The 288,358-nt window shown below is 30.8% G+C and overlaps 4 protein-coding genes across 9 annotated transcripts; 2 read left to right on the top strand and 2 right to left on the bottom strand.

The window, feature by feature from the left end:
* Positions 1 to 2,931: 2,931 nt before the first annotated feature.
* Positions 2,932 to 56,767, bottom strand: LOC142333441 (dihydrolipoyl dehydrogenase, mitochondrial). Its single transcript, XM_075380543.1, has 13 exons — positions 56,613 to 56,767; positions 48,510 to 48,671; positions 37,525 to 37,663; positions 32,964 to 33,064; positions 27,519 to 27,662; positions 24,555 to 24,656; positions 18,997 to 19,117; positions 15,860 to 15,963; positions 15,098 to 15,234; positions 8,046 to 8,235; positions 7,078 to 7,215; positions 4,725 to 4,814; positions 2,932 to 3,461 (listed from the first exon to the last, which is right to left on the bottom strand). Exons 1-13 carry the CDS (start codon positions 56,652 to 56,654, stop codon positions 3,393 to 3,395), a joined length of 1,539 nt encoding a protein of 512 aa, XP_075236658.1. The 5' UTR covers positions 56,655 to 56,767; the 3' UTR covers positions 2,932 to 3,392.
* Positions 56,768 to 63,876: 7,109 nt separating this feature from the next.
* Positions 63,877 to 73,141, bottom strand: ND-B18 (NADH dehydrogenase (ubiquinone) B18 subunit). Of its 2 annotated transcripts, XR_012758549.1 has the most exons (5): positions 72,959 to 73,141; positions 68,036 to 68,207; positions 67,052 to 67,149; positions 65,756 to 65,824; positions 63,877 to 64,002 (listed from the first exon to the last, which is right to left on the bottom strand). XR_012758549.1 is itself a non-coding variant. In XM_075380146.1 (4 exons), exons 1-3 carry the CDS (start codon positions 73,077 to 73,079, stop codon positions 67,071 to 67,073), a joined length of 372 nt encoding a protein of 123 aa, XP_075236261.1. In that variant the 5' UTR covers positions 73,080 to 73,140; the 3' UTR covers positions 63,877 to 64,002; positions 67,052 to 67,070. The 2 variants fall into 2 exon arrangements, 1 of the variants encoding a protein (XP_075236261.1); XM_075380146.1 differs by lacking the exon at positions 65,756 to 65,824 and having other exon boundaries at positions 72,959 to 73,140.
* Positions 73,142 to 73,483: 342 nt separating this feature from the next.
* LOC142333437 (E3 ubiquitin-protein ligase RNF13-like) lies at positions 73,484 to 188,442 on the top strand. Of its 5 annotated transcripts, XM_075380532.1 has the most exons (12): positions 73,485 to 73,841; positions 120,223 to 120,552; positions 126,632 to 126,802; positions 133,164 to 133,359; positions 138,255 to 138,357; positions 148,041 to 148,155; positions 162,290 to 162,464; positions 166,180 to 166,391; positions 168,975 to 169,188; positions 174,659 to 174,830; positions 183,526 to 183,686; positions 184,092 to 188,442. In XM_075380532.1, the coding sequence occupies exons 3-10, from the start codon at positions 126,638 to 126,640 to the stop codon at positions 174,754 to 174,756; spliced, it is 1,278 nt and encodes a 425-aa protein (XP_075236647.1). In that variant the 5' UTR covers positions 73,485 to 73,841; positions 120,223 to 120,552; positions 126,632 to 126,637; the 3' UTR covers positions 174,757 to 174,830; positions 183,526 to 183,686; positions 184,092 to 188,442. The 5 variants fall into 5 exon arrangements, with proteins under 5 accessions (XP_075236649.1, XP_075236647.1, XP_075236645.1 ...); XM_075380534.1 differs by lacking the exon at positions 183,526 to 183,686 and having other exon boundaries at positions 73,484 to 73,841; positions 148,041 to 148,146; XM_075380530.1 differs by lacking the exon at positions 183,526 to 183,686.
* A 53,915-nt stretch (positions 188,443 to 242,357) lies between these two features.
* LOC142332761 (uncharacterized) lies at positions 242,358 to 268,354 on the top strand. Its single transcript, XM_075379375.1, has 7 exons — positions 242,358 to 242,484; positions 243,917 to 244,066; positions 251,649 to 251,798; positions 252,590 to 252,739; positions 258,713 to 258,862; positions 259,654 to 259,803; positions 265,374 to 268,354. The coding sequence occupies exons 2-7, from the start codon at positions 243,920 to 243,922 to the stop codon at positions 267,105 to 267,107; spliced, it is 2,481 nt and encodes an 826-aa protein (XP_075235490.1). The 5' UTR covers positions 242,358 to 242,484; positions 243,917 to 243,919; the 3' UTR covers positions 267,108 to 268,354.
* The last annotated feature ends 20,004 nt before the right edge of the window (positions 268,355 to 288,358 follow it).

The raw sequence follows: 288,358 nt of genomic DNA on the forward strand, positions 1-288,358 counted from the left end.
ACACTTTAATAACAGTAGCAATTGTTCTAGATAAATGACAGGGATAAATGTCCTGTGTGATAACAGTGATAAATGTCCTGGGAGAATGAATGACCCAATTAGCTGACTGTAAACTAGACCACGCAACACAATGACGCTAAATCGATGTTGGAAGTTACACTGTATTGTCATGTGTGGATTGACTTCTACTCAAATGTGTTTGTTGCAAGATTATTGATGCCATCCTGAGTAAATTAAGCCTCATCAGTAAATAAATATGTACCTGAGCAATTGGCGGTTCATATTCAACCAGTTGCAATATTGCAAATGAGGAGGAGATTTCTTGGTTGCAGATTTTGTGCTCATTAATTATAGTAAGGATACAGCTTATCCCCTATACAACATAAAATGAGAAACACCAAAACCCACTGGGAAAGTCATGTACCAATACCCTGTTTGTATTGAATAGCCCCAATAATGGTTCCATATTGGCATCATGAGGACACAAATGGTCACTGTAGTGCTAATGCTGGGAAGTATACCCACATTTCTCTAGCATAAGAAATGTTTTACTAATCATTTTAGGATTTTGAACTATGCAATTAGGAAAACATCTCTGATAATCTGCAACAGCAGCAGTTCCAATTTCCATTACAAATGCCAAAGATAAATATCATGTCTGTGTATTCCTAAGTCATAAATAACAAAGGGACTGCTGCAGTATGACACAAATTAAAAGACAAAAACATACATTCTTAATTAAACTACACTATACTGGCAACAATTAACAGCAGTAAAGTAGAACATGGAATGAACTGATGACACAACATAAAATGCATTGTTGGCTAGCCGATTTCTGTGACTTACCCTAATAAACCGATCTTTTGGCGTCAAGATATTGACACACTCCTGATGATGCACACTGCCAGTTATTTTCAATAGGATTTTTAAAAATGTTACATAGAGCTACAAATAATAGACTATAAAAAAAGTTGGGGGAATAAAAAAGGAGAAATTATAGAATACTATTTAACTTGCATTTATGTACAAAAAATAAAAAAATCTTGATATAAACTGGTTCCAATAAAAAGAAATATGAATCTTTAAAAAAGTTAAAAAAATACATTTTAATATAATCTGATTAAAAAAATAATAATGTTTATAAAGTTATGAAAATGTTAATAGTTTTCGCTCACCCACAATACATCTGTCAAATTCACTAAAACCTAACTACATCTAACATTTTACTGACTTGGGAAGAGTTGCTTAACGGTCCAAGATATTCATTTAAGTAATTTTCTTTAACATCAAGATATTTTACCTTAAGCCATATAATGCAAACAATCTTCATTGCAAACATTGACCTCATCTCACCCTGATGAATTTAAATTAATAATTCCTTTGCAGAGTTCCCTTAAATTATGACTTTTTTCCATCATCACTTTTTGCAATATGTTCTGGAATTATTATTTTTATGCCATTACAATTTTTCCCCCAAACTTCAGTGAATGTGTAACCAGTATATATAATGTCCTCACCTACATGCTTGTCTGCTGTTCATTTATAGAAACCACCAATCCCATTAGAGGCTCCTTTGCAATGACGTGCTTCATTTCAATTCCAGGTGATGTTTTAGATTTTTGGAAAATGTGTTTCAAAGTAGTTACTAATGAAATAAAACATGTACTTATTGCGGTACTGCAATACTGAACTATCGCATAAAAGGTGAATCGTGTCAAACACCCAGTCATCTCTTCATTAATTACCTTTATAATTTTTATCAAATGGGCTGCTGCATCATTTCAAAGACTATTGTGCAAAGTGAAAAAACACCGGTTGATAAAAATATTTTTTTCTCTAAGAAAGACTACCACCACCGTGTGCAATGTCAACTCTGTCGTTCTTTTGATAGATCTGATAATAGTTGTTGCTGTGACTTGAGTATACTTCAGTGTTAATTTAAACCAGTGGTCGAGTGAGTACCTTCCACCAGTGTTGAATCCTTTATCAACTAAGACTTTAACAGCATCTGTATCAAAAGCTTAGAGCACTCATCATTTATCACTTTTCGCCGAGATCCTTCTTGGTATCTGGTGTTTGACTTAGACATGCATTTCCCTCATAGAGAGCCTTGTAAAGCGATGGAGTTTTTATTCTACAAGGCACATGGCATCATCTGCTGGTGTAAGTACACTGTAACAAGCAAGGATTCGTCGTAGTCCTACTAGCACTCTTTTCAGAGCAGGGCCATGATCAGTGTTTTCATAATTGCATGCACTTGCGTAAACGACCAGCAGTGGCTAAGTACAAAGAGTGAGAGGACCATCAGGCCTCCAGCTGTCCAAATCTCACTACAAGCAGTTGTGACATTTGTGGGCTTGCCAAACAAAGTAGTAGACATCAGCAAGTTAAGTAGGTAGATTCAACTTATCTTATTCAAGTTAAAAAAAAAATAGGAGAGCATATAAAAAACCAATTAAATTTTTGTTACGGAAAAATGAATTTTAATCTATAGTGTTAACAAATGATTTGATGATAGCACATCAAAACAATGGCACTTTGCAAATTTTGAACTACACTTTTAAACTGATATTACAAAAAAGCGATTAAATGTTCTAGTTATTTAACTACATTATATTACAACCAAGAATAATTATATTCTACCTTCAAAGTATGAACACACAAAAACAAGGTTTTCAATCAATTTTTTCAAAACTTCTTTTTAGAATGATTAAAATACTTGATCATGATTATAATATGCAACTAAACACATATCAGAATAATAAGCTTACTGTAAAATTTAGCAATTTTTATAATAAGCTTTTTTGAATCCATGGATTCATTAGTATCAAATACTTTATTATCGTATAAGTAATGCGTTTTCACTGAATGCAAATATGTACGAAGACTGATTGATTAAATTAGGGAAGATGAAAGATAAAAAGTAGAATATTAGTTTTTTAAATTAACATTTATATTATACCAAATAAAATGCAACTAGTTATTTTCCTTATAACTTTACACATCTTCTGAAATGAGCATTAAATTAGGTTAACTAATATAAATTAATTTACAATAATAAATAACATAACCAGAAAAATTAGAAAAATAACTTAAAATTTAAAGCGTACTAAATAAAAAAACAAATACTACACTGTAGAAAAAATTAAAATTTCAATAATAATTAATCAACTAAATATTTTTTACTGAATTTTATGAAAATTATTTTTACTTATATAATTAGTTGATTTAAAAACACATCCAGATCAACTAATTCAATCATACGTGGATGTTCTATAATGAACTAATAAAATACAATTAATCCTTATCAACAAACACTTTTTTGTTATCATAGAATGTTTTACAATAAATAAATATCGTATAATTACATCAGTATTCAAAGCAGTAAATATTTAACCAAAATTGATTGCTCTTCCAAAAGCTGCTGCAACATGAGCTTCTCTTAATGCTTCAGAGCACGTCTGAAAAAAAAAATAATAATAATAATTAAAATGTTTATTTATCATAAAAAGTTTGCTGATGAAAATTTTTGTAAAAAAAATTTTATTCAAACCCAAAAATTCTTTTCAGTTGTTCTATGGAAGAAGGGAAACCTGTATGGAATGCGATCACAAAATGGCTTATAGTGGTAAAAAATTTGGCAAGCATTTTTTAATTTTTTTTTTTAAATTGTAAAACCAAAATTTCACTGGCAACTTCTTTCGCACTAATATAATTTACCATTTGCAACAGTCACATAACAGTATGTGTTTAATAATAATAATAATAATAGTTTTAATAATTCTTAAGTTTGATGAGAATGTAGCTTTAATCATTATGTAATGTAATGATATTGGGCATTTTAGAAAAAACTTTTTTAAAAAAGTTGAAGTTTTTTTTTCATAACGATCACAAATTACCGTACAATTTTATTTAGTCTCATCTCTACAAAAAAAATAAATTAATTTTTCTTTTTTTTACCTATGTATTGCTTCAGAGAAAACGTTAACTGGAATTTTTTTGTATCAATAGGCCTAGAAACCACTACAAAAATTATCTGCCTGTTATTCTGAAGGTCTCTGGTAACAAACAATAATATTTCTTTAAATTAAAAAATTAATTTTACACATTTAAATCCATTTTGCAAATTACCTGTTGCATTTAAAATGTAAAACTCTTTAATTTTTTTTAATTTAGCTCTTACTCTTTAGTTTCTTGAAAAAAAAATTAGCTGAAAATAGTTTGTTTTGTATAATTTTGAAAATATTTACAGTATTAATGGAAACTAGGTTTCAGAACGTAAATTAAACTAAAGCAATTCACTGTGAAAATTAGCTGTAAAAGTTATAAAAATCTTCTTTTTTTTAAATGCCCCAGTAAAGATTTCAAATTTCAGCCAAAACACCTCCACCCCTTTTTCCAATTTTTGCAAAAATGTAATACTTTCTTTCTCCTCAAAGATACTACCTGACCACAACTTATGAAGAATAAGTACATACGCACAAATGTAAATTTGACAAAAAAACAAATTTTAGGGCTTGTAATAAAAACTTTTGTCACAGATTATTTACAGTTTATTTAAATATATTTTTTTTGTTAAAAATTATTTTTTAAAAAGTAGAACAAAATCAAAAAAAGACCAATTTTTTGTTGTTGATCTGTATACTTTTCTGTTATTGAGATAATAGCATATATCACTACAGCAAAAGAAGTGATACCTTTATAGGTAAACAAACTTCACTTACCGGATGTGCATGGCACACTCTTGCTACATCTTCAGCAGATGCTCCGTATTCCATAGCTAACGCAGCTTCATTAATCAACTCTCCAGCAACCTTAAAAAATATCAATTGGTCTTTGAAGGATTAACAAATAAATATAATTGGTATTTAATTGTAGGCATTAAAAATAAATTAAAATATTGACTCAATTTCTATGAAATGGAAAAATCACAATTCTTTTTTTTCTGCCAAGCTCATTTCTCAATTACTGTTTAAAATTATTTTTAATCAATTGATTACATAACATCTTTTATTGGGTAAACTTTTATTCTTTGTAAAATAAACATAAAATTTTACAATATTGGGTATTTTTTCATGACTAGTTATAAAATGTTACAAAACAAACTAAAAAATAAATATATTTTTTAAGCAATTGATTCTTTTTACAGAATATGGATAATCAAAAAGGCTAGTTTAACAGTTTTAATGGATTATAAAAATTGGAGCATAAATTAAAAGTATAATAAATATCTGGGCATTCGCCATAGTTATATCTAAATATGGTTACAGAAGTTGACCATCATTTAAGAAGAACAGAAAAAAGTCCTTATAAGGTTCACTAAACAGTCAACAGCTCAAGGAAAAACCACTTCCACCATGCTGATCAAGGAAATTTATTTTATACTAGCTGACCCAGCACTGCTTCGCTGTTTAAATGAACACAAATCAAAGTTTGATAAAACATTAAACAACTGAACAATACGGAACATCACAAAATATAATAATAATTTAACCTTTCCCTTTTTCCCTCTTCACCCTTTACCCTTTTTCACAAGATATGTCTTTTCATGTAACTAATATAAATTCAGAGTTTGAGTCAAATCGGACTCATAGTATGAGTCATATCTAGACCCCCAGCACCACCTAGTGAATCCAAACTAATTCAGAAACCTTCATGGGCATGCACACAATTCTCAAAAGTTTCATCGTAATTGGATGAATGGTATAGAAACACATACAGGACAAACAAACATTCATTTTTTAAATATATATATACACGATTAATATATAATGTCTTAGCACTTTATAAGATGAAATCAAAACCCTGTAATTTCAGCAAGTTGTAGGAAACTGAAATAGAAATTAGGGACAGAAAGCGACAGTATTTTACAATCATCAAATTTACAGATTAGGTCAAACTTTGTATTAATTTGACTTAAGATGCCCAAAATACACACACCATAACATGCTTGTAAAATACCACACTGTAGTATGATGAGGTACTATGGTAGACCAGTCATAAAAAAAAAGTTAAATTTATTGTTTTCAATCATAATGATGAAATTTATGTTTTTACTTTCATTTTTAGAAACTGGTAAATATCATTTAGACCTTTATTTATTCTTCATTAATAATTTTTTTTTTAGTACCAAAAGGAAATAGTCTTGAGCATGACAGTAAATAATCTAGATCAGAGACAAGTCCCTCTGCAGGTAGACGTTTTGTTCCTTACTCTCTCATTCCCCTTAAATACGCATAAAAGTTAACGCATCAGCTATTGTCATGGCTTCATTGGCAGAGTAGCAAGCTGATATGTTCTAATGTCAGTGATAAATGTTTCTTAGTGACTCTCCCAGTGGAGAATCTAGTCACCTTTACAGAAGTTACAAAAACTAAAATAATAATTGTGCCTTTCAGGTTAAATACCTTATATTGCTCCAAAAATATAAATCTCAACTGCTGCATGCTCAAGTTCATTACAAACACTTTATTTCATTAATCTTTATGTAGACACCAATAGATTTTCTTAAATTTAAATCGCGCTTACAACAATGAACTCTTTACGTAAAAAATATAAAGTTGAGAAATTTTGGTTGGTTTTCAATTAATGAATTAGTTTCTATTCTTAATATATGTATCTTTGCAACCACAGTCAAATATTATGAAAATATTTTTTTTTTCTGTCGTTAACAAAGAATTACTCAATTACACAGAAAAAATTAGTATAAAAGATTTTTTTTTATAATTATGAAACATTTAAGATAGAAAACCATGCAAAATAAACACCTCAATACAGATAAGAGAATATGCTACATCTGCTAACTTGAGAGAAGTTAGAAAACCTTTTAACCATAAATATGCCTACCCTTTTAGAAAAAAATACTATTTTGACAAGTAGATATCATCTTAAATATGTAATTTTAAGTTTTGCCAGTGTCCTTTTAACTTTGATAATGTTTAAAGGTTTTGATTTTTCAATGAAGTCCTCTTTGCCAATCAACTTTTGAACATAAGTTCAGATCCAACAATCTAGACTTCAAAATAATTAAAAAGAGCATTAAATAATAATAACAAAGAAAAAAAATATAAAACTTACAGGTCCAATCATGTGAACACCAAGTATTTTATCAGTGACCTTATCAGCTAAAACTTTTACAAAACCATCTGTTTCGTTATTTGTTTTAGCTCTACTGTTGGCAGCAAATGGAAATTTACCAATTTTATAAGCTACTCCCTGAAAAATAAAATAAACAATTATAAGTCAAATTAATATTTAGGTTATGTAATAAAAATTATGACAAGACTTACTTAAAAAAATTCCTCTAAAATATGCAAATAATTCATAAAATAATGAAGTTGGCAATCTTTCCTTTTAATTCTACACAAATCAATCAAAAACACAATCAACCAGCAAAAAAAATTTACTCAAAGCGAGTTCATACTGATTTACATTTAATGAATTTATAATTGGTTTTATTAAAAATCAATTCCAAATGTCCTTAACTTTTATGGTCGAAAACAAATTTTCAAGTGTGTAGTGGAACTGTATTTAGCGTTGTCTACTAAAACTGATTTATGAAACATGGCTTCAGATCTTAACATCTTTTACTTTGTAACAACTATCTCCAAGATTCTTACAGAATTTCTAGGTGAAGTGGAACAATCATATTATTAGGAGATGCTGTATATAACATTTTAGCTAGAAATCATAAAATTATTTAATATTCATAAGCCATGTAAGTAGTAACTTTTACTACTAATTTATTTGTGAAGAATTTATCAGTCTTATCAAACTGTTTTGAAGATAGTTAAAAAAATGTTATTAAATTCCTTTTAATATATATAATAAGATATCTTATCTTTCTTTGTACATAAATACATGCACATATACACATACTACAGTTCAACGTTGAATAAAACAAACACTAACTTCCTTCCCCACTAATCATTTAACTTAACAAGCAAACTATTCACCTTAATTACTTATTACAGGAAGAAGTTGGAACAAGCTCCCACAGCACTTCAACGTGACAAAACTTTTACGTACAAAAAAAATTCACTTACATCGTTTTTAAGGTCTTCCTCTGATCGGCCAACCCAGGCAACTTCTGGATGTGTATAAATAACAGATGGTACACAATTGTAATCAATATGTACCGGGCCACCAGAAATTCCTTCCATACAAACAATACCCTCATCTTCTGCCTTATGTGCTAACATGGGTCCATGTATACAATCACCTATTGCAAATATACTGTAAAAAAAAGGTTTAAAATACAAATTGTAATAACACAAGTAAATACAATTAAAATTTTTTAAATCCAAGACTAAATAAACATTAAGTAAAAAAATATTAATTAAAAATACCTAAAAACATTCATAAGCTGTTTTGAAGAAACATCTACTGCAGCGCCCCCTGAAGGCTTATAACCATAAAACTAGTCTAAGAACCTGCTCTGAGATGATACATGCTCATTGCAATACCTATGTAATGCAAAAAACCACATCAAAGTCGGCCCACCGTTTAAGAGAACCACTTCTACTGCAGCGCCCCCTGTGGCCTGTAACCATAAACCTAATCTCAGTACTACTCTCAGATGATACTTATGTAATGTAAAAAATCACATCAAAATCAGCCCAACTGTTTTAGAAAAACACATCTACTATCATGCCCCCTAGTGGTTTATAACCATAACACAAGTCTAAGGACCTGCTCTGAAGTGATAACCTATGCAATGCAAAAGAATCCATCGAAATCGATCTGGTAGTTTTTGAGGAAAATGGTAAGCTCACGTGCACACACAAAAGCTCTTACCCAAACGCACATACCATCTCCGTTCCATCGTGGATAAAAAATGAACTATTCAAATATTTAATGTTATATAAAGTGCACAAATTTACAAACAATTTATTCTACTCCAAATTAGCTATTAGTATTAATCATTACGGAACATTTCCTCTTGTGATGTTCTGCTAAGTTCATAGCCCCATATTTAGCCATACTGAATACAAATTACGAATTTCTACATTATAATTTTTACATTATAATGTTACTCAAATCAACCTCTTATAATGTAATGGGCCAATTAATTTACCAATTAATTAGTTGTTTGTGAAAGCACATCCCTTAACAAGATCCATCTTCTTTCTTTTTCCTGTTAAGCCTCCGGTAATTACCTTTCAGAAAATACTTCAGAGGATGAAATGTACGAGTGTAAATGCAGTATAGTCGAACAGTCTCAGTTCGACCAATCCTGACATATATGGTTAAATGAAATCCAACCATCAAAGAACACTGGTATCCACGATCTGATATTCAAATCAGCGTAAAAATAACTGAATTTACTAGGACTTGGACGCTAGAACTCTCTACTTCCAAATCAGCTGATTTGGGAAGATGCGTTCACCACTAGACCAACCCAGTGGGTTTAACAAGATCAATCTACCCAACCAAACCATAACAGATCAAAAGGCAGCAAATCCTATATCTCATCACATCAGTAAATCCTTGCTATCAGCCAATCCTATACATTTCTCACCATAAAAGGCAAGAATAACTATCACAACTAACAACTACATCAGGTGCATTCCTGCTAAATCACCACAACAGTTTTCATAAGAAAAATCTATCAGTAGCAGATAAACTTCCAGATTCTGCAGTCTTAGTAAGTGGTAATGATTACCCAACACACATTCCATTCACACATCAGCCATGTGTTTTTCTTATTCAATAGCACATTATTATTTGTAAAAAGAACTATAATTTCTTCTACTTTTCTTTATGTTAACTTAATAACAACTCTGTAAACAAAGCTACCTTCAAGTAAAAATTTATTTATTTTTTTTACATATTAAACCAGACTTGTCTTTGTAAACTTTATACAAGTTTAATACTACATTACTTTTTATATAAGAGAAATAAAGAACTTTAGTTAATTTAAAAAAAGGAAAAATATACTGGTTTACAAACACAATAAATACAAATTCTGGTTTTAAAATGAATATATATTCATAATATCTAATGTAAAACAGAAAAATTTGTAATCTAAAAACAGTTTTTTTAAGTTCGGAGTAAAAAAAAAAAAACTTTATTAAATAACTAATAAATGTGTTTAACTTATCAAAACTGATAATAAAACTTAATTCTAAGAAAATTAATGTAAACTAGCCCAATAAAAAACAAATATAAGTTCAAGAAATATGATTCTATAACTAGCACTTATGAATACTTTTAAATGTTAACGGCAGAGAATCAAGTTAACATACGAACAATAAAATGTTAGAAAAATTAAAATGTAATTGATACATTTAATAAAATTTAAATAAATTTTCCAAAATTGTCATCCTGTTTCAATACATTAGCTGCATGCTTCCCAGACTGCTAGCATTGATCTCTGTAATTCTGCACAACTTTCCTTAATCTGTGCAGCGTCATCTGTAATACAAGCAACCAACTCATCAAATGTATGAACTTCTCTCATTGTTTTCAAACAACCCGACACACAAAAATTTAACTTGGTATGATCAGGTGATCTTACTGGCCCGCCGCAGCCACCAGTCCATCGCTCTGGAAGTTGCTCATTAAAGAATGCCAATACAGCATGCTAGAAATGGAAAGGCGCACCATTGAACTGAAAGTGCATGTGATGCTGACAGTATCGACATACATGTTGGTGCAAGTAGGAAATAGTGTAATAGCAGTAGCAATTATTTCTTAAGGAATTCCAAGTAAATGTAGGAATTTAGACGTTCTGAGAGAAGAAATGGTCCAATTAGCTGATCATAAACTAGACCACACCACACATTGACGCTAAATTGGTGTTGGAAATTACATTCTACTGTCTTGTGTGAATTGACTTCTGCTCAAATGTGTTCGTTGCTAAGGTTATTAATGGCATCCTGTGTAAACTAAGCCTCATGATAAGTAAAATGAACCTGAGGTGGTTCATACTCAACAACTGAAATACTGCAAACGAAGAGGAGGATCTCTTGGTTAAACTCATTGGTTTGTAGTCATTGATTACAGTAAGGGTATAGCTTGTTGTTACAAAGTTTCCTCCACACCATAAATTGGGAAACTCCGAAACACCAGGAAAGGTATTGTGTATTAACACCCAGTCTGCATTGAATGGCCCCGATATAATGGTTCCATCAACATCGGCATCATGATGGATAGAATGGTTACAACAACTGCACTAATGATGGGAAATATACCCATTTCTCTAGCTTAAGGAAAATTCCAATAATTCCTCATGTTGTTTACTAATGGATAATCCGTATAGGTTTCGTCCTGGAAAGGGTACTGAGGATGCCATACTTCCTGTGATGAGTGTGGTAACCTCCAGTCAGGAGGAATATGTTCTGGGAATTTTTCTGGACATTTCTGGGGCATTTGATAACCTATGGTGGCATTCTGCTATATACCTATTACAGAAGAGAGATTGTACTGTGATTAAGTTGCAGGTTATGTAAAGTTACTTCAGTCATTGGGATGTGCTGCTCCACGAGGGCAACCATAAAGTGGGGAAGACACTGTCCAAGGGTTGTCTGCAGGGCAGTGTGTTGGATCTCTTATTTTGGATGGAAGCGTTTACTTCTGGAGGAGGAGTTATTTCTGTGGCATAGGTTGCCCAGCGGGTGTCACATCGTGGCTTAATGGGATCCTGCTGGTCAAAAGAGGTTCATGGAGGGGGATTGAATTCCAAGTCACTCAAGCTATGGAATCATTAACAAAGATGACATTTAGCCCGAACAAGACCAGGCCGCTTGGTTGTGAGGTGGCGAGGTGATTATGCTATATACAGCACCTATTTGGGCAGATAGGCTAAAATTTAAAAGCTATAGGATATTTTGTTACGGGCTTAACACCCGCCTATGGTAATAGGTGGTTACCGTACAATTTCACAGGAGGCAAACTTAGTGATTACAGGCATGAAACCAATAAATTTGATTACATCAGAGGCAACAGCCTTATGTTGCTAAGGAGTCAGTTGAACTGACTTCGGAGAAAATAAAGAAGATGGAACAGCATGGTGTTGCCGTGGCAGGCCAGATGAGATGAAACAGAGTGTGGGCATCATACGCATGATCTTTTCCCTAATGTTGTTGATTTGCATAAGCTTTTTGGGTACACCAAAACAAGTATGTGATGCAATTTCTTTCAGGGCATGGTGATTTTTGGGACAGACTATAGAAATTCAGCCTGGCGGACTCTGGTTTATGTCTGCAATGCAGATTATTGGACGATACTTATCATGTGATATATGAATGTGCTAGGTATGACTTAATGTGCATGGAGACCATTTGTGTGTCAGCTTAGTATTATCAGGCCGACACTTAATATCCATGTTAATAAGAAAAGCCAGGCCAAAATGGGTATCGTAGAAAGTTTTACTGCATATTTGGCTAAAGAAAGGATCACTGAAGAGATGTGTTGTTCCGCTTGGACTTTCCTTCTTTGTGTTTATATTTGCTTTTATTATTATTTTGTTTTATGGTTTGGTAAACTGTTGCTGTTTTTGTTATTGTTTGGTTATAGATTTGTTATTCATTATTTATGTTTTATGTAATTGTTATTTTACATTAATTATTGTTATTGTTATACTTTGTTAGAGATTTTGTGTTGCATTTAATGATCATTCTGTGTCAAACTCATTTTTACCTTTAAGGTAAGCAGAGTTCAGTTTCTTCGTAAGTCATAAAATCTTGTTTGAGACTTGGCTAGATGTGTTTTGTTTAGAGTTTATTTTAGTAGTATATCGATGGGAATATCGCTAGTAGTAGTAGTATATCGATGATAATGTGGCATCCTGGCTAAGGCTTGACAAAAAAAAACCATTGCGAAGGTACTAAAGATTACCTTCTATAAAGCCCATAACACCTAAGTACGGAGGGGGTTGTGTGGCGACTGAAACCATCACATGGAGGGTGTCTTCCCCTATGGCCTCAGAATGTTCCACTAACTGTTTTAGGATTTGAAAATCTAAGATTAGGAAAACGTCTTTACTATTCTGCAGCAACAGTAGTTGCATTTCCGTCACACAAAAGATAAATACAATGTCAGCATATTCCCCAGTCATAATTAACAAAGGCATTGTTGCAGTATGACACAAATTAAAATAAACATACACTAAATTTAACTACAATGTGCTGGAAAAAATTTACAGCAGAACATGGAATGCATTGCATAACATAAAATGCATTGTTGGCCAACTAATTTCTGAGATACAACATTGTTTTTGTATTATTGCACTTTGCAGGAAAACAAACATGCTTTGTACATGCAACCTCTTTGTTTTCATATGGTCTTAATAATAAATCAAATTTCTTGAACTTTTATTTAGTTTTTTATTGCACTATTTTACATCGATTCTGTCGGAATAAATTTCTACAAATTTCGGTAATAAATTTTATATATTTATAAGTCATTTAACAAATTTGATGCATTAGAAATATAAAAAATGTGTTTTTAGACAACGAATTTACCCCTTAATTTGAGTTCCTAGAATTTCAGTGTTTTCTTTCACTATACACCCAGGAATCAGGGCAAAATCTTTCGCTAGCCATGTACCCTTAACAGAATGTTTCCAAACCAAGGTTTACATGAACTTTTTTCATTATTTTTGCTAGTAGAATGAGCTCAGAAAGCAACGGTAACACTATACGAATCACTCTGTGTAATTGAAAATATGGGTACTTAATTTTGTTTTCAAAGTTTATGGGAATTAATAGTATTAACAAAAAATAACTAAGGAATTAATTAAGGGTTATTGATTTTTCTTTTGTTTCAAATTATTTTTATTCTCATATTACGATTCGGAAAGGTCTAATGAATGAATATGTTTGTTCAATTAACTCCTGTTTTACATTTAATCTTTCTTCCTCTTATGCAAAAAAAAATATATATTATCATTTATTCATAATAAATAATATTATTAATAATAATATTTATTCATTAGTTACTTTTTAAGCAAATCCTGCTCTCTTAGTTGTTTTGTGATCTTACCTTTTTTAATTTTACTGTTAGTTAATTAATGTATGTTTAAGATCATTCATGATCTTTAGTTAGCCCTATGTAATTTCCATTGAAATTAAATACTAGCTGTAACTGTAATTTATTTAGCTAATAAAATTATAAAAGTTATTTATTTACTGCAATTTGTTAATTTAGTAAATATTACTAGAGAAAAAATCAGATGTTCTATAAATATCAAATTGCAAAAAAATATGTTAGCTTACTTAAAATAAAAAAAAATTATTTATTTATCTACCAAGAAAATGCAAAAGAACTATGAAATCTACTACAAACTTGCTAAAATCATTAGCTTGATAATTATAAACCACTATCAATAAAATAAATGCTAACACTGCATTAATAAGGGGTGATTGGAGGTAAAGTACAGCCAGAGCTACCTCCAACCTTCAATGGGCTTCTCCTCCAACTTACACGTAGTTACAGTATGATGCATTAGCTTCCACATATTTTACAGCTTCAAAGACAACAAATAAAATGATGTTTTAGTACGCAATAAAACATAAATTTGTCTGGAATCAATAAAGAATGAGTTAAACATTAAATAGTAATAAAAATACAGTTTTTCTCAAACCATTGGAAAAAAGATCATACTACTTTTTTCCTACTTAAATTTATTCTCATCCTGTAGACTATCAATACAATACAAATGGTGAACACAGTACAGTGACTTTTGAAAATGTATTTTTGTTGTTTACATTTATTTTAGACAAAAAAAAGTAGTAACATATATGAACAGCACCACTGATTAATTAATATTATAGTAAAGTAAATCATTTCCCACAAAAAACAACAAAAATAGACATAAGCAGCTTAGCATGTATATCCTATGGTTGCCATATGATCTACACTATTTTTATATCAGATTAAATAAGCCAGAAGTTTAAGCAAATTCTTTTTTTTTTTATTTCAAAAATTTGTTGTACACTAAGAGCAAGATTTAATCCTTTCAAATTTTTTAGTGTAAGGCCCTCTGTATTTGTTGAGGTTATTTTTAGAGACTTTTATACTACAACATTTTTTTAAGCTAAAGATTTATAAAAGGATAAGGTTACAAATAGAAAAAATAGAATAACAAGCTTACTTAGGAATGACAGTCTGGAACCTTGAATTAACAGGAATGCGTCCTTTTTCATCTTTTTCAATTCCCATCTCTTCAAGTCCTAAATTAATTGTATATGGTCGACGTCCAACACAAACCAATAATACATCAGCCTCTAACTACAAACACAAATAAATGACATATTCTTACAATAATATAATATTAAATAAATAAATCTTTTGTTGATTTTTCATTACAAACATAAAAAAAACTAATATGCAATTTAGAAAATAAAAAGAAATAATGAATTACTCCATTTGACCACTGGCATTTAAGTTTGTTTTTTTTAAATGACAGCATTACACGCTACACAGAAATGATCACAAAGTGAAATGTATATATAAAAATTATTTAAACACTTCCTAGCTTTCTAATTACTATGTTAAAGTTAACACTAGAGATAAAAGTAGTATATTTTATATGTATATATTGTATATGTATATGTATAATGTATTTTATAAGTATATTTTATCATATTTCTTTCAATTAGCACTTCAGATTATTTTTTTTAAATCTGAATAATTATTTAAATTGACTGTTGTAACAGTCAATTTGTAACTGTTATAAAAAAAAAACAAATAAAAATTAAAAAGAATCTTATCATTCCTGCAATGCTTATGACTAAAAGAGAAGGTGTTTTGACAGTTACAAAAATTAGAAATACAGCTACTTTTGAAATATGTAATTTTTATAACATTACAAAAGCCAAGATAGTGGTAAAAGTAAAAATACAGTATTTCTTACTTCTTCTTTTTTTGAAGGGTCCTTGACATTTTCAACAGCAACTTTAATAATATTGCCCTCTTTTTTAGCTCCAGTAACTTTTGTACCCAATTTAAATTTCATGTCTGTAAAATAAATACAAATTAAATAAAACAATTTAGTTTTTCATTCTGGAAGTTTTAAAAAAATTATTATTAATCCTTAGGACACAGATTTTACTATCCTGTCTTGCCATTCCACTTGTATTCAATTTCAGGCATTTTTGTAATTTATTTTAGAATTATGTAACATTTAATGTCAGGTGTCAATAACAGATTTTTTACAGGAAAAAAATCAAACGTGTTTCTCAGTGAAGTATATTTTTAAAGTAGGTCTTACTTTTTTTTTTCTTCCCCTACTCTCCCCGACCGGATATCCATTTAAGTATACTCAGTCGGGGAGAGGAGTGTCCTTTTACTCTAAGGGAGTGTCCCCCGCCCACCGGTTGTACACCCGGCACGGCAGGTTAGCTCCCCCGGTCTCAAATCTTTAATTTTATTTTATTCGCCTGCCTCTACTCTAATCCCCCGCCTCGAAGACGGGGTATGGCTACGCCACCTCCCATCCCCTCAGCAGGGAACCAGGTCTCGGTCATTATGTCTTTGCCTCTAATCAGCGGTATGGAATCTAATCTATCAGCGGTATGGTATCTAATCTTACTGGAATGGTAGCATCGTGCCTTTAATTCAGAAAGTTCCTGTGCAAATCTTGGTCAAGCCTTGCAATTTTTCACATTCTAAGACCCATTTCATACAAAAAAGAAAAGTATGGTAGCTGTTATTTAGCGCAGGCAAACAATTACCAGAAGGAATAAATAAATATTACATGATAGTAAAACATTATTGTAACAAATGGCAATAATTTTATTTGTTAAAAATTACTATTTTATTTTTTTTTTTCATTCTACAGTTTTAGTTACTATCCTTACAATTCATTTATATTATTTACATTTTACTTAAAGCTAAATTTATATTTTTTAAGTGCTTCAAAAGAGTGTGACATTTTTAAAAACTTGATTGTAGGTAAAAGCCAGATTCCCACTAGGTTAATTATGTGTTAAAAATAATTAACATCAGAACTACTGCTTGACTAAAAAAATAAAAGTTTATTCTACTTCATCAATTAGAACAAAGGTAATTTTTTTAAAAACAGGCGAATAGATTTAGCTTATAAAACAAGATGAAATTTTAACTACAACTAGCAATAGAAACAAGTTGTACATAAAGTAATATGAGTAGAGGTATACCTGACAGGCGAGCAGAAGAATTGCTGTTTTGCAAGCTTCATCTGACAGTCAAACACTAAGGGTTAATAATATAACAATCATTTTTTTCTCATTTGCAAGCATTTCAGCTCAGTGTTAAGCTTGGATTATCAAAAAGATTAGTCAGTAAATCAGTTTTATCCAGCTGGAAGCTGTAGTATTAGAAAAGAAGTACAGAAACATAACAACCTAGTATAAGATCTTATTTTTAGAACTTATTTTCTGAATAAGTTTATTTCACAAAAACTATGTAATAGTTTAAATAATTTAATTTGTTAAAATAATTTCTTCAACTGCATATTTCTCTAGGGTTCATAAGTTTTTTAAACATTCCCAAAACCATACTTTTACAAACATCTTGATGTTTTTCACACCAATGATGATGCAATCCTTTCCTTTTCTTTGAGTTGATTTCAAGAAAGAACGTTCTGATATTATTGAAAAGAGATTACATTTTGCAGAGGAACATGATGCACATTCAGATACCGTAAGTGAGGAGAAATACCATGGTAGCATTATCACTGATATTAATATTGAATTATACATTATGTTTGTACAATTTGACATTTGTACAATTTCCAGTATGCATCACTGAATTACGTCAATGTCACAAGCATATTCTATAAACTCACAGATGCTATCAGAATTGCTGTAAAGGAAACAAGAATAAGACGTCATACTAAACATCATGAATGCTACCAAAGAATGAAACAATAATTTACCTGCCAGAATTAAAATTTAAAACAGATTATATCAATTCCAAGAACTATTTGAAGCACGTTATATTAAATTTTAGTAATATATATTACAAAATATAGTGAAAATAGTCCATTAAAGCCTATCGTTTACAGCAACACTTTTTCCAAACAGTGAACCAGTTTTCTCATTCTGTCAATTAACGATACTGGCGATCTTACCTTGATCTACAACCTCATTACGTCCTTCAGTTCAGTGAAATGAATACACTTATTTATTTATATATATATATATATATAATCCCTCTTTAATTGTGGAAAAAGCTGAATATTAAAGGGCACCAAATCTGGTTACAATGTAGGATGTGGAATAGGTTCAAATTTCAACTTCACAAGAGCCTCTGTACTTGCACATGATGCATGAGGCAGAATATTATTATGCGGCAGAATTAGTTACTCTGTAAATCATCAAACATGACAATACCTCATAAAATGTTTTAACATCCCTATGTACCTCATAGAATTTGTAATTGACCCAGCCTCATCAAACACACGAATTGGTTGACCACTGCAAGGTTCATCCTCAACATTCATTCTAACAACTTTTGGTGCATAAAATTTTACTGCCCACCTACTCACAGTATTACAATGAACAATTTTATCACCATAAACAGTCTTTAGACAATAATGAATTTCACTAGCATTGTGATTTTCCATTGTTAAAAATTCAATTACTGCATATTAATTTAGATACGTTGACATAGTACACATATTAAACTTCCAAACAATGGCAAGTGACCAAAAATGAGAGGATGTGGGTCATGGAATTTTAGAACATTAGTAATAGGAAAATGAAACTACAATATGGCTGCACCTATCATTTTGTGGAACATTCTGCATATTCTCATAATTCCTACATGCATCACATTTCAGCCACCCCTTGTACATTATAAATAAACTAAAATATGTTTTTCTAGCAAAATAATGGACAATGATTACTTTATAATTCAATAAAAATTTACTTCTGGTTCAGAAACAAAAAGGTTCAAATATTATTATAAAGTCTTAAATAAATACAGTTTAAATCGACCAGGTATTTCAGAAATTTAGAAAAAAAAAAGGATCATGTGATCTTAGCACTAACATTTCTTTTAACATACCTTGCTTGGCTAATATTTTTTGAAATGTCTTTGATATTTCACCATCAATTCCAATACCACCAATTGAATTTAAGAATTCAACGGCTGTTACTTCAGCTCCAAGTCTTCCCCACACAGAACCCTGATATATAAATAAAAAAAACAAAAAAACATGAATTTCTTTTAGTATATTCCAACCGATATTAGTATTTACAAGGTCTGTTCAGAAAATAATCAAACATTTTTAATAAAACACCAATGGGAGATATTTCGTGACATGTGGTTGGCATTATGTTCCACATAACATCCTTAACAGCACATGTTCTTCAATTATTGATATCTCGTTTAGTTTTCATGTGGTTGTTATTTAAGTGCAATGTGTGTAAGTGTTAGTAGCGATTTCTGTAATGTGTGATTTTCAAGAGCACTGAAACAACAAAGTGTTGCGTGAAACTGGGGAAAACTTTCACAGAAATATTTCAACTTTACTAACAAGCTTATGGAGATGATGATTTGGGTCGTACACAATGTTACAAGTGTTTTTCATGATTTAAAAGTTAATTGAAGATGAACCTCGACCAGGAAGGCCTTCGATTTCAACTGATGACACCCATGTTCAGAAAAACAATAATATGATGCATGCAAATCGGCGATCGACTGTCAAAAAATTCACAAAGAGGTTAACATTTCAATTAGATCATGCCATGACATTTTGACTGAAAAATTGAACATGCATCGAGTTGCACCAAAGTTTGTTCCTTGTTTGATGACCAAACCGCAGAAAGAACATGGAGTGGACGATTGTCAGCAATTTCTTGAACAAACCAATGACGATGAAACTTTCATGCATAAAATCATAACGGGACATGAAAGCTGGGTTTATGGCTACTACATTGAGACAAAAGTAAAAAATTCAATCATCATAATGAATTGGGGGAAGATCTCCATGCCTCAAGAAAGCGTGTAAGACTTGATCCAATGTCAAAGTGATGCTCTCTGTTTTTTTTATTTTAATGGAAATGTACATTTTGAACTCTCACCTCAAGGAAGACAAAACAGTGAACTGTGTGTATTATCAAGGCGTTTTACAACAGTAACGTGAAAATATCCACAAAAAGAGACCAGAGTCGTGCTCTTTTCAGAGTCATGGTGAGGGAACTCATGGTTCCCTCACCATGACAATGTGCCTGCACTCTCAGCTTTGTCAATTCACCAGTTTTGTGCCAAAAATCAGATGACTGTTCTCCCTCAGCCTCACTACTCACCAGACCTGGCTCCTGATTTTTTCTTATTTCCAAAATTAAAATCAGCGATGAAAGGACGCCGTTTTGAGACTATTGATGACATTAAAGCAAATATGTCATGGACCGTAAAGGCAATTTCAAATGAAGCTATCCAGGACTGCTTTGTGAAGTGGAAATACCGCTAGGAAAATTGTGTGAATAGGGGAGGGAAGTACTTTGAAGGAGACAAGAACAAATAACATGTAAAATTAATAATAAAGATTAAAAAATAAAGTTTGGTTATTTTCTGAACAGACCTTTTAATTGTATGATAAGTGGATAAAAAGGTTACAATAGAGAAATCAATCAACAAAATGGGAATTCACTTTTCTAATAAATCCATCCTGATACCTTCAATTTAGTATTTTTATTAATGGTTCAAAATAAGCCACTTTACTAAATTAGCACTATTAAATCTACTGTAATAAAAATATATCTCTATCAGTTTAACAGTTTCTTGCCTATTATGCCATACCGATGAAGTATTAAAAAAAAAATTTAAACGATACAAAAATGTACAACTAAATGCCGTAGCAGTACTAATGATACAGCTAGCTAGAAAGAAAATACTAGATCGGCATGATAAATAGTGCACACATTTATAGATTTATCAATTGTGTTAAATTATTTATTTTAACAAATAACTAATAAACTATTAAAATAATTAAAAGTAATACGTGATATATCTACTTTGCCAGCAAATAAGTGTTAATTCCTCAAGATCTTACGGTTTTTCAAATCATCATCAGGAGTTAAATATTACAATTAAGTCAAAAGTGAAAATATGTATACAGTCATGACTGTTTACATGTTAACAGTATACTCAATAATGTCAAGGTGGATATATCATTTATTAATTACTTTTAATTATTTTATTAAAATATACCAGCAGAACCATGTTCAAGAAATTTATAAACTATTATTTTTAAAGAAACTAATTCGTATAAAATTTACTAGTAAATTAAAAGGGAAACTACTATTTTGTGATGTTATTTACTTATCTTTAGTGCATAGAAATGGGAAAGATGGAGACAACTCAAAAGAAAGAAAATGTAATGATGCAGTTAAATATAACACTTATTGTTCTAGGAGCAGTACCAATCTTGTAGAGTAATTCTTCATAATTACCATCTTTACAATATATCATTTCCATCTGCTTTATATTGAATTTTAATATTACCTACATTAATAACAATAAATAACTCTCACTTAAGCTAATTTATATGACATAAATAACTCAAGTGTGCACACAATACATTATCTAATACAAATAATTAATAGAATCAAGTGAAAAAAAAACCACTTATAAACAATTAAGCTGATCTATTAATTTTATGCAAGTTTTGACATAAGGTATGTCAAAACAATTGACATAACAATCAGTATTCTTCACAATACTGATAACAATCAGTATTATTTATATCTGGTAACAATAACTGATCAACTTAAAACATTTTATGAACATCCTAAATTCCAAAAAATCTGGCACTATAGACAAAAAACAAGGTAAGTGTTGCACATACTTTACCAAACATGACAGAAAGCACAACATATGTCTAACATTGATTCACAACTAACATCAAAAATCATAATAATTTCATTAATGTACTTCCTTTTCAGAGGCATGATAGTTTCTAAACAGCACCTTTACATTTTTAATAATATTTTCACTTTCGTGGTAAAAATAGCTAGAATATTGGTATATTAAAGGAAAAAGATAATTGACACGGCAATCTGTCAAAAATGGGTTATCCGATTTTTGCAACTCTTTACACGTTTAGGATCCAACTATACTGGATTTAATTAGCTTATACAGTTTAGAATAAACAAACGTCTTTGTGCGAATGAGTTCATCATGATTCTGCTGAGTCACGTCCCCTTGAATCAGTGCCGATTCACAAGCAGCCATGATCTATATACAACATTACAATCATTATTTATATATAGTCACTGTATAATTAATTTGCCACGTAGTAGTCAATGTAATCAAAAAATTATCTAATGTTATATCTTCTAAGTTCTATTAAAACACTTCATCTTTTCATATGATCACTCTTTTGTTTTTGTATTCAAATTTTGTGATTCTGTTACTTACTCTAATGTTATTTAAAGTTAACATAATGCAGTTTTTTTTAAGTTTACTGAGATGTCAGTGTAGAGTATTCCTAGGTTTGGGTCTGTACAACTTGAGTTATACTATTATTTTGACACCATGTCTGATACAGATTCAACTGGTAATAGTGCACAATTACTGATATCTCCTCCAAAAAATTATACTGCTAAAAAAAGTCCTTAAGTCATGCAGGAAAACACATTTTAAATCGTTACAAAAGCGAATTACAGAGTATCAAAGGCAATGATTTTGGATATTGTTAATAAACTGCTCACATAAGTGAAAGTTGTGCTACTTCGGTGTACAATGTGATTTGCAACTATGAATCTAACTAATGGATTATGGTTTCCTAAAGAAAACAACCCTGCAGATTAATTGAAGAAAACATTGATTTCGATAAAAAAGCGATTCGTAAAAAAAGTACACAAATTTTATTTGTTGAGTAACGGTTTAGCAATGTGTTACCTCCTCTGGAAGATAATACAGTTATTGTCTCAGACAATGCCCCTTATCATTCACGTAAAAAGGAAAGAAATCCAGTCGTGTCTTGGAAAAATACATATCAAAATGTGACTTAGTTCAAAAAGAGTGATTTCTGAAGAGGACGAAATTAAGGTCGAATTATTGCAAAGGGTTTCATGTATTAAAAGTAATTTTAATGTGTATAAAATTGATAAATTAACAAAACCCACTGGCAAAACCGTGCTTGATTCCCTCCCTAACATTGTGTACTCAACCAGATTGTAGCATCAGAAAATACTGCTTTTAAAGAATCTGATTTTAAAAACATATGCTTAAAGCCATCAATAAAACAGGCCAGCAAAAATGGAAAACTGTAAACATGTAACAGATACTATTGAACTAAATTATTGGGAATGGGATAAAATACAATAGAAAACAAAATTGAGCCTCCCATTGAATTTCTTAATACTGACAACACTACAGATTTCTTACAATCACAAGATGAAAACTGAATTGAATTTATTATTTGTTTATTATCAAAAATTTAATCTGTGATAATGAAATTTTACTGTTAGTGGACAACTGACAATTTCATAACTAAAACTCAAATAAATGTCCTTATTTATTTAAATTTCAAACGTATATATGAATTTAAAATATAATAGCGTGTGGTTACTGAATATTAATGTAGTTTCTTTAATATGCATCAGAATTTACAGGAGACGCTTGTGAATCGGCTGCCTGAAGACTCATACGTGCAGTTTGTTTACTTGAACTCTATAAGCTAACTGAATAAGATATAGATCATCTACACCAAAAACATTTAATTATAATCGTATTTATTAAAAAACTTATTTATAAGTTATAATTTAAAAAAAATTATACACCTAAAATACAGAAACTTTTTTTTAATTTTCTTTTTTTATTTTAACTTCAACTGAAGGGGATTAGAATAAAAAAAAAAAATCACTTAAGCAAATCTGTTGAGCTGAACCTATATATGAATATTTTCAAATTTATTTCCCACCTCTAAAAAATATAATTTCTGTTGTTTCTAACTTGTTGGTTCTAACTCTTTAATTTTTATTATTAAAAAAAAATTTATTTTCTTTGTAACTTTGAGGAAAATTAAAAATCTAAGTATTTTTAACACAATACACCCTACAATACACCCTAGACCCAAAACAAGAAGCATTTTTTTCATTACTATCAAAAACGTTATACTTAACTTTTTCAATATTTCTACATTTATTTTAAATGAATTTTTTTAAGAACCGCATCTAAAAAAAATTATTCAATCGTTACCCCATAGTAAGAGGGCCTCCAAAACCAAACATTTTTTATTTCAAATTTGGAAATTTTAATGATTAAATTTTATTTTGGTAATCATTATAATTAATTTAAAAAAAGCCCCATTGATACAAGGAAACCAACATTTTTAATAATTCAGAATTTTTTTTTGTTACTTTTATTTAAATATTTAAGAAAATAAAAATAAACTTTTTATGATTGAATTGCAAAGACTTTTCAGAGAAGCCAAAAAGGTTTTGCACATAAACTGTGCAAGGTATTGTATGACTTGAACAGCATCATTAGGGAAGTAATAGAATATTTTTTTGCCAGCTTTTTTTTAATAACTTATTTTTATTTCTTGTATTGTTTAAATTTCAGACAGCAATATTGTAATTTTTAACTTAACAAGTAAAAATGAATGAACTTACAAGTTCTAATCCAATAACACCTGCCCCAATAAGAACTAATTTTTTTGGAACTTTTTCAAGTGACAATGCTCCAGTTGATGATACAATTGTTTTTTCATCAATCTAAAAAAAATGAAAACAAAAATAATAAATATAATACTAGTAAATTAATCATGAAAAATACAAAATAAAAATTAAATTTAAATTGTTGTATTATTTTGAATCCCCAGTCTGAGGAGAAATAATACAACATAAGAGGGTTCAAAATATAATAGTATATTCATTATTCTGAATTTGAAATTTGATGCATTCTTAGATTTCTTAAATAAGTAAAATGCTGTATTATTCACAAGTCCAGGCAGATAAAGAAACTACAGCACAAAAGAATATTAGTTTCATTAAACCAATGAAACTTCTCATTATTTTCAATATTAGAAAATAACATTGCATTAAACCAAATTACATTTTCCTGCTATTCCAACATTTTTTTGACAAAATTTATGACTGTAAAATTAATCTTTTTCAAAGGTACTGATTTTTTTAGGATATTTCATACTATTTCAAATAGTACACATTCGGCAATAACAGTATACATACGGACAATTTATATGCCCAACATGTATACAAATTAACCTGAATGTGCATATGTATGAGTAGTATTCTTTCATGTTATCAATACTAAGATCAAATATCAGACAGATTTATTAGAACAATATAACTTTTAAAACAATCTAAACACAGTATCACTCTATTTCACGGATTATCAATAAGACTTGCATCTGAGAGACTATCATCTCATTTCTTTTGCTACGTTCAAAATTAACTTTTTTAGTTTTTTTCTTTTCTCAATTTTTTTAGTTCACTCATACAGGGTCAAATGCCAACATTTTTTATAAAAAAAAATACTAATTAGTAAAAGGAACAAAGAAAGGCGGCAGCCAACTGAAATATCAACATGAATGAGATAGGAGAAAATTAACTGGAGAGACGAGTGAAAAATGAAGTCAGTAAAAAGTGAGGAGAGTAAATGAGAATAGAAATTTAAACTGGAACAACCTACAATAGGAAAGCCAGCTGGATCAGATATACCATGAGAGGACTGAAAAATTAAACAATCCTAGAAGGGTAAGAATGTGTAAAGCAGAGGGGGCAAAATTATAAATGACCAAAAGGAAAATACGAGCAACAAAAAAATTAAAAGTTTAGCAAAAAAATACAAGAGAATTCGGCCAGTGGTACAATGAACCTCCTTGAGACATAGAAATTTATGATGAAATATCATACTGTTTTAACAAAAATAATTAAAAGTCAAATTTTTCATTTAAGTTATAACTGGGAATCAATACACTGAAGCTGGTCTAAGGAACAAAAGACATTGCTCAAATTCCAAATCCTGTTTAATTTTTTTATCAGGTTTATGTACAAAAATACAAAACATTTATTTTGATAAATGTAATTAAATTCAATAAAATGAAATTCACTACAGCCCCTCAATACTCACACCCTTCAACATTAGAACTCGCATCTAATTAAGTCAAATAAAATTACTCCAATAAACAACACTTCAAACACAGAAGAATACCACAAATACCTGATGATATTTTAGATTAAATAAAAACTTTTGTTTCTCTGAATGTATGTAAATTTTTAATAAAAAAACCAAGTTCACACCTAAAATTTTACTTTTTAAACATGTTATCCAAGAGATATCCACTACCATTCTGAACATATTGCTGCATTCTAATCTGAAGATTCTTTATGATTTGCTCCAATATATCTTATTCTCTCTTTTTGTTCACTGGTGTTTCTGGTCTTTGTAACAAAAACTTTATCCTTAGGTAGCACCAAAGATAGAAAGTCACATGCAATTCAAGCCGGAGAACATGGTGACCATGGAGCACCTCAATCAGAACAATGAGCCGCGAGAACATTTTCCTTAACATAATCATTGCGACGTACAATAATGCATTGCCTCCATTTAGCTGAAGGCATGTGAACAACTATCAGTTTCATGATTGTAGAATTTTGGTTTTAGAAAAGCTAACACAATTTTAATACAAAGCTGTGTTGCATATAACCTTAATTACAATACTATATAATCTTTTCAAGAAAATTAAAATTCCATAAAATGAAACATCATACCAAACTTTACTCTTTTGCATTGTATAGCAATCTTTTATAAAGTAATACAGGATTCTCATTAGCTCCAGCAGTAAAAACTATGTTTGATCATTGCACCCAACATTTCAAAATGTACATTTATACTAGCATAACCTCCTGTAAACTTTCCAGATTAATCATTAAAAGAAACTATTTACAAAACTTCCTTCTAACAAGGTGCCTAATTTGTTAGGAGATTTTGTACAAGCAGTCAACTAACTGCATAACTGTAACTTTGAACAGATTAAACATATACCCTTATCCAGAACACTAAAAACAGTTGTTTTCCAATACCGCAAAAAGCTACTTGCCTGCATTTTTTCAGAGAACTACATGGGCACTATTTAACTGTTGCTCTAATCATTTTAATATTTTCATCAGTTTTGGCTTCGTGATTTTATGTTTTATGTTCAATGCTGAATCACGGTTAAAGAAATTTCAGACCCATAAATTTTATTTGTTTCTGGTTAAAAACCAATCCACAAATATTACTGCCAAAATTTCAGAAACAGGCATGCTGGGCTGCATCAATAAAATTACCATTTTTTAAGGTTTGATAAACAAAATACAATGCTCCTCACTCCAATCCTCAATCTTTTCTCAATAAAACTTAACTCAATAGGATACATAGTGAGTAGTATACTACTGTCCTCTAATGTATGTACCGCATTATTCCCAACTGATACATTTTGAAGTTGTAGGGAGTCACCCATTATAACCTGAATCATTTTGAAATAGGCTTAATAAATAAAAAATGTTATAGCAGATCATATGATGAAATATTTTATTAAATAAAAAGTATAAAATGAATTTAACAAATATTACCTCGATACCAGGGAATGGAGTGACTTCAGAACCAGTCGCAATAAGAATATTTTTTGTTTTAATTACTTCACTTTTACCATCAGGTTGCAATGCTGTTACCTCATTGGCGCCAGTTATTTTACCATGACCTTTAACTAACGTTACCTAACAAAAATTAAATAAAAATATTTCAAGTAAACTATCATTTTTTTAAACAAAATTTGCAAAAAATGGCAAAGTAGTAACACTAAAAATGGAAAAAACACACATGTGCAAGCAAGCATACACACATTTATTTACTGAAATTAATCTTTTTAAGATTCATATTATTCATCTGTAATGTTAAATTTTACTACAATTCTATTAAATAAAGCACAGAATATTGAAATAGCTCAAGCCATATCTTACCTTAATTTTTCATGAAAATACTTTCTTGTTGGATCCCGCATCCTCAGTCACGATTGAATAATTCCATAATTGCATAATAAAAATGTTCAAATAATGAAAATCAAGAATTAATTTTTTTTATGTGAGCACAGCTATCAATGAATTATAAAAACTTCAATAGATAGCAATATACACATTTGTGTATATTAATATGAATATTTTAGTATTTTTATTTTATAATTTTTATTATGGAGTAACTGAATTATTTGAATCATGACTGAGGATGTAGATCTCACAAAATTACATTCATGAAAATTAAGGTAATGTCTTATCTTAATATTCTGTACTAGGTGATTTATTTAATAGAACATATATAATATACATTATATATATATAAATTCTATTAAATAGTTAATGGGTGACAGTGAATGGTGTGAGTGAGAGTAAGTGAGTGAGAGTAAGTGAGTGAGGTGTGAAAGTGTGTGTGGTGTGAGGCTTAATATATTAGCTTTTGTTTTAAAGAATAGTTTCACAAACTTCTCATAAGCTTAACTTTGAAACCAAATGGTGCTGTTTTCTCTTCCAGTGTTTTATGCTACTTGCTTTAATTTACCATCTTTTACAAGATATATGTACACATGGTTAGTTATACTAAAAACTAATAATAATAATAGATTAGTTACAAATTTATTTATATACACAAAAATTAAGAAATAAATGAACTATATTTAATTGATCACTTTTAACTTAATCTGGAGTGATACTTTCTTTTTAATTTTACTTCTAGGCATCATAGCTTTAAAGTTATGCTGCAGGAAAGAAAGTATAATAACCGATCAAAAAATAGGCTATGGGCTTTCGCATTTATGACATTTTATGACCCAAGGACACCAAAATAAAAAGCAGAGGGTTATGTTCACACGTATGTAAGTGTGTTGACACAAATAAGCAGCTGGCACACAACACCAGTTTAGTAAATTTTGACTGGATATTCTGATTTTGATGAAATTTGACACTAATGTTAATGGGGCAATTTATTGGTAAAGTTTTGGAATCAATATCTACAAGGGGAAGGGTAGATAGTTTGTTTGGGATAAATTTTCTCAAAAGTTTGCAAACATAACCCTCCACTTTATATTAAGCTCAGTACATGCTTATCTTATCATTAAAAAAAATTTTGCCCCCAAATTCTCCCCTTCAACAAAAATAAAAAAATTGTAGTTTTATTTATTGCACATTTTTTAAATATTATATTTTTCCTATTTTTTTAATTATATTTTCCTAAGCAAATAAAAAATTCTTTGGGGCAATATTGGAGGTTGGGGGAATTAAAAATATATATTTTTAAAAATCTTTTAAAAACTCAGTTTCTTTTAATTTTTAAACATATTAGAATAAAATTTCATCATAATTCATCCACCCCAAAAAATAAATCTTAGTTAACTTTTGATTGGATGTAAATTTTCAGTGGAATTTTTTTTAGTTTCTTCCCTTTAACATAGAAATGTAGACAAATCAAAAACAATTTCTCAAAGTTGATTAGGAAGGGGGAACAGAAAAGAGTAAAAAACCATTGACTTCTTAAATGTATATATTAAAAGTTGGTTGGTATATACAAGCAGTTAATGAATTAAAAGATCAAACAGCTCCTGGAATAAGTGCTAATGGCCTTTTCAGAGGGCGGATGAGCAGTAAGGATTTGTAGCACTCAAATCAATCAGTTAAGGTATACATTTTTTTAGGGTGAAAAAATTTTTGTTATCGCCTGTAAAATAAAATATAAAATCTAATAAGACAACAACAAAATAAAAATAAAATAAAAATGTAAAGCAGAAATTTAAAAACAAGATTATAACTCAAACTAAAATACTAAAAACAAGGGCAAAATAAAAAACTTAAAACTAAATGTTAAAACAAAAATATACAACTACCGTACGAGAAAATGTAAAATACTATTAAAAAGTTTGTAAAATACTAACAGCTCGAAGAAATAAAAACACTTGGTCCAAAACATCTTTATTATTGCCCAGAACTTTCCGAAAATTCCTGCATAATTTAAACTTACGCCCGGTCGTATAACATATGCAATCTACAAGAATGTGGCGCACAGTCTAGCAGCAATTGGATTGTACACACATCGGAGCATTTTCTGCTGACTTAAGGTACCCATGAGTAACTCTCATATGTCTTATCCACGAACAGCAGAGGACCACTTCCTCTTAGTGAACTTTCCTGAGGGAGAAATCCCATGGCAACAAAGTATCTTTGACATGTTGAAGTTTATTATCTACGGTGGCAATCCAGTCATCTTGCCACCTCGCGTGAAGTGCATGACTGACATGGTTAATAAAGTCAGATGCAGTAATATGGGTAGTGAAGGATGGTTGACTAAATGCATCCTAAAATGATTCTAAAAGCAGCAGAATCTGCACGTTCACTACCCAGAATCCCCATGCAGCTAGGAATCCATCAGAAACTCACTTGTGTGTTGCGATGGTTTAACTCGGCAATTGCATTGTAGATTCTGATGACGATAGGATGAATGGAATAAAAATTTTCCTGCTTGGAGAGCACTACATGAGTCGCTACAAATAAGGATATGACGATACTTAGGATTGAGAACATATGAAAAACATACCTAACACTGAAAACTTAGCAGAAAATGGAACAGGATTGCTGTAAAATAATTATGGGGGACTGGAACACAGTGGGGGGAGAAGGCAAAGATGATAAGATAGGCAAGTTTGGACTGGAAATATTAAACAAAACAGGAGACAGGCTGGTTGAATTTTGCCAAAAGAATTTTTTCATAATGAATACCTTTTTTAAAGAACATAAACAAAAGAAGATAAACTGGATAAGACCAACAGATGGATATCACTACCAGATAGATAAATTTTTGGTTGAAAATAGACAGAGAAAAGCTCTTAAGAAGGCAAATGGAATTCCAGGAGTTGACATATTTAGTGATCATATTCTGTTAATGATGGAAATGAAAATAAGATTAAAAATAATTCAAACTGCAATGAAGATCAAAAGATGGAATATAGAGGGGATATAGGGAAAGTATAAGTGAGTGAAATGATAATAAAAGTAATTACTCAAAGTAAAAGGAAAATTGGACAGCAGAGGAAATGATACAAAAAAATATATAAAGAAGAAAATATAAAAAAAGAATGCAAGAGAGCAATTATCAAAGATTGAATAACGAATGAAAGAGAGAAACATCTACAGCTAGGAAACAATACAGTTAAAAGAAGAATGTAAAGATATAGATTTAGAAAAGAAAAAGATGTTATGTGGTGTAAGATAAAACTGCCACATGTAATAGAAGAAATCCTACTTATAAAATGAGAAAAGAAGGATGATAAAAGCATTTATAAAGATGAGATAAAGAAATGATGGGAAGAGTAAGTAGAGGACTTATGAAGGGAGAAGGAAATAAGAAACACAAGAAGCGGATGTGAAAGAAGTAGTTACGGAAGAAAAGAAAGGCCCACCAATTTTGAGATCTGAAATTATACAAGCTATTAAAATATTTTGAACAGGAAAGCAACAGGAGTATATGTAATTCCAAGAGAACTCTTTAAATGTTTAAAAGACGAAGGAGTAGATAAAATATTCTCAATGTACAATACAATATATGATACTGGAGTATGGCCAGACGATTTTGTTAAAAAAAACAATAATGATACAGATACCTTAAAGGTTGGAAACCAAAAATGTAAAGAAATAAAACTATCAGCTTAATGTCAAATGCTGCAAAAATTTGCTTTTTTTTAAAATTAAAACCACATATGTTATTTGTATTTATATGGATTTTAACCAACCCACAAATCGTCACCACCATGCTAAAGTAACAAATGTGAAAAATCCCATTTTGCAGATTTGTCAGTTTATGACTAATCTGAGTTTTCTGTGCATCTTGTGATAAATTATCCAATGCACATCTCTTTTAGGAAGGCTAGTTTAAACCTTTTCACTTTTACAAATATGCATTCCTATTTAAAATTTAACATTGAAACTGCTGTTTAGCTCTCCTGAAAAATTGAGTTTTTCACATTCGTTACTTTAGCATAGTGGAGACGAAATGTAAAAGCAGCATTCTCTTTGAACTTGAACATTATGTAACAATTTTTGTTGGTTTTTGCTATATTTATAGATGATAAAATGTAAATGGCATCACTAAAAAAAGAATTTAAAAAAAAAAAAAAGGATTCAATTATATGTTTACCAATTAAAAAATTATGTGAACACACCAAAAAAATATAAACAGATAGGGATCGAGTTGAGAAGTTGCTCCTTTTTTGAAGTTGGTTAATAAAAATGAATATTCATTCTAGTGACTAGCAATTGTAGATAAAACTAAGCAGCTAGAAGACAACCTGTTAATTTACTTATGAAATTAAGACACTCTAAATAACCTATTATTTAATAAAAATATAAAACAATTATTAAGTAGATTTCATATCTTTAAAATTGTAACACAAGAAAACTTAATAGGATTATTTTATATATATATATATATATATATATATATATACACACACACTACATCTAACAAAATGCCACGTCAGATAAAAATTTAGAAAAAGAAAATGCTGAATTCTTGTTTATAATCATATACTGCATAAATTTGCATATTGAACAATGCAGAATATATATAAACAATCATTCATGGGAAAGATTAATTCAGTATAGAATCTAAATTACACCCATGAAAACAAAGAATAAGGGATCAATAAGAAAAGGGAACTAAAAGTTTGAATCTGGAAAGCAAAAATTTGAGAGCATAACCACAAAGCTTTAGGTTTTCAAGCACCCATTACTCTATTCCTCAGAAGATGGAGGCATTCCCACCCAAGAGAGAAGCAAAATATCACATCAATTCTACACTAATCAATTTCAATTAAATATATGTCATAGCAGACACCTTTCCTTCAGATATGTAAGAATTACCTGAAGCCTTGCTTAGGAGTTTTAAGAACTGAACTCACCTCAACTGTATGACATATGAAAGTATCTGAAACATTAGATGTTACTGTGCTTAAGTTCAAAAAGTTTAAACAGCATACTAACCTTATTTGATTTAAATAACATTCCAATTCCTCCTGTTAGTGCTGAAACTGCATTTTTCTTCTGCTGCATTAACGCATCCAAATTTAATGTGACATTTGATACTGAAAAAATTAGTTTTTTAATAAAAAATGTTTTATGACCAAATAATTTAAAAAGTGAAACCAAGTAAAGTAGACCAACAGATTATTGTAATAAAAATTAAAAATAAAATAACCTAGTAGTCAGAGCCACTGTAGATAGCTTTTAAAACCAGTTACTCAATTTTATTACTGATAATAAGATTAAATAAAACTTTTTTTTTTTTAAACTCTTATTATCCTTAAAATAACATTCTCAAATTGTTGGGCTCATAACTGATTTTATGGCATCAAACTCTCAGACTAATACTAAAAATTTCTAAAAAAAATTGTTTAAATATTTCTTCAATTTTTCTATTAAAATCACATATATTAAACTGATTTTTAACCATACATTTTTATAAATAAATTTTAGATTAAAAACATCCAAACACTAATCTCAGTCAAAGCCCCTAATTTTGGGTTTATACCCTAATAATGGGTAGTTTCCTGGAATTATTTTAAATGTTTCCTGCAGTCATCCTGAATTCAACAAACAGAAAATGTGTCAAATTTTATAATGTTGGCTAAAGATCTCCATTTTTAACAAAACCCACAATCCAATTATTGTAAAATAGATTATGAAAATTATCTTTATTCTGTAACTACTGCAAAAGAAATTCATTACAACACTTATACAATATTACATTATATAATAAAAAAGACGCACTCCATTAAACATGTTATAAACCGAATGTTTAAATTAAAGTTCTTCAATTATATAACAACTCAGATGGAAGGTACACACAGTATACAGCTCTAATTAACCTTTTAAAATCATGTAGCCATAGAACTGGCTATGTACAGAATCAGTTTTAAAACGCTGTTACAAAATCATTTTATATGGCATCTACGTCGGTTATTTTGTTTTATATTCACAAAGGAATCAGTTTTATTACACAATTTGAACGACGTTTATACGATGTAAAATGTTTTATTTAGACTATAAAGAATATGATCATTTTTTTCTCAGAAATGTGCTTGTGTGTGTGTGTGTGTGTGTGTGTGTGTGAGAGACTTTTATATTATAATTGCTATGACGATTATAGATTAATTTATTATTTACAAAAATAGCTTATCTTACTAGCAACATATCGATGTATTGAAACATAATAAATTATGATATACGGCACACAAAAAAAAAGGAATTTGTGGTCATAAATACGTCACTTTTACTTGAGGTCTATAAATATCTTTTCTGACAAATGATATCGGTAAACATGTAATACATAACGATTCATAATGAATAAGAGTATACAGTATAAATTGTTTTTTGTCAATCTGAATACCTTTTTCAGTGGTGAGAATTTTTATAAAATGTAGTTTTCTGAATCTACGTTCACTTATATTAACATATGTTACTAATCTGTGATTTATGACACGGGTTTTTATCATATTTTGCCCAATTTTCAACCGATTTGCTTGAAAGTATTATTTTTAAAAATCAGCAAACTATGTTTCATAAACACAAAGCAAAAAAAAAAATTTTGCTAATAAAAAACGCGGTAGAAATGCGCAAAAAAAATTTTGCAATTAAATATTCGTAATTTTTGTACTGTTTCAATTTTTTTTATTGTTACAGGCATAAAAAATATCCAATCATAACGGTTTTTTTGTCAAAATCTGTTAAATCTCTTTAATATATTGTAATTTTTTCAAACGAGGGTAGCATAAGACTATGAAGGGAGGCATTCAGATACCAACATATTTTCGCGGAGCGCTAATCAACCGCGGATCGCTGTAATGGGAAAAGGTTAACAACAAAATTATATTTTTTAACTATCCTCAAAGGGAATCTGTGGCAGTCTTCAGGATGACTAGTGGTCATGACTGACTTGCAGATCATCTTTCTAGGATAAAAATCCTTGCATCTCCTGTGGTTGTTATAAGTAGAAATGAAAGTTCTGTTACCAACGAGATATAACATTTGAGGATGTAAAGAACTGGTTGTCTTTAGAAATATGTCGGAAGGAACATTATACTGGAAGCTAAGAAATCTAATGACATTGTATCAATAGATTGAACATTGAATAAATAAATATCACATTATACTTCTATATTTAAAAAGAAACTTGATGAAGAAGGAAAGTTTACAATTGAGGTAAAATTATGATATATTACTGAATAGTATAACACCTACATATATTATAAAAGTTTACTTTTCATTTTGTGATCATATACAAAGCATTTTGAAAGTTGCTGGTGCACTGGAATCATGGAAGTGTAATGAAAATATGAATTTAAAAAATCCTTATTTCTGAAGGAATCATTTTTCACTAAATGACAAATCTTCATTAATCACATTTACTTCATTATATGCTGTCTGTACCTTTAGTCAGATGTTCTAGAGCTGTTAAATTGGGCTGTCAGTGATGATGATGATGATAGCAAATATATTGGGGAAAAAACTTTTACTGAAGGGCCAATAAGACTGGTTTTAGAAAGCTAAGCTCTTATGCAGCCTGGAAAAAATTATTAAAAAGAAAAAAAATTTTAAGAACAATTTTAGAACCAAAATGTAAAAATAATCAAAATATTTTAAAATCAAATGAAGGAATTTACCAGAAATTTAAAAAATGTAAGAAAATCAGATTTAGTTTTTATGTACACTTAAAAAGAATGGAAGACAAATTAACAAAAAAATCTGAAAAGAATTAACTTTTTTAATTAAAAACTGAAAATAAATTGGTTTCATCAAATCAAAAATGGACTTTAGTAATTAAATATTATTGACATTTTGGACTAAAATACTTTCAGAAATAAAATAAAATATTTTAAGTTGTTCAGAAAAACTAAAATGAGAAAGGGGAAGAAAGATTTTCTAGAGACAAAATTAGTCAAGGAGTACTAGCAGAAAAGGAAACAAAAAGCTATGTCAAGATTTTTAATGCATTCTATTGTCGCCAAATGGCTTTGACGGCACATGGCACTTAATAACCTTGTAGTAGCCCTGAGAAGGGTGGTTGTTGTCGAATGGCTTCGACAGCTCGTAATTTATAACCTTGTGGTGGCCCAGAAAAGTGCCATTTTTTGCGTTGGCTCTGAGAAGAGCTGTTGGGTCTAGAAGCTGGTCTCTGGTGAAGTTGGGAAGTTGCACCTTGTCCACTGAGATCTTATTTTTCTTCTTGGTATTCTCTAGGTGGTGGTCGATGATGAATTAAAAATTCACTCTTGTGCATGCTCTTTTATTGAAGCCTGAGTGGTGGGGCTGCAGTGCCGCTATGGTGAGAGAACTGCACAGTCATCTACGCAACAGGAGTGACGCTTATACCACCGCGTATGTAAACTGTGCTTCAGCTAACATCTGCGCTGCTACCGTTATCGCCTGCTAATATTCAGTTAAGCATATATGTAGTAACAATATAGATTGTTAAAAAAACAAAAAAAATAAACCTAAATTTTTGACATAATATTGACTGGAGTAATAATAATAATATAGAAAATACTAATACTAAGATGTTAATTTCTTACAAAGCTGGCTTTTTAAAAAGAAAAGAATAAATATAGGGGAAAATATTTAATGTAGATCTATAGGAACCGATTATTTTGTTTGTGCTAATTGAATTTCACTGAAAAGTGACAGCAAACAGACAAGTATGAAATAAATGAGAGAGGGAAGTATGTATGCATAAACAGACCATTAAAATTTACTATACCGTTTGTTTTTCTCAATTTGGTCTTGTGATTGAAGTTATTTTTTGTTACACTTTCTTAACTTATTCTTATTGGTTCAGTTTTTAATAAAAATAAAGTATTAGTATTTTATTAAAAACCTTACACACTTATTTTTACAAATTATTCTAATTTATCGACATGTTTACACGCATAAATTTCTGAATTAAAATTTATTTATCAGTGAAGATGATTTAAACAATACCACATCAAATAAGTGAGAACTGGTAAATTTTCAAAATCATTATTTTCTGCATCATTTTTTTCCACTGCTATTCAGTTATTTATAGTTTCCTTAATTTAATCAGTTCCATCACGTCGCTATCTGTTAATATCTGAAGTAGTAGCATTCCTGTTGACAATGACGTACGTTTATAAAGATGTTGAGGTATTTAATTCAATTGTTGCATAATAAAATACTTCAAAAAAGTGTATGATTCAATAAGAATGCATTCCTGCTGCATAAAAACGCATATAGGCACATATTCATTGTCATAAAAGCCAAAAATAATTTTATTAAAAACTTTCTTGTTAACCGTAATTTTTATATCTATAAAATACTGCACAGGTTGGCAACTAATAATATTCTGTTATCCATATTTTATCGTTACTATTTTCTCCTATTATCTAATAAATGTGAGTAATTTAAGAAGAATATGAAATTAATGTCATTAATATCATAACTATGTGCAATTCCATTCCATTGTATTTCAAACGTTTTGATGATTAACTGTAATAAAATTATAATAATATAGAAATTTAATTAACTATACCTACGATCCCTCTACTGGTCAGATCTCCAGAGTGTGCCATATGATAGTAATGAGAATTATTCAGTAATGCCTTAGAAGGTATACATCCTACATTAAGACAAGTGCCACCTAATGAATTATCTTTTTCAACACAAACTGTCTGTAACAAACACAAAAAAATAACAATAATAATAAAAAGACTTTAACTTAAATTTGTATACTATGAAATGAGATGTGAACTTGAATTATCGTGATACAAAAGGCAGCTACGGTTAAATAAAAAAATTTTCATCTATCCCAAAGTAAGGTAAAATGAAATATATACATATATTTCAGTTGCATCTGTCGGAGTACATAAATCAAGTAGTAAGTAGATTTTTCATCACTCCAGTTAAGAAAAGAATTTGTCATTAAATATATAAAAATGTACAGTCCCATTCAGAGGAGGAAAGTGGTTTTATGACTATTTATTTAAATATTATTTTTTTCTTAAGGTATAACATTAAGTACACAGTTTTATTAGGAATGTTCAAACACAAGTAAACAGAACAAAGTACATGCATTACAAAGACCTCATCTTTAAAAAGCATCTGTACTTAAGTATAAAATTAACTATAAATTATGAAAAATAAACTATGATTAGATGTTTATTATTTTATTACAGTAGAAGTCCATTAGTCCGGCATCCAACAGTCCGGAATGCCCGATAGTCCGGCATCGCTCTGGAAAATTGTAAAAATTTTGGTTTTCTCCAAAAGCGTGTCTTTAAAGCAAATAAAAACGCTCGAGAGCTATTTGGAAGTTTTCGAGGTAGTTCGGGATCATCTGGAAGCGCTCGGTATTGTTCGGAAACAATTAGCGGCCGGCTAGTCTCAGCTGTCACAACAAATTCAGGTGCAGTGCAGCTCCGTTAATCAATCACGAAGCGTCTTCGCCATTTATTTGTGCGTTGTTGTTTTGTGTCCTTTCACATCGCAGTAAACGTAACTTTTGAAACTGTTTATAAAAAAAGTGATTTTCATTCTAACTGTACAGTGATCATGTTTTCAAAACCTAAGCCTTCAAGTTCAAAAGGAGAGAAACGAAAACACGTAACACTGAATCTCAATCAGAAACTAGAAATCATCAAACGGCTAGAAAAAGGCAAGAATAGAAATGTTTTAATGAATGAGTTTAATATTGGCTCATCAACTATTTATGACATTAAAAAACAAAAAGATGAACTAATGAAGTTTGCTTCTCAATCGGTAACAACTGAAAAATTGGCTTCTAGACAAACATTAAAAAAACCAAAACTGGAACAGCTAGATAGTGTATTGTTCAAATGGTTTAGTGCATTACGTTCTGAAGGAAAGCCGGTAAACAGGGCCAATGATTGTTGAAAAGGCAAAGAAATTCGGCCAAGATTTAGGAGTTGCTGAAAGTGAATGCAATTATTCTGTTGGTTGCTCAGAAACTTTAAGTTTCGGCATGGAATTTGAAGACTTGATGTAACTGGAGAAACACTTTCAGCAAACCAAAACTCTGCAGAAAAATACAAAGACGAGTTTGAGAAAATCATGGCTGATAATGATTTAACACCTGAACAGATTTACAATGCTGATGAAACAGGGCTATTGTGGCGATGTTTACCAACATCTACACTAGCTGGGGGAGGAGAAAAAGCAGCCAAGGGTTTTAAAAAAAACAAAGACAGATTAACCGTTTTGCTATGTGCTAATGCGTCTGGAAACCACCGAGTGACCCCTTTTGTGATAGGTAAATCTGCAAAACCCAGGGCTTTTAAGAATGTTACACACTTGCCTGTCCAATACGATGCTCAATCAAATGCGTGGATGACTGCCACCCTCTTTAAAGACTGGTTTTTTCACCACTTTGTGCCTGAGGTCAAGGAATCCTTCAAAAGCCTTGGTCTACCAGAAGATACTACAGCCATCCTTCTTTTGGACAATTGCAAAGCCCACCCGGCAGTAGATGAGTTAGTTTCTGGAAATATTGTTGCTACTCTGCTCCCACCTAACGTAACATCTTTGATTCAACCCATGGACCAAGGGGTTATTCAAAATTTTAAATGCCTTTATAGAAGGTCTTTTATTCAAGGCCTGTTAAATGCAGACTGTGACGTGACTGATTTTCAAAAAAAGTTTACAGTAAAAGATGCCGTCTATGCTATTGCACTGTCTTGGAACCAGGTAAAAAATACAACACTCCAAAAATGCTGGAGAAAACTTTGGCCAGCTGCAAACCCTGCATCTGACCTAACTCTACAGACTGATGAGGAAGAAAACCATCAAGACGCTCTGACCAAAGTTTTGGATGTCGTTAGAAGTGCTGACAATCCCTTGAAAAACCTGCCTGAAGATGAGGTAGAGGAGTGGCTTCTAATCGATGAGAATGAGCCTGTTGAACAAGAACTAACCGATGAGGACATTATCAACATTGTAGTAAACCCTCAGCCTACTCAAAATCTTGAAGAAAGTGACTCAGATGCCGAAACGGAAGAAAAGGAAAAAATCAGCTGGGCAGAAGCTGTAGAATCACTAAATAATTTTATCTCTTTTGCTGAGGCTAGTACTAGCTACAGTGCTTCAGAAATTATTGATTTCCATATCATTAGAAATAAATTTTATACTAAACGCCAAAAGTCAAGAAAACAAAAAGACATTCGTGACTTTTTTAAATCTAAGTGAAATATGTTTTACAGTACCTGTACATACATTATATGAAATGTAAAATAAACTTTGTTGTATGTATTTGCATACTGTATTTGTAGTTTAATTATTAACCTAATTGTTTACCGCCCGAAAGACCGGAATTTTTGGTAGTCCGGCACCAAGCTGGTGCTGAACGTGCCAGATTATCAGACTTCTACTGTACTTAATAAATCTACTTATAAGAGTAAGATATGAAAAAAAAGTAAAAAATGTATTTAAAAATTATGTTTATTTCATTACTTTTGATCTCTTAAAAATAAAATGCATGCTCAAAAAATAAAATCTAACTTATAATAATGTACAACTCATACAGAGCGTGCTTCAAGTGGCAGTGACTATCGACAAGCTTCAGGAACAGAATGCTGTTTGCTGCACATCATATTACCAACGTTACGTCACTGAGCTACCACGGCTGAAGTAAATAAGTTAGTAAAGTTTCATCAGATTTTTAACAATTGAAAATGAAAGATCATGATCAACATATGTTATATTTTACCTTAAACTCAGTAAAAAATTTTTACAAACGTTTCAAATGCCTCAAGTCTCCGAGTCAAGCCTAGATACAGTGCAATGAATTTTTAAATCATTTTAAAGGAGGCAAAACATCAACTGACCAAAATCCTAAACATGGATAACCAACCTTCCATATCAACTGACTGATTCCAATTTGTCTTGCCCTTTTTCACAAAGACAGAATGAGTCAGAAGTTGAAAGTGAGGAACAAATGAACTGAAATGTTAGCAAATTCTTATTGAATAACAGAAAACATATATAATTCCCCCAAATATGTTTACAACTGTATCAGATAAAAAAATTTAAACAATTATATTATTACCACCAGATACAATCAGAATAAAAATGTAACAACCCTTACCTAGCTTTCGGAGCGTCACTCCATCTTCATAATCAAAAATATAAATCGCACAATTAACATAAAATAAAAATCGGTTTCATCAATATGTAAATACTAGGTCAGTAAATTAAAACCTCTATTATCTACCATGGCATTTTAATAAATAATACTTTATATTAAATCATTTAGTTATTATATAAGGTCTACCAATTTAAAATACTGTACTGCCGTATTCAGTTTATATAGTCTACATTTATTATGTTTACTAATATAACATTTTTTGAGCACATCAATTTTTTTATTACTATTTATTTTTAATATTTCTAAATTATTATAAATATCAATAATCTTACATTTATTCTTTAACAGACGTTCAATATTTCTTTTTTATAATTGTTGTAAGAGCTTCAAAAACTTTTTTATGACGGGATCTGGTAAATTTTCCTATGTATATATGATCACAATTGTTACATTTGATTTTATAAATTCTACAGAGGTCAAATTTGAAAATATCTTTGTAACATTAAAAAATATACTTTACTAATTTACCAGGTACATAAGAAACACTACATCCATTTTTATGAATATATAGTGGTGATTTTTATACTATTTTATTTTGATATTTTTCATTACTATATTTTGATACTGAAGTAATAAATTTATTATGCAAAATACATTTATATTTATGATTATTATAATTATTGTTTTTAATGATTATAAGGGTAGTTTTATGTCAGATTTTTATCATTTAAATATTTTTTAAATTATCTATCAATGAAACTACATTCACACGCACACACCCAAGGTCTGTAAATAAAGTAATGCGATTAGTTTTTTTGGCAAAAAAACAGTTACAGTTGTTTTAGCACTGTAAATTTACTAGTAAACGTACAGCTATATGAACAGCTGATTTATATTAGGTATTAATACTTTTAGTCTACTGTTGCCATGTGAGACGTAAACAAACTTTTCGTGAAACGAGTTTTTATTGTGTGTTACAAAAATGAGTGATACTAATTATGAGCAACATTTTGCAATCTAGTTGTGTGTTAAACTTGATGAGAATGCTACTGAAACTTTTCCAAAATTGCAAAGGGCATGTGAAGATGACGCTCTGTCAAGAACCAAGCTTTTAGGGGATTTAAAGCATTTTCAAATGACCCGGAATCAAAATTCTGGAAGACCGTTAAAGTCAAAAAGTGACGACAATTTTGAGTGAATCAGAGATTTGACATGGTGCAACCAGTGATTAACTGTCAGAATAATTGCAGATAATTGAATTTGAACCGTATCACAGTCCATCAAATTTTGGCAAACAAATTGTACATGAAAAAGGTTTGTGCAAAACTATCCAAAAAAAACCTCACTGTTGAACAGAAAACAATAGGAAGTGTGCTATGATCTTCTAGGGCGAATAGAAACTGATATTGATTTTTTTTAAATGTTATTACTAGACATGAATCTTGGATATCTGAGTATGACCCAGAAACAAAACGTCACAGCAAGGAGTGGCACACTTCAAACTCACCATATACCAAAAAAGCAAAACTGAGCAAATCAAAACCGTGCTAATCTGGTTCTTTGATAGTAATGGCATTGTCCATAAGGAGTTTTTGCCTATATGCCAGAATGTAAATCAATACGTTTAGTGAGAAATTCTTGAAAGACTGCGGAAAAGAGTTGCCCACGTGAGACCAACCATCAAAGAAAACAGGATGCTACATCATAAAAATCCATCTTATCATACTGCACTCTCAATTAATGAGTTTTTGGCAAAGAAAAACATTATGTAGTTCCTCAACCACCTTATTCACCTAACTTGAGTCCCTGTGACTTTTCCTGACATTAAAAAACACCCCGAAGGACACCATTTTGGAACAATAGAAAACATCTGAAGGATATTCTGATTTCTGAATTACAACGCTGCTATGAAGAGTGGGAAACCCATTTGAAGCGTTGCATAGCTTCCCATGGTAACTATTTCGAAGGATATCTGAACTACGATCAGCAATGTGATTCACGGTCGTAGCTTGACGCACTATCAGTCCTGCTGTCCCCTGAAAGGACCTCACGGACGACGCAAACACCTGGCATCCTAGTAGACTGCCAAGAGATCATGTATAATTGAACTGTAAATAAATTTTTTTTCTGAAACAGTCTTATTAGTTTATTTACAGACCTCATATCTCTCTCTCTCTCTCTGTGTATGTATATATATATATATATGTATATACATATATATGTATGTATATATATATATATATATATATATATATACACGCGAGGAAAATATTTATTTACTGTCCAATTATACATGTACTCTCGATGGTCTAGTAGGACGCCAGGTGTTTACATCATCCATGAGGTCCTTTCGGGGTACAGCAGCACTGATAGTGCGTCGAGCTGCGATATATATATATATATATATATATATATATATATACATAACTTAAAATAAATCTCTTCACTCACAGTAGTTTATATTAAACTCATATTTTTGTTATATTAAATGCATGTATAGTAAAACCTCTACAAAACAGAACCTCCAAAAAACGGAAACCGTTTTTGAGGACGGAAACCATATGTTTTGAGGGCAAAACATATGGTTTCCCAAGTCCTGATATACTTTTGTAGAAATTAATCTCTTCAAGACAAAAAACTTCTCAATACGGAAACGAAAAGGAAACATAGATTTTACTTTTAATTTAATGTGTTAATTTTGTCCCACTGGACAGTATGGAAATTAAAAAAAATTATTGTAATTTGGATTTATGGATTTACAATTTACAAACACGATTTGCAAATTATAAATCCAGTAGATAATTATTATAATAATACAGTACTGTAACTACTGTTGTTTATCTAATTATACGCAATCATATTCTTGGCTCCAAACTTTCAGGATATAAGCAGACAATCATTAATAAAATTTGGTAGCGGGCAGAACCTTATGTAAACAATCCATGTACAGTTCTGAGAGTAATTTTATTCAGTGCCTTGAACATCATGGTACGCAGCAGTATAGTAGTTTAGAAGTAAACTGTTATAGTTTCGCATTGTTTGTTTGTTATCTATTGAGAGTTTAACACAGTACATACGTGCCTTTATTTTTAATTTATCACTTTAAAAACTGTAACTTATTTCAATTTTCATTACATGCATTTTCTTCTTTTAAAATTTTTCTCGTAATATTCCAATATTAACATAATGGAAAAATGGCTATATAATTTAAATGAAAAAATGATTATTGAAAATAGAAATATTCTACTGTTTTTAGACAATGTGTCATGTCACCCTCATGGAAATTATTCTAACATAAAACATAAAAAGTGTTTTTTCCTCCCAATATAACTAGAGTAATTCAACAAATGGATCAGATAGTTATTAAAAACATAAAAATTCATTATCAGAAACACAATCTACAATTGCTATAAGATTCATGTTCTTCTGTTCAAAAACTGACATAAAATTACTGTTCTGGATACACTAAGGTGCATCTTCATCGTACAAACAGTTTCAAAGTATTGGGTGTGGTTGTACAGCTAGAAGAATTTGCGATTCGTATAAATGATGATGATTTGCGACAGAATATGTTAACCGCTAGAAATATTATTTAAAACAAAAGTTCCAAGAGTAAATTATTGAAACAGAAAACTATATTTGACTATTTTAGAAAATGATTTTATTCTAGAATTAGTTTTAGATTATGTTGTGTTTTAGGCTAAGTATATTCCTTCTAATTAAACGTAACTTTTAAATGAAAAATTACTAACTTGTAAAAATAAAAAATACCCTCTTTTAGTGTAAATGAATAATTTTTGAATGTAAGTGGTTAATGTTCTCTACCTGCAGTATAATTTCCAGATTACTCCCAACATTTATCCCTGTCTAACTTCATTTCACATTTGTATAATTCATAGCACAGGACCTCATGATAAATTAGCTCGATTTTAAAACTCTGCAGGATGGAAACCTCTTCAAAACGGAATTTTTGCTTGGTCCTATCAGATTCCATTTCGGGGAGGTTTTACTGTATTGGTGTAAGATAGATAAAATTATGTGGAAGATGTTGGAACTACTAGAGCTGGGGGGGAGGTCTACTTATTACTTCATATTTGAGTATTACCAGTTTGTATTGAGCGCTGGCTTTTGAAAAAAACTTTGAGTTTTATGTATGTTGAAACGTGTATTTGTGATTGAAACTTGTTTAGAGATAAAATCTCATGTTGTGTTACGGTAAAAGTTCTATCTCACTGAAACGTATTATCCAGAAAGTAGTTAAAAAAAAGTTTCTGAAAAAGGTTCAATATTAGACCAGAAACAAAAATGCAGTTCAGTCCTACTGAAACCTTCACTCTTTTTTTTTTAATCTTTGCTACTTACACAAAAAATATGCATATGGTGTGTAGTTTACAAGGCAATCAATAATAGGATCTTTGTTTTTTGAAAAAACTGTGGATACTTCAACCTACCAAGAAATTATCCAACAGTTCATAGCCTTACTACAGGAGGGCGAGCATGACTGTTTGTTGCAACAGGACAGCACCACGTGTCATACAGCTCACTCTACTGCAGAGATGCAGCAAGATTTTTTAAGGGGAAGAATCATTTCTAAAGGAATTTGGCCCTAAGATCCCTACATCTCATCTGACTAGTCCAGACTTCTTTCTGTGGGGTTTCTTAAAAGAAATTGTTTGTAGGAGCAATCTACACACTCTGCAGGTATTGAAGACAAACATTACCATTGCCATCCAGTAAACAGAAAGGGTACAACTAACAAGAATAGTCAGGAATAAGGTCAAATAGGTAGACAAGTGCATAGAAGTGGTTGGACATTATTTTCAAGACCTGTAAATTACTATAAGTGTTGGCTAATAAACTATTATTTATAAGCTAAACTAAATGATTGGGCCTTTTTTAAGTTGAACACTATTTTATTACAATAGTTTAAGATAAAGTTAGATATGATTACTATATATAGTTAAGATAAGAGCATATACAGGGACCTATGGATAATATTTTTATAAGTATTTATTTTGAATATCCAAGGAGTATTGAAGATCTGTGAATTGTATATAAATTATACAGATATCAGTTACAATTTTGTTATTTATATACATAGGTAATTGATACTGCTATTTATTTCAAGTTAATTTATAAACTTAAAATCTTTGTTACAAACATTTAGATTATTTTTAATATATTATGTTCATTAGCATTATTAGCATTAATGAATAATTGGTCAGAATTTTTATTCTGAGTATATCTGGTTGTTATACTTTAAATTTTAAACATACAAAAACAATAAAAAATTAACCACCAAACACAGTTAACAGAAAAACCCATAAAGCTAATACCAAAAGTCAACTTTCGCAGGATCCTGCATCATCAGTCAGTACATAATTCTACAATTACATAAAAAAACAAAAGAAAAGAAATAAAAGTTTTTATTTCTTTTTTTTTGTTTTTCGATTCAATCATAGAATTATGTACAGACTGATGATGTGGGATCATATGAAAGTCGAATTTTGGTATTAGTTTTTTGGGTTTTTCAGTTACAATCTTTAGAGGTTAATTTGTTGTTTGAGGTTAATTGACACAGTGGTCTGTATGTTGATGAATTATTTGAATTTTCAAAAAAATTATATATTCAGCTAAGTACTGTTAAGCTAACAATATAGTACAATTCTATACATAAACTGATACACAAAATTGCTAAAAATGCTGCGATAAAAGAGGCATTATATAGAGGATAACAAAATTGTATGTATTAAAATATTATCCACCAAATCAGAGTAGTTTAGTTTTTTATTACTTGCCTCACTGTTTACTACTTTTGAGGGAACATTCATCATCACTATTAAAAGTTAAAGCAAACATAAAAATGTTGAACAGTATAATAAATAAAGTGTATTGTCAGATAATCAACAATGTTTGCTGGTCACTTTAATCAAAACAGTAAACACTGATATTTCTGTCTACTTACACACAACAAGCTATACAAATAGTTTTTAAATATTGGGTGAGTTTATCAAAGTGATAAAAAAATACATAAATTAAGATCAGTTTTATAAACTTTATTTTAAAAACAAAAATAAATTAATAAACCACCAGACAGAATTTGGAAGTGATTAACAGATTCACTGATAATACAAACTGCATAAATAAAATAATATTCTAATGCAATCTTAACTGTTCTAATTAAAATGACCAGTAACCACCATAGCATTATTGCGCTTCTAAAGTAGATCATGTGAAAAAATTCTATTAATGATGATAACAACAGCATTGTTCTCACTATAACAAAATTTATAGTTGTTTAATTAGGTAATAAATTCTCTTGGGACAATCAAATTGATTTATTTTATGACATAATCAAACTGTACCAATTTGCTTTGAAGCATCTTAATATACGCTAAGCTTGTAATCATTATTAATTTTTTAATATGCACATCTAAATTCCAGTCGAAAGTAAATCATCTTTTGGGCTCCCTGAAAATTAGAATGAGTTTTTAGGATACAAATTGTCCTATCAGATTATTATGTAATACTAAAAAGTACAAACTGTGTAAACCCAATACTTAATAAATTAACAATATTACTGTGTAAACCCAATACTTAAAAAATTAAAAATTATTAACTTATCATTGTGTTTATATTTATGATTTTGCAACCTTTGAAACAGAATAGTTACTTTGGTTAAATATGAAAATATTCACCTCTACCAAACCAGATTATTGGACTGTTTTCTTTTAACTCAACACAATACCTTGACTTACAAGAAAGTTATGCTTTTATTCCTGTTTTTAATAAATTACTCAATCATTTAAAAATATTTCTACCAATTTATTTAAAATATAATTAAAAAATGTTCTTTTACAGAAATTACATCATATTACTGTCAATGAATATTAAAATAATATCAATTAAAAGATATTTAAAAAAATTAATTTTCTGCAACCTTTTCATCTACCTGTATATAAATATGTGCTCAAACAATTTTCATTAATGCCTCTGTATTGTGAATTATTATTTTGTAATTATTTTAATATTTCTTCATTAACGTTATTTGATGTATTTATATTTTAAATAACTCCAATAAGAAATACATCATTCCTTACAGTTAACAAGATAAAATTATCAACTGTACAGCTGAATTTAAGTTGAATTTGCATACAGAAATTCAACAGAATATTTAGCTAAGTGAAAAAAACAAAGATCACTTTGCCCCTCAATTTCCAAAACTAAGTCTGGCATAGGATACATATTATTCTTAGAAATGATTGAAATTTTTTTGAAGAAAAACTTTGTCTTGTGTCAGATTGTCTACAAACATTGCAGTTATGGCACCATACACACATTTACATCCGTAATTCAATACTATGAAAACAATGAAATAATTATGACACTTTTAATAATATGTTAATAAATAACTACACCTTCATCCCCAACTGCGCCGCTTTGATAGCTGCTACATATCCACCAGGTCCACTTCCAATTACAACTACATCTGCTTCATGTGTTGCTGAATAAAAACGCTGTGCTAATGCTGAAGAAATCTGAGCTGATAATGACTGGCTGCGTGATAGGCATGCTGCAGGCTATAAAACAGTAAGAAAATCGGAATCAGTGATTTGGTAATAAAAGAAAGTATCTACAGAAACGTAGAAAAATGTAAGAGAAGAAAAATACACATAAAATTATCTTTGAAAGTTATTTCTCCGAGAATTACCGTTCAGGTATTACTTCAGAGGAAGATATGTATGAATGTAAATGAAGTGTAGTCTTGTAGTCTCAGTGCAATCATTCATGAGATGTGTGGTTACCTGAAACCCAACCGCCGAAGAACACCAGTACCCATTATCTAGTATTCAAATCCGTATAAAAGTAACTGCCTTTACTAGGACTTGAACACTGGAACTCTCAACTTTCTCATTTCAACTGATTTGGGAAGAAAAATTCACCACTAGATCAACCTGGTGGGTGCACTTTTATTCTAAACAACTTTTTTTTAACTACTTTACTACACTGTCCAATCAATCAAAGCACTTGCAGCATTTCACAAGCCTTTGAACTCCTGTGTAAAATTTTTCTATTAGGGATTTAAACCTTAAGCTGCTACACGTAGATAAGTTTACAATTGATTGAAATCTCTCACTATTGCAGTATAGAACTTATATTACTTATGATGGTATTTTCTGCCCGTTTTTTAGGATATTCATCATTATTAAATATTTATTATGCCTATGTATATTCTTGTAAAGTGTAATGTCATTTCTTTGGCTTCCTCAAAAAGTCAGAGTAACTTTGTAAATACAAAAATGAGCTTTCAGATAATTATCTGGCAAACAAATTATCATAGTACCCCCTATCACTACAAGGAGGGATAGTGTAGCACTGATGTACAGCTGTTGTAGAAAAATATTATATTTAAATAAAATTATAAATATTTTATTAGTTGTGTGTGTATGTATGTGTAAGCTGTGCATCAGAAAAAAGATGTATGACAGGAAAGTCCTACAACTGTGTTGTCAGCTTTCTTTTTAATCTCTTTTCAACTGATTGAAATGCCACATTCCATAAAATCAATCAACAAGCTTCTTCTGACTACAGAATACAGTTTCCATGATTTCTTGAAAGAAAGTCAACAAAACAAAAACAAAAAAGCCAGCATTTCATTTTTACTGAAAAACAATAATCAAAATTATGATTTTTTTTCACAATCTATCTAAAAATATTTATTTCTAATTTTATGATACATAGTTTATATAAAAATATGGTTAACAAATATATACTGTTTATTGCTATTCTTATGGAGAACTTAATGAAAGTTGAACGGTGGGTTATTTTTTTTATGTTCTTGAAAAATTAAAATATTTTTTTTCATTTTGGGAGCTCCTATAGTAAGGGGAAGCATTCGGGTAAAATAAATTTTTAATTAAACAATAGTGGTACCTAATTTAATACTTTTTGGTTAATCTTTTTCCAAAGAAATACTGAAGAGTGTAGGCTATCAAAAAATTAACATTTTTACATTTTAAATGCAATGAGTAACATGCAAGATAGATTTAAATTTAAACTTTTTTAAATAATTTTTGTTACCACCGACCATTGTGTAGTGGGATGGGAAAAATGTTTTAATGGTTATTTGAAGTGGTATTGATGTAATAAATATAGATACTCATTTTCTGAAAATGAAAATATATAAAAAAGAATGAAAATATATATTTACTTTTTAGGGTGAGGGCATGATTATTAAATAATTTTTGCTAATTTGTGATCTTAATAAAAAAACAGTTCAACTTTTCTAAGAAAATTATTTTGCTAAGTGCCCCAGCAGATTTTTAATTTTATTTTGGCCATAACAGCCTTGCCCCTTTTTGAAATTTTTTCTGCAAAAATTTAATACATTCTTTCCCCCTGAAGGTACCGTCTACTAAGTTTGAAGAAAATTGTTCTATGGAGTCTATCTTGTTCAATGTACAAGTCTATCTGGCAAAAATTAATTTTTGGGACTAGGGGACGGACATTGAAATAAAAACTTTTTTCACATATTACTTACAGGTAAATACACTTTTTTTAACTTTTGTGTCCCCTTAATATACAAAATTAAAACAGAACCAATTTTTTTTTTATCTGTCTATATACTTTCCCAACATCGGTATAGCATCTCATATTGCTATAGCAAGGAAGTAACATATCCACTGTAAATGCTGTTAACGCTGAAGAAAGAGTTTAATGCTGTCCCCTATCGATTATGTCTTGTATTGTTATAAAGAAGTTTAGATACCTACTGTTCACAAAACTAGAATCAATCTATTTGAAATGACCCAAAGGTGGTTGATTGACCAATTAAAAAAAATTGCAACTTAGAAAAACAGGAGATAGGTAAATAAACCACTGGACCAATCTTTCACCTTGAGAAAGTATCATTAAATTGCTTTTTATTCATCCTTCCAGGACCAATAAATTTTAAGTTACGATTTTTTTCCGTAAACCCTTACAATCACAAAAATAGGTCTGCGCACTGTAACAAGAATGGCCACCACAGGTAAACTGCTTAAATAAAAGGTTTAAAAAAATACTTTTAAGATCCTGAAACATGTAGTTAACAAGCAGCTATGTTCAATTTTTTTTGAACTGATCAAGCAACCAGCTAATGTTTTTTTGGACACTTCAAATAGATTGATCCACTAGCCTAGCATTACTTTGATCACCTTATCAAGAACTAAGCAAATAAATTAGAACATTCTGAAATTATCAACTGGCAGTTACCTAAAACCATATTCTCTAACTCATTTCTAAACATAATGTACCAAAGTCTCGAGGCTGATTCATTAATTTTCTCTATAAACATCACAAAGCAGATTATAGATTTCAAACATTTTGTGGTTTCTGGTAAATAGGGATCTTATTACTTTGCAGCTGGCAGGATTCTCAATTATGGCACAAATTTTAAATGGCTGTTATTAAAAAATAATAGCAATATAAATCTCTTCCTTATGAAAGAGATTTATCTTGGAGAGATTTTTGGAAAGAGATTTATAATGTAACAAGTTACATTACACTTCTGGGCTAAGATGACAGAGTTATATTTAATTTTTTGGGCATTATTTTAAAGAATCAAAAGTAACTTTCCGAATGATCTTTGCTATATGGATACATAACTATAGTGCAAAACATAAAAATATAATTCTCATTTGTTAAACATCAATTTTTCTAAGAAACAATATTATTATAACCAAACAGATTACATCAACACAGAAAGCAAGGAGTAAAACAATGAAGAATATTATGTATATTATGACTACAAGACCCCCGGAGAAATAGGGTGCTTGTTAGGAGAATATCAAGACCCAAAGTGCCTGTAACAAGAAATTTACAAGTACAGTGTACGATAGACGGGGTTTTCCCTCACAAAGAAGAATTAGAGGCAGATGTTATGGAAGAAATGGAACCTCCGCCCTCCTTTGTTGATCGAGCTTGCTGCAGTGATTACCTGAATGCCAGTGGAAAAGGCACCGGGTCTGGAATGTCAAATTTAGTTGTTAAGGTGGTGGGTTCGGGTAGACAGGATATATTTTTTGCAAGTTTTTAATAACGTGCCTTTCTGAAGGAACTTTTTCAACAGGATGGAAGAAAAAGCAGCGAGTACTGGTCCCCAAGCCAAGGAGGGACCTGGCACTTCTTTCCTTATACTGGCCACTTGCCACCATGATCAGTTTGTTAGCCAAGGTTTTGGAATGAATGATCCAGCAGCAGATTTCAGTAGTGGTGGAAGAGATGAGTGGGCTCTCTGCAGGCCAATTTGGCTTTCACAGGGCAAGGTCTGCCCTGGACACTGTGGCTAGAGCGTGCAAGATGGCAAGAGAGGATTATTAACTGGTTGTGACAGAATGAATGTTCTGGTGACGCTGGATCTGAGGAATTCATTTAATAACACTCCTCACATTACCATAATGCACCTCTTTGGAGACTAATGGTTTCCCACAGTATCTGTCAGATAGTCCAATCATACCTTACAGTATGTAAGATGGTATGCCAGGTCTAGAATGGACTGGTCAAATGTGGTCTAGATAGGGAAGTGCTACAGGGGTCGATCTTTGGGCCAACCCTCCAGAATGACAGCATGTTCCGGGTTGCCCTTCCCCCGGGAGTCACGCTTTATGATATACTGATGACCTGGTAATGGTGACTGATGCCCTCACATGGAGGGAGGATGTCACTAAGATACACGACTCTTATATTGTGATTAGGGCATGGATGGAGGATGTCGGGCTGAAGCTAGCACCAAAGAAAACTGAGGTGGTGATAATAATCACTGTTGTTAAAAGAAGGCCTACTTTGACATGCTAGAGGGTAACGTAGATTGACTATAGATCATATCTCTATAAGTTTAACTTTGACCACTTGAAAATTTGCCCAGAGTGCGAGGAAGAAGACCCCAGGGTACGTAGATTTCTGATGCCCACATTTCATACAGAATTGCCTGTAAATGTTACACGCTGGGTCGTGACTGTATGCTCACACCAAATTAAATGCAAGGGATCCTGTTGGAAGGTGAGGAGAGTTGGAGAGCTGTGGAATATTTCAGTAAGAATGGTGCCAAGTCGGACAGGCTCAAGGCTGAGTGCCTGGGGGGGGGGGGGTCCTGACCATCTGGAGGTTGCTTTGGTGCGACGAAGCTGTGGGCACTACGTTCATGGTACCTGATAGCGACTCTTGAGAAAGATAGCCTCCTTTAGTAAGTATTGTATTTTAACAGTATTGTTGCGTGTTTCTTGTAGTTTTATTGTTGCTGTTTTGCATTTCGTGAATTTTGTCTGTGTGGTGCATGTGTTTTGGTTGTTGGCATGTTTGGTGTTTGTTGATCTTTTTCGCTTAATTTGTCTGTGTGACTTTTGTGTTTCATTTTGTGGTGAGTGTATGTTTGTTTGGGCATTTCCTGTTGTGTTTGCAGTGACCGATTGTGTGTATGCACAGGAACACATACTCACTTAATAACATCTTGCGGAACCTGTTAGCGAGACTAACACTGCCTTGGCACCTGAATGGGATTATTCCAAATCTTTAACAAAAAAATACACTGGAGAGTGGTTTAATTGTACATCAAACCAATTATTTAGATCAGTGTGAATAGATAAAAAATAGACATAATGGTCATTAACCCCATATTCAAGGAAAGCACAAAAGAAATGAATAAACAGAATCTAAAAATTCAAGTGGCTGAAAAAACAATAATAAAACACTAACAGAAGATTATATCAAACAATGGTAGTTCTAGGCAATTAGAACTTCTATTTCTTTCATACTTTTTTTAATATACCACAATAGATACACGAAGGTATGAAAGGTTTGGCCACTGGGTGTTCATTGCAAGGTTAAAGTCCATCAGAACTCCAATCAATTAGCTATCAATTTTGTGACTTATCAAGATCTGTTCAGATACTAATCCGTTCTGTGTAGAGATGTTGGGATAAACCCATTTGTTACTTTTTTCTTAAGAGATTATGGGCTCACTGCTATGGTCATTAGCCTAAATGGAAATTTGTAGCGTATGAAAAATACCATGCCTAACCGAGATTAACACCAGGGGCCTCCAAATGAAAGGCCAAGATGCTACCGCTCTACCATGAAGATAGTCATATAAATAACAAGATATAGAAATACTTATAAAACACTTGGCTGAATTATGTTTTAAGAGAAATAAAGTTATTACAGAAACTATGTAGGCTACACCAAAAGTTCCATGCTATCAGTCATGTACACATGACGGAACATATACTCAATGGAACCAGCTGAATATCAAGCTAAGACACATGTACTGGTTACTTGGATGACAGTCCCAGTTCCACTTTCTGATAAAATTCTACTCTACAATGAAATTTTAAAACCAATCTGCACCTACGATATTCAACTCTGGAGAATGACAAACAGCAGCAACATCAAAATTATTCAGCAATTCCAAAACAAACTACACACAAAAATATAAAAAATACGCCATGGTTCATAAGGGAAAGCAAGATCCACATTATCTGAAGATTCCTTATGTTGAAATTCAGCACTTTACGAACAATGTCTCAACAGGCATGAAAACTACCTTGCGGTGAACCTGCTGGATTAACAGTAACTATGTTCACCGGTTAAAATGGCAGCATGTTTTGGATCCAGGGGATAACATGACATTATTTTTCTGCTTGTCTTACTTTCAAAATTACTTAATATCTTTTCTTTCTTTGTATGTCTCAACACATTTATCTTTAATGTCAGTTTTATATTTCATATGTTCCTCTTGCAAGTTGAATTGTATTCTTGAGTAGTTTCGCTGGAAAATGTCTCTTTCAACATCAATTTTATTGTTATCCCATTTACTTATAGATTTTTTTTTTGGATTTGTAAAAACTGATTGTAAATAAAACCTTTACAAAAAAAAAAAGAAAAAATTAATCATATATACAACAGTAATAACCTTACGAGGAGTACAATCAATCATCTTGCCTTCAACAGGTAACTCAGAGTCTGACTCTGATGACTATTAACATTAATTTAAGGTTTAATCCTATCTCCACAAAACTCTAACTCTAACCTCTCTCCACATAACGAATTGCCATATTTCACAAAAGTGAATCTTAATTTACTAGAGCACTGATTAATGCAGTGCAGACTTTAATCTGTATATATAAGCCACTGTCCAAACCTCCTTTCTGATATTTAGACCTTGCACTTCCCTGATCCTAAGCATTTTTCAATGGTATATTAGTATGAAAAAAATTAAAGTTGATCTCAAATTGCTCAAAATTACCCAAACTACAAGGTCAAGTTCTCTCACCTGAAAACAAGGCACCTACTCAAATCCGGAAATAACAGGAAAATAAAATGCCACAATGTAATTAGTACTTTAGAAATGCAATTCTTTCTTTCCAAGACACAAAATAACTATAACATTGTGAAACTACATCACAGCAGAATGAGTAACTACACTTACATTATAAGTGAAGCTTTAAATATATGGATGTAATGTATATAATGTAACTGTTCAGTATCCATATTATAGAGTACAATTAAAAAATTTGTATCATTCATAGAACAGATTCCTTTTATGAATTTTGGCAATAATCTTTCAAGATAGTGGTGGGATGTCAGTACATGTTAAACACCCCTAATCATGATGAACACACCATTTTTCTCAAAAGAAAATACAGATAATAAAACATCTCAAAGCTGTATACTACAATATGTACACTTAACGTAATTACTTACACATAGGTTCTAGGCCACACAACCAGACCTTTGTAAAGACAATGCCAAACGCATGTTCAGAATTTTATTTTATTAAAGTCAGTAACAATTTCTTAAACTCATAACATGTATTAGGTTAAGTAGTTAGACTGACTGAGAGATGTAGTTTCACCTTCTCAGGCCTTATTTTATTTTACTATATGCTAAGATGAAACGGCTATGGCAGATGATCCACAACATTAAGCAATTAAGATGTTTAAAATTAAACTTAAGATTAAAATCTACAACACTTAAAACTTCAAAAACAGGGTTAGAGAAATAATTTTGCTACAGAAATACTTTATACAACAATTTCAAATAATACTCAAAGGAAAATCGGTACAACGGGAATGTTTTTAATATTATGGCACCAGTTAAACATACAACCATGCAGTAACATTAAACTAATAAATGTACTACACACACGCGTCTTAAACGAAAAAAAAATAAACTACTCCAAGGTTAAAAGGAATAGGTTAAGAGTGCACTGAAGATAAGAGTTACAGATAATGTACAAACAGAAATTTATAAGTCTAAGTTATAAAAATAAGTAATTTGGATTTTGTTTCCTTTACCAACAATTATTTCAAACAATAAAAAACAAATTACAATAATCCAGTTAAGATTCCGCATATTAACGCTTCACTAGCCTAACAAAAAGGTTATAACATCATTTAAATAACTTGAATTTAACATTCTATTATGGAAAAGTAAAAAGAAAACTCATTAAGGATAAAATAAAAATGTAAAAACTTGGTACTTACTTTAACTGTCGCCGATAATCTACTTAACATGTTACACTGCATATCGTATAATTCCACCAATTTCACCTTTATCACAGCAAAGGACTCATTGCACAGCCTTTGTTATCGCATTAAAATTTTAAACCTTTGGTGTTTCATTTTAACCTAACAGTGTTTGAATATTTATTCACAGATGAAAGTACATAATCTTAACAACTAATTAATTAATAAATATTTTGTTACCTTTATGGATTAAACCAATATATATGATACTTAATATAATATAAATATTTAATTTCTAATAAATATATAATCTCAGTATCTAGAACGTTTTGGTATTTAGAACCTTTTTTGATGAAAAACTTACATTTTAAAAACATATTAAAATACAAACCGTATTAGTAATCTTTTCATAATTAATTTCAATATCTTTTTAACAGAAGATTTTTTAAAAGTAATATCAAAATTTAAAATTATCTTTTGTTGATTCTTATGTAATTGCAATGAGCAATTCAAAACTACATCGTGATGCAACTCATATCATATTAACAGAGAATAATTTAACAATTGTTTGATGTTAGCTATTAATAAATTTACAGTATTATTATTCTACTTTTTTTTAGAAAATAAAAAGGCGATGAACCATAACTTAGCAGTTTTGGTACATATTTTACAGCAGTTTCCCAATTACAGTAAAATTCATCAAACTTTAGGAAACGGTTTGTTAAATAAAAGGATTCGTAAGATGGTAGAAAATAAAAATTAAACTGTATAATCAAAATGCAGCACCTTTTACTGTACACTAACGTAGTTTGAATTCGGTATTTAATCATCCCAAGTTTATTGTCAACACAGGGGTTAAATTATTCAGTCGGATTTATAAAAAAAAATGTAAATTTAAAACCTAAGCATTAATGATCCCCTTACATAATAAGTTATGATTAGGAAGATATTTTTTTCCTTGACTATCGTAAGGGAGTAGTTTAAAAATGGATGCATATCGATATGCAGCAAATATAAAAAAATGAATTTCGGTATTGATTCCAAATTTTGTACATCAGTTACCCAGATTTGTCTCTTTACTATGTTTAAAAGCAATAAGCTAGATTTTAAAATGAATTTCTTTATTCCTGTGTAATTTACAAACCCTTTTTTGATTGAATTAGAACTCCACTCTGAAAGTTACTTCAACATTATCTATAAAAACTTAGGCTTTTATTTGACCACCATAAAAGTGTAACTAGTTAATTCATGTCACCTAGGAACACGCTGCAGTATTGCAATAACCAATAAAACAATATAATTTACCTTTGAAAGACCATTCAATTTTTTAAATGATTGAGATCCTGAAAATAATAAATGTTAAAAAAGCAAGTATTCATAATGAGGTAATGTTTGCTTATAGGATCATAGAAAGTTGTAGACTGCACCTCTTATTATGCAGTACACAAAAGTTGATAGAATCCCTCTTGAAATTGAACTGTAATTTAAACAGAAGTTTAAGGTTTAAATCGACCAACAAATTCTACAATGTTATTTTCAAATCAAACAAATTCTATGTATCAGCTACCTCATTTTCCTTCTTTGAAAACTAGAAATCGACTCTGAAAATCAATTTCTTGTCAATAATAACATATGATGAAGTATGGGTATGATGTATAAGCATTATCAGTCATTGCGGCAGGTTGGAAAATCATTATAGAAACTGAAAAGGGCAAACAAAACTTGTTCAAACATAAGGGTGATATTGGCAGTCTTTTTTGACATCAAAGGTATTCAATATGAGTTTCTACCAGCAAGGCAGGCATTCAATCATTATACTTCCTAGACGTTTTAAAAATGTCTGCAAAAATGTGAGGAAGAAGAGATCTGAACTTTGGCATAATTTCTTCGCCATGGCAATTTGCCAGCCATCTCAGGGTAGGTTAGGTTAGTAATTCTTTATTTTCAAATGTTTACTATTTAAAAATCTAAGCTTAACTAATAATAATTAGATAAAAATAATAAATAATTATGTATAATTTTAAAAAACTCAAAAGTATTGCATGCATTTTCCAAATACACATTGGTCAACTCATAATACCTTGCACAACGTTTTCATTGCAAAACCTCTGGAAAAATGTCCAGCTTCACCAGAGTTTCTGTATTTCAATCATTAAAAGTCTTATTTTAATTTTCATAACAATCATTTAAAAGTAACAAACAAAATTTTCAAATTTAAAAGATTTGGGTCCCTTATTAAAGGAACTTTTTTTATTGATTATAATGATTACAAAAATAAAATTTAAGCATCAAAATTTCAAATAAAAGAATGTTTGATTTTGAAGGCTCTCTTGCTCTGTGGCACAATTTAATAACAATTTTTTTTATATAGAAGTGAACCTTAACAAAAAGTAAAATAAAAAAAGATCTTTTTAAATATTGAAAAAAAAAAGTATAAAATTTATGATAGTAATGAAAACTGCTTTATATTTTGGGTCCAGGGTATATTACAGGGCCAAAAGTTCTTAAATTTTAATTACCCAAAAATGACAAAAACTAAAATGAATTCCTAGACAATGGATACTGGTGTACTTTGGTGGGTAGGATTCAATTAATTGCACTTCTCTGTAATGGTCAGTCTGAATCTGTATAAGACTACACCTAATTTACATATCCTCATCTCAGTGGACCACGGGGAGGGGTGTTATTTATTGTTCACTAGTTGAACAGATTGCGACATACACATTAGGAATGAAATAAGTAATAAAAGTTATGAGTTAGAGCCAAAAAATTATTACTTTTGGAGGGGAATAAATTAAAAATAAAAATGTCAAAAAAGTATCCTTATGTATAAGGTTATCAAATTTGTTTAAATAAACATTGCTCTACATGTAACACCATCTCCAAACTTTCAATAAAAAGGTTAAAACAAGAATGTATAAATTTTGAAAAACTTTTCTGTTTAATGTCTGGGATTTATAATTTTGTAAAATTGTGGACATTTTTATAAGCCTTATGTGTGATGAAAACATGAAAATTAAAAAAAAAAAAAATATTAAACCTGTAAAAAACAAAATTAAATTCCTAAGTGGGGTTGATTAAAATTTATATATACGAGGTGCTACAATAAAGTAATGAGACTGATTTTTCTTTGCAAGATGTGGCAACCCTGCAGCTTGTGTAGGCACACCATCTTTGACCTTGGTCTATAAGATACTTCTAGTCCAAGCGGCACATTGATGCAACTGCTCAGTCGTGAGTTGTGCTGTAATAAGTGAACACGTGTTTGTGTCTCTCATCACAGAAATGAAACCGCAAAATATTGCACAACGGTATGCCAGTTCTTTTTGCGTTAAATTGGGTGAAAACGTGACGACAACTTACGGTAAGCTTCAGAAGGGTTTTGGAGAGGAGGTTATGTCAAGAGCTCAAGTTTTTCGGTAGCATAAAATTTTTAGTGAAGGCAGAACGAATGTTGAAAATGAAGACCGCAGTGAACGACCATCAACCTCACGGACAGATGTCAACTTGACCAGGGTGCGTGAAATCGTACGATCTGATTGAAGATTATCATGAAAATGATGCTACAAAAAGGTGCTACAATAAAGTAGGTATAAAAGGTGCTACAATAAAGTAATGAGACTGATTTTTCTTTGCAAGATGTGGCAACCCTGCAGCTTGTGTAGGCACACCATCTTTGACCTTGGTCTATAAGATACTTCTAGTCCAAGCGGCACATTGATGCAACTGCTCAGTCGTGAGTTGTGCTGTAATAAGTGAACACGTGTTTGTGTCTCTCATCACAGAAATGAAACCGCAAAATATTGCACAACGGTATGCCAGTTCTTTTTGCGTTAAATTGGGTGAAAACGTGACGACAACTTACGGTAAGCTTCAGAAGGGTTTTGGAGAGGAGGTTATGTCAAGAGCTCAAGTTTTTCGGTAGCATAAAATTTTTAGTGAAGGCAGAACGAATGTTGAAAATGAAGACCGCAGTGAACGACCATCAACCTCACGGACAGATGTCAACTTGACCAGGGTGCGTGAAATCGTACGATCTGATTGAAGATTATCATGAAAATGATTGCAGAAGAACTCAACATCAATCGAGAAACGGTTCGTCTAATATTAGCTGAAGATCTTGGTATGAGAAAGATTTGTGGAAAAATTGTCCCCAAAAATCTCACACAACAACAGTGAGAAACACAGAAAAATGTGGCAGCTGATTTGTTAGAGCAAACGGAAATCAATCCAGATTTGTTGAGCAGTGTTATCACTGGTGATGAAGGTTGGTTTTTTCAATACGATCCAGAGACAAAACACCAAAGTTCGCAATGGTGCTCAAAGGGATCACCCACACCACCTTATTCGCTCCGTGCGACTTTTTTCTATTTCCAAGAGTTAAAATGGCGGTAAAGGGACACCCCATTTTCAAACAACACAAGATGTCCAAAAAGCTGTGACGAGGGTCTTGGAGGATATTACAGAAGATGAGTTCCAGAAATGTTACCATCAATGGCAGAAGCGCTGGAATAAGTGTGTGCAATCAGAGGAAACTACTTTGAAGGAGACAACACTAAACATGACTAAAACGATAAGCAACATTTTTTTTCACATCAGTCTCATTACTTTATTGTCGCATATATATATGCATTGTAGGTTAATGATTTGCTTTAATATAGTTTTATTAAAAATGCCTCTGAAGAAAATTGGGATTGGTTTTTTTACAATATCCTCCACCACTTAACCAATTTTGAAAAAAAATTAATATGAGCAATACCCCATATAAATAAATATTTGGACCAAATAAACTTGTTCAATCCTGAAATACAAGGCCAAAAACAGTGTGAGATACATAAATTATGTACACATATATGCAGAAGTTATTTTGGTCTAGATGAATTAGTTGAACCCTAAAATGTAAAGATTTGGAAAAAACTCGATACACCTTTATATAAAGATCACCATACTTTCCCCTTTAATATACCTAATCTAGCTATATTCACTATGAAAGTAAAATGAATACTAGTCCACAAGTGAACTTCTATAGATAACTGTAACTGCCCACCAAGAAGCTTCTTTAATATCTATCAGCCAATGCATATGCACTATAAGTGTTTTTTGTTTATAGTGTTGCAATGGTTAGAGCTTTCTTAAAAGGCTTTCAAAAGAACTAAAGTGTGATGCACACACTTTGCAAGATGTTATTTAAATCAGCTTTCCGAAATGAATGTTAAATTAGTTGGGGAAACCTCTATGTATCTCTATAACTGTGTGGTGAATGGAATTTATAAACTTAAGTCTAAACTGTTCATTTAGATCCGAAACAGGAGAACAATAAGTTAGAGGTTTAGTTTATCTTTTTTTCTTTACAACAAAAATGAGGAAAAAATGTTTAAAAATATATTTTCAGTCACTTTTTTTATTAATTGCCTTTCTGGCAATCTGTTTTCTACAAAACATCTTTTAATAGTTCTATAAGATTCCTTCTTGTTACTCCACAAATTATTTTTTATTAGTTTATTCTTAACTACTGATTTACAAAATTTTCATTTCAAGAAACAATATATATGGTTATTTTTATTAGCATTCATGGAAAGTGAAGTGATGGGCAACTTTGTTAAAACTAACCTGACAACAGATCAACTTGGATAATATAGAATATGGTATATCCAAGACTGCCAAACATGAGTTTGCTCAACATTCAAAATTTAAATATGAATGTATTTTGTATGTATTTGGAAGGTAATGTGAATCAAAAAGCTGTCATTTGTTGAATAAATCTTAAGAAATCTAAAACATACTTGTTTTTTATTTTCTAATTTGGTGTTTATATATGAAGTGGTCATCAATAGAAATACAGTGTCCCATATAAAACGCAACCCAACCTTATATTGGTAGGTATTGAAATAATAAAAAGGCATATGTAAATGTAAATGTAATTTTTATTATTACCATCCATTACCTTATATTTAGAGTAAATGTTGGAAGTGGCCGCCATCTTCTTGAATACAAGCTTCAATTCTTTTTACAGCGTTTCTTGCAACTTTTTTCAAAGTTTGTGGCTGCATATTTAATACAGCTTGTTCAATATTGACTTTCAATTGTTCAAGTGTTCGTGGTTTGTTGCCTGTGAGGTAACCCCATAGAAAAAAATCCGCCGCAGTCAAATCTGGAGATCTTGGTGGCCACAAGCCTCGACCAATAACACGATTACCAAAGAATTCCTCAACTAAATCAGAAGTTGAACCTGCGTAGTGCGATGTCGCACCGTCATGTTGTAGCCAGCAGTGTCTGTCTTCCTTTTCCAAGAGCGCGATGAACTGAAATAAAATATCCTGATATTGTTCTGCATTAATGGTGTACTCGAAAAAAATAGGACCGATTATTTTCTTCAGCTATATCGCGCACCACACGCCCAACTTCTGTGGGTGTAATTGTTTTTCGTGATTAACGCGGGGATTTTCAGCACTCCAAATTCTACTGTTTTGGCTGTTTATGTAGCCATCCAAATGAAACCGTGCTTCATCTGTGAAAAATAACGAATCCATAACATTAATTCCCTCACGCAGAAATCGACGGAACCATTGACAATATTGTACCTTTTTTCTTTGTCGAGCTCATGAAGTTGATGAACCGTTTGAATGCCATAAGGTCGTAATTGTAATCGTTTGGTCGCCCGATGAACAGTTGATTTAGACAAATTAATTTCAGCAGACAAATGTCTGATCGATTTATTTGGCGAGGCGAGTAATCGGTCTTTAATTTCAGTGACTGTATCTGTATTCAACACTGACGCAGATCTTTTGTGTTCCTTGTTATTAACAGAACCGGTCTCTCTAAATTTTGCAACTATCCTTAATACTGATGTTTTGTTATGAGCTGGTTTATCTGGGTACTTATGGTGAAACAAATCTTGCACTGCAACCACTGATTTTGTACTGACGTACGACTCAACAATGAAAACACATTAATCTAGCAAAAAAAACACAATCTTGTCTCTAGCAATACACTGAACGTTATGATTGCATTGTTGTTACTATCGCTAATGTTCTACTGCGTTGCCGCGATGTTCAGATGTTGGATGAGTCCATTTCAGTAACGAGTAGGGGAGTAAGCTTGACTTTTGAAATTTCATGTACGAATGATTGATGGGTTGCGTTTTATATGGGACACCCTGTATAAGTATAAAATAAATCTGAATAACAACAGTTCATCCTTCATAATAAATAAGATAAGTGGATTGATTGTTTTTAAAGTGTCAAGAATGGAATTAAAAATAAAAGTAAAACAAACAAAAAAATAAAAACAATTTTTTAACATTTATTGAACCAATTAATTAAATATTTAAATAATAAACCTGCTATATATTTACAATCGTATAATAGAAATAAACCAACTTTTTCCATCTTCTATTATACAGCAACATCTGTAATTTAAACAAATAATTTTTTTAGATTAGATAATAACATTCAAAGAATTACACAGAGTGATTACAAATGATTCATCTGATTTTAAAAATCTGTATTTAAAAAAAGTAGTACAAACAGAATTATGGATGATAAATGAAAATAAACAGAAACTACCCTAGTTTCAGGTTTAGGTTTAAAGTGGTCACCGACAGGTAGCAGTTCAAGCTCAGTTTGTAAAATGGCGTCTATGCAACAGAAAGCATTCTGTGTGTTAGAATATGAGAAAAGTTTATCTGTTGCTACCATGCTGTGTTTATACTGGAGATTGTTTGAGACAGAACCACCAGGCCACCAAAACATTCTAAGATGGTATCGACAGTTTAAAGTCATGTGCAAGGGTAAAAGCACCTGACACACAAGAGGTTTGGATGAAACAGTGGAGAGAGTCAGGGTGAGTTTCGTTCGCAACCCAAAGAAGTCAACTTGATACGCTAGCATTGAACTCTATATTCCACACCCAACAGTCTTGGAAGATTTTGCCAACTTGATTATGACTGAAACCATACCATATAAGTTATTACAAAAGTTACAAGCAATTTACGTCAATAAACAATACAAATTTTATAATGACATGCAGGAAGCTATGGAGGATGATGATTTTTCTAACCATCTGGTGTTTTGTAATGAGATGACATTTCACTTGAATGGAAAGGTGAATCAGCATAACATCAGGATATGGGGTACAGAACAACCTAATTCTGTAGAAAATGAATGTAATTCCCCAAAACTTAATATTTTTGGCGCAACTTCTAAAACAAAGGTGTACGGACCGTTTTTATTCTCAGACAATATTGTGACTAGTACCTTGATATGATGCAGTTGTGGTTTTTTCCTCAATTGAAAGACGCCTCTAATAACTTTGTAGTCCAACAATATGGGGCTTCGCCTCACTGGTAAGCTGAAGTATGAGGCTTCCTGAATGCAGAACTCCCGTGCCACAGGATTAGGTGATGTGAAGATGATCACTTAGCATTCTTAAAATGGCCTCTTAGATCACCTGATCTCATGGTTTGTAATTTTTTCTTTTGGGGATATGTTAAAGACCCCCACATGCCACCACAGCCAATAACTTTGGTTGAGCCACAGGAACGCATTACAGCTGCATTTGTGTTAATGCATATATTGAACATTTATGAAGGTATGATTGAAACTGGCAGTTCTGTTTATTTTTATGTTATCATTCATAATTTTATGTGTACTACTTTTTACATACACATTTTTAAAATCCAATGAATCATTTGTAATCACTCTGTACTAATTTAACACTAAATCAAATGTTTTATAAATTGAATACGAACGTCAAAAAAAAAAAACAAAAGTAACTATTTCTAACTTTAGAATTTAGATTTAGTTCCTCCATGCTTCTAGTTCTTTACAAACAGCAGTCTTAATAACAAATACCATTGCACAACATAAGTCCTGAAAATTATCAATAAAAGTTCATATCATTTTGACTCTTCAGTATGAAACAGAAATGAAATGTCTTTATGATGGGATTTAGACATATTAAAGATTTCTTTTAAATGTACATTTTAAATATTTCATGTGAATAAGGAGTGAATGGTAGAAATAAAAAAGTTTAAAATTGTTACCTCAATTATAATGTATGCTGTAATGATATCTTACCTAAAATTTGTCATACCATAAATTTAAGACTTAAAAAAGATGCACTAAATATTGAAAAGTAGTAATCTTTAATTTAAATTTTACCCTTTTGGAGTCAGGAATGTTAAAATAACTATCAGTTTATTAATCCATAATTGAGTCCACTTCATAAAGCTAAAATTAAAAGAAATAAGCATTATTTTCAGTACTTTTTTTAAGTTAGTTTTGTTATTTTTTTATGCAGGTAGGTTTAAAATCAGTAATTCCTGAAACTGTCACAATATTTTATATTTTTGCTAGGATTACCATAAAATTATTTTACTTTTATTTTCTGTCCTTCCTAGCATTGTCACTAATATTTGTAGTTTATGTATTTCAGAGTACCTCCATTCTCAAAATTATTATTTCTATCAATTGTAGTTATTTTTAGTTTTGGGAATGGAGGTACTCAAATGTGTCAACTGTGAAAAATGTTAGGAAAGGCAGAAAATAAGCAATTATGCCTGTCTGAAAAAATGTAAAGTTGAGAAATCTGGGACTTTCTGAAAGACTTATAATGAAACTACAGAAAATTTAATAATAATTAAGAGATATGTTCTATTTAGATGAATATACATAAAAATATGCATATGGATCAAACAGAGCCTTTACCTTTTCCCAGTCTTGTTAAAAATTCCAATTTAAATCTGCCACTAAAAGAAATTAACACTACTACAACACTAATACAATAATGTATTTTAATTACTTCTTGAACTGCTCTTTGAGTTGTTTTGTAATGATGGGTATCAACTGCTTTGGTCATTTTGCCTTAAGAGAATGGAAATTTTTAGCATATGAAAAATGCCGCGCCTGACTGGGATTCAAACCCAGGTCTTCTAGATGAAAGGTTGAAATGCTACCACTCTGCCAGGAAGATCAGCCTTATGATATTAAAATTTTATTTTTAATTAATAACATTAACAAAAAATAAAAAAATGTCAACAGGGCATACAGTGAAATTGCACTTGTTCATGATTATGTTCTTGATCGACTGAAACCAGTTTATTGTGGTGTAACTGTTAGCATTTATCCATACATCATTGCCTTCAATTTCCATGATAATTTGCCCCATACTGATCCAGCTGTTGCAGAAGCTGATTGGGTAATTATGACCTTACTCTTTTCACACAACAGTTTAAAAACCATTAACAACATAAAATCCAAAAAGTAAATATTTGGTACTGCTACAATTTTAATTTATACTCTTGATATAAAGAATGTGAGGATAAAAATTGTAAAAGAATAAATAAAAAGGTAGGTTACGTTCACAGAGTATGTAAAGAGGGCTCTGATTTTTTAATATATTTATTAAAATTACAATTATCAGATTAAAATCAAAATCCCAATTTTCCAGATACTTACACTATAAAATTGTAAGAGCTTATGCATGATTTTCCAAGCGCCTCTTCCTCTGAGCCAATCTTTTCTCTCTTTCAAAATCTTTCATACGGATGACCCAACTGAAAGTAATAAAAAAATTCAATTTAATATATAATGATTTACTTAAACTTCAGTACAACAATTTTAACATGATGATACTCTCATGTACTAACATGAATTGGAAACCTATTTACTGCATGTTATATTATTTAACAAACATTAAGAATAAAATAACAGAAACAGAAAGAAATACTGTGAAAACAATTACTAAGAGACAGAAGTACGGAATTTAATTTTCTTTCTATTAATGTTATTTGTGTTTATGCTAATAATATAGTGTAACATTGCAACAAAACCTATTAAAGAAAATAAACTACTTAAAATTAAAATATTTTAAGTAAACATAAATGTTAACTTTTAGCATACTATTTCATTAAATTATATATTTATTCATTAATATAAATAATTTTATAATGCCAGAAAATCTGCCTACCAAAGCCAGAGTAAAAAAAGTATAAAACTCTGGCCTTGAAAGACTTCTGCTTAGGAAGAAAATTAAATTAATAATTAAAGTGACTATGAGCAAGTAAAAGAATTATGTAAAAAAATTATTCTACTGCGAATAAAATTCTGAGATATGGAACTCATATTCTGTGTTCCCTGCTCCCTTGAACAATTGTGACCAATAAAATAGCAATATATTTCTTACATATACAAAATTATCATGCAAAATTTTATTTGAAATGATCCATGTAGTTTACAGTATATATATCAAGCAAAAAATAGGCAACATATATATATCCTTCTGAAGCTTTTCAATGCTGATATAGTGCTGTTTTTGGTCATGATATTTCATGACCCCCTTCTAACCAACATCGTTGTATTTTATAGATTGTTACTACATGAACTCCATCTAGATGAAACAGGCTATTTTTGTTAGTACATACACACATATATAATACTTACTCTTCAAATTCACATTGAGCAAATTCATGATGTTCATGCGCACACTTTCTTTTATGAAATGGGATATATTGACGTTTACATGCCCAATATTTGATATGCAAGTGTGCACAGTAATTTCTTTTATCTAATGGCAGTTTTGCACTTTCCATTTCTTCTTTAGTAGCTATCATTACTAAAAAAAGAAAAAAAAAGAAAATTAATAGATTTAAAAGAAAGTTTTACATCTAGTCAAATATTCAACAATTTTGGAGTTGTACCCTCTCAAATGTATGCATGTGGTACACCACATACATATTTGTGCATGTATGTGCATATATTTTCCTCATAACTATATATTTAAATGCACTAACTTTATGATAAGACATGCTTTACAGTATATAATTTGTTGAACGTAACAAATTTTGATATCACTTTAAAAATTATTAAATATTAATGACTTAATTTTAAATTAACAAAACCATTTTTTCAAAACGTATATTGCAGCTATCCCAATCCAATATCTTCATCACTTGCTTAACCACTTCATTCATAAAAGATTTATTCAATCTGATCCATATCATAAAGCTCTTTTGTTTTTTTTTTTTATAACACGAAGCAAATTTTTTCTGTTACGCCTTGGATTAAAATTGTAATTATAGTTTAAAGATTTGGTGGTATTAGGTTTTACTGTTTTATGAAAATACCCTCCTCTATGAATCATGAGACCATGCCGTTGGTGAGGGGGCTTGAGTGCTCAGGGATACAGAGTAGCTGGACCGAAGGAGCAACCATATCGGAGAGGTATCTGTTAAGAGCCAGACTAAGGAATGATTCCTGAAAGAGGGCAGCAGCTCTTTCAGTAGTTGTTAGGGGCGTGAGTCAGAATGACTTAAACGGTCATATCAACATCACTCAGTCCTCTGAGTACTGCGCAGCTGAAAGCAATGGAAAACTACAGCTGCTTTTTTCCAAGAAAATGTGGCTCTCTGCATTTTCATATAGCAATGATGGAGGCGCCTTCCTTGGTAAAATATTCTGGAGGTAAACTAGTCCCCCGTTCGGATCTCCGGGTGGGGACTACTAAGGAAGGGGTCACCAGAAAATTAAAAAATAACATTCTACGAGTCGAAGCGTGGAATGTGAGGAGTTTAAAAAAGGTTGGTAGGCTAGAAAATTTAAAAAGAAAAATGGATAGGATAAATGTGGATGTAGTAGGAATTAGTGAGGTTCGGTGGGAAGAGGAAGGCGACTTTTGGTCAGGTGATTTTAGAATAATTAACTTAGCTTCAAATAATGGGCAGGCAGGAGTAGGTTTCATAATGAACAAGAAAATAGGGAAGAGAGTGGAGTATTTCAAAACGCATAGCGCTAGAATCATTGTAATAAGGATAAAATCAAAACCTAAACCGACAACGATTGTTAATGTCTATATGCCTACAAGCGCCCATGATGATGATGAGGTAGAGTGTGTATACGAAGAGATTGATGAAGCAATTAAACACGTAAAAGGAGATGAAAATTTAATAATAGTAGGAGATTGGAATGCAAGCATTAGAAAAGGCAAAGAAGGAAATATAGTGGGTGAATACGGGCTGGGCAAAAGAAATGAAAGAGGGGACCGACTTATAGAGTTTTGCACAAAGTATAATTTAGTAATTGCCAACACCCAATTTAAAAATCATAATAGAAGAATATACACTTGGAAAAATCCAGGCGACACTGCAAGGTATCATATAGATTATATCATGGTTAAGCAAAGATTTAGAAATCAACTCGTTGACTGCAAAACTTACCCTAGAGCAGACATTGATAGCGACCATAATTTGGTGATAATGAAACGTAGATTGGGGTTTAAAAACCTGAAGAAAAGGTGTCAGATGAATCGGTGGAATTTAGAGAAGCTTGAGGAAGAGGAGGTAAAGAAGATTTTTGAGGAGGACATCGCAAGAGGTCTGAGTAAAACAGATAAGGTAGAAAATGTAGAAGAAGAATGGGAGAATGTTAAAAAGAAAATTCTTAAATCAGCAGAAGCAAACTTAGGCGGAATAAAGAGAACTGGTAGAAAACCTTGGGTTTCAGACGATATATTGCAGCTGATGGATGAACGTAGAAAATATAAGAATGCTAGTGATGAAGAAAGTAAAAGGAACTATCGGCAATTAAGAAACGCCATAAACAGGAAGTGCAAACTGGCGAAAGAAGAGTGGATTAAAGAAAAGTGTTCAGAAGTGGAAAGAGAAATGAACATTGGTAAAATAGACGGAGCATACAGGAAAATTAAGGAAAATTTTGGGGTACATAAATTAAAATCTAATAATGTGTTAAACAAAGATGGTACACCAATATATAATACGAAAGGTAAAATCGATAGATGGGTGGAATATATTGAAGAGTTGTACGGAGGAAATGAATTAGAAAATGGTGTTATAGAGGAAGTTGAGGAGGATGAAATTGGAGAAACAATACTGAGATCTGAATTTAAGAGAGCATTAAAAGATTTAAATGGCAGAAAGGCTCCTGGAATAGACGGAATACCTGTAGAATTACTGCGCAGTGCAGGTGAGGAAGCGATTGATAGATTATACAAACTGGTGTGTAATATTTATGAAAAAGGGGAATTTCCATCAGACTTCAAAAAAAGTGTTATAGTCATGATACCAAAGAAAGCAGGAGCAGATAAATGTGAAGAATACAGAACAATTAGTTTAACTAGTCATGCATCAAAAATCTTAACTAGAATTCTATACAGAAGAATTGAGAGGAGAGTGGAAGAAGTGTTAGGAGAAGACCAATTTGGTTTCAGGAAAAGTATAAGGGACAAGGGAAGCAATTTTAGGCCTCAGATTAATAGTAGAAGGAAGATTAAAGAAAACCAAACCAACAAACTTGGCGTTTATAGACCTAGAAAAGGCATTCGATAATGTAGACTGGAATAAAATGTTCAGCATTTAAAAAAAATTAGGGTTCAAATACAGAGATAGAACAATTGCTAACATGTACAGGAACCAAACAGCAACAGTAATAATTGAAGAACATAAGAAAGAAGTCGTAATAAGAAAGGGAGTCTGACAAGGATGTTCCCTATCTCCGTTACTTTTTAATCTTTACATGGAACTAGCAGTTAATGATGTTAAAGAACAATTTAGATTCGGAGTAACAGTACAAGGTGAAAAGATAAAGATGCTACGATTTGCTGATGATATAGTAATTCTAGCAGAGAGTAAAAAGGATTTAGAAGATACAATGAACGGCATAGATGAAGTCCTACGCAAGAACTATCGCATGAAAATAAACAAGAACTAAACAAAAGTAATGAAATGTAGTAGAAATAACAAAGATGGACCACTGAATGTGAAAATAGGAGGAGAAAAGATTATGGAGGTAGAAGAATTTTGTTATTTGGGAAGTAGAATTACTAAAGATGGACGAAGCAGGAGCGATATTAAATGCCGAATAGCACAAGCTAAACGAGCCTTCAGTAAGAAATATAATTTGTTTACATCAAAAATTAATTTAAACGTCAGGAAAAGATTTTTGAAAGTGTATGTTTGGAGTGTCGCTTTATATGGAAGTGAAACTTGGACGATCGGAGTATCTGAGAAGAAAAGATTAGATGCTTTTGAAATGCAGTGCTATAGGAGAATGTTAAAAATCAGACGGGTGGATAAAGTGACAAATGAAGAGGTATTGCGGCAAATAGATGAAGAAAGAAGCATTTGGAAAAATATAGTTAAAAGAAGAGACAGACTTATAGGCCACATACTAAGGCATCCTGGAATAGTCGCTTTAATATTGTAAGGACAGGTAGAAGGGAAAAAGTGTGTAGGCAGGCCACGTTTGGAATATGTAAAAAAAATTGTTAGGGATGTAGGATGTAGAGGGTATACTGAAATGAAACGACTAGCACTAGATAGGGAATCTTGGAGAGCTGCATCAAACCAGTCAAATGACTTAAGACAAAAAAAAAAAGAAAATAAATTTGACTATTTTTTGTACACATATTAATTAAAGGATGATGTTAATTAAAAGTGTGGATATTAAATGATTCTGATAACTTTAAAAGTCTTAAATTATCCCAACCCTATACAATACATAAACAGCAACTTATCAAAACCCACGTCTTGTTAAGAATGAGCTAATGCTTAACCTAAGAAACATTAGTTCATGTTTAGCCTTTGTACTAAACTTTGGTTAAAATGAATCTGATGATAGGTGTAACTGATGTCTACTTTGTGTTATTTTGAGCGGAGCATTTAATATACATGATGGAAGAGGTATATGTGTGTTATGTTCTATTTCTGTTTCAAACTTTGGAATAGGATAAGAATTTAGTTCACTTATATTGTTTTTGTCAATATGCTCTGGTAATATTACTATATAGTGTCATTTTACATAGTACTATTGCATAGTTTTCAATATATAATACAGTCATTATGAAGTTATATAAATTTTGTAACAAAAAATTATCAATCTGACTGGAGAAAAAATATTTTATATCACTTAGACAACAACAATATAACATTAAACTAGTTCTATGAACAAGATTAATTTGAGAGTTTAAGTAAAGAGTTCATGAATTAAACCTCAGTTTGTTTCTATCTGTATAGTATTTGAAAAGTTGTTAAACAACCAAACCTGCTTAATTTCATACTTCTTCCAAAAAAATGCAACCGAAAGAAAAATTCTGACAAGAGAAAAGATTCTTAACTATTTGGTATTTTCATTAACGTAGTGAAAATATTAAATTTAGGATTTAGGCCGGTTTCCGTGGCGCGAGTGGTAGCGTCTCGGCCTTTCATTCGGAGTCCCAGGTTCGAATCCAGCTCAGGCATGGCATTTTCACACAAATCAATCATTCATCTCATACTCTGAAGCAATACAAACGGTGGTCCAGGAGGTTAAACAAAAAAAAAAAAACATAAGTTAATAGACAAAACAGTATACCTCTTTCTTTCCGTCCATTTGGAAAACCATAAAGAGGGTCATATTTCGGTTCATGATGAAAAGCAGGAGTGTCTTCTGGATATTTTTCAAGTTCAATACCATGACTTATTGCTTGACCCATGTTTTCTTACAATTCGCCCTTCCAGCCTTATCCACGGTTGTTACTATATCAGCTGACAAACTGTTTCTTCATTACCAACATAAAGATGTATCAAATAAAAATAAATTTTTATCTAATTTAAGATTTATGAAACTGTAACGTGAACAATATTATTTAATCATTTAAACTAAGATTATATTTTGTAAAATCACATTTAGTACAATAAAATGAATCCAGTTGAAAGTTATGTACATTAATATTTTAACAAGATTTGTTAAATTATTGTTCAAAAAAATATAGTAGCAATTTATATAGTCAGGTAATGTATCATTTTTGGAAAATTGTATTTATATCAACAAATTTAAGACACAATTAACATGGTGTCAGAGTTCTGTAACGTTGTATAATCTAGTTTGTATAATTTGGTTGGTTTAAGGTGAGGTACCGAAGTGCAAACTCAAGTGGACGTGACGAGTTTGTAGTGCGTAGTGGTCGCTTAATGTTGTATTTTACAAATAGGTGTTTTTTTTTAATCATTACAATATGTCATTCAGTCGAACTAATGATTAACAAATTCAGCAGTGGATTTTTATTCAAAATGAGTGTTCGTTGACGATTGTTTTCTTTTGGATATTTGTTCTGTACTTTTATTAAGTGGTATATAATTTGCTTTATTTGTTTAATTAAAGTACTTATTAGTGCGAGAAAATTTTGTGTTTGTTTACAAAAGAAAATTCTTGAAGGAAGACTTTCGTTTTATTTAGTGAACACATTTCTAAGTGCGTAAGTATTGTGACACTTATCCATTTAGTGATAACATTATTGATATTGCTCAGTTACGTATAGGTTTCCTCCTTGTCAGTTTTATATATATATATATATATATATATAATCATGTATGAGTTATTTTTAAAATTCATAATTAATAGTGTTTAATCTGTATTAATGAAATTTTTGTTTAGTTGGTAGGAGGTAGGATCAAGTTGCTATAAGGTTAATTAATTTCATGTATTTATTCAATGATTCATTTTAAGTTGTGTTATTTCATATAAATTACGTTTCTTACATAGACAAATAGTACTATTTATAGCAGTCTTGCAGTTATTTAAAAAGGGTTGTCCCTGTTAAAGATATAAATTTGCCCTTGATGTGTTACAACTTTATAGATTTTGTTTGTATTCATTTTTTTTTAATTTATTCATTTTCACATGGTTTTGACATGATTTATTACTTTCTACATATATGTTTGCTACCTAAATTATGTTAATGTATTTTATTTTAGCTATTCTATTAAAGTGTAATCGGTCATAAATAGTAATGTTTATGGCAGTTGTTACCTAAGTACTATTTTTTGTGATGTTCTATTTTTATTTAAAGAAAAATTTACATTATAATGTTTTTATTGTTTTCAAAACATTTTAAACATTAGTAATTTTAATACTGTCAGCCCAATATAATGAAAATGGCAAAATTTTTATTTTATTCCTCAATAATCATTGTTCGATCATGCTTTCAACATCTTTTGATCAGATATATATTCATATATCGCCCATATGTGGTTGATTTCACATATCAAGAAGGACACCTAGCACTTTTGTATTTGTTTAATACGTTTATTACCTCCATTTATCAAACAATAATAAAAAATGAGACATGTTTTAATGTCAACTTAGAACATTAAAGCATTTCTACATATACAAGAAACAAAAGTAAAAAAATTCTGAAAGATTGTGATTAAAAATAATTATGTACCATTTGACCTATCTTTCATGCATTTCTTGCAAATTGGTAGTCTACATGATTTGTCATATAATCCTTGTACATATGCTACATTATTTTGCATAACAAATGTTAACATCTAAAAACAATATTTTATTACTGATGTGTATCATGCAGAATGAAAAAAAAAAAATTTTGACTGTAGTTGATTGAAAAATAGTTAAATTGTAAGTAGTTTTAGTTAATATAGGAATCAAAGCTATTTTAGTTTATTTATAAGATGAAGATTTTTATTTGTTTCACAATCTTTCTTTGTTTCTTAATAGTTTATAGATTTATCAAGTATGTGGGAAAGCTAAAAAGTTCAGAGAAATTTTTATTTTCCTCCCAATTACATAGTTTGCGACACTGACTGTTCTATTATAAATGATAACCTGCATTACTTTTTCGTTAGATGTATTGTATCATTGTTTGCTGTTTGTGGTTGTGACTAAACGTCAATTTAAAATGAGTACTCCTTTATCCAATTGTAACAAGAAAAAAATGCAATTAGTCATTTGCCTTCTCAATTCAGAAGGGGTGAAACCAGCAGAGACTTCTTGAAGAATACCACAGCCGTGTGAAGATAGTTGTTTGAGTGGAAGCAAAAACAAGAACACTTCAAATTAGCTTTTGAAATGTTATGAAGATGAAAGAAATTCATTTCTGAAACTGATGAGACATGAATCATCACTTTGAATACAAGAATAAGCAATAAGTTAAGTCTGGGAACATTCTTTATCTCTTATGGTAAAAAAATTCAAAATTCACATTGGAGGAAAGTGATGACAAAATTATAGGATGCAGAAGGTCTAAATTTTATTTTTATTCCTTGTTAAAAGTGAAATAGGAATAGTGAAAACTATTATGAGGTACTACCATCGACTAAAAATTTTATTTATTGAAGTAAGCAAAATCAAGTCTAAAAGATATGGAAACTTTCAAACATTTTTGAGTCTGCCCATTTGTACCTTCTCTTGACTATTGTGGGAGCTGGTCAATAGTGTTTCAGTTTTCCTCTTGAACAATTTTTTAATTTTTGAACTAATGAAAACTAAAGAACATTCAAAGGTGCTGCAATAATTTGTATGACTATTCTGTCTGGTATCTTGGCTGTTACAGTCATTTTTGCTTTGGAATAACTGATCTGCAAAGTTTTGGTGTTCTGAACCACAATCACTGTTTAAAAGAAATTGCAGAATGATGTATGTCCATCATAATTAATACTTGTAGTCTGTTAACTGCATGATTCTCAATTATGAACTCCCAACACCACATGAAGAGATTGCATTTTGTGTATAATGCATAGGCAGATGACCAAAGCATTGATATTTAGAGCAATAAAATGGCAATTGTATATAAATAATTGTATATAAACTTATACAACCATTAAGGCAATTTTTCAGTCACAGCTTATTATCTTCTCAGACAGTGTTGACTCGTGTAAGACCAATATATGACAGAAAGAGGGCAATGTCTCCATTCCTTCTCATGGTCAGTTGCCCTCTGTTCTTTGATGATTTCCATCTCTGAGGATTTGAGGAGATTGCAACATACCACTAAAAAGCGTTGAAAAGAGCTGTGTGGTTTAATAATGATGTTAGTATCAGAAAACTTTTAGGATCTAGCAATTTTTTGTTTGTCCATCATTAAAAATTTCTGTAAAGAATCCAGCAGTTGCCTTTTTCACTTCCTTGACAGGAAGCTACACATGCCACGGTAAATTTGGCTAAGACAAAAGGACTAACATAACAAAAGTAAGTGTTGTATCTCTTTACAATGAGTACCTAAGAGTTAGTCAACTATCTGTCAACTTTACAGGCACATTTAACTCAAGATTCTTCATTTTCACCGGTGAGGTTGAAGGAGAACTTTAGGAATAAGGGTGTTCAATCACAATTATCTGACATAATCGAATGAGGCGATTAGTTATCGCAGGTATCTATAAGTACGTTTAGAATACTTTTTCTTTCTGATTATTCACCCCAACAGAGCCACACATTTTGGGATGTCTATTAAGATGTCAGGGCTGTGAGAGAAATAGACAACAATCCATCGTAAAGTATAACTACTAGGTTCAGCTTCTCAAAACCTAACCTGTTACCTATCCATTCTAGATAATTTAATTAAAAATGTGTTTTATGTAATAAAAAAATTTTAAAAGTAACAAATGAAAAAAATTACATTTAATAATTATTCTTCTCACATAATATAGGCAGGAATTTCATTTTTGAAATTGGTAATTAACTGGCATTTAGTAGAGTTTATAAATTTTGTTTAACTTATTGTAATTGCAAATAAGTATTTAATTGAATCAAACTTATTTTGTGCCAGAAATTTATGACAGTATAATAATTTAAACTTTTCCTCTTATTTTTAATTAAAAACAATACTAAATTATTTCTTGAAAAAGCTTCCCTTTTTTAAATTTGTATCAAATTAAAAATAAGCAGCTTCTAACAGCTTATACTAACCCTTAATTTGTGACAACTTCATAAAGTTGAAATTAATTGAATTTTTACATTTTTGAAGTTGTTTTTTTTTTTATTATTATTTAAAGTAAAACAAAAAAAAACTGCTGTATGGAACAATCTCAGGTGAGAAACCTGAGAAAAACCATTATTAACTAGGCTTCTTTCTGGAGTGGAGTAAGATGTATTATATATCTTTTTCACTCCAAGTTTTTCCATTGTAATTTTTTTTGAATAATTGAGAAAAAGTATAGAGTAATATTATATTATTTATATATATATATATATATATATATATATATATATTTGGAGGAACAGGAAGAAGGAAAAAATTGTGCAGGCAACGTTTGGAGTATGTAAAACAAATTGTTAGGGATGTAGGATGTAAGGGGTATACCGAAAGGAAATGACACTAGCACTAGGTAGGGAATCTTGGAGAGCTGCATCAAACTAGTCAAATGACTGAAGACAAAAAATATATATATAATTTGGGGGACCACTAGAAAAATTCCTTTACAAAATAAAAATAAACATTGCATTGAACTCGTTCATAGAAAATTCCAACTTATAGGTTGAATTGAGAACATCCTCCTTTTGTCAAGTCAGTTAAAAAGTAGATATATCTAGTAGATATATATAAGTATATATATATATATATATATATATATATATCTATTTTAAACATTAGCGTGAGTAGATTACTGAATCACTGTAATATACTCATATGCCTACATATTCTAATAATAATATTGTAACGTTAAGCAGATGATTACGCATATCTATAATTAACTTATAAAATATAAAGATAAGTATACATTAGAGTATTTGTAATGAATTATGTTGTTTTAGAATCCTTCATACTTCCCTACTGTGTATATAAAATATTTTGTATTCAAAATTATTATTGAAACTGTATTTGTGAACAATTGTAATTTAAATTAGTTCTTATTTGGATTGTGCATGCTACTTTCCAGATAACAAACAAATGTACATTAAGTAAGATTAGAAAAGTAATATTGTATCATAGTTTTATTTTTTTTTAATAATTTAAATATTTTAATCTTAATGTGGGTGTTTTTGAATGATGTTAAAAACAGAATTGTATAATTTTTTCTAGAATTATTTTATTAAATTTCTTTTAAACTTTTAATTAGAATATTATTTTTATGAAAAATATTCTAAAATTTTAAATTTGGAAAAAATGAAATCCTTCAAAGCCAAATTATATAAAATATTGGCTGTAGCGAATTAAAGGCCATAATATCATCTTTTTGGTCAAAATTACTGTATTTGTACTTGTAGGAATAAAGTAATTCTTATAAATGTAACAGTAAAGAAAATATAAGTGGAGTTAAGGAATTATGATTTTGTGAAAATATTTTTAAAGGATACTAACTTATAGTAATATTTTGTAGATATATTAACAAAATATTGTTTAACAGGTGTACCTTCAATGTAATTTGTCAAAATAAATAATATGGCATTAGAATCTTAGTCATATTATGAGTTAAATTAAAATAATGCTTCTCTATTTGAATTGTAGATTTTATAATTTTCATGAATTCTGAGATTTTACGTTGATTATTTTGATACTGTACTGTATGGTAATATCTTTTATTTTAAAAATAATACCAACAAAAAAATATTAATTTGGCAATAAGCAAAATCTAAACTCTGTCAAATGTTTAATTAATTGAATTATGTTACAAAAATGACTTGTTTCCTATGTCACCATAATGCATTCTGATGAAATGCCTGTGGCTTACCAGCTGATACTGTATGTATTAGGTTTGGTACTAACAGGGATTCTTGTACTCAAAGATGGCTTAATACATTTAATTATTTCCAAATTATTCATCAAGCTTGGTTAATTAAAAGAGAATTGATTTAATACTGTCTAAATTAATGTAATAGATTCTTGTTATTCATGAGGTTAGTCTCTGAAAACTCTAAATGAATTATAAAACTATAACAGTGTTGGTTTATTTAGTTGCATTAAAATAAATTTAGTATTTAAACTTGTTTTCAATTTTTTTTTTACAAGAAATTGTCATCATGGTTGTTTAGTCTATGGCAGGTCTTTTGCATAATGTTGTACCATTTCCATCTTCCTCTAAGCCCGTTTAAGCTATACTGATAGCTACTGTTTTCGTTTGATATATATATATATTTTTTATTTTAAATCTTTCTTGGTTTCTCAGTTCTAGAACTGTTGTTTTAGTCAACCCTTTTTTAGAGTTACAAGAAGAGTTATAAAAAAGTGATAGATAACATTATTTCTAGCCAGTTATTCTTGATTGTTCCAAATAAGCTTTTACTCTTGTTCATTCTCCCCATTATATCCTCATTAGTCACTCTAGGCATTTAATCTTTTCATTTCCTCAATGATTTCATTCTAATTTTTTTTTTGCTATTTCTCATTGTCCATATTTAATGTTTACATAGAAGTACATTTCAAACAGAACATTTCCCAAGCTGCTTGTCCAAGGCTAGCTTATAGTTGTTTTTTTATTATCTAACTACAGTATAACTCTGCTATAATGCAATTATTGGGGGACTTGAATGACACCCGCATTCTAGGCTAATCGAAAAGTTATTTCAAAAAGTAAATTTTAAATCACAAAAGGATTCAACTGAAAAGATAGGCAAAAAATAAACCAATAATGGTTTATAGAAAAAACTAATACAGTATGTGTACTTACAAGTTAAGTGCGGAAGATACAATATTTTTGCTTTGAATGTAAATTATTTTTTAAAATAAAAAGTTATTGTTTTTTGTTTGGCGGTTGTATGTTTCTTCTTTAAAATATATGACTTTACACTTTGTAAATGTAAATAAATGACGATCATCACTATCACTTTCTTGCTCCATCGATGTTATTACACTATTTGTATTTTCCAGAATGTCTTTTATTGAGGGTGTAGACCTCTCCATAATAGCGACCTCTGCAACACCTTTCCCTTCTTCCTTTGACAAATTATTAGGTTGTAGAATGGAGTTTACAATTTCTTCATCAGTCATTTAATGGGCAACAGGTGTTTGATTGTCTTCTTAATCCCACTCATTGAGATCACTTACAGACAATTCTTGCCCGGTTGAATTTGACAATTCCAGTGTTTGTTCATAAAAAAAAAAAATAATGAACATTAAAAATATGAACATTTTCTATTTAAATGTCTTTTGTATTACACTATTACAATACCGACTAATAATTTTTAATTGAATAGAAGTTTGTGCCTTGTACAGGTAGCAGTGTCTGTGCAATACGTATTGCACAGACACTGAGGTAAGCTGTATTTAATAACAGGATATTCTGCCACAGCATTACAAAAAAATTCAGTTTTAGTTGATTTATACAGTGAAAAGACTGGAAATCAAAATCTAGTTCAACAATAGTCTTATCAAATTTGAATTATGGTATTTAAAAATTTGTTAATAAAAATTTACTAATAGTGTGTATTGTAATTTTTAGGAGATTTGGCTTGGACTATTGGAAACTTGGGTTGGGTTATCATGTTTTTATTGTAGTTCCATTAGTTTACAATGGAAAGTGAGAAAAATAGCATTTGGTCATATAAATTTTGAACCTACAGTAAAATTATTTTCTTCTGTTTAGTATTTACTTTGTAAAATTGATTAATTTATAAAAAAGGACCATGATTTAGTAATTTTTTTTTTATTTCTTATCTTTACAATTTCTTTAATGGTACCATTAGAATTTCAGTTTCTTGTTTGAATATAATTCATCTCTTGCATGGATCTATTTCTAGAATTTATTTATTTAAATCATGGTCTTGCTGAACTAAAATTTCCTTTCAATGCCTTCATTGTTTGCTCTGATTAATGTTTGTGCTGTTTTCATTTTCATTTGTAATGGTATCACAAGTTACAATCATCATCTGATTGTTGTGCAGTTCATTTATCTAGATCTTTCTCGGTCAATACATTTATTTGTAATTGTAATGTGGAGTATCAAAGAGCAGGATTTCTTGAAATCCTCGTTTGATTATGTATGTAAGGGAGTGATTTCTAACTTTTAGTTTCATGAGTTTATTCATGTGAACAGAATATCCTTTACAGTTATTTGTTTCTAATGCGTTTAATGAGGATTTTATTTCTTTAATCAAATCATCTATGTTTACACACAATCTGCTCTGTCGTTATACTATAATAGGTGATCATTTGAAAAGTTACCATATTTATTATTCAACACCTATCAGTCCCATCGTGTTTATGTTCGCAGGCGTGTATACCATTCTCAGGGGGAACCTTTTTAAAAATATTTTCAAAGGTGTGGAACCACCCACTCTGCTACACCTACTCCAACTAAAAAATCTTAAATGGCAGTGGTAACATTTAATTACATTAATTTATAACCCGAAAAAAATAATGAATTTTGGTGAAAGGAAAATTAAAATCCGCCCACCCCTTTGTTCTATAGGTGTGAAAAACCTTTTGGGGTAATACTTTTTTTAAATTTCAGTCCAACAAAAATAACCATAAAATTACATGGTATTACTTCTTAAACCATTTGTAATAATTAAAATTTGTGGATTAAATCTGTGAAAATTATTTTTTAAATTACCAACACAAAATTTCATACTTAATGTTTTCTAAATTTCCATTGGTTGATAACTTATTTTTTTAAATGAGACAATGTAACTTGTGACATCTCATTGGGAGGTTCTTTGAATGACAAGTAATTTGGTACAAATAAGATGAAAATTGGTGTACTGGTATTGAAGTTATGATTAAAAATGTGGTTTTTTTAGTTATGTTGGGGTACAGTGTTACCGTATTTGGATCAGAAATTCTCCATTCTTCTTAAAAATATAGGTCTCAGGAAACATTTGGTCCAACCACAGGCAAATGAACAGTGAACAGTGGCAAGTGAACAGTGAGCAGGTGCTTCAGCTTTCTGAAAGTGAAGCATGTCTTCTTCGTTAAGTAACATGTTTCCATTGTCATCTAACTGATTTTTTAAGGCATGGACTATTATTGGATGAATAACTTCATCCAGAAACTGCAAATACTTTTCACCTGTCAAATTCCCATCAATAAATACTGGACTGATCATGTTTTCACTGTAAATCTTGACCCACACATTTATTTTTTCAGGTTGCTTAGTGTTTATAACATTGAAAAACATGAGTATTTACGTTGCTCCAATATCGGCAGTTATGTTTATTAACAAAGCCATTTAGAAAGAAGGTGAATTCATCAGAAAACCAAATATTTTTCACGTTTATGAAAATGGCATCTATTAATTGGATCATTTCTTTACAGAATTCAATCCTTCTGTCAGCATCATCCTCATGCAGTTCTTTATGCAGTTGAATTTTATACGGAGAAGATTTATTAAATTTCAATGTAGTGAAAACAGAACCATAAGAAACCCCAGTTTCACATGATATTTTACGAATTGAGCTCTGAGGATTTGCTACTACATTTCCCAAGATTTCAATCAAAGTTAATTCGTCCCTAAAAACCTTTTGCCTTGCGCGTTTCTTATTCATGACAGATCCCATTTCTGGGAATTTTTTACAATGTAAGAGTATGAAACATTTTTATTTGGATGCTGTTTATTAAACGCTTGGGCAGTTCTTCTAGCACATTTATTTTGTTCTCTGTAATGTAAAAGTTAGTTCAGTCCTTTCTTCCAGATTGTAAGACATTCTAGCAAGACAATTTACTAAAGACAAAAATGAAAGGCCAATCAGTAACACAAATCAAATGCCAATTTTAACTAAAGAACATAACAATTTAAATAAAACATGATGATGAAATAAATACAGTAAATACTTTTTTCCACAAATTACATACCAATATTCCACAAATATCAAAGGAAACGATGTGCAAAAATTTACCATTGAGACTAAGATCACAATAATTGACAAAATTATAACCTGTTATAAGAAGGTAATCAATTTTTCAACATGTTGCCAGCAAAGAAGTAGGTACCTTATTATTGGTTTTTCGTATGCTTAACTGATGTTATAATGATGTGTGTACTGGTATGTTTTCTCAATGTTGGAGAAACCTGAAACCTATATTTTTAAGAACGATTTCATACCCAGATACTAACATTGTATCCCAACATAACCTAAAAAAATCACATTTTTAATCATCACTTCAATACCAGTGAACCGATTTTTATTTTATTTGTACCAAATTACTTGTTATTCAAAGGGCCTTACAATGATGTGTCACAGGATACATCATTTCATTTAAAAAGAATAAAGTTTTCAACCCTTGAAAACTTAGAAAACATTTAATGCTGAAATTTTGTGTTGATAATTTAAAAAAATAATTTTCACAGTTTTCCACAGATTTTGATTATTTCAAATGGTTTAAGAAATAATATCATGTAATTTTTATAGTTATTTTTGTTGGACTGAAATTTAAAAAAAAGTATTACCCCAAATGGTTTTTGCACAGTGTGAAGGGGTGAGCGGATTTTTATTTTCTTTTCACCAAAATTCATTATTTTTTTTGAGTTGTCAATGTAATTGAATGTTACCATTGCCGTTTAATATTTTTGAGTTGGGGTAGATGTAGTGGATAGGGTGGGTTCTACCCCTTTGAAAATAATTTTAAAAAGAATGGTATATACACCTTCAAGAATGGTATATATACCTGCAAACAGAAATACAATGGGACTGATAGCTGTTGAATAGTAAATGTGGTAACTTTACAAATGATCATCCGGTATAATTTTTCCAATATTGTATCATTTTTTTAATGTTGTAAACACACCTCTGATTGCTTGATACCAATAGTGTGCTTAGAAAATTGCTCTTATGCCTTGATCTAGTGTTTGTAACAACAGTGTTGTATTTTCAGGTTAAAATACAGAAATGTAGTGAGAAATTAAAATATCTGCGTTTAAATTAGAAAATCATATTATTTCTTATTTTTTTAAAAGTATTTTTAGTAATTTTGCAGACTGCAAATAAGCAAAACTACGGATAAAGTCTGTGAATTACAAGGAATTACTGTACATATTATTTGTTTATTAATGGGAAAGCCTGACTTATTTATTTATTAATAAAAACTTCATTTATGTATTTTAATAAAAAATATGTGATCATCCTGTAAAGGGTGGAATTAAACAGGGGTTAATAAGGGATGTTCCTCTTGGTAAATTATTGTAAAGAAATTTTTCATTTGCTTTTAAGGAAGCGGGTAAAAAATTATTTAAAAAAAATATTATAACCTAATCGTCTTGTTTCATTTGAAGATGCAGTACTGAAATTTATCAGAAATATTTATTCCAACAGTGCTCAGAATAATATTTATTCTGCATGTAGAAGAAATTAATCCTTAAAACCACTCCTAAGAGTATATGACTTAATGGAGCGTAAGGTATTTAATTTTAATTAAATACCTTACACTCCTTAAGTTAAATGCCTTAAGTTCCATTCATAATCAGAACCTGTTATAGAAATTTTAAATTAGATCCAGGTGATAGTTCTAATGTTCTATGAAAGTGCATCTTGGGTTTTTCTTTAAATCATTACTAAAAGAGTAAAGCTGGATTGTGAGTGGTTTTAATTCCAGTGTATATCTTGTGAAGTTATGGTAGCAGCTAGAATTCAGTTTCTGACATAAGAAGTAACTAAGAAATCGGGGCTACCTATTTTACCAATCCTAAAAAGATTAACCGTAGATCTCTTAATTCTTGTGGATATTTAAAATTATCTATATTACAACTAAATATTTTCCATATTCTTGGTGAAATTTTATGAAAATATTTTACTATTTCTCTTAAATAATTATAATTATAAATAATTAAAAATTAAATAAATAATATAATAAATTATTATAATTATAAAGAACATGAAACTAAATGAAGTGGTTTGCGACCGACTGAAAAGAGATCTGTTGTTTTAACTGGACCTCTCTCTTTTTTTCCTGTTTAGCTTCCGGTAACTACCGTTTAGATAATACTTCAGAGGATGAATGAGGATAATATGTATGAGTGTAAATGAAGTGTAGTCTTGTACATTCTCAGTTCGACTATTCCTGAGATGTGTGGTTAATTGAAAAACCCAACCACCAAAGAACACCGGTATCCATGATAAAATATTCAAATCCGTGTAAAAATAACTGGCTTTACTAGGACTTGAACGCTGGAACTCTCGGCTTCCAAATCAGCTGATTTGCGAAGACGCGTTCACCACTAGTCCAACCCGGTGGGTTTTTAACTGGACCTGTTGGCATTTTATCTGTGCGTTTGTGATGACGTTACAGCCAAAACGTTTTCTCCTAATTTTATGGAATCTACAGTTAAAGTTTCTTAATATTAGGTTGAATGATTTATGTAACAATGTTTTATGAAATTTCCTTTTTCAAAATGTCTTTCTTATACGGTTGTAATGGTGAGGTGTAGTGAAAGTAAGTTTCCATTATCAACCCATCGGTTGGTCTAGTGGTGAACGCGTCTTCACAAATCAGCTGATTTGGAAGTCTAGAGTTAACAGCGTTCTAGTAAAGTCAGTTATTTTTACACGGATTTGAATGCTAGATCGTGGATACTCGTGTTCTTTGATGGTTGGGTTTCAATCTATTAACCACACATCTCAGGAATGGTTGGACTGAGACTGTACAAGACTACAGTTAATTTACATATCATCCTCTGAAGTATTATCTGAAAGGTATTACTGGGGGCTAAACAGGAAAAAGAAAAGAAAAGTTTCCATTATCAACTTACCAACATGACTTTATAATGGAATAAAAATGATCTCTCTTCTAAATGTGATATAACCTACTTTATACATCATCTGCCATTTCTAATCTATCTGGCTGTACGTTTTACTCAAACTTTAATCATAAAATTTGTTTCTGAGCATGCTCTTCTGCAACTATAAAACATTGTTCCTTTCTCATTATGCTGTTGAATACCTTTTGTTGGTTTTTTTGATAAACTTATTTTCTTTTTAACGCCTCATTTACAATATGATATAAAAACGCTGATAACACAGTTTTAGGTTTTTCCTGAAACGTTACTAGCCGCTTGACGGGATGCACAATGACGCATGATGGGATAACGCGTCAATTGTTTCTGTTGCACGGCTTAATATACACACCCAACTTATAATTTAATATATTTTTCATTTTATTTAAATTTAATATTTATTCGTTTATTCAACGGATTCTATCCAAGACGTGCGCACATACCGTATTTAATTCGCACGGGTGTGGCGGTAATAACGACATCGATCGGCACTAACTAAACTAATGTAATTTCACAACTTACATAGAACAAATTTCGCTTGTATGGTAGGCGCTGCTTTTCTTTCTTTTTCCTGTTTAGCATCCGGGAATTACCGTTCAGATATTACTTCAGAGGATGATATATATGAGTGTAAATGAAGTGTAGTCTTGTACAGTCTCAGTTCGACCATTCCTGAGATGTGTGGTTAGTTGAAACCCAACCACCAAAGAAAACCGGTATCCACGATCTAGTATTCAAATCCGTGTAAAAATAACTGGCTTTACTAGGACTTGAACGCTGTAACTCTCGACTTCCAAATCAGCTGATTTGGGAAGACGCGTTAACCACTAGACCAATCCGGTGGGTTATGGTAGGCGCGCTGCTGTAGCCACGAGGCTTAACGCACGAGGTACCGAGTCGACCGGGCGATCGAGTTCGAGACCAACCTTTTTTTTCCTGTTTAGCCTCCGGTAATTACCTAAATGGGAGAAACAATACTGAGATCTGAATTTAAGAGAGCATTAAAAGATTTAAATGGCAGAAAGGCTCCTGGAATAGACGGAATACCTGTAGAATTACTGCGCAGCGAAGGTGAGGAAGCGATTGATAGATTATACAAACTGGTGTGTAATATTTATGAAAATGGGGAATTTCCATCAGACTTCAAAAAAAGTGTTATAGTTATGATACTAAAGAAAGCAGGGGCAGATAAATGTGAAGAATACAGAACAATTAGTTTAACTAGTCATGCATCAAAAATCTTAACTAGAATTTTATACAGAAGAATTGAGAGGAGAGTGGAAGAAGTGTTAGGAGAAGACCAATTTGGTTTCAGGAAAAGTATAGGGACAAGGGAAGCAATTTTAGGCCTCAGATTAATAGTAGAAGGAAGATTAAAGAAAAACAAACCAACATACTTGGCGTTTATAGACCTAGAAAAGGCTTTCGATAACGTAGACTGGAATAAAATGTTCAGCATTTTAAAAAAATTAGGGTTCAAATACAGAGATAGAAGAACAATTGCTAACATGTACAGGAACCAAACAGCAACAATAACAATTGAAGAACATAAGAAAGAAGCCCTAATAAGAAAGGGAGTCCGACAAGGATGTTCCCTATCTCCGTTACTTTTTAATCTTTACATGGAACTAGCAGTTAATGATTAAAGAACAATTTAGTTTCGGAGTAACAGTACAAGGTGAAAAGATAAAGATGCCACGATTTGCTGATGATATAGTAATTCTAGCCGAGAGTAAAAAGGATTTAGAAGAAACAATGAACGGCATAGATGAAGTCCTACGCAAGAACTATCGCATGAAAATAAACAAGAACAAAACAAAAGTAATGAAATGTAGTAGAAATAACAAAGATGGACCGCTGAATGTGAAAATAGGAGGAGAAAAGATTATGGAGGTAGAAGAATTTTGTTATTTGGGAAGTAAAATTACTAAAGATGGACGAAGCAGGAGCGATATAAAATGCCGAATAGCACAAGCTAAACGAGCCTTCAGTAAGAAATATAATTTGTTTACATCAAAAATTAATTTAAATGTCAGGAAAAGATTTTTGAAAGTGTATGTTTGGAGTGTCGCTTTATATGGAAGTGAAACTTGGACGATCGGAGTATCTGAGAAGAAAAGATTAGAAGCTTTTGAAATGCGGTGCTATAGGAGAATGTTAAAAATCAGATGGGTGGATAAAGTGACAAATGAAGAGGTATTGCGGCAAATAGATGAAGAAAGAAGCATTTGGAAAAATATAGTTAAAAGAAGAGACAGACTTATAGGCCACATACTAAGGCATCCTGGAATAGTCGCTTTAATATTGGAAGGACAGGTAGAAGGGAAAAATTGTGTAGGCAGGCCACGTTTGGAGTATGTAAAACAAATTGTTGGGGATGTAGGATGTAGAGGGTATACTGAAATGAAACGACTAGCGCTAGATAGGGAATCTTGGAGAGCTGCATCAAACCAGTCAAATGACTGAAGACAAAAAAAAAAAAAAAAAATTACCTTTCAGATAATACTTCAGAGGATATGTATGAGTGCAAATGAAGTGTAGTCTTGTACAGTCTCAGTTCGTTCCTAAGATGTATGGTTAATTGAAAACCCAACCACCAAAGAACACCGGTATCCACGATCTAGTATTCAAATCCGTGTAAAAATAACTGACTTTACTTGGACTTGAACGCTGGAACTCTCGACTTCAAAATCAGCTGACAGCTGATTTGGGAAGACGCGTTCACCACTAGACCAGCCCAGACCGAGTTTTTTTTTTTATGCTTTAAATATTATTAATTTATTTAATTCTACCGCTCACCTGTGGCGTCACAATATAGCAGCAGATTATAACATTTTCTGATGTAGGAGTGCGATTTTGCAACAAATTTTTTTTTCAACTTTCTAAACTGTCCATAATCAGTTATCAACAGCTTAGTCTTATATTTTATTTTAATTTTCATTTCACTCAACATCGTTTTAAAACTAAATTTGTTAAATTTAGTACAAAATAAGCAAGGGCTATTGTTCACAGCACCGCTAGTATATACAGTATAGGTGGTAAATGGACTAACAAAAGCATCATATGAGAGATATACTTCACAGCCATTTTTACATTCTCTTAACAGATTTGGTGCTGAATTAGAGAGTCTAAAATTCCCAAATAGTATTTGATGAGCAGTGATTTTTTCATGGCACGTGTTAGGTAATGCAGCTACATGGTTGATTGTATTTCACGTTTAGTTGTCCATAATAATTAATTATCTAGTTGTGCATTAGAATTAGTTAATTGATCATTTTCTCAACACTCAGAAAATTACAATGAAGTTATTGTAGATGAGGAAATAACTTTTTGTTGTAGATAATACTATTAATAGTTATTGAAAAATGGATTGCTAAATTTTTCATTCTTCCTTTATTATTAACAGAGAACTATAATTTGATAGTTCATTAATTATGTTAAGTGCTGAAAAATAATACAATTAACGTTCTTAGTTATTGAATTAAATAGTAAGAAAGCAGTGAGAAATATATATATTTCATAATTTGTCAGAATTCTCATTTTTTCAGAATTCTTTGTAGTTTAGTTTGTAATTGGCGAAATTACTTATGTTATTTGTTGGTTGATTTATCAACCAAATAAAACATATCCATGTGAAAAAAAGTAAACTGAGTCTGACATTTTTATAAGTTATTGTTTGTAACTGTAATTTTAACTTTCAGAACAAAAAAAAAGACTTTCTTCACAGTCATGTAGTCTAGTAGTAATAAACTTGCTGATGCTGCTATAATTATTAATTATTCTATGTCAATTGTCCTTTTTTCAAAACAATGTTATATATATATACATTGATAATTAGCATTATATTTAAATTTGCATAGTTTGCTAAAATCATTTTATGTTCTTGTATTGGAGTCACTTATAAATAAATAATAAATTCATATGATTTATTTAGAAATGCATACAATAATACATTTCATAGCATTTAAAAATTAGATTGATTTTGCTTTAGTGATTTTTAGAAATTATTTAAGGGAGAGTGTACGATAGGTGCAAACTTTTCATATAATAACAGTTAGTTTTATATGGAAGTAAATAATTGAAAGAAAAAAGTTACTTGGAGAGTTGTAGGGAAAGGGAACTTAGCAAAAAGGTTTTTACTGTATTTGTAAGCTATATATATTTTTTTTCCTGGCAAAAAATGATTCGGCTTACGTATGTGTTTTAAAAACTAAATGTTAAAAATTCACAATTAAAAATTAATTAAGAACAAAAACATTTTTAAAAAACAATTAAAATACATCTTAAAATGGAAACACCTGTAGCGTATGCTAAGATACAAATAAAAACACAGAGATATGTCACGCTGTATATCTGATGATTTAGATAATAAAATTACCGTTTGCTTTACGGCAATTGTATAAATAGTTGAAACACAGTAATTCAAATATTTGGATTAAAATGGACGTCCTTAAGGACGTCCATTTTGTCATGAAATAAAATAATTTTGTTCCATTATCCCATAGAGTAGATCGCATGTTAGAATGCCGCATAACAGATACAATCTACAAGGATGTGGTGCACTGTCAGATGGAAAGCGAGCACAAACTGGTGCATCTGTTTGAGTCATCAGATATCCACGAGTGAGCCTTTTATTTTTCCTGTTTAGCCTCCGGGAATTACCGCTCGGGCATTACTTCAGAGGATGATATGTATTAGTGTAAAATGGAGTGTAGTCTTGTACAGTCTCAGTTCGACCATTCCTGAGATGTGTGGTTAATTGAAACCCAGCCACCAAAGAACACCACGATCTAGTATTTAAATCCTTATAAAAATAACTGACTTTACTAGGACTTGAACGCTGGAACTTTCACGTTCCAAATCAGCTGATTTGGGAAGACGCTTTCACCATTAGATCAACCCGGTGGATTCCATCAGTGAGCCTAGCACACACTATTTGTAAACAGCAGATAACGTCCTCCTGACGGTTAATTCTGCATGAGGAGCTCCATGTTAAAACTGTGTTCTTAACTGGGCGAAGCTTATTGTTCCTAGTAGCATCCCACTCTTTACATGGATTTGAATACTAGATCGTGGATACCGGTGTTCTAAACGGTAGTTACCGGAGGCTAAACAGGAAAAAGAAAGAAAAAGTAGCATCCCACTCAGTTTGCCACACATCATGAATTACCGCACTCTTCAACAGATAAGATCGTTAGAAGCAACGTAACTGGTAAATAGAGGCTGAAAACAAGCCTCTTTGGTCTTATTATCTTTGCGCTCATTGCTTGAAATTCCTGTATGGCTGGGGATCCAGCAGAAGCTAACTGTTGTATTACTTCTAGCCATTTGCGAAATGACACACAAGTCGCACAAACAATAGGGTGTCTGAAGTTTACATCACAAATTGCGTGAGAGGCACTCGTGTTGTTATCTTAGAAAACAAGAACATGTCGAAATTTTGGGATAACCAAAATGTAAGGCTTTATTAATGCCTTACAGTTGTGCAACGAAAATACTGGTGATCCTGGGAAGGCGAAAAATGTACGGTTTGTTGCCAAGTTCATAGTTATATGTATGGTATATTTTTTAATGACCTCATCGGTTTAGAACAGAATTATAAATGGAACTGTCGTCTAACGGAACTGTATTAACATGTCTCTATGTTTCGATTACAGTTACCCAGAAAAGAAACATCTTGTTTTTTAAGGTATATCTTGTGAACCACTTTATGAAAAGATTACAATCAATGAACAACACAGGGGTCCATATAGTTGTCCAAGTATTATGGATTACTGTTATATAACCGATTCTTCTCTAGAAGATGGGCCAAGACTGTTTGTTTTAATGGAGATTATTTTCTCCTCAATGTATTTCCTATACCGTTGTTAATTTTAATTACTTGGTTGGGGTTTCGTTACTAAATCATATACACAAGTGCACTGAAATTTAGATTCAAATAAAACAATATTTCAAATAAATACTTATAATGAAAAAGGAACTAAATTCTGAATTGCTAGTAAATATGCTGTCTTATTACTTACTAATTAGATTCGAAATCAAATTATTAGGTCAACTGCTAAAATTGTATACATCATATACATTTCAGAGGTAGATTGATTCTTATATTCCGAAATTCTCCCCCGTAGCAGTTGCTTTTTTTTATGGTAATGTATGTACAAATATTTTCCGATCTCCGTTACAGAGTGGTAGCGTCTTGGCCTTTCATATGGGGTCCAGGAATATCGGATCCCGGTCAAACATGGCATTTTCAACGCTACAAATTCCATTTCCCTTGGTATAAGTTTCAAAGCTTCTATTGTGAATTAATGAAACAATTCATCAAATAAAATAGCTGTGTATCACCAGATCAATACATTTTGTTAATTAAACTGGAGGAAAATTTCTTTTATTTTAATGGAAGAGTAAAACAAATTTGTTTTTAAACTTTCAAATGAAATTTATTAAAAATAAATATATATGTCGTTTTGATTGACAAAAATGTCAATCAAAACGACAACATTTTTGTCAAAAATAGCAACTTTTATCATTTTTGAGGTAAAATCATTATCCTGTCACTGCAGAACTTCTTTGTTTTCTAGACTATTACCTTTCCTTCTTTTTCCTGTTTAGCCTTCGGTAATTACCGTTCAGATAATACTTCAGAGGATGATATGTATGAATGTAAATGAAGTGTAGTCTTGTATAGTCTCAGTTCGACCATTCCTGAGACGTGTGGTTAATTGAAACCCAACCACCAAAGAACACCGTTATCCACGATCTAGTATTCAAATCTATGTAAAAATAACTGATTTTATTAGGATTTGAACACTGGAACTCTCGACTTCCAAATCAGCTGATTTGGGAAGACGCGTTAACCATTAGTCAACCCGGTGGTTTCTAGACGATTACCTGTGATAAGTCATTTTTCCGGGTCTAAGTAGTACGGTAGGTCTAGTTTAATACGAGGTGTTCTTATTTAACTATGTTTTCAATTCTTAAAAAAACCTAATGATCAAAAATCTTTACAAAAGTACTAACAAAGATTTTGAATATTTAAACAGAATTATTATGAATAAACTTAATTACAATTATTACTATAATAATAATGCTGTTAGCTTGTTGGGTTATAGTTATTTAAATTGCTGATATTTATTTAGAAGTGTATTGTTTACTTATTTGTTTGCGTTTTTATAGATAAACAAAAACTGAAAAATTATGACTTTTAAATTTAATGAGATATTTTTCCATAATAATAAATAATTATTATGTATAATAAATGTTCAGCCTTAATAATTAATTAATTATACAGCATATCTTACATATTTTCTGTTTTGATTCCTCAAGTTAAATTTAAATTAGTTTTTAGCATGATTAATTTAAAAAACAAGGGTCAATAGAGTTAGCTTCCTATTTTGTTATTTTTTTTATTACTTTCTAGTCAGTTATCTTGTTTGTATGAACTTAGGTGAGTTCGTATACATTTGTAAATAAATTATATTGTTACAATTAAAGATTAAGCGTGGGTTTAAAATTGTGTACCTCCTAGTACAAAGTCATAAAATTTATACTATTTTAGACATACAGAATTTCTTTTTGTCCAGGGTAATTTCAAGAACTTTTTAACCGATGTGAAAAATTCCTATACTGTTTAAAGATTGTTTCTTCCTAAAAACATTACGTTTTATAATAATTATGAACCCCCCAAATTTATTCTCTTTGGTAATTCTTCATGGTAATGTAATTAATAATATATGAAGGACATATGAATTCTGATTGTAGGAGAACCATTTATCATACATCTATCAGATGTTAGGATTTGATTCTGAGGAATCAGAAGCATACAATCATTAGGGTTGAAAATATATTAAACTCTGGATCCTCCCTTCAGGAGGGGGGGGGGGTGCAAGTTGGTTTCCATTTTTTTAAATCTGAAAAAGATTTTTTCAAAAATGAGTTCCTTTTTTTATGTATATTTATACAGATTATTACTGAATTTGTTAGTTTACAGAAATTAAGTTATTTTTTCAGGGTGAGTGAGCAGAAATTATTAGTTGAATGACTTTTAAGTCACTTATGTCTTTATCATTTGTGGTGTAATTGTTTTCTAACTGCATCATAACTAATCTTTTTACAGATACAGTGATGCTAACATTGTTAATTTTTATTTTTAAAAAAAATCAACAAAAAACAATTTTTTGCAATGCATTTTTCGTTTTATCGATATGTAAAGTGTTTTTAAAATATTTTTTTAAGCGTGTAGGAATAGATTGTATCATTGACAATTACTGTTATTAATGTTTAAAGTACAATTAAATTATGATTAGCTTTTTATTATTTTTTTTTTATTAGAAAATGATAAACTGAAGGAGGTCAATTTGTTTGTGTCAAAAGAAATGAATTGATAATATTTTATGAATTTATAAGTGCGCTTATTTGAAACATTAACATATTTCAACACAAAAGATGAGTCATCAAAAAGATGAGAAACCTTTTATTTTTTTTATAAAAATCAAAAGATGATTTTTATTCCCGTTCTGGAAGCTCATCATTTGAGTTGCTTGAAGTAAAAGTTTCATACAAACATGTGCCCGGAGATTATTTTTTTTGGTTAGGGTATGAAAATAACCCCTCTGGGTTGGTCTAGTGGTGAACGCGGTCTTCCCAAATCAGCTGATATGGAAGTCGAGAGTTACAGCGTTCAAATCCTAGTAAAGGCATTTATTTTTTTATACGGAGATCGTGGTTACCGATGTTCTTTGGTGGTTGGGTTTCTATTAACCATACATCTCAAGAATGGTCGAACTGAGATTGTACAAGACTATACTTCATTTACACTCATACATATCATCCTCTGAAGTAATACCTGAACGGTAATTCCCGGAGGTAAACAGGAAAAAGAAATAAAAAGTTAGGGTGTGAAAAGGTTTTTACTAATTTCTGTCATAAAGGTAAAAATTAATACTTCACAGTAGGACCGCTTTTTTGTTAGAAGTTATTATAAGTGTGAGAATAGATTTATAACAAAATAACTATTTTAAAAATAATACAGTACATAAATATTGAAATTATGTTTATTTAAAGTTACACTAAAATAATAAATCGCAGCATACAACAGTAATTTGATGTAATAACACAAGAAGAATTTTAAATGAAAATGATTGAGGTACAACAGTGCATTTAAAACCAGTAAAATGATAAACAAATAAGTTATGTTTAGCATAAATAGTTCACTTTTTCATTCCGCAAATTTCCCTCAGTAGAGCGCTAATTTCTAATTCTCTTGATATTAAGTTTTTAGATTTTTTTTTGGTAGCCATTTTACGTGGGACAAACACATCAAACAATTAAAAACGAAATGTTCCAAACTTCTTGATATGCTGCAAGTCCTCAGCAACACCAGCTCGGGAGCTGATTTGTCATGTATGTTGCGTTTTTATTATTCGTTAGTTCGTTCCTGTTTAGATTATGGTTGTGTCACCTACTCTTCAGCGTGTCATATCGCGCTGAAGATGTTAGATGCCATACATCATGCTTTTCTTCGTCTTGCTACAGGCTCTTTTAGATCAAGCCTTGTCACTAGCATATTTTTTGTGTGCGATGAACCATCACTTTGGGATAGATGGTACCAACCCACCGGGTTGGTCTAGTGGTGAACGCGTTTTCCCAAATCAGCTGATTTGGAAGTCGAGAGTTCCAGCGTTCAAGTCCTAGTAAAGTCAATTATTTTTAAACGGATTTGAGTACTAGATTGTGGATGCCGGTGTTCTTTGGTAGTTGGGTTTTAATTATCCACACATTTCAGGAACGGTCGAACTGAGACTGTACAAAACTATACACTTCATTTACAGTCGTACATGTCATCCTCTGAAGTATTATCGGAAAGGTAATTACCGGAGGTTAAACAGGAAAAAGAACAAAAGAAGATCGTTAACTCACAATACTGCCATATCGTTATTTGCCGTGAATCCTGAGGTACTCTTCAACCTTTAAAAGATTTGTATTCTAATCATCCTCGTGTTTCCGAGATCTATAATACAATCGCTGAGTTGAGCCACCGCAACGCACAAGTGAGTATCTTCTAGATCCCTAACCATGTGGGAATTCCGGGTAATGAAGATACAGATTCCGCGCGCTGCTAAAGACGCATGTAGTCAGTCGTGCTTTACCGCTCGTATTACTACATGTGACCGTATTAATTGTGTAAAACACAGTATTCGTGCAAAGTGGCAAGATGACTCTGGACTGCTACAGTTGATAACAAACTTCGATTTATTAAAGTTACTCTGCAGAAAAATTCGCAGAGAGAAAGTGGTCCGCTGCCCATTGCGGATGAAACACGAGAGTTACTCACGAGTTTTTGATGTCAGGAGAAAACGCTTCATTATACATACGATACGACAGCCACTTGACTGTGCATCACACCTTGTGGGTTGGATAACTTACGCGGCCTTGCTTCTTAAATATAAATTGCCCAGAAACATTCGACGAATCCTGGGCAATGACAAGGAAATTTATACCAGGTTTTGTTTTTTTCTCATGGCCGTCCATTTATACTCTGATATCTTATTTACTGTAGTGTGTATCGGCTCTTCATACTAGTTGCCGTGTAGCAGTTGGAAGTTTTGTTGTTGTTCTGATTAAGAATGTTATACCTTTATTTACTGCAACAAATTTGTCGTGTCCGGGCGATGATAACGCCAAAGAATTTTTCGCCCAGAAAAAACTAAAAAAAAAAAACGCATAGATATTTCCATTTTGTTTTTAGAAAGTTTGGTTTCAAAATTATTAAAAACTTCTTCTAATTGTATTTTAAATAGATTGGTGGGAAGAGTTTTCAAATGATTTGGCTATTTATTAAAAATGGCAACGAAAGTGTAATAAACACCTTTCTCGTAAGTATTGTTTGTTGAGTGATAAAAAAAAACAGTTATCAAAACCGTTCCGTTATCTGATTAGATGAAGTTGGATATCGTTTTTAAGAATTAGTGATTGCTCTTTTTGTAAAAGTTGCACATAATAAATATAAATACAAAGATAAGTTAACATATTTAATTTTTTAAATGAATGTCTATGCAGTTCGTACTTATAGATGCCAGATAATGATTTGACAGCCCATTTTTCTAAATTATAAACTTGTGATTTTGTTTTTGTGGGAGTCCCGAGAGATGACATTATACTCTATACGAGAATATATATAGGCGTAATAAATATTTAATCTTGATCACAAGTTAGCATTTTATTAAGATGCTTCAGAGCAAACAGTATGGTTTGATTTTGTTGCAGACAAAATCAATTTGATCATCTCACAAGAAACTTGTCTAATAAAACACTCCGAAATATTGTTTTTTAGGTAGCAGATTGTTCATCATTAATGGGAATTCTAACCGTGCAGTCAGCAAATGTTTAGAACACATGATACATTGCAATGATACATTGCATAATACATTGCAATGGTTTTTTCCATTTTTAAAAATCCATCTTGTAAACAATTTTTTGAGTTGCTATCGTACAATTTTCAAATTCTTTTAAATAATTATCCTCAGATATAAATACAGTTGCGTCATTTGCGAAAGGGGTTGCAATGAATGGCTTGAACTCATTGATCAGTACATAGTGTGAAAAGTATGTTTAAAGTTTCTAGTATATAAAAACTTAAATAATATGGAATTGTGATAATGTTAAACAAAGTTTTACAGTTATATAATTGGGCATAAATGTAGTCTGAAATTAGTGATTTCACATTTTGTTGCAACTGGGAAAAAAGGTTCTCAAAAGTTTGTCTTCAGATGTTTGCAAGAGAACTATTAAAAATCTAAAAAAACAATTGTAAATTACAGAGTTTTAAGTTAGATGTAATTAAATTATTAAGTTACTTTAAAAATAAAACTTTGTGAAAATGACTAGAGAATTTAATTGTGGGAAATACGATTTAAATAAAGTCGATCAAAAATAAATAAAAGTGTAAAAATTAGAATTTAATTTAAAAAATCAACATTACTAAAATTTTATAATTTATTTACCTAATAGATACTTATAAAATGACCTCTTTGGCTATTTATAAAAACCTTATGTAATTTACAGTACAGTAAATATATGATTATCCTTCATTATATGATAGTTGTTATCAAGTTCATATGTGTCAAATTCAGTTGATCAGTTCTATTTTTTTTTTTGTATCTTTAATAAGTAATAATAACATTAATGAAGAAATAAAAGTGAAAATTGAAGTTAAATACAAAAGAGAATTGTAAGTTTTAAGTGATTATGAAATGTACTAAAAATAATCTTAACCACGTAAGCACTGTTTCCAGGGACACCAGCTGTCACTGACTGATGAGTGTTTAGAGATTAAATTCTTCTTTTATATCCTTTTTTTTCATTAAAAAAAAATCTTAAGTGATCTTTTTGTTGAAATTTCTACCGATACAAATTAAGGAATTAAATTCTAAACTTGAAATTTCATACTTCTGTCCTATAGTGCAGAAAGCTTTATTATTTACTACCTGAATATATATTTTAATAAAAAAATTTCAGGAGTTTCTAGAATTAAATTAAAATTCTGAAACGGTTTTTGTGTGAAATATTTTGTGAATTTTGATTAATGGTTCTCTTCCGGGTAAAAATGGTATCCAGAGAAACACATTGGGTGTATATCGCATAACACCAAGTAATTCAGATTGATAAAGTGTTAGTCGAGACGTTTTTGAAGACGATCGACGGGTAAGAGTATCCGAAATTGAAGAACAGGTTGGAATAAATTTTGGGAGCTGTCAAGCAATCATCACAAACGACTTACAGTTCCGTAAAGCGTGTGCCAGATGGGATCCTCGCCTTTTGACCGCAGATCAGAAGTTGTGACGTTTGGAGTCTGTCAGAGGCTTACAGCAAGGTTTCCGAAAGAAGGTGATGCATTTTTGAGTCGGATCGTCACCTGCGACGAAGCGTGGGTCCACTATTACACTCCTTAGTGGAAACAAGCCAGTATGGTGTGGTGTTGGAAAGGGGAGGTAGCCCCAGTGAAAACCAAGACTGGACGGTGACAAGGTTCTTTCAACTGTTTTTTCAATCGGCAAGGCGTTTTGCGCATTGTTTTTTTTTTACATAAGCGATGCACAATCGATGCTGCTTACTACTGCGAGCTTTTGAACGAGGTGAGCGCCGCAGAAGACGAAACCAACCGATTCGAGAGGCCATCCTCCTCTACGTTAACGCCGGGCCCCATACTGCAGCTCTGACTGTCTCAAAACTAGAAGAAATGCATTTGACTCAACCTGATCATCCTTGCTATTTTAATTTGTTTGGGCCGCTTAAAGAAGCTCTAGGAGGGCAACGATTTGAAGGTGACGAGGGCGTGGAGGGATTCGTGCGCAATTGGATCCTGACGTTTCATTCTATGATGCTGCGATAAAGAACCTTCTTTCTCGCTGGGAAAAATACATTTCTAAAGCAGGAAACTATGTAGAAAAATAAATTGTATTTGTTTTATTTTATTTTTATTTAAATACAGTATATTTATTTTTCAATAAATAATTTTTTTTAAAAATAAAATCCCGTTAATATTTGATTTACCGTAGTATAAAAATACCATCAAAATTAAATAAATCTCAGGAATACAAATAATTTTTTTTTATTAGCCTTATCATATATCATATGAATAATAACAGTATGATAAAAGGATAGGCCAGACAGGAAATGCTTATGATTAATATAATATTACAATTTACATTATAGCTTAGATGCATTGGTTATGTTTATGTCTTCTTAATATGAGGTTTTTTTTCAAATAAATTGCTATGTTGACACTTTTTATTCAAATGAATTAATTAATTTTAATTATAGAGTCGTCTTTCAAATTGTTTAAATCAACAGTATGATTTGCGTATATTTTTCTACCCGTAATGGATAATTAATTTTATTCTAGGTGACAGTATGATGGAAACTTATAAATTTTTTAATTTTGTTATGTTTTAAGTATTATTATTTTGTTAGTAATAATTTTATTATTTGGGTGAGTGCTGGATAGAGGCAGTATATATAAAATCCATTATTCCTCTTCAAAAATAGTTCATTAATTTGTTGCTTATTATCTACTCTATCTTTCACATGACTGTGATACATGCAAGTAATGCAAAATATAAACGCCTTTATGACGTTTTGTTTTTCTGAGAGAGTATCACATTTTGGGATTAATAATTCTCACTATATAACAAATTTCAACATGATATATCATATTGTGCGTTATAGTGAGCTAGCATGCGGGTAGTGCAACAGTATATTTGCATCAGTGAAGATAGCAGTAAAAAACTAATATTTTGTCTAGGAAAGACTATACCAATTTTGTCAATATAATGTGGCTGAAGATCTTTTACTTTCCATCTAGATTAATCCCCAGTGTAATATGCTCACAAGATCTAATCAAAAAGTTTGGACCTTATTTTTTTTTCATACTAAGTAGTTGCTATACAGGTTGAGAACTAATTCTGCACGTCATTAGATCACAAATCATTTAGACTTTACTGGTAAAATGCATATTTCGTAGGTACAGTAACCTCCCTAATCTTCAAACATAGCTATGCAACTTTTTTTGGTACTTTCTTTAAGATATGAAAATACCATTCAATAGAATAAGATTTCAGATTAGAGAAGAGATCAAAACCGACGTAACAAAATGCTTGTTGAATATTCTGAAAATGTTTGCAAATGCAAAAAGTTTTATCAATTAAGATTTACATTCTTAATTGCATTATTATATATTATACATCATATGTATTTGAGGAAAATTCTTATTCATCATTGAATCGCTGAACTTGAATGTGTTTCTCTTGAAGATTAAGATTACCAATACAAAAATATTTTTTTTTCACTTTCATATAGTGATAAAGAAAAGGAGTGCAAATCATATAATATACAAACAGGAAAGCAATCCCTCGTTGACTAATCGCTACTATGTCCTGTTTTTATATCGCTGGAAATTTAGTGTATGTACTTTTATTGGAGTCTTTAGGAAAAGTAAAAAAAAATCTTAAAATTAGCATTCCTAAGATATTAACAGGGAGAATTTTCTAAACTTGAAAGTTTAGCATTTGTCTTAAAATAATAAAAAAAAAAAAAAAATAGTTATTTCAGCTAGTTTGTATGTGTATAGTTGATATTTTCTTTAAATATGTTTCAAATAGTCCTTAATATAATTTTCTGTGTGATAAGATTTTATATACCCTATAAAATAGTTTTTTTTTTCCATTTAATAATTTAATTTTACATTATATAATAACTTTTAAATGAGGGATTCTGTTGATTGTGAAATTTACATAATATTAAACGTCTTTTATTACTCATACAAATACGTTATCTTAGTTTTGATACTCCTCTTTAAAAATATCAATTTAAAAAAAAATCTTAATGGAATTGTACATAATATTTCATATTATTCGGTTAATTGTCATAAAAATTAAGTATTTGATCAATTTTTTACTGAATTATTGTTATACTAGTATTTGTAGTATGTTATTAAAACCATTAATGATATTTATATTTGTATAATATGATATTTTTTTCACAATATTCTATATTTCTGCTAGTATTATAATTGATTTGACTGTTATTTCTGCTCTTCCTAGAATTGTCGCTCTTAACAATCGTAGTTGACGCATTTCGGAGTAGCTCCATTCTCAAAACTACTTCTAGCAGTGCTAAGATAATAGAGGTACCCTGAAATGTGTTAAATACTAATGATAGAATGACAATGCTAGGAATGGTAGAAAATGACACTTAAATCAAGTAATATGAGACTGAAGAATTTTGTTATTTGGCAATTACAATTACTAAAGATGGACGAAGCAGGAGCGATATAAAATGCCGAATAGCACAGGCGAAACGAGCCTTCAGTCAAAAATATAATTTTTTTTACGTAAAAAATTAATTTAAACGTCAGGAAAAGGTTTTTGAAAGTATATGTTTGGAGCGTAGCTTTGTATGGAAGTGAAACTTGGACGATCGGAATACCTGAGAAGAAAAGATTAGAAGCTTTTGAAATGCGGTGCTATAGGAGAATGTTAAAAATAAGACGGGTGGATAAAGTGACAAATGAAGAGGTATTGCGGCAAATAGATGAAGAAAGAAGCATTTGGAAAAATATAGTTAAAAGAAAAGACAGACTTATAGGCCATATATTAAGGCATCCTGGAATAGTCGCTTTAATATTGGAGGGACAGGTAGAAGGAAAAAATTGTGTAGGCAGGCAACGTTTGGAATATGTAAAACAAATTGTTAGGGATGTAGGATGTAGAGGGTATACTGAAATGAAACGACTAGCACTAGACAGGGAATCTTGGAAAGCTGCATCAAACCAGTCAAATGATTGAAGAAAAAAAAATGAGATTATGATTTATTAATTTAATGAAATATAATTAATTTTTTTAAATTAAAATGAGATTAATACTACGAACTTTTAACATAAATTTATATATACGAGTATAATTTTTTATTTATTTTTAATTATATTTATACTGGTTAAAATTTGAAGCTGTCGGTATTGTTAATTATTATTAACGATTAGTTATAATCAGTTTCCTTTAAATCATAAAATTATTTTTACAAACATTTTATTTATCTAAATTTAATTTTAAATTATTTTTTTTGAAACAGATTTGAAATAGAAAATTACTTTTAAAAAATTTTTATTTTTAGCTTAATTTCGCTTTAATTGGGAGAAAAGTGGGATAAGATAGTAAACTTTTTATAATTTGCTTGTTCCACATGTTTGGAAGTAGTATCTAGGAAATTGAAGGTTTTTTTTTTAAGGTGGAGGAACCCCATGTAAGCCGAAGCAGTGTCGGACTTGCCTAACAGGTTCCGCAAGTAGAAAATGCGTATGTATTTCTGAGCACTACTGATTAAACCTCCACCTCAGGCGACCCCACCTCTTGGGAAACCGCTAATAAAGCATTACTTCATTAAGGGGAGGGGGAGGTAAGCGCCCACACACTCATTCGGTCTCCGCAAGCAATCATCATCCATACCAGACCACTACACGCACACACTGCCTGCACAAAGGAGGAAAACATCTAGAAAAATAGCTTACCTAACAGGTACTAAGACGTACCACACACATTTATAAATTCATACAATCAAGCTCTCTTTTTCCTGTTTAGCCTCCGGTAACTACCGTTTAGATAATACTTCAGAGGATGAATGAGGATGATATCTATGAGTGTAAATGAAGTGTAGTCTTCTACATTCTCAGTTCGACCGTTCCTGAGATGTGTGGTTAATTGAAACCCAACCACCAAAGAACACCGGTATCCACGATCTAGTATACAATCAAGTTAACACAAGACAAGCGCACAACAGTCGTGAAGACATGGTCACAAAAGATAACTTATCCACCAAAGCACTCTCAATAGTTAATTAAATTTCCGCAATCTCACCTAGAGTACCAAACACACACCCACCATCTAACACACACACACAATTCAACTACTTACCAACTTATTACTTACCCACACAACCGTCAGCCATAATCACTAAAAACGTGAGCAACGCCCTCAGACACCGGAAGCGGAGTGTTCACGGTCTCATCGCACCAAAGCGACCCCCTCATGCTCGAGAGGGCCCCCAAGGCACTCAGCCAAGCAGGCTAATTCTGTCCAATCCGGCACCCTCCGACGCTTCATTCCCTTGTAGGCCGAGCCAATGCTCGCCGTCTCCTACGAGTTTTTTGTGTGTTTTCTTCTGAAACTATTATAATTTGCAATAATAGTCCACTGCTTCACACCGTGAAGCATTATCTGCTGAAAATCCTCACTTTATTTTAAAACTACTGTAATAAAATAGTGTTTAATTTAAAAGAGGCCCCATTACTTAGTTTAGTCTATAAATAATAATTTATTGGAAGACATTTAAATAATAATATGGAGAAGGTGTTGAAAATTATATCCATCCACTTCTATGCACATGTCAACAAGTTTGACCATGTTCCTGGTTGCTCTTGTTAGCTGTACCCTTTCTGTTTCCTGGATGGCATTGGTAATGTTTGTCTTCAGTTCTTGCAGGGTGTGTGGATTGTTCCTGTAAAAAATTTCTTTTAAGAAACCCTATAGAAAGAAGTCTGGACCAGTCAGATCAGGAGATCTTTGGGGCCACAAACCTTTAAAAATGATTCTTCTATCGAAAGAATCCTGTAGCATCTCCGTAGTAGAGCGAGCTGTTTAACAAGTGGCGCCGTCCTGTTGCAACCAGTAATCACGTTCACCCTCTTGCGTATGGCTATGAACTGCATTAAAACTGACTTGTGTCGTGGATGTTTCTGATCTAATGCTGAACCTGTTTCGCAAAATTTTTTTAACTAACTTCTGAATAACATTTTTTACTGCTGCTCCTTTTCAAATTTCTCCTCGAACTTTCACATGATTTCGTCTAAATAAGTTTCCGTATCATCTAGTCTTAGGATCGATACCCAACAACAGTCTGGAATTCTTTAACCTGTCATTTCATCTACCTCATTGTTCTTTGTAAAATACGTGCTTAGTATTGGTTGTTGTTGTAATTTTGATATAGTACACTAGTTGTGATGATTAATCCACAGAAATTCATGTAATATATTTCTTATTAATTTATTGGAAGATGCTTTGTAAGGAGAAGTTATATGCCTATGCAGACATTTTCTTATTATATATATATATTTTTTTTTTTGCATTTTCCATCCAATTATTATACAAAGGGTACTAGGAAAGTTTTGCAATATAACGGAATGGATCATCACAGGCAGTTACGGAGTAAAGTATGTTTAGACAGATCCCAACCTGCACTGTATCTATTCTAGTCACTGTCACTGTCATTTGACTTTTGGCTTTGTTAGTGAAAAGAGGTGGTGATGTGGTCGAAAACTGAATACCGAGTAATTTTGCACGTGGTTTAAGCGTTGATCAGCGTATTTCATGATGCTATTAATGCCGAAAAAGTGTGAAAATGGGAATCTCCCTATATGAACATTATTGATGAAACTTGTTTGTAGACCCGACAAAGGCTCAGATCAAAGCTGGTGTTCAAAGATGAGGAAATTCTAGTTGCTGTTCGAAATTCCAGATCAATGAAGAGCAAGTTTTATTGAAAATTTGGAAGACAGTTACTGGGAAGTGATATATTATGGAATGCTTGCCTGAAATTGTTGAAGGTTTCAGGAAGCTACATAAATCAAGGAAGAACACACGGTTTCTTCACCAGAGATAACGCTCTAGCATATCGCTCCAAAGGTTGCTTTGAGTATATTTGGTCCGCACTGGAGTAAAACTGTTAGAACACTTTTTCTGCAGTCCTGATCTCACTCCATAGTGACTTTGCCCTGTTCTCTTAGGTGAAGAACAGACTGAAAGGGAGGCATTTCATTTTGTGAACGATGATGACGTAAATGCTTTGTATGGTGAGTGTGCCCAGATCTCTGATAAAACACAACAGATTTCTTTTGAAACTGGTTTCGAAGGATGGCGAAGCATATGATGTGTGTGGTGGAGATTATTTAAAAAACAAAAGGAAAAAGTCATACAGTTTCCTAGTGCCTTTTGTAAAGTGTGATCTCATTATGATTTTCATGTTAAACATATGATGTAATTGTCTGGAAATATCTGCATTAATTAATATTCCTTAAAGGCACATTTGAAAAAGCTTGTGAGTTTATATTTATACGAATACTCGTATATCATTATATATATATATATATATATATATATATATATATATATAAGAGGTGCGACAATAAAGTAATGAGACTGATGTGAAAAAAAATGTTGCTTACCGTTTTAATCATGTTTAGTGTTGTCTCCTTCAAAGTAGTTCCCCTCTGATTGCGCACACTTATTCCAGCTCGTCTGCCATTGATGGTAACATTTCTGGAACTCATCTTCTGTAATATCCTCAAAGACCCTCGTCACAGCTTTTTGGACATCTTGTGTTGTTTGAAAATGGTGTCCCTTGACCGCCATTTTAACTCTTGGAAATAGAAAAGTCGCACGGAGCGAATAAGGTGGCTGTGGTAGTACTAAAATTTGTTTTGAGGTTAAAAATTGCTGTACTGACATAGCAGTATGGGATGGCGCATTATCGTGATGCAGAATGCAATTATCAGCAATGTTGGCACGGACACGAAGAACTCGTTTACGAAGTCTTTATAAAATTTCTTTGTAGAAATATTGGTTAACTGTTGGTCCAGGAGGCACCCACTCTTTATAACAATTCCCTTGGAATTGAAGAAGCACACAAGCATGCGTTTCACTTTTGACTTCCACATGCGAGCTTTTTTTGGTCTGGTTGATCCCGTTGAGCACCATTGCGAACTTTGGCGTTTTGTCTCTGGATCGCATTGAAAAAACCAACCTTCATCACCAGTGATAACACGGCTCAACAAATCTGGATTGATTTCCGTTTGCTCTAACAGATAGGCTGCCACATTTTTCCGTGTTTCTCGCTGTTGTGCGAGATTTTTGGGGACCATTTTTGCACAAATCTTTCTCGTACCAAGATCTTCAGTTAATATTAGACGAACCGTTTCTCGATTGATGTTGAGTTCTTCTGCAATCATTTTCACGGATAATCTTGGATCAGATCGTACGATTTCACGCACCCTGGTCAAGTTGACATCTGTCCGTGAGGTTGATGGTCGTCCACTGCGGTCTTCATCTTCAACATTCGTTCTGCCTTCACTAAAAATTTTATGCCACCGAAAAACCTGAGCTCTTGACATAACCTCCTTTCCAAAAGCCTTCTGAAGCTTACCGTAAGTTGTCATCGCGTTTTCACCCGATTTAACGCAAAAATAAATGGCATACCGTTGCGCAATATTTTGCGGTTTCATTTCTGTGACGGGAGACACAAACACGTGTTCACTTATTACAGCACAACTCACAACTGAGCAGTTGCATCAATGTGCCGCTTGGACTAGAAGTAGCTTATAGACCAAGGTCAAAGATGGTGTGCCTACGCAAGCTGCAGGGTTGCCACATCTTGCAAAGAAAAATCAGTCTCATTACTTTATTGTCGCACGTCGTATACATAAATGAATGTTTGCTTGTTTGCCCCATATGCGTTCCTATACCATTCAGCCGATTACGATGAAACTTTGGCGAGTTATTGTGCACATGCCCGGGAAGTTTTCTGAATTAGTTTGGAACCCACTAGGCGGCGCTGGGGGTCGAGGTATTTCGAAAAATTGTATTTACGGTCCGATTTGGCTCATATTCACAATATACATTAGTTACGTGAAAAGAAATGTAAAACATGGACCCGTTAGATGGCGCTGGGGTTGAGATATTTGGAAAAATTACATTTATGGTTCGATTTGGCTCATATTCAGAATACGTATTAGTTACGTGAAAAGAAAAATTTTGCTAAAAACTCTACCCGCTAGGTGTCGCCGGTGTCGGGATGTTTACGAAAGCAAATATACAAACAGACTTTCTTCTATATATATATATATATATATATATATATATATAAAAGACAATCTTCGTTTGTGTCCACTTTAGACTAAAAAAAAACTACTGGACCGATTTACGCGCGGGAAAATTGAAAAATGAGAAAGGGAAGGGAAAATAGGAAATGGAGGATAGTGGAAAAAGTGATAAAATGAAGATTAATTTTGTGAATTCCGTATTGTTCAGTTTTTTAATGTTTTATCAAACTTTCAGTTGCGTTTATTTAATCTACGAGTATATATATACTCAAATCTAGCCATACCGACGAAGCATTGCCGGGTCAGCAAGTATATAAGTAAAAATTAATGTTTTGTTTGTTTTTCCCGTATTCGTTACTATATACCATTCATCCGATTGCAATGAAACTTTGGTGAGTTGTGCGCGCACGCCCGCGAAGGTTTTTGAATTAGTTTGTACCAGCTAGGTATCGCCACCTAGCGGGTACAAACTAAAAAATACCGCTGCCACCTAGCGGTATTTTTTTTATTTGCAAAAAATGGACCCGCTAGGAGTTGACGCTGGGGTCGAGATATTTCAAAAGATTGTATTTATGGTCCGATTTTGGTATTTATGGTTCATATTGAGAATGTGGGTTTCACGGAAAGAAATACCTCTGCAAAACGTGAAACCGCTAGATGACGCTGAGGTTGAGATATTTGGAAAAATTGCATTTATGGTTCGATTCGGTTCGTATTCAGAATATACATTAGTTACGTGAAAAGAAATATTTTTACCAAAAATGGAAAAAGGGAAATAAGGGAAAAGGGAAGAAAAGAAGGGAAAAAGGAAAAGTTAAATTTTGTAAGTTCCGTAATGTTGCTTTGTTGTATGCTTTGTACTAGCGTCTGGTTTTTTATTTTTGTTTTTCTTACATACTATATTTTTGTTGTAGGTTTTCCAATACTTAATTAAAAATGAAATAAAATAAACATTTCTTTAAAAGAAAACTACTTCAAAAAATGTATCAATACAAATTAAAAGACTAGCAAGTTGTTTGTAGTTGTATTGTTTTTAATTTTTCACCAACTCACACAAAAATAAAAAAAAAGTTTCTGAAATTTTTTAATGTGTTTTTTTAATTGGGTTTCATTTTGTAAAAAGTTGATTTTACATATTGTTTTCTATTAAATCTTTTCATCAGAATGGCTATATTTATCTTGTGTTTTTTTAGATTTCTTAGTAATGAGAGCCCTTTATTAAAAAAAAAAATATTGTAGTATTATCAGGATATAGAAAAAGTTTATTATATCTTAAAATTGGAAATGTCAGTGTTTCATTGATAAATGAACTAATAATGGACTAATTGTTATCATATTTGTATGTTGTGTTTGAGTTATTGTAGTTTTAAAAATAACACATCCTTATTGTGCAATTGAACTTATGATCTTGCTAGTGTTAATTGTTATTGTAAACAACTTTATCACTTCTTCAATTTAGAATCATAGTTTCAATCTTTACTTTTACATACTTTGTAAGAAATTCTTTTTTAATTTTTATTTTGTCTTCATATATATGTTACAAAAATAAACGTTGTTCATACTATTTGAATGATTCTGGTTCTTCTAAGGTTTCCTTACACCATTATTTTCTTGTTAATGTATTTAATTTTTTTTTACGTGGGCGATTCCGTATAAGTAAGACTATATTTATATGTGTTCTAAATTTCCAGTTTCTATCACTTGTATTGAGAATTTAAAATAATTAGAATTTGAAATAATAATTTTTTTCTAATTAAGAAAGAAAAACACCACAAATATTTTCTAATTCAATTATTTTTTTTTTCTGTATTATTTTTAATAGTTATTATTCTTTGTGTTTAGTGAGGTTTTTTCCGGTTAAAACATGTCTTTTTTTTCTTGTTTAGCCTCCGGTAACTACCGTTTAGATAATTCTTCAGAGGATGATATGAATGAGTGTAAATGAAGTGTAGTCTTGTACATTCTCAGTTCGACCATACCTGAGATGTGTGGTTAATTGAAACCCAACCACCAAAGAACACCGGTATTCAAATCCGTGTAAAAATAGTTGGCTTTACTAGGACTTGAACGCTGGAACTCTCGACTTCCAAATCATCTGATTTGGGAAGACGCGTTCACCCTAGACCAACCCGGTGGGTGGTTAAAACATGTCTAGTTTTGTTTATCATTTTTCTATATTTTTTTTGTTTTCCCCTGTGGTCATATTTAGCTCTCTTACTTTTGATTTTGATCAATTTTTACGTATTCTACTTTTTTAAAAACAGTTTTTTATCAAAATATCATCTATATACTTTATTAAATAATGTATTATTTAGTGTTACTATTTTGATTGAAATTATTATTTAATGATTTCAGAATGAATAATAATCATTGCTTTCAACAGTTAGGATTAAAAATTTGTAGAATTTGGTTGTTTCCTATTAAACTCGGTTATTTTTACATGGATTTGAATATTAGATCGTGGATACCGGTGTTCTTTGGTGGGTTTCAATTAACCACACATCTCAAGAATGGTCGAACTGAGATTGTACAAGACTACACTTCATTTACACTCATACATATCATCCTCTGAAGTATTATCTGAAAGGTAATTACCGGAGGCTAAACAGAGAAAAGAAAGAAAGAAGAGTTTGATTGTTATTTACTAGAAAATGTGTTATTGACTTCTGTATAAAACTTCTATTTAAATATTTTATTTTGTTGTTTTTGTGCAGTTCAGAGTCATATTTATAATACATAGTATCTGTAATATAATGATGGAATTTCAAACTTAGTTTTGGAGAAAAGCATGAAACAGGTATTTGTTAAAATGAAATGAAATTATCCAAGCTTTTGGTAGGTAAACAAGTTTTAGTATCAATTCTTGATTGCTGTATTATAAGATCAGTAGCCGTATGAAATCTATCAGTAACCATGATTATGGTGCAGAGGAAGGTTCACTGTTTCGTACTTGCTTTCAATTTGAAAGATTTTTCCACCTTTTTGACAGTATGGCATGGCATCAAATCTTGTTGGAACATTTCATTGGCTTGTGGAAATTTGTGCCTTGTATTTTGAAGTTGTGTTACAATCCTTTCCTTCAGAATTTTGAAGGCATCGATCGCTTTTCAATGTACCATATACTTGAAGTAATGAACAAAGATCTTCAAATGTGAAACAACCCCAAAACATTTTTTCTGGGAGTGTTTAACTGATGGTTGGATTTGAGCCAGTAATGTTTTTTCATCTGATTCCTTTTTAATGAATAGAATCCTTTGCCTCTGAACATAAAAATGTGACTTTTCGGAAAACATAACGTTTTTCCAGTGTTCTTTGGTCTAGTTAGCATGTGCTGTGGCACAGAACAACATTTTGTACATCGCTGGAGTTAAAAGCTGCATTTTAGCTTGCCAACGAGCTTTCCTTCCAGCTACAAGAAGTTGGCGACTAAACAGTATCAGTTGTCACGTTTAAATTCGTTCCACTGGCTGCTGACTTGACTTAGGTCCATAACGGATAATTTTGGATCAAGTTAACTTTTTTTTTTACTAATAACCGATCCTGTGCTGAAATAGTTTTTCTTTTATGACCACAGTTGCCTTTCCTTTGAAGAGAAACCAGTTTCTTTAAATTGTTTTAAAGAGCCTTCACTGCCACTAGTCCAACACCACACTCAGAAGCTATTTGTTGTTGGGTTATACTGGTATGCTCAAAAAGAGAAACATTTTTCGAAGGAGTTTTGTCCATTATTATACATTACAAGACACAAAACAAAAAATATATGTGGACATCACATGATTTCCTTCTACGCCTATTACCTATAAAATTACATATATACATTTTTAAAAGTACATAAAATTTTATTTCGCTAATAACTTCTGACTTTTTTCATATTTTTTTTTTTATTGCTATTATTGAATTATTATTTATTGTAAAAGCGTTTTTACAATCAGAGGTTAATAATTATTAATAAATCAATATATTTAAATTAAAAAAAAAGGGGATGAAGTCTGATTCGAACCGATGTGCCTTCCCTTTGTGAGATCCAAATATTTCATTAATTAAAATTTTATTTGGTTATAACTCTAGAACCAATGAAAATAAGTACCACTTATGATAGATATATCATTGAACATCTCTCAATAAGGGCTTATTACTGCGGTTAAGAAAAAGCCCAAAATCAATTTTGTTTGGATTTTGGGCTAATTTTTGGGACACTTTTCTTTCAGTCGATTGCAATTAAATGGGGCGGTGCAGAAATAGATGTAACAACAGTCCTACATCCAAAATTTCAACATCCTACGGCTAATCGTTTTTGAGTTATGCGAGTTACGTATGTATGTACAGACGTCACAGTGAAACTGCTCAAAATGGATATTTCCGTTGAAATCCGAAAACCAAAATTTTTCGCGATTACAATACCTCCTTGTACTTCGTACACGGAAGTAAAAATACAAAAATATGATTTTGCCATAAAAAATGAAGTAAACTTTCACAGAACACTATTATTTATAACATGAAGATTGCTAAATAATCAAAGAACAATAACCTCACATACACTATGTAAAGAATGGGTGTGGTCAAGCAGTGTAGCCACAACATAGAAGTAAAGAAAAAAAATTCCCTGTGTTCGAATTAATTTGCACGCTACTATATTTCTGTAATCCAAAAAAAAAATCAGTTCGGAAGTATTTTGTAGAATTAAATGTTCCAAAAACAATTGTTAACTCCGTTTTTAAAAAATGATTATACTTTACGGGTTAAAAAATTCGCGTGTTTCATAAAATTTATTTACAAGATAAAAAAATTATTTGAATTCACTATAGAAATTCAGATAGGTTAAAACATTTAAAGTAAAATGAAGCTTCATTCTCTAGTTTTGTAACGAGCACTTCAGTACAATATTCAAGTATGGGATACTGAAGTTCCATCTGTCGTGATAAAACATCAACGTGACAGCCCAAAAATTAATGTACGGTACGCAGTTGGACGAGATTTGTCTTCGTTTCTTTTTGTTAATCTTGGTACAAATGGAAGTAAGAAGAAATCAAGGATAATAATAAGAGGAATAGTGGAAAGATAGTCTTTCCAAAAAGGGAGCGTTTGCTTTTTGAGAAATCAAAATAATTTTCTCAGAACCATTATAGGGCAAGAAGGGATACAAAGAGATGTGAACACATCGGTAGGATAAGGAGAAATCAGTAAAGTAATGCCTCTAGTTACCTTTTTATAACTAGCCAGAATTCTGTACCGAGTTTTTCTCTCCCCAAAGCGTAGTAGGGTTTTCAGTTGACGTAAAATTATTGTTAATTTATAGCAAATGATGTTAGCTAGACTTGTAAATAGTTGTTGTTTATTTATTACGCATTCAGAATGCTATTTTAACGTTACGTAATATTGAATTTAATCGATAATCATAACTTTATAATGCATTCTTCAACTTGTTTCCATTACATTAATCAAAATTAAAATAAATAAAAATCCTTTTAATTAATTCCAATTAGTGTGTTTATAGTAGATCTAGAAAAGGATCGTTAAAAAAAATTGAAAAATAATCATATAAAATAGAACTTGTTTCTCTTGTTGAAAAAGTTAAAACTTAATGTACATGTTCAGTCACACATGTGAATGCCAATGACGTTACATCCATACTAATGAAGATTTCGAAAACTAAAATAGACAAAGCGCACACACGAACCATTAAAAAAGGTTTTTCAAAACTCCGGGTGCTCTGGACTGGTTGTCAAATTTGGACATTTCCATTTTATTGTGAATACTTTATATACTTGTAAAACCATACGATATATATATATACAGTCGTTTATAACTCATAAATGAAAAGAGATAATCAAATGAAACAAATGTGGCATACGTCTTATTTGCTACAACTTAACATTTATTTTTCCATGAAGGCAACATTTCCTCCACTGTGAACCAGTTTTCTCATTCCATCAGTAAAAAAATGCTGGCCTTAATTAAAATGTTTTTCTTAATTCACGATCTTAACTGCTTACTTTTTACGACCTTGATCCACGACCTCACTTCAGTTATGGTGAAACGAATACCAATAGTATTCTTTAATCGAGAAAAGCCGTGAAATCACAGGGCAACAAATTTACGAAGTATACAACAAATTTAATGTGATGTGGTATAGGTTTAAATTTTTCTTACAAAAGCCTCGGCAGTTGCATACAGCATTATTTTGTTCCAGAATTATCGGTTCAGTGATTTTTTAAACACGATACACATGTCACCTAAGGTGTTTTAATATTTATTTTTTGCAGAGAATTTTCAGTTGTCTTTTACGTACGTGTGTTTGTAATCACAGAACTGTCAGTACAAGGTTTATCTTCAATATTCAATTTTACCAGCTTCGTATGCATCAAATTTTATTGCCCACCTGCTCTCAGTACAGTTGCTCAACAATTTCATCGCCATAAACTACTTTTAATGTCGATGAAAGTCAATAGCGTTCCTTTTTTCTGCTGTTAAAAATATAATCATGACATGTTTTAGACTTGTTGAATTAGCAGGTGTATCTGACTCCATTACAATATATTGACAGAAAATAAGAGAATATCAATAAGAGAACAAACATTTATTTTTGGATGTTTTATTTTTATATTTTGTGATTTTTTTGTTATCTTATTTTTAGAATGTTAGTAAAAGGGGGGTTAGTAAAAGGGGTTAGTAAAAACCAACATACTTGGCGTTTATAGACCTAGAAAAGGCATTCGATAACGTAGACTGGAATAAAATGTTCAGCATTTAAAAAAAATTAGGGTTCAAATACAGAGATAGAAGAACAATTGCTAACATGTACAGGAACCAAACAGCAACAGTAGCAATTGAAGAACATAAGAAAGAAGCCATAATAAGAAAGGGAGTCCGACAAGGATGTTCTCTATCTCCGTTACTTTTTTAATCTTTACATGGAACTAGCAGTTAATGATGTTAAAGAACAATTTAGATTCGGAGTAACAGTACAAGGTGAAAAGATAAAGATGCTACGATTTGCTGATGATATAGTAATTCTAGCCGAGAGTAAAAAGGATTTAGAAGAAACAATGAACGGCATAGATGAAGTCCTACGCAAGAACTATCGCATGAAAATAAACAAGAACAAAACAAAAGTAATGAAATGTAGTAGAAATAACAAAGATGGACCGCTGAATGTGAAAATAGGAGGAGAAAAGATTATGGAGGTAGAAGAATTTTGTTATTTGGGAAGTAGAATTACTAAAGATGGACGAAGCAGGAGCGATATAAAATGCCGAATAGCACAAGCTAAACGAGCCTTCAGTAAGAAATATAAGTTGTTTACATCAAAAATTAATTTAAATGTCAGGAAAAGATTTTTGAAAGTGTATGTTTGGAGTGTCGCTTTATATGGAAGTGAAACTTGGACAATCGGAGTATCTGAGAAGAAAAGGTTAGAAGCTTTTGAAATTTGGTGCTATAGGAGAATGTTAAAAATCAGATGGGTGGATAAAGTGACAAATGAGGAGGTATTGCGGCAAATAGATGAAGAAAGAAGCATTTGGAAAAATATAGTTAAAAGAAGAGACAGACTTATAGGCCACATACTAAGGCATCCTGGAATAGTCGCTTTAATTTTGGAAGGACAGGTAGAAGGGAAAAATTGTGTAGGCAGGCCACGTTTGGAATATGTAAAACAAATTGTTAGGGATGTAGGATGTAGAGGGTATACTGAAATGAAACGACTAGCACTAGATAGGGAATCTTGGAGAGCTGCATCAAACCAGTCAAATGACTGAAGACAAAAAAAAAAAAAAGTAAAAGGAGAATGAAACATGATGACCTTGTACGACATTATTTTTTTCCAGCTTACGTTCCGGAGCGCATTACATTTCAGTCATTACCTCTATACATGTACGTAATGTCAAATTACATTTCTGAATAAGAGATAAAAAATTGACAAATGTATACAAAAGGTTAAGACTGTAGTTTACAAAATTTAATTAATGGAGCTTAGATGTGATCAATGGAAAATCGACTTCAATTAATGTGAATAAAACTACAGTCAAAAATCTTTTCTAGAAAAATTAACGTAATGCATAACATTTATTGAATTTCAGATGAGGTTATAATTTAGGAACATGATTTTATTAGAGATTTGGGTGTTATTTACGCTGCAATATTATAATTTAATGAATACGTTGATACGCTTCAACAAGAATAAATTTAGATTTAATTAAATAAGTAAATATTTTATTGATGCATTATATCCTGGAGTCATTAACAAATTAAAGTGTTCTTGTTATGAATCTACAATTTGGAATAGAAAGTAAGAGAATACTAGCCCGCTGTTAAAGGTTTTCATTGCTAATCTCCCTTTTTTCATTTTTATATGCACTTTTATCCAAATTTACTTTTTTGAAATAGATTAATTGGTAATAATTTATTTAAAAATAAAAAAATGTCAGGGTTGTATTCTTTTTTATTTCCTTGTACTAAGTAAAGGAAATATTGTAATCGCGAAAAATTTCGGTTTTCAGATTTCAACGGAAATGTCCATTTTGACCATCCCTTAATCCATTTTGACTAGTTTCGGCGTGACGTCTGCACGTACGTACGTGTGTGCGTATGTATCTCGCATAATTCAAAAACGATTAGCCGTAGGATGTTGAAATTTTGGATTTAGGACTGCTGTATCATCTAGTTGTGGTGCACCTCTCTTCTTGATGGCAATCGACTGAACCAAAAGTGTTCAAAAAATCCCCAAAACATTTGGATTTCGGATATTTTCTTATCTACAGTAATAAGCTCTCATTGGAAGCTTTTCAACGATTATCATAAGCGGTACTTATTTTCATTGGTTCCAAAGTTTTCACATCGGTTCAAATTCGACTTTTTTGTAACCTTTTTTTTTAATTTAAATATATTGGTTTATTAATGACTAGCTAATACCCGGCATGCGTTGTAATACCACTCAAAGAAAGAAAGTGTTGTGTTTTAATTCTGTTTACAAATCAGAAGGTTTTCCGATGCATGAGCAGGCCACATACAGCTGTCCATGTGATAAGCATGGATTTTCCAAATTTAGTTCACATACTTGTAGCGATTGTCCCTGTGCTTTGCTGGTGCTCATTGCAAATGCGAGTCGCATCGGAAAGAAAAAGTCCGTATATTTGTTTGTTTATTTTGTAAATATCCAAATCGGACACAAATGCAATTTTCCGAAATATCTAGTCCCCAGCGCCACCTAGCGGGTCCAAACTAATTCAGAAACCATCGCGGGCGTGCGCACAACTCACAAAGATTTCATCGCAGTTGGATGAATGCAATGGTATTTCCCTTCTTCCATTTTCCTGTTTTTCACTTTTCCCCTTTTTCCCGCGCGTAAATCATTTCAGAAGTTTTTTAGTCTATAGCGGACACACATACGAACATTACCTTTTATATATATATATATATATATATATATATATATATATATTAAGTCTGTTTGTATATTTGTTTGTTTGTTTGCTTGTTTGTTTCGTAAATATCTCGACACCGGCGCTAGCGGGTATAGTTTTTGCAAAAATTTTTCTTTTCACGTAACTAATATCAGCCAAATCGGACCATAAATATAATTTTTTGAAATATCTTGACCCCAGCGCCACCTAGCTGGTCCAAATTAATATACATATAAATAAAATTTATTTAAATTAATTTTTTTGTAGTCCATATTTCCTCTGTACGTAAATTCTACCCACTTATGTAACACAAATTTATTCAGCCACTCCACAAAGTACAGAATTAAAGAACACTCTTACCTTACTTTTTTCATTTTCATAGCACTTTCGGGCCTAAGCCCATCTTTAGTAAATTTTTAAATTGTTTTCTCTTTTATATTTATATATTAAAGTACATGATACGTTAAAATTTTTGGAACACATATTTGTTCAGTCAATAAAAAATTATTTTTTAATGTTTTAATAACATTTAAACATTTTTTTTGTGTCATAATTATTAGATCTATTATTGTGAGAAAATTATTACTTAATTTGATACTAATTTATACAATACTAGAATTATCAATAAATAAAAACAATTAATATTTAATTGAATTGAACGTAAAGCGGAGGACATGAAAACAAATACAAAATTACAACATCAATTTTCTGCCATAACTCGGCTATTTGTTAACCGATGTTAAAAAATAAAATGTCATTTTGTTCAAAATAAAAGGCTTAATATTTTAGCAAATAACAAATTGTGATAAAACTAATATTTATGGACGTATAACGAATTGAAAAATAAAAATTGCCGTCATTTTGTAATTTGCAAAGGTATTTAAGTTCTGATTTTTTGATAATTTTAAAACTTTATTACCAACATGTTTGCCAAATATTAATGTGATTAGTTTGTCTGAACTTCAGATATAAATTTTTGTATAAAAATAACATAATGGTTGACCGGGGGAGAACAAAGGAGAAATTGTTATTTTTCCTAAGGATATTTTTTGTTTAGTTAGTTTAACAAGTAGAATTCGAAAAAGTATAGCCAGCCCACCATTTTAGAAACATTTTGTATAACTGAATGGATTAATTTATCTGTACCGTATAGAAGCTACAGAACCTTCGTATGAATGATTAGTTTCTTGTGATTAGAATTAAAGTGCACTTGGTAGGGCTATTCCATTGATTTTTATTTGTTGTTGGATTATGCAAATTTGTTATTCTTCCTGCAGAAAGCATCATCCCTTTAACTTAAAAGAAAATCAATGTTGAGATTTAGTATACCCTAAGTAGAATTTATACTGAAAAATGTAAGTTTATTTTTAGAGTTATAATTTTTAATATTTCATTTATTGTTTATTGTCAGATTTATAATTAATTGTATAAATTTGATTATGATTTAAAATAATTTTCACAAGTTGCACAAAATTTTGTTGCTAATGGTTTTTGCACTTGTTTATCGATTTTTGCTTTAGAACTGAAAGATATTATTTTAAAATTGGACTAAATCAGCTCAGAAAAAGATTATCCACTGGTTGGATTGTAACCATCTCACTTTAAATGTCGGTAAAACCATTGAATTGTAATTTTTAAGTAATTATAACAGTGCTGATTTTATGGATAGAATTCCCATTAATGATAATGATAGTATTTCTGTTGACCACAAAGGGAAATTTGTCGGTGTTTTATTAGATGAAAGGTTCTAATAGGATGACCTGATTAATTTAGTTTGTAACAGTATCAGGCCATATGATTTTGTCTCAAGGTTTTGCTCTGAAGTGCTGTAATAAAACACTTAAGCTTGTCATGAATGTTAAATTGCAATAAGTCAACGTGATATGTTCTCATATAAAAGTCATCTCTTTGGGCTTCCTCAAAAAATAATTTTATAATGGCTTTTATCCCATTTACCTGGTACCCGTAATTATGAGTCGTGTAGATCTATATTTATAAAATTAAATATAGAAATTTATCCTTGTATTTATAAATGTGCAGTGTTTGTTAAAAAGAATATCATTTATCCATAAAAAAACAATATCCACCTTTACCAAACTAGATGATGTATAAACACAATACTTTGGTTGCAAGAAAAGACCGTATTATGCTTTGGTTGTCATTTTTAATAAATTTCAGAACCGTTTGAAAAATCTTACCAATTTAAAATATAGTTAAAATGTTTTTACTAAAACAATATTATTCAATTGATGAATTTTTAAGTACTAATTAAAAAAAAAATTATCTGCACCCTGTTCAATGTGTAAATATGTGCTCAAAATAATTTTTAGTAGCATCTTTTGAACTGCAAGTTATTTTGTAGTAATTTTTTGTTTGTTTTAGGTGTATTTACGTTAATGTTGTTTCATGTATTCATATTTAAATAGTTAATATGGACTTAGAACACATCTTTTTTTTATCTTGTAATTTATTTTTACATTTATAATTTATCTTTTAAAGACATGATCTATATAATCTTTTATATTCCGATCAAAATTAAGATTATTTATTTATTTGTATTCTGCAGTTATAAGTTAATATTTTGCTTTACAGTTTTTTACGGGTAATAGTGAGGATGTCAGCAATATGTTTATTATATAAAAGCAATTTGTCAGCATGGTCTAAATCAGCTTCCATTTAAGTACATATTGATCGTTAGTACAACCTGATTAAATCAGAGTTTGTAGACATCTACATCTCTTCAAGTAAAGTGTATGTGTAGTTTATTCCTCAAACATCAGGCTTCAATGTGTTACTTATTTGAGTTGAACAGTCAGTCGACCAAACCATTGTAATTGCAAAATGTAGTCTGTTGGTTTCAGTATTTAATTATTGTAATAGTGGAGTTTTACATAAGTACGTGACTTAGAAACAACTAAAAAGAATTGTTTAGTACATCATAAACCTCTTTCTTTTACACATAAACTAAAAAAGTAACAAAGCAAATATAGATAATAAAGCTAAAACAATGATTACACTGGTACATTCTAAAACTCGTATCACATATTCAACCAAATATAACAAACACAGACTTACTCCACTTAATGTCATTAAAATTAATTTATAAACTGGAATAAGTGAAAATTAATCTAATCTGTTACTAATAGGTACACCACTACACAGTTAATAGACTAATAAAGATAGGCTAAATGATTTAATTCTATCATACTCTCTAATCAGCAGAAAAAAAAAGATTTTTTTTTACTTATTGGAGCATAAATGAACAAACATGGAAAAGTTTTTCTATAATATAATTTTATATTTTTTTGTTTAAATTTTGTTATTGGAAATAGTATTTAATTTATTTTTTGTATTATTTTTCTTTTGTTGCAGTTTACTGGAAGGTGTTATTTGTCTTAAATATGTTGGTTTTTATTGACTGTGCTTTGTCCACAGTCAAAAAAATATTAGGTGTGTTAATATTAATAAATGATGACCGTTGTTGTGGATCATTAGCAAAAAATTTGTGTCAACGAACAATTGAACAGTCTGCATAATCTAGTGTTGGAACGTTTATATAGCTATAAAATATTAAAAAGTAAATAATTTTATATTAAAACGGAAAGAAGAAATAAGTATATAAATTTTAATAATTCTTTTTTTATTGTAATTTTCTGTGATAATAAATTTTAAGATTTTACAGCAGTACTGCTTAAAATTCAGGTATGTATATTGCATTAATTGTTAATTACTTATATTAGTTTATGTATATTTAAATATATATATATATATATATATATATATGTATCTAAAATGTAAATTTTATTATCACATTTGAATTATTTAGACAGATTTACTATTATTTTATCTAATTATGACAAGCTTCATGCTTCTGTCTGAGGAATCAGGATTGTATGTTACCTGGTTATTAATGTGACATAATATTGAAGTTAGAAAACTAAAATTGGAAATTATTAGAACAGAAAGTATTTCGTAAAGTAATTTTATTATCAAAAATGTTATAAAATGCAACTGATATAATTTGTAAAATAAAGATGGTATAAGTTAACGCTAGAGTAAATTTTATACCAGATTGCGACTTGGTGAATGGTGTCCATCATAGCATTTAAATAATCTGGTCATTTCAATGTCAATTTCTTTTTGTTTTGTCAGTTAGTATATTTTTATTGTACTGGTTTGTTATTTATATAAGTAGATGTAAATTTTATGAGTAATTGCAGAAAGAACTGGACTTAGGCTGATCACTGTTAACTGCAGACGCATCTCTTTTAAGATGTAAAAGAGTGTTTAACTGAATCAAAAAAATATTTTCTGTTATCGTCACAAATTGTATTGCCAATAGTTTTTTATTTACAGGGCTATAAAAAAAAATAAATTGTTCATTTAACATGTTGGTTTTATATCAAATTGAAATTATCAGACTAAACAAAATTAAAGAATATTGTCATTGGTTTTGATCGTTTATTGATGAAAATGTGACTAAAAAAATTATTATTATTTTTTTTTATAGTGATAGTATCTTGTTTACCTTAGAAATTATGTGAACAACTAAATATGAAGTGATGAAAATTTTCACTTGTTTCACTAATAACCATCTGAAACTGGTGTGCATAAAGTTTTAAATTGGCTCATAAAATTATTGTCAGTCTCTCGGCTTCATGTAATAATCGCTATTTTTTGTATAGTAGATATGAAAGTTAATCATAATTTAACAGAAAAGTTTTTGTTATATTGTTGGAGGAAATAAACAAGAATGTTAGTTACAGCTAGATGGTCTGCTTGTCTTTTTTCTAATGAAATGATTGTTAAATGCAAATATTTAAAACGTTTTTTTGGTGGTCATTGATTGCAAAAGTTTTGTGGTCAAGATCTCTTGATCTTACACCATATATTTCATATTTTTTGGGATAATTAAAAGTGTAGTTTTTAGAACAATCTGAACTCATGATGAGCTGAAAAATGTGATTTACAAACATTACAAAATGTAGCTACAAATCTCATGAAATAGGTAACCTGTAAAGGTTATATACTTGTATCTGGCTTTGAGGAAATCACATTAAAGAGCTACTGTAAAATTAAAAGTAAATGGCTTGAATATATTTATAATTTGATTCATATATTGTGAAAAAAATAGTTGAAATAATGAAGACATTTTTTAAGCGAGAACAATTTAAACTTTACTGCCAGCTTATATTTTGGAAACAGATAACATTAGTGTAGCAAGTCTATTTTTTAGTCATCTGTTGGCAACAGTATTCAGTATTCAAGTTACATTCATGTTAATTACTGTGCATAACGTAATTGAAATAATTGTTAAAATATGTAGAAGGTTTGAAAAGATTTTGCCTGACAGATGTATAAGTATGACCGTATGATTATGATATTTGTCAAGATGGTATGCTATAAAATTTCAGATGTGTGGATTTAGTTGCTTGTTTGTGAGAATCAAGTAAAGCAAACAAGTTTTAAACAATTTCTAACAAATGGATAAAATTGAAGTTTGAGTTTTATAAAGTATTATTTTTTTAAGGTTTATTCTCAGTGGACATTCTGAAAGCGTTAATATTCCACTTAACTTAAAAGGAAGGGGATTCTTCCCCTTCCTTTTTGACAGAAAAAAGTGAGTGCTGCATTTAAAAATGATGAGTCACATCCATTCAAGATGATAAAAGCTTGGGATACCTAAAAACTGCTATAAGTGATGAAGTTGTTACAAAAATTCACAGTGCTGTGTTAAATGATAGTTGACTTAAGTTTCATGAGCTTGCTGACATTTCAAACATCTTGATAGACTGTGTCCTTCGCATTTTAAATGATGTTTTAGGTTAGAATAATCCTTCTGGTTGATGGGTGTCATGTTTGTTAGCAGTTGACAAAATTTCATTTGACTGAATACTTCGTGAGGATATTTATACTTATTTAAACACGATGATTCCTCTTAGTTTCTGCGACGTTTTGTTACGGTTGATGAAGTATGGGAATCATCATTACATGCTAGAGACCAAACGGTGGATGGAAGCAGGTGAAAGTACACTTTGGAAAGTAAAAACGGTTCCATCAGTAAGAACTGTCATGGCTGCAGTTTTTTAGGGTTGGGTGGTGTTCATAGACTATATGGAAAAAAGCAGGACCATCACTGGTATTACACTTCACTACTGGACCAGTTGGAGGATACTTTAATGTCCACATCTAGCCAAAAAGGTAAAGTTCTTTCACAATGATAAAATGGCTATATATGTCTTGGATTTTGCTGCAGAACTTATGACTTATGCTTCCACTTGTGTCTGATTTTGCTTCCAGCGATTATTTCCTCTTTCCAAATCTAAAGAAATGGTTCTTTGAATAAGATTCACTTTAAATAATAATGTCAAATATGATGTGACCACTTATTTTGCCGAGTTGGACAAATTGCACTAAACTAGGGTTATTAAAATGTTAAAAAGTCTAAATGTAATGAATTCAAGTTATTGAAAAAATTGAAAACTTTTTTGAAAAATTGTGTGTTTTCTTTGTCAGGCAGAGAACTTTCTGAATGTCCCCATAATCTCATGAAGTTAGAGGTTCAAGTAGATTTGTTTTTAGACAAAAAAACAATCTGCTGCTGCTGAAATTATGTCAGATCATATACCAGTCGCACTGGCCATGTTTTCAGTTATTCTACTCTAAAAAAAAATAATGTTAAAAAATAGTTATAAAATAATGATTTTTTTTTTAGACTGCAAAAGTATTTGTTTAAATTTTTGTAAAACATAATTTTATAATTGTAATTTGTTTTATGATTATTATTTATGATTCTTTTCCCAATTGATATATATATAATTAAAGTTGCTACTTTAAGATTTAACTTGATTTGGCAATTTTTTTATCACGATTATTAGTTAATTAAATATAGGTGTTTGAAATATGCTAAATACTTCTGACATTTATAAAAAATCAAAATAAACTATATGGTAGTTGTAGAAGGAGATTCATAAAAATGACTGGCTCTCAAAGTTTTAAACGGAAGTGAAAATAAATAAAGGTTCGTAATTTATTCTTGTTTTTCACATCTTGGTAATGTCCTGATGCCCTTGATAATTAATTTAAAAATCAGTATATATTACAACATTTCCTACATTCATGAGAATTATATATCCCACATATATTATTTGTTGACATTACTGAAATAATTAAATCTACTGTTTAAATACATTCAATCTTATTTGAACTATTTATGCAAACCAGAAATTGAACTACTAACAAAAGATTACATTGCAGTGTAATGTAATCTTATTATTTCCAAAATTTAATACCATCTCTTAAACTATTATTGATTATCTGACATTTACTTTTAATGATTACTGTTGTCTGTTTGCTGTGTAATTAGTCCAGTTAATGCTTACAATTTAATAGTTACAAAACTGTTAGAAAGCTGTACTTATGGAGTTGTATTAAGATTAATAAAAGATAAGATAGAAAGCTTAATAAAAATCTGTGGTTTTAATTTTAAATACATGGTAATACAAAAAGTTTACATGCCATTTTTATTTGTAAATAATAATGATGATGATAATAAAAAATGTACTGCTGAAATTTGGGAATAGGCTATTTTGGATTGTTCACATTGTTTATTGTAGTAAAGTACTAGTAATTTGAATTTGGAAGGGCATTAACATATCATTTGTTTCTTTAGCAATTCAATGAAGTATAATTGCCTACTGACAAGGCCATTTCCCAGTTTTTCAAAAATATTTTTAATTGCTTAGATAAATCATTTTCAATTTTTTTCAATTTCAGTAAAGTATTTGATTTACTTTTTTTACTGATAAAAAGATTTAGTAACTGTGATATCAGGGAAACTGCTTACAATTGGTTAGATTCATACTCTACCAACCAAAAACAGACATTTGAAATTTTATCTTTTGATAAGAATAAACATTTAGATCCTCACTTCAAAATGTAAAACATCTTCCTCAGGTAAGTATTCTCAGACCGGTCCCTTTTTTTTTTTCTTATTGTTTGTTTTTGTCTTGCCTGGAAATCTTGAGCAATTCATTTTAACCCTTTTTAAAACAACAAAATTGTATTTATATCTGAAGATAATTATTTAAAAGGAATTGTAAATTTTATAGTACCAGTTAAAAAATTATTCAGTGGATGTATTGTAATTGTGTAACTTTTGAGTATTGATAAATTTGTTACATTGTGCTTCTCACAGGTAGATGTAAAATTGCTGATAATGTGGATAGAATTCTTCTTATTAATAATAATAATATATCTGTGCCCCATAAAGTTAAATTTGTGGGTGTTTTTCTGCATAACAAGTTCTTGTGGGATGATGAAATTGATTTTGTTTGTAACAAAACAAACTGTTCTGTTTTGCTCTGAATCACTGTAATAATAAAACTAAGTAATTTTCATTGTTAAATATTTATTAAGCCTACTAAAATTCCCTTAGTATAGTGTCATCTCCTGAAACTTCCTCGAAAAGTCAGAATGACTTTTCACAAAAATGAGCTGTCAGAATCTGGTCCCGTAAGAATGAATTGTGTAGACCGATATTTAGCAAATTAAATATGTAACTTCTCTTTATGTTTATATTTTATAAAGTGCAATTTTTGTTAAAAAGAATGGTCTTAATGTTAAATTAATAACAATATCCACTTCTACCAAATAAGACTACGGAAGTGTTTTCATATAACTCAACCCATTTATTAAAACTACTTCAGCTTACGAGAAAAAATGTTGTGATATCGTTGCTATTTTTAATTAACCAATTGAAAAATCTTATTACAATTTGTTTAAGTTACAATTAAAAAATGTTCTTTTGTAGAAACAATATTATTATATTGATGAATTTTTAAATAATACTAATCAAATAAAAAAAAATAAATAAACAGATTTATTTTCTTCCCGTTCAACGTGTATATAAATAGGTGCTGAAAATAATTTTCTGCGGCACTAACTGAAGTGTGAATTACTTTGTAATAATTTTTTTGTTTAATATATTTATCATAATATTATTTCTTCATACATTTGTATTTAAGTAATTAACATGAAGTTTAATCACATCTGTTTTTAGCTTATAATTTATTTTTATTTGTTTAATTTATCTTATAAAGGCCTTTGCAGTGTATTGTTATGTACTAATCAAAATAATATTTTTTCAAAAAATTCAGTATCATTTTGATTCTTTTATGATCTGTTGAACTTAAATTTGATAAACTTAAGGAGCTTTCTCAAACCAAAGAAAATCAAACGTACGAGGTAATCGCTGTGTGAACTTTATTCAATATCTTTAATTTTAAGGTTTTTTCTTTTTTTTTTATAAAACTTTAAATTTGTATATTAATACAATTTTCTATATGGAGACAGTATAATTTTATATTGATTTATTATTTTTTTCTAGTAAATTTCTGCACATCTACGTGCCATTTAAACAAATATGTAAAACATTAGTTTTTTATAGGGTTTTAATATCCAGAAAATTTTCCATTGAAGTTATACTTCCTGTATTTATTATAATTTGTTGAAAAATTAATTTTACTCGTTGATACTATAAAAATTAGTGTAATCTACTTTTTGTAGTTTTAAAATTCTTGCATACATTGGAGAGCAATAGGAAAAATTAAGTGTTATGTTAATTGATGATTATAAGTTTTGTTGTTACACTCCTGTGGAGTTAAACCATAAAAAAAGAAATTTATGACAATAAGTAATAGAAAGAGACTTAACATTTAAAGAAAAAAAAAGTAAAGAATTTTTTTACAGTAAATTATATTCATGTATGTTTTTTTTACAGGGAAAGATGGAAGCAATTATAATCGCTTTAATAGTTTTAATAAACGGTTTCCTATTAATGGTTAATGCAGATATTATGGTATTTAATAATAATACACGACATCAAATTGAAGTTGAATTTCGTGATATGCCAGCATTATTCGGAGGGATTATACCGCAAGATGGAATTGACGTAATGTTTGATTTATTTATTTTATTATTTTGCAATGTTTGTATGAATATGTTTAATTTATAAATATGATCAAATATAAAAGCTTATGTTTTGGATGAAATCAACTTTATTTACTTGGTGAATGTAGCTGGAATAGCTATATTAAAGGGGAAAGTATGAATGGTGTTATGTCAAAAATGGGTTATCAAGATTTTTGCAAATCCTTATATTTTAGGATCCAACACTACATTTATGTAAAAAAAATCGATGTGTGTCTCTTGGTTTTTATTGTGATTGGTATTGAAAGGGAGAGATGATTTTGGTCAGTGGATAAGAAAAGGAATTTATGAGATGACCAATTCTGATCCAGAAAAATAACTTTAGAGATTCTTTTCTTGTTAACATCAATGATGCATCTTGTAAGGCATAAGGCCCAATAGGGCTTGATTTGTGTATTTAGTTATGTAACTGGCTTGAATGAGCATATTTTTAATGGATAAAGTCTTTTGTAAGTTAACACTGAATAGTAGTCTTGCTTTTCCCAGCAAAAGATGAGCCGCATGTGATGCAGCACAGTGTCTGGAATTGATTTTTTCAGCATTCATCACTACCGACTCAAGTCATCAACTAAATTTTCTTACAATAGGAAGGTTGTTTATTGTATTAATTATAGTAGTTAACAGAAAGATAAAACACCAGAAGTCATCACAGTTTTGTAAAATTTTATTGTTTTTATCAAGTGAAAATTTACATATTTAATAAATTACTTAACAACTTGACACAAAAAAATAAACTATTAAGAGCTTAGTTTAAAAATATCTCTACTTTCCAACAAAACCTAGGTAGTATGATCAATAACCATTGGATCATAGACCAAGAATTCTTATAACTTTTTTAAGAAAATTTAACCATTTTTTACTGTTTGCTGCTAATCCTGTACAATTTCTGCAAGAAATTCCTTTAGATTTTGTTACAGATACCATGTAAGAAATATTTTTGCTAAATATTTCATGTTTGTTCTAAAATCACTGAAGCAATAGTCTGGTCTGGAATTCTTTAGATGTTTGAATTATTTTAAATTTTAATATGTTGTATTTATTAAAGACTTTCCAATATTTTGATTTTGACAAACTTTTCACTTTGACAGATTCGTTGTTTATATTTGAAATGTTTTAAGTTTAATCATGAATCATTACTGAAAGTCTTCTTAGTCATTCAATTACTTTCCATTGATAAATTTCAAAACTTGAACTCAAACTAAGATTCGCTGATTATGTCATTTGACATGAATACAACTAGTTACATGATATACAAACCCACTTGATAGTAGTCTTCTGCTAACTTAGTGTCTTAAAAGAATGATTTGATGTAAAATCTTCTCTGACTCTGATAAAGTTAGATCAAAGTTATACAGTTAATTTTAGATGTATTAACCCTTTCACTGTCAAGCATTTTGGATTGGCATGTGCTAACTGTTAGGCATTTTAACCGTTATGTAGTAGTATTTCAGAACCTTAATAAATGATGCAGTATTTAATTTAATAATATTTAAAAAATTCACACTTAACAAAAACATTGTGCAAAATATGATTATCACCAGAAATTATAACTTTTTACACAATTTTTATTTTTATTTATCATAAAATAATTTTAGATAGTCAAATTTACTAAAATTTTATTTTTTTCTATATTCTAACAATTACAGTAATGAACAAATGAATGAAAATATCTAAATGAATTTTTTGATAAAATAAAACAAAAATTATGAAAATTGGATCGCTTTACAAAATTATGGCTTCTGGAAGCCTGATAGTACATAGCTTAAATATTAGTTTTTGTGAAATGTTTTCTTAACATTTATGTTTATAGTTCTTGATTTTCTTTTTCTTTCTTCTGATGTGCACACACAGCATCTTACTTCTTTCTTCTCTGGTAATTTCCACAACCCTGGTCCACCAGATGGATTGTCACCTGTATTCGTTGCTTCTCACCAATCGAGCTGCTAAACCTTTCTGCATGTTTATAAACTGCTTTGCAAAGCGATTTGTTTCTTTAACAATGAGTTCTAGCAGAATTATAGTGAAAAATTAATTGAAATAATAAATTACTTTTATATCCCATGGGTGGCATGTATTTTGGTCCTGGCATTTCTTTGTATTAATGAGGTAGTGGCTGCAGCTGTTCAGGAATGACTTTCCAGTAATCAGTGTCTTCCAGTTCGTCATTACTTTCTTCATCAATTATATTAGAATACCTCATTGTCTGATTCACTGTACATTTCATGCAAATTATACTCATGATTCTCATTGTCAAAATATTCACAGATATTGCAATCTGTTTGTTTTCTATATTATTTCCCGGTGTTGCAGACATTTTACACAATAAAAAACTGAAACTCAAAGAAACAAAGTAAAAAATATAACAAAGAAATATGTAGAGACAGTCCTTAATAATAATAAAACCTGAAATAATAACTAACTATGAAATAAATGGACTAAAATATCAACAAGTTTACGTGCGACAACATTCATGTAACTACAGAAACATGATTTTCAGTATTTGATATTTCTGTTTAATTTTCGACTATTAGAACAAAATTGATGTCTGTACGTACATCGATGAATACGCTTTGAGAAAATATAGCAACACCATCAAGCAGTGAATTTCATAATGATATCCAGAGGGTTACCTTGACATCCAGAGGGTTAAAAATGGCTGGATATTTTCCAAATACATTGTAAAATTATTTATAGTGTTAATAAAAATAGTCCAGCAAAGTATAATTATTTATAAAAAGAATGTTAAGATATTTTTAATATAGAAAGGTTTACCAGATCATCCACAGATATTAAGTGGAAATAAATAATCTTAGTTGATTTTAATGGCTAGGTGTAATAAATGCATCATTTCCTATTTAAAATTTAACTAAATAATCCTAATTTCCATTTATGTCTTTTCTCAATATTTCTGTAAAAGAATTAAGTGTTGAAGAAAATACAAAAAAGAATAGAAAAACAGTAAGTAAAAAAATTAGTTTTTTAAATAATTGATATTTAGGTAGGGTTGAAAGTTTCTTAAGTTTGTTTAGAATATTTAACATTTTAATATTACATGAGTTGTGTTCAAAAAGTAACATGAATTTTTGTTTTTTAGAAAGAATTTTATTTATTCATCTACAGCAATGTTTTCTTCTTCAAAATAGTCTCGATTAGATGTTATACACCTATGCTAGTGCTTTTTCCAATCCCCAAAACACTTCTGGAATTCAATCTTTGGAATATTGTTTAGCTCTTTCAGCTATTCACTTTTAATCTCATCTATGCTTGTAAAATGATGGCCCTTTAAGGTTCTCTTTATTTTTGGGAATAGAAAAAACTCACACGGGGCTACGTCTGGCAAATATGGTGGCTGGGGTATCATTACACATTTACTTTTGGCTAAAAATTTATGAACAAGCAAGAAAGTGTGAGCAGGTGCATTATCGTGGTGCAAAAGCCGTGAATTGTTTTGCTACAAATCTGGGCGTTTTTTTTTTATTGCTTCACGCAAATAGCGTTGAACTTGTAGGTAATACTTCTTATTGATTGTTTGACCTTGTGGCAAGAACTAATGATGCACTATGCCGTTAAAATCAAAGATCATGGTGAGCATAACCTTCATATTCGACTGTACTTGTCAAATTTTTTTCGGTCTAATCCAGAATACTTTCACTGGGACGATTGAGCCTTAGTTTGGACATCTGTAAACTCGTGTTTTATCACCTGTTATGACACATTTCAGTAATTCTGCATCGTTGTTGACTTCATTTAGCAACTCCTGAACAACTTCCATTTGGCGCTGTTTTTGTACGAAAATCAAAAATTTTGGAACAGATTTTGCTGTCACATGTTTCATACCCAAAACATGCGAAAAAATTTCATGGCATGAGCCAATTGATATTTCAACATCATCAACGACTTCTCTGATTGTGATTCGGCGATCATTCATAATTATTTCTTTCATTTTTTCCACGTTTTCCTGTGCTGGGGCATCCGGGAGGCTCATCATCTTCAACGTCTTCACGACCTTCTTCGAAAAGCTTATACCACTCGTAAACCCTTGCTTTACTCATAGCAGACTCACCAAAAGCAATATTTAACATTTTTAAAACATTGTTACACTTTATTCCATTCTTATAGCAAAATTTTATACAATCGGAGTAATACAATCCACAAAATTTCAAAACTCTCGTTACCTTTTGAACTCACCTAGTACATCATTTTTAAGCAAAGATCTTAATACTTTATCTGTTTCTAGCTCTTTGTTGGTGTTAGGATGTCGAGCAGTAGTTTATTAAATATCCTTATTTTCATTTAACAAAAACAATAATATTTTACAATAATTGTCAAAACTAATAATGTTTTTTTCTTTCAGTTAACTGTTGCAATAAATACAATAACAACTTCCTATCATATGAAAATATTTTGATGACTTTAGCTAGCTGGTAATGCTGAATGTTTAACAAGTGTGATACGAAATCTAAAAAATAAACTGTTGCATTGCATGAAGCAGTTTTCAATCTTTAAGCATCAAAAAACAATGTGTAGCACTGGAGTAAAAATTATGTATACACAAAAAGTGAGCATTTAGCCAACACACTTAAGCCCATATGAAATATAAAAACACTTATTACCAATATAATTAGTAAACACAGTTCATAATTTCTTAACTTATTATATATATATATATATATATATAATTCTGAATAAAAATAAGCCATCAGTAACAGATTCTATTAAAATTGAAAAGCAACTCCTTACGTAAATTTATGGCGATTATCAATAAGTAACAATTTTTTTATTAAAAAAAAAGTTTGAAGAATTATAAATACAATTTGGTTTAAAGTTAAAAATAATTGTTCTTAGTAACAAGATTTCAGTTTAAGTAATGAGTGATCTGTATAGTGACCATTGTGTTGAGGGTTATTTAATAAGAAAACCAGTAATGGTTTTCTGCTAAAACTGGAAGTCAGTTTTCTATTAAAACAAGCAGTTTTTAAAATTTGAAAATATGTCGCCATACTAATTATTAAATTCTCTGTTTTTCAAATTAGTCAAGCATTTAACCATATTCATCAGTAATGATTTTTGCACAATGTTGTTGCTGCTTAGTGACATATTAGCTGCTGTGTGATACATGTAGTAATATTTTTCTGGCTAATGTAGAGGAAGCAAGTTGTTTGTGCAAGAAATTATTGTTTTACCATTCAGAGCAATCTAACGTTAGACTTAATTTAATAATAGAAGTAAATTAGCATGTAGACTTCTTGAATGATCTCAAATAAATTTGTGCTGTACATTTCTTTTTCTGGTGAGTTCAAGCAGTGAATATAACACATTGTTTCATTGTAGAAAGGGGTATATTACAAGGGATGACTGAAATATAAAGCACAGTCACTCATAAGTCGCAAATGAATGGAGATAATCAAATGAAACAATTTAGCATAAAAGTGCATTTTATTTTCTACAAAAACTTACATTTGTTTTTCCATATATTCATAATTTGCAGCTACGCATTTCTCCCACCGTTGAACCAGTTATCTCATTCAATCAATGAAAAGAATATCGGCAATCTTTTCTTGAACCTCAAACATACTGCGTCCTTTAGTTCATCATTCATGGTGAAATGAATACCCTATATATATATCCCTCTTTAATTGTGAAAAGTCAAGCCACCAAATCTGGTGGGTATGGAGGGTGTGAAATAGGTTCAGATTTCAACTTCACAAGGATCTTGACTTTTGGATGTGATGTGCAGTGTCTAGCATTATCCTGTTGCAGAATTTTTGATTTTGTAGATTGTCGATCATCTTCATTTAATTTTAAGATTCAGCATAAAAAATACATCCTAATTCACCTACTTTTATATTGGTTCCAAATTATTATTATTTATTTTTTTATTGACCTGTGTTTTTCATGATAAACTACTATTATTGTTACAAGATGTAACTTTGAGCTGTTCAGTTTTGAAAAGACATGAGGTTTTATTTAACAAAAAGAGGAAGTAGATATGCATATAAAGGGAAATGTATATAATCAGGCACATTTTAGCTGTTACATTATCAAGGTTTTAATAGTTGGCATTAACTAATAAACATGCTATTCCTTTGTGAGAAATACATAAGGAGAAAGTTTAGCATCTGTTCATTAAAACAATATGAATTTATAAGCATACAAATTCACTATATGAGTACAATAAATTATAGATGACAGGTTAATGGATGAATAGGTTTTATATGTTGCTAAGTTAGAGTCTCCTGTTCTAGGTTTAAACAATTTTCTTTGTTTATATAAAAGAGATGATAAGTATTTATTTATTTATTTGTTTCCTTATTATGTTTCAGGCATTGGCAGTATATGCTGATCCACCAGAAGCGTGTACTCCAATTGCACCTCCACCTAGTAATGTTACAAATTATACTGGAAGATGGGCTGTGATAATTAAAAGATACAATTGCTCATTTGACGCAAAAGTGCGTGCTGCACAGAAAGCAAATTATCAATTTGCTATAGTCCATAATGTTAATTCATCGGATTTAGGTTTGTAGGGTTGTACCTTTTTTTTTATTATTTATATAAGTATGTTACTTGTAATATTTTGAAATTTAGTAAAATAGGTATAAAATATTGAACAAAACAGTGTTTAAAATGCAGATGGATTTAGTGTATGATAAATATAATATTTTTTTGTTGATCAGTTATTTGTTTTTACGGACTGTTCGTTCAGCATCATTTCTGTTCTGCTATTTACTTCATACATCTTTTCTATTATTATTGTTTTCTTTCATAATTTAAATTGACTGGTTTTTTTCTTTCATAATTTAAATCGGCTAGATTTTTTGACTAGAAAAAATTATTAACTAGCTGTAAGTGGTGTGTCTTGGGACATTGGTGTGTTTGAAAAGATGATGACAACTAAGTCTTTCCTTCCCTGCCATAATTATGTGACTAACAGTTACAGTAAAAATGTAATAAATCTGTTTTGCATTACTACATTAAGAATGTGTTAAAATGGCAAGAAACAACATTTATATATATATATATATATATATATTTATTTTTAAATATGGGAATTTATAATTTTTCACCCGTTTAATGTACATTTTCTGAACTCTGTTATTTAAACAGTCCTGTAAAATATCATATTTACTCAATTCTACACACCCCCATTTTAAAAATTCATTATTTGAAGTAAAGAAAATGTCTATAAATAAAAGAAAAAATTTAAACCACATAATTTCACAAGAATATTTCAAAGTTTTTTACAATAGAAAATACCTACATTTAGGTTTTCCTTTTGCATGTTTTCTTTTAAGGATTCAGTTACAGCATCCTCAATTTGGGGAACTCTTCTTCATTTAGGTCTGTAAAACACTTGGTCAATGCTTTGCATAAAAATATTGCTAAACAGTCTTTTCTCCAGAACCATATATTGTCTTCATTAATATCGAAATGATGGCTGGGAGCTCTATTGCCATTATTTTTCACTATACAGTAACTGTCCGTTTTAATGTTGCATGATAATGCAACCGTTAATGTTGCCATATTAATGATTAAATTAATGGAAAACTAAACTTCACTTCTTAATGTAGTGTACTAGATTAAGAGTGTAGAGAGTAACAGTAACAGGTTATAAGGAAAGACCATAACATGATATAACAACAAATATCGGAAGTATCAATATATTAGCTCAGTATCGATATTGGAGTACTTTTAATATCAATGCTGATACTTTACTTTGATATTCTATCCCGAAATATGTGTAAGTTATGCCAATCATACTTCTTCGAATCTAAGACACACCTTATTTCTATGAACAATCATATTGAAAAAATAATGCATCTTAGAATTGAGTAAGTACGGTATGATGTAGTCAACAGATATTAAAATATGAAATTCATCTTCACATTCAAGTATAAGATCATTTTGTTGATTATTTTGATGTTAGTGAACATTTTTGTAAAAAAAAATTAATTTATCACTTCAAATGATTCTTTAAAAGCAGTATAATATCAATGCAGAACATCAAGAATTTTTTAGTTTATAAATTTAGATAGCAAATGGTACAAGTAACATGCTTTAAATACTTTTTGATTAGTACTTTAAACATTATTTTATTTATTAAAGGGTTGGGATAAAAGTTTCTCTATATTTTAATATGTAAGTAAAAAAGGATTCTTTTACATTTCGAATAAAACTGTCTGTATCTGTTTTTTAAACAGTTTTAAATAGTTCATTTAAAAATTTATTATCACAACTGGGAATTATTTTCTTAAACATTAATTTTACATATTTGCTTTCCCTTGAGTATGGGAACTCCAAGTTAATTAAACCAGACATATTGTTTACGCCATTGCGTAAAGTTGCGTTTATTCCAGTAAAGTCAAGGTTATGGTCGAGTCTTGTAGTTTACAGGCTTGGTAAATTTATTTCGCATTTTTCTAAGGCTTATCATACGTGCATTTTTAAAATAGGTTGTTTGGGTTTGTTTTCAATATCAATTTCTCTACGCTCCACTTTGACTTACTGTTGCATCATCATATTGGTGTCAGCTTATTTCTATCACGCATTATTTATTGCTGTTTAGTCTTAATATATATATTATTCTTAAGTGTTTTTTATTCTCAACCAATTTCAATATTGTCATAGTTCCTAGAAGTCTATTTCTCTTTGTCTGCCCTGATGTCATTTCTTCAACTTGTGTATTCAGAAATTATTTTATCAGTCTTACGTAATTCTTTAGAGGTCTGCTTGCTTGTAAATTATTTTTGTTATGTCTTCGTTCCCGAATTCCACAAGTTTTCTCTAATTGTTCTCATACTACACTTAGACACTACTCTGTGTGTGTGTCAAAACACACACACACACTCTTCTGTCCGTTGCTTTGTTCGCTTCCCCTACTTCTCACCACGCCAACTTTATTCATTCCAGTTCAGTTTTTCATGTTCAGTTTTTTGGTTGTACAGGCTGGTTGTACAGGCTACTTGCGATTCTCTCTCGTATAATGTTTAAGTACTTTCATCGCATTCATACTCTCATAAACGATGTGGTATTTCTCCGTCTAAATATTCTCTTGTTCTACTCGTCAGTGTTTTCATGATTTCACAGTTTTCTATGTTCGTTTTTGCCTCGTTTCTTTGTTAAGTTAATCTTCAAATTCTGTATATTACGTCTCTCCTAAAAGTGTTTCATTTGCTACAAACTGCCAACTCTATCGACGCCGAATCTTCTCCAGCTGCTGATTACATTTTCATCTATGCAATTTCTCTCCAAACTCGTTGCTACATATTTGAGGTGCTACGTAATTATTCAACTTCTAATCACAAATTGTTACCTCTGTTATTTTTGATTCGCCATTACAGATTACGCCAAGGATAAACCGTATGTATATGTGCACTTTAATTTCACGAGTTCATTTTTTACCAATATTCGTGTTTTATTAAGGGATGTTCAAATCCTTCATTATTTATTATATTAAACAGTTACGTTATTAGTAAAATTTGTGGAACATTCAGTTAATCGTACATTATGCATTTCAAATTCAAGTTTGGTTTAAAAAACCATTTATTCACTTAAGTGCAGTCACGACAGGTGGCTTAGATAAGGTTATGTTATTTTGTCATGTGCAAACATATTTTATGTGCTTACTTATCACAATTTGTTTTTATTGCAATTAACTCTATCATTTAATCTTGTAACTTGTTAATCGCTGAGAGTAATTCTTATCTACTCATGAACTGTATTCATTTTACTTCTCTTAAATTAACCTAAAGAAAATTACTCCTGATGTGAATTTATGCTTTTGGACTTTGTAATTTCATGTTTTCAAGAAAACTTATTTTCTACAATGAACTCTATTTATGTTCACTTATTTCAATTTGATTATTGTAATTAATCTTTTTTCTGTAGTAAACTAGAATTACATGTTTTAATTATTTAATGTTAAGTTTGATGATGTTCATAATTCAGAAAAGGCCAGTGCCAATAATAAGATTTACTGTAATTTATTTTTCTAAGTTAATGACATTTGTTCATCGCTAATTTTTCAATATTACAGCATATGTCAGTAATGTAATAGTTTTCCAGTCATACTATGTTTATTGATTTTATGTTTTTCTAAGTATATAATTGTAAATAAGGTGTTTTATTTTCTCTTGTTTTCAGGCTTTGTTAAATTGTAGATTTTCAAAATGTGTATTTGAAAAATGTATATTCATGTATTTTCTCATTCAATATCATTATTCATATGTTGATTCAGCTGACATTTCTTATATAGAATTAAGTTATAACATAAGTTCAGTTGTTTTCTTTCTAATTAAAGTCCAATTTCTTTTGGCCAATACGAGCTGTGTATTCTTTTATTTTTGTTAACTTTACCCAACACATATGCTGTTTTGATCGACCACCTTTTGCTATTTAAAATCATAATGTCAGTGCAAAGCTGCTGTTTTCTAAACGAAAAATTGCAGTAAGTGTTTTCACAAGCATCTTTTGCAGCCAACTTTGTGCTATTAAGAGAATTCTGTAGATACCGACTGCTTTGACCGTGTTTCTTTTTTGTATATTACTATCATATATGATCCATTTTTCATTGTTTGTAATGGGTCATTTCAGAAACAGTTTTATTAATTTGATTTTGCCAACGATTCACAGATGGAACTTCTATCCATTAAATTCTTTGTTGTTAAATAATTAGCATCCAAACATAGTTATTTTTTTTGTAACCAGCCTTTTTCAAACCATTTAAAACTGTTATGTGGTCAGTGGTTAATTCATCTACTGATATCCTGACCACTAATGTGCTGGTCATACTAGTGTGCCAGTTTTTATTTTTAATATGATTTCATAGAATTTTTCAGTCATTGGCTGACTAGAGTGAGCTGCATCATTGACATCAGTATTTCCAGATTGAAAAGACTGGAACCAGCTATGTGTTATATGTATTGATATTGCATCATATCTGTAAATACAAACATTTTTAGCAGCCTCAGTGTTATGCGATCCTATAGCCATCTATCAGGAGATTACAAAGGACCTTTTCCTCCAACATATATATTCACATAATTGTGTATTTATTATTAAATAAAATTAATATAGTGGAATTAATATCAATTTCAATCATATCTCTTTTTTATTTATTTTGTATGTTATGTTACTGTTCTGATAATGGTCATTTTTGATCTTCCTGGGAGTTTCTTTTATTAGTGGAGTAGCGCAGCAACTTATTGTATGGGATCCATATAATATAATATTTTATATTGATCTGAATAAGATATTTATTTTTTGTTTAATAAAAAAACACATTTCAAGATTTAAAAAATTAGATCTAGTACTTTGATGTTACTCAAATCAGAAAAAAAGACTGATACCACTTCTAGGAATAAATTATTTGTTTTTTAAACATTTTTAAAAACTGTGTTTTTTTATTTTTCCAGAGGCAATGTCTTCTGAAAATCCTCGTGGTATATATATACCATCAGTATTTGTTGGAGAGACAACTGGTCATTTATTAAGAGATAATTATTCATATCATAGTGGGTGAGTAATATAAATCAAATAAATATTATCTATAACATTTATTAACTACAGTGTGAAAATTTAAACTGTATATTTTTGCCAATTGATACTTTTATCCAAATTAAGAGCAATTTTGATGATCTATTTTCTTTGGAATATTTAATGTGAGATAAACTTAGTGAACAATAATGTGTTCATTTTGCTGAGAAAGTGGTAATTACAAAAATCATTCAGTGTATAGGTAATTTTCTTTTCTATTTTTTTTTTATTTTTCATTACTTCATTAATGATTGTTACTTTTAAATAAATTATAATTATGAATCAATATTGAAGATGATCTAAGGGCTCTCTTCAACAGTGAGTTCTGTTTTATTACTTAAGTTATTCATTTATTAATACAGGTATTAAGTTATAATAATCATTAATAGTGGTGTTACATAACAAAAATCTGATGTTTAACCGCAGTTGATCTACAATTATATAACACAAAAAAATGTTTTTTATTGCCTCCATTGACCCAAAATTTGCCCCTCCAATCGGCAAGGGGTGTTTGTTTGATAAATCCATAAAAAGTCAAGCGGTGCTTGTTGTACATTGTTGAGGTCATTCTTAGCTTCCCGCATTTCTGCTAAGAGTGTACACCAAGTTTCAGTGAGGTAAATAAATTCATAATTCTGTTGTTGGCAATGATTTGAGTTGATTCATGAATTGTGATTTGTGAAAACAGATGAAAAAAATTTCATCTGGGAATCAAATGTTATTTTTACTTCCTTGTACAGAGTAAAGGAAGTATTGTTATTGTGAAGATTTTGGTTTTCAAATTTCAATGGAAATATTAATTTTGACCAGTCCTGAATCCATTTGACTAGTTTTGGTGTGACGTCTGTATGTACGTACATACATATCTCGCATAACTCAAAAATTATTAGCCATAGGATGCTGAAATTTTGGATTTAGGACTGCTGTAACATCTAGTTGTGCATCTCCCCTTTTGATTGCAATCGACTGAACCAAAAGTGTCTAAAAAAGCCCATAATTCCAAAAAATCTGGATTTTGGACTTTTTCTAACTGCAGTAATAAGCCCTCATTGACAGCTTTTCAACGATATCATAACTGGTACTTATGTTCATTGGTTCCAAAGTTATAGCCAAATAAAATTTTAATTAATGAAATATTTGGATCTTATAAGGTGAAGGCACATCGATTTGAATTGGACTTTTATCTCCTTTTTTTAACTTTTTTTTTAATTTAAATATATTGATTTATTAATTATTAACGTGTGATTGTAAAAAAAATTTCAATAAATAATAATTCAATAATAATAATAAAAAATTATGAAAAAAAACAGAAGTTTTGAAATAAAATGTGAAATAAAATTTTATGTACTTATAAAAATGTGTATATGTGATTTAATAGGCATTATTATATATGTATATATATAATAGATTTGATGAAATATCTGATTATTTAATTTTCAATTATCAATTGAAAATTATAATTTAGAATTGTATTATTTTTGGATTTTCTACTTTAATTTCTGTTTAATTTTATATACATTAAAGTTAACTACAGAGTGACTGAAAAATAGACACTCATAAGAACAACATGTATACTGAGGCATACATGCCCGATCTTTAATAAATTGCAAAAAATTCTCATCTTTTAGTTCATTACTGCTCTATATTGTCAGACAATATTCTCCCTAAGTCAACTTGTTGCCAATCATTTAATTACTCTTTGGTTTGCTATAATTCTTCTGATCTTAATTTGTGTACATGTTCTCTAGTTTTCACGTTTTCTCTCACTATATATTCATCATCCTCTCTTAATCTTTTTATTCTTTCTTTGGTCTTAACGTTTTCTTCCTCTTTATATTTATTTTTTTCTCCTAATCTTTTTATTCTTTCTTTGGTTTTAATGCTTTCTTTCTCTTTACATTTATCAACTTTTCTTAATTTTTTTATTCTACCCATGTTCTTAACATTTTCTTCCTCTTCATATTCATCTTGTTATTTTTTTGAAATATATTTCTTCATGTTATCTTTTTTTCCTGTATGTTTGTTTCTTTTGAATTTTTGATTTTTTACCAAATAATCCAATAATAAAAACTGCATATTTTACACCATAAGGTTGAAATTAAAATTTGTAACCAGTATACAGAAGTTCACTAAATAGAATAATTTAACTATTATTAACTTTTATTTATATGACACCAGAAATCTGAAAGTTTTGTTAATCAGCAACTCATGAATACGAATAATAAAGGTATTTATATGAGTAATAAAGGGACTTTTACTCTATTCTAATATTTCAAAATTGTGTAACTGTCCACTTTATTGAAGAATTGGAGGATCGTATCTCACTTTCAAATGAAATAAGTTTAAATGAACTGCAGCAAAAAATTGTATATGTAATTTAATAGACATACAAGGAAGTCATGTGGTGTCCACATCAGATTTTTTAAAAGACAGAACTGCATAGTAAATTAAAGCCAAGCTGGATAAGTATAACAGTGAACCAGATCCATCAATTATAACAGTTTGTGAATGATTTGGTTTATTTTTTGTGTAGTCATATGAACTGAAACAACGCTTTCAATGTTCTGAATAGTGTATCAAGGCTCTACTTCCAGAGAATATTGACAAAAATTCATGATATAGTGATGGAAGATAGAAGATTAAAAGTTTGTGAGATTGGTAAGAGAGTAGGCATCTCAAATGAATGAGTGCATTGTATTTTATTTGAATATGTTACATATGCAAAATCTGTCCACATGATACATCATAGGTGACATGTTTGTTAATGATGAATCAAAAGCATGAACAAGTGAACATTATTAAGGATGATTTGGGGCATTTAATGTAACTGAGAGGAGTTTTTGTATCCTTTAATAAAATTTGATAATACTTGGATACATCAGCCTTCACTTAAAACCAAGGAACAGTTAAAGCAGCCAGAAAGTTTTGTTGGTATACACTATGAAATCGGTATGTTTAAAAGCCTACAACAACCAATCATTTCAGTTATGGTGTGGAATAAAATTTCCTGTTGTCTTTTAACCTCATTCTAATAGATTTTATTGCACTTTATTATAACTTCACAAGATATGTTTATACCAGTATGCACTGATCTTATGACAGTGGGTTACCCAAAGTTCTGAAATAATCACAGGTAGTTGTGATGGGAGATTGAGTTAACTAATATTGTTTTAACAAACTTAGCATGTTGGCTGCAGGTTTTTTTTAGTGAATGTAATTTTTGTTTTATATATTACAAGTCCCCATTGTACAGCATGAATGCTGTACAATTTTTTCATTGGTATGTTACAGGACATCTCTGTAAAAATGCTTGTCCACCCTGAATTTTGTAAGCTTTCACTTTTTCTAATGCTATCTGTCACTCGATAGAACTATTTGTGTTTTTTATGAGTGTTATGAGCTGGTAAAAATATCTGTCTTGTTTAGGCATCTAACCATACTGATCCTATATATCCCAGTGTTATATATGCAGTGGCATGTATAGTATGCAGTATATATATATATATATATATATATCAGAATGTATAATGAAGTTCTACCAAAACTTTCAAAACCTATTCTTGTGAAAATAATGGAAAAAGTTCATATAAACTTATGTCTAAAATGGTTCATTTGCGAGTTACGGCCAGTAAAAGATTTTGCTTGGATTTCAGCTACCCTGGTGAAATGAGGTCGTACTGAAATTTTTAGCATGTTAATTAAGTAGCAGAATTAGTGATTTCTTATGGTTTTGAGACCTGAAAAATTGAATAAAATAGGCCCCAGAACCACATCGGCATTTTTAAAAAATTCAGGGTGAAAAACAATAAATTAGGGTAAAAACCCTCCTTTTTATGTTTGATGTAAAATAACTTTGTTAAAGGTAAGAATCATTCTTTTTTTGTCTTCAGTCATTTGATTGGTTTGATGCAGCTTTCCAAGATTCCCTATCTAGTGCCAGTTGTTTCATTTTGGTGTACCCCTACATCCGACATCTCTAACAATTTGTTTTACATATTCCAGTCATTGCCTGCCAGCACAATTTTTCCCATCTACCTGTCCTTCCAATATCAAAGCAACTATTCTAGGATGCCTTAATTGTGGTCTGTAAGTCTTTAACTGCATTTTTCCAAATGCTTCATTCTTCATCAATTTGCTGCAACACCTCTTCATTTGTCACTTTATCCACCCATCTGATTTTTAACATTCTCCTCTAGCACCAATTTCAAAAGCTTCTAATCTTTTCTTCTTAGATACTATTATCATCCAAGTTTCACTTCCATATAAAGCATATACTTTCAAAAATGTTTTCCTGATGTTTAAATTAGTTTTTGATGTAAACAAATTATATTTCTGACTGAAAGCTCGTTTTGCTTGTGCTATTCAACATTTTATATCGCTCCTGCTTCGTCCATCTTTAGTAATTCTACTTCCCAAATAACAGAATTTTTCTACCTCCATAATCTATTCTCTTCCTATTTTTATATTCAGTGGTCTATCTACATTATTTCTACTACCTTTCATACTTTTTTTTTGTTCCTGTTTATTTTTACGCAGTAGTTTTTGTATATGACTTCATCTGTGTCATTCATTATTTCTACTACTTTTTATCTGTTTCTTTTTTATCTTTTCACCTTGCACTGTTACTCTGGATATAACTTGTTTTTTAACATCATGAACTGCTAGGTCTATGTAAAGATTAAAAAGGGATAGGGAACATCCTTGTCGGACTCCCTTTTTTATTACTGCTTCTTTCTTATCTTCTTCAATTATTACTGTTGCAGTTCAATTCCTGGAAATGTTAGCAATTGTTTTTCTATCTTTATACTTGTATCCTAAATTTTTCAAAATGCTGAACATTTTATTCCAATCTACATTATCAGATGCCTTTTCTAAGTCTATAAATGTTATGTCTATTGGTTTGGTTTTCTTTAATCCTCTTTCTACTATTAATCTGAGTGCAAATTATTTCCCTAGTCCCTGTACTTTTCCTGAAACCAAATTGGTTTTCTCCTAACACTTCTTCTGCTTTCGTTTCAATTGTGTACAGAATTCTAGTTAAGATTTTTGGTGCGTGAGTAATTAAGCTAATTGTTTTGTATTCTTCACATTTATCTGCTCCTGCTTTCTTTGGTATCATGACTATAACACTTTTTTTGAAGTCTGATGGAACTTCCCCTTTTTCATAAATATTACACACCAGTTTGTATATATAATCTATCTATTGCTTCCTCACCTGAACTGCGCAGTAATTCTGCAGGTACCCCATCTATCCTAGGAGCCTTTCGGCCATTCAAATCTTTTAATGTTCTATTAAATTTAGATCTCAGTATTGATTCTCCCTTTTCATCCTCTTTGACTTCTTTTTCTTCCTCTATAACACCAGTTACTAATTTATTTCCTCCATATAACTCTTCAGTATATTCCACCCACTTGTTGACCTTTTTTGTATTATAGATTGGTGTACCGTCTTTATTTAACACATTAGATTTTAATTTATGTATCACAAAATTCTCCTTAACTTTCCTGTATGCTCTCCTCTGCCTCTTTTACCAGTGATCATTTTTCTTTCCACTTCTCTCTTCTTTTGCTAATTTGTAATTCCTGTTTATAGTATTTCAGTAGTTTCTGTTTAATTGTCAGTAGTTTCTTTTACCTTCTTTGTCACTAGCTTTCTTATACTTTCTGTGTTCATCCATCAACTGCAATATATCCTCTGATATCCATGGTTTTCTACCACTTCTCTTTGTTCGCTTCCTATGTTTCTTCTGTTGGTTTAAGAATTTCCTTTTTGACATTCTCCCATTCTTCATCTATATTTTCCACCTTATCGTTTTTACTCGGACCTCTTCCGATGTGTCCTTCTCCTAAATCTTCTTTACCACCTCTTCCTCAAGCTTCTCTAAATTTCAGCAATTCATCTGACACTTTTTCTTCAGGTTTTTAAACTGCAATCTACATTTCATTATCACTAAATTATGGGTGCTATCATTGTCTGCTCCAGGATATGCTTTGCAGTCAAGGAGTTGATTTCTAAATCTTTGTATAACCATGGTATATTCTAGTATCACCAGACTTTTTTCACGTGTATATTCTTCTTATGAATTTTAAACTGGATGTTGGCAATTACTAAATTATACTTCATGCAAAACTCAATAATTTGGTCCCTTCTTTCATTCCTTCTGTCCAGCCCGTATTTGCCCACAAGTCTAGTAGTGAACACGTCTTCCCAAATCAGCTGATTCGGAAGTCGAGAGTTCCAGCATTCAAGTCCTACTAAAGACAGTTATTTTATAATGTATTTGAACACTATATTGTGGGTACCGGTGTTCTTTGATGGTTGGGTTTCAATTAACCACACATCTCAGGCATGGTCGAACTGAGACTGTACAAGACTACATTTTATTAATATTCATACATATCCTCTAAAGTAGTACCTGAATGGTAATTCCCAGAGGTGCTAAACAGAAAAGAAGAAAGATCCCACAGATTGATCTTATTGCTAAGGTGTAGGCCGCGCACATTGCTTGTCCCTCCTGAGAATTTAGGAGACTTTGCATTAAAGTCTCCCACCAATAATGTACTCTTATCTCTTTTCCACTCAATTTCTTTGCCTAACTCATCAAGAAATGTTATAAAATTCATCTATGCATGTCTTCTGGGAGTGGTAGCAGGAAAATACTATCACTCCATCTAAGTCCGCCCACACAAAGCCGCCATCGATCTACTTGCAGCTATCGCTATACTGGCAGCTGGGATACCGATTGTCACATGCATCAGCTGGTCTACTTTCCATATTTTCCCCGCCACCCTTGAGACGTTTGGTTCTGACATTAGTATCACATTCATTCTTCCTGATGGCCATCTCCCAGCAGAGGTCCATTGCCGGCCTACTTCTATTTGTATTAAGTTGTAACAACCTCATTTTGATGCCTTACACACCAATGACCTGTGGCCCTCCCTACCACATAAAGCGCATACTGATGGCTCTTCGCACGGCACCCTTCTGTGCCCAGTCTTCCTGCAATTAAAATATAATTGGGATCTATCCTTCCCTCTGCAGTTTGCCGACAAATGCCCTATGTCCCAGCATCTGTAGCACCGTTCTTTGAACTCTCTTATTGGTGCCCTGCAGTTGACTCATCCTATCGGTATCTACTGTTTGATTAGTCTCTTTGCTACCATCATCTTGGTGATAACTGTAACATTTTTTGTATATACATAGGCCGGACATGTGGACGATATCTTAAAATCGCCCATCTCCCCTATAACTTGCGCTATTGCATGTTGAATCTCTTTCGTTTCTGTTTCAATATCTTTAATATGTACCACTGTTTTGCATCCTCTTCTCAATTAATATTTACCTGGAGGTCTGCTGCCTTGGTTCTCAATGTTGTTTTTAACTCTACTGCTTTTAGCGCATATTTAACTTGCATGTACAATTCTTCTCTTGCCGCTCTTCTCAAGGATAGGAGCCTGCCTCCTCCCTTGTCAGTGACCTCTTTATTGTTTTCAGCAAACCAGAATATGACCTGCCATCAGCCTTAATAACTATTGTTCTGCTGTCTTGGACTGGAGGCATTGTTCTCATTATACCTCGTTTTTCGTGTTCTAGTTCCTCTCCTTATGCTGACAATACATATACTGTAACTAGGTCTTCAGACTCCCTATACAAATGCCTTAATATCTTCTTGATTGCTACACCTAGTCTACTTCTGGGTATGATCATGGTTGTTGCTTTTGATTCTGCTTTTATTTTTCTTAGAGCTTCTAAAATTAAAAATTTATCAGATTAATCTCAAAATTAATCAGAGATGCTTCTTTTCCGTGTGTGTCTGCGTAGTGCATAGTGGGCGACCTTTGCTGGTGACTGGGGCTATCACCTCCCGTAACAACAGTATTGTCTTTTGTTACGACACCAGGTTTTATAATTCGTCTCATCATTGATTACGCAGTTGTGTCTTCTTTGTCTTGTTTTTTGGTTAAGTCAAAAAACTGACCAATGTCTCCTTCAATTTTACATAAGTTGTCTATTACCTGCACATCCTTTGTCAACTTAGCTGGCCATCTCCCATTCATGAGTTTGTTCAATTCCTCATCAGTTAATTGATCATTAGCAGATCTATGATTTCCCTTTCTTTGTTGTCCTCTGTTTGGGTTGCCTGTTTGATTGCAGCAATTGGCAGTGACATGTCTTTTAGCTCACAAATGAAGCATTTTAGGACATCTGTTTATATGAACTTTCTACGTTATTTTTTTACAAGTAGAATAGGTTATGAAAGTCCATGGAGAACTTCGTGATACACCTGAATAGGTATATATATTCAAACATTAAGATCAGAAAATTAATACAGTCATTCCTGATGTAATCTATACCTGATGAATATCTTAACTGATGAATATCAGTTAAGATATTTAATTACTTACCAGACATAAGGACCTTGTACTGCACACTATGAATTTTATATTTAAATGGTTTAGTACTGGCTACCCAAGTCCAGTATAAATTTAATCCTTCTAACATCAAAATTTTAATCTTTAGAATTGCTCAGTATGACATAAAAAAATAAATGAGGATAGAAGAAAAATACTGTTGCTGTACCGAAGGAAAATTAAAATAAGAATAGGATACCTTACTGTAAATGGTCATAAAGGTTATACAGGATTATTCAAAAAGAAGGAGCAGATTTTAAATATTTATTTCTAATGAACGACAGTAGATAGAGACACATACGATACAACACTGAATAAAGGAAAGTTTGAAGTTTTATTTTATGCATTCAACATGAGTACCATTTGTTATGCGGCAAACATCGAATCTGTAGTCCATTTCTTGCCACACATAAATTAACTGGTCTCTGGTTATTGAATTCATTACTGTAGCAATTTGATTTCACAGATCTTGAAGAGTAGCAGGCATAAGTGATACATACCTTTTATGTTCCTCCACAGAAAAAATTGCAGGAGTAAGATCTGTTGACCTTGAAGCCACTTAAGATGAACAAGATCATGTTACCCACCTCTTCTATTTCATTGCCTTGCAGTACCTGAAGTAACTGCAACTTATACAGCTGCAGATTTTTTTAAGCACACATTATACCGTTGATTGTGGAATTCCAAGTTCTCTGCTTCTGGATTTTCTAGGGCTTTGTGTGAAAGCAGTTCGGATACGCTCAACATTTTCATCTGATGTGAGAGGACGACCAGTGCTTTTTTTTTTGTATATGCAACCATCTTCTATAAATTTCTTGTACCAATTATAAATCTGTTTATGACAAGACGACTCTTTGTTGAACTTACAATGAGATGCACACTATACTGAAACAATATATTCACTCTTTGCATACTGCAGCACACAAAACGACTTTTCCTGTGGCGTTGCCACTTTCTCATAAACAAACCACAGTGCCACTTTGGTCATTGAAATGAAACTAATACTTAAAACTTTGAACTCTCCTCTATTCAGTGATGTATTATACGTGTCTCTATCTATTGTCGTTCATTAGAAATAAATATTTAAAATATACTTCTTTTTCAATAACCTGGTAGGTGAATGGTAGTGTAGCCAGTGTGTTAATATATAATTTTTAAAAATTGTTTAATTCCTAGTTCATATAACTTTTCTTCATAGTTTTATAATCATTATTGTATTTTATAAAATTTCTGTTACTATTTTTATGTTTCAGATATTTTATTGTAATAGATGATAATTCACCTGACATCAATAAGCATCTTCTGGTGCCATTCGCTATTGTGGTTGGAATTTGCTTCTTCATTATGCTAGGCTTCATGGTCGGTGTGGTTAGTATTATTATAGTCGTAGTTAGCTTCCATTGCTGTTTATTAACCTGCTAGCATTTTATCCTGTTAACATTATTAATTTGTGTTTAAAATTTGTTACTCTATTAATTTTACATAGTAATTCCTCATTTAACATCTCCTGTTTATGCGATTTCATTATATTGTCGTAATACGTAATTATCTTATATGCCACATTTTATATTATATCATTTGTGCTTATTATGCAGTGAAGTATCCTGAAAATATTTTTCTTAACATGAATAAGGATATATTAAATATTGATCAAGAAGTAAAAATAGTTCTTATTTTTCTGAAAATATAAGAAGTATCACTTATTAATGAACTACCAAATAAGAATTTAATAAAAACTGTAGAAAAATTATGAAATAGATGATGATATTTTCTTTCATTTTGTGATTGTGTTCTTTGTCTACAGAATTTCATTTCATTTCATTGATGAAGTGCTGCTTGCAATTTTATTTAAAAGGAGATGAAATTCGCAATCATTACTCTCCAATTGGGGAATTTTAGTAGTGTAACATTGGTACCACTTTGTGAAACAGAAGTAGTAAATCTTATCTTATGTAGAACTTTTTGGTCTAACAAACAATTAGATAACTAATTTCCATGTTGTAACTGTATTTAAAGTCATTGTAAATAGTTTTTTTTTTGAAATTTTTACTATTAGTTATATGCATGAGCAACATATTAATGTGAAATTTGTCCAAACTTGGAAAAGATTTACTGAAATATGAATTATTAAAACAAACTTATGGTGATGAGTGTTAAAGCTAAGCCTATTGTTTTTACTGGTTTAATTTTTTTGAGATAGACATAATTCTCTTTATGATATTTATTTCATTGGTAATGGTGGTTCAAGAAGGCTTGAACCAGGATAGTTTCCTCTCATCTTACAAAAGTAATGAGATTGTGCATCCTAATTGTTTGTCTATGTGGTAACTAGCTGATGAGTGCAACCAGAAACTAATAGTTTAACCAGGAAACTGGTTATAGATCAAACTGTGAGCAAAGTTTTTTAACATTGATAAAAATGGTGCCCGTGATGACAAAATCTTATAACATAATGGTTGATAATGTTGGTTTTTGGTTACATTTTAACACTGAAACTAAAGCTTGGTACTACAGCGGTCAGTAAAAATTCACCAAGCCAGAAGGCATGTTTGATCAATGTCACGAGGTCATTGTTGGGTAAAGTTAACAAAAAACACATAGCTCGTATTTGCCAAAAGAAATTGGACTTTAATTATGTAAAACAACTGAACTTATGTTAAAGCATAACCTTAAATTAAATAAAAATAAATTATGAAATTAACATAACTTAATTTCACATAAGAAATATCAACTGAAATCAGCATATCAGTAATAATAATATTAAAATGAGAGAATACATGAATATACATTTTTTAAATACACAATTTAGCAAAGCCTGAAAACAAGAGAACATAAAATACCTTATTTTCAATTAGATACTTAAAACATAACATCAATAGAAAAGTGTAACTGGAAAACAGTTGCACTACTGACATATACTATAATATGAAAATTAGCAATGAACAGATGTCATTAACTTAGAAAAAATAAATTACAATAAATTTTATTATTGGCACTGGCCTTTCCTGATTTATGAACAACAAACTTATCATTAAATAATTAAAAACATGTAATTCTAGTTTAGTATAGAAAAAAGGCCACAATCAGATTCTAGTACAAAAAGAGTTAATTACAATAATCAGATTGAAATAAATAAACATATAAATAGAGTTCCTTTACTAGTAAGCTTTCTTGAAAATATAAAATTACAAAGAAGTCCTAAAACATAACTGCACATCAGGAGTAATTTGCTTTAGGTTAATTTACAAGAAGTATTATGAATACAGTTCATGAGTAGAAAAGGATTAATCTCGGCGATTAACAAGTTACAAGATTAAATTATAGAGTTAATTACCATATCAACAAATTGTAATAATAGAGCACGTAAAATAGGTAAGCCACCTATCATGATTGCACTTAAGTGAATAAATGGTTTTTTAAACTAAACTTGAAATCGAAAGGCATAAGGTATAATGAACTGAATGTTCCACAAATTTTAATGATAAAATAACTGTTGAACGTAATAAATAATGAAAATTGAACTTGCCTGTAGCACACAAATATTAGCAAGAGACGAACTCGTGAATGAAGGTAAATGAATACATATAGTAATCCTGGGCGTAGTCCACACTGGTGCATCAGGAATACAGAGGTGAGACGTGGTTTAGAGGTAGAATAATACGTAGCATCTCAGATATGTAGCAACGAGTTTGGAGAGATTCTGCATCGATGAAAATGCAATCAGCAGCTCGAGAAGATTCGGCGTCGATAGAATTGGCAGTTTGTAGTGATTGAAACACTTTCCACAGAGACGTAATATAGAATTTGAAGAATAACTTACGAAGAAACGAGGCAAAACAAAACATAGAGATTGGTGAAATTACGAGACACTGCCGAGTAGAGCTAGAGAATATTTAGACGGAGAAATACCACAACGTTTATGCGAGTATGAATGCGATGAAAATATTATCACAAAGTTTGAGAGAGAAAAGTCAAGTCGACTGTGCAGGATGAATGTTGGATCTACTCTGCCGAAAAGATGGCGTGACAGAAAAGAGGGGGAAACCAAACCTAGGCAGTGGGCAGGAGAGAGTGTGTGTAAAAAAACAAGAGATGTGTGCATGTATTAGTATGGGAATGAAACAAAAAGGGAGTGTATGAGAGCAGCAATAAATTTGTGAGAAATGAATGCACGCGGTCACTAAGGATGACAGAAGCAGACAGTCTGGCCGGCGCCAGAAATGTCGAACATGAAAACAAATAATCAAACAGAAACAAATATGACAAGCCCAAATACGAAACATAGTAAATAAATTTACCAAGCCTGAAGCAAACAACATGATCCAACCCTAGCTTTGAATTCATAGGAAATAATGCAACTTTACGCAATGGCGTAAACAGTCATATTAATAATTTTTTATGGTATTATCATTCTCTCTAAAATTTTACATGAACAAAGAGTAAAATTACATTGCCAACATGAAGTTTTATAAAGACTACAAAAAATGTCAACAGAGAAGCCCATACTTAGGTGAGATATGTTTTGGAAACTTCACCATGACAATATGTCTGTGCATTCAGCATTGTAAATCTGCAAGTTAGTGAAAAAAATGGATGAATCTGTTTCTGTGGCCTTTCTACTTTTTTTACCTAAACTTACATCAGAGTTAAAGACTCTGACATAAAGATAAAGTTAAAGAGTTAAAGATTAGACATAAAAGATTAGACATTAGTTAAAGATTTGACATAATTAAAGAACCCAACAAATTTTACAGAAGACAATAATAACTGAAGCTTTTTATGACTGTTTTCTGAAATGGAAACTACTATTTAGATTATACAATAGACAGTTTTTGAAAAACCGGTTTGTATTATGCCTCACATTCTATCAAACAATATAACACATAATGATCATTTACATGATATATTTAACATTTTTATAAACCAATTAAAATTTTTCTGCCAAAACGCTCCAAACAGTCATGACCTCTCGTATGACATCACGCCTTACAAAACAATCAGATGTTTAGTAGAGTGTTTCAGGTGTTTTGCAAATTACAAAATTTAAAATGGATTCCAAGTTTTACAAGTACTGTGTAGTGCCATTGAAAGTACTACCATTAAAGCTCCAAATAAATTGTTTATTTAACTGTATACAATTTTGCACAAACTTAATGTTCCGGGCATATTTTATATTTAACTGTACATATTTTGCCATTATTCTTTAGCTGTACGTAGCTTACAGCATCCATCTCCATATGTTGCTCTTGAGGACTTAAAAGCAAATTTAGCCGTTATTATATCTATTTAATTATGAAATATGTTTTTCTTCTGACAACTAACCTCAAAAAGAAAATGGTCAAAATTCGTTATATGCCCACTTAATAGCCCATTGACCAATAATTAGTTAGTTAGTTCTTAGATGGCGCCATGTGTGAAAAAATGTGTTTCAGAGCACTAAATCAATAAACCACATAGACCACTGAAAACAACAAACTGACGTTTTGCAAGACATGATGTCATGCGTTCTGAGTGGTGTTTTATGTCACATGACCAACGGGCTGTAATTTTACTTAATTATTTCTTGAAAATGTTAAATAATCTTAAATAAATTAACAAACTTGGTTCATTTTCAATATTTTTAGATTAAGACTAATTGTATAAAACAAAATTCTGTCAGGTTTTCCCTTACTGTTATCTAGCCTGGAGGAAACTAACTAATGGGTGGCAAGACTAGAAGCACTAAGCATTATTTAACAAAAGTCAAATTATCTTTTTAACAGAACTACATATAAACCATAAAGGATTGTCAAATAAAGCTTAAAAATACTACTATAAACATTAAAAACAAAAATTTAGAAAAATATTGTTTTGCTTTCTTCTAAATACAAATCCTGCTCAGTGTTAGTATATATTTCATTTATCAAAATAAACTGTTCATACTGTATTCCCACAGACTTTGAAATTATGTATATAGTGAGTTAATCATGTAAAAAAAAAGATTGTCAAAAATTGTGTTTCAGTTGTTCCCTGATATCTATTAAAAATCATAGTAGTCATAATCATAATCATAATAGTCTATTAAAAATCATATGTTGAAATATGTCCTTAACTACTAAGCAATGTAGGCTATTTTGCTCAGCTGAAAGCAGTTACAGTATAAATTTGACTAATAAATATCTTGTACTTAGTTTCTGGATACAGCGTAAACTAATCTTTTAACTCTAATTTAATTTTGTTAACTATTATACAGTGATGTTCTTGGCTGTATATACATATGATTCTTTTTTTTTCACTGTTGGTAGTGTAATCTTCTCAATACCAATATCATTCAACTTTTTAATAACTGTCTTTTAAAAGGGCTATTCTTCTGTAAAACTTGTGTACAATTCATATAACCATTCTAATTAACTTTATTTAACTTAAGGAATATTGTTATTAATGTTATGAGAAAAAATTTAATATAGATTTTTGGCTAAGAAGTAGTTATTTGACTAAATAAATTGTAGTGTACAATCAAGTGCAAAACTGTTACACTTTATATCCAGGAAATCATTCTGTATTCTTTTTGATATTTATTTCAGTTCTTTTTAATCTCAAAATATGATCCTTTCCACCAAAGCTGGAGTTTTTAAGATGCTACTTTTTTTAAAATTTTAATTGATTGTAAGATTATTTTGTCTTTGGAAAATGTTGATTTTGTTTTGTTTATTTTTTGTTTTATTTACATGTTTACGTAAAGACTACGCTTTAACTATAAGAAAACTCTATGAATGTATTTAATTCAAAAGTTGTGATCTGTTTTGTAGAGTTATGGTGACCGAACTTGTACAGGGTGTTGAAGCTAAAGATATCTAAAAATAACAGCTTATATTAAGAGAGCCAGTTAATATAACTAAATAATTTTTTTTTTATTAAACACTACAACTTGCCAAGTTTTAATGCAGGTCTGTCCAATGTGTGCACCTTTTGTAGCTCGGTAGATGTCTAGATGATAGTCTAATTCTTGCCATGTATCTAGGAACATCTATGGCATTATTAGATCAACATCTACAATTCTCTGTTTTTAATCCAAATATTGAACCTTTCTTAAGTACACACAACATTTTAATAAATCGCCAAGAAAAAATCCAAAGGAATGATAACTGGAGATCTAGGTGCCCGTGCAGTTGGACCTCCTTGTCTGGTCCAACATTCGGGGAAAGTGTTGTTCAAGACCATGGTAACATCTAGATGAAATTCTAGTGAAGCACCATCTTGTTGGAAGCTGAAGCCTGCAGAAATCTGAGAAATAACAAGGTTCTCAATATGTCTAGGAACATGTGTCCTGTTAACAGTAGGCTTCATGGAAAAAAAAATATGGACGGATATTTTTGTGCAGTCCTAACTAGACATTGACTTTTGGTGTGTCCCTTTCATTTTCGATTATTTTATGGGAGTTTTCAGTACCCCAAATTTGACAATTGGGTCTTAACTTTCCTGCATGTATGAAAGGTTGCTTCATCACTAAATAACAACGTATCAATATAGTTAGGATTGTTTTCAACTGGTACATTACCTCTGCAGTAAATTGATATCGTAAGCGGCAATCAATTGGTTTACTGTGATGGGAGTCATAACTTTTACACTCGTAAATGGAACCAACTCGCTTATTGTAAATGTCTTGAACAAGAATGAGGATTTGCAGTTTGTAACTATCTCACCTAATTGATTTTTCAGGACCTGTAGTGAATGCATTGTGTACACAATACAGTCTTTTCACTAACTGACACTTTTGGATGATTTCCAGTTTCTGAAACCAAACTTCCTGTCTCTCTTAAAGTCATATCCGTTTGATGAGTAGACTTGGTTGTAGGAGGATTGGCATTCCATTCAGTTCGCACATGCCATTAAACTTGTGTAGCTGATGGAAACTCTGCTAACCAAAGCACATACTGAACCTTCTGTTGTGAGGTCCACATCTCAGTTGATTATAATCGCATTGCGAGTCAACTTGTCTGCGCATGCATATTTCGCTGACATTGAGAGTATAAGAACAAATCTTGGAGATATTTTCTGTCAAATGAACCTATATTTAAGAGATTACGACGACTAGTTTTCTAAATATAGGCCGTTACTTTCTCGAAAAATATTTGGGGTACTTGTTTGTTATCGCATCATCACTTTTTTTGATACAACTTCTTTGCCAAAAAACAATGTATTATTACAGTATATTAAACGAAAAATGTATTTGTTAGCAAGCAAAGCGAACGTAGGTTATGTTTATTTAGATTATGTTGGCTTTACTGACGAATTGTATGTATATCAACATAAGCTAACCAAACATAACCTATGCTTGCTAACCTCGTCTGATTAATGTTAAATATGCATATTATGTAGTACTAATTAATAACATAATATTGTTATTGCATTGCCACTTTTTTTGGTGACAAATGCTATAAAATGAGTAAAAATATGTTTTTCAAATAATATTATCTAGGAATTACATGATTTTCGTATGTTCCCCACCAAGAAATATTATTATAATAATTATACGATAAAAATGTTAACCTTTGATTTGGAAAATTTGTTAGTATGTTGTTTGCCAATATTCCATAAGTGTAAAGAAAAACACCCTATGACTTTCAGTTTTAAACATCGTTTTCACTGCATGAAAAGAGATCATAGAAAGTATACATATTTACGCACAGATAACACAGGTAACAATGGAAAAGTTGTTTGAAAACTAATAACGGATTCTTATAGATTTTTGTGTGCTGGTTTCAGGAAAAATGTCAAAAAATTCCACCACACACCATTTTTCCGAATCACAACTTTTTCACAGCATGCTTGGTCAGAGATTTTAGCCTTCCTAAAAATTCAGCAGAAATTTTAGGATCTAGATTAAAAGAAAAACTTACTGGCCCGTTGCATTTTTTCTCAAGGTACAGAAACAGAGAAAAAGTCTTTCCTTCGTACTTTTCTGAAGATGGAAGATTAATTTATTGTAACAATGTTGTTGGTATAATGGAACAGTTGAACACAAAGTACGATGTGAGTGAATGGAAGCTGTTTATTGACTTATCCAAAAGAAACCTCAATACTGTTATTCTTCTTTATGGCAAAAGATATGCTTTAGCGCCAGTAGAACACACATTGTTTCTGAAAGAATGCTACGAGAATTTTGAATTAGTTTCATCTAAAGTGAAATATTGTGGTCATGAATGGATATGTAGTGACCTAACAGTAATTTCTATGCTTCTTGGGCATCAGGGAGGATAAACCAAGTATTCTTGGTTCTTGTGATTGGGACAGCTGGAACAAGAAAGAACATTGGACCAGAAAATAATGGTCATATTAGAACCTGGGAGCAAAAATATAATATGGAAAAGTTTGGTTGATCCACAGAAAGTTCCTCCTACCTTCACTTCATATCAAACTGGGATTGATAAAACAATTTACAAAGGCTCTATCTAAAGAAGGAGAATGTTTTAAATACATATGCCATAAGTTTTCACAACTGTCAAAAGCTAAAGTGAAAGAAGGCGTTTTCACTGGTTCAGATATTCGTAAACTTTCTAAAGATCAAGTCTTTCAAACCAAAATGGAGGACATTGAAAAAGAAGAATAGAAAGCGTTTAAAAAATTGGTAAAGAAATTTCTTGGGAACAATAAGGACCAAATTTTAAGTTCATAGTAGAAAACATGCTTATGAAATTCCAAGACATGGGTTGTTTGATGATGAAGGTGCATTTTCTACATTCTCATATTGATTACTTCCCCAAAAATCTTGGTGCTGTAAGTGAAGAACAGGGTGAAATATTTCACCAAGCTATAAAGGAAATGGGATGCAGGTATCAGGGAAGTTGGAATGTGAACATGATTGCAGATTACTGTTGGTGCATCCATAGAGACGATCCGCAACTAACTGCAACAGAAAATGTGACCTGAGAAGCAGTGAAAGGAAAAGAAAAAGACAGTATAAGTCTTCATAGAGGTAAGAAAATGTACAAAAATCCTCTTTTTTAAGTCCTATTACTTTTTTATAAATAAAAAAGTAATAGGAATACATATACAATATGTCTTTTTTCCATTTTCTTTTTTAGTATTGTGAAAAATTCTTACATGATAGAAAAAAAATGGTAGCCACATTTGAAATCAGCGCACAAAGTAATATAAAAATCAGTTATCAGATTACAAACAACTTTCAAATTTGTTAATTTTGTTTAACGTATGTAATTGGTTCGAAGGTAGTCTGTTAACATTTGTAAAAATCATTAGATTTGCATACTGTTGGTGCTATGAATTGACAAGTGTAAAATGGTGTGGATGTGAGTTACAAATGAAACAAAACAGTGTAATAGATTGGAATAAAATAATGATAGAGTGATAGTGAAATGATGGAATGATAGTGTTCATTCTATTCAAAATAGTGATGTATCAAATATTGGAAGATGATATTGTCTTCAGTCATTTGACTGGTTTTGGTGCAGTTGTCCAAGATTCCCTATCTAGTGCTAGTCGTTTCATTTCAGTATAATCCCTACATTCTACATCCTGAACAATTTATTTTACATATTCCAAACGTTGCCTCCCTGCACAATTTTTTCCTTTTACCTGTCCCTCGATGCCTTAATATGTGGCCTGTAAGTCTGTCTCTTCTTTTAACAATATTTTTCCAAATGCTTCTTTCTTCATCAGTATTCTGCAATACCTCTTCATTTGTCATTTTATCCACCCATCTGATTTTTAACATTCTCCTGTAGCACCACATTTCAAAAGCTAATCTTTTCTTCTCAGGTACTTCGATCGTCCAACTTTCACTTCTATATAAAGCTGCGCTCCAAACATATACTTTCAAAAATCTTTTCCTAACATTTAAATTAATTTTTGATGTAAACAAATTATATTTCTGACTAAAGGCTCATTTCGCCTGTGCTATTCGGTATTTTATATCGCTTCTGCTTCGTCCATCTTTAGTAATTCTACTTCCCAAATAGCAAAATTCTTCTACCTCCGTAATCTTTTCTCTAACTATTTTTACATTCAGTGATCCATTTTGTTATTTCTACTACATTTCATTACTTTGGTTTTGTTCTTGTTTATTTTCATGTGGTAGTTCTTGTGTAGGACTTCATCCATGTCGTTCATTGTTTCTTCTAAGTCTTTTTTACTCTCAGCTAGAATTACTGTATTATCAGCAAATCGTAGCATCTTTATCTTTTCACCTTGTACTGTTACTCCAGATCAAAATTGTTCTTTAACATCATTAACTGCTAGTTCTATGTAAAGATTAAAAAGTAACAGGGATAGGGAACATCCTTATTGGACTCCCTTTTTTGTTACAGCTTCTTTCTTATGTTCTTCAATTATTACTGTTGCTGTTTGGTTCCTGTAAATGTTAGCAATTGTTCTTTTATCTCTATATTTGAACCCTAATTTTTTTTAAATGTTGAACATTTTATTCCAGTCTACATTATCGAATGCCTTTTCTAGGTCTCTAAATGCCATGTATGTTGGTTTGTTTTTCTTTAATCTTCCTTCTACTATTAATGTGGGCGCTAAAATTGCTTCCCTTTCCCTATACTTTTCCTGAAACCAAATTGGTCTTCTCCTAACACTTCTTCTACTCTTCTTTCAGTTCTTCTTTACAGAATTCTAATTAAGATTTTTGATGCACGACTAGTTAAGCTAATTGTTCTGTATGGAATGATAGTAAAAATTGATAAAAGTTTATTTACAAAAAGGGAAAACAATGCTGGCAGAGTATTACCACACAGTGCCTTTTTGGTAACATTTATTGCTAGACAAAGGAGTGTTTTATAGAAGTAGTGCCTGATCGATCTGCTGTAACACTTTTGAATGTCATAAAAAGAATTAACGATGGTACTGATGTGTATTCTGATAGCTGTAGAGCATATCAAACTTCCACTCTAGAAAAGGAAGGCTTTCGTTGTGCAAGTGAATCTCAAATTAATCTTGTAGATCCAGAGAGAGGAGTCCACACTCTAAATATTGAAAGATTGTAGGATTCTTGCAAATTGAGGAATAAAAACGTCGTGTTATCATTTGAAGAGTTATTTAGTTGAATTCATGTGGTGTAAAAATATTGGGAACGACGACAATATATTTTAATTCTATTATCAATAGCATTTCCAAATTTTATCATTCGAAAGTGTGATGTATTGTGTTTGTATTATGGTGCTCATGAATTTATTCTGTATTTATGAGGTGTGAAATGATGAAATGATAAATGGAATGATAGTGTTCGTTCTATTCAAAATAGCGATGTATCAAATATTGGAAGATGAGGAATAGTAGTTGGTGTTTTGTAATTTTTATTTTTCATTAAAAAATTTACTTTTTCCACCTTAAATAAACATCATTTATTTTGTCATGAAATCTGAAGAAGTTGCTTAAAAAAGTATCAGTGCAACAACAAAGTACCATATTTAATTCTAAAAAACATAATTTATTTATTGTTAATTTACTTTTCTAATATAAATATTAGGCAATTTTGTATTAAAAGGATGTTTTAATAAATAGAGTTAGACTTATTTTGATGTTTTAACTCAGTTAAAGACTTTTACTAACTGTGATTAATATTGACTGTATTATTTGGGTTATATTATGAATTGTGGTTCTTTTAAACTAACCTCTAATATATCTGCTGCTAATTTGTGGGATTTTGCATAAATAAGATAGATTTTTTTTTTGTTGAAATATTGCGTTTCTATGTACTAATTATAGAATATATTAGTATTATTATACAATACATTATCGTAGAATATATGAATATTATGTCTGAATTTAATTAAATCATATAAGAAAGATAGTTTTTACAATTAGTTAATTAATTACCAATATCATTAAATTCTATCAAATTTATTATCAATAAGTGTAATATTAACTCACCTAAACTGATGTTGATCTGCTTTTCCCCAAAATATGGTTTTGTTTCAGTATTTATTATTTCCATTTTGTAAATAGGCTTATCACATAAAATTACATGTATTTTTTGTGTTCAATTTGTATTTGCTTGTTTTACTTAGCTCTTACATTTATGAATATGCATTTAGTTCATTTTTATAAAAATGAACTAATGAATTTTTATAAAAAAATGAAAAGAGAAAGCAGATTTAGAAATGAAATTGGTCAGATAATTCATAAAATATATAGATGGATTCAACTTTTATATCTCATCCCTTTTTTTGGTAACAGAGGAATTTAATAATTATGTCTTTTCCAGTATTTCGAACATCAGTAATATCGATCCTTTTCAATCAAAGCCTTTCACCTTAATGGTTTTATTGATGGTTGATTGTTGTTTGAATGGTTTTGTTGATGAATACATTTTTTTTCTGTCATTCCCTAGGAAGTTAAAACTTGTATTTTAAATATAAAGAGTATACAATAAGTACATAATGATAAAATCCCTGCCAGTATTTTAAAAGCAGTTATAATAAGTGCCATTATAATGCCAGTATTTTAAATTATAATATTATTTTCACACTTACAAATTTAATTAACAGAATTTTTAACGTATATTTTCCAGCTGCATTAAGATTTTAATTAATTACCTTCAGCAGAATAGTAGGGCAGATAATTTACAAAATTACTGGCCATTTTCATTATTATCCATATTCTCTAAAGCGTTTGAAAAAAGTATGGAAAATAGATTTAACATTTCTTGAAGAAGCATAATAACATATTAAAAAACTTTCATCATGGTTATAAGAAAAAATTGCCTACTGATACAGCCATTTCCCAGTTTTTAAAAAATGTTTTAAATTGCAAGTTAACAAAAGATCTCTTTTTCAAATTTTTGTCATCTCGATAAAGCACATGTCTGACAAAAAACTTAGTAGATATAATATCGAAGAAGCTATTTAAATGTCTTATAACTCTGCTTTACTAAGTGTAAGCAGGTAGTTGAAATTCCATCTTTTGGTAAGAATACAAATGTAAAATTTTGGTCCTAACGCGATGTAATTTTGGTATAACGCGAAGTGCCTAAGGGAACTGTTTTCAATCACTTGCTTTTTTATTGTTTATTGACTTGGCCTCAGAGTATGGAACAATTGACTTTATCTTCTTTGCAACTGGCACAACTGTATATCTGTATCTCAAGATAATTATTTTAAAGAAATTGAAAGTTTTACAGTAGTTAAAAAAATTATTCATTGAATGGATTGCAACTATCTAACTTTAAATATGGATAAAACCATTGCACTTTGTTTCTCAGATAGAAATAATACTGTTGACCACATAGATGATAAAAATAGAATAAAAACTTTTATTAATGATAAAAATAGTATTTCTGTTGTTCATAAAGTAAAATTTTTTGTTGTTTTATTTAATGAAAAGTAATCTTGCGATGATCAGATTGATATTTTTGTAACAAAATCAAACCGTTGTTTTACTTTGTACTGTCTTTATAAAATATTAAGTTTATTATCATTATTAAATATTTATTGTTCTTAAATATATTACTGTCTAAACTACAATGTCCCTGCTTGACTCTACCTCAAAGTCTGAACTCGTTTTCAAGATACAAAATTGCACTTTCAGATCATTGTTTAGTGCTCATAAGTAAGAGTCATTAGACCATATTTAGAAAATTAAATACTGTATGTCATTTATCCTTGTGTTTATGAATACACAATCTTTTAAAAAGAAGTAATTTAGAAACGTATTTTTAAAACATAACAGTATCCACTTTTACGAAAACCAGACAACAGAACTTTTTCATTTTACTCCACACAATACTTCAGTTTATGAAAAAGGGCCTTAATATCTTTCTGTTCCATTTTTAACAAATTATCTAACCATTTAAAACATTTTTGTACAAATCTATTTGAAATAAAATAAAAAAATTATGTTTTTAGAAACAATATTATTCTTGAAGATACATTTTTTTTAATAATATTAATGAAAAAATTAAAAACCTTATTTTTTTTATTATCTCATCCACTATGTTCAAATAATCTCCAGTGATGCTTTCTGAACTATGAATTATTTTATAGTTATTTTTTATATTTAATATTTTCATTTGTTTACGTTAACATGTGTTTATATTTTATTTTAAATAATTAATATGGATATTAATTACATCAGTTTTTTTATTTTTCAATTAATTTTACCCTTTGCCGATGTGATTTACATAATGTATAATTATGTAAATCAGAATAAAAAATATTCTTTTAATTTTATTTATTTATAATAATGATGCTGCTATCATCCTTGAAATTTTTACATGCAAGATCCTAATTCTACACTATTGATCGATCAATGTTGTGCTGAATTAAGAATTCAATTGTTCTTATTAATGAATCCAAAACTGTATCAGAAGAAATTTTAATTCAGTGTTAAATGCTGCCATAAATAAATAAGAGCCTAAGACAGCACTTTGAACACATTCCTTTGATGTGTGTTAAACATGTAGTAATAAATTTTTATTTATTTTATTAACCATTTTCTTATTAATTAACAAAAACTCCTGTTCTTCAGGGATTTTTTCTATAAATTAATGTTCTATTTACAGGTTGTTAAATGTATTCAAGATAGAAGAAGAGCACGTAGGCATCGTTTACCAACATCATCGTTAAGAAAAATACCAACTGCTAAATTTCAAAAGGGTGACCCTTATGATACATGTGCCATTTGTATTGAAGATTTTGTAGAGGGCGATAAACTTAGGATATTACCTTGTTCTCATGGTTTGTAATTGTACTTTTTATTTTTTTATCATGTTAAATTATTAGTGTTTTGTTTTGGGGGTAAAGTACTACTATGATAAATTGTATTATAATTACTTAATATTATTTTAATTAATATTCTAGAATTTATCTCAGTGGTACTTTAAGAGAATAGGATTTATGTAAAATGAAATAGTACTTGACATTTTAATCATGACATTTTTAAAATAATTTTATGCTTTTCAAAAAACTTTTCTCAATATTTAAAGTGTGTTGTATGTGTGAATTGTAGGTGTAAATTTACTTAATCATTTAGTCTGTAAGTCATTCATTTAGTTTGTAAGAAACTCTGCCTGTACTTTAACAATTTATAAAACACTTTGAATATTATTTTGAGGTTACATGCTTATTTTTATTTGCTTCATTTACATTGCTATGTTGATTATTTATTTATGTTGAAGAAAGGCTTTATATATATATATATATATATATATATATATATATATATATATATATATATATATATATACAGAGTGTTTCTAAAATGGTGGGCTGGGTATACTTTTTCGAGTTCTACTTGTAAACTAAACAAAAAATATCCTTAGGAAAGATGGCAATTTCTCCGTTCTTCCCAGTTTGCCATTTTGTTATTTATATAAAAATTTATATCTCAAGTTCAGATAGAGGAATCACATTAATATTTGGTAAGCGTCTTGGTAATAAAGTTTTAAAATTATCAAAAAATCAGGACTTAAATACTTTTGCAAATTACAAAATGGCAGTCATGTTTATTTTTTAATTCATTATATCTCCATAAATATTAGTTTTATCAAAATTTGTATTATTTCTAAAATAACAAGCCTTTTGTTTTGAACAAAATGGCATTTTATTTTTTAAAATTGGTTAACAAATAGCCAAATTATGGCAGAAAATTGATGTTATAATTTTATGTCTGTTATCATGTCCCTCACTTTATGCTCAATTCGATAAAATGTTAATTGTTTTTATTTATTGTTAATTCTAATATTGTAAATTAGTATCAGATTAATTAATCATTTTTTTCACAATAAAATTTAGTACCCATATTACATTATAGTAAAAAAACTGATATTAATTTTTCACTTTTGAATAATTTTACCCAGCAACTATTATTGCTGATCATGTTAACAATGTAAAAATGAAGCTTTTTTTCAACAGGAATGGTGTTCAAAACTATCACAACCAGCATATCTGGAGCGACAAGACTCCTCATGTTACCTTCCAAAGTAGCCATCAATAAAGATTAACCCTGAACATTTGGGCAGGTATTTTTAATGACTATCTTTTGGGTCCTGTCATCTCACCAGATTGTTTAAATGAAGAAAATTATCTTGCTCATTTAACTGAAAATCTGCCACATTTTTTTGAAGATCTACCTCTACAATTAACAGGAAATATGTGGTTTCACCGTGATGAAGCTCCAGCACATCTCAGTCAGTTGGTATCAGAAATGAAACTTTCTATGAAAAATGGATAGGCCACGGAAAACCAGTGCCTTGGCCTGCCTGATTACCTGACAGACCCTCTTGACTTCTACCTGTGGGGCCATTAGAAACTTTGTTTTATTGTTTATTCAACTCATCATTTTGAGGATCTTCAACAAAGGATCAAATTGAATTTCAAAAAATTAGGAATATTCTGGAATTTTTGAACAGTTAAGATATTCTCTCAGAAAAATACTAATTGTGTCCATCATTTCTAATGATGGATACTTTGAACATCTCTGATAACTTTTAACAATTGTTAACTGTTTATTTACACCTAATGTTCTACAATAATTATTAACGTAAAATTATCACAGGTAGTTGTTTTATTTGTTTAATTATTAGATCTATTTTTGTGAAAAAATTATTGCTTAACCTTTTCAGATCATGTAGCCTTGGAACTGGTTATGTGCGGAGTCAGTTTTAAAATGCTGTTACAAAATCATTTTATATGGGATCTAAGTCGGTTATTTTTTTTTATATTCACAAAGGAATCAGTTTTATTAGACAATTTGAAAGACGTTTATACGATGTAAAATGTTTTATTTAGACTAGAAAGAATATGACCATTTTTTTCTCAGAAATGTGCTTGTGTGTGTGACTTGTGTATTATAACTGCTATGAGGATTACGGATTTATTTATTATTTATAAAAATAGCTTATCTTACTAGCAACATATCGATGTATTGAAACATATAATAAATTATGATATACGGCACACAAAAAAAAAAGAGGAACACATCGATTCGTAATGAGTAACAGTATACAGTAAAAATGGTTTTTTATCAATCTGAATAGCCTTTTGAGTGGTGGGGATTTTTATAAAACGTAGTTTTCTGAATCTACTTTCACTTATACTAACATATGTTACTAACTGTGATTTATGATACGGGTATTTCATCATATTTTCCCCAATTTTCAACCGATTTGCTTGAAAGTATTATTTTTAAAATCAGCAAACTATGTTTCATAAATACAAAGCAAAAAAAAAAATTTTGCTAATAAAAAACGCGGTAGAAATGCGCAAAAATAATTCTGCAATTAAATTATCATAATTTTTGTACTGTTCAATTTTTTTTTTTGTTACAGGCATAAAAAATATCCAATCGTAACTGTTTTTTTTGTCAGAATCTGTTAAATCTCTTTAATATACTGTAATTTTTTGACATTTTTTTCACAAGAGGGTAGCATAAGTCTATGAAGGGAGGCAATCAGATACCAACATATTTTCGTGGAGCGGTAATTAACCGCGGATCATTGTGGTGGGAAAAGGTTAATTGGATACTAATTTACAATACTAGAATTAACAATATATAAAAACAATTAATATTTAATTGAATTGAACATAAAGTGGAGGACATGAAAACAGACACAAAATTACAAGAAGATTATGGACAATCGAAACCTACCAATACATGAGGACATTGAGGATGCCAATCATGGTCGCCTTCGATCTAGAAAGCCATCTATCAAAACAGCAGCTGCTGCCACAGAGGAAGGATTCAACCTAACTGACACCTGGCATTAAAAATGGATCACAATACAGAATAACCAAATTCCACATATTACTCAAAAGCCGCCGGGTTTTGACTTGCCATGTAAGACATGGTCAAGGTTAAACAGAATAAAAACTCAGCATGGTAGGTGCGCCTATTTCCTGTATAAATGGGGTAAAACACCTACGCCCTTTGCGAGTGTGGTGAAAATCAAACTGTTAAACACATCACAGAAGTTTGCCCTAGGACAGCTTATGAAGGGATTCCTGAAGATTTCTTGATAGCGACTCCAGAATCAATAGCTTGTATTAATTTGTTAGATGTTTGTAATTTTTTACTGTAATTGGTGTAGTGTCTTGGTACGCTAAATAAATAAAAATCTATATATATATATATATATATATACTCAAATCTGTCAATAGTGAAGCATTGCCAGGACTTCTAGTATAATTAATAAATAAATAAATAAGTAAAAGGTCAGAAAATTAAACTTCCTGAGAGGAAGATCATTTATTTTTCTGGAAGGACTTAGGTCACATTGTGACAAAACCCTAGAGTTATGAAATGAAAAGACACAGATATATTTCAATGTTTTATAATTATTATACTGATAATATAACAAATTTTTGGTTTATAACAGTATAATACTTCATTATATTGAATGTATTTTATAATTTTGATAAGTTATTCTCAGTTATTATTTTTTTTTTTTTATAGCTTATCATTCAAAATGCATTGATCCATGGTTAACACGAAACAGGCGTGTATGTCCTATATGCAAACGTAAAGTGTTTGCCGCTGGTGAGAAGCCACCAGCAGGTGGTAGCAGTGGTAGTGATAGTGACACAGATGGTGTTATAGATGATAGAACCCCTTTAGTACTGCCATCGGGACGGAATACCCAGGGAGGAACATTTGATAATTTGTCTGTAAGTATTTGTTGTTTTATTTTTATTTTTATTGGAATAATATTTTATTAATTTTATTCTCCTTGTCTTTTTCTCAATTCCCTTTTCTTATAGAAATCAGTTGCAAAATTCATCGTACTAGGTTTTTGTAAAAATTGAATTTAAGTTAAGAATATTTATTTATAGAATAAAGCCTATTGCTTAAAAACTGTCATCAATTAGTTGAGTGATTCATATGATATTCTGCATATCTTGTACCAATTTATTTATACTGGGTTCTTAGGAGGACATGAACTCCATTCACAGAGAAAGTGATTCTTACACTTCTGGATTCCTAGACCATGATATGTAGTTTATTTAAAACCAAAGAGCAAAACAGTGGCCAAGAAGTTATATTGAGAATTGAACAGCATTACAATATAACTGATCCAAAATGACCTCATTTTTACATTATGTACTGTTTAAATCTTTCGTCCCTTTTTCTTCCAACATTGAAGAATCTTAAATTCTCTTATAGATTTTGAATTATGTATCTTAATTTTTTTACTTATTTTATTTTGTATTATATCATATTTTTTAATAATAATAAAAAATTGTAATATATTAATAACATATCTTTGAACATTTAAGAATTAGTCGACGTAGAAAGTATTTTAAACTGTAAAAGTTTTATGTTTTTCTAATATAAACTGAAAATTTGTAAGGTATGGTAAGGTAAAATTATTTGTATAAAAGTAATAAAATCTTCATATTAATAATAAAAAAAAATAATTTAACTAACATATGTTAAAAAGTATTTACAAAAGTTTAAAATATTAAAAAGTGATTTCAAGAATTTTGACGCATTGAAATGAAATTTAATAATTAAAAAATACATGAAAATATCAGTAAAATATTTTGAAGTTTTAATATTTACTCATGCAATCCATGTCAACAATCTTCACATTCATTTATAAAAAAATAAAATTAACACTAAATTAACAGAAGTCATCAAAATTAATCTAAATATTAAAAATAATTTTTTTATTACTTCCTTGTACAAAGTAAAGGAAGTATTTTATTCGTGAAAAATGTCACTTTCAGATTTAAACAGAAATATCGATTTTGACCATCCCTGAATCCCTGTCTGTATGTACGTATGTATGCATGTATCTTGCATAACTCAAAAATGATAAGCCATAGAATGTTGAAATTTTGAATTTAGGACTGTTCTAACATCTAGTTGTGCATCTCCCCTTTTGATTGTGTCCAAAAAATTTGGATTTTGAACTTAATTTTTCTTAATTGCAGTAATAAGCCCTCATTTAGAGATTTTTAACGATATGTCATAAGTGGTATCTATTTTCATTGATTCCAGAGTATAGCCAAATAAAATTTTAATTAATGAAATATTTGGATCTTACAAAGGGAAGGCACATAGGTTCAAATATGACTTAATTTTTTTTTTTTAACCTCTGATTGAATCAAAGGATATGAAAAAAATCAGAAGTTATTAGTGAAATAAAATTTTATGTACTTTTCATTTTAATTCAAAAATTTTTACAGAGGTTAACAATTATTAATAAATCAATATTTTTAAATTAAAAAAAAAAAGGGAAAAAAATATATGTACTGAAGTCAGATTCGAACCGATGTGTGTATGGTTACGAATCTTGACACGTTCTCACTTACACCACATAACTACTTGTGCGACATGAAACAAAATTAATATATAAACTAATATAAAATGCTGATATGGACACCACAAAAAAATATGATGTTCACCCTGATGCAATCGTGTAACTGTCCACTTTATCAACGAATTGGAGGATCATATCTCACTTTCAAAGAAATAAGTTTAAATGAAGTGCAGCAAAAAATATGTATATGTAATTTAATAGGTGAACTAAGAAGTCATGTGGTGTCCAAATCAGATTTTTTTTTTTTGTTAAATGTTGATTACGTATCAAATTATTTATTTTGTTCGACTGGAAAGTCTTTCACTTCATTTGTGTCATAAGCTTCTATGAAATGGGTGGCACTCTGAAGGCAAAAGAAATGTAAAAGTTATTTTTTCCAGTGTTTTACTTTTGTATAGATACACTTTAACAAAATGGTTCTTTACTAACATCTAATTTTGGACTTGGTGCTTGAAAAATGTCAAATAACGTGAAATAAATGGCCATATTTACCTCTAGTCAATTCATGTACACTATCTCCACAAAGTGAATATCCACTTATGCTCTTTACCTTAGTACTATAATGGCACTGAGTGCCCTTTCTTACTGGCTACATAGCTTATTAGTAATTGTAGGAGATAGTACTTTATATATCTGGAAAAAAAAACATGAAAAGTTATATAAAAATTCAATTTTGAAGAAAAAATTAACTTCGTGCCTTTTACACAAGTTTTTCCTTGTATAGAAGCACAGCTTGTGATAACAGTGCTGCCTGGAATATTATTGATTAACTGACTGTAAAAGATCATAAAAAGATCTTTTAAAAATATTTTATCTATTTATAAAATGAGTTGTTCATTAATTTTTTCTATTTAGTTTTTACATTTATTTCATTTTATCATGTCGATCAACAGATTGAATTTCAATAACTAAACTTTTTTTCCAGGAGAATCCTCTAATGAGACAGGGTCCACCATTATGGCGTCGCCACTCATTTTCATCTGCTAGTACAAATAGTGATTATGTAAATACTACATCAAATTCATCTGTTAATTCACATGTATCTGATATTGAAACTGATGCAACTACAGCTACAAATACGGGTTTTCTTAGCACATTATCTAATCAACTTGATGAGAGTAATGTAGTCCCAGGAAATAGTTAGTATATAAAGCATTAAAATTATATATATAATTATAAATTTTGATAATGCCGTATTTGCTTGAATCTAAGCCGCACTTTTTCTCCTCTTTTAAGTATAAAAAAAATTGGATGGGACCTGAAATATTTTTTTTTTAATTAAGAAAAAGTTAAAGATTTTTAAAAATTCTTTTGATTATTTGTTTTCTAATTCCTTAAGTATTGTACATTATTACAATTTAACATTATCATTTAAAAAAGACTAATTGAAAATAGAAACGTCCTCTCCCCTGAGTTAATTTCATTGAAAATTAATAGTTTTAATCTATTTTCTTAGTCAAGACGTTTTTCAGAATACTAACGGGATCATTAGTGCAAGGAAGGGACAAAAATGAAACCATTGATTTTGTTTAACGGTTAACAATCTGTTAGTTTTTTAGTAATATCTGGAAAATAGCATTGCCCTGTGGTAAACATCAGTACTTATTTAGTCTATCTTAAAGCTTAGTTTTGTGTACTTACCTGTTTCCATTTTTTTGCTATTTGATCTTTTATCATCCATATTTTTGTCAATATTATCAGTGTACTAACAATGCCATCAAAAAGAGTTCACTGTGAAGCCAGTATAAAAAGAAAGTTGATTTCACATGTGAAAAAAAGAACAGGATAGAGAACTGCCACAAAGTTCAACAATTTTAGTGACATACATTAGATATCATGGTAAACTCACACATCATGAATTATAATGCTCCTCTACCCTCCTTTACATTGATATGACAAGTAATTATACAGTATCTTTACAAAAAGTGAAAAAGAAGTTTACCAGTTGCTCCAGGATACAAAAAACAACATGTAAGTGTGATGCTTTGTATTACAGCTACAGCTGATGCACAGAAATTATATAAAAACTTTCTCTGCAGTGGATAAAATAGGGAACTTAACCATCTTGCTGTATTGCACCTACGTTGCCGTTTAGTAATTATCCACTATGTGGTGAAGCGCATATTGGCCCATCCTGAGGTTTTGTACTGTGCATGTAGTTTTTGTACAGATTTACTCTCTATGCTGAACTGTTTAACCTCGGATTTTCATTCGGTGTACATTTGTGCTGTACCGCATATCACATTGCTTTTTAATCTCTTTCTTACAATTTTATTTCCTTTTCATATATTTTTATCACAAGTTGTTCAGTAAATTATTTAATAAAACATTCATAATATTACTTAATCTTATAAATGCTGGTTTTTATTTGTAAATCAAATTAATTGTATTACATCACCTAATCCATTTCTCACTGTTTTGATTTGTCAACTTATTATTCCTAAATTAAATACATGTTGAAATATTTTTATTTAAAGAAACATCCATTTAAATTTATATTTTAATAATATAAACAGTAGATGAACATAAAATTTATTTTCAGATAATTGGGTCTGAATCACTTCATATAAAATGTTTATTCGCTTTCTTGTAAATATCATCCAAATTATTAAATTGATTTATTTTGACTTATTATAAATAGGCGCTAAATAAGAGCATGTATAAAAGAACTGTTTCACCTAGAGTTAGTTCACATGTTTTCTGAGAGATATCATAGACTATAAAATCATTTTAAAAAAATATTTTTAAATAAAAATAAAATATTTATTACAAACAGCACATTATGTGCCGTAACGCATGGTTGTCAAGTACAATGTAGCAGCAATGAGACCCATACAGCCTGAGAATAAAGTTAAATAACTTAACAATCCGCACTGAAAATGAAGACAAGCATACACAGCAACTCCATATTATGGCACATATATGTGCCGTACCGCAGCAAATGTGTTAAGTAGGAAAGCAATATCTAAAATATAAAATTTCCCAATGTGATGTGATGTGACAATGTGTACCCACAAGAATGGTTGGATGATTTCACAAATTATGGATGACTTGTAAATGCTGTCAGGAACAGAAGACCAGAAACTCCCCGAAAATCTAAAAACATGCTTGTAATAGATGCATTTAAAAGACATTTTGCAGATTTATTGAACAATAAATTACAGAAAAAAAATTGTGATAATTCTGGGCAACTTGACCTGCCCCTTTAGCTACTTGATGTTTGCATTTTGAAGGCTTTTAAAAATCAAGTAAGAAAAGAATACAAAAACTGGTTATATTCAGCAAACTATCCTCTAACTACTGGAAAAGTAAAAAAAGGCAAGTTCTTCAACAATATCAGAATGGGTTTCTATCGCTGGAATAAAATACCAACTGAAATAATATCGTACTCCTTTAAAAAATGTAGCATCACAAGTTCCATCGATGGAACAGAAGAAGAAGACCTAACATGGGACATTGATGACATTGACACTATAGTAGTGTTAGTGAAAGTAAGCATTTATCGGGTGTTAATTAATATTTATTCAATCTTAATTAACCTATGTAGAATTATTTTATATGTTGCACTTTTTATTTAAATTAAAATGTTATTTTTACTAATTGGCTTAACAAATTATCTACTTTTTTTTGTACAATCCTTTGAAATAAGTAATTCTTTTTTTTTTTTTCTAAAAAATTCTTTGTAAATAAATATTATTATTCTTATTTTTATTTACTAACCTTTTTCACAAAAACTTTTGAAAATTTATAATGCGGCTTAGATTCGAGTAAATACAGTAACCGATATTGAAAATATTTATAACGTTGTATTAAAAAAAACTAAGTCATGAAGTATCCTAATTACATGTGTAACTTTAATATTATTAAAAATTCTTAAAGAATATTGACAAAATATAAGTTATTTCTGAGATAATTCTTAAATATATGTTATATTGAACAAATTAATCCAGAAATCATTACAAAGATAAAGACAATAAAAATCCTGATTGTCAGAAAAAGTCAGGAAAGAAAGAATTTCATCAAATGAAAGTATTAAAAAAAATGTTTTTTAAAGTTTAAGAACAATTTCTACAGAAAATTTAAGGTAAATAAAACATATAAATAAAGAATATTAAAAAATTATTGAAATCTAATAAAAAAAAAACAGAATTTAAAAGAAAAAACTAACTGTAGCAATAAAATTAACAATTTTCTGAAGTACCTTATAGCTTCATTAAGTACCTAGAGTAGTAAACATAATACTAATAATTAATCCTAACAGCTTACCCAATTCTACCATTCAAACCAAACAGTGCATGGACATGCTTTTCACATTTAAGTATTGATTAGTTGGTTAAGGTTTTATAATTGAAAAAATAACTCATAACTTAAATAAATTATTTTCTTTTCTTTAAATTATGAAAAGAAATTGTTTAATCTACAAAACAAAATGAAAAATCTTATATATATATATATATATAAATATAAATATATATATATATATATATATATATAAAAATGAATGTTTGTTTTCCCATATGTGTTCCTATACCTTTCGTCCGATTGCAATGAAACTTTGGTGAGTTGTTGTGCGCATGCTCGTGAAGGTTTCTGAATTAGTTTGGATCCGCTAGGTGGCGCTGGGATCGAGATAATTCAAAAAATTGTATTTATGGTCCGATTTAGCTCATACTCAGAATATATATTAATTACCTGAAAAGAAATATTTTTTTGCAAAAATTATACTTGCTAGGTGGTGCCGGTGTTGAGATATTTACAAAATAAACAAATATACAAACAGACTTTCTTCTGATATATATATAAAAGACTATGTTTGTGAATGTGTCCGCTATAGACTAAAAAACTACTGGACCGATTTACACTTGGGAAAAAGGTAAGTAGGGAAAATGGGAAAAAATTAAAATGGGAAATAGGGAAAAGGGAAAAAGAAAAAAGAAAGGAAATAGAGGAAAAGGTAAAAGGAGAAGTGGGGAAATGGGGAAAAGCTAGAGGGAAATAGGGGGAAAATAAAAGGGTGAAAAAGGGATAAAGTGAAATTAAAATTTTTTGAATTCTGTAATGTTCAGTTTTTAATGTTTTATCAAACTTTCAATTGTGTTTATTTAATCTATATATATATATATATAATATATATATACCCAGATCTAGCAATATCAAAACATTGCTGGGTCTGCAAGTACATATATATATATAAATGTGTTTGTTTGTTTGCCCCATATCTGTTCCTATACCATTCATTCAATTGCGATAAAACTTTTGTGAGTTGTGTACATGCCCGCAAGGTTTCTGAATTAATTTGGACCCGCTAGGTGACACTGTGGTTGAGATAATTCAGAAAATTGTATTTATAGTCTGATTTGCTTCATATTCAGAATATATATTAGATATGTGAAAAGAAATATTTTTGCGAAAAAGGTAAGAAGAGAAAAAAGAAAGAGCGGTGAAGGGATAAAGATTCGAGGAGGAAAGAGGGGGAAAAAAAGGAAAGGCTAAATTTTATGATATTCCGTAATATTCAGTTTTTTAATGTTTTTTCAAACTTTCATTTAATCTGTATATACTCAAATCTAACAATAGCGAAGTATTGCCGGGTCAGCTAGTATTATATAAAAAAATAGAGGATTAATATTCCATCTTTTATAAATAATTAAATTTTATTTTGACTGGTAATAATGCTTTATAAAGGTCACATCAAAAATGAGTCTATATGCTACCCTAAATAAAAAGTAGAACTTTCTCAGCATTTGCCTGGGTAGATCATTTGGTAAAATTTTGATCAGAGCAGTAACATGGAATGTTAATAATAGTGTAACTATAAGATAAAAAATGGATGTCATTAAAGTTTATATTAATTGTTTTAAATATAATCATATGAAATAATGCTAAAGTTTATGTTGATAGAAAAATAAGTAAAAAATAATTAACAATTTAGAAGGTGTTAATGAGAATTATTTTATCATGTTTATTCATGTTGAGTGAGTGTGGAAAATTCAGTATTTTTTTAAATCTTTTAATTAGTATTCTTTAAAAATTCATTAATAATATTATATTATTTCTGTAAAAAGAAAGTTTTTTAATTATATCTTAAATAAAGTGTTGAGAAGATTATTTATTTAAATGACTCAGCAATTTATTATAATTGGCGAAAGATAATAAATAAGGCTTATTCTTATAATCCAAAGTATTGAGTTGTGTTCCACGAAAACAGTTATTTTGGTATTCTATCCAGATGATCAAAAATATTACATGAATCTGAGGAGCACATGGTAGTTGTGGTGTTATCCATGTTCCAATGGAACTGTTTGATGTAATGTTAGAAAATAATAGTTTAATCATCACAGGGTATAAAATTGCTCAGAAAATTTAATTTATACATGCACTTCATTATAAAGTAAAAAAGAAAAACTAAACTGGAATTTTTATAAAAAATTATACTGCCTTTTCTATTGAAAAATTCTATAATTGGAGTTTCCTTTACTTTCATTTTGGTTTCTCTTATGCTTTAAGTTTTGTTTTAGAAACTATCATAATACTGATTCTGAACTTGTTGATAAAAGATTGTGTTTCTTTATAAAATGTTATTTTCTAATAAAAACAAATTTTTTTTAGGTATTTTGCCAAGTAATGGTGTTATACAGCAACCACCATCAGAAGAGTCAAATGAAAGAAGCCGTTCGAGATGGTTTTTTTTAAATTTGTTTGATTAAAACTATTTCATTGCTTTTTATTGATCAATTATTATTTTTATTGTCCATATGTATCTATATTTTTTAATTAACAGGTAAATAAATGTTTTAATTATGTTTATTTTGTGTAGCATTTGTAATGTTTATGAAGATTTTATGAAATTTTTTATCTTATTATAGAAAAAAAGGGATGTTAATACTGCTTGTTCATTACTTTGAAAATTCTCATCTAGTAATTTTTGGTTTGGCTGAAAAAGTTATTTTAAATATTTTTTCTTTGTTCAGATGTGTGTATAATTTCACAGAGGTTTGTATAACATAACTTAAAAATTGAAATATTTTATGGTTATTATTCTTGTATAAATTAATGAACTCTTAAAGAGTGTTCTGCAAAAGTATTTTGCCTGGAGTACAATGGAGGAAGCAGTCAGCTAATTTTTTTTTTTTCCATCTTAACAGGTTTAGACATTACGGGTTTAACATTAACATTATAAAGATGAAAATGAGTTTTTTCAGAACAAAACAAACGTGCTTATATTTTTGGAGATGTTTTGTAATACATTTTATTGAACTATGTTGATTATGCATTTTTGTCAGTGTATTTAAATGAATTATGTAGGAATGAAAATTGTATTACTTAACCTACGGTTATTATCACCTAGGGTTGACACACTTTTTGAATTGTCATTGTACAATATTTTTTGATACATGGAATCGCAAAATAAAATACAGAGACTGAAAAAACGTATTCTAATTCTAATTTGTATTAGAAGCACGAATAATTCGTGTTCTAGCAATATTTTTCAAAACAATCGTTGATAAAATCATTCTCAACATGATTTTTCCAAAATTGAACAAAAGTTTTCAGATATTGAAAATCATTAATGATAATTAAAAAAAGCATATTTTTATTTCTTCTGGAGTTACAAACACCCATTCATTTAGTCTGAGCCAAGTAGTATTTTACCTTTTTTGGCCTGCTTATACTCGTGTCTTAAATTATCGTCTAAAAATTTATTAAAAATTTTGAGTTTATTTGACTTGCTGGGATTTGTATTTTTGGGAAGTAACTGGTTTTTTTTGAATTCACCATATAAGCTTGAAGCTTGTGTATGGGAATATGAAATGGAAGTTTATAGTGTATGAAAAATGGTATGCCTGATCAGGATTCAAACCTGGGACCCCCAGATGAAAGGTCGAGATGCTGGTACTTCGCCATGGAGATTGGCAAGATTGGAGATTTACTTCATTACCAATAAAATTTGTGTTTTTTTATAGTATTTTACCTACAATACCATTTCTATTTACTTTCTCATTATGTTTAACTACACTTTTTTTTATCTTTTTCGCTTGAATATAATTTATTTGATCATTATCTCTTATTCACTATATAATTTGTAAATCAAATAGATTCAGGAGAACTATCAAAAGAATTATTTTTTGGCATTATATCCAGCCTTTACTACTATACAATATATCAATCTCTAACAATAAACTAAATGTATTGCATTTGTATAAAGGCATTTGTTGGGAAAGGTTCAAAAACATCTAATTGTAATCGTATGACAAAACATGTGAGTGTCAATATAAAATAAAACAATTAATATGTCTTGTAGAATTTAAAAGAGGTACTGATTTCCTTGGATACACAGAGTCTGACTTTCTGGCTAAGAAAGTGGTTTAAGAATAAGAAGGATAAGGAAATGTACCACAGGAAAAAGAGAGGAAATGCAAGAGAATAGTGGCAATGGAAAAGAGAAAATCTTGGGAGAAGTTTACTCAGAGGTTAGAAGTGGATGTAAATGGAAGTACAAAGATGTTTCATGCTGTGATAAAGGCAAAGAACATACCAATGGAGGGGAAACTCAAATGGAGTTAGATGATGGAAGAATTTCAAAAACCCAGAGGAGATAAATTAAATTTGACAAGCCTACTTTATTAATTATTTAAATAAGTATTTGATAAATTAGAAAGGGGAGAGGGGTCACAGCAACAGGAAAGATGATTGCTCTAAGTTGTAAAGAAGTGGAAGAGGTAATAAGGAATATAATATAATCTTCAGATTAGAAAAGTACCTAGACTAGATGGGGTGAATGTAGAAATGATAAAGTAGCAGGTCCTGTTGATATGCATTGCTACACCTTCTTTGGTCTTTAAAAGTTATAAACTTTAACTTAAAAAAATTTTAAACTTGAATCTTTAAACGAATTTGAAACTCAACAGATACTAGAAGTGAAATGATAAGATTTTACCATCTAATAGATGGTAAAACTTTACCAAAAAATAGAAAATAATGTAAAAATGATATGGAGATAACTTTAATGGTCCAGATGGTAAAATTTGTTAAATAAGTTATTTTATATAGAATTAAGGAAACTACAGATAGAACTCTTGAATGAGGGACAATATAGTTTCAGGCTTCAAAGGATTACAGTTGATCTTATCTACGCTGCAAGGTAATTTTGTGAAAGGATGTGCAATTATGGTAACATATTAATTTTGGTGTTTATATTGAGAAAATATATGATTCAGTTAAAAGATAATCGGTATGGGAAAGTCTGGTAGAAGTAGATGTAGAAGAGGCATTTGTAAAACTGGATGCAAGAGATGTACTGAACATAAGTGTGTAGAACAAGAATACTGACTGCGTTGATGTGAAAATTGGATTTAAACAAGGACGTGTGTTGTTTGATATACTGTTTAATACGGTTATGGAAAGAATCATCAGAAGAGTTAAACAGAGATTGGATTTAGACATTAGAACAATGGTTTTTATGGATGATACAATGGTGTAGGAGTGATGAGGAAGAAGGCAGAAATGTTTGGAGGAATGGTACAGAGTTGTGGCAAGGAAAAGGGAACTAGAATTATGTTTTAGTGAACACCACTGAATGTTGTTGACAGATTTAATTATTTGGGTTCTAGTCTGCCAGCAGATGAAATGCTAGAAAGTGAAGTAACTGTTTGATTGAAGAAAGGAGGAAAACAAATTCTTGTGACAAATTTTTACAGATTTGGTTTGGGATAGAAATGTATCACGGAAGGCAAAGTTAATAATTTGTAAATTATATTATGTCCCTATAATTACATTCGGAGCTTAAGCTTGAACAATGACAGAACAAGATTGAAGTTGTCTACAGGCAGGGAAAATGAAATTTTTAGAGGTATAATGGGAATAACAAGAAGAGAAAGAAATAAGAAATGTTGAAGTAAGGAAGGAATTGGGAGTAAGTTGTGTAAGATACAGAGGTTTTAGCATCTTAGGAGAGTGGCTGAAGACAGAATCCTGAGACAAATGAAACTGATATAAGGTACAGGAAATTAATTTTTTCAAAAATTGTAAAAATGAAATATTGAAAATCATAACTTGAAACATTATTGAATAAGTTTTTTTTTTTTTTTTTTTAGAAAATGCAGATTAAATTCATTATATTATAGAAAATATTTAAAAAAGTAATTAAAATAATTTGAGAATATCGTAAAATTGATTAGTAAGAGTATAAAAATTAGTATGAGGTAATTTAAAATGAATTACCAAAAGTTTTTAGAGAAATGGTACATAATAATTAATGGAAAAATTAAGGAGGAAAACCTTACATGTAATTAAATTAATAAATATGATTTGAATATTTATCTCTTAAATTTAAAAAAAAAATAATTTTCATGAATAATATATCAAACTTTTTATCCATGATCTTTGAATATATACCGTATATATTTATCCATTAGTATGTACATCATTTTAGATACTTATATTTGTGAAACTATAACCATTTCCAGTCTAGATTTAGTATAAATTGATTTCATTTTGCATTTGTTTTTGTCGTATATGATACATATTGTCATTGACAGCCGAGTCCTAATGGTTTGAAATACCTGGTATATTCTGTGTCATTCATTAAAAAACTGTTAATTATTCTCTTTGTTTCTAACTGATTAAGCAGTTTTTTATATTTATTTATTAAAAAATTTTCCAGTCTATCAATGTATTCAATTGTTATTTTAATATTATTTTTCAGTTTTAATATGCATCGATTTAAACACGAGAAGCTTTAATTATATGTGATGTATCATGTTACTTTTCATGGTTCTTTTTATATAATGTTGCTTTCTCTTCTTCTTTTTAATATGTGTAAATTATTAATTTAATGGTAAAAATTGTGTTTTAGATATTTAATTTTATTTAAATGTTGTAAATATTGTGTTATTGTTTAACTTAATTAATTGATGTTAAGTATGACTGTTACTGTTTGTTTGACTTTTTGCTTAATTTTAGTTTTAGTTTTAATTTTAGTTTCGCATTACCTGGTAGCTTATTACTGATAAGTTTATATTTATTTATAATAATTTTATCAAACATGGCCTGTTGGTATGATTATACAATAATAATAATTTATAAAAACCACTTACCAACAACTTTGTTATATGTGTTCAAGTACTTTCGGATACAAAATCCATCTTCAGGAACTCAAAAAACTTTTATATTATTCTTAAAAGAAAAAGATTAAAACTCATTCATCGTATGTAAGTCGTTATATAAAATGTAAAAATGTACAACAGTGGTCATCATGTTTTAAAAAGTTATGTCGACTTAGCGTCCAGTGACATTAAAAGATTCCACCGTTTTGGTAAAATTGAAAGCAAATGGCAACTTTACTATGTATTAATTTTATTCAATTGGCTTCCCTGATCAGAAAACTTTATGATCTTAATTTTTAAAAGTTACTACAGAGATTTTATTTTCTCTATTAGCGGGATGAAAAGAGAATTACTTCTAAAAAGTGAATTATTGCTTACTGTTGAACCCGGTTAGACGACTGAAACACAAATTGTTAATAACTTTATGAAGGGAAAAGAAAAATTATCAAAATTCTCTATAAATTTTGGGAGCAATCAAGCACACTGTAAAGTAATAAATTGCAGTTATGAGCTAAATAAAGGTTTCCATATATGATTTCTTCATAAATCACTTTTATCAATGAGGATATGTAAGGGGGTCAATTGTAGTAAAGATTAGCCCTTTAACAGGGCCTTTTTACGGAAGGGTAAAATTTTAGCTGGTAATTGGATGATTATAGAGAGTTATATTTTAGTCAAGGTTGTCAGTCGCTTTGATATCTAATAGGGGAGCAGTTATTTAGCAGTAAACTGGTGAATTTAATTACAAAAGAAAAAAGTCAGTCAATTGAAAGACATTAACTTGAATGTGTTGCCAGTTCATTTGGGAAGTTCCTGACACATAGATGTTGCAAGTATGACCAATCAAGTATATTTTTCTTGACACGTGTGTGTTTAGTTGCTTGTATTTGTTATTACGATTGTTATACGATTGAGCATAGCAAACAAGTTTTGACATTTTCTGATAAATGGATAAAATTAAAATTTGAGCTGTTATAAAGTACTTTGTTTTAAAAGTTTTACCCCAACAAACATACAAAAAGAGTTAGATTCTACTTTAAAGGATTCTCTCCCATATATTTTTGATGGTAAAAAGAGGGTCTGCTTGAATTTAACATAGTTTTACAAAGATCCAAAATGAACAGTCAGGACATCCAAAAACCACTTAGGCTAATGAAATCGTCACAAAAATCCATAATGCTGTGGATTTAATGATCACAGACTGAAGATATGTGATCTTGCTAATATTGCAAATATCTTGACAGACCATGACCACTACATTTTACCTGATGTTTTGGGAATGAAAGAGTTTTTCTGCTCAATCACTACTGCATTTGTTTACAGTCAACCAAAAAAACACTTGACTCAAGAGTGTTAAGACCTTAAACACAATTCCTCCCGAGTTTTATGATATTTTATAACAATAGATGAAATACCATTCCAGTCGGTGAGAGCAGATGAAACTGTGCCAGAGAAAGTGAGAGTGGTTCAATCACCAGAAAAAGACATGACTGTGGTTTTTGGAATTATTGTGGTGTGGTGTTCATAGACTATCTGGAAAAAGACTGGCTAGGAAGTATTACACTTCCCTTCTGAACGGTTTGTGAGTAGCTATTTGGGCAGGCTATGCCTCTACATCCGGGCAAAAAGAAAGTACTTTTTCACCAAATAATGTACCTGCACATGTGTCTTGGGTTGTTGCTCCAAAAATCACGTGTGATCTGTACTTCAAAGTGATAAATAAAACATTTGAAAAATCTTGTGTTTTTCTTTGTCAGGCCAAGAAATTTCCTAATGCCCCTAAGGAATAGCCCACCAGGCTGGTCTGGTGATTAACTCGTCATTGCAAATCAGCTGATTTTGAAGTCGAGAGTTCTATGATTCAAATCCTAGTAGACAGTTACTTTTATATGGGTTTGAATACTAGATTGCGGATACTGGTGTTCTTTGGTGGTTGGTTTTCAATTAACCACACATCTCAGGAATGTTTGACCTGAGACTGTACAAGACTACACTTCATTTACATTCATACATATCATCCTCATTTGTCCTGTAAAGTAATACCTTATGATGATTCTGGAGGCTAAACAGAAAAAGAAAAACCCCTATAGAATATCAGAAACAGTTTTGGATTTAATTTGACTGGTTCAAAGAAAGTTTAATGTATAGTTTGCTCCAAACAGCAGTACTATTTACTAATTTTTTAAATAAAAAAAAGAAAATATTTTTTTGTCGTAACCAGAATTTTCCCTTGTCATCATTCTGGCTGTGAGTTTTATTGTGGTTACACTTTTGCAAAATGACAGTAAATATTGTTATAAATAAGCAAAAATTCAGCCAGTTGCCCTTAAAAACCGTGGAGTATATATGATAAAATATTTTGCTGCACCAGATCTCTTCCTGTATTTACAGTTCATTAAGATAGCTCTGGTAACTGAGACTGCACTTAAAGATACAAAAGAAACTAGTGTTTTTAGGTCTTTTAAATTATTGTCTTTCAAAAAATAGATGCAAGACAAAAAATAATCTCCCGAGTGTCAGTAGCCTTCTAACTATGAATATGCAAAGACGTTTGATATATTACAAGACCACAAATGTTACAAAACATAATTTACAAAAAGTAAATAGTTGTACTGATAATATGTAACCCCACTTTTTTATTGGATTCATCATAATTGGCTGTTTACTGCCTTAACTGTATGTAGTATATGTCTGGGATGGATAATAATTTTCAGTTATCTGAACTTGTTTTCAGTTGTTGATGTAGTCATGTTCATCTGCTGTCAGATGATCTGGTCTAGAAATTTTTCATTCTCTTAATTCATGAAAGATGCTAGCACTAGTCACTCAATTATTCTAATGACTATATGTCATTCTTTTTTGGGAATTATTTTTAAGAAAAACTGTGCAAACAGTAAGTACCTTTGACCATAATACTTTTCTTCAGTTCTCTTTATGATTTCATTTTCAACATTTCATCATCTTCCACTATTTTCCTCACCATGAACATCACTAATACAGTTTTAAATTCATTACATAAATTTCTTGATTCATAATATATTTGTTAATACAGAAATAACATAAGTGAATTTTATCAGCAGTTTCTCCTTATTAAAAAAAAGAGCTTAATTGGTTGTTGTACCTCGCATTTGGTAGGATTTGAAATCGATACAGCTATTTTAATAATTATACATAACGGTGATTGAAGCTTGGTAAACTCAAAATGTCATACAAGTGCTGATATCCATAGCAGAATGGTAGCATTTTGGCTTTTCATTCAGGGATCTTGGGTTCAAATCTTGATCAAATATAGCATTTTTTAATAATGTATAAAATTCCATTTTCGTATTCTCATACACAACCTTAAAATTTTTTGTGGTGAATTAATTCATCAAGCAAAAAGAAAACCCTGTCAAATGCATTAACACTGCCCAACAATAAAAAATAATATCTTACATTTTTGTTATATTAATTTCTTTACTTTTCTGAATACCAAAGTATTGTATTTACAGATGCTTTTCTTGCTTATTCTACATAGTTTTTTTACATTAATATAAAAATAGAACTCGCTTATAATATTATATATTGCCATTTATTTTCCTGAAATTTAAAAAAAAATTATTAAATTGCCTGAAATACAGGTGAGGAATATTAATATCTGTTTTAAATTAGCTGCCAGCAACTAGTTTATGGTTAGTTAAGAATTTTTTAAATTATATAAGAACCTACAACTGAATTATGGATCCTGCTTGTGAATTTTATTAAAAAGCAAGTTTATTAAACAGCAAGTCATGGAGTGGAATAAGATAGATTAGACAGTATATTAACACTTTGAAGACCACTTAAGAATTTTTTATCAGGTTAAGTTTTGTGCTAAAAGGACGTGATTTTTCATCAATCTCATTTTATGCGAGAAAGATGATTTGGCAAAATTTCATCACTGTCATAGTGATGTTTGTATTGGTCACATGTTTGGTTGTCATGGCAGACATGGCAGTCTGCTTGATTACTATCAAGCAGACTGTTTGTTGTTGTTTAAAGCCACATGTGACATCACAATTATTATTCAGATGGTAAACAAAAATAATTTAGTACTTTGAATGTAACGACTGTTTATGTTTTATTTTTAGAGAACATTTAATCATGCTCATTATTAATATGAAAAATATTGTTCGTTTGTTGTTGTTTTGAGTTGGCTGTGAAATCATGTTTCATTCGAAGTCAAAAGGAACGCTTTATCTTATTTATTTAGTTTTTTACAATACTGTATTGGTGTGTTACATAATACATAGATGAGCCGAAAACATTTTACATTTATCATTGTTTTTAGTTGTTTGTGACGTTTGGATATTATACTTATTTCATCTTAGTGTTTTGTTTTGTTTTTTTCAGCAGTATTGATTAGCGAGTTATACAAAATGAGTAATTTATTTTGAACACCAATTGAAATTAATCAGGAACGTAGGAATGTTCAATGTGATAAAAACATAATTTTACAGATTTGACTAAAATATATCAATTTCTTTCCAAAAATATGGTTATTTAAGAATGAGGTAACCATTATAAGATATTTATTGGACGGCCGTCTATTACTAATAATTTGGTGCAGTTTGTAATTGAACAAATTTATAAGAGTAGATGTGTATGAATTTTCCACTTTCTATTCAGATTTCGAAAAACTATATGAAAACGTTCTATATGAAATCAGGACGGATTATTTGTGTTGCTTCATAATAATACTCAGCCATTCACTGCTTCTTGATCTCAATTTCAAAAAGTCATTGGACTTTAAAAAAATGGATCACCCCTTCTAAACACTGTGAATTTTATTTTATTTAATGAATTATTTTTATTTATGATTAAATAAATAAATTATATGGCTATTTATTATTACGTGAATAATAATTATTAAGTTTTAACAATATTTTGTTGTTAGTAATATTTTTTCTTTTTTCCAGATAAATGTGTATATAATCATAATTGAACTATCATTGAATGACATTATATTAAATTATGGTAAATTATCCTTGTGAATGGCATTCCTTTATTAAGTTTGCTCATTTAGATAATTATGGAACTTTGAAATAACTATTTTTATAATTGATACAGTTCGGTGTGATGGAAAAAACAAGATAAAATGTATTTATTAATTTATAATTTATTCAAATATCAAATAATATTAATTTATATTTTAAGAAGATTTGACTGTATGGAATTGAGATAGACGGTTAAATTAAAAACAGATAAATAAATAAATGGATTGAAAAAAAAATTATTTAACTGTATTCTGTTTTTCTTTTGTCATTGTAAGTTACGTTGTAATTACTTGTATGTTGCTCTTAGACTTTTAATAGTAATTTTTTGTAGTATTTTTTATAATTATGTGTTTTATCATTTATAATAATAATGATAATATAATTATTGTAATTTTGTTATATATATTATTGTTGTAAAATTTTATCATGTTATCGTAAGATTTAAATTAGCTTTTGCACCTTATTTATGTGTAATATGCATGACATATATTAGTTTTCTTAATATTGTGTTGTTTTTTTTTTTTTCGTATTATTATAACTGTTATTATTATTATTATTGATTATACTTAAATTTTAAATTACAAGTTTTATGAGTATTGTTTAAAGTAGTGAATATGGGGCTGTCCATAAGCGTAAAATTATGCCGTTTATACTCCTTCCCACCTTGTGTCTCTGATTTTAGAAAAAAATTACTTTAGCTGTTATATAATACATAAAGAATAAGATTAAATAAATACAAAGTAAGGAATAAAGAAATATTTTTTGAAAAAAGAAAAATTAAAGATTTCCAACTATTTATTTTTAATAAAATTGTAATATTAGACAAGTATTTATGTTAATTAATTAATTATTTACTTGTAATATTTAGTTAGCATTAATTTGTTTATTATTATTATCAAATTGGGAAAGTAAAGTAAACTACATTCCAATATAACATTTATAAATATATATATATATATTTTTTTTTTTTTTTTTTTTTATATAGTGTTATTCAAAAAGAAGGAGCAGATTTTAAATGTTTATTTCTAATGAATAACGATAGAGACTCATATAATACATCACCAATAGAGGAAATTTCAGAGTTTTATTTTATGCATTCAACATGAGCACTATTTGTTATGCAATAAATGTCGAATTGGTAGTCCATTCCTTGCCATACACAAATTAAGTGGTCCCGGGTTATTGAATTCACTGTTGCAAAAATTTGATTTTGCATATCTTGTAGAGTAGCAGACAGTTGGTACATACAACACACTGCCTTTTATGTACCCTGACAGATAAGAATCGCAAGGGGTAAGATCTGGTGACCTTGGAGGCCACTTAAGATGAACAAGATCACGTTGCCCAGCTCTTCCAATCCACTGTCCTGGAATTGTGTCATCGTCCTGCAATACCTGAAGTAACTGCAACATATATGTCTTGAGTTGTGGACATTTTTAAGCACACAGTATTCTGTTGGTTGCAGAATTCCAAGTTCTCTCCTTCCTCTGTTTGTTAATTTCTTAGGACTACGTTTGAAAGTAGTTGGGATACGATCAACATTTTCATCTGATGTATGAGGACAACTAGTATTTTTCTCTTTGCATATGCAACCATCTATGAATTTCCTGTACCAATTGAAAATCTGTTTATGATAAGGCGGCTCTTTGTTGAACTTACAATTAAATGCACGCTGCACTGAAACAATGGGTTCACTCTTTGCATACTACAGCGTTGGTCTGGGCATTGAATGGTACTTAAAACATTGAACTTTTCTCTATTCAGTGATGTTATATGTGTCTTTATCTTATCTATTGGTTTTTGTTAGAGATAAATATTTAAAAGCTGTCCCTTCTATTTAAATAACTCTGTATGTATGTAAAGATTTTTTTAACAAAAATTTTTTTAAGTAAAAAGTGTAACATTAATTTATATACAAATAAGTTTTTTAGGTACTTCTGACCTGTAATATTGCTTTAAATTTTTTTAAGTTGGGAATTCTTAAATACTTTTTTTAATAAAAATGAACTAAGGTCTATTATTAATTTTTTAATATCGGGAATCTTACATAGGAATATTTTAGATCCCTTCCCCGAAATGTTTGATATGTGAGATTTTGAAAAATTATTCCATCCTCATGCTTGCATAATTAATGGACGACTTTTATACAGTTTTACAAATGTGTTGTTATTTATAATATAATTAAAATTGTAACATATTTACCAAATTTTTACGACTGAAATATACCAATGTTTTTCATGTATCAATTCAAAAACTAAGTTTTTATCACAGTTACAGGGCGCCACAAAAATTTCCAGCAAAAACAACTGCAGTTAGTCTCTGATTCTTGTAAGAATTATATTCAGTATATTCCAGATGCTACTGTATAAGTTGAATTTATGCAATACTTTCAAATTATATTGATTTGTATAGTTTATCACACATTTGATAATAAGCACAACCACTTAATTACATTATTTTATTGAATTTTACTAAATTACTGTTAACATCAATTTTGTTATTTATTATTGTAATATTATTTTTTAATTAAGTGGAAATCTTAAATAATGTTATTATGATTTCTTATTAATATTAGCTGTGAAATTATACTTCAAAAAAGGTTTTTTGTATTTTAGTATTAACAGAATTTTGTACTTTCATTTAAAGGAATCATTTTCAGTTATGTAAAATTAAAAGTAAAAATAAATTTGATGATTAAAAAAAGAACAAATTGAAATAAGTTGTCAGTGAAATTAATGGTGGTCATTTACTTTATTCAGCATATTTATGTAAAATTTTTAAATTATATCAGTTACTGAAACAAGTCAACACCAATATTTAAAAAAATGGTTTTGTAAACCATTAAAAACATACATTTTTTTTAAACATAAGTGATATATATAAAAAACACTGGAAAGATGTAAAGGAGGATGAGGAAATAAGCTATGCTTATATTAAAAGATAATGTAACTTTTTGACAATCTTTTGAAATGCTGTTCATTATTTCAATACACCACAAATCTCAGAAAAGTTTTTTTTTTTTTGAAGACCTTATATATTTGTGTTCAGTGGTTCCGTTGTGACAGACACACACTAAAAGTAAAGAAAAAAAATTTAATAAGAAAATTATTGAATTGACAATAAAAATTTGCATAAGTGTCTTGTTTAGAACAGCTAGCCAAAATCCATGTAGCAGTAAAACAAAATTTTGATGTAAAGCTCTATATCTATTCTAAATTACAAATTTCTATTTTCTTCATTTCTTTATTTACACTAGTCTGGGACTGATTTTAGACTCAAGACCGTTGTGTTTGCAGCATTATGATCTATTTGTAATGTAAACACTTTCTTTACCGCTACCATTTGTACTGTTTCATGTTTAGTCTGAATAAGTATCATAGTGTGAAAATCTTAAAAATTATTTCAGCTTCATTTTGGTTTTAATTGTGCTTAACAATTAGTAACAGCTTTTTCTTCGATTACAAGCATGATCCTTTAAAGAGCTTAATTAAGAAAACTAAAGCACTTCATCTTTTAAAAAAAATAAGGTATTATTTATATATTCAAAGAAATTTTTTAAAGTTCAATATTGCTGTTCTTTTATGATTTTCTTTTTAATATTATTTTGTCCCAAATGAGATGATACTCGATCTTCTGTCATCACAGAACAATTGCTGATCTCCGTTGTAGATTGGTAATATCTTTGCTGTTCATCTAAAAGGTTTGAATTCTGGTCCAGTATGCTGTGATACACACAAACAAAATTTTCTTTTATTTCCACACGTAACTTATGCAGTGAATTAATCATTTTAAAAAAATTATTAAACAGTTTTAAGTAAAAGTGCGATTGTAAATTTCAACTAACTGAAATGTGTTATTCTCCAAGAAGTTATTCAGTTTAATTTTTTTTTTTAACTCAACTGGGAATGATTAGCATATTGTATAGAAAGCTCCTGATTATCTGTGGTAATTGTGGGTGAACGGTTCGTGGGTAACACAGAATCATAAGTAGATAATCTATATAACAATTAACATATGCGGCCTAACACTATACAAATAAATTCAATTATGTATTTATTAGCTTTGCCAAGGATTTATGTAATATAAATTTATTTAATAAACAGTAAAATTAAACATGCGTTTTTTTTTTTTTTAATTTATAAGTTATAATAAACTCAAAAGACTATGAACTACTATTGAATTATGTTAGTAAATGAACCTAAGAAGGCTTGTTTGAAATTAACATTTTTTGTCTTGTATAGTAGGTTAAAATTAAACATATTTAAAACAATAATTGACAAGTGTCTTTTGTTTCTTTCTACCAGATTCATTCTTTTCAATAATACATAATTACACTTTATGTAACATCAGTTTTTCTACTTTATAGATTTTCTTTGTGGTTGTAAGTGTTATCGAGTAAAAATTTAATACTTGCAAAACTATTTGCTTTAATGGTCCATCATTATACTCTTCATGATTGCTTTCAATAGGTTTAAAGATTTCTTTCTTTCATTAGCAACTGGGCTCACCATCATCACATTTTAACTATTCATAGATGTCTTTGGTCCCTTGTCGGACTTACAACTGGAAGTCCCGGGTTTGAATCCCAGTCAGGCATGGTGTGAGCATATTGGAAGAGAAAAAAAGGGATTAATTTTTTGTAATTGTCTCAAAAACAATTTTTTTCTGATTTTTGGTACAAAATCTTGAAAGACATGTAAGCTTACAAAATTATCTGATATTTGTGTCTAAAAAAATTAAATAATGAAAGAAAATGCACAAGTTGTAAGAATAATTTCTCTAAAAAATGTTTATCTTGTAATCTTGTCAATGATCTTTAGTTATTAAGTTTATCACAAAAAAATTTGCATAATTATTCTCATGGAGAATGGAGCTTATATAAAAGCAATAACTTTAAAATCCTTTAACAAGGTAATTGTTTTTTTTACCTTTATTATTTCCTTATTACTCTCATTTTTGGTTCACTTTCACTGAATGAATGATGTAACCAATATATATATATACATGTGTGTGTGTGTCCCAAAATAAATGAAAAAATTAATTTTAGAAAAAAAATTATTTATTATTTGTTGATAAATCATCACATTATTAAAAAAAGATAATTGTTGTTAAATGTAGAGAGGCTATCTGACAGAGGTATCTCTGTGATACATTTGACACCCTTGAATTCACTTAACAAAGTTCTGGATTAATTTTTTGTGCAGGTACGACTCAATGCCATTGATAATTCTTAGAATTTATGATTTCAATTCAGGAATCATTCTTATTATGGCAGAATAAATTTTGGACTTAGCAAAATCCCAAAGGAAGAAATCATATTGTGTGAATCGCTTGATTTTTATGGGCGATTCACTTGTTATTCAAGATTAGTAGCCCATTACATTTTAAACTGGATTGTTTCACATGCCATATGGTAGAGGTGCCATCCTGCTAGAACCACAAGTCATCCAAACCCATGCATCAAAATGAGGTTACAAAAAGTATAATATCATTTGACATTAGCATTCATTATTCACAGCCGCTGTATTTCCAGCTTCATTTTCAAAAAAAAAAAAAGCTGCTCAATCACTCCACAGTATGAAATTGATACTAAGCTGTCGCTCAATGAATATCCATTGGCAGTTCGTAAATGACATGAGGATTCTGTAGCCCCAAATGTGACAATTTTGCTTGCTGGCATACCCACTGAGGTGGAGATGCACCTCATCATTAAAGATGATTTCATGATAAAATCACTGTAAACTTGGTTATTCTCCAGCCTGATCAATAAATTATCAATGCTTCAAATGGTGATATGGCTTCAGTTCTTGAACCTATTTGTTCAAATTTTTCAGTTATTTTTTTCACAGTTCTTTCATTTTGAGTTCTCTCACAAATGCCTTACAATTTGTACAAAATCTTAGCAAAACATTCCATCTATTTATAATGATTTCACATACTCCTCCATCGTGTAGCCCTCCATATTGATTAATTGCAACATGTTTACTAAAAAAATGCTTCCTTGCAGAACACTCCAACCCTGTGGAAAAAGATGGTCCACAATTTAAATTCTGCATTAATTTTGAAACGTTACGTATGAGGGTAAATCAATTATAAATGGGATTTTTGTTACCGATTGTCAACGGTTGGAAGGACTAAGCCTGTGCTTCTAGTATGCTTGGGTAGGGTCATTAGAAGTGGGGAGAGCTGGTCATTCCACACCCCCAACCAATTTGTCAGTAACGCTTACGATGTCATAGTAACAGGTGCATCCCTACATTGCACAATGCATAATTATAAAATTTCTTGCTCATGAAGGAGTTCAAGCGACAGAAATTTTCCTGAGATTGACTGCACAGTTTGGGGACCTAACATTGTCAAAGACTTGTGTGGCATAAAGAATTACTTTGTGTGGCATCAAGGAAGGACGAGAACGAGTAGAAAATCAGGAACACGATCACCATCCTCGGACCAGCATTACAGATGATGACAATCGACGGGTGAGAGTATCCGAAATTGCAGAACAGATCGGAATAAGTTATGGGAGCTGTCAAGCGATCATATCACAAATGACCTACAGTTCATAAAGTGTGTGCCAGATGGGTCCCACACATTTTGATTGCAGATCAGAAGTTGAGATGTTTGCAGGTTTATCAGAGGTTTACAGCAAGGTTTGCCGAAGAAGGTGATGCATTTTTGAGTCGGATCATCTTCTGCGACGATATGTGGGTCTACCACTACACTTCCCAGTTGAAACAAGCCAATTTTGGAGGCAGTTCCAGTGAAAGCCAAGACTTGACTGGTAAGGCATGTTGTGCTTTGATTTTTTGCATGATGCACAATCAATCCTGCTTACTACTGTGCTGTTGAACAAGGTGAGAACTCCATATTACTGCAAAAAATGAGACCAACTGATTTGAGAGGCCATCCTCCTCTATGACAATGCCAGGCCTCTTACTGCAGCTCAGTCTCAAAACTAGAAGAAATGCGCTGGACTCCTTGATCAACCTTGCTATAGCCCGGCCGGACCTATTACCCTGTGATTTTCATTTGTTTGGGCTGCTTAATGAAGCGCAGGAGGGCAATGATTTGAAGATGATGATGGAAGGATTCGAATGCAATTTGCTCCTAATGCAACCAACTTTATTCTAGATGCTGCAATAAAAATCTTTCTTCCTCCTTCTCGTTAGAAAAAATATATTTCTAAAGCAGGAAACTATGTAGATAAGTAAATTATATTTGCCTTTATTTTTCAATAAATAAATATAAAAAATAAAATAAAATCCCGCTTATATTTACCCTCTATACTTATGGTTTACCCTTGTAGAATCAGAATTTAGCTTTTTTTTTAGGTAGAAGTTGGGCATTTTGATAGTAATTTAATAATCAAATAATGCCTGTGTGAATGTTATTAAAAAAAATCTTCAATGGAACTATCATGAAAATTCCTTACACACTAATATTCATCTCTTGGCTGTAGGGACTATAGTCACAATCAGGGAATGGAAACATGTGCATTATGTTCCTGTGCATTATCTGACAATCTCCATAGCTGTGTGTTAGCAACTTGGCCTGTCATCCGGAGGTGCATGTTTGAATGCCGACGATTATGCATGCCATTTTTTGCACACTACAAAATTCATTCACCATTCATTGGTAATTGTGAGCTTAAGCCTATTGTTACTGTTTTTTTTTTGTCTTCAGTCATTTGACTGGTTTGATGCAAGATTCCCTATCTAGTGCCAGTCATTTCATTTCCGTAGTTCTTGCGTAGGACTTCATCCATGCTGTTCATTGTTTCTTCTAAATCCTTTTTACTCTCAACGTGAATGAATATCATCAGCAAATTGTAGCATCTTATCTTTTCACCATGTACTATTACTCTGGATCTAAATTGTTCTTTAACTTCATTAACTGCTAGTTCTATGTAAAAATTAAAAAGTAACAGGGATAGGGAACATCCTTGTCAGACTCCCTTTTTTTATTATAATTTTATGTTAAAAATATTTACAAACCAATTCAATTTTTTTTTAATTTTTAAATTAAATTTAACTTCTAATTTAAAAACATAAAATATAAACATTTTAAAAATATATAAAAAATTGTTTAAAATATTTTAATTTTATTTAATTGATCTTTGTAATTTTAAACAATTTTTTATATATTTTTTTTTTGTTTTTAACATTTTTATATTTTATGTTTCTATCTCTTTTTGGGATTATAATTTTAAATTTAATTAAAAGGTTTAATTTTTGTATGTTTTTTAAGTATGATAAGTTAAATTTAATTTAAAAATTAAAAAAAAATGTAATTAGTTTAAAAATATTTTTTTAACATAAAATTGTAATTGAATGGGTGGTAGGTATGAAAACATCTCCTACCATGGATTGCAAGTTTTTGATGGTTTTTTAATACTCGTATATACATATAGTGTATACAGCTTTGATAAAAATCAAATTTGCGAAAGCACTTATGTTATGTAATGAAATAAGCTAAGTCATCCTATTTTGGACATTCCTCTCTGCTTATTCTGAATTTTGGCTTTTTCACAAAGTTGTCTCCCAGCCAGTGTTTCACTTTGTGAAACGCTGGCTGGGAGGACAACATTTTGGCACAGACATCGAGCTGCAGACCAGCGCAGAAACGTGGCTGAAAACACAGGCAGCTCCGTTCTATGACGAGGGTATTGAAAAGTTGGTACCACGCTACGACAAATGTCTAAATCGGAGTGGCGACTATGTAGAGAAATAGCGTAACTATGTAAGTACTTGTTACAAATAAAAAATGTTTTATTTTTACTGTGGTTTTTATTTCGTGACCGATCGGATCTTGAAAAAAAGTAACCCTCGTATTTTCAAATTCTTTTAAAGATTAAAAAAAATTGATCATTGAGTAACCATTCTTTTAATTGTTTTTCATGGAAAAAGATTTTCTATAAGTATTTATTCTCTTTGGATTTAAAAAATATATATATATAAAGCTTACAAGTTAGTGTAATGCCGATTATTCAGATTGATCTTTGAAAGGCTGAATCGATATTCAGAGATTTGGATAATGGGAAAATAAAAAAAAATTCTTAGATACCACATATTCTAATATTTAATGGGTTAAATAATTTATGTATTATTGAGAGGTAAAAACAGAACTTTGAATTTTTTATCCGCTATTTCTAAGCAGCCTGCTAAAGGTTAAGTGGGTGTATTATCTAATATCAAAAGAACTTTACTAGTTTTGTCTGTAATTTTGTGGTATTTCTAACCTAAGTTGTAAAATAATTATTGTACTGGTTTTTGTATATTACTTGAAGGTTTTGAACACCTGTAAAAGCAGGTGGTGTGTTTTTGATTTGCCAATAATTTAATCTGTAATTTCTAGTTGCATTAGCACCAACCAACAATGTCACATGTTCTTTAAATATTTTGTAGCTTGGAGCCGGTTCTTCTTTTTGGAAAGAAGAAGAATCTTGTTTTCAAAAAGAAGTTTTGTTGAGAATGTTATTGTAACAACAATAATTTGTTTTCATACAGGTTAGTAAACACGATTTTAAATTACACTATGGAATTATACGGATATTAAAAAGATTACCAAACAGAGAAACATCTACTAAGTTTTTTTTTTTTGTCTTCAGTCATTTGACTAGTTTGATGCAGCTCTCCAAGATTCCCTATCTAGTGCTAGTCGTTTCATTTCAGTATACCCTCTACATCCTACATCCCCAACAATTTGTTTTACATACTCCAAACGTGGCCTGCCTACACAATTTTTCCCTTCTACCTGTCCTTCCAATATTAAAGCGACTATTCCAGGATGCCTTAGTATGTGGCCTATAAGTCTGTCTCTTCGTTTAGCTATATTTTTCCAAATGCTTCTTTCTTCATCTATTTGCCGCAACACCTTTTCATTTGTCACTTTATCCACCCATCTCATTTTTAACATTCTCCTATAGTACCACATTTCAAAAGCTTCTAATCTTTTCTTCTCAGAAACTCCGATCGTCCAAGTTTTACTTCCATATAAAGCGACACTCCAAACATATACTTTCAAAAATCTTTTTCTGACGTTTAAATTAATTTTTGATGTAAACAATTATATTTCTGACTGAAGGCTCGTTTCGCTTGTGCTATTCGGCATTTTATATCGCTCCTGCTTCGTCCATCTTTAGTAATTCTACTTCCCAAATAACAAAATTCTTCTACCTCCATAATCTTTTCTCCTCCTATTTTCATATTCAGCGGTCCATCTTTGTTATTTCTACTACATTTCATTACTTTTGTTTTGTTCTTGTTTATTTTCATGCGATAGTTCTTGCGTAGGACTTCATCTATGCCATTCATTGTTTCTTCTAAATCCTTTTTACTCTCAGCTAGAATTACTATATCATCAGCAAATCGTAGCATCTTTATCTTTTCACCTTGTACTGTTACTCTGAATCTAAATTGTTCTTTAACGTCACTGACTGCTAGTTCCATGTAAATATTAAAAAGTAACAGGGATAGGGAACATCCTTGTCGGATCCCTTTCTTATTATGGCTTCTTTGTTATGTTCTTCAATTATTACTGTTGCTGTTTGGTTCCTGTAAATGTTACCTACTAAGTAATAAACTAAAATTAGGGTGTAAGCAAAAATAACTTCAACGATAAGGTATAGGATGTTTATCATTTTCATAAAAAATGTTATTACAATTATTTTACTACTGCGTTTGGCTTCATATAATCTTTTGAAATAACTTTACCACCCTTTTTGCACCCACAAAGTTGGATTTTTAAAAATGGTGAAAACAGGTCAATTTGTTTTTAATACCAATTTTTAAGACTCGCATTCAGTTTTTGAGATATAGAATTTTCATTAAAAATTTGACTCCCTATTTTAGTCTAGAAGGAGGTTTCTAAAATTATTCCTTAGTGTGTGCCTATGTTAAAAAACAATGTATCTTCAAAAATTCATGGCAGTTATTTTATGTATATATATATAAATTCATTTTACTCGTATAAACAAATTGCATTACGTATAAAATATGTGCACAAAGTTTGAAGGTACGTGCCATTAGCAGTGTGTCTGGCTGCAAGATGAAATTGGAACGATTGGATATTTGATAAAATATTTACGTCGGAACCACCACAAAAACAATTTCATTGTAAATGTGTTAGTAAATCTCCCTATCACTAAAACATGATCTCTCAAAAAACAATTGTTTGTCACGAATCTAATCTGAAAGTAGTGAACCTGTTAGTAAATTACTAAACTGTAGTTACGGAAATAATTATTCTGGATTTTTATACCTACTATACTTTTACAACAGAATTCCATGGAGAGGTGGCTTTGATCATATATGCATGTAATAATTGTCTTTTAGAGCAGTATTGGCTGGAACAGTCAAGATAACTTGTAGTAATTTTATGTTATTTTTCCAAAGTAATTATTCCGACAGAGGACTTAACTTTAAAACTGAATTCCGGTAAATTTAAAAGAAGATATTCTGTGCACAAAGTTTGAAGGTAGAATAGTGGACCTCCATGTTAAATATTTTAATTATAGCTGGTTATCCGTCATTTGTAAATATAAAAAAAATGTTTTATAGAGTTCTTAGCGTTACCCAACAAACACCACTAGGAGGTGTTTTCGTTTCTCATTAAAAAAAATTATATTTTTAATTTCCTTGTGTTTTTTGAGAAAGATTTTTTGAACAAAAAAGTCTAAAGAATGACCTTTATAAATATTTACAACTTTTCTCTCTGGAATGTAGATTATTTCTACAGGCAATCTGGAGTAATCCACATGCAGTAGTTGCCTGTGCTAGAACCATTGACTTTAAATGGAGACCAGCTGCTTGAAACGACTACCCTTATAACTTAATTATTGTTATCGAACAGCAACTTTAATTGAAAATTGGAGGCGTTTGAAAGTCTAAAGAAATATACACCGACGCATCTTTAAAGGTACTTTTGTCGATAATCAAATGAGATATTAAAAATTCTTTTTAGTAGAAACTTAAATTCACATGATGAAAGTGGTCTCTGAATTCGAATTGACAAATAGAAGGAATATAGTATAATTGAACATCGGCAAAGAATATAATCCGGTTTTACTGTAAGCCATTAAAATGTCAAATTATCTTGAAACGGTGAAATACTTCGAACAGCAATTTTCATTTTTTTTTCCAGCTATAAAAACTACAAGTATGTACGTAGAAAATTTCATATAAATCGGTCGAGTAGTTTTTGCGTGAAAGAGTAACAGATTTACAGACACCAATATTCTTTTACATAAAATAAGAGATCAGATTAAAAATATATCGAACCGGTTAATAATAAGCATTCTTCATATAAAATTTCTTAAAAATCAGAAAATATACAGGTGATTCAAAGAAACGGGAAATTTAAAAAATTAAATAACATTAATGAAAAATTTTTTTTAGAAAATGAATTTTATTTCATGTAATTGTACAAATGTTGCCATTTTAGGATACATACATTTTAGTTATTTTTTAAAAATGACATCTTGCAGGAGACCTCCTCTTCTACGTAAACACTCACGAAGTTTCTTCGTTAAATTTTCACGGTTTGACGTAATATCTCATCTGGAATTTCCGCAATTGCTTCTCGGATCTTTGCCTTCAGTTCTTCCGTTGTGGCAGGTCTACTGTGGAACACTTTGCTTTTAAGGTGATCCCACAAAAACTAATCGCAAGCTGAGAGATCAGGCGATCTGGGAGGCCATCTAATGTCACCGTTTCGTGAAATGACACGTTGTCCCAACAATCTGCGTACAGCTGCCATCGATATTCATGCAGTATGTGACGTTGCTCCGTCTTGTTGAAACCAGGTTGTGTTAAGAATCTGAGGAAATCTCTTTTGTTGTTCCACAACAAAGGTTTCAAGTACGGCTACGTAACGAGCCGACGTCACTGTAATCGCAAGACCGTTGTCATCCTCAAAAAAATAAGGGTCGATAACACCGTAAGATGACATAGCACACCACACGGTCACTTTCTGGCTGTGCAACGGATGCTGGTGTAGCTGCGTAGGATTTTCTTGTGCCTAGTATCTGAAATTTTGCTTGTTAACAAATCTACTGAGGTGGAAATGCGCTTCGTCTGACATCCACTGTTTGTGAACAAACTCTTCGTTATCATTTATCTTCTGAAGAATTACATTACAGAATTGTGCTCGCACAACTGCATAGTTCGGTTTCAGTTCCTGGACGATCTGCAACTCGTACGGATGGAATTGCAAGTCCTTCGCTAACATTCTTCGAACACTTGAACTATGCGATTTTAAAGATGCTGAGAGACGACGGATTGACCGATGTGGACTTCGTGTGACAGCATTTTGTAAAGCTTGAACATTCTGTGGTGTACGGACGGTTCGCTCACGGCCTGGAGGTTTCTTTTTCATTGTCGAACCGGTTTCCTCAAAATTAGATATCCATGTTTTAATTGCATGTGCTGATGGAACACGGTCGTGCCGTCCCAGATTAAAATGACGGCGAAATTCTCTACACGCTCCCTCCACACTGTCATAGTTTTTGTAAAACGCTCTGATAGCAAATGCACGTTGCGCACCACTCCAAGGATCCACGACAACTAAATGGCAGGTTAGGTTAGAGAGGCTGGCGCCACTTATCAAGTGGTAGCAATCGCCCACGGCTACCAACACAACTTTCAAATTTTCTCGTTTCTTTGAATCGCCCTGAATTAAATTAAAACTGCGTTTTACATCCACAACCAAAAGAAAATTAGAAAAATTATGTAATTTATGTAGCGATTAAATTAGTAAATTACATTGTAATGATAACTACGAACGTAGTCGCGTGATATAATTTATTATTATTCCAATAGGCAGAAGTTATGTTGTTAACCCACCGGTTGGTCTATTGGTGAACGCATCTACCCAAATCAGCTGATTTGGGAGTAGAGAGTTCCAGATTTCAAATCCAAGTAAAGTCACTTATTTTATACGGATTTGAATTCTAGATCGTGGATACCGGTGTTCTTTGGTGGTTGGGTTTCAATAAACCACACATATCAGGAGTACATTCATACATATCCTCTGAAGTAACACCTGAACGGTGATTCCCGGAGGCTAAACAGCAGAAAGTAAGTAATTATGTTGTTCAAGTTTTTTGGTCGTTAGGATTTATGAAATTTTAATTTTTTATTTATCTATTGTTTTTGTTTAATGTAATGGTAGAATTTTATACGATTGATAATGGGGGATCCTGCGAAAGCCATCTTTTAGTATTAGTTTTTGGGGTTTTCTGTTAGTGTGTTTGGTGGTTATTTTGTTGTTATTTGAGGGTAATTGACACAGCGGTCAGTATGTTATATCATTTCATTTTGGGAAAGTTTTACATATATATATATATATATGTAAAACATATATATGTATATTTATATAAATTTGTATTATAAACAAATTATATTACGTATAACATTTATTTAGTTCAAAAAAAAAATCAAATAATCAATAATATTTAATATGTTTAAAACGTATTAGGTTATATTTACTTAATTAAAATATATAAAAATTTAGGTGTCATAAAAATAAATTGTAAATCAATACCATTTCAAAAAAAAAATTCTAATAAACAAAAGAAAATACTTTTATCATATTACAAGTGAGTCAAGAGGTTGCGCGCATTGTCAAAGCAAAATTAAATAAGAATATAAAAGTATTCATAAGGTGGTGAATAAATAAAACTATTACTTCAAAATAATAATTAAAAATGCAGTATGTTTAATAATGATTAAAAAAAAACTATGGAATATCTACGGCATAATTACTACGAAGATAGGCTTGGTTTTTTTTTCCAAGATATTTATCCGGTTACATATCTATGTGAATTGTTTGGAAATTGCGTAATATGGGGATCGTATAGTAAGGAATCGAATAGCGAAAGAAAAAAACAATTTGATTTCCGTAAATACATTTGGTTATTATTGAAAACTTCTTTTATTACAGTCATTGCATGTACTGCTAATTATGTAACAAAAGGTAATCATGCGGATGCACTAATTCCCCATTTGTCTACATATATGATTTACACCGTTATATTCTGTATTACCGGAGGATTAAAAATAGCTAGTATCATAAATCTTATCGATGACTTCGATTACTACTGTAAAACGCTACGACCGAAAGTCGAACTGAGGAAAATAAAGTACAACAAATATATCTGGGGGCTCTTCGCGTTATTTAGTGGTTTTTCTTGTATAGCTCTAAAAATCATACAATCACCTACGTCTACGGCAAATGAGATTCCAATTTTAATTTCTCTTCTATTACGATATGATTTAATAATTGTAGGTCAGAACATACTTTGGATGTTTTATCAGATATTGTACTACGAAGTGAACGACAGGATAAATATATTAAAGAATTCATTGACTAAAAGGTATGAAGAATTGATAATCGCAAAATTTGATGTCGTTTTGATCAAACTAAATTTCGACAGATATCGATATATACACAATAAAATTGCACTCATATCTAATGAACTGGACGATTTACTAAGCATAGGAATCTTATATCTGTCTACGGTTTATTTCCTTGAATATTCGCACATTTTTTACGATACAACGGATGAAAAACGTCCTTTTAATATTTATTTAAGTATGTTCTACATTTTCCAAATAGTTCAGTATCTGCTGTGTCTTAATAATACAACGAAGTTGGAAGAAAGTGTAAGTACAGTAATATCTTTTTTAATTTAGGTCTTAAATTGGGTTAATTTTATATTATTAACAGAAAAATAATAATTTTAAAAATATATTCCCGATAAATTAAAAAAAAAATTGTATGCACAAAGTTTGAAGATATATACTGATAGCGGTGTGCCTGGCTTCTAGGTAAAAATGCAATGATTGTATATTCTGTTGCATATTTATATCACAACAGTTTCATTGTAAAACTGTTGGTAAATTTCAATGTAACAAAAACAGAATTATATATATATATATATATATATATATATATATATAAAGATTGGGAAAAATATCCGTGTGTAGGTATCCTTCAAAAAAATAATTGTTTGTCCCGAATCCGAAAAATTATTATTTTTTTTTTTGAATTACAAAGGTTCACTCGCAATGGCGCTGTTCCAATTACAAAATAATGTTATGTTGCTGTTAAAAATTTAGTATCTTGCTAGTTTTTTCCTGTGTTATCTAAACCAGTTGTTTGTTATATTTTGAGAAATTCCTGTGGCTAGTAAGTGTCTATTTTTTAAAAAAATATCAATTTCTTTTGGGATTCGGGACAAACAATTGTTACTTCCTTGTACGAAATAAATCAATACGTTGAGAAATTTCGGTTTTCAGAATTCACAGAAATATCCATTTTGATCATCCCTGAATCCATTTTGACTAGTTTCGGCTTGACGTCTGTACGTACGTATCTCGCATAACTCAAAAACGATTAGCCGTACGATGTTGAAATCTTGGATTTAGGACTGTTGTAACATCTAATTGTGCAACTACACTTTTGACTGCAATCGACTGAACCAAAAGTGTTCAATATAATCCCAAAATTAAAAAAAAATTGGATATTGGACTTTTTCTTAACTGCAATAATAAGCCCACATTATGAAATTATCAACGATATACTAAGTGATACTTATTTCATTGGTTCTAGAGTTGTAGACGAATAAAATCGGCTACAATCATTTCATAATTAATGAAATGTTTGAATCTTAGATTGGAAAGGCATATTGGTTCAAATCCGACTTTATCTCCTTTTTTTAATTTAAATATATTGATTTGTTAATAGATTATTAACCTCTGAATGTAAAAAAAATTCACGATAATTAATAATTTAATAATAACAATAAAAAAATTTATACGAAAAAATTAGAAAGAAGTTAATAATTAAAAAGTTAATAATGATATAAAATTTAATGTACCTTTCATTTAAAAAATAATTGTAACGTAATTTAATAGGCGTTCAAGGAAGTAGTTAGGTGTCCAAATTAGATTTTTTTTTATTAACTTATCACACACAGATTATCCGATCGTAATTTAGCTGTATGTAATTTTACTGTGTTTTCCCTTCATCATCATAATAATACTCAAAAAATATAATTATATTTATTATTACTTTTGTTTAATAATTAGTAATTTATATTATTTCTAATTTAATTAATTTAATATATATATATATATTTATTTTATATAAATTTTATTTTTGAAATTTAATTTCGTATTTTTTATAAATTTTAAATAATTAAACAGCCGATTTTCGAAGTTGAAGGATCTTAGATTTGAATACTAATAAACGCTATACATATATACGGATTTGAATATAGGCAGTGGATACCGGTGTATATTCAAAGGTAGGGGTTCACTTGACCACGCATCTCAGGAATGGTTGGCCTGAGTGTGTACAAGACTACATCGCATTTCCATGTCATACATATCATCCTCATCTCATTGGGCCGGGGGGATGGTCATTGCTAATTACATAAACAGATTTCAACGTACGTATTAGGAATATAATAATAATAAAGTCAACGTAAGTTGGCTTCCTGTCGCAGAAAAATAAATTTGGCGGATTCATTTTGCTTGTTGAGAAACATTAAAAACATCTAATACTAAGAATTAATGAATGTTTAATAGTGAAAATAGCTTTCATATAAAGAAATGTGCATAACAAATAGGTATAATCAGTTATCATGTTAGTATATGTTTTTATTTCCTCGTACGAAGTAAAGGAAGTATTGTAATCGCGAAAAATTCGGTTTTCAGATTTCAATGGAAATATTAAATTTGACCATTTTTTGGAAACATTTTGACTGTTTCCGCGTGACATCTGTACGTACGTATGTATCTCGCATCAAAAACGATTAGCCGTAGAGTGTTGAAATTTTGTATTTAGGACTGTTGTAACACCTAGTAGCGCACCTCCCCATTTTTATTGCAATAGGCTGAACTAAAAGTGTCTATAAATTCAAAAAACTCATAAAAAATGGATTTTGGACTTTTCCTTAAGCGCAGTAAAAAGCCCTCATTGAGAACTTTACAACGATAAGTGGTACTTATTTTCATTGGTTCCAGAGTTATAGTCAAATAATGGTTTAATTAATGAAATATTTGGATCTTACAAGGGGAAGACACATTAGTTCGAATCTGACTTCATATGAATATATTTTTAATTTTTTTTTAAATTTAAATATAACGATTTAATAATAATGAATAACCTCTGGATGTACAAAAAATTAACAAACAATAATAATTTAATAATAACAATACAAAAAGAAATTTGAAAAACAAACCAGAAGTTATTAATGAAAAAAACTTTTATGTACTTTTGATTTAATTCAAAAATTTTTACAATTGGAGGTTAATAAATATTAATAAATCAATATATTTAAATTCACAAAAAAAATATATGCATATCAAGTCAGTTTCGAACCTATGTGTACTTGGTAACGGGTCCAACACGTTCTCACTTATACTATATATCTACTAGAGTGACGTGAAATAAAATTAATATATAAACTAATAAAGGAAATTTTAGCTACAAAAACTGTGTATGTCTACTTTAAAAAGTGTTAGGGAAGTCATGTGGTGTCTACATAAAAAAATTTTTAATGAATGAAAAGTCGCGAATATTCGAAAGAAATTATACCGTTTCTGTGAATAACACCCGTTTGTCCGTCTCTTTTGTTTTTTTGACCAGATTTACTCGACTTCCTTACGGAAGTCTTGATGAGCAAATAAAATGAATTCATTATGAATTTATTTATAAAAATATTTATATCGTTCTTGTATCAGTACAAACATTAAAACTAACAAATTTTGATGTTTCTAGTGCAGAAGAAGTTTATACAGAACATGAAACTAAGATCAAACTTGTAGTTTTTGGTAATATCTGTGAATCAGTTTTTATAAACCGCGGAGCAGGTTTTTTGAGTTTATTGGTTTCAAAATAAAATTTTACACTATTTTGATTCCATGCATAACAAAAACCTATTTGCATATGAACTTATTCAAATTCTGGTGTAATCTGATCGGTTGGAATTCGTTTTAATCTAATTTTTCTGCACGAATTGGGTTGGTTAGAAAATTTATCTGCGGTGAAACAAAAGTATAATCAGTAATACGCTATAATGTCATCGGTTAACGCTTATCGGTTATGGGTTATTCACCCACCGGGTAGGTCTAGTGGTGAACTAGTCTTCGCAAATCAGCTGATATGAAAGTCGAGAGTTCCAGCGTTAAAGTAGTTATTGGTAAGGTAGTTATTTTTATACGTATCTGAGTAGTAGATGGTGGATACCGGTGTTCTTTGGTGGTTGTGTTTCAATTAACCATATTTCTCATAAATGGTTAACTTGAAACAGTATAAGACTACACTTTACTTACACTCATACTTATCATCCTCTGAAGTAATTAATACCTGATGATTATTCCCGGAGGCTAAATAGGAAAAAGGAAGTTTATTGGTTATTAGGAATTAGAATTATTTAACGTGCTTATAACTTATTTTTTTTACTCATTGTGGCGGGTAGATCATCTTTAATGTAATAAATATTATCGCTTCCTCTTTTTAAGTAGCAAGGAGTTTTTGTAGCAAACCATATTTTAACATAATTAATGTTACTTCAGTAATTAATTTAACTTATGGCGGTATTAGTAAAGGAATGACTTTTTTTATTTTTTTGCACTATAGCTAACTGGATAAATTAAAATTAGAAACAATTATTTAAATATTGTACAGTGAATTACGTGAGTATTAACGAGTTCATTATAAGAGTTGTGTGAGAAATGTAATGAGATAGGTAACACTCCGAGCGATCTGTCAACGCTGGGCCTACCGATCTGTGCTAGACCGGTTTGTTCATCCCTTCCACATGCTCAGTACGAGGACAACTCCGTTCAGCCAACACATTATTTTTGACAGCGCCATGAGTGAAGTTGTGTCTTTTTGTGTGTTACGAAAATGGAGCATAGGAATTTAGAGCAACGTTGTGCGATCAAGTTTTGTGTTAAACTTGGGCAATCCGCTAGTGTGACCTGTGAGAAGTTGAAACAGGCCTATGGGGAACATTGCTTATCAAGAGCACAAGTTTTCCGCTGGCATAAATCATTATCGGAAGGCCGAGAACACATTGTAGATCAACCTCGCTCAGGGAGAACTTTAACTTCAAAATCTAACGAAAACGTTGAGCGTGTGAGGGTTCTTGTGAGATCAGATCGTCGTTTAACAATAAGGATGATGAGTGAGCAGTTAAATTTAAACGCTTTCACCGTACATTAAATTTTGATAGTCGATTTGGGGATGCGAAAGGTTTTTTGCGAAATCGGTGCCGAATAACCTCACAACGGAAGAGAAGGACAATCGAAGAAACGTGTGCGTTGATCTTTCTGAGAGGATTTACAATGACCAAGAATTCTTCAATCGTGTGATCACAAGTGATGAATCCTGAATGTTTGAGTACGATCCTGTAACAAAGCGGCAAAGCGAAGAGTAGCACACTCTGTCATCTCCTCAACCGAAAAAATTTGGAATGATCAAATCAAAGATCAAAACCGTGCTGATTTGATTTTTGACAGTAGGGGTATCGTGCATAAAGAATTTGTACAAACAATCAAACAAACTGGACAAACCAACCAAGGACAAACTGTCAACCAAGTGTTTTCTAAAGGTGTCCTTGAAGACTCAGGAAAAGTGATTCGCTTGAGACCAGACATTGCAGACAAGTGGATGCTTCATCATGACAATGACTTGTGTCACACGGCCATTTCCGGCAGGGAATTTTTGACCTCAAAATGCATTCCAACGGCTCCTCTATCCCGATATTCACCTGATTTTAGTCCTTGTGACTTTTCGTTTTCCCAAAATCGAAATTCGTCTTAAAAGAACGTTATTTTGGAACTCTGGAGAACATTCAAAAGACTGTGACCGACCAGTTAAACTGCCAGTAGAGGCAGGGCTTTTAACTGGTCGGTCAGTTCCCACTCCTGCTAGCTCTGCTAGCTCTGCTAGCAGGAGTGGGAACAACGACTTCGCTTGTGTATAGCTGTCCAAGAGAATTACTTTGAAGGGGATAATATTGTTGTTTGAAAAAATAAAACTTTTGGTAAGTAAAAAGTCAGTCACATTACTTTTCTCACACACCTCGTATATGAAATAGAAACCGTTCATTAATACCTCAATTCCTTTTAACATCTTTTCAATTAATAATAAAATATATACGATAATATATTTGATTTTCAAAGCTAACCTAATTATTTAACTTGTTATGCACATACGAAATAATAATTTGTTTAATTTTTTTATGTTCTTTAGTAAAGTGTTAGTCATACAACTATGGTTTTACAAGTCTTTTCTGTTATTTCTCTTGTTTTTTCAATCGTTAGTGAGTATCACACTATTTTTTTATATTATTTATGCATTTTTGTGGTTTTTCTTCCAAATATTTTCTGAGTTCGGAACATATTATCAACCGAATTACTATTTTTCCACTCGGATAATGCGAGATTTTTTCTGCTGCTCATTTCCTAACTAATTTCGGCAAGACGTATGTGTCTCGTATAAGTCAAAAACGATAAGCGGTAAGATGTTGAAATTCTGGAGTTAGGACAGTTGTAACATCTAGTTGTGCACCTCCCTTTAGATTGCAATCAACTGGACCAAAAGTTTCCAAAAAAATTGGATTTTGTACTTTGTCTTACCTGCAATAATAAGCTCTCATTGAGACCTTCTCAACGATATATCATCAGTGATTTTTATTTTCGTTGGTTCCAGAGTTGTACCAAATAATAATTTAATTAATAAAATTTTGGATCTTACAAGGGGAAGGAAAATCGGTTCAAATCCAACTTTGATTTTTAAAAAAAATGTTATCAAATTTAAATATACTGATTTGTTAATGATTATTAACCGCTGATTGGGATAACAAATTACAATAAATAATAATTGAATAATAACAATAAAAAAACTTATTTTAAATGTCAGAAGTGATGAATGAAATACAATTTTTTGTACTTTTCATATTAAAAAGATTTGTATATGTAATTTAATAGGCGTACATGGAAGTCATGTGGTGCCCACATCAGATTTTTATATATGAAATAGAACCCCACACTAAGTAGTTCAGTGCGTTTTTAATATCATTTCAATTTTAATAACTCGTGTATATATTTTGTTTTCAAAGCTAACCTAATTATTCAACTTGTTAAGTTCACAATAAAAAATTATTTGGTTTTCGGCATACAATGATTCGACTAGTCCTTTCTGTTATGGTTTCGCACTCCTTTTTTAGTTTTTTCCCACTCCTCACACAGGATCCCGCGAAAGTCGTTTGGTATTAGTTTTGTGTGTGTCTGGTGGTTATTTTCTTATTTGAGGTTAATTGGCACAGCGGTCAATATTTTGGTGAAATATTTCAATTTTTCGAAAGTTTTACATATGTAAAACTTATATATATTATATATAATGTATATATTATATATATAATATATATATATAAATTTGTTTTATAAAAATTTACATTACGTATAACATTTATTTAGTTAAAATAATACAAATAATCAATAATATTTAATATGTTTAAAAGGTATTTGGTTAGATTTACTTAATTAAAATATATATAAATTTAGGAACTATAAAAAATAAATTGTAAATCAATACCACTTTAAAAAAATAAATTCTAATAAAAAAACGGAATTCTCTTTTTCGTATTACAAGTGATTCAAGAAGTTGTGCGTGTTGGCAAAGCAAAATGAATTAAGAATACAAAAGTATATATAAAATAGCTAATAAAAAAAAACTAATAATACAAATAAATTCATTAAAAATGCAGTATCTTTAATAATGATTAAAAACACTATGGATTATCTTTGGCTTAATTACTACGAAGATAGGCTTGGATTTTTTTTACAAGATATTTATCCGGTTAAATATCTATGTGAATTGTTTGGAAATTGCGTAATATGTGGATCGCATAGTAACGAATCGAATAGCGAAAGGAAAAAACAATTTGACTTCCATAAATACATTTGGTTATTACTGAAAACTTCTTTTATTACAATTATTGCATGTACTGCTAATTATGTTATGAAAGATAATCATGTAGATGCACTAATTCCCCATTTGTCTACATATATGATTTACACAGTTATATTCTGTATTACCGGAGGATTAAAAATGGCCAATATCATAAAACTAATGGATGACTTGGATTACCACTGTAAAACGCTACGACCGAAAGTCGAACTGAGGAAATTAAAGTACAACAAATATATCTGGGGCTTCTTTGCGTTATTTAGTGGTTTTTTTTGTATAGCTCTAAAAATCATACAATCATCTATGTCTACGGCAAATGAGATTCTAATTTTAATTGCTTTTCTAGGAGAATATGATTTAATAAGTGTAGGTCAGAACATACTTTGGATGTTTCATCAGATTTTGTACTACGAACTGAACGAAAGGATAAATTTATTAAAGAATTCATTGACTAAAAGGTATGAAGAATTGGTAATCGCAAAATTTGATGTCGTTTTGATCAAACTGAATTTCGATAGATATCGATATATACATAATAAAATTGCATTCTTACGTAAAGAGCTTAATGATTTACTAAACTTAGGAATTGTATACATGTCTACGGTTTATTTCCTTCAATATTCGCATTTCTTTTATGATATAATGGATAGCAATTGTTATTTTGATACTTTTATTAGTATCTTCTGCATTTTCCAAATAGTTCAATATATGTTGTATCTTAATAATACAACGAAGTTGGAAGAAAGTGTAAGTACAGTAATATTTTTGTTACTTGGGTTTAGTAAATTTTTTTATTTTATTAAAAAATTTTTAATGTGCACAAAGTTTGAAGTATATGCTGATAGCGATGTGCTTGGTTGCAAGCTAAAAATGCAATGATTGGATATTCTATTGCATATTTATATCGCAACCACAAAAAAAACAGAGTTTCATTGTAAAACTGTTGGTAAATTTCATTGTAATAAAAACAGAATGATATATATATATATATAAAAGATGGTGAAAATACTTACAATGGGTAGATATCCTTCAAAAATAATTTTTTGTCCCGAATCTGGAAAATATTGATTTTTTTCAATAACCAAGATTCATTTGCAACGGCCCTGTTCCTATTGCAAAATAATGTTACGTTGCTGTTAAAAATTTAGTGTCTAGCTAGTTTTTTCTTGTGTTATCTAAACCAGTAGTTTGTTATAATTTGAGAAATCCCTGTGGCTAACAAGTATCTGTTTTTTTTTTCAAAATATCAATTTCTTTTGTGATTCGGACCAAACAATTGTTACTTCCTTGTACGAAGTAAAGGAATATTGTGATTGCGGGAAATTTCCATTTTAAGATTTCATCGGTAATATTCAGTTTGCCCATACCTGACTCCATTTTGACTAGTTTCGGCGTGATGTCTGTACGTACATATGTATCTCGCATAACTCAGAAACGATTAGCAGTAGGTTGTTGTAATTTTGGATTTAGGACTGTCGTAGCATCTAGTTGTGGACCTCCCCTTTCACCTCAATCGACTAGACTAAAAGTGTTCAAAAAATTCCAAAATCCAAAAAAATTTGGATTTTCGAATTTTCTTAACTGAAATAATAAACTCTCATTGTGAACTTTTCAACTTTATATCATAACTGATATTATTTTCATTGGTTCCTGAGTTATAGCCGAACAAATTTTTAATTAATGAAATAGTTTGGTCGTGACGGTTCAATTCCGTCTTTAGCTAATTTTTTTCAACCTTTTTTTAATTTAAATATATTGATTTGTTAGTAAATTATTAACCTCTGAATGTAACAAAATTCACAATAAATAATAATTCAATAATAACAATAAAAAAAATATATATGGAAAAATATGAGAAGTTATTAATAATGATTTTATGTACTTTCCATTTTTAAAAAAAATTTTATACGTAATTTAATAGGCGTTCAAGGAAGTCATGTGGAATCGACATCAGATTTTTTTATTAACTTATCAAAAAGCATAGCCAATCGTAATTTAGCTGATGTAATTTTACTGTGTTTTCCCCTCATCCATATAATAACACTCTAAAAATTTAATTACATTTATTATTACTTTTGTTAATAATTGGTAATTTTTATTAATTCTAATTCAATATTTAATATCTATCTATATATTTAATTTTATTTTTACTATTTAATTTCGTTTTTTAATAAATTTTAAATAGTTTAACTTTTGTTTTTCGAAGTTGATGATTGTTAGATTTGAATCCTTGGAAAAGCTACTTACTTATATACAGGCATGATTATAGGAAGTGGATACCGGTGTACATTGGTGGTAGGGGTCCACCAGACCCCTACCACCAATGTACCTGAATGGTCCTGAATGGTCGCCTTTAGTCTGTACAAGATTACATCGCATTTACATGTCATACATATCATCCTCATCTCATTGGACTGGGGGAGAATGGTCATTGCTAATTACTTAAACAGATTTCAACGTACATGTTAGGAAAATAATAATAAAGCCAATGTAAGTTGGCTTACTGTCCCAGAAAATTAAAATTGGCGGTTCATTTTGCTTGTTGAGTAACATTCAAAACATCTAATACTAAGAATTCCAGATCAGAATTTTTTAGTGAATGAAATGTCGCGAATATTCAAAAGAAATATACCGTTCCTGTGAATAACACCGGTTCGTCGTTCTCTTGTGTTTTTTTCGCTTTTGTTTTTTTAAGATTCACTCGATTTCCAAACCGGAGTCATGATGAGCAATTAAAATGGATCCATTTTAAATTTTTTATGTCGTTCTTTTATCCGTACAAACATCACAACAAAAACTTTGGATGTTTCCAGTACAGAACATGTTTATATAGTACATGAAACTAAGATCAAACTTGAAGTTTTTAGTAGTATCTCTGAATCAGTTTTCATAAAGCGCGGAGTAAGTTTTATAAGTTTATTTGTTTCACAATAAAATTTTGCACTATTTTGATTTCATGAATCACAAAATCCTATAAGCATATGAACTTATTCAAATTCCACTGTATACTGGTCGGTTGAAATCCGTTTTAATCAATTTTTTCTGCACGAATTGGCTTGTTCAGAAAATGTATTGGCGGTGAAACTAAAGTATAACTGTAATACACTATATTGTCATCGGTTAACGTTTATCGGTTATGGGTTACTCACCCGCAGAATTGGTCTAGTGGTGAGCAAATCAGCTGGTATGGAGTCGAGAGTTCCAGCGTCCAAGTCCTAGTAAAGCCAGATATATTTATACGGATTTCAATACTGGATGGCGGTTACCGGTCTTCTTTGGCGGTTGGGTTTCAGTTAACCACATATCTTAGAAATGGTCGACTTGGAACTGTACAAGACTACATTTCACTAATACTTCAGAGAATGATACATATCATTCTCTGAAGTAATGGAAATATCCATTTTGATTATTCCTGAATCAATTTCTTGTTCCAGACTTATAACCAAATAATTTAAATACTGAAATGTTGGATCTTACAAGAGGAAGGAAAATCTGTTCAAATCCGACTTTATCTCCTTTTTTATATTTTTTTTTACATTTAAATATATTGATTTATTAATATGTATTAACCTCTGATTCGGATAAAAAATTACAATAAATACTAATTGAGTAATGAAAATAAAAAATAAAAAATATCAGAAGTTGAGAATGAAATAAAATTTTATGTACTTTAAATATTTAAATGAATTTGTATATGTATTTTAATATGCGTAAAAGGAAGTCATGTGGTGTCCACATCAGATTTTTATGTATGAAATAGAACAGTTCACATAGTAGTTCAGTGCGTTTTTAATAACATTTCAATTTGAATAACTCATGCATGTATTTTGTTTTCAAAGTTAACCTAATTATTTAACTTGTAAAGTTCACAATAAAATATAATATGGTTTTCGACATACAATAGTTCGACTAGTACCTTCTGTTATGGGTTTCGCACTCCATTTTTACTCTTACTCTTTCACGGGATCCCGCGAAAATCGACGTTTGGTAATATTTTCCTATGTTTTTTGTTGTGGGTCTGGTAGTTATTTTCTTATTTGAGGTTAATTGGCACAGCAGTCAATATGTTGGTGAATTATTTCAATTTTCACAAAGTTTTACATATGTATATATAATATATATACATATAAATTTGTTTTATAAAAATTTACATTACGTATAACATTTATTTAGTTAAAATAATTCAAATAATCAATAGTATTTAATATGTTTAAAAGGTTGGATTTATTTAATTAAAATATATATACATTTAGGAATTACAAAAAATAAATTGTAAATCAATACTACTTTAACAAAATAATTCCAATAAACAAAATGGAATTCATTTTTTTTCATATTACAAGTGAGTCAAGAAGTTTTGTGCATTGACAAAGCAAAATGAAATAAGAATACAAAAGTATTTATAAGATAGCTAATAAAGAAAAAACTAATAATTTAAATAAAATAATTATAAATGCAGTATGTTTAATAACGATTAAAAAAGCTATGGATTATCTTCGACTTAATTACTACGAAGATAGGCTTGGATTTTTTTTCCAAGATATTTATCCGGTTAAATATCTATGTGAATTGTTTGGAAATTGCCTAATATGGGGATCGAATACTAATGAATTGAATAGCGAAAGAAAAAAGCAATTTGATTTTCATAAATACATTTGGTTATTATTGAAAACTTCTTTCATTACAATTATTGCATGTACTGCTAATTATGTTACAAAATATAAGTATACGGATGCACTAATACCTCATATGTCTACATATATGATTTACACCGTTATAGTCTGTATTACCGGAGGATTAAAAATGGCCAATATCATAAAACTAATGGATGACTTGGATTACCACTGTAAAACGCTACGACCGAAAGTCGAACTGAGGCAAATAAAGTACAACAAATACATTTGGGGCTTATTCGCGTTATTTAGTGGTTTTTTAATGCGGCACTACATGTAATATACTCTCCAATGTCTACGCTAAAAGAAATTCTAAATTTCATTAGTGTTCTAGGAGTATTTGATTTAACAAATGCAAGTCAGAACATTCTTTGCGTATTTCATCAGATTTTGTTCTTCGAAGTGAACGAAAGAATAAATTTATTAATGAATTCATTGACTAAAAGGTATGAAGAATTGATAATCGCAAAATTTGATGTCGTTTTGATCAAACTGAATTTCGACAGATATCGATATATACACAATAAACTTGCACTCATATCTAATGAACTTAACGATTTACTAAGCATAGGAATCTTATATCTGTCTACGGTTTATTTCCTTCAATATTCGCACATTTTTTATGATACAACGGATGAAAAACGTCCTTTTAATATTTCTTTAATTATGTTCTGCATTTTCCAAACAGTTCAGTATCTGTTGTATCTTAATAATACAACGAAGTTGGAAGAAAGTGTAAGTACATTAATATTTTTGTTACTTGGGTTTCGTTAATTTTTTTTTTTTTTAGTAAAAAATGAAAGTTTGATAAATAATTATTAAAAAAAACAATTCTTGATAAATTATAAAAAAATAGTGTGTGCTCAAATTTTGAGGGCATGCTTTGTGAACAATGCGTCTGACAACATGATTAAACTGGAATGATTGGGTATTTTATTGTATATTTGTATTAGAACCACCAAAAACCAAATTCGTTGTAAATCTCCTTATCACTAAAACATTATGAAATTAAAAAAGGTGAATAATACGAACCCCGGAAGAACACTTATAGTATTTCCTCAAAATCAATTGTTTGTTACAAATCTAGTCTCGAAATTTTCAACCTGTTAGTAAATTACTGAATTGTAGTCACAGAAATTATTACTATTATGGGTTTTTATACTTACCATACTTTTAAAAATAAATTCCAGGATAGGTGGCTTTGGTGATATATTCGTGGAATGAATATTTGTTAGAGCAGTATTGATTGGAACTGTGTTTTATTTTGTAGTAATTTTGTGGTACTTCTTAAAAGCAACTATTCCTACAGAAGACTAATTTTTTTTAACCAATCAGCGCTGGTGAAAAAAAACATTTGGAATGAGTTTACACGGAATACGAATTTTTTTTTTACTAACGCTATTTTTACTGATGTTCTGACTTGATTACATCCTTGGGAATCATCTAAAAACATAAGTTGAAGTAATAGTGACTCCTGGTTTGTAGCTGAAGTAAATTTATCAATAAATCGTGGTGTATTATTCTTATCTCTTTCTTTCCGTTTTAGATGAGAAACTTGTTGATTACTTTAAACATTAAATTACCACCAAATATTTTTCTCTTATGAACATTGTTCAGACAATGTGCAAATCAGTAGAATTTATGTTACTGTTCAGGGACACAAATCCGATGGATGGATCAGGAGATATACTCTACGTAGGGTATTGTGTTCTCCTCCCCTCTATATATTATTTATAACAATCAACCAAATAATCGAAAAGGAACGATTCATTAACACGTATTCAACCTGAATAACTGCTGCTAAGGATATTGCTTTCAAAAAGACTCCAGCCAGATACAGACTTGTGCTTTTCAGATTCAAAATAAAGAAGCGAGAAGGAAACTTGATACAGTCCAATCGCAGTTAAAATATTGTAGAAATCCAAAGATATTTAGAAGTCAAGCTTGACCGTAAATTATCGTTTAAACAACACCGCGTGGAATTAAAAAGAAAGATCTTGGCGGAAATTATATTATTTACAAACCGATAGGTACTACTCGGGGATTAAACCGTAGTGCTTCGGACCACGACATGGCTCTATGTTTTACAACAGCAGAGTTTAGAGCTCCAGTGTAGGAAGCATCTGCACACGCTAGGTATGTCGAAGTAGGTACGAATAATTCAGTGCACCTTGTAACTCGTTGTTTCAAATCGATATCAGTTCGACAGGAGTTACCCTTTAGGTAGCACTTCCTAGCATAAGATGGAAAGTGGTGGGAGAAGTGGAAAGAAAAAAACAGATAATAGACACTAAATACTCTATGTATAACCGTGTGGCTGTCAATCCTTAATCTGTAAAAATGTAATCTGTAACTTTCCATGTGTTTTAAATCTAGAAATAGCATTATTCAGAAAATAGCACCTCTGGTGGTTCCATCTGAGTCCGACGTGAACAGTTGTGGGAGTAGACATAACCAGATATAACGGGTCTCGCACACGAAGAAGACATGAATTGCCGTATGATAGTAGTTGGCGGGCGCTGAATCGACTTAGGATTAAAGTGGCAAGAAGTCGAAATAGTATGGGTATCACCAACGATTGGCCCAGGGTTTTAAAAAGATGGGATTTCTTAGAAAAAAATATTATAACTACCTGAACAGGCACAAGATCGAATCCGTTTAAAGTGGTCGTTAATCTTCTAAATATTTCCTAAATGTTTTTTCTAAAAACGATTTTTGATACGACCAACCCTTACAGCAAGGGATGACCAAAATATTGTTGAAATTGTAAGAAGAAGAGGCTTCCCTTATGCTAAACACGTGAAACTTGTTTACATATAAAACCATTGTCGTATTGAGAAAATTTGAAGTGAACGCATTTTAATTGCCGTGACTTAGTACTGTGTATTCTAATTTTTGCAAGCGACAATATTTTATTGCCAAAATGTGTGATTTTTCTGTACGTTATCCTTGCTGAATATGTTGATGTGAAGAAGAAAAATTACCAACAGCGAAAACACTCCAAACGGGTGAGTCAATATTAGGCTAGGAAACGTAAGGACGTTGATAAATACAATACAAGCCCAGTCGTCAGAGGGAGGTCGCTTCAGCAGGTCAAGGAAAACCAGCAGAAAAACCTTAGGACACGGGCAAAGCGCGTTATTCAACGTGAATGTGAAAAGTCATCCCAACAGAAACGTCTTTTTTCTCTTACGAAACGCGCTATTCAACGTGAGCGTGAAAAGTCTTTCCAACAGAAAGTGTATCTTCTCAACATCACTGTTGTTACATTTATACAAGTTTTTAAATAAAAGTTTGTGAAAACATTGACTTTTTTTATCAGTACAAACAGAAAAATCTAGAATCTCCTACTGATCCTCAAAAAAGGGTGTTGTCATACAGTTCAGGAAAAATCATAGGAAGTCTTGATAAATTTAGCAATAGCTTGTAGTCTTATGAGAAAACGTAGTGTTCGTAAAATATGGAAAGTAATGTTTGATACGAGCTCGTACAATCCGAGTTCTCTAACCCTATTTTGCTTCGGTAAAAATTTATCTCCGATTTCGGGCGTGCCGAAAGGAATTTTTTTTAATAGGAGTTATTAGTTAGCGGGCATTTCTCCCACCACCACCTCATTCGGTCGCCCTAGAGCATAGACCAAATGTTCCGTGCCAAAAAACGGTTACTGTGCCTCTAAAAAACGGTATAGCGACCTCGATCCTATCTGCTCCTAATGAGCTACCTAACTTGCGTGAGCGAATTAAGCAGGGTGGCGTACAGCACCCGCTTTAGTGTCCCAGTCGCTCACTTGTCAACAATAAAACTAAATCGGGGAGGCGCACCCCTTGTTACAATTAAAACTATTGAAGTTCTTATATCTAAAAGGCAGCAATTTAGGCTGCCACGCCTCGGTCGCTGTATGCCAGCTAATACCTGTCCACCATTTAACAGCGCTTGGAGCTAGTTTGGCTGGTGGCCAGCCATTACCTCAAGGAAGGATTCCTACAACAGAGCTTAGGAGTCATTATTACATTACACAACCCTTAAAATTAACGATGACGGTTGAACATAGCAACCTCATCGAGGAACTCCCACACGGTCCGACAATGCGGCTCTCGCCACATTGACTCGCCGTTTGTGAGCAGCCAAGTTTCCCCCCGACCTCTAAGTTCCAGGGTGGCTCGATCTCTGGCCCCCCCAAGAGCAGGGTAGTCGAACATCATATGCACGTTCGACTGGACCTCCCCGCAGACACACAACTCATCAGCCACCAGGCGAAACCGAAACAGATATTGGTTCAGGTTTACATGGTTGGTGAGCACCCGGGCATCCGAACTCAAAAACGAACTCGAGGCATACCATCCCCCCAGATCCTGTATAAAACTATACAAGGATCTTCCCTTAGTCGTGGTGTGCCATTCAAGCTGCCATGTCTCCATCGCGATGCTTCATAGCCTCTTCCGCAGACGGGAGATGGGCAACTGTTTGAAATTTAGAATCGGTGCATTGAGATCACCGTTCCGCTGCGGTACAGGCCCGGCCGGAAACCGCATCCCAAATACCTCGGCCTCCCTGCCTCTTCGCAATTTCCACATGGCCGCCCGAACTTTCACCACTAAATCGATTGGGAGAGCCTTTCCCAATACAGTGGTAGCCTCGTAGGAGGTTGTTTTAAAAACACCAGTGCATAAAATTAAGGCTCTGCGCTGGGCGCTTCTTAAATTTTGAAGCAGTGCTCTATTTCTTTCCAACCTATGCGCCCAAACTGGCGCCGCGTATGCGATCATACTTTCGAAACGCCTCTGTACACCAAGTACATTTGGCGGCCCGACAGCCCGTAATCCTTCCGAGCAATCCTCCTAAGCTTGTGCATCACAGAGACAGCGTCCGCCGCAACTTGCTTAATATAGTTACTAAAAAGCAACTTATCATCAAACAAAACACCTAGGTACTTATGAACCCTCACTCGGCTGATTACACAGCCTTTATATTTTATATGGTGGTTTCGACTGCATGATAATTTGTCTGCACCCTTCAGAAGCATAAACTTCGTCTTGGGCACGATGTCCATCCTGCCCTCGGCGGTTGACAAAGCCGCCTGCGCTCTACTTTCTAGCTGCGGTCGTGAATTGCCACGAACTAAAAGGAGACAGTCATCGGCGAAAGCCTGGGCCGTGACCCCTTCTGGGAATGTCAACCCCAGAAATCCGTCAAACACCAGGTTCCACAGCAGGGGGCCGAGAACGGAACCCTGCGGGCTTCCCCTGGTGACGGACGTTTCCACAACTAGGTGCGCATCTTTAAACAGAGCCGTACGGTTAGACAAATAGTCTCTTACCACGGCCTGCAGGGCTTCGGGAACATTGCGGCGTTCCAAAGCATAGAGGACAGATTTCCAACACAAGGAAGGAAATGCTGCCTCTATATCAATAAAAATAGCCAAAACATATTTGCAGTCGGCGCTTTCCACCTCGGCAAGAGCATTTACGATGCAATCCTCGATGCCAACCCCTTTAATGAAACCATATTGGCCTCGATTTAGAAAACAGCTCATATCGATGCTTTCCTGGAGCAAACCGGAAAGCAGCCCCAGCTTAGGCATCCCGTGAACAGTCTGTCAAGTGGCTCCCTTATGACAGGCAATAGATGGTGAAAAATATCCGGCTCAAGTTGGTCAATCCCCGGTGCCTTCTTCAATGCCATTCGAGAAACCACTCGGTCTATATCTTCGAGTTCCACGGTCCGAACGTCAGGGAATGGTGTTTCACCCGCCCTAACACCGATTTCCGCTTCACCCTCCGGAGCATCTGGAAACAGAGTATCCAGGAAAGCCCGGTAAGTCGCCACAGATGTTACAGTGTGGTCACGACCATCTAAACGGCAACACTGGACACTGGACACTGGACAACACGTGCAATGGCTTTGGCCTGTAACACGTCTTTGCGAGCTGCCAAGGATCGCGCTGCAACTCGCGCATGGAGTCTTTCCAAAACTTGAGTTTGGCTTCTTTGATGGCGTGAACATATTCATTACGGGCACACCGGTAGATTCGAAGACGCTCAGCGCGCACGTTGTTGACGATGGTCCCCGTTAGGGGGCAGCGCTGGTGCCTTATCCGCGCGGATCTCACTCTTGCGCGCAGCACGCTAAGATCAGAGGACCACCATTTCTTGCCGGGCCTCCGTCTGCGTTCCACAGACGACACCCCGGAAAATGGGGTCATGACGCCTCCAGGCACGCTCAGGAGTTTTTAATAGGAGTTTTTAAGATTGTTTTTGAAGGTTAATGGAGTAAATATATTTTTTTATTTCGTAAAAACGACGAGTTATATGATATAAATAATAATCGCATACCTAACTTTATCAAAATATTTTATTATCTCACTGTATTTTATATTGTATCCCAGTTATATAGTAAAGTAAAATTTTATTTTCATGTTTCAGAGCACATCCTTCATCAACGTTTTGCTATCACAACCGATATCACATCTAGATGAAGGAGTTCAACAACAGGTAAATACTGTTTATCCTTCTAAAATTATAGAAATTTTACTTATCTTACATCCATAATAAAGTAGTAGCAAATTTCTCCTTCACTCGGAAGTGTATGGGTTCGAATCCCGTTCCGGTTTGATATATATCATATACCTTTGGATATTGCATACATAAATTATACTAATAATTAATATGTAATTGTATTTAATACGTGATTATTTAATGGTATTACATTTGAAACTAGTTATTAACATTTTGATAAAATATTTATTTGAAGAATATTTTGAAATATTTGTAGGAATAATACTATGATTTTACTTTATGAATCCGTTAAATTAAGTTTACCATCGGAGTGATATATTACTACATATGTACACACACACACACACACACATATATATATATATATATACACGCAAGCTTGGAAGAATATACATGAAACTTTTAATCTTTTTATAATTACAAAGGATGTTTCGTTCATGATGAACCCAAAATTATAAGGCTTTTCCCTAAGCGGACAGAAGAATAGTAATATTAGATTATCTGTGGCAACCAACCTTAATATCTTTTCATTGGTCACTCTATCTATGCATCGGATTTTCTTCCTTCTGCGTTATCACCAATCTTAAAATTTATTTCTTCTTTCGTACTTCATTCCAAAGGTTAATTTTTTGATTCCTTAAAAAAACACAGTACACTTAAAAATTCTTAACAGACTCTTCTTGAATTCAACTTTATTTTTGTTTGAAATGAATAGATTACGTATTTTTAAATCCATTCTTACCTTGGTTGACACGACTCACTATATACCTTTTTTGATCGACCATCTGTGGTCATCATACAACCCAGATATATAAGGCAGAGAATATTTTCAAAATATTCTCTTTCTAGGATACATTGTACTCTCGTTCATTCGACGTGCCACAAGTATCTCAGATCAATATATCTTATCTTCAACGTAGCTGCATAACGTTATATACGATGTGTTTCATAAAGAATATTGGTTTTTAAAGCTATGTAATATTTCTGTATTACCGTCATATTTACCGTTCAAGGTAAATATCATTTACCGTCTTTTACCGTGTCATTTACCGTGACAATAACATTCAAAGCTGGTATAAACAATTTGAAATTACTGACTGTATTTGTAAAGGGAAAATTACAGGACGACCGAGTGTGTCCGAAGACAATGTTGAATGTTTTAGAATCAGCGATTCCAGTGAAATCTGTATTGACTCTTTTAAGGTAACACTAACAACTGCTTCCATATCGTTTATAGCCTTTACAAGCTCTAAAGCCTACAGATTATGGTTTACGGTTTGCGTACTAGCTTCGCAAATGAAATAATGTACCGTACCGATGAAGATTGTGTCGTATTCAGTAACGAATGAACGATTCATGTTAATAGAAAATGAAACACATATAATGTACATTTCTGGGGATTAAAAAATGTTCGCAAAATATTGGAGTATGAACGAGACTCCCCAAAACTGAACGTTTTTTATGCCGCATTCCGATAGCAACTTTACGGCAAAATAAAATTTATTATTTAACGGCAAAATTACGGGCAATTTACGGTCCGTTTTTTTTCTTCAGAAACAAATGTGTCTGTAATGAACTATCTTGATTGTTATAAATATGACTCAATTGAAATAAGAACCTCAGAACTTTATTTAGCAACAAAATGGTGCGCATCCTCACTGCCATAATACTGCATGTGATTGGTTAAGTAAAATTTTTCTCCACCGCTCGATCGGTCATCGGGAACCAAATGACAGGACTTGTTTGCCGTGGTTTCCATATTCGTTCAATCTGACTACGCGCGATTTTTTTTTTTTGTAAGTTTATAATGGATCAATTATATGTTCCACTGTTACCGGCTGACGTACCTGACTTGAAACACAGGATTGAATCTGCTGTTGCATCAATTACTCCAAATTTGCTTATTTAAGTAAGGGATGAACACTCCAATTGACTGGACGTGTGTCGTATGACATATGGTGCTCACATTGAACATTTATAGGAAAAGCTGTTAAAGTTGCTCTTTCATTTCCCGTATAACGTAGCAATGTTAGTAAAACTTATAAAGATTACGTAACTTTAAAATCCCAATATTCATTTTGGAACACACGGTAATCCTGCGATATATATATATATATATATATATATATGTGTGTGTGTGTGTGTGTGTGTGTGTGTGTGTGTAATTTGTGAATGTATCGTCTAAATTTTTCATAAATTCTTTTGTAGAAATATTGTATGTATCAAAAATACAATTTTCCACCAAGTTATTCGGAGGTGAATTTTATTATAGGAACATCCAAGCAACATTTTTTTGTAAATAACAGAACACATTAAAAAAAACCATACAAAAAAAAATGTAAAAAATTTTAAGCGATAGAAATATCATCTTTATTTGGAACTAACTTAAAAGTTAACTACTTTTTTGGAAACACGAAGAAAAAATGAAATTCAGGGAAGTTTGAAACTTTCTTAGTTATTCTAATAAATATGTAATCATGAATTTTTTGTATGCGATAAACTTTTCGGGCGTATTTTAATTATTTCCTTATTATTTCTTTATACGATATTTGCAAGGTCTTAGCAATGAAATAATATGAAGTCCTATTAAAATATAGAAAATGGTTCCTATATTTTAACTTTAAAAAAATTGTTTTATTTTTTGATGATTACTTAAAAAAAATTGGCTGGTTTAAAAAAGAACGTAGCATTTTCTTTACAATTATAAATTATTTTAACATTTTATCAAAATTATTATTCATTTGAAAACCTATTCAATATTTTAATTTGGCAGTAGTAGAATTCACATCCTGCTTTGTTAATTGTAATATTGCACTTATCTATTTTGAAGTAATTTTATTCTAACATTGTTTATCACTGATTCATTTATAATATTTTTATTATCATTAGATATATTATTTTTACAGATCTTGTTGTTCATAGAGCAAGCACGTGATACGAAACAAGATGTAACTGCCTACGGATTCTTTACTGTAAATAACAAAACCATATTTGGCGTAAGTCTATTTTTATTTATAACAAACAAAAAAATTCTAGTTATAGTAAGGCAAAGAAAAATAATACAACCTATATTTATGATTAATAACTTATTATTTTTAATTAAAAAAAAAAAAAAAACATTTTAAAATAATTAACAAAATATTGAATGAAACAGAAATTTAAATACTTAACGAATTAAACAGTTTTATAAATTAAAAAAAACTTTTTAAATTGAATAAAAAAATAAATAAATTTATAAAAATAAAAAATAAATTAGATTTTATAAAAAAAAATCTAAAAGTAAAATGATAATCTAAAATTAAAAAAAAAATTAGAAAAAATTAAACATTTATAAAAAAAATTACATGAAAAAAATCTAAATTTAAATCTATAATTTTTAAATTTTGAATTAAAAAAAATATCTTTTTTTAAATTTTAATTATTATTTTTAATTTTAAATTTAAATTTTTTAAATTTTTAATTTGTTTCATATTATTAAAAATAATTTTTTTTTATTTTTAAAAAAATTTTAAATCTAAATTTTTATAAAAAATTAGATGAAAGAGTAACAAACAAACCTGTGTTTGGATTGTTAGATAATCTTACTATTAGCAATATACAAAAGACATTTAAAAGAGAATTTCATTAAATAAGTTTATTTCAGTTATTTTTTTTTTGTTGTAATATTTGTTAAACCTCAAATATCGTTAACAGAGAGTTGTTTATTCTGTAATGTATTTCAATAAACCATATTACAATATAATATATTATATTATATATTATTATATTATATATTATATTAATACAATATATATATTACAATATAATTTCAATATTACCATAGTTTTTTCTAAAAAACATAATTTCATAATTACTAAAATATGGGTCTGCAGGCTAAAATAAATTTAGTTAGTCCATTTAGTTAGTTAGTTAGTTAGTCCATTCCTTATCGCAAGAGAAGTTACAAATTGTGCTGGTGGTCCTGTCAAGGATATTCGTAAAACTTTTAATGGATTGCATGTCGAAACCATCAACGACATGCAAAGCCAGAAAGTTTTGGCGTTGAAGAAGATCGGTGAATTTGCGGTTTCTGTCCAACCGCATAGCACACTGAACTCATCCAGAGGAGTTGTTGTTTGTCGCGATCTTCTTAATTGTACAGAAGAAGAAATTGTACAAGAAATGTCGAGTCAGGGAGTAACTCAATGTCGCAGACTTACTATGAGAAGAAATGGTGAAGAGCGTTTGGAAACAATTACGAAATGGGTAATTTTTAAGACAAGAAACTAATATAAATTTTAAACATTCTTTTTGTACTTTATAGTTTCACATTTTTTTTGTTGGCTTTATAATCTTTAGGAATGAACTTGTAAACATAATTTTTTTATTTATATTGATTCCTTCCTTCGGCCTCGCATGTTTTGACATTTAATATCTTCCTGAAAAGGTACGAGCTGGCATCCATCGGCTTGATGTACGAGCTTTCATCCCGCAGCCGATGAGATGTTTTAAGTGTCAACGATTCGGACACACAGCAGCAAGATGTGAAGCGCAGGAAATATGTATATGTGGAGAGAAAACACATGAGGGTTACCCATGTAAAGACCCTCCAACCTGCGTTAACTGTAAAGGGCATCACAATTGTCGTTCAAGAAACTGCCCTACATATAAATTAGAAACAGCAATTCAGGAAGTTAAAACGCTTCAGAAGGTAAGCTATCCTGAAGCAAAGAAGATTGTTAATAAGCGTACACCACGACCATCGACTTCTTATGCAGAAGCAGCGGCTGCCCCTTCCACATCTAAAATTAATGTGGAGCAGTTGCTTAACACGATGGCACCAAGTCTTGCGACGATGATTGAAAGAATCATTGATTCAAAGATTGAGTCGACTCATCAGAGAAAACAAAGTAAAGATGAGAAGGCTCATCCCCGGACTGACGCCGTTGACATGAGAGACACACCAGCGCCGTTTAAAAAACCAGCTAAATCTGCGATTGTAAAGTCACCAACTTGTGTAAGAATTAAAAATCTTGATTTATCTGACAAAGAGAAACAGACCGCTCCGTCGTGTAGTCAGAAATCCAAAGAAATTGTGACAAGAAAACCTGAATCTGCGGAAACAGAGGTGCAAGTTATTATAGAAAAAGCACCAGGCGCAGATGAAATAAAACCTGTACCAATAGAGCCTCCCAAAGCGCAAAGATCAGCTTCGGTGAGAGCATCTATTTCAGCCGGACCCAGTACTGCAATAGAGATAGAGTCCGGCTCTTCCGCCGCGGAGACATCATCGCACATTAATTTAGATTCTTTAGCAAAGATGCTAACAGCGCCGGCGAAAGTTTCATCAACTGACGTCAGCCGAAGAACGTCACTGGTATCCGAAATAGAGGAAGACGATGCCATGTCTGAGGCCTCAGATACGCTGTCATCAGAGGTTGAGGCCGTCAGAAGAATGGAGAAACGTAAAAAAGGATGGCCGAAAGGAAAGCCTAGAAAGTAATTTTATTGGATCAGAATTTATAAGAAAAGTAAAATTTTGATCATTTTTTGACACATGAAAATGTGAAATTTTGAACCCTTTTTTTATTTTTTTTTTGAAGTGGGATGGGGCTAATGACCAAAGTAGTCGATGCCCCTAAAAACCTCAAAAAAAAAAATAAATAAAAAATAAATTTAGCCTGCAATTAATTATAATAATTTAGTTAATAAACTTTTCACGAAAACGTTATCGTAGTTCAAATCATTATATTCAAAGCTGTTAGTAGTAATTTTGACATGTAGGGCTACAGAATCGCAAACCGTTGGTTCTAGCCACAGAATAAAAAATAAAATAGTATTTTTATAGTAATTTATTAAATAATTAAATGATCAATACAACTTTAATACAATCCTTAACCGGTTTAGTCTACAGTTTCCGTAGAACTACCTTCTGTGATAAGCTAACAACAACCCTAGATTATCGAGCTTGACTCAGTTTCGTTTTACTTTTACCGGAATTGAACTCCAATTCGTTTTCATTACCTGATGTCTCATCAAAGGACATCTCTGTATTTATAATTGTGTTTTCAATGGCATCTTCCATTAACGCATTTTTTTCCAGTAAGAATCTATTACCTCCTGAACTTTCGAACTGATCTTATTCAATTGGAAAAATTGCACCTAATGTAAAGGCTCTCAATTGTGTTTAGAAACATGTGGGACATATTTCGATCTCGGATTTTTTTAAAACTTTTTTTTTTTTTGTCTTCAGTCATTTGACTGGTTTGCAGCTCTCCAAGATTCCCTATCTAGTGCTAGTCGTTTCATTTCAGCAAACCAACATACTTGGCGTTTATAGACCTAGAAAAGGCTTTCGATAACGTAGACTGGAATAAAATGTTCAGCATTTTAAAAAATTAGGGTTCAAATACAGAGATAGAAGAACAATTGCTAACATGTACAGGAACCAAACAGCAACAATAACAATTGAAGAACATAAGAAAGAAGCCCTAATAAGAAAGGGAGTCCGACAAGGATGTTCCCTATCTCCGTTACTTTTTAATCTTTACATGGAACTAGCAGTTAATGATGTTAAAGAACAATTTAGATTCGGAGTAACAGTACAAGGTGAAAAGATAAAGATGCTACGATTTGCTGATGATATAGTAATTCTAGCCGAGAGTAAAAAGGATTTAGAAGAAACAATGAACGGCATAGATGAAGTCCTACGCAAGAACTATCGCATGAAAATAAACAAGAACAAAACAAAAGTAATGAAATGTAGTAGAAATAACAAAGATGGACCGCTGAATGTGAAAATAGGAGGAGAAAAGATTATGGAGGTAGAAGAATTTTGTTATTTGGGAAGTAAAATTACTAAAGATGGACGAAGCAGGAGCGATATAAAGTGCCGAATTGCACAAGCTAAACGAGCCTTCAGTAAGAAATATAATTTGTTTACATCAAAAATTAATATAAATGTCAGGAAAAGATTTTTGAAAGTGTATATTTGGAGTGTCGCTTTATATGGAAGTGAAACTTGGACGATCGGAGTATCCGAGAAGAAAAGATTAGAAGCTTTTGAAATGTGGTGCTATAGGAGAATGTTAAAAATCAGATGGGTGGATAAAGTGACAAATGAAGAGGTATTGCGGCAAATAGATGAAGAAAGAAGCGTTTGGAAAAATATAGTTAAAAAAAGAGACAGACTTATAGGCCACATACTAAGGCATCCTGGAATAGTCGCTTTAATATTGGAAGGACAGGTAGAAGGGAAAAATTGTGTAGGCAGGCCACGTTTGGAGTATGTAAAACAAATTGTTGGGGATGTAGGATGTAGCGGGTATACTGAAATGAAAATTTTTTAAACTAGATCCCAAATAAATTCAGTTGGGTTAAAATGTGAGGGGTAATGGGGGAATCTAAGCACTATAATTCCTTTGTTATTTAGTATTTCGTCTAATTCATACTGTGGTTCCGGGCGGTCTAGTTTTACGATTTCTAATTTTTTTTTTGTTAGATCTGGGCAGTAGTAAATTTAATTTTTTGTATCTATTCTTCATAAATTTTTTCATTGTATTGAATGACGGAGTTTTTTTTTTTGTTTACTATGTTAAAGTGCGTTATCTATGTCGAAAATACAATTTGTCGATAATCCTATGATTAATTGGTTTTCAATAGTCTCCATTATTATTCTCTTTATAATAATCTTTTATTTAATCTTGGAAATGACCATTTAAATACGCAGCATCTATGAATCCCATATTCTCACCGACATGAGCTACAATTAAACGGTCACCAGCTTTAATTTTAACAAAAACACCTTGTACATCGTCACTTTGCCAGCACATATATGTGTGTGGGCCCAGTTTTCATCTTCATTTGCGACCGGTCTCTTTTGGTCAGAATTTGCATTTTTTCTTTGTTGAAGATCCTCAATAATGAGTATTGGATTTAAATAAACAATATGTTTCAAATTGCCCCACATTAGTAGAAATCAAGAAGGGTTAAGTCCGGTGTTCGGGCAGGCGTCTTGGCCCTCCGCGGCCTATCCATATTTCACGGAAAGTTTCATGCAGGAAATCTGATACTGACTAAAATGTGCGGGATCTCCATCGTGGTGAAACAGCATATTTCCTCTTAATTGTAGAGGGAAGAATCGTACATTTAAGAAAAAATGCAGGTTTTCGCGATTATATCATCTCGTACACTCAAAATCAGTCATTATTTATACACTTCCTAAATTAAAAACCCATAGATTTTATAATTTTCCTTAATGTTTCCCTACTAGCGATAAATTTCAGTTCCTCGTGAAAAAATTTCTAATTTTGTATAGTAAGTATTTCCTAATAATTCAAAATTTTTAAGAAATTCTCTTTTAATAAAACACCTGTCGAAGTCGTCTATTTCATATTTATTATGATGGGTATGTTTCCTTTTTACTTTGCCGTTTCAATTTGAGAACCACTAGCCTCTTCTTATCCGATTTCCCTGTTGTCAATTAAAGTAGACCAGTTTAGCATTCTACAAGCAAGTTCCGTTGCTTTCACAAGAAGGCAGCTATAATCCATTTTTTCTATTATATGAACTTAATAACGATAAACGCGAGACGACGCTTGACTGCGAGCAGGTTTCTCCCGTTCACTAGGCATTTAACACGATACTCTGAGTTAAAAACTTTTGCAATTTCCAATGCAATGAAGAGAGACTTTTTGTTTTTATTAGTAACAACTCGTTTAAAAATTATGTAATGATTATAAGCATACTTTTTTTTTAACTTTTAATTCATAATTTTATGACTTACGCGTCTCTATATGTCATCATATCATTACTTAAACCAGCAAACGATGAAAGAAATTCATGCATAACTTCCATAAAATACTTTATTTAGTACGATATATTTTCATTTTGTATGTGTTTTATAGTTCATTAACTAAGAATATAATTTCTCTTACTACAAAATAATATAGCAAATTATAAAATTCATTAATTATAGAAAAATAGCCGTAATTATCAGAAGAAAAGAAGATGTTTTATTATTAAACATTGAAATTAAAATGACATGAATTAATTCAGTAATATGTAATTCATATAAATATAGTATAATAAATAATATAATGTAATGTAACACTATTTTGATATGCATCTAAGTTCATACAGCCAGAGAATAATGTTTAAAACAGCAATCTAATCTCACGGCAAAAGTCGCAATTACTTAACTAATACCACTTAAATGTGACTGTACCCATCAGAAGCTCTTTTTTTTTGTTTTACGTCGGAAGCGGGAAAATTTGCCTCAACCAAACTCCCAGTAGCTTGTACATACTGGGTGTGTGGGGTTCACCGCCTACTGCAGTGAGACCCGCTAAAAACCACTCCCTCATGCAACGTGATGCTGGAATTGCTACCGATGACATAACCTAAGCACCACACGCGTCATGGGCACACCTCACAAATATGTACATCTCTCATTCACACTCTATTTACAAAAAAAAAATATTTATATATATATATATATATACACTACATAACACATTTAGACACCATTTATAATCAATAATATATACAGCTTAGAATATATACACCACAGCTTTGCCAGCCGCAGACAACAGGAACGCGTCCCGCGGGAGCCATTGGTGATGACAATGCCGAGGCATCCTCGCCACCCGGCTCCGAACACTGGCGTCCATTGCTGCCCTCAACCGACATTTCCGTGTTCCGGCTCGCGGTCCTCCTCTCTCAGTTTCTGCTGTAACACCCTTTTAAACCACCGGGCACACGCAGTCCTTCCCTCACCGGAAGAGAGCATCAACCGCATGAGTACCCCCGGCAAGTTCAATTCGTCACGTGGTATCTCCTGTCTTCATCTGGAACACACAAAGAAGGTGTTCTCCACTGTATTCACGTCATCTCAATACTGGTACAGTTCTCTGCGTCTCTTTCCGCTTCTGCAGAGGTAGACCCCGAACGACCCATGACCCGACAACCACTGAGCCGACCAGAAGTCTACTTCTCCATGCAGTATATTGACCCAGGCAGCCACCTCTCGGATCAAGGTGTAGGTCCAGTGCCCCTCCTTCGCACTCCGCCACCTCTCCTGCCAGTCAGCCAGCAAGCGGCCCTCGCCTTCTCTCTACCATCTGTGGTTCTATCTCTTATTTCTTTGGCCAGCAGATCCAACGGTGGCATACCCGTCACCACCATTGAGGCATCTAATGATACTGTTCGCGCAACTCTTCTCCTATATAAGCCATTCATCTCCGGGCATTTCTCACCACTCCAAAAGCCTCTCACCATGCCGATGCCGCATACAAAATCATCGATACACATCATCAGATCGTAAACTCTTTAAATATCCACCTTGCCTTGTCGACTAGTAAAATATACATTTAAATAAACATAGCATTCAAATTACACAGCAGAGTTCACGTTTGCAACCGATTGGACTAATCCACGACTTGTTTGTAAACAACATGTTTATCTCGCCTTCTTGTTACAAAATTCAATATTATTAAAATATATTGGAGAATGATCTAAAATCCTCCAATATTCTGCAGAAACATTTAATAAGTTCTACAAATTCCAAAAAATCATATCGTTCGAAGATATTCTCGAATATTAACCTCTTATCATGTTTTAAGGTTCTCATTCCTCACTCCTCTTGCAGAGGTTGCGGTAGGAATATCTAACAGTTACAGAATTTTTGTTTGCAAGTTATAATTTTCACAACTTTGGTTGAAAACGGTACAGTGATGTAGGAGGAAATGTGGAACAAAGATACTACTTACATATACATCAATATACCCTTATGTATATATATATATATATACGATGACTTTCATTCATATTAAAATATAACTTGTTCTTTTGTTTTCAGTTTGTTTCACTGATTATAACTTATTTTCTACTTTGGGAAGGCGTAGACTATTAAAGAAAGAAATAAATTACGTTTTTAATCGATTTCATTTATATGAAGAGAAAGGCAAACAACAACTGTATTCATTTTTCAAAGGTATGCGAATCTGTGAACTCAGTGAAAATAAGTCGGTACATTTCGCTTTTAATCTTTAATTTTATTTTAATAAATGTAGAATTTAAAAAATAAAATATTACTTATAAAGCAAACGTATATTGTGTTGAAGCAATTTGATATTTTATTTCAATAAAATTTCGCAAGAAAAACAGTTACTTTACTAGAAGAATTATTAAAAATTACTTTCAATCTTCAATTTTTTTCGTGTAGTAATAAAATAGTAGCAGAATTAAATATAACTGCGTAAATTATAAAAAAAATTTACGTAAAAACTAAGAACTTTTGTCTTACTAAAATCTACGATCCCTGAAATAATTTTGTTAATTTCTTTTTTTTTACACCACGCAAGTTCGAAAATTGTGTGTATGTACTGAATGGAAATTATGTAATAGATTCGAAGAATTGCAAACCTTCTGGATGGAAGTTCAAGACGCTACAATTTCAAGATAAAGATAGGGGATGTAGTTGTACAGTTTAATTGTATAAATTTGTGGTTGAAAAATTAATACAAATGAAATAAAACCAAGAATAATTTATGTTAAATATCATTTACCTTCAAATTGTGTTCTAACTTCTGTAACAGAACAGCGTTTAATTCCTTAATAAATGAATTGTACACACGAACCTAATTTAATACTTTCAAATCAACGTTATTGCTTTTTTTCGTTCCTCATGTATGTTTGATTTCATTGCGTAGATTTTGCCTTTTAATAAAATTTAAAAAAAAGTGTTACAGATGAGAAAATCACCGCCTCATGAGATTTATTTAACGTAGTACATTCCGTGGAGCGTAGTATGAACATCATCATATTGGAAGGGTAAATTTGAAAAATATGATTGAAATTGAACAGTTCAATTCATAAGTTGTAAATGCATTTCCGACTTTTTAGAATAAACAATAAATACAACTCAAAACTGCTTTCAAGACATTTATTAACATGATCATGAAGTTTTATAAAAGACAACTACTTTATATCTGATATATTGAACATGGTAGAACAAAGTTTAGGTTATCTAGAAACTTAAAAACATTGCTTCTTTCTTTCTCTCAGTTCCACGTTTAAGAGCTGTATATTAATAAAATATTATTCTGTTCCTTATTAAATATTCAACAGATAATTTTGTCAGTTATAAAAAAAAATATTTTTTTATCTTGTTCCTACCTTTAGAAAATTAGAATGCTCTTCTGCAAGTAATTTCTTGATAAATTAAAAATATAGCCTATTGTGTATGTGTGTGTGTGTGTGTGTGTTTAAGTGTCTTTACGTATGAGTGATTACTCTGTATCACTTAAATGTATTTAACAGTAGATTCACATTATATAGTTTATACCAAGTGTTAACAGATATAATTGATAGAATTTATGTGTGTTTTTATAGAAATCAATATATATATTCCGTAGCTTATTTATTATTATTTAATCACAATTACTTTTATTTATTCTGAAGTAATAAAAAAAAAAATGTATTAACATAAATTGTATGTGTATAATCTAAAAATTAAAATTTATTTTATTAGTTTTTAATGAATATTTTTTTTTAAATACCTTAAAAAATTTCATTTTACTTATTTTTTAATCCTCTTTTTTTAATTTCCTTCAAATGTGTAAATCTACGACGCACGAATCACCTGTGTCATAAATCTGCACATTCTAGACATTAGCATGAAGTTATGTTTCTAGACAAACTAGATCAAGATTTAATTCCTACAAATATCTTGCTTTTTTTTTTTTATTTTGTGTATTTCATTTTCCTTATAAAACTGGGTGATAATTATTAAAAATATTTAAAAAAAAAAACATTATAATCAGACTCACTAGAAAAATTAGAAAAGTTGAAGAGGTTTACGTTTTAATGTGAATTAAAAAATTAGGTATAAGAGTACCAATAAATTGGTGACAATTAATATTAAATTATTGTTAGAATTTTTTTGGTATCAGACTTTAAGATTCATCCATTGTATAACACTTCTATTAATTCTTTTATCAAGAACTATTAAAATGGAACAATATTGTTTGGAAAGAATATTGGCATAATTAAGACGGATGCTTTTTTTTTTTTTTTGTTTCCGTTGGGGGAGGAAAAATATCTGCCAGCCACCGTCAGGCCCGCACTGACGGTAGTGCGGGGGGGTTCTCACTCGCAAAAAAACCTCCCCTCTTATCATGTAGGGACCGGATCTAAGGATCCGGTCATTTTTAGTGTTTTTAGTAATACATCGTGACGTCAAGGAATCTTTTCCTAAGGAAAAGTCAGGAATTTTTAGAAGAAATCAAGAAGATTGCAAAAAAATTCAAAGACGCATTTTTGTTACCAAATGTAGATGTTTAATTTTTAGATACACATTGTAAATTATTTATTTTGTAATCTAATATACAATGTTCCACAGAAAACAGGAGGATGTTTAAGTAGTGGTGACCCATTGCTCAGCACATTGCTACTACATGCTTTAAGCAGCCTTTAACATGTCCTTTTCTTATTTACATTTTCCAATTATTTTTACGTATTAAAGGACTGTTATTGGAATTTATCTCAAATCACCACGATTTTTGCTTTGTTTAATATTTTACGTAATTGCTTTTAAATGGCATCTAAAAAGACTGTTTACTGGTGAGTGGTTAGATTAATCCCAGTACTCAGTCGATTGAGAACAGGTAGAGATGTTTTCTATGACTTACACAGTTTACTGTTTTCCTTAATTAAGGTAGCTTTCACTGAAAATTTAATCTGCCAGCAATACTTCAACTTAATAGACGAATACTTTGATCGGCAGTTGTGAGAACAGTGGTTGTGATAAATATAAGTGTTATTTGCCCAGATATTTTGGTCAGAGTTATAGCATTTCAGCAAAAAGTGATACATTTGATTCCTTGACTTCATTTATGGAAAATGTCAACACAGTTACTTCTTGTTATTGCAAGATGATGTTTCTTAGGCGGAGATTGTGGGTTTTCAATGTTGTAAAAAATAAGTTTTACTTAAGTTTATATGAAGATATTGGTGCGACTTTTTAAATTTTTTCCTGATGGTTGTAATCCATGGTCTTGAACCAAACTTTGATGGCATCAGCAAATACCTGAACTTTTTTTTGTCCACTCATTTGACTGGTTTGATGCAGCACTCCGAGATTCCCTATATAGTGCCAGTCATTTCATTTCGGTATACTCCGTACATCCTACATCCCTAACAATCTGTTTTACATATTCCAAACGTTGCCTGCCGCACAATTTTTTCCTTCTATTTGTCCCTCCAATATTAAAGCGACTATTCCAGGATGCCTTAATATGTGGCCTATAAGTCTGTCTCTTCTTGTAACTATATTTTTTTTCCAAATGCTAATCTCTATCAATTTGATGCAACAACTCTTCATTTGTCAATTTATCCACCCGTCTGATTTTTAACATTCTCCTATAGCACCGCATTTCAAAAGGTTCTAATCTTTTCTTCTCAGGCACTCCGGTAGTCCAAGTTTCACTTCCATATAAAGCTACGCTCCAAACATAAACTTTCAAAAATGTTTTCGTGACGTTTAAATTAATTTTCGATGTAAAGAAATTATATTTCTGACTGAAGGCTTGTTTCACCTCTGCTATTTGACATTTTATTTTGCTCCTGCTACGTCCATCTTTAGTAATTCTACTTCCCAAAAAAAACAAAATTCTTCTATCCCCATAATCTTTTCTCTTCCTATTTTTACATTCAATGGTCCATCTTATGTCTACTACATTTCATTACTTTCCTTTTTTCTTGTTTATTTTCATAAGGTATTTCTTGCGTAGAACTTCATCCGTGCCATTTTTTAGTGGAAATTTACTTCACTGGCAGCATTACTTTAATACATTTAATGACCTAATTCATTCTAGAAATGACCTATCCAATATTCAAAAATTACACTACTTAGTCATCTTTAAGAGATGAGGCCCTTAATATCATCAAAGACTTACCAATTACAAGGGAAAATTATTCAGTCTCCTTAGATTTCCTTAAAAAAAGATATGATAAATGCATAATCTCTGTTCATCTTATTGAAAATATTTTAAAAATTGGTTTCACTGAAAAGGAATCTGCAGATAATTTAGATCATTTTATTAATAAAATTAATTCTTGTATAACTTCATTGGAGGCAATGAATTTACCTGTTAATCCTAATGAGCTCATTGTTATTCAATTACTAGCATCAAAATTAGACAAAAATACTTACAAAAATTGGAAAGAAAGACTTTCTGATGAAAACTTTCCTAATTTCAAAAACTTTGTTGAGTTTCTTAATAATAGAAGACAAATACTTGAAAATGTTGCAGCTAAACTTGAGTATAATTTGCAATCAAATAACACTCACTCTTTTAACAAACAAGTATTTAACAAACCCTTTAAAGGTCAAGGGAAATATAACAATACAAATAAAATTTACAGAAGAAATTTAGTTAGTTACCATGCAAATTCAAAAATTATTCAATGTACTATGTGTAAATCCGATCTTTATTTATATACAGGTAAAAAATTTCTTGATTTAACAGTAGATGAACGCAAGGAATTTAAAGTCCAGAATAAGTGTTGCTTTAATTGTTTTCGAACAGGTCACTCTGTAAATAATTGTATGAATAAGCATGTATGTAAAATATGTTGCAAAAAGCATCATTCCTTAATCCATACAGAGGAAATTAATAAATCTAGCTTTAAGCCTGAAAATAATACTTATCGTGCATTAAAATTACAAACAAAAATGTTTTATTGTCTACTGCTGTGTGCAATACTGTGGACAAACATGGAAATTATCAGACATAGAGTGTTGCTTGATTCAGGCAGTCAAACCAATTTCTGCACAATGGAATTTGCTCGTAAAATTGGGCTAACTAACAAAAAATAATCTTCCAATTTCTGGAATTAATAACTCATTATGTCAATCAAATTACAGTGTCACAGTTAAACTATACTCTCGCATTGAAAACTTTACATTACATTGTTTGTGCTGTATTACCTAACCTAACTGACAATCTTTCTGCTAAATCATTTTATTCATCATCTTAATTTACCAGAAAACTTATTTCTTGCGGACCCAAACTTTAACATTTCTTCAAATATTGATGTCCTTTTAGATGCACAGTACTTCCTAAACCTTATTCTGCTGAATAAATTTTTACGTAACCAGCATTCTCCCTTGATACAAGAAACAAGACTAGGATATATATTAGCTGGAAACCTTCCTTTAAATGTTACATGCAACAATTCCGTTTCTTCCCTTTTCATTCGTAATGACAATAAACTTCTTTCATCACAGATAGAAAAATTCTGGGAGGTAGAAGAACCTATTTTAGTCAAACAAATCTTTCATGATAACTCATTATGTGAAAGAAATTTCATAGAAAATACTATTAGAAATAAGGATGGTAGATTTATAGTTACATTACCTCGTAAATCAGATAACATCAAACTTGGTGATTCTCTTAATAACGCCAAAAATAGATTTTTGTCTGTAGAACGTAAGCTTATTCAAGACCTAGTTTTAAGAAGGGATACTCTAATTTTATTAATGAATATATAAACCTTGGTCATATGTCTGAACTTAATTCAAAAGATTTATTGATACCTGACTCAAAAGTTTTTTATCTACCTCATCACGCTGTTTTCAAGGAAACAAGCTTAACAACCAAACTAAGAGTTGTGTTGATGGCTCAACCAAATCCAGCAATGGTCTATCTCTAAATGATACACTAATGATAGGACCTTTGGTCCAACAAGACTTATTTTCAATAATTTTAAGATTTAGAGTCCATAATTATGTTATCACATCTGATATCACAAAAATGTACAGACAGATTCTAGTTACTCAGAAGGACAGTAATTTGCAAAGAATACTGTGGCGTGAAAACCTTGAACAAGACTTAAAGCATTATGCCTTAAGAACAGTAACTTATGGTACAACTAGTGCCTCATTTTTAGCTACTCGTTGTTTAGTTCAAATTGTCAATGACAATAACGATCAATTTCCTAATGCCTGCAGAGCCATATTAAATGATTTTTATGTTGATGACCTTATTGCAGGAGGTGATAGTGTACATGAAATTAAGCAGTTAAAAATTGATGTATGTAACTTATTAAAACAGTATGGCTTTCCCCTTCATAAGTGGTTCTTCAATTGTCAAAATATTTTCTCCACTGATGATACTGTACTATTAAATACACCTACCTATATCATTAAATAAAAATGAAAACATACATACTTTAGGTATATTATGCAATAATTACTTAGATAAATTAACTTATGAAGTCAATCAAAGGAAAGTTAAAATATTCACTGACATATTTTATCAATTATTTCTGGTATCTATGATCTATTAGGTCTTATTGGACCCATTATATTTTTATGCAAACATTTAATGCAAAGCCTTTGGCTAGTCAAGTGCAATTGGGATGATACTTTACCCGATAATTTACTATTGCAGTGGCAAATTTTATACAATTTTAAACAATCAATTAAGTTTCGTTAGTTCTATAAATGTTGACATATGTGTAAAAGTTAAACACTGATAGTAGCATCAAATCCTTTCAACTCCATGGATTTGCAGATGCATCTCTTAAGGGTTTCGGATGTTGTATATATATGTTAGAATTACTTACTGTAATGATAAAGTTTCATGTAATTTATTGTGTTCCAAATCATGAGTTGCCCCTTTAAAACAAATGATTCTTCCAAGACTTGAACTCTGTGCTTGTTTGCTCTTATCACGCTTACTTAATCAAGTTACATTAGCTTTAAATGAAAGAATCAATGAAATTCATTTATATTCTGATTCCATGATTGCACTCCATTGGATTCATGGTCAATCCACCAATTGAAAAGTGTTTGTAGCCAATCGAGTTTCAGAAATTCAACAGTTGACTTTTAATGCGAAGTGGCATCATATTGAATCACCTTCGAATCCTGCCGATATACTCTCTCGGGGATGTCTTCTGGAAAAATTAATTAATTTTGTATTATGGTGGCATGGTCCAAGCTGGCTTTTGCAAGATTCTTTCTGTTGGCCATCTAATCATCACTTTAATTCTACTGAAACAAAGGTTGATCCTCAATGCCTTGTTGAAAAATGTCAAACTGTTCAAGTATCTCTTCTGACCTCTAATATTACTGATTATACTGAGAAATACTCATCACTGTCTAAACTAATTCGTGTCTTTACTTATTGTTTTAGATTCATTCAAAATATTAAGCATAAGTCTACTAACGATAGAAAATTTGATGCATTGTCTTCAAATGAATTAGAATTCATTAGAACTATTCCATTTTTGATGGCCTAAAATCATACTTAACTTGTGAAAAATGTCCAAAATTATTTGAAAATCTAGAAAGTGACTGATTTTGAAATTTTTATACGGTAATCTACAGTTACTATAGATTAGTTCTGAAATATGTAGTTCTGAAATTGGAAACTAATTTTATCACTGCAATAGAAGCATTTCAGACATATTCTGAACTAATTTGTCAACTTCAGGAAAAAAAAACCCACAAATTTATACCATCTTCTGCCAAAGAATTGCTATACACTCTAAAAGAAATTAATGATGTTCAGGAACAAATATTCTTCTCAAGCGTAGACAATTTTTATAATCCTAGTATCCAGTACTTAAGAGTTGTGGAGAACCAGTTTTGATAAAGTTAGTAATTTTCAGTGGATAAATTTATAGACTGAAATTACCTGCTCTGATTTAGAAGAGAGTGCACAAGATGTTAATGAAATTATAAAAGAAGATTCCATAAATATTGGTGACCTATCTGATGAATGTACATTGTCGAACCAGGTAATTCAAAACTAAAAGGTAGGTTTTGGTTCAAGTTCTGAAAAATACCAGATATTATTGAAGAAAAGTGGAATGCAATTGTTAAGGTGTTTTGGAAGACCGATATTTTATGTTTGTGATGTCTTTGCCTGGGACATCTACTCCAGTTGAGAGTTTTTTCAATTACAGGAAACATTTGGTCTGTAGAAAGGAGTAGACTTTCAGTATCTACTGCTAACCATCTGCTAAATGTTAAAATTAAGTCAGAATTTTCTTGTTATGAATTTTATGATGTAATTAAAACAAATCTTTTCTGAAAAAGGACATGTCTAGTAAAAAATACAACTGAGTAAATAAAGTTTAATGTTTCAGTAAACTGCTAAGACTTTTAAATTATTTCAAAAATATGTCCTGGGTCGGACCCAAAAAAATATGCTAAGCATATTTTAATTTAATTTAATTTCACGTAATACACACATTTGTGTAAGTAGACGGTTATGCTGCTAAACTCAACACAGTTGAATATCTGATATAAGTTGGCTGAACATTATTTTTGTAATCAAAAGACTATTAACAGAGAACAAAGTCATGATTACATAGTGATATATTTTAACACCCAGAACTGCCACAATGTTCAAGGAAAAAGGTATCCATGCAGCTTTAAAACAACACAAAATTCATGAACTTCATAAACAAATTTACAAAATATAGTAACTCAGGAGTATATGCCGATTGAAATTTAGTAACTTCACAAATATAATATTAGGTAGATTGGATGCAAATTTATTTTCAGATATTTGGAAGATATGCTAGCAATAATGCAGTATTTGTTTAATGAATTTTGTAATTAAATTATAACCAAATATAAATCTGTAGTAATAGTTGATTTTGATTGAACTGTATTTAACTGCAGTTATCTCGCCCCTCACATATTAATCGCAACATAAATTGAATCCTTTGGGCCATGAACTAACAGATATCTTATGCTGATGTTGTCAGTGGAAAATCTCATTAGACACGATCACAAAATACGAGGCGTGAAAATTCTGGCAACGTTAGGACTGCTACCTAACAAATGTTTTACAGATTTGACGTATTATTGAAGAATGATGGATCACATAATTGATCTTGCGGAAATTATTTCCAGCAAGTGAATCGGGACAATCATTACTAATTTCACTGTAAGATGCAAACAGCTTGTTAGGAGGAAAACTATATTTTTAAAAATATAGCAACATTGATGTAATTTCTGAAGCGAGGTTATTTGCAGAATATCACCCTTAAGTATTTCAATTTTATCAGTCTCAAATAGTACAGAAGGCAATAACGAAAACAAATTTCCTTCCTAAGGTGTCTCTGCCAATGAAACGTTATAGTCCATGAGAAGTTCTGAAAGTGATTGATAAATAAATAAATGCAAATTTAACTCCAGGTTTCAATTTAATCACCAGTCATGTATTAGAAGCATCACCAGAAGCACGTATTAGAAGCATTACAGTCTAATTTTCTATCTTTAAATATATATAAAAATAAATCTATTTTTTAGTTAGTTATTTTCAACATCATTTTATGAATCTGACATTTCTGCAGACTTTTGAAAATACCATAACTATTATGATTCATAAGCTGGTAAATATCTATATGGTGTGAAATCTTACGGATCCATTATTCTCCTTCCAGTGTTTAACTGTTCTTCAGAAGCTGAAATCATTTTTCTTTGATTTTTTGAAAGGACAGCCATAGAGCAAGTTTTTCCATGTTGTCAGATCGGACAACATTATTTTTGAATCAAAGGAACTGTTTTGACTGTATCTGGATGTTTGATAAGGTGCGGCATTATTTTAAAATGTAAAAAGAAGAAAGCCCTACCATAATGTTTTATAGATAGTTCTATACCTTGAAGTAAGCTGTTTTTAAACTAGATTTAAGATTTTCTCACAGATTTGTACGATATAAAATCCAGTATTCAACAAGGAAGTGTTCTTGGCCCAATATTGTATTAAATGTACACTGCAGATTTGCTTTAAACTGACAGCCATTCTTGTTTATAGAAATCCACGTGTTACCTCAGAGAAACTGTAAATTTTTTAAATAGTCTTTGAAAGCAGTCAGGTTTACTTATGTCACGTTTACAGTATCTAGAAACAACTTCCTATACAGGAATACTCAACGGTAAGTTTTGTTGACATCACTCAAGCAGATGATGTACATAGGATTTTATCTTGACCATCACCTGTACATGAAGAAGCATATACTATCTAAAAAGGAGCATACATCTAAGTCTACAAAAAATTTATCGGTTACTTGGACGCAAATCTAAATGAAATAATTGAGCATTTGAAAGCAAAAAACGCTCACAAAAGTGTTATCAGCAACAAGCATATCAAGATCTTAAAACGATTACTGTTATGCATGAAATAATCTAATTCAGTTCAAATTATCAATAAAGTTATCAATAAATTATCAATAAATTATCAGTTTATCATCAAGTAAAGTGTAATAAAAAAAAAAAGAACTAGGTATCTTTCAAATAAGAGTGAGTAATGATTATGAAAAAGGAATAATAAGGAAACTATTTTGAAAGATAAAAAAGCAAAAAAAGGAACAACAGAAGGCCAGAAGAAGAAAAACAAAATTGAGCAAAATGTACGGGGAAGAAAAATATAAAGTATTTTTTTAATAAATATAAATAAAATATTTACCACAAATAATCCCGTCACGAGTAAATTTAGAAATAATATAGAAGAAAGAAACTATTATAACAAAAATGGAGTATATCAAATAAAATGTGAGTGTAACAATGATGTATATAGGACAAATGAGATGACAATTTAAAACAGGATTTAATGAAGTATAAAATCATATAAATATGGAAAAAAGGATTCAAATAATGCAACGCATTTGGTACAAAAAGGACATATTACCAGTGAAATGATAAAAATCCTTAAAAAAATTACACGCAGATAAAGGAAAACTTTTAAATATTCTAGAAGACATGGAAATATTCATGCTGAAATTTAAAGATCAGCTGATAATTAATGTACAAATAAACACTCGATTTGATGTAATTTTTTTATAAAAATTTAAAATTGTTAAAATGAAGAATCAGGATTATTTTCAAGAAATTATATAACTATTAGAGCAGGAGGGACAAAGTAGAATAGACCATGACAGTACGGATGGGTAGTGGGAGTGATATTTATTCTATGATCCCATCTCAGGAAGACTCAGTGCTAAAAGTAGTTAAGAGAATGGAGGTACTCTGAAATGCATAAACTACAAATGCTAGAGTAACAATGCTAGGACGGGCAGAAAATAACACTCAAATCAATCAACAAAGGCTAATGAACATCCAAATTTTTTAGCACTTAACCTCGCTGATAGTAGTTCATTTTGTAAGATTAAAAAGATACAATTTTATATAATTATAAGATTTTGATTTGACGGTTAAAATTTTGGGTAATTATTGTGTGTAATGTAAAAGTTTTAAATAGTTTAATTATATTAATATTGATGTTGCCATAACCGTGATGACATATCTTATCATTGACACCCTATTCTTCAACTTGTATAATTGCTGTATAAATAGCAAAAGTAGTTCTAGAATCAGTAATAGATTTGATAATAAAAAAGTGGGATACATGTACACTTTTAAAGAAGAAGATAATATTGAATAATGTATAATGTATCAGTGACCAGATTTCACAAGTCTTTTGTTACAGGATTGTTTTTAATTTCCTGGGATCATAGCTAAGAGCTATGCTGCAAGAAGGAAAGTATGGTAATCAGTCAAAAATGGGGTATGGGTTTTTTGCATTTCTTGATGTTCCATGACCCAGGGACCCCAAAAAAAGTGGGGGGTAACATTTTATGTACATATGTACACGTGGATATACATACGATATCTTCTATCAGATCAATATCTCCACAGGGGTGGGGAAGATAGTTTCTTTGGGATCAATTTTCTCATAATTTTGCCAACATAATCCCGCTTCATATTAAGCTCAGCAAATGTGTGAATGTGTCTCAACCATTTAAAAAGAATTTTGCCCCCAAATTCTCGCTCTTTCAAAAAAATGCGTATTTTTTAACTGGATTTTTTAAATTTTCAATTAAAATATCGACTCTTAAACTTTTTTCATGTATATTTATTTCTCCACTATGTAGTAATAAGAACCGATGCCAGGAAAGTATAAAACTTTGTCGCCGGGTTTTTTTTTATTAGTGAAGAATTTTTATTTCATTTTTCTGTACAGGCATTATATCGGAGAGCAAAAGATGAACTCTGGGTTCACTATAAACCTTTTTTATTCCGACATATTAGAACACAATCTTCTTTAAAAGGAAAAGTTAAAAAATTACAAGTAAGTTTTTTAGCTAAGTTTTAATGCGTTTTTAATTCCATTGTAGGGATAAAATTATCTTTTACTTTTTAGCGACAATTATTAAGCATTATTACCGACATACTCTTGCTTTTAATTTATTAAAGTAGAATGTAATAAAAAATATCAGATAAATAAATTAATAAAGAACAATAATATAATTATTAGATTATCTAAATTTCATTATCCGATTGTTTTGTTTTTATTCATATTTTGTCAAATCTGTTGGTTTGAAAACAGGCCATAGCTTTAAATCTTTTTTTTTTGTTTCATGTGGTTGTATAGTTATATTAAAAAGTCAAAAAAGGTTTTTCTTTAGTTTTCCTTTAGATTTTTACTGAGAAAGAGAGTAAAAAGAAAGAGAAATTTCTGTAATGAAATTTCTTAGCGGCTAATGCATCAAAGAAGATTGCGACTAACCGATTTTTGAGAGTAATTTTATTAATTTTAATTATACGCTTTGTTCAATATCAACTAACAGGATACATAGATTTAAATAAATAATAATTTTCATTATATTAATATTATTAATATAGCAAAATATATAAAATACTAAATAACAAATTATTAAATTTGTGCTTAAATAGTTGGCAGCTCACAAACATCCACTAGAAACTGTTGATTGGGAATGGTTTCCCCAACAAAACCAAAAAGCAATGTAATTATTATTTTGTATTGAATATTGATTCATATTAGAAAAGCCAGGAGGTAAGTAAAGTTTACTTATTTTTTGTGAAATAATGGGACCGAGTAATAACTGCCCCGTTGGAATATAGGAAAATAGTCATGATAAACAACAGTCAGATATTCAGAATGATACAGAAGGCATGGGAAACTCATTGGTTCCACACACGTTTGTTCAGTAGAAGCCTTGAGAATCCATGGTGGTTGCTAACTTGCCACCCTATTTCATTGTTTTTACATATAAGGTGGTTGGTAGTCATTAAAGTTATTTTTGTTTAGTGAAAGAAGTGTGTTTTATATACGTGTCGTAAGTATATTAATATAACTAAATATAATAATATAGAAAACTCTATAATAACACATTTAATAATTAATCACATTTGCATAGTTAGAATGTAAGAAATACTTACATACTTTTTGGTAAATTATAGAAGCTCACCCGTGATGGAGTAAGACTTCCTAATTAGCAAACGGGAAATTAGTCGTGAACAACAAGAAACAGATATTCAGTATTATTTTGGAGGCTATATACTTTGAAGTATTCTCAAACAATTATAATAAAAACATTACATATATTTACAGAAATAGGCAAATTCGATGAGCTTGTGACTTTCAATTGAAATCATATCTTACATTTAAAACTTTTTTTGATTAAATTTGATGTAGTGGGGTCATGATTGTTCAATTCTCTGAAAGATAGTTGTGGAAGGTTCTTGTAAACTTTCTATAAAAAAGATAATCTCATATTTTTCTGTTAAATTTTTAACTTTTCCACAATGGCTTCTTTGCACCACAGAAAATTAATGCAGTTTGGCTTTACCAAAAACAGTGTAATAAATTTAGATGTTTAGTTAATTGTACGCTTCTCTTGAAATTTTCATCCAAAAAATCAGTAATGTGTTTATTAATAGTGTATAAGGGCTTATGAGAAGCTGCAGATTTAAAAGTTATACTGTCAAATGTTACTGACAGTTAGTTAAAAGGGAAAGAAGCTTGTCAGTTTCAGTAGACAAATACTATGCTTGTGTTAAAAACACAGTATAACATAGAAATGTCATATTATGCTATTCGATAAGTATCAATTCTGGCATTTATCGGTTAAAGATGCTTGTGTGACAGAGTTATAACTAGGGTCAGGTTAGAGCACTCCCTTTTGACTCGCGTTCTTCTAATAGTTTATGGAAGACAGCCTTATTTTATGTTACTGGCATCTTAACTCTAATTGTCTTTTTTTATCTGAAAATTTTTTGTATCTGTAAAAATTAAATTTTCATCTTTTATACAACTGAATTGGCTTCCACTATTACTTAAAAAAACATGCAATAATACTTTCTTAATTTAACATCAAAGTCTATATATCCAGTAAAAACTTTTCTTTTGTAAAAATTTGTATCATTTTAGGTAATAAAAAACGATGACTATTGTTATTGCCCACTCATGTATATTTTTTGGATATTTAGAAATTCATTTATACCATAAACTGTGGTTTTCATGTGGTGTTAGTTATAAATATAGATTATTTGTATAACAAGTCATTTCCATACATAACAGACACAGGTTCGTGCTTTAATACCTGCTTTGATACATAACAAGTCTTAAATTATCTCTAACAATGTAGTTAGTTCCAAGCTCTTGACTTCATCAGATGTTACGTTTCAATAATATTTCATTTAACATGCTTATTTTAAGTCACACTTTTGTAATAGAATATTAATATTACTTAATATTTTTTTTTGCAGAGTATGGGTGCACAAACTGGTGATTCAGTTTTGGAAGAAAATCCATTATCCTTGCCCATTAAAAAAGAAAACATGCATGAAACAGGGCAGCAAGAATATTTGTTTGTACATCTTGCCAAGACTGATGAGGAACTGATAATATTTAAACAAGTAAGCCATTTTCTTCTTTATCTGTTTTTGAGTTAAAAATGTCAACCTAGTTATTGTAAGAATTCTTAATTATTCTATTCAAGATGATATTTTTATTTACTATTTATAGCCCACATAACATGTTGCATTTATATCTGGCTTGAGATATTTTGATTTATACTGCAAAAAAAGTTATTAACGAAATATAGGGAGGTAAATAGCTTTGATGAAAAGATTACACTTAACACTTTATGGTAGATAAACATTTTGTACAACAATACGCAACAAAGAAAATACAGTGAGATGCAGCCTCATGCTACGAACAAAGCCTCCTAATCGTATTCATTTTATACTCAGATGCAACATTGTTTACAAAGATGACGTAAAAGAGTACAAAGCTATCCTTGCTTTTATGAAGCATGTTAGTTACGAGAAGCTTTGTTATTGTTGTCAATAATCCTTATTCTATGTTACTGTATTTTTGTTTTCAAACTAGACTGATATGTTCTTTTACTTTTACACAAGTAACCTGTGTGTTTTACCAAACCATTTTGATTATACCTAGGTCAAACAACTTTTTATTGATAGATTAAATAATGCCAAATCCTACATTGTGTTCTGGACTTTCAAGATTGACAATATACTGGTTGATCCTAGTTGCATACTATTACCAGAGCACTCGCACAGATGAGGTATTTCTGTGAAAATCAATTTATTTTGTAACTTTAATTAAAATAGGTGTTTTTGAGTTCTTGGATTCTTCATAGATTGGCAATAAATTAATGTTGGCCCTCTTAAACTTATGAGGTTTTTTTCCACTTTTCCATCAGAAAACGGTACGCACATTCTCCCTTTGAACACTCGCATAAAACTGATTGGTCAATTACATTAAACAAGAGTAGCAGAAAATTCAGTAAAAGGAAAACTTTGTATTCAGTAAGTGTTAAACTTACTATAAAGGATGTAGGACGCAATAAAGGATTTAAAGGATGTAACTAATTAACATATAAATCTATTCATTTGTGTTTATACATTGTTGAAAAAGAATGTATAGAAAATTTTAAGCAATATTTTGGATCTTTCTTTTTTGAAGTTTTCTCTAACCAGTATTATAAAATACTTAAAACATCAGCTGCTACAAGGAACTCAGTGGTTTCCCAGAAGACTGTTTGATACAGGCCTGAGGGTCCATGGTGGTTGCTAACTCACCACCTTATTTCATGGTTTTCACATTTATTGTGGACTGTGATGTATGATTACGAACACCCGAATAGCACAGCAGCACAGTTGATATGTATTCCTTTCATGTGTTGTCATCTGTTGACACCCTCGGTAACATATGGTTTAAATTTATTCTGTCAGGTGGTGTTTGGTAGTCATTAAAGTTATTTTTACTGAGTGAAGCAAGTGTGTTTTATATACGTGTCGTAAGTATATTAATATAACTAAATACAATAAAATAGAAAACTCTATAATAACACATTTAATAATTAATCACATTTGCATAGCCAGAAGGTAAGAAATCCTTACGTATTTTTTGTGAAATTATAGACCCTCACCCGTGATGGAGTCAGACTTGCTAATTAGCTAACGGGAAATTAGTCGTGAACAAGAGACAGATATTCAGAATTATTCTGGAGGCGAAATATTTTAAGTATTCGCAAACGAGTGTAATAAAAACATTAAACACATTTATGGAAATAGGCAGATTTCGATGTGCTTGTGTTTTTTCAGTTGAAATCATATCATGCATATATATTATATTTTTGATTAAATTTGATGTAGTGGGGTCTTGATTGTACAATTCTCTGAAAGATAGTTGTGGAAGGTTCTTGTAAACTTTCTATGAAAAAGATAATCTCATATTTTTCTGTTAAATTTTTAACTTTTCCACAATGGCTTCTTTGTACCACAGAGATTTAATGCAGTTTGGCTTTACCAGAAACAGTGTAATAAATTTAGATGTTTAGTTAATTATATTTTGGATTTTGCTTTAGTTAATGCTTCTCCTGAAATTTTCATGCAAAAAATCAGTAATGTCTTTATTAATGGTGCAAAGGGCTTATGAGAGGGAGTTTTACAAGTTTTCATGTCAAATGTTACTATGTCAGTTAATTAAAAGGGAAAGACGCTTGTCAATTACAGTAGCCAAATAGTATGCTTGTGTTAAAGTATAACATTGAAATGTCATATGTCATATTATGCTAATTATAAGTATCAACTCTGGCGTTTGTCAGTCGGATGCTTGTGTGACAGAGTTATAACTAGGGTCAGCTTAGGACACTCCTTTTTGACTCGTGTTCTTCTAATAGTTCATGGAAGACAGCCTTATTTTATGTTACTGGCATCTTAACTCTTGAATGATCTTTTTACCTCTAAAAATATTTTGATTCTGTAAAAATTAAATTTTCATCTTTTATACAAGTGAATTTGCTTCCATTAATACTTAAAAAACATGTAATAATCTTTGTTTAATTTAGCATCGAAGTCTATATACCTTGCCTTAAATAAAGGTGACTAACATATTCATTTTATACCCACATTTAACATCGTTTATGAAAATATTTTCTTAAAAGAGTTCAAAGCTATCCTTCCCTTTATCAAGCATGTTCAGTTACGAGAAAATTTGTTATAGGTTTCGATAATCCTTATTCTTTGTCACTGCATTTTTGTTTCCAAACAAGGTTGATGTGTTTTTTATATTTACACCAACAACCTGTTTCTTTTACCAAACCATTTAGATTGTGGTTAAGATCATTTTTCTATTGATCTATTAATTTACTGCAAATGCCTACAATATTTCACTTTTCTGGAACTATCATGTGTGATTATATATTGAAAGGTTCCAGTTGAATATTATTATAGAAGTACTCACATGCATGAGTTATTTCTATGAAAACCAATTTGTTTTATCATTGTAAGAAAAGTAGATATATTTTTAATATTTGTTAATTATATAAAGATAATAAATTATTATTATTATTTTATGTTTTGCTGCAGAGTATGGATGCACAAACTGATAGTTCATTTTTTGATGAAGATCCATTATCTTTGAGTATTAAAAAAGAAATCAAGCATGAAACAGAGCGAACAGAACATTTGATTGCTCCTGTTGCTATGACAGACGATAAACCGACAACATCTAGACAAGTAAGATATTTTCATTTAATTTTTGATGGTTTATGATGATGAAATGCTTTGTTCATAAGTTGTATCACCAGAATCTGTTTATTTTTCTTTCTTACTTCCACCAGACTCTGAGCTCCCTTCATCTAATGTCACATGTTCTGGAGACTTTGGTGTTGTCAATTCTATGCAGTATGGATCTGTTCTCATTGCGCATTGTAAGTTTAATTACAACACTCTATGTTTTGATTTTGATGTAATCCCTTTAATGTTTGCTAAGCAGAAATAACAGTCAGAAGAGTGATTTTTGGGTTCCTCCAAATCATAGGGATAGCAATGGCATGTGGCATGTGACATTTTTTCACACAGTGAGAAACCTAGAACATGATAAACAACAGATATATGGGACCCAGGCCCTTTTTTCAAGTTCAAGAAAGTAAAGTGATTTAACTAACATAATACAGATTCCTCTCCAGTATCTTAACATCAATTTTGTTTCATGAAAATATTTTTGAAAACCCTATTCAATAATTTGGAAAACTGCTGCCAGTGAACATTGCATTAATAATTTTTTAATCCATAAATTTGCAAAAAATAGAAGTTACATTTTGCACAAAACCCCTCGAAGAATGATAACGAGATAGAGATCTAAAAGTACTCGAGTAAAACTCAAAATTATAATTATAATTTATTTTTTAATGATTTCTCAATTTAAGTTGAAGCTTAACAGATAATCATATAAACACATCACGAGATAACTGAATTTTAATGAGTGGTAGTATTTTAAATCTAGTTTTAAAATAACTATTTTTTCTTACTTAGTTTTGTTAGAACCAAGGGTTTTACAGAATTGTAAAACAGCTTATACTAACAATGCTGAACATGTGCCTCACCTCATCCAGTGAGGTGATTGCAGATTCTTCTTTCCTTTTATTCAACTGAGTTTTGTAAACAATAAACTAACCCGTGGTACAATGAGATGTTGTACTATACAATTCCTTAAAAAATCAGGTTTTCTTTAAATTTGTATTTCTAAATTCCCTGCCCTTGCAGATCTGAAATCGCCATAAAAGTAGCTATAAGACTCCATTGAATGAAAGCAACATGTTAGTGGCATCAGCCACAATAATTACTTTATTCAAATTAATAATACTCACTATACAATTAGTTCCTTTCAAGGTGTCACTAGTAGGGTGGATTTACATTTTAGTAGGTTTGACATATAAATTTACAAAGAAGTATGATTAGCTCACAGAAGAAAGTAACGGAATACAACTTCACTTTTAAATTTCTTAAGGAAGCTCATCATGGGATTCTTTTATCATTAGATTGATTTTGCAAATTCAAGTGCCAAATATCTCATGTAATGTTGCCAATAACAATGGTAAACATGATTTTTGTCTCATGAGTACCAATAGGTGTATTTAATGCAATTCTTTATCCTGTTTTCAAATATGTATTCATAATTTCTCCATTACCTACAGCTTCTTTGTTATTTTAATTTGTATGAATATTTAAAAATTTTTTTTTTTCATTGTCAACTAAAAGATCCTAGAGAATTATAAATATGATTGAACCAAATGAGCTAACTCAAAGAGTAGTGTTGTTATTGTTGTGTAGATTTAGACGTGTATAAATATGTACAAATGTTACCTAGTGCAGCATACATTCATCAGAACAATGCCAGTTGTGAGATAGTGAACCAGGAAACATGTCATTGTAAGTGCTTTGTGTGTTACATATTTACAATTTTATTTCTTTTAATTAGTCGTTAGTTACAAAATGCCTAGAGTTTTTTTAAATCTTTTAACTTCTTTTTTTATGTATGTGGTGAAGTAGTGCTCTAGTCCCAAAGGCGAACTTTATTTTGGGTGTAAAGTCAAGACCAAACAAGGGCCTGGGTCCCATATATCTGTTGTTTATCATGATCTAGGCTCCCCACTTCCTTCTCACTGTGTGGAGAAATGCCACACGCCATATGCCATTGCTAAATTTACCAAAATTACTCTTTTGACTAAATGATTTCTTACAAAAATTACTTGTGAATTTCTTCAACAGTAGGAATAGAGAAATGTGTTTTTAAACTACAGCTTTCATTAAAAGTTTTTTTGCAAAAATTAAAAGTGAAATTTTTCTCATCTGTATTAGTAGAGATATGTGTTTTTAAATTACTGTGTTGAATAAATGTTGTTGTTTTTTTTTGACAACATGAATATTTAAGTGGTGAAAGACTCCTGACAAAAAACACATGAGTGAATAAGAAGATGAGAAGATATGACATTCCTTTCTGTAACAGGTTTTTCTGTAATTTGCAAGCATGTTTGTTTAAAAGTAAAAGTGTTGAAATCATCATATTCTTCATTGAAGACATTCACAAATGCACGTATATTTTAATTTATTGCAAATCACACATTTTGATGTCTGTAAAATACTTCCAGTAATTCTTTCTTCCACATCATCGATAACTTCTTCAATAAGATCCTAAAAAAAAAATGTAGCTGTTGAGTTAAAAATCTATCGTAAAAATTTGTTATTTTAAATAATGCCAACTACAAATTGAACACTTTATACTTTAATATTAAATATCTTATGTTCATATTTAAGCAAGCACTCTATATTTGTTTCAAAGTAGCAAAAATAAAAATTTCATTTATAGTAGCAGTTAAAATACAGAGGACAAAATGTAACACAATCAAACTATATGCTACATAGCGCAGAAATTAAAACAGGTCAGTCAACAGGCAATTTCATAATACCAAATAAAAAAAAAATTTTTTTTAAATTTACTGTAGTTTAATTCTGTTAATATTAACTGAAAATAGAACCCTGTAAATAAGTGTAGATATTTTCCAAACTCATCCCCAGATTAAGTGATTGGTCATTACATTTGTTCTTAAAACATCAAAGACAGCGAAGAGTAATAAAATTGGTTTTATCATTTTTATTAGATATTCATCTACTGGAAGAATTGAATGAAATGAAAAATAAGAGAAAACAGGCTTAGTACTGGATGGGTGAGTCAAGTAAATAATGAAAGAATTATATACTGAAGATCCAAAACTATATTAATTGACCATGAAAATGTCAAACAAATTATTTTAATTTCTCTTTAATACATTCTGATGCACAAAAATGAGAGTGCCATGAGAAAAGCAGTGTAATAATTGTATGTTATTTATCTACAAGATTGAGCTACACATTTCTAGAGAAATGTTATCATAATGTTTCTAAATCACGTTTATTCAGATACATATCAGAAGTTTTTAATGCAGTTTATAACCTGCTGAGAAATTTCTTAAAATATTTTTAAATGTGTTTTGATTTTAAGAGAACTCTATGAGCAACAACGTTAGATCTTTAAAAACATATAAAGTAAAAAACGATTTAATAATTCATCATATTTGCATAGCCAGAAGGTAAGAAATACTTACGTATTTTTTGTGAAATTATAGAAGCTCACCGGTGATGGAGTCAGACTTGCTAATTAGCAAAACGGGAAATTAGTTGTGAACAACAAGCGACAGATATTCAGTATTATTCTGGAGGCGAAATACTTGGAAGTATTCTGAAACAAGTTTAATAAAAACATTTAACATATTCTTGGAAATAGGCAGATTTCAATGCGCTTGTGTTTTTTCAATTGAAATCATATCCTACATATAAATGATATTTTTGATTAAATTTGATGTACTGGTCTTGATTGTTCAATTGTAGAAGGTTCTCGTAAACTTTCTATAAGAAGAGATACTCTCATATTTTTTTGTTAAATTTTTCACTTTTCCACAACGGCTTCTTTGTGACACAGATAATTAATGCAGTTAGGCTTTACCAGAAACAGTGTAATAAAATTAGATGTTTAGTTAATCGTATGCTTCTCATGAAATTTTCATGCAAAAAATCTGTGATGTGTTTATTAATGGTTGGTTGATAATGGCATATGTGAGGCTGTAGTTTTACAAGCTTTTCATGTCAAATGTTACTATGTCAGATTAAGATTAATTAAAAGGAAAAGAAGCTTGTCAATATTTTACTGGCATCTTAACTTTTGAATTATCTTTTTACATCTGAAAATTTTTTGATTCTGTAAAAATTAAATTCTCTTCTTTTATACAAGTTAATACTTAAAAAAACTTGCAATAATCTTTGTTTAATTTAGCATCTATACCCATTACATACCACGTAATTATAATTATACCATTATAATTTAGTCTATATACCCAGTGAATACTTTTCTTATGAAAAATATTGTATCATTTTTAGTAATAAAAAATGATGACCTCTACTGTTATTGTCTACTCATGTATATTTTTTGGAGATTAAGAAATTCGTTTGTATCATAAACTTTGGTTTTCATGTGGTGTTAGTTATAAATATAGATTATTTGTATAAAAAGTCATTTCCAGACATAACCGACACATATTAGTGCTTTAAAACCCGCTTTGATAGTCACACTATTAATATTACTTTTTTTTTGCAGAGTTTGGATCCACAAACTAGTGATTCAGTTTTGGAAGAAAATCCATTATCTTTGCCCATTAAAAAAGAAAAAATGCATGAATCTGTGCAAGAAGAACATTCTTTTGTACATCTTTCTAAGACAGATGATGGTCTGACAATATTTAAACAAGTAAGCTATTTTCTTCTTTATCTTGTTTTAAGTTAAAAACATAAAACCTAGTTATTGTAAGAATTCTTAATTATTCTATTCATTATGATATTTTTATTTGCTGTTTGTTGCTCACATATAATCATTTTGCATTTATGTCTAGCTTGAGATATTTTGATTTATGGTGTAAAAAACATTTTAGTAGAGTATAGGACGGTAAATAGCTTTGTTTAACCGATTGCATCTAACATTTTGTACAACAATACGTAACAAATAAAATACAGTGAGCAGGTGCCTCACGCCTTAAATGAAGGTGACTAACATAGTCATTTTATACCCACATTTAACATTGTTTATAAAAATGTTTTATAACAGTACAAAGCTATCCTTGCCTTTATGAACCTTGTTTAGTTTGTTACAGAAACTTTGTTATAGGTTTTGATAATCCTTATTCTATGTCACCTTATTCTATGACATTTTTGTTTCCAAACAAGGTTGATGTGTTTTTTTTATATTTACACCAACAACCTGTTTCTTTTACCAAACCATTTAGATTGTGGTTAAGATCATTTTTCTATTGATCTATTAATTTACTGCAAATGCCTACAATATTTCACTTTTCTGGAACTATCATGTGTGATTATATATTGAAAGGTTCCAGTTGAATATTATTATAGAAGTACTCACATGGATGAGTTATTTCTATGAAAACCAATTTGTTTTATCATTGTAAGAAAAGTAGATACATTTTTAATATTTGTTAATTATATAAAGATAATAAATTATTATTATTATTTTATGTTTTGCTGCAGAGTATGGATGCACAAACTGATAGTTCATTTTTTGATGAAGATCCATTATCTTTGAGTATCAAAAAAGAAATCAAGCATGAAACAGAGCGAACAGAACATTTGATTGCTCCTGTTGCTATGACAGATGATAAACCGACAACATCTAGACAAGTAAGATATTTTCATTTACTTTTTGATGGTTTACCTAATATTTAGCATTCTAGTTTAACACTAGATATTTTGATTAAAAGCTTAAAAAAGTGATACCAAACTGTATGTGAAATGATAAAACAGTATGTGTAGGATTGTACGATTGACAAGTCATTCCTGAAAACTCGTGGCTTTTGATAAAGAATAAACATTCCGAGCGAGGTTTTATATAAGGTCTCTTGTTTCTTTCTTCGTAGTGCCAAAATATACTGTTCCTCATCACACAACAAACCTACTGAAATGCAGCTGATATATTCTTGCAAGTAAATTTATAATCTATTCACAGAAACCAGTTTTATGAAGAACATTGTTGTCCTCAGAGAAACTACTTCATTGTGTCTCTTATGGTACTGTAAATGTGGCACAGCCATAACAAATTCTGTAACATATCAAACTGTTTACTACCTCCCAACAGACAGCATGTTATATTATTGCTGTTAAAACATCCATAAGACATAGAAATGAATAAACATAAGAAATATTGTACTTCTTAATACCATTCTTATTGATCTTTGATAACAGCCATGAGGCTACTCTTCCAGGATCTATAATTCATGCATAGTTTATAGTATGGTATTTATGAGGGTTCCTTGTGATTTTTAATGTGGTTTTATGCCATTTCTGTAGGATTTTTCAGTATTCCTTGATTAGAATCTTTTTTTCATGTGTTTTAAATTATAATCGGTAATTATAATAAAATGATTATACAATAGTAATAATAGTACTGCATGATATAAATCTGAAAATTAGTAGAATGTATTGATATGCCACTATTTTTTAGCAAAAAAATTGCTTTTTTGTAGCCATGATGTGCATCAGCTTACTCAAAACAATTTCTTAGAGTTTCTTTGCACAGATAATTTTAGAAAACTTCTGTTTTAAGTACATGAACCAGGAGTATTTTCAATGTCCTTGACGAAATTGTTCATTAATCCTAGTTTGATATGTAACAGAGGTAGATACACATTTTTAGGCTTTTCTTTTCTAATAAATGTTTTTCTGTCCCTACTATCCCATTCACACAATAAACAACAGTAGTTTATGTAACCAAGCCGCAAACCAAGAATAAATGCAATCACTTTCAAATCACCACAAATACTACATTTATATACTGCATATTGAAGCTTTTCCAATATAGATTTAATATTTTTATAAGTTTCTTTCATAGTAGCAGAGTGGGCCACAGGTACTGACGGGAATTTATTGCCATTATGCAGAAGCCGGCTTTTAAACTAACTTTAGAGGAATCTATGAACAAGTGCCATTCTGTTGGGTTATGTTCATTACAAAGTGGCTGCATAAGAGAACAAATGTCATTACAAAACGCTAAGGCATTTTCTTCAGAAAAACAACTTTAAATTCAGAATGATGATTACGATAAGTGCTACATTTCTTTGTATTCGTTTGAAGAAGATTCCATCCTTTTTGCCGGGAAGCAAGCATTCCAGACTGTTTTTTGATACTTTAAATCTTTTATGAGTTCGTTAAGATTTACTTTAATTAGTAAATGAGGCTCAGATGAAATGCTTTGTTCATAAGTTGTATAACCAGAATCTGTTTATTTTTCTTTCTTACTTCCACCAGACTCTGAGCTCCCTTCATCTAATGTCACATGTTCTGGTGACTTTGGTGTTGTCAATTCTTTGCAGTATGGATCTGTTCTCATTGCGGATTGTAAGTTTGATTACAACACTCTATGTTTTGATTTTGATGTAATCCCTTTAATGTTTGCTAAGCAGAAATAACAGTCAGAAGAGTGATTTTTGGGTTCCTCCAAATCATAGGGATAGCAATGGCATGTGGCGTGTGACATTTTTCCACACAGTGAGAAACCTAGAACATGATAAACAACAGATATATGGGACCCAGGCCCTTGTTTTCAAGTTCAAGAAAGTAAAGTGATTTAACTAACATAATACAGATTCCTCTCCAGTATCTTAACATCAATTTTTTTTCATGAAAATATTTTTGAAAACCCTATTCAATAATTTGGAAAACTGCTGCCAGTGAACATTGTATTAATAATTTTTTAATCCATAAATTTGCAAAAAAGTAGAAGTTACATTTTGCACAAAACCCCTCAAAGAATGATAACGAGATAGAGATCTAAAAGTACTCGAGTAAAACTCAAAATTATAAATATAATTTATTTTTTAATGATTTCTCAATTTAAGTTGAAGCTTAACAGATAATCATATAAACACATCACGAGATAACTGAATTTTAATGAGTGGTAGTATTTTAAATCTAGTTTTAAAATAACTATTTTTTCTTACTTAGTTTTGTTAGAACCAAGGGTTTTACAGAATTGTAAAACAGCTTATACTAACAATGCTGAACATGTGCCTCACCTCATCCAGTGAGGTGATTGCAGATTCTTCTTTCCTTTTATTCAACTGAGTTTTGTAAACAATAAACTAACCCGTGGTACAATGAGATGTTGTACTATACAATTCCTTAAAAAAGTAGGTTTTCTTTAAATTTGTATTTCTAAATTCCCTGCCCTTGCAGATCTGAAATCGCCATAAAAGTAGCTATAAGACTCCATTGAATGAAAGCAACATGTAAGTTGCGTCAGCCACAATAATTACTTTATTCAAATTAATAATACTCACTATACAATTAGTTCTTTCAAGGTGTCACTAGTAGGGTTGATTTACATTTTAGTAGGTTTGACATATAAATTTACAAAGAAGTATGATTAGCTCACAGAAGAAAGTAACGGAATACAACTTCACTTTTAAATTTCTTAAGGAAGCTCATCATGGGATTCTTTTATCATTAGATTGATTTTGCAAATTCAAGTGCCAAATATCTCATGTAATGTTGCCAATAACGATGGTCAACATGATTTTTGTCTCATGAGTACCAATAGGTGTATTTAATGCAATTCTTTATCCTGTTTTCAAATATGTATTCATAATTTCTCCATTACCTACAGCTTCTTTGTTATTTTAATTTTTATAAATATTAAAATTTTTTTTTTTTTCATTGTCAACTAAAAGATCCTAGAGAATTATAAATATGATTGAACCAAATGAGCTAACTCAAAGAGTAGTGTTGTTATTGTTGTGTAGATTTAGACGTGTATAAATATGTACAAATGTTACCTAGTGCAGCATACATTCATCAGAACAATGCCAGTTGTGAGATAGTGAACCAGGAAACATGTCATTGTAAGTGCTTTGTGTGTTACATATTTACAATTTTATTTCTTTTAATTAGTCGTTAGTTACAAAATGCCTAGAGTTTTTTTAAAATCTTTTAACTTCTTTTTTTATGTATGTGGTGAAGTAGTGCTCTAGTCCCAAAGGCGAACTTTATTTTGGGTGTAAAGTCAAGACCAAACAAGGACCTGGGTCCCATATATCTGTTGTTTATCATGATCTAGGCTCCCCACTTCCTTCTCACTGTGTGGAGAAATGCCACACGCCATATGCCATTGCTAAATTTACTAAAATTACTCTTTTGACTAAATGATTTCTTACAAAAATTACATGTGAATTTCTTCAACAGTAGGAATAGAGAAATGTGTTTTTAAACTACAGCTTTCATTAAAAGTTTTTTTGCAAAAATTAAAAGTGAAATTTTTCTCATCTGTATTAGTAGAGATATGTGTTTTTAAATTACTGTGTTGAATAAATGTTGTTGTTTTTTTTTGACAACATGAATATTTAAGTGGTGAAAGACTCCTGACAAAAAACACATGAGTGAATAAGAAGATGAGAAGATATGACATTCCTTTCTGTAACAGGTTTTTCTGTAATTTGCAAGCATGTTTGTTTAAAAGTAAAAGTGTTGAAATCATCATATTCTTCATTGAAGACATTCACAAATGCACGTATATTTTAATTTATTGCAAATCACACATTTTGATGTCTGTAAAATACTTCCAGTAATTCTTTCTTCCACATCATCGATAACTTCTTCAATAAGATCCTAAAAAAAAAATGTAGCTGTTGAGTTAAAAATCTATCGTAAAAATTTGTTATTTTAAATAATGCCAACTACAAATTGAACACTTTATACTTTAATATTAAATATCTTATGTTCATATTTAAGCAAGCACTCTATATTTGTTTCAAAGTAGCAAAAATAAAAATTTCATTTATAGTAGCAGTTAAAATACAGAGGACAAAATGTAACACAATCAAACTATATGCTACATAGCGCAGAAATAAAAACAGGTCAGTCAACAGGCAATTTCATAATACCAAATAAAAAAAAAATTTTTTTTAAATTTACTGTAGTTTAATTCTGTTAATATTAACTGAAAATAGAACCCTGTAAATAAGTGTAGATATTTTCCAAACTCATCCCCAGATTAAGTGATTGGTCATTACATTTGTTCTTAAAACATCAAAGACAGCGAAGAGTAATAAAATTGGTTTTATCATTTTTATTAGATATTCATCTACTGGAAGAATTGAATGAAATGAAAAATAAGAGAAAACAGGCTTAGTACTGGATGGGTGAGTCAAGTAAATAATGAAAGAATTATATACTGAAGATCCAAAATTATATTAATTGACCATGAAAATGTCAAACAAATTATTTCAATTTCTCTTTAATACATTCTGATGCACAAAAATGAGAGTGCCATGAGAAAAGCAGTGTAATAATTGTATGTTATTTATCTACAAGATTGAGCTACACATTTCTAGAGAAATGTTATCATAATGTTTCTAAATCACATATATTCAGATACATATCATAAGTTTTTAATGCAATTTATAACTTGCTGAGAGAAATTTCTTAAAATATTTTTAAATGTGTTTTGATTTTAAGAGAACTCTATGAGCAACAACGTTAGATCTTTAAAAACATATAAAGTAAAAAACGATTTAATAATTCATCATATTTGCATAGCCAGAAGGTAAGAAATACTTACGTATTTTTTGTGAAATTATAGAAGCTCACCGGTGATGGAGTCAGACTTGCTAATTAGCAAAACGGGAAATTAGTTGTGAACAACAAGCGACAGATATTCAGTATTATTCTGGAGGCGAAATACTTGGAAGTATTCTGAAACAAGTTTAATAAAAACATTTAACATATTCTTGGAAATAGGCAGATTTCAATGCGCTTGTGTTTTTTCAATTGAAATCATATCCTACATATAAATGATATTTTTGATTAAATTTGATGTACTGGTCTTGATTGTTCAATTGTAGAAGGTTCTCGTAAACTTTCTATAAGAAGAGATACTCTCATATTTTTTTGTTAAATTTTTCACTTTTCCACAACGGCTTCTTTGTGACACAGATAATTAATGCAGTTAGGCTTTACCAGAAACAGTGTAATAAAATTAGATGTTTAGTTAATCGTATGCTTCTCATGAAATTTTCATGCAAAAAATCTGTGATGTGTTTATTAATGGTTGGTTGATAATGGCATATGTGAGGCTGTAGTTTTACAAGCTTTTCATGTCAAATGTTACTATGTCAGATTAAGATTAATTAAAAGGAAAAGAAGCTTGTCAATATTTTACTGGCATCTTAACTTTTGAATTATCTTTTTACATCTGAAAATTTTTTGATTCTGTAAAAATTAAATTCTCTTCTTTTATACAAGTTAATACTTAAAAAACTTGCAATAATCTTTGTTTAATTTAGCATCTATACCCATTACATACCACGTAATTAAATTATACCATTATAATTTAGTCTATATACCCAGTGAATACTTTTCTTATGAAAAATATTGTATCATTTTTAGTAATAAAAAATGATGACCTCTACTGTTATTGTCTACTCATGTATATTTTTTGGAGATTAAGAAATTCGTTTGTATCATAAACTTTGGTTTTCATGTGGTGTTAGTTATAAATATAGATTATTTGTATAAAAAGTCATTTCCAGACATAACCGACACATATTAGTGCTTTAAAACCCGCTTTGATAGTCACACTATTAATATTACTTTTTTTTGCAGAGTTTGGATCCACAAACTAGTGATTCAGTTTTGGAAGAAAATCCATTATCTTTGCCCATTAAAAAAGAAAAAATGCATGAATCTGTGCAAGAAGAACATTCTTTTGTACATCTTTCTAAGACAGATGATGGTCTGACAATATTTAAACAAGTAAGCTATTTTCTTCTTTATCTTGTTTTAAGTTAAAAACATAAAACCTAGTTATTGTAAGAATTCTTAATTATTCTATTCATTATGATATTTTTATTTGCTGTTTGTTGCTCACATATAATCATTTTGCATTTATGTCTAGCTTGAGATATTTTGATTTATGGTGTAAAAAACATTTTAGTAGAGTATAGGACGGTAAATAGCTTTGTTTAACCGATTGCATCTAACATTTTGTACAACAATACGTAACAAATAAAATACAGTGAGCAGGTGCCTCACGCCTTAAATGAAGGTGACTAACATAGTCATTTTATACCCACATTTAACATTGTTTATAAAAATGTTTTATAACAGTACAAAGCTATCCTTGCCTTTATGAACCTTGTTTAGTTTGTTACAGAAACTTTGTTATAGGTTTTGATAATCCTTATTCTATGTCACCTTATTCTATGACATTTTTGTTTCCAAACAAGGTTGATGTGTTTTTTTTATATTTACACCAACAACCTGTTTCTTTTACCAAACCATTTAGATTGTGGTTAAGATCATTTTTCTATTGATCTATTAATTTACTGCAAATGCCTACAATATTTCACTTTTCTGGAACTATCATGTGTGATTATATATTGAAAGGTTCCAGTTGAATATTATTATAGAAGTACTCACATGGATGAGTTATTTCTATGAAAACCAATTTGTTTTATCATTGTAAGAAAAGTAGATACATTTTTAATATTTGTTAATTATATAAAGATAATAAATTATTATTATTATTTTATGTTTTGCTGCAGAGTATGGATGCACAAACTGATAGTTCATTTTTTGATGAAGATCCATTATCTTTGAGTATCAAAAAAGAAATCAAGCATGAAACAGAGCGAACAGAACATTTGATTGCTCCTGTTGCTATGACAGATGATAAACCGACAACATCTAGACAAGTAAGATATTTTCATTTACTTTTTGATGGTTTACCTAATATTTAGCATTCTAGTTTAACACTAGATATTTTGATTAAAAGCTTAAAAAAGTGATACCAAACTGTATGTGAAATGATAAAACAGTATGTGTAGGATTGTACGATTGACAAGTCATTCCTGAAAACTCGTGGCTTTTGATAAAGAATAAACATTCCGAGCGAGGTTTTATATAAGGTCTCTTGTTTCTTTCTTCGTAGTGCCAAAATATACTGTTCCTCATCACACAACAAACCTACTGAAATGCAGCTGATATATTCTTGCAAGTAAATTTATAATCTATTCACAGAAACCAGTTTTATGAAGAACATTGTTGTCCTCAGAGAAACTACTTCATTGTGTCTCTTATGGTACTGTAAATGTGGCACAGCCATAACAAATTCTGTAACATATCAAACTGTTTACTACCTCCCAACAGACAGCATGTTATATTATTGCTGTTAAAACATCCATAAGACATAGAAATGAATAAACATAAGAAATATTGTACTTCTTAATACTTCATGTATAGTTTTTAGTGTGGTATTTATGTGTTTTCTGGGGGTTCCTTGGGATTTTTAATGTGGTTTTATGGGGTTTTTCAGTACTCATTGATTAGAATCTTTTTTTCATGTGTATTAGATTATAATTGGTAATTATAACAAAATGATTATTCAATAGTAATATGACTATTGCATGATATAAATCTGAAAATTAGAATATATTTAAGTGCTATTATTTTTTAGCAAAGTATCAGCTTTCTCAAAACAAGGTTAATTTCTTAGTTTCTTTTCACAGAATTGAATTCATATTTAAATGGTAGTATAAATTAAATTTGTGCTTAAATAGTTGGCAGCTTTAAACATCCACTAGGAACTGTTGAAACCATTCCCAGTATTGAATTCACTTTGCACAGTCTCTGGCCAATAACTGTTGAATCGCTTTATATTGGACAAGACTGAGCTTATTACAAGTTGCAGTTGTTTTTCTGTTAAGCTAACTTTTGCACAGATTTGTTAAGACTACATCACATAGTTGTCTATACGTCTTCATCAAGTGCTTATGGTGTACCACTTCACTCATGTTTCTTTACTGATCCAATCTCCCGAAAGTCTTTGATTAGTGTTCGTACGCTAAATCGATTAGGAACCAGTATACCTGGAAATCTAATAAAATACTAATCTTTCACTGTCTGTATATACTCCTTATGCTTATGAAGATGTGTTAAATGAGAAATATTCACTGTTCAGTGTGCACATGGAAAGACAGCTTCAATCATATCTTCTTTAGTTGAGACACATATTCTTGTCGCAACATCCTGATCGGGTCACGGAAGCTAACTGCATTCAATACAGAATTACAAACCTTTGTAGAAAACATTACTCATATTAACACAGAATAAAATCCCTCAACCTATAATCATGTTTATGTTGGTATGTAGTTACTTTTCGAATGCACTGGATTATGAACTTCCTGTTAGAGCTCGCGCTTTAGAATGGTATATTTTCATCAAGTTAGATGGTACCAGTGAATTTAATTGACAGAATCTGATAACTGCTGAATATTTTGTCTACAAAGAGGCTAATCTTGTTACCAAAATAGCTGTGAAAAAAATATGTGGCTTTGTGTGAGTTGTAAAGGGTGAGAAAAATTCAGTCTCCTTCTTTAAAAATTGACCATAAAATACAAACAACTTAGTGATTGATTTGCCCTGTTAACCAGTTTTAGAGATCTTAGCAATGAAATTTATATAATTTATTTATAAAGAGATGGTTTCATCATTACTCGAAATTTGATCAATATTGACTGTTGAAGAAAAATAAGTAACTTCTTAATAATCAACTAATTTTTTCTAAATGATGTGTTACTGAATTTGGATCTCAGGTGTTAATTACATGCTAAGATGCTATTGTACTGTTTTATCACATTGTTTGGCCAAAATTGTGCAAGAATGTTTCCCAAACATTGATACAATGAACTGTAGCTTTGATACTGCAATAAATCCACAATTGATCTGAAGTGATGTTCACTTTTTTTTTTGTCTTCAGTCACTTGACTGGTTTGATGTAGCTCTCCAAGTTTCCCTATGCAGTGCTAGTCATTTCATTTTGGTATACCCCTACATCCTACATCCCTAACAATTTGTTTTACATATTTCAAACGTTGCCTGTCTACACAATTTTTTCCTTCTACCTGTACGTCCAATATTAAAGCGACTATTCCAGGTTGTCTTAATATGTGGCCTATAAGTCTGTCTCTTCTTTTAGGTATATTTTTCCAAATGCTTCTTTCTTCATCTATTTGCCGCAACACCTCTTCATTTGTCACTTTATCCACCCATTTGGGTTTTAACATTTTCCTATAGCACACCATTTCAAAAGCTTGTTATCTTTTCTTCTCAGATACTCCAATTGTCAAAGTTTCATTTCCATATAAAGCGACACTCCAAATGTATACTATAAAAAATCTTTTCCTGTAATTTATATTAATTTCTAATGTAAACAAACTATATTTCTGACGAAGGCTCGTTTCCCCTGTGCTATTTAGCATTTTATGTTGCTCCTGCTTCGTCAATCTTTAGTAATTCTACTTCCCAAATAACAAAATTCTTCTACCTCCATAATCTTTTCTCCTCCTATTTTCACATTCAGTGGTCCATCTTCGTTATTTTTACTACAATTCATTTCTTTTGTTTTGTTCTTGTTTATTTTCATGCAGTAGTTCTTGCATAGGACTTCATCCGTGCCGTTCATTGTTTCTTCTAAATCCTTTTTATTCTGAGCTAGAATTACTATCATCAGCAAATCGTAGCATCTTTATATTTTCACCTTGTACTGTTACTCCGGATCTAAATTGTTCTTTAACATCATTAATTGCTAGTCATATGTAAAGATTAAAACGTAATGGGGATAGGGAACATCCTTGTCGGACTTCCTTTCTTATTATAGCTTATTTCTTATGTTCTTCCATTATTATTGTTGCTATTTGGTTCCTGTAAATGTTAGCAATCATTCTTCTATCTCTGTACTTGAACCCTAATTTTTTAAATTGCTGAACATTTTATTCCAGTCTACGTTATCAAATGGCTTTTCTAGGTCTTTAAATGCCAAGTATGTTAGTTTGTTTTTCTTTAATCTTTCTTCTACTGTTAATCTGAGGCCTAAAATTGCGTCACTTGTCCCTGTACTTTTACTGAAACCAAATTGGTCTTCTCCTAACACTTCTTCTACTCTCCTCTCAATTCTTCTGTACAGAATTCTTGTTAAGTTTTACTGCGCAGTAATTCTACAGGTATTCCGTCTATTCCAGGAGCCTTTCTGCCATTCAAATCTTTTAATGCTTTCTTAAATTCAGATCTCAGTATTGTTTCTCCCCTTTCATTCTCTTCAACTTACTCTTCTTCCTCTGTAACACAATTTTCTAATTCATTTCCTCCGTATAACTCTTCAATATATCCCACCCACCTATCGAGTTTACCTTTCATATTATAAATCGGTGTACCATCTTTGTTTAACACATTGGATTTTAATTTATGTACCCAAAAATTTTCCTTAACTTTCCTGTATGCTCCATCTATTTTACCAATGTTCATTTCTCTTTCCACTTCTGAACACATTTCTTTAATCCACTCTTCTTTTGCTAGTTTGCACTTCCTGTTTGTTGTATTTCTTAATTGTCGATTGTTCCTTTTTACTTTCTTCATCACTAGCATTCTTATATTTTCTACGTTCATCCATCAGTTGCAATATATCATCTGAAACCTAAGGATTTGTACCAGTTCTCTTTGTTCCACCTAAGTTCGCTTCTGTTGATTTTTAAGAATTTCCTTTTTAACATTCACCCATTCTTCTTTTACATTTTCTGCTTTATCGTTTTTACTGAGACCTCTTGCGATGTCCTTTTCAAAAATCTTCTTACCTCCTCTTCCTCAAGCTTCTCTAAATTCCACCGATTCATCTGACACCTTTTCTTCAGGCTTTTAAACAACAATCTACATTTCATTATCACTAAATTATGGTCGCTATCAATGTCTGCTCCAGGGTAAGTTTTGCAATCACTGAGTTTATTTCTAAATCTTTGCTTAACCATGATATAATCTATCATCAGATAGATTATATCTTGCAGTATCGCCTGGCTTTTTCCATGTGTATATTCTTCTACTATGATTTTTAAACTGGGTGTTGGCAATTACTAAATTATACTTCGTGCAAAACCCTATAAGTCGGTCCCCTCTTTCATTCCTATTGTCCAGCCCGTATTCACCCACTATATTTCCTTCCTTGCCTTTTCCAATGCTTGCATTCCAGTCTGCCAACTGTTATTTAATTTTCATCTCCTTTTAGGAGTTTAATTGCTTTGTCAATTTCTTTGTATACACACTACTTCATCATCATCGTAGGCGCTTGTTAACAATCATTGTCGGTTTAAGTTTTGATTTTATCCTTATTACAATGATTTTATCGCTATGCATTTTGAAATACTCTACTCTCTTCCCTATCTTCTTGTTCGTAACAAAACCTACTCCTGCCTGCCCATTATATGAACCTGAGTCAATTATTCTAAAATCACCTGATTAAACGTCGTTTTCCTCTTCCCACCGAACCTCGCTATTTCCTACTACAGCTACATTTATCCTATCCATTTCCCTCTTTAAATTTTCTAACCTACCAACCTTTTTTAGACTTCTAACATTTCACGCCCCGGCTCGTAGAATGTTATTTTTTAATTTTCTGGTGACCCCTTCCTTAGTACTCCCCAGCCAGAGATCCGAACAGGGGACTAGTTTACCTCCGGAATATTTTACCAAGGAAGGCACCTCAATCATTGCTATACAAAAATGCAGAGAGCTACATTTTCTTGGAAAAAAGCAGCTGTAGTTTTCCATTGCTTTCAGCTGCGCAGTACTCAGAGGACTGAGTACTGCTGATATGACTGAGTGATATTGATATGACCATTTAAGTCGTCCTGACCTACACCCTTAACAACTACTGAAAGAGCTGCTGCCCTCATTCAGGAATCATTCCTTAGTCTGGCTCTCAAGAGATACCTCTCCGATATGATTGCACCTTCAGTCCAGCTACTCTGTATCACTGAGCACTCAAACCCCTGGCAAGACCTTGCTGAAACGGCAAGGTCTCATGATTTATAGAGGGAGATGTTCACTAGCTAACACTAAATGAGTTTGGAAAATATCTACACTTATTGCCAGGATTCTACTTTCAGTCAATATTAACAGAATTAAACTACAGTAAATTTTAAAAAATTTGTTTTTTTTTTATTTGGCATTATGAAATTACTTGTTGACTGACAAGTTTTAGTTTCTGTGCTATGTAGCGTATAGTTTGATTGTGTTACATTTTGTTTTCTGTATTTTAACTGCTAATACTAACAAAATTTTTATTTTTGCTACTCTGAAACTAACATATTGTGCTTACTTAAATATGAACATAAGATATTTAATATTAAAGTATAAGTTGTCAATTTGTAGTAGGAATTATTAAAAATAACAAATTTTCCGATAGATTTTTAACTTAACAGTTACGTTTGTTTTTTAGGATCTTATTGAAGAAGTTATCAATGATGTGGAGGAAAGAATTACTGAAAGTAGTTTACAGAGATCAAAATGTGTGGTTTGCAATAAATTAAAATATAAGTGCATTTGTGATTATGTCATCGATGAAGAATATGCAGATTTCAACACTTTTTCTTTTAAAGAAAAGTGCTTGCAAATTACAGAAAAACCTGTTAAAGAAAGGAATGTCATATCTTCTCATCTTCCTATTCACACGTGTGTTTTTTGTCAGGAGTCTTTCAGTCAGAGATCTACATTACAGTCACACTTATCAATTCATGTTGTCAAAAAAAACTTAAAATGTAATTTTTCTAAAAAAAAATTTAATCAAAGCTGTATTTTAAAAACACATATCTCTACTAATAGAGATGACAAGAAATTCACTTGTAAATTTTGTAAAAAAACTTTTAATCAAAGCTGTAATTTAAAATCACATCTCTTTATTCATACTGGTGAGAAGAAATTCACTTGTAATTTTTGTAAGAAATCATTTAGTCAAAAGGGTAATTTAAAAACTCATCTCTCTATTCATACTGGTGAGAAGAAATTCACTTGTAATTTTTGTAAGAAATCATTTAGTCACAAGGGTAATTTAAAAACTCATCTCTTTATTCATACTGGTGAGAAGAAATTCACTTGTAATTTTTGTAAGAAATCATTTAGTCACAAGGGTAATTTAAAATCACATCTCTATATTCATACTGATGAGAAGAAATTCACTTGTAATTTTTGTAAGAAATCATTTAGTCAAAAGGGTAATTTAAAAACTCATCTCTCTATTCATACTGGTGAGAAGAAATTCACTTGTAATTTTTGTAAGAAATCATTTAGTCACAAGGGTAATTTAAAAACTCATCTCTTTATTCATACTGGTGAGAAGAAATTCACTTGTAATTTTTGTAAGAAATCATTTAGTCAAAAGGATAATTTAAAAACTCATCTCTCTATTCATACTGGTGAGAAGAAATTCACTTGTAATTTTTGTAAGAAATCATTTAGTCACAAGGGTAATTTAAAATCACATCTCTATATTCATACTGATGAGAAGAAATTCACTTGTAATTTTTGTAAGAAATCATTTAGTCAAAAGGGTAATTTAAAAACTCATCTCTCTATTCATACTGGTGAGAAGAAATTCACTTGTAATTTTTGTAAGAAATCATTTAGTCACAAGGGTAATTTAAAAACTCATCTCTTTATTCATACTGGTGAGAAGAAATTCACTTGTAATTTTTGTAAGAAATCATTTAGTCAAAAGGATAATTTAAAAACTCATCTCTCTATTCATACTGGTGAGAAGAAATTCACTTGTAATTTTTGTAAGAAATCATTTAGTCAAAAGGGTAATTTAAAAACTCATCTCTTTATTCATACTGGTGAGAAGAAATTCACTTGTAATTTTTGTATGAAATCATTTAGTCAAAAGGATAATTTAAAAACTCATCTCTCTATTCATACTGGTGAGAAGAAATTCACTTGTAATTTTTGTAAGAAATCATTTAGTCAAAAGAGTAATTTAAAAACTCATCTCTTTATTCATACTGGTGAGAAGAAATTCACTTGTAATTTTTGTAAGAAATCATTTAGTCAAAAGTATAATTTAAAAACTCATCTCTCTATTCATACTCGTGAGAAAAAATTCACTTGTAATTTTTGTAAGAAATCATTTAGTCAAAAGCATCATTTAAAAAGACATCTCTCTATTCATACTGGTTAGAAAAATTTTACATGTAATTTTTATCTAAAAACTTTTACACAAAAGTTAAATAAGGTTGATAGAGTGGTATAAATTATCTCTTATTTAGTATAGGGTCTTTGCAGTTTGTAGCTAGTTTTTTTCTTCTTTTTTTTTGCATTGCATATACACTATTATTAAAACTAATTATTTTATACATCAGATCATTTGGAATGATTTATATAATGTATGTACAATTCTTTTAATAAAAAAAACTTTTTAATAACTTGTATATTAAATGATTCATATTTCCTTTATTTCAGTTTGTCTAAGAAATTTGGAGACATTGTATGCCAAAATTGTGAATACATTTATGGTTATTGAAAATTAACATTTTGAGACCGCATGCAACATTTTTTTCGATAAACTTCTACAATTTTTGCGTCCACACAATAAACCCTACACTATAGAACCTCTACGGTTTCTGTTCACCGACCTTTTGGTGTATGGCTTATGGTTTTCACAGACCTTTTTTGAAACTAATTTAACACCATTCAGGGTGTTGTTGCAGAGACTGAAACAAATCGATTATTCTGATAAGTAGAAATAATAATAAAGATAGATTTTTAAAAATCTTTATAATTTATTTTTTTTATTTTTAACGAGATAAACTGCATTTGAAACACCGAAACACAAAATTTGAGTTTAATAATATTAACGTATTTATCTGGGTGTTGAGAGTATGAAATAACCCCTCCCCATCGTTTACGCAAAACATTTAACGGGATAAACCGTTTTAAATAGTTCTAGGTATGTCAAAATGAATAAACGAAAACAGAATTTTCACACGGTTATTATCGCTTGACTTGCAGTAAATAGTTTATGTTCAGCTTATGGTTTTTTGAGAAAAATATTATAATACATAGAAATAGATACACGCCGATTTAAAGTTATTTTATATAAGACATATGCATTTGAAAAGAAAATAATAATTAAATAATATTAAAGCCTTTTGCTTTAACGTGAATATAATTTATTTTAAACAAAAAATATTGCAGCAAGATGTTCTAATAAAATGTTATTTTTATTGAAATTACTTAAATTGTATACCTAACAATCTATAGACAATCAGAAAAATGTATTGGGATTTGGGAAAAAGATTCATAGTACTCTTCTGATCGAAAATACTCTTTAAAGATTAATCGATGCAAAACTCTATTATTAATTTTACCTATAGAATAAAAAAAATTGTTTTTATTGTATAAAATTAGGGTATTTGTAAAAACTGTGTGAAAAATAGTAATAAAATTCTTAAAAAAATTTTAGAAAACATTTTTTTTTTTCATTTAATCCATTTATCTTAAAAATATAGTTTTATGTTATATTTAGTTAATCGTGTTTCTAACTTACTAGAAATTTTATAACTCGTTGAAAGGGGTCCATTAAGTGTTGCTTTCACAATCTTTATGACTGTAACGTATGTGAAACATGTGTTGTACAAATGATATAGTTTAAGAGCAGTAATGCCGATCTGTATACCCAGTCCATGCGCTGTCCCAGTCCCAGCGCTGAATACATCATCTACTTTTGAACGGCATTGTCATGCTGATACGTGAAAGTAAATTTGGTTCAGCGAAGAAGGTATGGAAAAGATACTTCATGCCTCGTTTATTTTAGTAAGCCTGACACGGGAACGGCTACTTAATTTTTAAAAGTGATTTTTCCTGTGTCAGGTTGTCGATAATCCTTTTAATTACGATGCCCGTTATAACGGGTACTGAATTAAAAGAGAACCGCTAACGACTAAACCCAGTCGCCGCATGTAACATTTTACGAATGAAATGAAACGATGAAGACGTAAGTTAAATTAAATTCTATAACTACATTTGCAAAAGTTTATATATTTACCAAATTTTTACAAAACACGTTCGAAATAAGCGTCCGACGGCAGCATGCATCTTTGTGCTCGAAAGAGCTTATTGAGAGACGCCAGAAATTGTTGTTGAAAATTCGTTTTCAGTTCATCGATAATGGTGGAGGATTTGGTTCGTAAACTCTTTCCTTGAAAAAGCCCCAAACGAAAAACTGAAGAGAAATCTGGCAAACGCTGAATCCATCGTCCTCTACTGACAATTCGTTCTTTTACACAAAAAAAAAACCGCACGAACGCGTGCTAGTGAATTTTTTTATGTTTCTCCATCGTATTTGAAGAAGCCGTCCCCTTTTCACCATTTGTTAACCGATAGTAGAAATCTACAAATATTGTACGGTAATACTTGTATCGACAATCCGGTCGCAAAATGGTGCTGTTCGATATCAGAATCGTATCATACACCGAATTTCTCATCATGAAATGGACGAATAAACATCCGCTGTGGCTTTTCAGTCATCCTGTACCTGGTGCCAATCGAATTAACACGCCCGGTTAAATGAAACAGTGTTTCGACCGACATGAAATTGAGCATCATCGGGTCTATTTCTTCATCGGTTTTTAAACGCCAGATAGAACAATTAAAACTTTTCAGTTTCTATTCTCTTAAATTTTGCAAAATCGTTACACGATACGATTTCAAATTAAAATCGTGAAGATTCTTACGGCAAGATCTGCATTTTTTACCGCTTTGTTGTGATAACTTAAGTATAAATGTTTTCCGACCGGCAGAAATTCTTTGAATATCAGCTTTTGCCTCTGGAATCCTTCATTTCGTTTTGCCTTTGAAACCGATCTCGTTGAACGCTACTTTTTAAACAAATCGCGTACGCTATTCTGCTGAGCTACTGGCATTCGGAAATCTTTCCGCGAGTATTTGACGCGTTTCCTGAAAGGATCCAGAACACACTTACCGTTTCCCTTTAAAACCCCTTCCCTCGACCTAATAAGGCGTTTTAGAAAAATATAACGGTAAAGAACGAAACTATACAGCGCTGAAGCACGAACGGTTTGCAACCGACAGTTAACAGACGTAGTAGTAGAAAGAAGCAGCGTTAAAAGTGACCTCAAATAATTGTATTTGGAACCGGGTTCGGTTCTGTTTTAAGTCTCTCATCTTGTGCATATGAATGTAATTTCGCTCCGTAATAGATCATTTCGAACTAATATAAACTGTAAAATAATCAAATACAGAATTAGTAAACGGAGTAAAATATGTGAGAACTTATTAAATGAATTTCATTATGCTAAAACAAGTCTGAAAAATTATTTTACGAATTATTTATTAAATTAAAATCTGCTAGTAATTCAATAAATATAACGTTTGATATATGAAATCTGTTGAAAAAATAACCGAACACTTTTAATTACTCGTCAACAGATATATTTAGTGACGTGCGGCTGGCAGAATTTGTTTCACATACCCTCCTCTGAAACCACATGTTCTTGGATTGTTATTTGAGTGCAACTCAAATAACAGTAGAAAGAACATCGAGTGGATGTTTGTCGGCGATTTCTTGAACAGACCGATCACGTCAATTTCGAAGCAATGTTCACTTTTTTCGATTTTAGTGAATTCTTGCCTGTATGTGAAACAATGAACCGTGCGTACTATAAAGGCGTTTAACAACGGTTACGCGAAAAGAGACCGTAGTTGTAGCGAGACAGCTCACGGTTCCGTGAAAAAAATGTGTTTTTAGACCCTATTTTTGGCGTTTTACATGGGATATATTAGAAACTAAGAGAGATACAGTTCTGGGACCTATTTTTTTTGATTTCCCAACTCAAAACCTGTAAGAAACAATTGAATTTGCCCCTTAATTGACCTTCCCAGAATTTCAGAAAGTCTTAAATTTACCCGGAGGAACTGAAACTCGGTCGAAATCTTTCACCCTGTATAACTCGCTAAAGAAGCGTTTTTGGATCTATGTTTATATGAACTTTTTTCTTATTTTTAGCCTCTAGAATGAGATGCTGAAGTCTTTCCCTATCACTCTGTATAATGGAATTTCGAAATAAAATACAATACTATACTCTTTTTTTTCCCAATTTGTCACTTAGTTTATTTCTACTTTCCGGCTACAGCGATATATACTGCTACAACAGTTACAGCTGCAGCGGGAAATTACTAGTAAATCGGTCAAAAAAATGTCTAATAAATTAGTATTTTCTTTTTTTTAAGTTTGGTGCCTTAAGGTGACGTTAAACCCCCCTCCCTGCAAATAAATTTTAAATAATCTTTAAATAAATTTTATATAATCTGAAAAATAAATTTTTTATTCCAATGCTCCAAATTAAAAAAAAATATTTTTATCAGTCGGACGTTTGTGCGTGTGTATGTTGGCTTGTGTTTTGTCTTATAATTTTGGAACCCGTGGACCGATTTTCTTTTAACTTGGTAGTCAACAGGCACTATCTTGGAGGGGGGAATGTATTAAACATTTGCGAAAACTGGAAAAAGGGATCAGGGTGTTTGGCCGAAATAAAATTTCAAATTTTTAACCGAGGCACTTTAACAAACAAAAGTTGAAAACGTTTTTAATCGATATGAGAAATTACAAAAAAAAATTTTATTTAATATTTTCCCCCGAAGAATTTTTTTTTATTTACTTTACTTTAATTAGGGGTACAGCCGGACCGGGATTAAATTTAATAGAATTACACTTATGCAGAGAAATATTTTTCCCGTTTTATGAATTTTTAGTTACCCTTTTTGGAAATATATTATAGAAACTCAATTAAGCTACAGACTATCGACTGACAGACTTCAATACTGCAAACAACTGGTATATACAGCACTGTACCAAATTTTTAGATCCTATGATGCCTCTACAAAAATTAAAAATTTTTAAACGGCGATAAATACCCAGCTTTTTTAAATAAGTACAAAATTTTATGTTATCAATGCCTTATATTTATATGTAGATAAACCGCAATATTTGAGCTAAATTTCAATTTTTAATGGATAACGGGGTCACATTAAGTCGGCATTAAGCAGATAATGAAAACAATTACAACAAATATAATTATAAATACGAGGGTTATTTTTTTTTCAAGGTCCAATCACTCACAATGGTGCACCATTGGTGAGAGACTTCAATACCGCAAACTGTGTGCGAGATGAGTTCCCAAGATGCTGTCCGACCATCACAAATAATGAGAATGGATGCCTCCCTAACGTTTCTCCAGCACTACCACAATGAAGGAGAAGATTTTTTGAACAAAATTGTCAGGGGACGAGACACGGGTCCATTTCGAAACTGAAGAAACAAAAGAACAATCCAAACAGTGGATGCATTCTCCTTCTCCCAGTAAACCGAAGAAGTTCAAGCGAACCTTCCTTCTCCAACAGAAAGTGTATGGCTACTGTGTTCTGGGACCAGAATGGAGTTCTCTTGGTGGAATTCATGGAACGTGGCACGACTATCACTGCGTGACTCTTCAACGTCTACGCAGGGCGATCCAGAATAAGGGGAGAGGAATGTTGTCATCAGGCATTGTCATTCTCCATGACAATGGTCGGCCGCACACTGCAAAGAAGATCCTGCAGCGTTTTCATCGGAAAGTGTTTGATCACCCACCATACAGCCCGGACTTAGCTCCATCTGATTTTCACCTCTTTACTCACATGAAACGCCGGCTAGGAGGACAACATTTTGGCACAGACATCGAGCTGCAGACCACCGTAGAAACATGGCTGAAAACAGGCAGCTCCGTTCTATGATGAGGGTGTCGGAAAGTTGGTACCTCGCTACGACAAATGTCTAAATCGGAGTGGCGACTATGTAGAGAAATAGCGTAACTATGTAAGTACTTGTTACAAATAAAAAATTGTTTATTTTCACTGTGTTTTTAATTTCGTGACCGATCGGACCTAGAAAAAAAATAAACCTCGTAAATAATATTTGTTTTTCTTATTTTAAATGCGATTAAGGATACCAAAGTATGCCATGTTCCGGCATTTGCCCTATTGTATCAAGGGAAACCGTGGGAAAACCTTGATAAGAACAGCTTGAAAATATTTTTGTCTATGATACATTATCAGATTACAGGCAAATAACATAAGTAAAAAAAAAACTTATACGTTATGATAATACTAAAATTTTAATTATAATAAATCTTTATGATTTATAAATTTCTTCCACATCTGATATCCATCCTTTTTCCCTGTTAAAAAAAAAAAAAATTATTGTAATAACGATCTACAATCTCTTATAAATAAAATATTGTTACCTGTTATCCCTATCTTCAGGAGAATATACAAAGAATTGAGTGAAAAAACACATCTATAATGATGGTTCATTGCGAGTAAAAAAAAAAAAAAATCAGTTATTTTTCCATTATAAATAAATAAAAAAATTATTGTGCTTTAATGAGCAAAGATTGTTTACTATGCTCAATTTACAATGTATGAACATAATTCTGCCTTTCGTATGAACAACGTAAACAAGCAAATCGATTTCAACTTTAGATGACTGAGATAACATTTAACGTATCACTCTTTTTTTAACTAATATTTCTTCTGCTACCCTTAGGCTTCATATTGATGGCATATAGACCCACAGTCTGGTCATTGGAACTCTTGCTAATTGTAATCTTACGTAGCAATTAATTTACTGTTAAAGCTAAATATTTAAAACTTATATTTAGGTATAAAATAAATAATAGGGTACATAGGCATACTAGGAACAGACTTTCCTTTTATAACTAGACTGATTTACCGTTAACAACTCTTCTTTTAGCTGCGTGATTACCGACGTGGTCGTTGTCTGTACACCTTTATGGTCACAAGCATGAATTTAGCCGATGGCAGGATCTACCTTCGCAAAAACAGACTTTGTTTGCTATAGTTGAATGAATCGACTGATTCCTGTACATTTAGTTCAGCAGTAAGGCTTATACCATAAGCGTCACCCTTAATAACAGACCGTTTTTCCTCTGGCTATGTTGCTGTCTAGCATCCAAGAGTGTTTATTTAAACGCGTTAATTAAGTCTTGTATTCTGATCGTTAAATAATAATACATTATATACATCGTTATGCTACTACGTAGATTATAAAAAAGGTACTACTTCAGAATTTGCCTGTATAGACCAAGGAGAACTGTGGTAAAAGCTTGATCACAGCAGCATTACAAAATCATAATTCTTAAAAAAATTTATGTGATTAAACATATATATATATATATAAAATATTTTTTTGAAAATTCAAATATTTCATCAACATATTGACCACTGTGCTAATTAAATTAAAAAATAACAAACACCACCAAAATACAGTAATAGAAAAAAAATCTAAAAAAGTGGAGTTATGTTATTACAAATTTTGTGGGTGTCCGGTACGAGTGGGTTCCCGGGTTCGAATCTCGGTTAGGCATGTCATTTTTAACCGGAGGTTAAAAAAAAAAATTGTGACTGCATAAGAACATTTTAGTCATTTTATCTGTGTTGTCTTCTGGTGCATGGCCAATTACCTTCAGATCCTCTCTTATTTCTCTGATCCATCTGCATCCTGTCTTGATGTTTTTCAATTCGAGATTGTAATGTACTGGAACTTTCTTGAAGTCTTGAAGTCATCTTCTGATTCAAGAAGATTTCTGCAATTAAATATTGGAGTAATAAATTGTAAATTGCAAAATATTAGCAAATATTTCAAATAACTTTTCATTTGTTAAAAATAAATATTTTGTTAATAGGCTATTAATTATGATTCTGACCATCTAAAAATATTGTGCTGTTGCCTACTGTAAGGTATTTCTATGCAATTTATTGAAATTATTAATTTTTATTGTTCAAGTTGTATCTTTCTTCTACCTGCAATAAAGATATATAAATGACTTGAGTATTTATTGTTTTTCCATAATTAATTTTAGTGTTCCTTTATAATTTTATTTTATAACATAGTGTATATTCAAAACTTTGATCGTATTGAGAATTCATGTTAACTGTGTCTCGATTTGTTTTGAATTTTTAATGTTTACTGTATATATTTTTTGTTTTTATTTTAACGTGAATGTCTTTTTTCCTTTTCCTTTTTTTGAAAGCGTTTTGTATTATTTTTAAATTTATCCATTAGGATTAATCGATTACATTTATTACCAAATTACAGTAGAATTCATTATAATTGGCTTCTATAAAAATAAAAATTATAAATAAAACTATTGAATATAATGAACGCTACAATAAAAAATATGTTAATTCCTGAATTTAAAAATCATAAAATTTCTTTACAAACATAACAAGTGCGTAATTATTATTCAGAACTAATCCATTAGTGAAAAAAAAACTCTAGAATTTTTAGGTTCCTTAGTTCTAGTTTATAAAACTGGAAATGAAACTGTAATGTTGCAAAGAAAGAAAATGAGGAATAATATGTAATATGGAACAAAAGAACTAAAATTTTAAAGGGTTCAGAAAAAATTCTAACTTATTTTCCAAGTGATTATTACACTGAGCAATAAATATACTAAGCGCAATTGAGTTTACTTGTTTCTTACAACTAATAATGACTTCTAATTAAAAATATAAATACTGTGGTTTTCATGTGGTGTTAGTTATAAATATAGATTATTTGTATAACAAGTCATTTCCATACATAACTGACACAGATTAATGGTTTAAAACCCGGTTTGATATATAACAAGTCTTAAATTATTTTTAACAAAATAGTTAGTTCCAAGCTCCTTGACTTCATCAGATGTTACATTTCAGTAATATTTCATTTAACATGCTTATTTTAAGTCACAGTTTTGTAATAGAATATTAATATTACTTAATATTTTTTTTTGCAGATTATGGATGCACAAACTAGTGATTAAGTTTTGGAAGAAAATCCATTATCTTTGTCCATTAAAAAAGAAAACATGCATGAAACAAGGCAGCAAGAATATTTCTTTGTACATCTTGCCAAGACTGATGAGGAACTGATAATATTTAAACAAGTAAGCCATTTTCTTCTTTATCTGTTTTTGAGTTAAAAATGTCAACCTAGTTATTGTAAGAATTCTTAATTATTCTATTCAAGATGATATTTTTATTTACTATTTATAGCCCACATAACATGTTGCATTTATATCTGGCTTGAGATATTTTGATTTATACTGCAAAAAAAGTTATTAACGAAATATAGGGAGGTAAATAGCTTTGATGGAAAGATTACATTTAACACTTTATGGTAGATAAACATTTTGTACAACAATACGCAACAAAGAAAATACAATGAGATGAAGCCTCATGCTACGAACAAAGCCTCCTAATCGTATTCATTTTATACTCAGATGCAACATTGTTTACAAAGATTTTTCCACTTTTCCATCAGAAAACGGTACGCACTTTCTCCCTTTGAACACTTGCATAAAACTGATTGGTCAAATACATTAAACAAGCGTAGCAGAAAATTCAAGAAAAGGAAAACTTTGTATTCAGTAAGTGTTAAGTGCACATAGAGCATATAGTGAATACATTTTAGAGGTATTGATGTTTTAATTGACTATTCTTAGATCCAATAAACGATGTAAGATGCCTATAAAGGATGTAGGATGCAATAAAGGATTTAAAGGATGTAACTAATTAACATATAATCTCTTATACATCTATTCGTTTGTGTTTGTATAGTGTTGAAAAGGAATGTATAGAAAATTTTAAGCAATTTTAAGCACACGCTTGTGTGCTTCTTCGATTCCAAGGGAATTGTTCATAAAGAGCGGGTGCCTTCTGGAGAAACAGTTAACCGATATTTCTACAAAGAAATTTTAGAAAGACTTCGTAAACGAGTTCTTCGTGTCCGTGCCAACATCGCTGATAATTGGATTCTTCATCACGATAATGCGCCATCCCATACTGCTCTTTCAGTACAGCAATTTTTAACCCCAAAACAAATTTCAGTACTGCCACAGCTACCTTATTCACCAGATATTTTTCTATTTCCAAGAGTCAAAATGGCGGTAACCGTTGCGCAATATTTTGCGGTTTCATTTCTGTGACGAGAGACACAAACACGTGTTCACTTATTACAGCACAACTCACGACCGAGCAGTTGCATCAATGTGCCGCTTGGACTAGAAGTAGCTTATAGACCAAAGCCAAAGATGGTGTGCTTATGCAAGCTGCAGGGTTACCACATCTTGCAAAGAAAAATCAGTCTCATTACTTTATTGTCGCACCTCGTATATTTTTGTTTGGTCTAGATGAACTAGTCGGACCGTAAAACGTAAATATTTGTAAACAACCCGTTACCCAATTTTTGACACGATCATACTTTCCCCTTTAATATACGTAATTTTACTATATTCTTCGGGAAATAATAACATATAAAAATATTTCAGTCGTCGTTTCTATGTAGAATTATTTTTCGCTGGAGCTACTTTTTATTTTTCTTGTTTTTATAGAATTTTTTTTACGAAAAAAGAAGCAGATAGATTTAGAAAAGATCAGGGAATGATGATTATTATATAAATTCTATTCAAAAAATGCGAAGAAGAAGAAGAGCAGATACGTGTAAAACATCCCGGTCGCGATTTCAGAGAGTAAGGAAACATTAAAAAGATTTACGGAAGATATTACATCAAAACTTGTCGAAGGTTAATTTTTCTTTGTTTTCTGTCAGTATACTCTGAAAATACACAGGAAGGGATGTAAATCGATTTCATAATATACGTAAAGATTTACCGACGGTTAAAAATTTCAGTAAAATTCTCAGGAAATGAACCGACCAGCGGTAACTGATTAGTTTCGACTAGTTTTCTATCGAATAATACCAGTTAAATCTATCGAATTTTGATTTTAATTAGAGAAAACTTGAAAAATTAGAAAATTTCCTATCGTTGAGAATGTCGTAACGATTAAATAAATATAATATCTGATCGCGATCAAAAAATTTAAAGTCGATTACAGGCAGATTATATAATTTACATTTTCTTAAATCGTTTGGTAAAGACAGTAAATACATAAAATATTCCGTACGGGTAATTTAAATCGAATAAATAAATTCCAAGCAGATAAACACTGGTTTTTACTTACCGCTAATTTCACTGAAACCGGTGTCAACGTCATAATTGTGAGCCCATATTAGAACGCCTTTTGTTCCATCCATCCGTGGATTTGTGATGGTCCATTATTTAAAGGAAGTAACATATTGTTTTATTAGGGATTTCATTCCGGACGATAAAAACCCGTTCCGGTATTTTTGAAAAACTCGCAGTTTTTTATTTTTCGGAAAAAATGATAAAATAAGCGCGCGCACATGTACTGAGCTTAACGATAAAGTGGGATTACCTTTGCAAAATTGAGAAAATCCATCCCAACATTTTATCAACAGATCGCCCCGTATACACGACTACAAAATTTCATTAAAATCGGTTCATCCTTTCAAAAGTTAATAAGCATCAAATATCCCGACATAGGTACATAAAATACGCACAAATATTACCCTCCGCTTTATTTTGTTTTGCGTTTTGGGGTTCCTGGTTCATGAAACATCAAGAAACGGAAAATAAAACCCGCACCCCTTTTTTTCACTTATCGTTATACCCCGTAACTTTCACCTTACAGCAGAGCTATGAAATTAAAACTAAGTGTTCTGAACCGATGTTTACGCGACCTTTTCTTTGACTTCTTTGTACATATGTCCTACAAAAATATTTCATAATTTAATAGACGACGGTAAAAATATTACGTTTGCAGTATCGATGTATTAAATTAGCCTATAATAACAGATATCGTACGAGTGTAGGGGAAATTTTAGTATTACATTTCCGCATAAAAGAAACTATTAATTTTTTATAATCACAATTAATAGAATCCGTGAATTTTACAATACATTATACGAGATATATAAATAAGTACGAGACGAAAAAATATTTTTTTTTCTTGCACCTGCTTTTATATACGCATTTATAATTTTGTTTCTCCTTTTTAATAATTAATTTGAAGTATTGAAACGAAACGACTGATATTTCATACAAAATATTTTATAAGCGAATCTGTTTTTAAACTTTTAACTACGAGTTTTAAATATATAATGCTGAAAAATATAATATAACGTACGAATCTTTATATATATATATACTAATTTTAACACGCACTTATTCGTTTATACATCGCAGCTGTAGTAAACACTGTTCTTCGCTTATTTACATTAATTTAGTTATCTAAATTTCTTTACAATATAATTAAAAAAATGTATCTTCAATCGTTTTAAAAAATTATAAATTAACCATTTTTATTCCGTAAGTATTTATACAGAGCCGGTCAAAATTCTGGAAACGCATCGATAATTTTAAAACCGTTCCGGATAGAATAATGTAACTTTCAGAATAAGGTATGCGTCAACTATACTTTTTTGATGCGAAACAAAATTTCAACCCCTTGACCGAAGGGTCACTTATTTTAAACGGTAACACCTTTTGTGCGGTAATCATTTTAAAGGTCTCTTTAAGAAAAGAAAAACGGTATAAAATAAAAAGTCGGTTGGATAACTGTACCCAAAATGTCGGTGGGGTAAAGTTTGGGCTTTAAAAATTACTAAATTTAACGAGTTCAAATAATAAAATTAAATTAACCGATTTAAATAAAAATTTATTTTAAAAGTTAAATTTTGATTTTAAAAAATTAAAGTTTTTTTTTTTTAAATTGTCTTCGTTACGATTTAACGAGTACATAAAAAAAAATCTCACCTAATCGTGCCGATCAGCCGATCGTGGATGGTCTCTTACCAAAAATTAAGCTTACTTCAGTGTACTGTAATATTCCACGTCGAGTGTTTCATTAATAAACTGTTAGCCGACAGATCGTAATAAATTCTCATAACAAAACTAATCGATTTTGTCTTAATTTACCGCATTTGTAAGTCGATTTTGTTATTTACATCTTTTTTATAATTGTTTTTTTACCGAACCGGTCTTTTCTTTGGCTGTCGACATGTCACTTAGCGAATAAGAGAGGTCGTACTTTTAACGATGAGGGGTTTTGGTGATAGTCAGGCCGTATAATGAAGTTTACGAATCGTTCAATCCGACATTTAATAGTCGTAACCCTATTTCAAAAGGTCCGGTGTTAAAAATCATCAAAAGATTCGAAGAAAACCAGGGAGGCCTAAATCTGCAACAAATAATAACAAATCGTTAGAAATTATGCAAGAATTTATTGAGAATCCTCATTCGTCCACTCGAATAGAAGCACGAGAACATAACATTAGCTAAAATTCAGCGATTCGAACATCAAAAAGTGAAAATTTTAAACGCTTTAAAATTCGTCCGGTGCAAGAACTTAATGAAGATGGCTGTCATCGTAGATTTGAGTCGTACAAAATTACGGTGAACAATATTTCTGCAGATCCTAATTTATTAAACAACATAATTTTTAGCGGTGAGGTTATATATTTTTTTTTAACTGCTATTTAAATCTCTATAATCGTCGACACTGTACGATAAAAGTACACGTAAAAATAAGTAATCAAATCTTTTATTTTAATCGGTACATACCGATCACGTCATTATAAAAATCAAAATTTAAATTACAAAATAAATAATAGCTGTCATTAACGCTCGTATTTATTATTTAAAATATAAACACGATATGAAGATACCGAATAAAACAAATATTTATAAAACGATTCAAAATTCAAAAGGCATTAATAAAAATTATTAAACAAATATTAATGTACGCGTTCAACGGAAAACAGTTAATTCCGGGTTTTTAAAAAACTTTTAATTATTATTATCGTTCGGGTTTCGGTGAAGGTTTTATTCGATCTATCGGTGGACCCTTTATTTTAGCAGATGTAAACTGAATTCGAATCTTTTCTTACGGTTACACGGTTTTTGTTTTATTATTACGCACGCTCGGTTTTCTATTTTTGTGTAATCTTCTCGGTTTTGTAATTTGATCTATAATTATTTTTTATTTTAATTCGTGATTTTCATTGTTTTGTCTTATTTATGTTTATTTATTCGTAATACTTCCGTAGGGGGAGGAAAAAGGTCTGCCAGCCGCCGTCAGGCCGGCTAACGGCAGTGCAGGGCTCTCACCCGCTAACAAACCTCCCCTCTTATCAAGCAGGGGCCGGATCTAAGCCGTACCGTATGTACAGACCGTGCATGATCACCCAGGCGCTCTACTATCGGAATACGGATGACCGGAAGGCGTCCTTCCTTCCTTCGCCCAAATCCCGCCACCCGTCACGCCAAGCCGTGCAGAGATCGTCAGTTGCTTCGTTTCTGTCCTGTCCGGCCGCTATTGAAGCTCTCATTTGCGATTGTAAGTGGCTATAAACGTCTAATTCGTCACAGTGGTCGTCTACGTCACAGTGTATTTCCAGTTAGTATGTCTCTTATTTTTGTAATAATCTTCCAGAGGGTTTTATTCTCATTCATTATTGATTCTGTTTGTCCATAAGATTTTTAACATTTGCCTATCGAGTTATGTCTCAAATACTTCTAAATTCTTTCTCTTAAATTTTTTTTTGAGTTTATATGTGTCTGTGCATAGCACTCTCTCTCTCTCTCTCTCTCTGTGTGTGTGTGTGTGTGTGTGTGTGTGTGTGTGTGTGTGTGTGTGCATTTTTATGTAACTGATTAATAAATAAATAAAAAAGTTGTTTTAGACTTATTTCTTCGCAAAAATTGGATAATTTTTGAACGAGTTCAGAAATTGGATCGGATTTAGTTCAATGTTTTTCCTTTTATTAAAAATGGTTGTCGTAGATATTTTTCATATTTTATATACAGATACGGTTGGGGTACCCGTACATAGAAATACAATAAGAGAGGTTTTCTCTAAAGGCAGTTTCATCGCAAAAAAATTTATTCTGAAAACATTATAAATATCTATTATTTCTCTTAAACTAAATACCTTATACTACTTCTCTATACGATCGCCGCATGCATTAAGACATTTATCGTAGCGATACACCAGCTTCATTATACCGTCGTCATATTCTTCCGCCGCCGGTCCATTTAGCCACTGATTAACTGCATTTTTAAGTTCATCGTCACCCGCGCGAATCGCTTACCGCTCAAACATTCTTACAATTTCCCAAACGAATGGTAATCAGAAGGAGGTAAGTCCGGACTCTATGGTGGGATCGTAAATTTCCCATCGAAATGTTCTCAGTAAATTACGTGTCAGACCCGCAAGATGTGGACATGCATTATCGTGCAGCAGGAAGACGCCGTCAGTCAGCCGCCCACGTCGCCGATTTTGAACGGCGTGCCATAACTTATGTAGAGTTTCGCAGTAGGTTTCTGCATTTACAGTCGCTCCACGCGGCATGAAATCGATCACTTTTATGCCAAACCGATCCCAAAAGACTGTGGCCATCATTTTAGTACAAATGTCTGTGGCTTGACCTTTGTCGGTCTCTCTCTCTTTTCCTGTTTAGCCTCCGGTAACTACCGTTAAGATAATTCTTCAGAGGATGAACGAGGATGATATGTAATGAGTGTTAATGAAGTGTAGTCTTGTACATTCTCAGTTCGACCGTTCCTGAGATGTGTGGTTAATTGAAACCCAACCATCAAAGAACACCGGTATCCACGATCTAGTTTTCAAATCCGTGTAAAAATATCTGGCTTTACTAGGACTAGAACGCTGGAACTCTCGACTTCCAAATCAGCTGATTTGGAACCAGACCTTTGTCGGTCTGGTTGGTGATTAAGGATGACGCCATTCGCTTGACTGTCGTTTTCTCCTTGGCACGTAATACGAAATCCACGTTTCAATGCCGGTAACAATCGAATTAAGAAACTCGTCGCCTTTTTCTGCGTAGCGCATCTTAAATTCCAAAGCAGAGATTCCATTCGAATTTTTTTGTGATGTTTAACGTCCAGCAGTAATCGGCTAGCATGTTAGCATTCCATTTCCATTTATAGCAGCTTTTCATCACCAAACTGTCTCGGTGGAAACGTTCACTGTGTTCGTTACTTACGTCTTCGAGGTTAACCGGGGAAAAATCCAGATGCGAGTGGAGGAAATGTATTTTCAAAGACATATTACATCCCACAGCTCTGTATGAAGCAACAAGTTGATTAGCAATATTGTGGTTATTGTCGAATTTTTATTTGCCGAGAAGAGTTTTGCAAACGTCTTTAAATGAAGCCCAAGCTGCACATTCTACATTATTTAACATCGAGTTAAATACATCATCTTTGACCGATTCTTTTATTTGAGAAATTTTAAATTTATAAAATTCATTATTTAAAAAAATCATTTAAACAAAAAGTCAAGTAAAAAAACTCTACTTTTTACGTAACATTACTTTCTAAAATCTAAACATACTGTAAAATATCGTTCATTGCAATCTGCAATTAGGCCTGTGCCTCGCTGTGAAATTATTCAATTTCCTGAGCCACCTGTGAATGTATATTTTGAAAGCAGCGATGAAGAATCAGGCAGTACTGAAGAAGACAACAATGATTTTGATTTTGAATTACCTTCCAATACCACATCTTATATCACAAGGTAAATTAAACGACTCCGTTAGGGACTTAAACTTATCAAAAAATCAAGCTGAATTGTTAGGATCAAGACTGCAAGGTTGGAATCTACTTCAAAAAAATACTAATATTTCGGGTTTTCGAAACTGACAAAAAGAATTGTTTTAATAGTTTATTGATGAAAATAATTCAGTTTATTGGATAAACATTGATGAGCTTATGTCACACTGAGGACAAGTTCATACCTGAGGACTGGCGCCTTTTCATAGATTCATCCAAGTACAGTTAAAGAGCGGTTCTACTACACAACGGTAATAAATATCCTTCGATACCAATTGCTTATGGTATTAATTTTAAAGACATACAATGTGATGAAAGATGTTCTTGAAAAAATAAATTATAAAAAAACATAATTGAAACATATGTGGTGATTTGAAAGTTACAGCTATTTTGTTAGGCATGCAGTTAGGCTATACTAGGTACATGTGTTTTCTTTGCGAACGTGACAGCCCAGCTGAGGATAAACATTGTTACCAAAGAATGGAACAAATGAGACCACTTAACTCCAAATGGAAAATATATTATTCAAGAGCCGTCGGTTGAACCAAAAAAAAATATTTTTACCCCCTCACCAGGCAGCCAGAAATTTCTTCTGCTTTGCTAAACCACCTGTCGTCTTAACTTTGAAGGGAAAAGTGTTGTACATCTTTTGTGATAATTCTACATCACAAAATAAAACAATGTAGTTTTTAAGAAGCATTGTATGAGTAAATCTCTAAAAAAGTGTTAAAACGTGTATTAAAGAAATTATTTTGTATTTCCCAGTGCAAGGCCGAAGCTTCCTCCCTGCTGTAGAGTTTTTGGCAGGGCAGAAAAGATCCTATGGAAAATACACAATAAAAATATTTAAAAAACAGCTTTCATGATCTTAATTTTTCTTTTGATTTCTTATACATCAATTTAAAAGTAAAGGCTAGATAAGGCTCATCAATCTTTTACTCGTTTCAGTTTTACAATTGTTTAGTCTTTTTCTACTCTTTATTATAACCAAACAGTGCAAAAAAGGAGTATGCTAAAGCCAGAACCGTGTATGCATCAGCTATTAAAAAAGCCAAGACCAAATGTTGGAAGGAACTACACGAGGACATTGACAGAGATCTGTGGGGGAAAGGCTACCAGTTGGTATCAGAAAGATTAGGTTAACAGTTTACTGGTGATCGTGAAGGATAAGGTATGTGAATACGTCAGGAAGCTCTTTCTGGAACGAACAGAGCCTTTCAGAGAAGAAATACTAGCTGACGATATACCGCTGTTTACCATGCAGGAGCTTAAGACTGCAGGTAAAAAAATGAAGCTGCATAAGAGTACGGGTCCGGCTGGCATTTCGGTTGAAGTCGTCCGGATCCTGATAGAGGAAGCTCCAGTTACTATTCTAGACGTAATGAATAAAATGACAAAGGGTGATTTTATCCCTACTTCTTGGAAGACATCACAACTGGTCTTAATACAGAAACCTGGGGCGCCGGAGAGCGCAGTACCATATAGACCGATCTGTTTAGTTAAAAATCTTTGCAAGTTATTAGAGCGAATGTTAGAGGCCAGGCTGAGGAATTACATTGAAGAGAGAGGTGGCCTTAGTCAATGGCAATTTGGTTTCCGGTCGAGGAGATCAGCGATTGATGCTGTAAAAGAGGTGATGAAAACTGTCGATAATGCAATGAAAGGTACTCGGTGTACGTGTCAAATCCCAGTGGTCATATTGGTAGATGGCCACAATATATTATATTCTCTCAGTTGGAAGGCTATATTCAAGGTGTTGAAAAAAAGTCAATGTCCCTGCATACCTGAGAAAACTGATTCAAATATATCTGCAGGAAATTTGCTGTATGGTGTACCGGTATGGTACAGATCTCTGAGGTATGATCATAACAGATGACAGTTGGAGGGAGTACAAAGGAGGATAGCTCAGAGAATTACATGTGCCTACTCCTCGGTGTTCACAGAGGCTTTATTTGTGGTCGCCAGAGTGTTTCTGCTGCAGCAGTTGGCTGATTCACGGGTGAAGATAGATGATGATATGAGTAAAGAAGAGACATATCGTGAGGTATTAGAGAAGTGGCAGATAGGGTGGACTGTTTCGTGTAAAAGTAAATACACAAGACGATTAATATGTGAGATTGGACCGTGAATCGGGAGAGAATTTGGCGAGCTAAATTACTACTGGCTTACACAGTTCCTAACCGGCCACAGCTCCTTCAGAGCGTACTTGTTTGCAAGACACAGAACAGATAGTACAGAGCGTCGGTACTGCAATGAAACAGAAACATCAGAATACATCATCTTTTCCTGTAGTAGATGGGAGAAGGAAATATGTGAGTGCACACCAGTAACGGCAAATTAATCCTGACAATGTGATGTCAAGCGACCGATTTGCAGCTGTGGCTAATTTTGTCTGTATAGTTACAACAGAAAGAAAATGATGAGGCAAGAAGAGTATAAATAGAAACCTGGCAATAAGTGTAAATATTTTCCAAACTCATCCCCAGATAAAGCTATTGGTCATTATATTTGTTCTTAAAAAATCAAACAAGAGTAATAAGATCGGTTTATCATTTTTATTAGATTTTCATCCGCTGGAAGAACTGAATGAAATGAAAAATAAGAGAAAATAGGTTTAGTACTGGATGGGTGAATCAAGTTAATAATGAAAGAGTCATATACTGAAGATCCAAAATTATATTAATTGATCATGAAAATGGGGCGTGAAATGTTAGAAGTCTAAAAAAGGTTGGTAGGTTAGAAAACTAAAGAGGGAAATGGATAGGATAAATGTAGATGTAGTAGGAATTAGCGAGGTTCGATGGGAAGAGGAAAAACGACGTCTGGTCTGGTGATTTTAGAATAATTGACTCAGCTTCAAATAATGGGCAGGGAGGAGTAGGTTTCGTAATGAACAAGAAGATAGGGAAGAGAGTAGAGTATTTCAAAATGCAAAGCGATAGAATCATTGTAATAAGGATAAAATCAAAACTTAAACCGACAACGATTGTTAATGTCTATATGCCTACAAGCGCCCATGATGATGATGATGTAGTGTATATGAAGAACGGAAAAGGCAAGGAAGGAAATATAGTTGATGAATACGGGCTGGGCAAAAGGAATGAAAGAGGGAACTGACTTATAGAGTTTTGCACAAAGTATAATTTAGTAATTGCTAACATTCAGTTTAAAAATCATAGTAGAAGAAAATACACATGGAAATATCCAGACGATACTGCAAGGTATCAGATAGAATCTATCATGGTTAAGCAAAGATTTAAAAATCAACTGGCTAACTGCAAAACTTACCCTGGAGCAGACATTGATAACGACCATAATTTAGTGATAATGAAATGTAGATTGGGGTTTAAAAGCCTGAAGAAAAGGTGTCAGATGAATCGGTGGAATTTAGAGAAGGTTGAGGAAGAGGAGGTAAAGAATTTTTGAAAAGGACATCGCAAGAGGTCTCAGTAAAAAATATAAGGCAGGAAATGTAGAATAATGGGTAAACTTGAATAGGAAATTCTTAAATCAGCAGAAGCTGAACTTAGGTGGAAAAAGAGAACTGGTAAAAATCCTTGGGTTTTAGACTATATATTGCAGCTGATGGATGAACGTAGAAATATAAGAATGCTAGTGATGAAGAAAGTAAAAGGAACTATCGACAATTAAGAAATACAACAAACAGTAAGTGCAAACTAGCGAAAGAAGAGTGGATTAAACAAACGTGTTCAGAAGTGGAAAGAGAAACGAACATGGTAAAATAGATGGAGCATACAGGAAAGTTAAGGAAAATTTTGGGGTACATAAATTAAAATCCAATAATGTGTTAAACAAAGATGGTACACAGATTTATAATACGAAAGGTAAAGTCGATAGGTGGGTGGAATATATCGAAGGGTTATACAGCGGAAAATGGTGTTATGGATTATACAAACTGGTGTGTAATATTTATGAAAAAGGGGAATTTCCGTCAGACTTCAAAAAAAGTGTTATAGTCATGATACCAAAGAAAGCAGGGGCAGATAAATGTGAAGAATACAGAACGATTAGTCATGCATCAAAAATCTTAATTAGAATTCTATACAGAAGAATTGAGAGGAGAGTGGAAGAAGTGTTAGGAGAAGACCAATTTGGTTTCAGGAAAAGTATAGGGACAAGGGAAGCAATTTTAGGATGAAAGAAGAAGAGGATGAAAGGGGAGAAACAATACTGAGATTTGAATTTAAGAAAGCATTAAAAGATTTGAATGGCACAAAGGCTACTGGAATAGGCTATTTACCTGTAGAATTACTGCGCAGTGCAGGTGAGGAAGTGATTGATAGATTATACAAACTGGTGTGTAATATTTATGCAAAAGGGGAATTTCCGTCAGACTTCAAAAAAAGTGTTATAGTCATGATACCAAAGAAAGCAGGGGCAGATAAATGTGAAGAATACAGAACGATTAGTCATGCATCAAAAATCTTAATTAGAATTCTATACAGAAGAATTGAGAGGAGAGTGGAAGAAGTGTTAGGAGAAGACCAATTTGGTTTCAGGAAAAGTATATGGACAAGGGAAGCAATTTTAGGATGAAAGAAGAAGAGGATGAAAGGGGAGAAACAATACTGAGATTTGAATTTAAGAAAGCATTAAAAGATTTGAATGGCACAAAGGCTACTGGAATAGGCTATTTACCTGTAGAATTACTGCGCAGTGCAGGTGAGGAAGTGATTGATAGATTATACAAACTGGTGTGTAATATTTATGCAAAAGGGGAAGTTCTGTCAGACTTCAAAAAAGGTGTTATAGTCATGATACCAAAGAAACCAGGAGCAGATAAATGTGAAGAATACAGAACAATTAGCTTAACTGGTTATGCACCAAAAATCTTAACAAGAATTCTGTATAG

The sequence above is a fragment of the Lycorma delicatula genome, chromosome 12 (genome assembly GCF_047948215.1).
Source record: "Lycorma delicatula isolate Av1 chromosome 12, ASM4794821v1, whole genome shotgun sequence".
NCBI lineage: Eukaryota > Metazoa > Arthropoda > Insecta > Hemiptera > Fulgoridae > Lycorma > Lycorma delicatula.

Excerpts from the sequence above, each read along its gene's own strand:
- LOC142332761 (XM_075379375.1), top strand. The coding sequence starts at position 243,920 with ATGGGTGCACAAACTGGTGATTCAGTTTTGGAAGAAAATCCATTATCC. Across the intron at positions 244,067-251,648 it reads AACTGATAATATTTAAACAA|AGTTTGGATCCACAAACTAG; the intron begins GTAAGCCATTTT and ends TTTTTTTTGCAG. Across the intron at positions 258,863-259,653 it reads GTCTGACAATATTTAAACAA|AGTATGGATGCACAAACTGA; the intron begins GTAAGCTATTTT and ends GTTTTGCTGCAG.
- LOC142333437 (XM_075380532.1), top strand. The coding sequence starts at position 126,638 with ATGGAAGCAATTATAATCGCTTTAATAGTTTTAATAAACGGTTTCCTA. Across the intron at positions 133,360-138,254 it reads TGTTAATTCATCGGATTTAG|AGGCAATGTCTTCTGAAAAT; the intron begins GTTTGTAGGGTT and ends TTATTTTTCCAG. Across the intron at positions 166,392-168,974 it reads GAACATTTGATAATTTGTCT|GAGAATCCTCTAATGAGACA; the intron begins GTAAGTATTTGT and ends CTTTTTTTCCAG.
- ND-B18 (XM_075380146.1), bottom strand. The coding sequence starts at position 73,079 with ATGGGTCAAGCAATAAGTCATGGTATTGAACTTGAAAAATATCCAGAA. Across the intron at positions 68,208-72,958 it reads AAATGGACGGAAAGAAAGAG|TAATGATAGCTACTAAAGAA; the intron begins GTATACTGTTTT and ends TTCTTTTTTTAG. Across the intron at positions 67,150-68,035 it reads GCTCAATGTGAATTTGAAGA|TTGGGTCATCCGTATGAAAG; the intron begins GTAAGTATTATA and ends TATTACTTTCAG.
- LOC142333441 (XM_075380543.1), bottom strand. The coding sequence starts at position 56,654 with ATGCAGTGTAACATGTTAAGTAGATTATCGGCGACAGTTAAA. Across the intron at positions 37,664-48,509 it reads CGGCGCAGTTGGGGATGAAG|ACAGTTTGTGTTGAAAAAGA; the intron begins GTGTAGTTATTT and ends TGTTTGTTACAG. Across the intron at positions 7,216-8,045 it reads AGGAAGACCTTAAAAACGAT|GGAGTAGCTTATAAAATTGG; the intron begins GTAAGTGAATTT and ends TTTATTTTTCAG.